We start from the raw sequence: 273,204 nt of genomic DNA, 5'->3' as shown, positions 1-273,204 counted from the left end.
CTTGTTTTTTTGTAGTAAACATAGTATTACAAGAGCACGATCTGAGTGCTCGGGAGATCATTGCTACTGAAGTTGGGATGTAAATTCCAATTTAAGTCCAGAGCTAGTTTTTACTTATATTCTTTAAAAAAAAAAAGCAATCTGTAGTTTGTATTCCATATTGAAAATACTTTCATCAGTTCTAACAGTTTTAGTGTTGTGTGTGGGTTTTTTGGGTGGAGCCTTTAGGGTTTTCTATATATGAGAAATAAAATGTCATCTGAAAACAGAGACCATTTCATTTCTTCCATTCCTATTTGGATGTATTTTATTTCTTTTTCTTGCCTAGTTTCTGTGGCAAAGACTTCCAGTACCATATTAAATGGAAGTGGTGAGAGTGGGCATCCTTGCCATGTTCTTGATCTTAGAGGGAAATCTCAATTTTCATCATTGAGCATAATGTGTTTCTCAAGGAGGTGATAGCCCATAATTATTCATTTGTTTTGTCACACATTCACAAACAACAATCTCATAATCACATAATTAATGTGAACACTACCAATATGATGACTGCAAACAGCTCAAATGTTTTGGTATGGCCTTTGTTTCCTCGCAGTCTTTAATATTTGTAACTATAGTTACATCGCTGGAGCACACGCCAATTATGTTCTCTTCCCTTTAACTCTCCTTTAGTGTTAGTGCAACAAGTGACTGTCTATTTGATTCTGGTCCTTGAATAAATGTCTCTTATGGATGTTTCAGGAAGGGCTCATGGAAGCAACCTTCCCTGATTTCCTACAAGTATATCTGTGTTCGTTTTATTCAAAGGGCAGTCTTCCTGGATATAAGTACTTGGCTCCCTTTTTCTTTGAATAAGTATCTTACATGTGGAACTCCATTTTATTATAACATTGAGGCTTGTTGTCAAAAATATCTGATATTAATAATTCATTGTCATCCCAGCACTTTGGGAGGCCGAGGTGGGCGGATCACCTGAGGTTGGGAGTTCGAGACCAGCCTGACCAATATGGAGAAACTCTGTCTCTACTAAAAATACAAAATCAGCTGGACGTGGTGGTTCATGCCTGTAATCCCAGCTACTCGGGAGGCTGAGGCAGGAGAATCGCTTAAACTAAGGAGAGGAGGTTGCAGTGAGCTGAAATCACGCCATTGCATTCCAGCCTGAACAACAAGAGCGAAAATGCATCTCAAAAAAAAAAAAAATTCGTTGTCTTTCCCCTATGTCATTGGTCTTAGTGTTGATCTTTCTGAATTGATTCCCAAGTAGATAATGTGCTATTTTAATACTAATATAACATTTCAAAACTTTTTCTTTTTTTCTCCAAAGTTTACTGACTCCAGGTTACCAGCCCTTGTTAAAGTTACATAGACTTGGGTTTCTTGTTTGTTTGTTTTTAGTGGCTTATTTATTCATTTATTTTTGTAGAGAAGGGTCTCACCATGTTGCCGAGGCTGGTCTCAAACTCCTGAGCTCAAGCAATCCTTCTGCCTCAGCCTTCCCAAATGCTGCGATTACAGGTGTGAGTCATCATCACAACTGGCTTCAAAACTTTTCTTAATTTAGGAAAAGTTTTAATTATATTTTATTATTTGTTCTAGTATCTGAATCTTCCTTTCTTCTTAGGAATTCTATTAGTTTTTATTTTAAACTCTTCTGCCTACTTTATTTTTAATCAATTTTATCAAACTTTACTTATCAATTTCCTTGGGTCTTTCTTACCCTTTTCTTAATTCATCTTTCGTTTTTAAAATTGCCTTCCTGTCTGCTAGCTTAATTTTCATTTATGAGATGATTTTTTAAATTTTAATATTTTCCTAAGTACTATCACCTCATTTCTATGTTTTTCTAATTCTGACTTATGCTGTTTTTTCATGTCTTGTATCTTTTTTTTTTTTTTTCCGAGACAGGGTCTCACTCTGTTGCCAAGCCTGGAGACAGTGGTGCAATCATGGCTCACTGCAGCCTCAAACTCCCGGGCTCAGGTGATTGTCCCACCTCAGCCTCTCAATTAGCTGGGACCACAGGTTTGTGCCACCATGCCTGGCTAATTTTCTTTTTTGTAGAGACAAGGTCTCAGCATGTTGCCCAGGCTGGCCTCAAATTCCTGGGCTCAAGTGATGCTTCTGCCTCAGCCTCCCAAAGTGCTGGGATTACAGGCGTGAGTCACCACACCCAGCCATTTTCTTTTTTTCTTTTCTGAGATGGAGTTTCACTCTTGTTGCCCAGGCTGGAGTGCAATGGCACGATCTCGGCTCACGGCAACCTCCACCTCCTGGGTTCAAGCGATTCTCCTCCCTCAGCCTCCCAAGTAGCTGTGATTACAGGCATGTGCCACCACGCTCGGCTAATTTTTGTATTTTTAGTAGAGACGGGATTTTGCTATTGCTATGTCAGCCAGGCTGGTCTCGAACTCCTGACCTCATGTGATCCGCCCGCCTTGGCTTCCCAAAGTGCTGGGATTACAGGTGTGAGCCACTGCACCCAGCCCAGCCATTTTTTTAAATCTGTTTTGAAATAGTAGATTACAGTTTTCATCTCTTTTGAGTGCTTCTCTTTCTGGCATGCTTTCTTGTCTGTAGGGGTATTATTATTCTCTTTTCTCTTGCAATAATCTTGCAGAAGATTTGATCTCAACACTTTTGCATTGCTTGTGTTTGTGAGAAATTAAGTCTTTCCGAGCTTTTATAAAGGAGCATACTTTAGGATAATATCTTTCATTGTCTTCCTGTACCATGCATAACTGTGGCAGCTTATTTTCCAAAATTCCCTGTCTCCATTTCCCACTTTGACTTTTTTTCCCGCCCTTCTCTTCATTTTGTCACTATTGTCCATAACCTCCCCTATTTTGCCTCCACTGCCAATGGGGTCTCCTCAATGGAACCTGGTCCCAGAAGGGAGGCTTGGGGGGCCCTCCAGCACCACCGACTCCCTACCCAAGCTGTGCCTTCTGTAGTATGGGCTACTTGTCTTATGCTGGCCCATGTGTAAGCTGCTGCTGGCTCTCTAGGGTTCTCCTATCTCCAGGCCCTCGATGCCGCTTCCACCGAGCAACACTGGTAAACATGTTGCAGCTGTTGGTGGTTTACCTTTCTCTGCTTGTAACGTGGGAAGTAGGACAAGCCTTATCACCTAATTTTATTGTGAATGTCATCTGTTTCTTTTACTCTCCAGTTGCTCTTTAAAAAAAACAAAAAAATTGAGACAGGGTCTTGCTCTGTTGCCCAGGCTGGAGTGCAGTGATATGATCACAGCTCACTGTAGCTTTGACCTCCTGGGCTCAAGCAATCCTCCCACCACAGCCTCCAGAGTAGCCGGGACTACAGACATGCACCACTATGCCCAGCTAATTTTTTAGATTTTTTAGCAGAGACAGGGTCTTGCTGTGTTGTCCAGGGTGGTCTCAAACTCCTGGCCTCAAGCCATCCTCCCACCTTGGCCTCCCAAGGTGCTGGGATTACTGGTGTGAGCCACCACACCTGGCCTGCTCTGTCTATTTTATGTGGAGATTCAGAGAGACCTCAATTCTATGTCATTGCCACTGCCACTTCCAGAATTCCTCGTTTGTTTTCAACAACCATTGTTATTTTCTACTCACACACATATATTTACTCTTTAGTGTCCTCTCTATAGAAGGCATTTATCCAAGGAAGAGTCGTGACTCACATATATTTACTCTTCAGGGTCCTCTCCATACAAGGCATTTATCCAAGGAATAGTCGTGAGCATTAAATACAGTCACTTGTTGTACTAATAATAAATGAGAATGAGACGGGAGAGACAGTAGTGTATAACGGGATGTGCTCCAGTGGTGTAGTGATAGTTACAAATATTAAAGACTGCAGGGAAACCAGAAGACCTCTTCTCCATTCCTTCTTGCAGTCCAATGCTTAAATTTGGGATCACTGCCTTTACATGAACTTCTACCATGGGGGGGTATGAAAAGGGAATGGAGTGATAGCTACGGTGGGGGATATGAAAAGGGAATAGGGTTGGAGGGGACTCCCTGGAGCTCAGAATGTCCTCGATCTGACTCCAGATAGTTGTTACAAATGGGTTCACATGCACACAGATTCATTGAGCTGCTCCCTTAGAGTGTCCTCTTTACAAACGTAAATGAACACTGATCATAGAAAAATGGTATTAATAATATTTAACGAGGTTTGGGAAAAATAGAATTAGAATACTAGATATCAAAATGTAAAATTGGGGTGGAGGGAGTAGGGCTAAGGTGTTCTAAGGTCTTGTATTATCCAGGGTGAGAGTAAAGATTTTGATTAACTTTAGACTTTAAAGATTATATGCTGTAATTTTAAGACTAATCACTGAAAGAACAGAAACAGAGTGTGTCATTGTAATTAATAATGGAGGAAGTGGAGCACTAAAAAAAATTTTTTAAATCAGCCAATCCACAAGAAGGCAGGGAAAAAGAGAAAATGTAGAAAAGCAAGAAAAAATAGAAAGCACAAAATAAGGAGGTATACATAAAAACCAAAACATCAGCAATTACATTAAACTTACAATATAATACGGTTAAAATCAAACATTGTCAGGATGGTTACAAAAAAAGAAAAGAAATGCTATTACAATAGACATACCTAAAACAAAAATTAATTATAAATTTATTAAATAGAAATTTAATGTATGATAGAGAGGGCCAATAAGGTTAAAATTTGGTACTTTGAAAGAACTGTTCATTTTTCTAAGTCTTCAGATAGTTGTGTTTTATATTTTTATTTTTATTTTTTACATATTTTTTGAGACAGGGTCTTGCTCTGTCGCCCAGGCTGGAGTGCAGTAGTGCAATCTTGGCTCACTGCAACTTCCACTTCCTGGGTACAAGTGATTCTCCTACCTCAGCCTCCTGAGTAGCTGGGACTACAGGCGTGTGCCACCACGCCTGGTTAATCTTTATGGTTTTGTAGAGATGGGGTTTCACCGTGTTGCCCAGGCTGGTCTCGAACTCCTGGGCTCAAGCGATCTATCCACCTTGGCCTCCCAAACTGCTGGGACTGCAGGCTGTGTCTTTAATATTTTATCCAGTTCTTAGTTATTTATGGGAAGGTTGAACTGATAGGAACTACGTAGCCATTAACAGAAACAGAAAGTACATTCATTAAATCACAGAGAAAAAAAATCATATGATTATCCCAATTAATGCCTTTATAAGGTTCAATATCTATTTATGATTAAAATATATGTAGGGCAAACTTGAAATATCGGGGAAATTTTCTGCCTTGGCAAAGGCTACATTTAATATCCAAGAGCAAGCATTATACTTTTTCTTGAAAAAGCAAGGTATAAAAATTTTTTAAATAAAATAAAAGTAAAGCATTATACTTTTGTAGAAAGTTTCAATTCTCCTATAGACTGGGAACCATATAAGAATGTGTTAGATATCATATTGGGCATGTTGACCAAGTAGAGGAAAAGGGCTGGAAGAGAAGAAATGAAACTAATGTTATGGCAGATGATGGGATGCTCTATCCTCCTAGAAAAATCTGCAGAATCAACAAACTCTTCAAACATTTTTAAATTCAGCAAGTTTGCCAGATACACAATCAACCTACAAAAGTCAGTTACATTTATTGCCATAGCTAGTAAGTATAATCACAAAGAAAGAAAACAAAACCACGAAGTATACATAAAACTCCTATGGAGAAAGCACTCCCACTCTAAGGAAAGGCAAAGAAGAGGAAACGAGACATCCCATGCTCCTGCATGAGACAATGTAATATTAACACATGTCTAGTTTTCCTCCAATAAATCCATATATTCAAAACAATTTTAACCAAAATTTCAATTGGATATTTTTGAAAGAACTCCATAAATTTAATCTGGAAATGTATGTGGTGGAACAAAAGGTCTGTAAATAGCTAAGTCAACCTGAACGATAAGTATAAAGTTATGAACACCTACTTCAAAGCTATGGTGGTTTTAGTAATAAAGCTTCTGCTTTGATGAAGGACAGAAAGGCCCATGAGACAGAACAGAGCTCAAACAGATGCACACGTGAATGTGCTCCCCAGACAAGGAACGGCCAGGCTGCTTAGTGTAGATCATATCAGGAAACAGGGCTTGCCGTAGGGAGGAAAATAAAACTGGGTTTTACCTAACATCGCCCTTGAAAATGGCCACACGGCCAATTAAAGACCTAGATACAAAACTTAAAATGGGAATCAAAAATGCAGAACATCTTTGCAACCAAGGACTGGAGAAGAGTCTCTTACATAGAGGCTCAAAAGCACAAACCATCTGAGGGAAAAAGGTTATTTAATTCCAGCAAGTCAAAGAACTTTTTTTGAGACAGGGTCTCACTGTGTTGCCCAGGCTGGAGTGCAGTGGTACAATCATGGCTCACTGCAGCCTCGAATTCCTGGGCTCAAACAATCCTACTGGCTCAGCCTCTTGAATAGCTGGGATGACGGGCACACACCACTACACCTGGCTAATTGTTTTTAAATTTTTTGTAGAGGTGGGGTCTTGCTATGTGGCCCAGGCTAGTCTCAAACTCCTGGATTCAAATGATCCTCCCACCTTGGCCTCCCAGAGAACTTTGGAAAGGCCGGGCCACTGGCACATGCTTGTGGTCCCAGTGCTTTGAGGGACCAAGTCAGGAGGATTGCTTGAGCCCAGAAGGTTGAGACTGCAGTGATCTGTGATTGTGCCACTGCACTCTAGCCTGGGCGATAGAGCAAAGACCCTGTCTCAAAAATAAATAAATAAATAAAATTTAAAAAGAGAGCCAAAAGTGGAAATAGCCCAAGTGTCCATCACCTGATGAATGGATAAAGCAAACATGGGCCATCCACACAGTGGAATAACATTCAGCCATCAAAAGGAATAAATGACTCAGGCCACAACGTGGATGAGCCTTGAAAGTCTGATGCTGAGTGAAAGAAGCAAGACTCAAAGGGCCGCAGAGTGTGTGATTCCACTTTGGACAATGTCGGGAATAGGCAAAGCCCGAGAGACAAAAAGCTAGCTGGTGGTTGTATAACTGTAGAACCAGGCCAATCTGGTTCAACTTTTATATAACAAAATTGTGAATTGTTTTTCAGTTGCCATGGACCCCAGATTGCAAGTTACCTGAACACATCCAGGTGAACCAAGCTTGCAACCACAGGCAGAACCTAAGTGCTAGACCAAGGAACAGGGTAGTGAATTAAGAAACCGACACAACAGGCCAGGTGCAGTGGCTCATGCCTATAATCCTGTACTTTGGGAGACCGAGGCGGGCACCCTAGCTCTCTTTTGGTATGATTTTCATGGGTTATCAGGAGTTCGAGACCAGCCAGGCCAATATGGTGAAACCCCGTCTCTACTAAAAATACAAAAATTAGCCAGGCATGGTGGCGCGTGCCTGTAGTCCCAGCTACTCGGGAGGCTAAGGCAGAAGAATCACTTGGACCCGGGAGGCGGAGGTTGCAGTGAGTCGAGATCACGCCACTGCACTCCAGCCTGGGTGACAGAGCGAGACTCTGTCTCAAAAAAGAGAAAAAGAAAAAGAAAAAGAAACTGACACTGCATAACGGGATCCATGCTCCAATCAGATTAAGCCCTGGTGTCACTCCATGGTGGGATCCAATCAAATCACGCCTCTCAGCATCACCTCATTGCAAGATCCAATCAGATCATGCCTCATTACCCTCTTTATGAAACCTGCCTCAGATCCCAGCTCTGGGAGACAGATTTGAGCACTTCCTCCTGACTCCTTGCCAGTCAACACACAGTAAAGCCTTTCTTTTCTCAAAAACTGGTGCCATAGTATTGGCTTCCATGCATGTCAGGCAGCAAGCCCATTACTCAATGACAGTTGTTAGGGGATGAGAGGAAGGGAATGCAGTGTGATTGCTAATGGGTACAAGTTTCTTTTGGGGGTGATGAGAAGATTCTGGAACTAGACAGAGATGGTGGTTGCACAACGTTGTGAATGCACCTAGGGCCACCAAACTGTTCATTTTGAAATGGTTAATTTTATACACAAAGCTCACCTAACAAAAAGAAATGCAGTCACACAAAATGATTATGCACACATTGCAAGAATGTATTCCAGTAAAAGTGCACCTTAAAAATATGTAAATGATTACCTCAGGTAGAGAAGGAAAGGAGAATGAATGTGGCAAAAGATAGCCATAAAGAAATGCACAGATGCTGGAAAAAATAAAAAAAGAAATGCACAGTTAAGTACCTGAAAAGAGGTGTGGCCTGCCCAGATCGGCAAGACCAGAGGGAAAAAGGAAAAAAAAGAATGCCGATGTCCCTGTCCCTCTGCTGGTCAAGTGGCATGGCTTGTGAGGCTCCTGTGCTGGTGAGACCTGGGCCAGGCTGGGGTGGGGAGACACCAGACCCAGGATGGGAGTTGGGGAAGGCATGGGTGGGGTCCGTCAGCAGAGGTATCTCCTCAACCCTCCAAGGGGCTTTACAAAGGCAGGTGCCATCCCACTCTGTTTTTCTTCTTGGACTTGAGATTGTGCAGGCCTGTCCCTTGGCATGCCCAGTAAGTTGTACATGCACTCCAGACCCTTTTGTATAAAAATTGTACAGGAGCTATACAGTGGCTCATGCCTGGAATCCCAGTACTTTGGGAAGCCAGGGTGAGAGGCAGAGTTTGCTTGAGCCCAGGAGTTCAAGAGCAGCCTGGCAACATAGCAAGACCTCGCCTCTAAAAAAATTTTTTAATTAAAAAAATTAACTGGGCATGGTGGTGTGCACCTGTGGTCCCAGCTACTTGGGAGGCTGACGGGGGAGAATCGCTTAGGCCCAGGAGTTTGAAGGTGCAGTGAGCTATGACTGAGCCACTGCACTCCAGCCTGTGTGACAAAGCAAGACCTTGCCTCTAAAAAAGCAAAAGAAGAAAAAGTTGGACAAGATGCGGATGACATTGCTTATGGGATGTGCCAGAACGGGCAAGTGCCTGGGAGAGGCCTCTACAGGTCCACAGCTCACCATGCCACCCAGCTTTCCACTGAGGCCAGGCTGTTCCCCAGCGCCCCTCCCCACTGTGGTCTTTGTCCTCCAATACTACAGGACCATGCAAATGCTCATTTTGATGAGCACTCACAGGTGCCTTCAGAGAGCTACTGATGCCTGCCCTTCTTGGGCAGGGACTGTCAGCTCCAAAGACCTCTTTCAGAAAGTGACCTGCAATCCTGGTCCTCCAAATTCACTGGCTAGGCAAGTCCCATGACCACACCTTGCTCTGGAAGGGGATGGGTCAGGTCCAGGGGAGGAGTCCACCTGTGGGCAGATGAGGGTCAGAGAGACTGGGACTGTCTACACCTGCTGCTTGGGGTGCCTGAAGATTCTAGGGTTCACGATCCAGCCTTCTCTTCTGTGGATTCCAGGATCCGCCTCCCCGCCCACCCCTGCGGGCATGGTGGGCATCCTCAGCCTGCTGTGTTTATGCAGAAAGGTGTTCCTGGGACCCTAAGGCCAGCAATCCCATGCAGTTCCCAAGCGTGGCTTTCTCATCTGTAACTCACAACTTTACAAAGTTACATCTGCAACTCTCAAATGATTTTCCTCCAAGGACAGACCAAGGGGCGGCCTTTTTCTGGTGGTGGCATCCTGAAATCTCCCACCACCAGGGAGCATTTATCTGACGTCCAGGAAACTGAACTTCCCAGGACCCCAGTAAATTCGCATGGACTTCCCAGTAGATCCCTTCACTGCCCAGTAGGGCAGGCAGTGCCCAGAGACCCACCGGTGTGAAGCACAGTCATGGCATGGTGACACTGGGTTTAGGGGTGCTGAGATTGGCAGTGGCAAAAGGCAAGTTGAATCTGGGGGTTCCCCAATCTTTCATTTGTCTTGAGCATTGGAATGCCCCCACTAATAGAAGCTACCAGAGAGACCATGTCTATGCACAGATCACAGGTTGCAGAAAGCCCGGCCCATGAGGTTCCCTCTCACACTCTAGCCAGGCCCCGCAGGGGCACACGGGGGACAAGGCCCAGCAGACTGCAAGGGCAGAGGCTTCACCATGGTGCCTGGCGGCCTGTGCACTCCAGCATTGGGCCGAGCCACCCAGCACTTGGCTCTGGCCGGGCACTAGGGCCTGCTGCTTGTGGGCCCCTTGGGGGAGGTCCTGCAGAGTGGACACATCTACTCCTGCAGGGGCTGCCTCCAGGGGAGACCTCCTGAGGGGCCTCTGCTTTGCCACCCAGTGCTGGGAATGCCATGCACACTGTGCAGAAGAACCTCAATCTGCCCTTCTGCAGCCTATGTCTATTCCTGAGATAGTGGCAGGGAAACGTGCTTCCTACACCAGCATGATCTCCCCAGATCCAGCCCCTGGCCAGCTTCCGGTGAACAACTGGCCATGAAATCCAGACAGACCGTAGTGTCTGGTGCTTGGGGTGAGGGTTTAGGAGACAGGCAGGTGCACCTGCTCCTAACCCACAGCAAACTCTTCTCTTTTTTTCCAGGTGAACTCTAGGATGCCTGAGTCTGTAAACTGAACCACATCTGGAGATGTTGTTCACAACTTGGAGATGTGAGCTGGGATGACACAGCTGCAATCTCCCTGGGGTCCCCGGCATTCGTGCCAGTGTCTCTTACTGCATAGACTCAATCCATTTTCATTGCTGTGTCCCACCGCCTCTCCAGGAAGGCTCCAGCAGGTGACATCCGCTCTCCTGACCCTCTCAGTGCCTCAGTGCCTCAAGGTCCCCTGTGTCTGTCATGATCCAAGGGCCTCTCCCCGTCAGGAGGCCTCCCTGGAAGCTGCCCATCTCATGCCCTCCCCTGGCAGTGCATGCTCTCACTCAAATCACTTTATCTTCTGCCCATCCCTGCATCCACCATGGTGGTCAGGAGCCTCCCCTGAAGTGTGAAATATCCTCTCTGAAATGTGGAGGGCAGTACAAAGGCTGCGACATTCTTCTAATGGCAACTGTGGAAGGACAGGATAGATAGAATGATGGGACATAACACCTGCAGATGTAATGGACAATAATCTTCCATTAATGAAGAAAGTATGTTTTCCACTTGATAAATCCCACTAAAGATGTAGATGCATATTTTTAAGTTCATATTTTGTACATCTTAGTAAAACTTTGGAAAACCAAAAATAGATAGAAAAATCTTAAATGCTGAAAGTAAACAGAAGGAGATTCAAAGTGAAATCAAGCTAATAAGGAACATACTGAATACCAAAAGAAAGTAGGGTCATATCTTCAAAGACAAAGGGAAAATAATTGTGAGCCTAAGTTTCTACACCCAGTCAAGCCAACACACCTGAGTGAGAATGAAATGAAAGTGTTTTGTCAGATATAAAAGGACTTAGAATGGACACTACAAAAACTGAAGGCCACTGAAAGTCACTACAGAATGTACACAGTGAGGAGAAAACTGAGCTCACACATACGTTCTCTGATTACAGTGAAGTTGACTAGAAATTAATAACAGAAGGATATCTAGGAAATCCCTGTGTGTCTAAAAATGGAGAAATGCACTTCCAAATAACCTATGAGTCAAAGAGGATATTAGAAAATAGTTCGAACTGAATTTTTTTACCCAAACTAAATTTTTTAAAAGGAAATAAAAAAAAATAAAAATAGGGAACATCAAAACCTGCTCTACAAGAACTACCCTACGAGAAATGCCAAGGGGCCCTTCAGGCTGAAATGAGAGAACACGGGACAATAATTCACAGCCACATGGAGAAATAAAGGGCACTGGTTCAGGTGCCTACAATGGTAATATGAAGGCCAGTAGAATTGTGAGGTTTTTTGTAATTCTTCTTCTTTCCCTATATGATTTAAAGGACAAATACATGAAACAACAATTACAAATATATGCTAATGGGCATACAATATATAAAGATGTAATTTGTGACAATAATAAGGAAGGAGGAATAGAACTGTGTAAGTTCAGGGTTTTTGTATACTATTGAAGTTAAGTCAGTATTAATGAAAACTAGAACATTATATTAATAAGTTTAAGGTGTTAATTGTAATCCCCAAGGAAACCACTAAGAAATAAACTAAAACATACACAAAAATGTAAATGAGAAGGAAACCAAAATGATATACCAAAAAAAAAAAAAAAAAACCTCAAACTAAGCAGAAGGCAGTAATGGAAGGATTGAGAAACAAACAAAAAAAAAGAAACATTTCTAAAAATAATAAAATGGCAGTAGTCTTTTCTTATCAGTAATAATTTTAAATGTAAATTGCTTAAATTATCTAATTAAATAGCAGAGATTGGCAGAATGGATACCAATAGCAACAAAACCCCAACAAAACAAAGCTTATGGTTCATCTATATGCTATCTAGAAGAGACTCCTTCAGATCCAAAGACACACATAGGCTGAAAGTGAAAGAACAGAAAAAGATAACCCATGAAAATCATACCAAAAGAGAGCTAGGGTGCCTATACAGACAAATTAGGCTTTAGGTAAAAAACAGTTACGAGAGACAAAAAGGGACATTATATTCAAAGGTTCAATCCATCAAGAAGAGACAACAACCATAAGCATATATACACCTAACAAGAGATCTCTAAAAAACGTGAAGCAAAAATTGACAGAATTGAAAGGATAAATAAAGTTTCACAAGAATAAAGCCTTCAATACTCCACTTTCAATAATGGATAAAATAACCAGACAGAAGATCAATATGAAAATGGAGGACTTGAACAATACTATAGACCAGCTAGACCTAGTAGATATATACAGAACACTCCATCTCCAGACAGCAGAATATATATTTTCCCCAAGCACACATAGAACATTCTCTAAGATATACTATATGTTAGACCACAAAACAAGTCTTAATAATTTTCTAAAAGTTAAAATTATCCAACTTATCTTCTCCAACCACAATGGAATGAAACTAGAGATTAACAACAGAAGGAAAACGAAATTCACAAACACGAAAATTAAATGACATATTTTAAAACGATCAATAGGTCAAAGAAGAAATCACAAGGGAAATTAGAAAACATTTTGAGGTGAACAAAATCAAAAACACAAAATATCAGAAGTTGGTTATGCAGCAAAATCGGTGCTCAGAGAGAAATGTATAGCTGTAAACATCTACATTAAGAAAGAAGATCAGTCCAGTGATCTGGTGGAGTTGTACAAAAAAAGAAAGAGAGAGAGAGAGAGAAAGAGAAAGAAAGAAAGACAAAGAAAGAAAGAAAGAAAGAAAGAGTCAGTTAATACAGTTGAAAAAAAGAGAAATATAACAGTAACCTAGCTTTTCACCTTAAGAAACTAAAGAAAGAAGAACAAAGTAAACTCAAGCTAGCAGAAAGAAGAAAATAATAAAAATTAGAGCAGAAATAAAAAATAGAAAAATAGAGAAAATAAATGAAACAAAAGTTGATTGTTTGAAAAGATTAACAAATTTGCCAAACCTAGACTTTCTAAGAAAAAAAAGAGAGAAAATTCAAATTGCTAAAATCAGAAAGTGGGAACATTACTATTGACCTTAGAGAAATAAGAAGGATTGTAGCGGAATGCTATGAAGAATTGTACACTGACAAATTAGATAACCTCGGTGAAATGGACACATTTCTAGAAACACAGAAACTACCATAACGGCCTCAGGAAGAAATAGGAAATCTGCACTGACCTATAATGGGTGAAGAGCTTGAGTCCATAAGAGAAACCTTTCTAACAAAGAAAAGCTTAGGACCAAGTGGCTTTACTGGTCCTAAGGGAAGTGCTGGGTGCAGTGGCTCAAACCTGTAATTCCAGTGCTTTGGGAGGCTGAGGTGGGAGGATTGCTTGAGGCCAGGAGTTTGAGACCAGCCTGGGCAACATAATGAAACCCCATCTCTACAAAAATAATTAAAAATTAGCTGGGCGTGGTGGCGTGCATCTGTAGTCCTAGCTACTCCGAAGGCTGAGGTGGGAGGATTGTTTGAGCCCAGGAGGTCAAGGCTGAAGTGAGGTATGATTCTACCATTGCACTCCAGCCTGGGTGGCAGAGCAAGACCCTATTTCTAAAAAATAAATAAATAAAAATAAAAAGTAGCACCAATTCCTCTTGAACTCCTTTAAAAATTAAAAGAGGGAAGAACACTTCAAAACTCATCTTATAAAGCCAGTGTTATCCTGATACCAAAGCCAGACAAAGACATTATTAGAAAAGAAAATTAAAGAGCAATATTCCTTGTGACTATATATATGAAAATTTTCAACAAAGTACTAGTAAAATGGAATTGGAATATTAAAAGTATCATATACCATTAGCAAGTGGGATTTATTATAGGACCCCCAGGGTGGTTCAAGATACAAAAAATTATCGATGTGAAACACCATATTTATAGATAAAAACACCATATTTATAGATAGAAACCATAAGCATCTCAAGTGATGACAATAAAAATTTAAAAATCACTTGACAAGAGCCAATATCTTTTCATGATTAAAAAAAACAGACTCAATAGAATGAGCATGGTGGCTCACATCTGTAATCCCAAGGAGGCCAAGGTGGGTGGATTGCTTGAGCTCAGGAGTTTGAGACCTGCCTGGGCAACATGGTGAAACCCCATCTTTACCAAAAATACAAAAAAATTAGTTGAGCATGGTGGCACATGCCTGTGGTCCCAGCTACTTAGGAGGCTGAGGTGATAGGATCTCTTGAGCTGAGGAGGCAGAGGTTGCAGTGAGCCAAGATCACACCACTATGCTCCAGCCAGGGTGACAGAATAAGAATCCATCTTAAAAAAAAATACCACTTAATAAACTGGTAATAGAAGGAAACACCTTCAACACAAAAAGGGCATATTTGAAAAATCCACAGCTAAGAGCATAATCAATGGGGAAAAACTGATAACATTCCCCCTGAGATCAGGACAAGACAAAGATGCCTGATTTCTCCACTGTTATTCAACATTGTACTGGAAGTTCTAGCCACAGCAATTAGACAAGAAAAAGAAAACTCATTAAAATTGGAAAGGAAGAAATAAAACTATCTCTATTTTCACATGGCATTGTCTTACATATAGAAAACAAAGGATTTAAAAAAACTTATCACGGCTCATAAATAACTTTGGCAAAGCTACAGGATAAAAATCAGCATGAAAAAAAATTGTATTTGTACACACTAGCAATGAACAATCCAGAAAGGAACTTAAGAACACAATTCTGTTTTCAATAGCCTCTAAACAATAAAATGCTTAGAGAAATACATTTTATCAAAGAGGCACAAGACTTGCACACCATAAACTACAAAACATGACTGAAAGAAATTAAAGCAAACCTAATAAATGGAAAGACATCCCATGTTCATGGATTGGAAGGTTTAATATTGTTAAGATGCCATTAGTCCCCAAAGCAATCTACAAATTCAATGCAATCACTATCAAAATTTCCCTACTGTTTTTGCAGAAGTGGGCATGCTAGAATATGAGACCAGAAAACCACTGGCTGGCACATTCCACAGGAGGGCCTTAAAAACACTGCATTTATCAAGAGCATACAGCATGTCCCAAATGGCTGTCCTCCATGGGAGATGCTTTTCCCAAATGGGTGGGAATGTTGGGACTCTGGAAGAGTAGTAGCCAGGGTAACAGAACTATCAGAAGCAGCATGGGCATAATTACCATTATAGTCAGCAAAGTCAGAACAGCAGCTATAGGAATCTGACCTTTGAGTGTCCATGGAAATAAACTGAGTGAGAACTTGGTGTTCCTGGAGCAAGTTTGACAGGCAGCCAACAAGAGTATCACTAATCTATAAAATGGGAAGTGGTCACTGATGAACAGAAGGCTGAGGTCAACCATCCTAGTGGAGACTCACAGTCTCTTCCCTTGCTTCCAGTTCTGAAACAATTTTCAGATCCAGAACCTGGGTCCCTATGAGGAGAGACCCTACAGCTCCTAGAAAGACTGTACAGTATTGATCCCACATCCCTTCCCAGTGGGATCTATGGCCACTTCCACGGTAATCCTATCTTAGGTAAAGGGAAACCCCTAGATACTTCAAGGGCTGTTGAACACAGGGTCCAAATGGAAACTGACCACTGTGGATCCAAATGGCCCATGCTACTACATTGCATAGGTGCCCAGAGCAGGAAAGGGCTCCAGGTGCAGTAAGAGCAGACACACCTCCAGGTGCAGGTTCCAGCTGCAGTACAAGCAGACCCACCACTTGGATGGCATGTCTCAGCAGATTCCATGGTACCAGGTAGATTTAAGGTAGAAACAAACCCTGTGTGGGGCATCTGACCAGCCCCAATAGGAGGTGGGCAGGGCAGCCCCTCCCCTTGAGCCACTGTTAAAATGCTGTCCTGGGCATGCCACCAGAGCTTAATAGAAATTAGGCATTCAGCCAACTGACCAAGTGACCACGTGGCTGAAGCTTCCCCAGACGAGGTGAGTACTGACAGACCCACTAAGTCATAAACTTAGGTGGGCCCAACTTCTAACCATTGTGATACATAGGGATTGTGTCCAGACAGGTTGAGAGGGCACAGTAACCTACACAAACAGAGCCCTATCCTCTGTGTCACCTGCTAGTATTGTATGGATGCCTTTCCTCAGTTCACCCCTGGCCCCACGGGGGTCCTTAAAACCGGCTGACAGAGAAGGAGGAAGCCTTGAAGTCAGTGGTGAGGGGAGCTTCCCAATGGTGGAGCTCCCAGCAGGGCATTTGGGCATCCACCTTGTGCAAGAGAGAAGTGGTCCAAGATAAGGCTGTAGGGAATACATCTAGTGAAAAATGAGCTGCAAATTGCTTAACTGGTTGGTCAGGAGACTGGAAGGAGCAACTTCCAGAAAAAATCAGGGACAAGAAGATTGGAGAAGAGACATCCAGTGGACTTATGGGAGTGGGTACAAAGTGTGAGAACATTTCATTGCATGCTAAAGCCCAACTGAGACCATCCACCACAGGAGAGGCACCCAACCACTAGAAGGACATGATGACGGGCCCAGAGACATCAGCACATCAGCAAGCCTATGTCCCTAGCCATCCCGTGAGCCTCCATGAGGTCATGGAGCAGCCCAGAGGGCAGAGATGGAGACCAGGCATGAGCCCTCCAGGGTGGGCTCCCTTCCTCTCCCCAGACTGACTTCACTGATGTTGCTGCCCCTGAATCTCCACTTGCCAGCAAGAGAGGCCAAAGCTAAGGCCCTGTGCAGTACAATCTTTTGAAGAGACCAACCAACAAATTTGGGGGCAAGTTTATCACCTTGGACAAAATTTTATTCTGACCAGGACTGACATATATCCCAAGAATGGGTTTGCCTCTCTGGCCTGCAATGATTCAGCCAACACCAACCTCTGACAGCTCATGAAGGTCTGATTGACATACATGGGATCCCACCAAGCCTCATCAACGGATCACTTTTGAAGCAAGTGAGGAATGACAGAGTGCACATGTTTTGCAGTGGGCAGATCTATGCACACCTATCCCCAAAGTCTGAAGAAGTTGAGAGGCCAAAGAAAGAGGCTGACATGTGCTAAGTAGCAAGAGGAAAAAAAATATAGGTAGATGATAGATAGATAGACAGATAGATATAGAGATGATATAGATATAGATATAAATATCAATACAGAAGAAAGAGGCTGACAAATCCAGTCAGTCTCTCAAGAAGAAACATTTAATAAGGACTTACAAACAGAAGCCAGGTCTGTGTCATGGTGGCGGTGAGACAAGATGGTGAGTCCCCATACCATTCCCCCTAGACCCAGGGCTTACATAAACAGGGAAAGAGTATACATGATTCAGAAGAGCTGTGTGGGACAACTGAAGTATGATAACATTAAGGTTGTTTGGCAAAGGGCAGGATTTATGGTAAGTACCTGCTCTTACACAAAGAACAATAAAGTGAAAATCTTAGACACCTTCCCAGAACTGAGGTTAATTGGAAGTCAACATAGCACATTGGCATCCAAGATGGAGCTGCTTTAACTCCACAGCATGTGACCATGGGATCCATCAGCCCCTCTAGATGCTGCACCATTTGGAAGCTGCCAGCTGATAAAGTGATGGGTGGATTGTCCTCTTGAAGGTGCAGCTGAGACTCCACCTTGGAGGTAAAGCCCTATGAGGATAGGGTGCTAACTTTCAGAATATGGTATAGACCTTCAACCAATGGCCACTCTATGTGGTTGTCTCCCCAGATGGTAGGATATATAGATCCAAGAACTAAAGGAAAGACACAAGAGTAACTCCATTCACTATCTGTCCCAGTTGGAGAATGTGAGCTTCCCATCCCTGCAACCTAAAGTTTTGTGGGTCCAGAGATCTTGGTTCCTGATATATTTTGGATGTTTGTTGCCTCTAAACTTCACATTGAAATTTGATCTCCAGTGTTGGATGTGAGTCCTAGTAGGAGGTGTTTTGATCATCTCTCATGAACTACTTGGTCCCATCCTCATGGTAATAAGTGAGTTCTTGCTCTATTAATTTCCGTGGGAGCTAGTTAAAAGGGGCCTAGGCGCACCTCCCTTCTCTCTCTCTCTCTGTCTCCCTCTCTCACTCTGTGATCTCAGCACAAACCAGCTCCCCCTCATTGAAGGGGTGGGTTGCCCCTCCACACCTGTGGGTGTTTCTCGTTAGGTGGAACGAGAGACTTGGAAAAGAAAAAGACACAGAGACAAAGTATAGAGAAAGAAATAAGGGGACCCAGGGAACCAGCGTTCAGCATATGGAGAATCCCGCCATCCTCTGAGTTCCCTTAGTATTTGTTGATCATTTGTGGGTGTTTCTCCGAGAGGGGGATGTATCAGGGTCACAAGACAATAGTGGGGAGAGGGTCAGCAGACAAACACGTGAACAAAGGTATTTGCATCATAGACAAGGTAAAGAATCAAATGTTGTGCTTTTAGATATGCATACACATAAACATCTCAATGCTTTACAAAGCAGTCTTGCTGCCCGCATGTCCCACCTCCAGCCCTAAGGCAGTTTTTCCCTATCTCAGGAGATGGAACATACAATCGGGTTTTATACCAAGACATTCCATTGCCCAGGGACGGGCAGGAGACAGATGCCTTCCTCTTGTCTCAACTGCAAGAGGCATGCCTTCCTCTTATACTAATCCTCCTCAGCACAGACCCTTTACGGGTGTCGGGCTGGGGGGCGGTCAGGTCTTTCCCTTCCCACGAGGCCATAATTCAGACTATCACATGGGGAGAAACCTTGGACAATACCTGGCTTTCCTAGGCAGAGGTCCCTGCGGCCTTCCTCAGTGTTTGTGTCCCTGGGTACTTGAGATTAGGGAGTGGTGATGACTCTTAAGGAGCATGCTGCCTTCAAGCATCTGTTTAACAAAGCACATCTTGCACCGCCCTTAATCCATTTAACCCTGAGTTTGACACAGCACATGTTTCAGAGAGCACGGGGTTGGGGGTAAGGTCATAGATTAACAGAATCTCAAGGCAGAAGAATTTGTCTTAGTACAGAACAAAATGGAGTCTCCTATGTCTACTTCTTTCTACACAGACGCAGTAACAATCTGATCTCTCTTGCTTTTCCCCACACCTCACCTTCCATGAGTGGAAGCTTTCTGAGGTCCTCACAAGAAGCAGATGCTGGCACTGTGCTTCCTGTACAGCTTGCAGAATGATGAGTCAAATAAACTTCTTTTCTTTACAAATTACTCACCCTCAGATATTCTTTATAGCAACACAAATGGACTAAGACAGCTCCCATAGGGAGGAAACACCCACCAGGAAATGCAGCAAGATTCCAGCGGACTTACAGCAGCTGCTTCCACCTGATCACTTTAGGCAGAGAAAGGAGTCACAATGACAGCAGGGCTGATGGACATGGCACCATGATTCGGGGCCGGTGACACACCATGGGGGAAGGGGTGCTGATGAATGTACTTGGTGCGCAATGTCCCTTGCTCTCCCTGTGCCATAGCCCATGAAAGGTTACAGACTCCTCAGGGATGAGGACCTGGGCTGCTGCACTGGGTCATCTCCATCAGCAAAGGGAAGTGGGCCGTGGTGGTGGAGGAGGGAGATGAGCATCTGTTATGGCCTCAGGACGACCTGCAGCAGCTCATCTGTCTTTTATTATCCCGCTGACTCTCCATTTGAACATCTTCTCAGGAACTGGGACCCACCGGAACCCTGAGGAAGCTGGGCCAGATGGAGTGCATTTGGTCAGGGAAGCAAGGATGTGGTGGATGCTGTTGGTTTCCTGCCCAGATCCTCTCCAGCTAGCAATGCTCCCTGTGCCAGCTGTGGTGAGTGTTGGATGCCAGCCCCTCACAGCTGTCCTCAGGAGTGTCAGCCTGAACCAGGTGGAGTGCCTGGCCCGGGAGGCCCCATGCCACTGCCCACTGCAGACCAGACCATGGTCATGAATGGCCTGGCAGGAGGTGCACAGGGCAGCTGCCTTGCCCGAAGATGGCAACAACTTTGCCAGCTGCTCTTGGGCACGAGGTTTCCTGCAGGCTCCAGCCGAGACCACATCCTGCTTAGTTTTCCTCCTCTGTCCTGCCCGCCACTTTGCTGCTGTTCTCCTGAGAACACACCCTTGCTCAGTAAATCTGCTTTAACAAAACCAATAAACTCAACCTAAAACAATTACCATTTCAATAATTTTTTAAAAATCATGATTGATAATCGACAATTTCATCATCTACTTAGGAATAAATCTAGCAAAATGTGTGCAAGATCTCTACCCCACAAAGCTACAAACGATACAGAGAAAAATTAAAGAATCCTTCAATGAACAGAGCTGTGTCATGATGCCCCTCCAAAATTCATGTATTGGATACTTAATCTCATTGCAGCAACGTTGGGAGGTGGGGCCCAAGGGGAGGTGTTTAGGACCTGGGGGCTCTGGCCTCATGAATGGATTGGTGCCTCTATAAAAAAGCCTGTTGGGAGTGGGTTTTCTCTCTTCCGCTCTTCTGCCATATGAGGACACAGTAAAAAGTCCCACACTGGATGCTGGTGCCTTGATCTTGGACTTTCCAGCCCTCAAAGCTGGGAGGAGTACATTTCTGTTCTTTATGAATTGCCCAGTGTGTGGTGTTCTTTTACAGTAGCACAAACAGACTAAGGCACATAATCAGGGGTTGGAACACTCAGTATTGTAAGGCGCCAACGCTTTTCAAACTGGTCTATAAATTAAATGCTATTGCAATAAAAACTTCATTGTGTTGTGTAAATTGATCCTGATGCTAAAACTTCTATAGGAAAAAGTAGTCAAGACACACTTGAGGCAGAGAAAGGAGTCACAGTGACAGCAGGGCTGATGGACGTGGCACCATGAGTTGGGGCTGGTGACACGCCATTGGGGAAGGGGCAGTGATGAATGTACTTGGTGCCTGATGTCCCCTGACAAAAGAAGTCAAGACATACTTGAAGAAGCAGAACAAGGTGGGGTGACTTCCTCTGTGGGATATTAACAAAGCTACGGTAATTAAGACAGAGGACATTGGTGTGTGGATAAACAAATAAGCCCATGCAATAGAATAGAGAGCTGAGAAATAGTCATATCTGCATATGGACATGATGCAAAACCAAAATGATTCTGCATGGTAGTGGAGAAAGAAGTGTTTTCAACATTTATATGGAAAAATAATGAAACTTGACCACTATCTCCCAACTTGTCAGTTCCAGGTACATTTAGGTCCAACTGTGAAGACAGAACAAAACTTGTAGAAGAGAATATAATGTATTTTCACAACCTCATCATAGGCAGATATTTCTTTAAAAGGATGCACAAGTTAGCCAGGCATGTTGGCAGGCGCCTGTGGTCCCAGATACTCAGAAGGCTGAGGTGGGCAGATGACTTGAGCCCAGGAGGTTGAGGCTGAAGTGAGCGATGATTGTGCTACTACACCCCATCCTGGGTGATAAAGCAAGACCATGTCTCTAAACAAAAAATATTTAAAATTAAAAAATTAAGGGGACCTGGCAAGATGGCCAAATAGGAACAGCTCCAGTCTGCAGCTCCGAGCGAGAGCAACACAGAAGGTGGGTGATTTCTGCACTTCCAACTGAAGTGCCTGGTTCATCTCACTGGGACTGGTTAGACAGTAGGTGCAGCCCACAGAGGGTGAGCAGAAGCAGGGTGGGGTGTCGCCTCACCCAGGAAGCACAAGGGGTTGGGGAACTCCCTCCTCTAGCCAAGAGAAGCTGTGAGGGACCCTGCCATGAGGAACAGTGCACTCCGGCCCAGATACTATGTTTTTCCCATGGTCTTCACAACCCACAGGCCAGGTGATTCCTTCAGGTGCCTACACTACCAGAGCCCTGGGTTTCAAGCACAAAACTGGGTGGCCATTTGGGCAGACACTGAGCTAGCTACAGGAGTTTTTTCATACCCCAGTGGCACCTGGAACACCAGAGAGACAGAACTGTTCACTACCCTGGAAAGGAGGCTGAAGCCAGGGAGCCAAGTGGTCTAGCTCAGCGGATCCCACCCCCATGGAGCCCAGCAAGCTAAGATCCACTGGCTTGAAATTCTCGCTGCAAGCACAGCAGTCTGAAGTAGACTTGAGACACTTGAGCTTGATGAGGCGAGGGGTGTCCGCCATTACTGAGGCTTGAGTAGGTGGTTTTCCCCTAACAGTGTAAACAAAGCCTCTGGGAAATTCAAACTGGGCAGAGCCCACCGCAGCACCACAAAGCTGCTGTAGCCAGACTGCCTCTCTAGATTCCTCCTCTCTGGGCAGGACATCTCTGAAAGAAAGGCAGCTGCCCCAGTCAGGAGTTTATAGATAAAATTCCCATCTCCCTGGGACAGAGCACCTGGGGGAAGGGGCAGCTGTGGGTGCAGCTTCAGCAGACTTAAATGTTCCTGCCTGCTGGCTCTGAAGAGAGCAGCCGATCTCCCAGCACAGCGCTCAAGCTCTGCTAAGGGACAGACTGCCTCCTCAAGTGGGTCCCTGACCCCCATGCCTCTTGACTAGGAGACACCCCTCAGCAGGGGTCAACAGATACCTCATGCAGGAGAGCTCCAGCTGGCATCTGGCAGATGCCCCTCTGGGATGAAGCTTCCAGAGGAAGGAGCAGGCAGCAATCTTTGCTGTTCTGCAGCCTCCGCTGGTGATACCCAGGCAAATGAACTCAAGAAGACCTGCAGCAGAGGGACCTGACTATTAGAAGGAAAACTAACAGAAAGGAATAGCATCAACATCAACAAAAAGGACATCCACAAAAAAACCCCATCTGAAGGTCACCAACATCAAAGACCAAAGGTAGATAAAGCCATGAAGATGAGGAAAAACCAGCACAAAAAGGCTGAAAATTCCAAAAACCAGAATGCCTCTTCTCCTCCAAAGGATCATAACTCCCCACCAGCAAGGGAACAAAACTGGACTGAGAATGAGTTTGACAAATTGACAGAAGTAGGCTTCAGAAGGTGGGTAATAACAAACTCCTAAAGGAGCTATTCTAACCCAATGCAAGGAAGCTAAGAACCCTGAAAAAAGGTCAGAGGAATTGCTAACTAGAATAACCAGTTTAGAGAAGAATATAAATGATCTAATGGAGCTGAAAAGCACAGCATGAGAACTTTGTGAAGCATACACAAGTATCAATAGCCAAATCGATCAAGCAGAAGAAAGGATATCAGAGATTGAAGATCAACTTAACAAAATAAAGCATGAAGACAAGATTAGAGAAAAAAGAATAAAAAGGAACAAACAAAGCCTCCAAGAAATAGGGACCAATGTGAAAAGACCAAACCTACGTTTGGTATACCTGAAAGTGATGGGGAGAATGGAATGAAGTTGGAAAACACTCTGCAGGATATTATCCAGGAGAACTTCCCCAACCTAGCAAGACAGGCCAACATTCAAATTCAGGAAATACAGAGAACACCACAAAGATACTCCTCGAGAAGAGCAACCCCAGGACACATAATCAGCAGATTCACCAAGGTTGAAATGCAGGAAAAAATGTTAAGGGCAGCCAGAGAGAAAGGTAGGGTTACCCACAAAGGGAATCCCATCAGACTGACAGCAGATCTCTCTGCAGAAACCCTACAAGCCAGAAGAGAGTGGGGACGAATGTTCAACATTCTTAAGGAAAAGAATTTTCAACCCAGAATTTAATATCCAGCCAAACTAAGCTTCATAAGCAAAGGAGAAATAAAATCCTTTACAGAAAAGCAAATGCTGAGAGATTTTCTCACCACCAGGCCTGCCTTGCAAGAGCTTCTGAAGAGGCACAAATATGAAAGGAAAAACCAATACCAGCCACTGCAAAAACACACCAAATTGTAAAGACCATTGACACAATGAAGAAACTGCATCAACTAACTGGCAAAATAACCAGCTGGCATCATAATGACAGGATCAAATTCACACATAACAATATTAACCTTAAATGTAAATGGGCTAAATGCCCCAATTAAAAGACACAGACTGGCAAATTGGATAAAGAGTCAAGACCCATCTGTGTGCTGTATTCAGGAGACCCATCTCACGTGAAGAGACACACACATGCTCAAAACAAAGGGATGGGGGAATATTTTCCAAGCAAATGGAAAGCAAAACAAAAAAGCAGGGGTTGCAATCCTAGTCTCTGATAAAACAGGCTTTAAACCAACAAAGATCAAAAAAGACAAAGAAGGACATCACATAATGGTAAAGGGATCAATGCAACAAGAAGAGCTAACTATCCTAAATATATATGCACCCAATACAGGGGCACCCAGATTCATAAAGCAAGTTCTTAGAGAACTACAAAGAGACTTAGACTCTCACACAATATAGTGGGAGACTTAACACCACATTGTCAATATTAGACAGATCAATGAGACAGAAAATTATAAGGATATTCAGGACTTATCTCTGGGACACAGCTAAAGCAGTGTTTAGAGGGAAATTTATAACACAATGCCCACAGGAGAAAGTGGGAAAGATCTAAAATCGACACCATAACATCACAATTAAAAGAACTGGAGAAGCAAGAGCAAACAAATTTAAAAGCTCGCAGAAAACAAGAAATAACTAAGATCAGAGCAGAAGTGAAGGAGATAGAGACACGAAAAACCCTTCAAAAAATCAATGAATCCACCAGCTGGCTTTTTGAAAAGATTAACAAAATAGATAGACCACTAGCCAGACTAATAAGAAAAGAGAGAAGAATCAAATAGACATAATAAAAAATGAAAAAGGGGAGACCACCACCAATCCCACAGAAATAAAAACTACCATCAGAGAATACTATAAACACCTCTACGCAAATAAACTAGAAAATCTAGAAATGGATACATTCCTGGACACATACACCCTCCCAAAGCTAAACCAGAGAGAAGTCAAATCCCTGAATAGATCAATAACAAGTTCTGAAACTGGGGCAGTAATTAATAGCCTTCCAACCAAAAAAAGCCCAGGACGAGATGGATTCACAGCCAAATTCTATCAGAGGTACAAAGAAGAGCTGGTACCATTCCTTCTGAAACTATTCCAAACAACAGAAAAAGAGGGACTCCTCCCTAATTCATTTTATGGGGCCAGAATCATCCTGATAACAAAACCTGGCAGAGACACAACAAAAAAAGAAATTTTCAGGCCAATATCCCTGATGAACATCTATGTGAAAATCCTCAATAAAATACTGGCAAGCCGAATCCAGCAGCACATCAAAAAGCTTATCCACCACGATCAAGGCGGCTTCATCCCTGGGATGCAAGGCTAGTTCAACATACACAAATCAATAAACATAATCCATCACATAAACAAAACAAATGACAAAAACCAAATGATTATTTCAATAGATGCAGAAAAGGCCTTTGATGAAATTCAACACCCCTTCATGATAAAAACTCTCAATAAACTAGGTATTGATGGAACATATCTCAAAATAATACATGCTATTAATGACAAACCCATAGCCAATATCATACTGAATGGGCAAAAACTGGAAGCATTCCCTTTGAAAACTGGCACAAGACAAGGATGCCCTCTCTCACCACTCCTATTCAACATAGTATTGGAAGTTCTGGTCAGGGCAATCAGGCAAGAGACAGAAATAAAGGGTATTCAAATAGGATGAGAGAAAGCAAAATTGTCTCTGTTTGCAGATGACATGATTGTATATTTAGAAAACCCCATTGTCTCAGCCCAAAATCTCCTTAAGCTGATAAGCAACTTCAGCAAAGTCTCAGGATACAAAATCAATGTGCAAAAATCACAAGCATTCCTATACACCAATAACAGACAAACAAAGAGCCAAATCATAAGTGAACTCCCATTCACAACTGCTACAAAGAGAATAAAATACCTAGGAATGCAACTTACAAGGGATGTGAAGGACCTCTTCAAGGAGAACTACAAACCACTGCTCAAGGAAATAAGAGAAGACACAAACAAATGGAAAAACATTCCATGCTCATGGATAGGAGAATCAACATCGTGAAAATGGCCACACTGCCCAAAGTAATTTATAGATTCAATGCTATCCCATCAAGCTACCATTGACTTTCTTGACAGAATTAGAAAAAACTACTTTAAATTTCATATGGAACCAAAAAAGAGCCCATATAGCCAAGACAATCCTAAGCAAAAAGAACAAAGGTGGAGGCATCACGCTACCTGACTTCAAACTATACTACGTAGCCTTGTACTCACTGTAGCCTTCTGTGACCAAAAGCATGGTACTGGTACCAAAACAGATATATAGACCAATGGAACAGAACAGAAGCCTCAGAAATAACCCTACATCTACAACCATCTGATCTTTGACAAACCTGAAAAAAACAAGCAATGGGGAAAGGATTCTCTATTTAATAAATGGTGTTGGGAAAACTGGCTAGCCATATGCAGAAAACTGAAACTGGACCCCTTCCTTACACCTTATACAAAAATTAACTCAAGATGGAGTAGAGATTTAAATGTAGGACCTAAAACCATAAAAACCCAAGAAGAAAACCTAGGCAATACCATTCAGGACATAGGCATGCGCAAAGACTTCATGACTAAAACACCAAAAGCAATGGCAAAAAAAAAAAAGCCAAGATTGACAAATGGGATCTAATTAAACTAAAGAACTTCTGCACAGCAAAAGAAACTACCATCAGAGTGAACAGGCAACCTACAAAATGGGAGAAAATGTTTGCAATCTATCCATCTGACAAAGTGCTAACATCCAGAATCTACAAGGAACTTAAACAAATTTACAAGAAAAAAGCAACCCCATCAAAAAGTGGGCAAAGGACATGAGCAGACACTTCTCAAAAGAAGACATTTATGTGGCTGACAAACATGAAGAAAAGCTCATGATCACTGGTCACTAGAGAAATGCAAATCAAAACCACAATGAGATACCATCTCATGCTAGTTAGAATGGCAATCATTAAAAAGTCAGGAAACAACAGATGCTGGAGAGGATGTGGAGAAATAACGTTTTTGCACTGTTGGTGGGAGTGTAAATTAGTTCAACCATTGTGGAAGACACTGTGGCGATTCCTCAAGGATCTAGAACTAGAAATACTATTTGACTCAGCAATCCCATTACTGGGTATATACCCAAAGTATTATAAAGCATTCTACTATAAAGATACATGTACAGGTATGTTTATTGCAGCACTATTCACAATAGCAAAGACTTGGAACCAACCCAAATGCCCATCAATGATAGACTGGATAAAGAAAATGTGGCATCTATACACCAAGGAATACTATGCAGCCATAAAAAAGGATGAGTTAATGTCCTTTGCAGGGACATGGATGAAGCTGGAATCTATCATTCTCAGCAAACTAACACAGGAACAGAAAACCAAACACCGCATGTTCTCACTCATAAGTGGGAGTTGCACAATGAGAACACATGGATACAGGGAGGGGAACATCACACACCAGGGCCTGTTGGGGGATGGTGGGCTAGGGGAGGGATAGCATTAAGAGAAATACCTAACGTAGATGACGGGTTGATGGGTGCAGCAAACCACCATGGCACATGTATACCTATGTAACAAACCTGCACGTTCTGTACATGTATCTCAGAACTTAAAGTATAATAATTTAAAGAAATTAAATAAAATAAGGATACATGTACACACAAAAAGGAGTAGTCATCAAGGAAATTATTGAAATTTTTAACTATATTGTAATTAAATTTTTATGTTTATCAGGAGACACTATTAAGAGAGTGAAAACCTATCGAATCTAAAAAAAAGTGTAACTCATAAAACTGACAAATATAAAGAATTCAAAAAAAATCAACAAGAGAAAGACAACTCAATATAAAAAGGGATAAGAGACTAAAATGAACACCGCAAAAGAGTATATTCAGATGACAATATGCACACATCAGGGAAATGCAAATTAAAACTCTAATAAGATAAAACTACATACCCACCAAAATACCTAATATTAAAAAAAAAAAAGAAAGAAACCCAGACAATAACAAGTATTGGCAAGAATGGAAGCAAGTGAAAATCTCATGCACTGCTCGTAAGAGTTCAAATTGGTTCAACTGGTTTGGAACATGGTTTGGTATTATCTACTCAAGGTGAATATGAATCTATTATTTGACCTGGTAATTCCGTCTTTAAGTATATCCAAAAAAAGAAATATGTGCACATATACAGCAAGAAATATGGAGAAGTTATATTTATAGCCTCATTATTAACAACTGTCCCAAAAAGGAAAATAACCAAATATCCAGCAACAGAATAAGGCATTAAAAATAATGGCAGCCGGGCACAGTGGCTCATGCCTTAGATGGGAGGATCACTTGAGGCCAGGAGTTTGAGACCAGCCTGGGCAACATAACGAGATCTCATCACTGCAAAACATTTAAAAATTACTCAGGTGTAGTGACATGCACCTGTAGTCCCAGCTACTTGGGAGGCTGAGGTAGGACAATCACTTGAGCCCAGGAGGTTGAGGCAGCAGTGAGCTGTGATCATATCACTACTACTCCAGCATAGGTGACAGAGTGAGATCCTGTCTCTAAAAAAGAAAAAGAAAAAAAAAATAGTGGTACAGCAATAAAAACAAACAATTCAAAACAACAAGCGACAATATGCATGAATCTCATAACTCTAATATTGAGCAAAAGAAGCTAGACACAACAGAATATACATTGTATGATTCCATTTATGTACAGTTCAAAACAAAAGCAAGACTAGACTGGTATTTAGGAACACAGGTGTAAAGAAAAGTGAGGAAAGTATTTTATAAAGCTCAGGATAGTGGTCACCCAGAGGAAGTGACAAGGAGGAGGGAAGAAGGAGTTCTCAGGAGGGGCACCAGAATGTCTCTAGGGTGCTAGGAGTATATTCTGTCCTGATCCAGGTGGCATTCCCCTCATAAAGATATTTCTTTTGTTATCACTCTTTCATCTGTACAATCTTCTTTTATGAAATTTTCTGCATGGATGTTATTTCTCAAAAATGATTTTAAAAATGGGAAATGAAGGATGCAATTACAAAAACAGCATATAAAAGTAAACCTTCAGGAATTAATGGAGTTGGTTTTTATAATGTAACCTCAAAAATGTAAAATATAATTGCTTAAATTAAAAAAAAACCCACAGTACACGGTTTCAGCAGGCTACACACAGTTAAAGAGAGAAGTAGTAGAGGAGAAGAAAATCCAGAGAAGACGGGAAGATGAGAAACATGAAAGAGAGAGTAAGAGACATGAGGGGATTCAATGACAGCATCTAATATGTGTCTGTTTGAAATCTCTAAAGAAGAAGATGGTAAGAATTTAAGAATTTACATTAAGAGAATAATGTATTATACATTAAAAGAATTATGTATTAAGATAATTTTCTGGAACTGATGAAAAATATGCATCCAAAGATCAAGGAAACACAATATTATTCTATACCTAAACATGTTATGGTAAAGTTGAAGAGTATCATCAACAAAGAGAATATCTTGCAAGAACCCAAAGAGAAGGGAGAATCACCTATAAGGAAAAGACTTGTAGACTTCTGAACAATAGCAACATGGTCACCTGCCTCCAAGATGGCCTCCAATAATCCTCACCTCCTGCCATCTATGCTTTTGTGTAGTCCCTCACAACACACTGGATGGGGTCACTCCTGTGTGAGCAAGAAAGTACTGAGGAAGTGATGATGTAGGACTTCTAAGGATAGATCATAAAAGGCACTGAAGCTTCCACCTTGGTGTCTTGAGTTGCAAATCCTGGAGGAAGTTAACCACCATACAGCGATATCACTCAAGCAGACTGTGGTGAAGTCCTCTCGGAGTGGAACTGCAGCCTCCAGCCAACAGCCATGTGAGTGAGCCATGCTGGAGGCAGCTCCTCCAATCCAACCTCTAGAAGGCTGCAGCCTCAGCCAACATCTGACTGCAATCTCATGATACAGCATGAGGCAGAACAGACCAGCCAAGTCACTCCCAAATTCCTGATCCACAGAAACCATAGAAAGAAATAAATCATTATTGCTGTGTGAAGCCATCAGTGTTTATGTAATTTGTTGTGCAATAATGGATAATCAATTTATTAGAATAACAGCTACAAAGTGCTGAGAGGAAATAAATTGTATAAATTGTCAACCTAAAATTGTATATTGAGCAAATCTATTTCTGTAAGACAATGGCAAAATAAAATCTTTTCAAAATAAATGGAAATGGAGGGGATTTAACATCAAAAGCCTGCTCTCAAGGGGTTTCTACCGTACATGCTTCAAGAAGAAGGAAAATAATCCGAGGACAGTCCAGTGTGCCAGAAGGAATGGTGAACAAATAGAATGGTAAAGAGGTGGATAAATCCAAACGTCATCTATAAAATAATAAGTCAGCATTTGGGATGCTAAAGACAGAACTAAAATACTCAATAAGATTAATTTGGGAAGGGATGGTTGGAGCTAAAATGTTCTAAAGTCCTTTTATTGCCTTGGGAATGGTCGAATGTTGTTTAAATCTTTATGAACTGGAAATATGTATGTAATAGCTCAAGGAGCAACATTAATAAAAGAATAGAATGGTCATATATACATTTAAAACACATATGGAGAGAAAAATCAGTAAAGGGGAAAGAATATTAACCCTTTTCCCATTTAGAAAAAAGAAGTGCGGCTCATAGCCAGCGCTCATGTAATTTTACATAATCACACTCTTTGAAGCTGAAGCAAATATGACTGATTTTCAATGTGAAAATAAAATACACAAATTGTTCTTGAAGTTATTTAGAAACAGAACTAACATCAGAATCATCTGAATTATCAGAATCGTCCATTTCAGAAAAATCAGATTCATCAAATGAATCCTCAGCCAACTGTTTGAGAGCAATGTTGACATCACGCATAGGAATGCTATATTTTCTAGGATTTGACATTTTCAGCGATCAAGAATTACTATATTTTGAAAATGAAAATACCACTACCCAAAACAGAATGCTATAAATAGAATGATGTCTCTTGTTTCCAAAGTCAATCAACTAGAGCGATGTGAATATAATAATAAAAGTTGAATATTTCGTGGTAAAGTTATCTCGGTAAATGTTGCAGCTGCAAGTGCTGGCGGCAAGTATTCTCAGGGCATACGAGAAAAGGGTTAAAACAAAAATCTCTGTTTAAAAAAACAAGGCAAGAAAGTAAAAACAAACAAACAGAAAATTTGGTTACAATGGAAATAAAATGTAAAATGATAGAAACAAGTCCAAAGATATCAATAATCACTGTAAAAACAAATGAGCTATTCTTACCACCTGAAAGAGCATGTCAAAGTATTTTTTTCAGTCTACAACCCCCAGCTATATGCTATTTTCAAAAAACACATCAATACAGTAGAATGCAGAAAAGTTCAAAGCAAATATATGGGGAAAAATATATCAGACCAATATTAATTAAAAGAAAACTGGTACAATTATTTGAATATCTGACCTGATAGACTTTAAGAGAGAATACATTGCAAAGAGTCAGTGCTCTCTGAGAAAAGGCTCTTATCACATAAACTTGACCTAATAAATGTGAACAGAATTCTGCCCCAACAACAATGGGTGTGGTGGCTCATGCCTGTAATTCCAGCATTTTGGGAGGCCAAGGCAGGACGACTGCTTGAGCCCAGGAGTTCAAGACCAGCCTGGACAACATAGAGAGACCCCATCTCTACAAATAACAAAAAATTAGCCAGACGTGGTGATGCACACCTATGGTCCCAGCTACTCGGGAGGCTGAGGTGGGAGGATCATGTGGGCCTGGGAGGTCAGGGCTGCAGTGAGCCATAATTACATCTCTGCACTCCAACCTGGGTGACAGAGTAAGACCCTGTCTCAAAAAGCAAAAACAAAAACGAAACCATTTTCAACACATTTCCAACAGCATATACTATATAGACCAAGGTCTCTGACTACAAAACAACTCAATTAGAAATAAACATATAAAAGATTGTTTTCAAAAATCCTTATTTTTGGAAAGAGTTGCTAAAAAATGTTTATAGCAAGGTGGTTGGATATAAGATCAATATACAAAAGTCATTTAGATTTTATAAGGCAATAAACCATTAGAAAATATACTTAAAAAAAGACACAATTTACAATAGTAACAGCCACAACCAGAACTCCAAAAAATGTACACTCATGAATCAATGCAGAAAACATGCAAAACCCACATCTTATAAAATCATAAATCATAAAACCATGCATACTGCTGAAAACAGTCATGCCATGGCTTGACTCCCATCCCAGTGAGAATGGGGCGAGAGGAACAAGAGAGGGCAGAGAAGAGGGGAGAAGGCAGGGACACACAGCTGTCTGAAATCTGAGAGTCAGGCAAGCAGTGAGGGGAGGCTGTGATTCCTTTCTCAGGTGGAACTTCATGAACACTTCGTGCTGCCGGGCATCTCCCTTGTGTCTCCCTCCTCCTGCCCCCAGCATGCATCCGTGCACCGAAAACACAAGGCCATGGGGGCTTGGATGCACTTCTGGCCAGGTGGCTGCAGCAGGTCAGCCTGCAGTTCCTGGGTCACCCCACCTGCCCACCTGCGGAGACGCTCTCCTCAGCCACCACTGGGCGTTCACTGCAGCCTGCTGCTTTTCCACGTGAGCCTGCAGGGCCAGGCTGGGGGTCTCACCCCGAGTGAAGGGGTGAGGCAAGGCTGGGGGGTTCTTGCCCTGAGCAGAGAGGTGGGGCCAAGGGGAAGGGGCTCACCCACCAGGCCCAGCGACGTGGAGGTCAGAGGTTGAGGCACACTGACTGGCTGGGCCAGCACGGGTGTCCAGGCCTTGGCTTCAGGTGTGGTCACTGGGGTCTCTGGAGGGCTCTCTGGCTCCTGATGGTGAAGCAAGACCACCCCTTTCCCACAGATCCATTAAATCAAGAATCAGAGTCCTCATGGGGTACTCCAACCTCAAGGACAGAAGCTAGAAAAGCCGGAGAGCAGAATAAAGCAGCTTGGCTCACCAGGTCTGGTTGACTCTTCTGGGGACACCAGCCGAAGGCCTCAGGAGCTGGGCTGGGGCTCGCAGCCCAAGCCAGAGAGGCCCAACCAAGCCCAGTGTTTCCTTGGCCGCCCAAGCCAGTGTTTCCGGTTCTCAGGGCTGGGGCAGCTGCGCTGGCTCTGTTCATGGTCCTCTGAGTACCAATTGCACGGAGCCTGTGTGCCCATCCCTAGCTCCCTGTGTGCGCATCCCTAGCTCCCTGTGTGTGCATCCCTAGCTCTGGCCCCGACGGACCCCCGGACCCCCATCATCTGGAGTGTCCGCCTGGCCCTACTTCCAGGGACCTCTGCCCACCCCCACCTGCAGGTAGCCTCAGCTAACTGCTCAGCCCCTCCTAGCCTCACTTGCCCACGCACATGGGGTCTGCTTGGCATCCCCATGTCTCTGTAGACACTCGGCGCATGCCAGCCAGCTGGCTGGGCTCACATGGCAGCCACTGGTATTCATCCTTCCTCCTCCTGGGAGCGAGTCTTGTCTAGAGTGAGTGTGGCCAGAGGTGGGGCCACTGAGTCTGAATCCCCCTCTGCCCCTCACCTGGGTGTCACCAAGCTGTTTTAGCCTCTCTGAGGATCATTTCCTCTGTGAGATGGGACCGTAGTATGCTGTGTCGTGAGGTCATCCCCACATGGATGCCACTTGGAGCCCACGGCAACAGGCCCAAATCTCCTGGCCCCTGTCACCTGGGCAAGTGACCAGAGCCTTGGTGGGTCCCCGGGGAGGCTGGGAAGGTGTGTGCACAGGGTCCACCTGTAGCCCGATGGACAGGATGGTATGGGGAGACCGACACACTGCAGCCTGGAGACCCCTGGAGGCCTTGATGTTCATCGTGGGCATCAGTCTTGGCCCCCTCCCCTCAGCCTAGCCTCGTCCAAGTCCGGTCCTGTTCCTGTCCTGCCCGTGCGGAGAGGCGGGGCAGGGCAGGGGGACAAGGGCACCCCAGGGACCTGGCTGCACTACCCCTCCACCCCCAGTCTGGGGTGCCCTGGGCTGGGCTGCCCATGTGGGCCCGCGCATGGAATCAGGAGCACATTAGCTGTTCCTGAGTGAGCACTGTTCAGGCCACCCTGCAGGGGCCATCACTTCTGTGTGCACAGATAGGAGGTCTCAGAGTCCCCCGCCCACACCGCAGGAGGAAGACCGGAGGAGGGGCTGCAGGACCCCCACCCACAAGGGCGTTCAAGGCATCTCTGCATCAGGTAGGACATTTGGAGGGGAGGGGGATCCGTGAGTCAGAGGCCCACTGGCCCTGGTGCCCCCCAACTCCCATGCCCAGTGATAGACCTCTTTGCCTCTTCACCTAGCCCTGACCCCTCCCTGCAGACCCCCCTGAAAGCCCCTTTCCTCACCTTGTCCCTGGGACCATGGGACCCCCACCCACCCACAACTCTGTTGGAAAGCTCCTGTCCTCCCTCTGTCTACTCCTTGGGAGCTGCCCAAGGCCCCTCTCTTCACCCACCCACCCCCTTCATGGGAACCCCTGAAGGCCCCCTCCCTCTGTCAGCCCCGCTCCTCACCCTACCCTCCCTGCTCTCCTGCCAGCCTCCTGTGGGGCGCTGCCTGTTCCCTGTGCCCCGGAAGTTCAGGGGCCCAGGTGCAGCGGAGGGCAGGTGGAGGGTGCAGCTGCTGTGAGCAGGGCAGGCCCAGAACTCTGTCTGCACCACCGCTGCAGACTCAAATACATGCCTGTGTGCAGACCACAGGCCAGCTGTCCCACAGGGTCTCAATCTGAGACCCCAGAGGCAGGTGTGGCCCCCCTTTGCAGGTGAGCAGCCTGTGGTGGGGAGGTCTGGATGCAGGCCAGGCTGAGGTTCCAACCCTCACAACAGGACTCCACCCTTCCTCCGCCAGGGTTCTGCACACTGTCTGTGCTTAATAAGTGCTAGGCACCCAGGATGGCCTCCCTGTGACCTTTGGGGCCAGAGCAAAGCCCCTGCCCCAGGGAAATGGGTAAAGAGAGGGCAGCAGGGCCCCTTCACCACCCCTTGTGACCCTGCAGGGGCTGTGAGACAGGCCCATGTTGCCGGCAGCCCAGCTAATCACATAGACAGCTCCTCACCCACCAGACTCGCAGGCAGGTCTACTGGCCTCTCCTCAGTAGTTTAACGACCAAAACAGACCCTCCCGGTAAAAAGCCATTTTTTGACTGCAGCCAGGACCCAACCCATGAGCCGATCCCACGCTGTTCCTGTTCCGCTGTTCACCCAGAGGCCGTGAGTCAGCCATGGTGGCCCGAGGCCAGCTGAGGAGGCAGGCCCAGTCTAGCCTGTGAGAACTTACCTGTTGGGGGCAGCCAGTGGCCACCCAACCTGGGCCATTACAGACAAGGGTAGTCAGGGCAGGACTGGACCCCGGGGTGTGGGCAGTCACTCCTGTCTGCTTACAGGAAGAGCAAAATTGGGTGGTGCCCGTGTCCCCCAACCACTTGGGAAGTAAGCCTAGTACTGTGCTGGGGGGCAAGGGAGTCCCTTGTTCTCAGGCTCTACCCTGGCCCCAGCCTGTCCAGAGCTGGCATAAACACAGCATGATCTGTAAGCCAGTCAGCACCAGACAGCTGGGGTCCCTCCCTGCGCCCTCCCTTGTCCAACAGACTGGCTGGGACTCCCCTGTGGCCCTGGGGCAGGCTTGAGGCCAAGGGGACAGTGGGGGGCTCCGTGGCTGCAGCAAGAGCTTAGGCGGGACCAGAGGTATCCTGCAGAGGGACCCCCATGGGGCTCCAGGTGGGAGGGTCCCACCCACCAGCTCAGTCACAGAGATAGGGCTGCCTGGATCTCCTGGGATTCCCAGACCTCTCCCCTGCCCAGCCTCCCCCACCCAAGACCTCTCCGCTGACCCCTTCCCCGGATGCTCCCTCCCTAGGACTGTTCCCCCTAGGCCTCTCCCCCACCTTCCCCCAGGCCTATGGTGCTCCCCTCCTGAGCAGCAGAGCCAGCCAAGCTTCTCAGCTCCTAAGTGGGGCTCTTGCGTCTTTACAAGTCTCCCACCCCATAAAAGAGATCACCGCGGAGCTGTCCAGAACCCCTGGAAACAGCTGGGTCGGACGGTGACAGGGTGGGTGGAGAGAGGCGGGACGGGAGCCCGGGAAGCCTGGGGGTCGCCCTGGGAGCTCCAGACACCCTGTCCAGGACCGGGCAGCTGCAGCCCTCCCCACGCAGCTACCTCCCCACCCACGACCCCGACCCCCACCCCGGCGCTGAGCCTCTCTGCTGGCTGCAGGGGTGGGGGGCTGGACAGGCCCTTCCAGGACATCCAGGAGTATCAGGCGGGGTTGACAACAAATGCCTGCTGATTAATAACAGTTTGATGGGAATTTCATACGCTGCCTGGATCCTAAACATTCTCCAGGAACATCTGGCTGAGACCGGGCAGCCTGTTTATGTTCACAATGAGAACATTTTTTCCGATGCAGCCCGCAGCGATTGTCTCCCTCAGAAGCAGCGCTGGGGACGCCCTCCTGGGCTGGGCAGGGGGCGGGGGGCTGGGGCCGGGGCTGCAGCCAGCCAGCCTTCCTTGGGGCCCAACCCCTTCGCCGACCCTGCAGGGTGGGACCCCACCCCCGAGTGGAAGAAGGAACCGGAAGCCAGGCCCGCGGACAGGGAGGGTGGGGGCGAATCCCTACCCCACCCGAGGGGAGGGGCCTGAGAAGGGCTTTTCCCCCCCTCTTCCTCCATTCTGCCCCCTTACTCCTCCTTCTCCAAGATTCCAAATCCCCTTCATCCCACAGAGGGGCTTCCTGGCTTCTGGCCCGCCCGCGGTGCACAGCCTTGCTGGGGGAGGGGAGGTAGTCAGCGGAGTGATGTGGGTCACCAGGGAGGGGAGGGGACACCCAGCTGGGGCTCCCAGGCTCATCGTCTACGGTGGGGACCGGGCTGTGGGCCCCTTTGGCCCTCACCTCCCTGGCCGGGTCCAGTCCCTCCCGCCCTGAGCTTAGGGCCTCCAGTGGTCCCTCTGGGGGCGTCCAGGAAGGGGAGGGCAGCCGTGGCGTGGAGGGCCTTGCGCACCCAGGTGGTGAGGGCGGGCGGGGCGCGGGGAACGTGCAGCCAGAGACCGTGCTAAGACCCCGAAGTCGAGCCCTGGGCAGGGGCGGCGGCACCGTCTGCCCCTCACCCCATCCCCACCGCAGCTAACGTGGCCCGCCCGCCCATGGGGTCAGGGTTTCCAGGCGGCCGGTCCTGCCCCCGGGGCTGCACCGCGCCACTGTGTGTGGTCCTTGTGGGAGCCACTCATTTATTTTTCTTTCTTTTTCCCTCCTCTTCCTTTTTAATAAAATGCATCAGAGCGGAGGGCAGACGCCACCTCCGATGTCCTTATAAAACGTGTGCGCGGGTGCCGCGCATGCGTGTGTCGCTGGGGGCTGTAGGCTGGGAGCCTCCGGGAACTCCCCTCGCCAGGCCACCAGCCTTCCTACTCATGGGGAGGGGGCGTCGAGCCCAATGAGCTCATGCTGGGCCTTAGAGACCCGTCGACACTTTGCACATAAACAGGGAAGCACCGGGTCCCCAAGGCGGTGGGGGCCAGGCTAGGAGGGGATGGATGGTGGCCACCCCCAGGCCTCCCTCCACAGCCCAGAAGGAGCTTTACGGGGTCCACTATCCTGGGACCTAAGGCCCAGGGTGCCTATTCTTGGCTGTAACCCCTGCCGGTGGACCATGCTCAGGCAAAGAAGGGGAGCGGCCTGAACCCACAGCAGCTCAAGGATGAATCCTGCTTCTGTTGAGTAGGAGAAGGGTCTGGCCTCTGTGAGCAGGTGTCCCCCACCACTAGGCTTGCAGTGCTGGGTAATGTGGTCCTGCAGGCCTGTGTGAGGGCCCAGGCCTCCCCTCCAGAGGGGTGCCCAGCACTGCAAGGATGTGGGTGGATGGGACAGGCACTCCCAGCACCCAAACACTTGCTCTAAGTGACAGCCCAGGTGTTCCCTGGTGTTTATGTTTTCCTGCAGAGCTGATCTCAGCGCCTACCTGCCCACCACACAGGCAATGTCAACAAATCCCTGTAGGTAGGCCCAGCCCGGCCTCCCCTGCAGGGCCTCAGGGACCTGCCACCCCCACCGAGTCCAGACACACACTCAGTCATCCCAGGCTTCAGGTGCCCAGAGATCAGGTGTCCAGGGCTCAGGTGCCCACAGCCCAAGTGTCCACAGCCCAGGTATCCAAGCCCCAGGTGCCCACAGCCCAGGTATCTAAGGCTCAGATGTCCACAAGCCAGGCATGCATGGCTCAGGTGTCCACGGCCCAGGCATGCAAGGCCCAGGCGCCCCCATCCTGGTGACCACAGCCCAGAGAGCAAGACTGCAGCTGGTGGAGGGTCCTGGGCTGGCTCTTCACCCCCCGACCTGGCCAGGCCAGCATTATCAGGGGTCACCACCAACTGCTGGCCACTATCTCCTGGAGGAGCCCTGTCCTTCCGACAGCACTGATAGGGCCATCCTCTTGTCACTCAGCTACAGATAGCATTATCCACCAGCCCTGTGCCCGCCCCCTACCCCCCCACTCCCCTGCCCTACCCATGCACCCAGGAGCCTGGGAGGGCGGGGGCTGCTCCCATGCACCACAGCCCTAGCACCTCCCATGGGAGGCCCTGTGGCCCACTCCCCTCCCCACTGTAGACCCCTTCCCAGGTAGCTCTGGGGGCTCTGTGGCACCCACGGTGGGAAGGGGCTCAGGGTATGCATCTGGGAGAGGGGTGAGTGGAGCAGGTAGGGGCTGGTGCTGCCCTGTGGCCTCTGAGGCTTGGCCACTCTCCAGCCTCACTTTCCCCTTCGCTGCAGACACTCACTGGGGGCAGCCACCTGCTGCACAGAGCCACCCAGGACACTGCCTCCCTCCACCGCCTCCTGGTCTGCCCCTCCCCATGCTCCAGCCACTCTCCCCTCAGATCTAGAAATGCCACTCCCAGCGACTGTCCCTGCTACCTAGGGCAACCCCCCTTATCCTGCTCTGGGGAGGACCTCTGACCCCTCCTGGCCTTTCTCGAGGGAGCTGTGGAGCCAGAAGGAAGGCTCAGAGGATGCCGGCAGCCACGCCGCCCCAGTCTCAGTGATGAGGGTGTGGGGAGGAAGGGCTTCCACCATGCCAAAGGCTTCCAGCAGTCTTTACTCGGGACAGCAGGACAGCATCTGGGCAAGCAGGAAACTGGTCGGCAGGAACCAACCGGAAATTTTAGGGCCCCTTGGAGGGAGTGCCCCAGAGAGGGAAGGACCAATCCCACCCTGCAAGGCACCCAGGGGACTCTCAAAGGCAGGACGATTCCGGAACCCTTCCCTGGGTCCCTGGCCTCCCAGTGTCTGTTCCTGTGTCCAGAATGCTGGGTCTGGAAGTCTCAGCAAGGAGAGCCCCCAGCCATCATGGGCAGGACTTGGCAGAAATGACGCTTTTTCTAGAAGACTCTAACTTGCCTTGGGTCAGAGGTGGCCCAAGGGACCCACAGAGAGAGGCAAAAGGGGTGTGCGTGGCCTCTGAGGCTGCGTCACAGAGGCATTGCAGCTTCGGTTGTTGTCCCGGGGACTGGCCATGTCATGAGGACACTCAAGCAGCACTGTAGAGAGATTCCCATGCAGAGAAACCGAGGCCTCTGGCCAACAGCTGGCCCCAACTCGAGGGGGCTTGAGCCCATTCCCCTCGCAGATGCCCCGCCCAAGCCAGGCCCCAATCCTGACCCACGGCGACCACAGAGGCAGCAAACAATGGTTGAACAGAAACCAGTTCACTTGGGTTCAGGGTGCATGGTTATGCACCCAGAATACATACCCTTAAAGTCTGTTGGCGGATGATTTCCTGGGCACCCATGGGTGTGAGCTGCTATGCTGCTGGGAAGCTGCCCCAGGGCCCACTGAGGCATACGGGCACACACATGCACACCCGGACACTGATGGCTGTGGGAGGAAACGGCCCCGAGAGTGCAGCTGCAGCATCCCAGGGCCAGGGGTGGTGCTTACATGTGCCCACTGGGGCACCAGAGGGACTGTCCATCCACTCGCACCCCAGCCAGGGGGAGGCTCCAGGCCTCCAGGGCAGAAAGAAGAGGGTGGGACCTCAAGACAAAGAAATAGGATCCAGGGGACACCTGCAAAGTCCTTCTGCAGGTGCAGGGCAGGTTAGGAAGGCCGGAGGTCGTGGGTGTCCTGTTGAGGCCCTCCATGGGAGGCCACAGGTCCAGTGAGCCGCCTCCCTGTCCCTGACCAGAGACAAGGGTACCCAAGGAGGGGATCACTCTCACCTCAGCCCCCTTGTCCGTGGCCACCCAAGCCCAGGGACCACCCTGTGTGCAGATGGGGAAACTGAGGCTCAGAGAGCTGGTGAGAGCTCTGACTCTATATGGCTTCCTCAGCCCCAGGATCAAGCCAGAGGTGTTCCTGAAGTTTGGGGGAGATGACATACATTTCTCTGCCTACCCAGGGGGCCGAGGAGCCAGGCCCAGATTGGGCAGGTGGGGAAAAGTCTTCCTGACCCTTCCAAGCAGCGGAAGAAGCTGCACAGACTGCACAGGAGGGGATGGGAGAGCCAGCTTGTGCTTAAGCGATGCTCACACACACACCCGTGCACACGTGTGAGCACACACACACACACGTGTGCCTGCCAAATTGGCATGAGCTTGGCCTGGGACTCCCCAGCCTGGCCTCCCTCCTTGCACCAGGGAAGGCTCCGTGGGAGGCTGGGCAAGGCCGCCTGCAGCTGCACCCCAGACCAGCCCTGGAGCTTAGCTCCCCGGAGGGCAGCCATGGGGGCCGAGCACATGTGCTAGAGGCCCCGCCACCCCCTGCATGGGCGCAAGGGGGACCCCATGCCTGATTTACGACAGGGCTCCTGCACATGTGTCAAAGACGCCGTGTTAAGCACCGGCATAAAAATAATATATAGGTGACCACAACGTTTTTATGACCTTCCTCAGCCCAGCCCTGGAATGCTGGGATCCAGCAGGTGAAATAACACACATTTCGGTGGCTGCAGCCGCAGTGGCCCAGGGCAGGCAGGGAGTCGGGGAGGCTGCGTCTGGCCTCAGCCCTGGGGGGACCCCGTGTTGGAGTGTGCAGGGTCAGACAGAGAAGGCAGATGCCAGGGCGGGGCTAGGATAGAGCCCTGGAGGACTCAGGACACACAGCATGGTGGGGCAGCCTGGGTTGTTCTGAGAGAGGGCCACCTGGCAAGGGCTCCAAGGGTCCCTTCCTGTTTACCCTGCACCTGCTTTCTGCCCCAGGGAATGGGGAATGCAGTGTCCCACAGACATGCTGCAGAAGAGCCTTCCAGAGCCTGCAGCTGTTCTAGGGTTCCCCGTCATCATGGGGGCCTCATCCCAGGGGAGCACAGCCCTTGAATTTGTGATGACCTTGGGCTGCAGCAGTGGGGAGGCTGGGAATGTCCCCCAAGTGAGCTACAGTTACAGTGCAGCAGACAGCATGTGCTGCCTGACAAACACACCCACATCATCTCTACCTGTCTTCAAGTAGTAACGGTGAGGAGTCCTTCTAAAGGTGGGGCCAGCAGGGCCTGAAGGTGCATCTTGGGGGTCATGGCGGAGGCTGCGTTTGGACCATGAGGACACTGGGCTTGCAGAAATGGCCACAGCAACACCTCCATCAGTCTCCAGCCTTTCACTGCTTTCACCTCCCATCAGGGAGGAGAGGCCCCCAGGGCTGGGTGGACCTTTGTGATGCAGGTGGGCAGGGAGATGGGAGGTTCCAGGTCTGGACGAAAGGTGGGCCCAGCTCCCAACCATGCGCTCTATCTCTCGTCTCTGCCTCTTGTCTCTCTGTCTCTGCCCCTCTATCTCTCTCTGGGTCTCTCCCTATCTCTCTCTCTGTCTCTCTGTCTCTTCCTCTCTCTCTCCCCCAACCTGCTCTTGGAGCCCACTGCCAGGTAGTCAGGAAGCCCCTGGGGTGTCCAGGTGGCCCTGCAGGAACCCCCAGGCTGCCAGCCCTGATTGCTTGGTGCAGTCAGACAACAGCTGCTGTTCCACCCGAGACACGGGGGCAGCTGGGCTGGTGGCCGTGTAGCCCTGTGTGGAGCCAGGCTCTAAGATGGCACTGGGAGCACAGAGCCCTGGATCCCACCCAGCTCAGAAAGGAGATGGGGAAGGAATTCCGGGAATTCGCAGGAAGCGGGTGGGAGGAACGAGGCTGGCGGGGCTCGGGTGGGGCTGAAGTGCCTGACTGTTCTCTTCTTCCTGGTTCTCTGAATTCCGCAAGAGCACATAGTATGTTTATGATCAGAAAAAACATCTTCTAACCCTGAGGCTCCCCTGCCCTCAAGCCAGAGACTGAATACGACTCCTGGTTCCCAAAGCCTGTGTCCCCATCACCCCTGCTGACCACCTCCAGCCCAGGCCCCTTCCCCACTCTCCCTCCAGTCACTTCCTCCCTGCAGCCACCCAAGGCTGGCCTCTAGGCGGTGTCCCATGAGCACTTTCCAGGGAGCTGAGCCAGCGACACCGCAGCACCCACATTTTGGGGTCTGGGGAGGGAAGAGGGGCAAGGGGAAGAGCAGGCAATGACGGCTAGGGGTCTCTTCCACCTCCAGTCCCCTGAGGGCCATCAGGGTTCTTGGGCTTCCATGCCTGACCCACCAAGAAAGGGCCTCCGAGACTCAAGTTCTTCTACCTTAGGGCCCAGGAGCAGCGAGAGAGTGAGGTCCAGGACAGGGAGTGTCTGGGAAGAGGAAGGCCACAGGCTTGCAGGGCCTAGGAACCCCCGGCCCCTTTCAAGGCTGCGGTTTGATGCCACAGGAAGGCCACGGTCAGGTCAGAGACACCCCAGCCCTGACTGTGGGTCCGTGCCTGCTGTGCTGACCAACCTGGGAGGACAGAAGAGGCCAGCACTGACCTGCTCTCACCCCTAGCTCGGGGGCTGGCTGCATCCCAGAGCCGTCCCATTGCCCACAGGCTAGTGGGTAGTTTGGGGCAGTGGCCCTGCTGGGTCTCCAGCCCATGTGGCTGGGGGAAGGGGAGTGCTTGCCGAGGAGGAGGAGAATGCAGGAGCTGGGAGGCCTGAGCCCTGAGGGTCCCCGTCTGGTACATGACCCTTTCTGAGCCTGACATCCACAAACCCAGTGGGATCCTCCTTTGGCCAGCACCTCCTCCTGCAGGAAGCCCCCTGACCATTCCCTTCTTCCATTCGGCTTTCCCCCAGAGACTTTGGGGGTGGCACAGGGGGTTCCCGAGGCCCTCAAGGCACCACTCAGGGGCTGAGGGCATGTAGGGTGTCCCCAGAAGTCTGCCCCTGCTGACCTCTTCTAGCATAGAGACTGGCTCTTCTGTCCCGGCCACCCCTCGTGCCACCAGCAGCTCCACCCCACCCATCCACCACATTCTCAAACATTCACGGCCTGACTCGGAGGCAGCAAGAACAAAAGCACAAACACAACGCGAAGGGAATGGACTTATCTGCTGCGGCATCTTGGACATTCTTCTTCTGGACTTTAGAAACGCTGCCTGGAGGCAGTTTCTCTTGGACTGCATTCAATGTTTCCGCAGGAGAAGGGGAGCAAGTGGGGCGGAGTGACCACATCCTTTGGGTACTGGCATGGGACAAGGTGGGTGCCCGAGAGCCCTGGAGCACAGATGTCTGTGCACGGCTCTGTGCACCAGCCCAGGTGCAGGGTGTCCACAGTGCAAGAGCCCACAAGCACACAACCACAATAGGTGTTCACACACGAGCCCAGGATGTGTGGTGCCTGCAGGCATGTGCCCAGGACCCAAGGTGTCCACAAACGTACCCATGCCCTTCACATGGACTCAGACACAGGGTGTCCACGACGCAAGCATCCACGCACGTGCCCATGCCACATGCACACAACCATGAAGGGTGTCCATACACAAGCCCCGGACACATGGTGCTTGCAGGCATGCGCCTGGGACCTTTGGTTTTCACCAACGCGTCCATGCTCTTCACATGGACTCAGACGCAGGGTGCTATGACACACGTGTCCATGCACACGCCCGTGAAGCAGAGTGTCCATACATGAGCCCAGAGACATGATGCCTGCAGGCATGTGCCCAGTACACATGGGGTGCACCCACACCCATGCATGGCACCTCCTGCCACTGTTTTCAGAGTCCACAGCTGTAAACACACACATAGATCCCTTTTCTCTGCTCACAGACCAGGTGGGAGCACATGCTCGTGCTCACAGTCATATGGCAGACAGGTTGGAGAGCACACACCCACACCTGTCCAGGGGCCCACACAAGCAACCTCCGTGACACATCTACCCCCAGGCTTAGAGGGTGGGAGGCCTTCCGGGCTTATGGAGGGGGATGGGGCACAGGGGCTGGGGCTAAGGCCAGGCTGCTGCAGGACGGTGCCCCTAGACGCTGGGTAGGCTGGTGACTCAGGGTTAGCATGGCAGCCAGAGTCATCTATCCTTCCACTCGCCCATCATGCTGTCAGCCAGGACAGTAGCATTCCTGTTGCCACCAGATGGCCCATCAACAGCATGGGGACATGGGGTCATCCCCTGGACTTGCTGCCATGCTCTCTGTGAGGAAAAAATTCCTCATGATGCGTGTTAACGTCAGTGAGGAAGACTGCACCAAGGCACATCACGTGGGTGTGGGCCCCTGCCTTGGGGCCTTGGGGGAGATGGGGCTGAACCCCGACACAGCAGGGCAGTGGGTGGGGAAGCCGAGGAACAGCATGGGGTCGGTGTGTGGGAATGACTGAGAGGAGACAGCAGGGCTGAGGGGGGTCTGGCTAAACCCACCTCACAGGGTCCTTGCTGCAGGCAGGTAGGGTGATCAGACATCACCTGGGGACAGTGGAAGATAAGGGACCCCATCGGATGTCATTGAGGGTGAGCAGATATCCAGGGTGTGGGGTTCTGCCTAAAAGGACTAAGTCGGGTTCTTTATAAAATTGGACCATGTAAGCCAGGTGCAGTGGCTCATGCCTATAATCCCAGCACTTTGGGAGGCTGAGGCAAGAGGATCTCTTGAGGCCAGGATGGCGAGACCAGGCTGGGCAACATAGCAAGACCCCATCTCTACAAAAATGAGAATAAAAATGAGCCATCAGACACAACTACGGAAGTGCAAAGGTCAGTCCTGGAGGCGGCGAGTTGGCAGTAGCCTGAGGGTAGGACTTGCGTCTCCCTGTGTACCTGCCGCCTCCAAGTTCAGATGCACTGGCCGTTCTCGCTGGGGCCATGAGCCAGGCAGCACCCGGGGCCCGGCACCCCAGGCCTGGACTCCTGGGCCTCTGCTCGCTCCAGTTTCCGGCACCTTTCCCAGGAGGGGCTGTGGGTGAGTCCTGGCCCTGTAGGTCCCTCGGCCTGTCGGGAGAGCCACTCAGGACAGGGGCTTCAGGCCCCCAGGCACTCTCAGCTCAGGAGGCCCAGCCTGGTTTCCTGCATTCCAGCAGAGGGCCAGATCTGACAGGGCAGCATTCCTCTCGCAGAGCATGCCCAGGGCGGCCACTCAGCACCAGGCCCCGCTGGGAGTCTCACTGGGCAAAGGCACCCAGCGTCCAGCTGCCTCCCCTGCAGGACCCCAGGAGCATGGCCTGGGCTGCCAGGTGGCCTTGGTAGAGCACAAAGAGCTGTTTGTCTTCAGGCTCGGGTGAGGAGGAAGGGCCTGCCAGGAGGCTGGAGTCAGACTCTGACTCCTTCTGACACCACGGCTCCCTCTTCCCAGCAGCTTCAGCTGGTGCCTCCCCTCTCTCAGCCTCAGCTTCCCCACTGCCATCCATCCGCTCAGTCAGTTTTTCCCAGAGTGGTCACTCATGGACTCTGTTATGCGGCAGGGGCTCGAGCCTCCGCCCTGCGCGGGAGGGGCCCACAGTCAGTAGGGAACTCGGGCAGGCAGCCGTGGGTGAGGCCCAGGACAGAGGATCCAGGGAGGTCTCAGCATCCAGAGCTGCAGTCAGGGAAGGGGACCCAGGTGAGGGGACCTCTGAGATGGGCTTTGCAGTGTGACTAAGAGTTCACAAAGAGAAGCGTGTTCCCTGCCGGAGTGTGGTCCTCAGGGGCCTGTGGTTCCAGGGTCCCATGATTAAAGCCTGTGCCCAGGAGAGATGAGCAGGGACAGGGTGAGGGCAGATGGGCCAGGAGGCTTCCACAGGGTAGAAGCTTTGGTTACAATGCCATTTCCTCTTCCTGCAAAGCAGTGGCCCATGGGCCAGCCCTCCCACACCCCCGTACCTGCCAGGCTTCGCAACAGCCCACAGGGACACACAGAGCCCCTGCCCAGTATCTCAGCTCCTGTCCCCAGGCATCCCAGTGCATGGAGGCTTCAAGAGGCAGAAGCCCTGTGTTTGGGAGCAGGCCTGCTGGGGACCACTAAGGGTCAGGGTCCCTCATAAGCCTTTGGGGGCAGCCTCAGAGGCCCAGGCCACTCAAACATGGGAGCCAGGCTGGTGGACAGGGCCACAGCCCCACCCAGAGTCCCCCAGCACTGGGCTTGGGCCCCCGCTTCCTCCAGGGGAGACCACGTGGGTGACTGAGTCCCATTTGTCCCCTCCAGCTCCTCCCCTGCCCCTGGGTCCTCCCTCACCCCTCACAGCCTCAGTGTCCTCATCCGGGAGATGAGCTGCCAGCCCCTCACATACAGGCTGCAAACCATCTGCCACACTGCGGGAAATCTCTATTTCCTGGGTTCTGCAGTGTGGGGATGAGAGCAGGGAGACAGGACAAAGAGGAGGGGCCCTGAGACTGGCTCTCAGCCCTTGGTGCAGGCCACAGCTGGATTGGGGTATGGGGCTCAGGCCCAGTACTCTGTATCCAGCTGACACCCACAGGACATTCTTGTAGCCTCCCCAGCAATGGGGAGCTCCCACCTCCAGGGACAGCCCATGGCTCTGGGGTCACCATCCCACAAGTCAGCTCTGCCCAAGATGGTGGCCACTGGCTCCTGGCTGGTGATGGGCCTGAGGTGGAAACAGGGCTGTCTCCTCCCTCCAGGCTGAATTGCTCTGGACCTGGCTGTTTCCAGGGATAGAGCCCCGTTGCCTGGCTCAGCCAGCCTCATGGTTGTCTAGAGAATGCATGGATGAATGAACGAATGATTGACCAAACAAATGAATGAATAAATTAATGATTAACTGAACAAATGAGTGAATAAATGAACTAGTGATTAATCAAACAAATGAGTGAATGAACTAATGATTTACTCAACAAATTAATGAATGAATAAACTAATGATTGGACAAATGAACAAAGAAATGAATGGATAAATGCACAAACAAGTGACTGAACTGATTGGATGAATGAACAAAGGAATCAATGAATGAACAAATGATTGAACAAAGGAATGAATGAATGAACTAGTGATTAATCAAACAAATGCATGAATGAACTAATGATTTACTGGACAAATAAATAAATGAATGAACATATGATTGAACAAAGGAACAAACGAATTGATAAATGAACTAAGGAGAAAATGAGTGAATGGCTGAATGAATGAACAAATGAATGGCACCCGGCCAGTGAGGAGTGAATGCATTTGTCCCTTCAGCAGATATCTGACCACCAGGGTCAGCGGTGCTAACAGGCCAGGGCCCAGCTCAAGCCCCCGTTTCCTTTTCTGAGGAGTATCCCCAGGGTCTCATCCTCCCAGTGATTCAAGGCCCCTGCCTGTGGCCCAGTCCCCCAGCCAGCACTAGGAGGGTCCCACCTGCCTCCTTCAGCCATAGCCCCCATGTACACCCATGGGTCTCCTCCCTCACCTCTCGACTCTGAGGTGGGTGGCAGGAGGTAAGAGAGCTGACCACCACCGGCCCAGGGATCTCACACATTGTAAAAAAAAAAAAAAAAAGTGCCTCAGTTTCCCCACCCCATTGCCCTCCTTTGGAATTTCTATGAAGCATACGTGGGGTGGTGCACACATGGCACACATGGACGGACACACACACAGTCACACAGCCACACACAGACCAGGAAGTCACACACAGAACCTTGAAACCTCACATGAGACCACTGAGGAGCCCATGGCAGAGGACGCCCTGCCTGTGGGCAGCCCACGCACTGACAGCTTCCTGGGGCCCACAGTGAACAAGGCCCAGGCCCCTAGGCAGACACACACAACGAGAGGATGGACAGGTGGACAGAGGCAGAGGAAGGAGTGGATCCCTGGATGGCTGCCTGGCTAGTCAGGCAGGTGGTGTGGGTGGGGTGGGGGTCATAGTGGGAGGTGGGTGGATGAATCCTGGGAAGTTGATGGGACTGGTTTCTACCATGGGGGACACCACAAAGCTCCAAGCTTGGCTCGGGAGGCTGGGCACAGAAGCCCATCCTTGTCCCAGCTCTGCAGACCCCACTGTCCTTGCCAGCCCCACCCTCTGCACCTCCCAGTCCCTTCAGATATTTCAGTCCCCAGGTGAGTGCTTCTGTCTCCTGACACAGGTGCTCCTGCACACACACGTTCTCATGCAGCACACTCAAGCGCAGGCTTAGGCACACAGGCCACCTCTCACAGCTAACATAGGTCAAGTGACAGTGGGCCAGGGGGTGCAGGTGGGAGAGCCGGAGAGGGGGGTCTCAGAGAACCACAGGGGAGTGGCCAGAGCAGGGGGAGGGACCAGGATGAGAGGAAGGGATGGGGTAGCTCCAACAGGCGTATGACAGCAGGGTCACAGGCTGTACCCACCCTGCCTGGCCGCTGACACAGGGGGCCGGACAGGGGGCACAGGGCAGAAGTGCAGGGCACTGGGCCAGGCTGAGGACCTTCTGCTGCCCTCAGGAGAGCTACCCCCCGCCAGCCCCTGGGTGACAGGCCCTCCCCTAGATGCCACTGGTTCACCCCTGCCCTCCCCAAAGTCACGTCCTAGGCACCCCTGCCCTCTGTCCCCTCTTCTTCCCTTGCAAAGTGGCAGGTGCAGGTGCTCAAGCCAGGCTCGGCAGCCCCCAGTCTGCTTTGCGGCTCTCTCTTTCAGTCTGTCTCTCTGTTTCTGTCTCTCTGTCTTACCTCTCTGCCACTCTCTGTCTCCCTCTGTCTCTGTCTCTCTGCTTCCCCCCTCTGTCTCTATCTTCCCCTCTGTCTCTCAATCTCTCTCTCTCTGTCTCCCTCCATCTTTCTCCATCTCTCTCCTTTCCTCTCCCTATCTCTTCCTCTCCCTGTCTCTGTCTGTCTCCCGGCATGTCCCTCCCGCTAGTGTCTATGTTCAGCTGTTTTCCTCTGGCTGTGTGAGGGCAGTGGTGGGTGCAGGGGCGTCCCATGCTGCTCTGCTGTTGGAAGTTCCTTCATCCAGGGCGGAGAATGTGCTTGGGCCAGGGGTAGGAGGCGGGGCGCAGGCGGCCTGCAGTCCCACAGGAACTCGTGCAAGGAAAACTCTCTGAAGCTGCAGGGCCCACGCACCCACCTTGGCTGTGGGACGGAGAGAAGCCCCTCCGGGCTACAACTCCGCCAGACAGCCCAGCCTGAACCTCTTTTCCACGCACTTCCCCAACTTCCACAGCCTCCCCACAGCCCTAGGTCACTGGCCTATGCCCCACCATGCCGGGACCAGACCCCGAAACGCCTCCCACCTGAAAATGGCCTTGAAACACATGACTGTCACAGTCACAACAGACTGCAGGCAGGGCACCAGCCTAGTGCCACAGCCCACCAACAGCGTGCGGCCAGACCAGAGCACAGGCCCACAGACCCACAGGAGCCATGCTCAGTGTCCCTCCCTCAGTGTCAGCCCACAGAGGCTGGTGGCCATGGAAGCAGGAGAGACAGGACAGTGAGATAGACACATAGGGACAGACAATATCAGTGTCCCGTCTCCACAGGGTCCCCATGTCCTTGAGGTGACCTGGGCCACATATCCCCTCAGTGTTCTGTCTTTCTACAGTGTCCCCATGTCCACGGGGGGGGGGGGGGGGAGACGTGGGCCACACATCCCCTCCACATCCCATCCCTCCACAGCATTCCTATGTCCACGGGGGGACCTGGGCCACGTGTCCCCTCCACGTCCCATCCCTCCACGACATTCCCGTGTCCATGGCGGGACCTGGGCCACATGTCCTCTCCACATCCCGTCCTTCCACAGCATTCCCATGTCCACAGGGGGACCTGGGCCACACGTCTCCTCCACATCCCGTCCCTCCATGGCATTCCTGTGTCCATGGGGAGACCTGGGCCACATGTCCCCTCCACGTCCTGTCTCTCCACAGCACTCCCATATCAATGCAGGGACCTGGGCCACGTGTCCCTTCCAGGTCCTGTCCTGTCCGTGTCCTGTGCTCCTGCCTTTGGGGCTGTAACTTTCAATTTCTTGGCCCAGTTCCAGGCTTGTCAACAGCCTCTGGCAGTCAGGAATTGGACATTCTCAGAAGAGTATCAGGCATGGTGCCCATTGGGTCTGTGCAGTTATGTTGTGCCAACTGTTTGCTTTTCCCTCCATTTAGGCTCATTCTTGTGTAAAAGATTCCCAATTGCACAAGAACCTGGCTGGTCTTTAGGGCTGGGTAACTGGGAGTAGGAGGGCCCCAGCCTTTTCTTTCGGGCCTTTGAATTGATAGAAGCTCAGGGTCCATCGGGAGGGATCTCCAAGTGACCTTGGAGCTCACAGACCCCAGCAGAGACCCCCCCGCCCCACCAGCCCTCCTGGTTACCTCCCCAACCCAAAAGGTCCATCGGGGACTGGCCCTGGGAGTCAAGGACGCTGCGATACCTCCCCCTGCAGAGCTCCCCTTCCTAGGGAGCCTGGACCAGACCCAGCCTCTCCCAAGCCCTTGGCCAGCCCTCCAGCCCTGATCCAGTGGAGCTTGACGTCATGAATTCAGCAGCATTTCCATGAGTACCCCTCCTCCCCTGTCCCAGCGACCGTGCTAGACCAAGCAGTCTGTGGGGCTGTCTGGCCTCCTCCTTGGCTGTACCCAGGGTACATCAGGCCTCCTGTCCACACCAAGCCCCTGCTGGGGACAGGCACTGGGACCTTCCAGGCAGCCCACCGGGCCTCAAAAAGCCCCTCTCCCATGGGCATCATCCTTGAAGGCACCTGGCCCAGGATAGACACGTTGTCTCTGAGAGTGGCACCTAGGCCTGGGCAGGCAATCCTGGGAAGCTGCCTGGAGGAGGAGGTGGCACACTTGAGTCATTTGTGATGGGAGTTCCACCTGCACGTGAGAAGGCCAGGAGGGTCCAGGCAGAGTTCCTGGGCCTGGACAGCATGTGGGCCATAGGCAAGGCAGGGACACTGGCCTCAGGGGTCGGAACATTGTCAGGGGAACAGATGGAGGGGCAGACTTGGGGCAGGTGACCGCCCGAGGAAACTGAAGTCCAGCCCTAGGTCCAGGTAGTAGGGAGAAGATGGGTAGGGACAAGACAATGGGGACAAGCCTCACGGTGGAGAAGCTCGGGAGGAGGGTGGGGGTGCCCATGACAGAGCCCCAGGACGGGCTCCTGCGAGGGCACAGCTCCACCCCCTGCCCCCCAGGCTGAGCCCACTGCCCATCTCCAGCATCCCCAGGGATGGGAGAGGAGACTCCAGGTGGGAAGAAACCCCTGATCTGAGGCTGCTCCTAGGGGAAGAGGGATGGCTTACCCTGACCCCTGATGGCCAGGCCAGGCCAGGCGGGTCTCTGTCTCTCTATGTCTGTGTGTCTGTCTCTACATCTGCCTCTCTTTGTTTCATTCTCTGTCTCTTTTTGTCTCTGTCTTTCTGACTTTGTGTCTGTCTCTGTCTTACTCACTGTCTGTGAGTGTGTGTGTGTGTGTATGTGTGTGTGTCTCTGTGTGTGTGTGTTGCTGGGTCTCCCTGGTGGCCTGGGGAGGTCCTGCGGGTGGTGTGGCCTGGTTGAGCCTAGTCAGCCGTGGGGAGGGGCCTCTCCTGCCGCCCCGGCCTCCTGGGCCTTCGTCTCCCTACCCGTGCATTGAGGAAAAGAGTCATTGGTCTGGGATAACAACCTCCTGCCGTCCAGAGGCTGGGGGCCCAGGGCCACATGTACAGGCCAGGACAGTGGGCAGACGGCTCCATCCTGGAACTCTCAAGACAGCAGGGGGTGGGGCTGACCAGGGAGGGAGGCGGCTTCACATTGCCTGGAACACCCAACCTGAAAGAGCAACTGCTCCCCAAGCCGAGACCAGGGTACCAGGGGCCAGGCAGGGCTCGGGAACCCAGGACACGCCAGCCTGGCCTGTCCTGTGGCGCCGCCAGACCCCCATGCCTGGGCTGCCTCAGTGCTCCTGCCATCCTCTCCTCCAGTCCCACTGTGGGCACCAGTGGGGCGGGGATGCCTGATCGTGAGCAAGGAGGGGCTCCCCAAACCCTAGGCTGAGGCTGGGGGCTCCAAGGAGACCCGAGACAGTGTGGGGCAGTGGGGGGACTGGGCAACTGGCATATCCCCACATCCTACAGCTCCAAGGAAGACCTGTCCTTCCCGCAGCCCTTGAAATTCGAGCCTAAGAGAATCTAGAGCCAGGGCCTGGCCTCTGCTCACAGCCAGGCACTAGGCACTGCAAACCCCAGGGTGGGACCCTGACCACCTCACAGACCTACCCCACACACAGCTGGCTCTGGAGCCCCACCTGGGCCGTTCACAGACTAGCCAGGCCCCGGATGGTGGCTGGAGACGGGCGCCCCTCCTCCCACACAGCCAGACCCCTCAGCCAAGAAGGTGCAGCCCCACGGGCACCACAGGGCACCCCTTGCCCAAAGGCCTCCAGGTGGAAAGGAAGCCAACATCTCATGGCAGGAGAGGAGGCCACGCCTGCCTGGGGTGTGGGGGATGCAGCCCCACCCTGGGGTCTTGGAAACACGGCCCTACCCTCGGGTCTGGGGGAAGTGGCACCACCCTGGGGTCTTAGGGATGTGGCCCCACCCTGGGGTCTGAGGGACACAGCCTCACTCTGGGGTCTGGGGGACATGGCCCTACCCTGTGGTCTGGGGGATGTGACCCTACCCTAGGGTCTGGGAAATATGGCCCTACCCTGGGGTCTGGGGGACATGGCACTGCCCTGGGGTCTTAGGGATGTGGCCCCCCTGGGGTCTGGGGGACACAGCTTCACCCTCCGGTCTGGGGGCCATGGCCCAGGGGATGTGGCCCCACTCTGAGGTCTGGGGGACACAGCCCTGCCTTGGGGTCTGGGGGATGTGGCCCCGCCCGGAGGCCTGGGGTACACAGCCTCACCCTGGGATCTGGGGGACATGGCCCCGCCCTGGGGTCTGGGGGACATGACCCTACCCTGGGGTCTGGGGGATGTGGGCCCGCTCAGGGGCCTGGGGTACACAGCCTCACCCTGGGGTCTGAAGGATGCAGCCCTACCTTGGTTCTGGAGACACAGCTGTGATCACAGGGCTGGCAGCTCCCAGAGACCTAGTTGAACCCAACCTTGGCTCTGCCCTGGTCCTCTCTGGGCTGTGACCTGGGCATGTCAGGTAGAGGGGTGGCCAGAAGCGCACAGCGGGCCAGGCTGGCCATTCCCCATTCCTGCTAGAGCATGCCCAGCCGAGCTCCAGTCTAGACCCAGCTGTTCATGAACCCTCTGCCAAGGCCATGTAGCCCTGTGACATCCCGGCTCCCAGCTGCAGTCTTTCCCAGCCTGTCATGGGGACAAGGCAGTTGGGCCCTCCCTGACCAGGCAGGCCTCGTGGGACCCCCAGCCCTGCCCTGGGTCTGCCAAGGGGACTTTGTGCTCTGGGTGCAGACGGGGCGGGGGTGTGCATCCCCACCATGCCAGTGGGGCTTGGCACTCGGCCAGTCACCCTTGGCTGGGGGCAGCGGGAGCCAGGGCAGCAGGAGGTTAGCCGGGTGTCAACCAGGCGATCTCCTGGGGTCAGTGGGCACCAGCTGAGGGCAACATCTCCATGGGATCCTGGGTGGCGGGCGTGTTCCCTGGAAGGTTCGCTGTGGCTCCTGTCTGTGCCTGAGCTCCCAAGAGCATCTGGCCCTTGCATTCCATCAGGGGGATAAGAGGGCAGCTCTCACACAGCCCCAGCCCTGGACTGGGGAGGGTCATTGTCCCCTAAGCCTGGAGGTGCTGTTCACGGTGGGTGGCTCTGCAGATGCCCCTGTCCGGCCAGGTGGGCAGCCACCCTTCCTGCTGTGAGCCTCAGGCACAGTGCCCACAGCCAGCCCTTCTGTGGGGACCGCAGCCGGAGGCCCAGGAGTGGGGCACAGTCCCTGGTAGCTCCTGGACCACTCAACATGGGGTGAGAGGCCCACAAAGCCCCGTCATCTTCACACACAAGGCTGCAGGAACTAGTCTAGGGGCCTGGGCACCCCTCAGGGTCACTCCAAAAGCGCCCTGGCTCCAGTCTCTGTGTACCTGGGAACCTCAGTGCTCCTCCTGGGCTCTGCTCCCTCCTAGGCTCGAAACTGCCGGGGCACGCAGGCCCCTCCTCCTAGGATCCGTGCCCCCGGGCAGCCCCTGCCTCACCTCTCCCTTCAGGGCCATCCCTGGGAGGGGTTCACCCAGCAGCCCCTGGACAGAAGGAGTGGGCCTACTGTCTTCTTTCGTTCATGTGGCATCTGAGCATGCATTGAGCCACATGCGTTGGCCAGTGTGGAAAAGGAGCTGAGAGGCCAAGTCAGGATGGGGTCTCTGGGCCCCCGCCATGCCAGCAGGGTTCCAGCCTCCTCCCAACCCCATGGTTGCAGATTGGTGGGGGCCTCGAGGAACCAGCATTTCCCAGCTCCCCAGTTCAAGTCACACACTTCGCAGAGATCAGCCCCGCTTCCTCTGGCAGGGCAGTGAGGACTCCTGGGAATAGCCTGGCCCACCCCCACCCCAGGCCACAAGGTCCCAGATGCCCCCATAAAACCTTCAAGACCTCCATGTGGGCCTGGGTTTCATATGTTTGTCCCCGATATGTAGGCCTTGTTATTTGGCACTGAGGACGCCCCTGGGGCTCCATAAATGTCACTGGCCACAGACATTCGGTGCCTATTTCCACCATTCAGTGCTGGCCACCCTGCCCAGGCCCTCGCTGTGGGCCAGGTCGGGGGACAGCTTGTTGCTCCTTCCCACTTGCGGTGTGATTCCAGGAGCTCTAGGCCTCTCTGGGCCTTCAGGTGGGCCCTGTGGAAAAAGCTCTGCTCCCAGCTGGCCAGGCCCAAGCTGAATGCCCCTGGAGGGACCCACGCCCACGTTGGAGGCAGGAGACTCGAGCATTGGAAGTACAGGATCCAAATGCCTGGGGGTCTCCAGCTGCCCATAAAGGAGTCACAGTGACACCTTCTGGCTCCATGCCCGCTTCTCTGGGGAAGGGCCCTGTGGTCAGCATGGTGGGCACTGCCTGCCTGCCCTGGCCAAGCTGCACAGGGGACCCACACCCAGGGAAGCCCTGTCCACGCCATGGACAGAGGGGCAGGGCCTGACCCAGCACTGCCCCTGGAGGCTCCCAGGGGACTGAAGCTGGAGGAGCCTGGTCTCCATTGCTAGCCACAGAAGAGTCCACACCTCCAGCTCCCGCATTAACCGAGGCCGAGCAGACAGAAGGGAGGGGAGCCGCCAACTCCCAGTGCTAGAACTCCAAGTCCTGCCTGGGCATGGGCTGCCAAGCCTCCCACTGCAGTGGGTCCCTTAGGAGGCACTGAGCTTTGCAGCTCACTGGGTTTCCCGTCCCTGTGGCCTGGCCTTGTCACCATTCTTCAGCCCCAAGGTCCTCCTGGCAACTCAGGTCCCTCACACTGGCTCCATACAGTGCCTCCCTGCCTTCCTGGCCTCTGCGCACCCTACCCGCCACCCTCCTCCTCCCTCCTCCTACTCCCTCCCTCTCCCTCCTCCCTCCTCCTCCCACCCTCCCCCTCCTCCCTCCTCCTACTCCATCCTCCTACTCCCTCCCTCCTCCTCCTACTCCCTCCTCCCTCCCCCTCCCACCCTCTCCCTACTCCCTCCTCCTCCTACTCCCTCCTCCTCCCTCCTGTCTCCTCCTACTCCCTCCTCCCTCCCTCCTCCTACTCCCTCCTCCTCTCACCTCTTCCCACCCTCCTCCTCCTCCCTCCTCCCGCTCCATCCTTCTACTCCCTCCTCCTCCCTCCCTCCTCCTACTCCCTCCTCATCCCTTCTCCCTCCCTCCTTCTACTCCCTTCTCCCTCCTCCTACTCCCTCCTCCCTTCCTGCTCCTCCCTCTCCCTTCCTTCTTATTCCTCCCTTTCTCTCCCTCCCTCCCACTCTCCTTCCTCCTTTCCTGTTCCTGCCTCTCCCTCCCTCCTCCTTTTTTCCTCCTCCCTCCCTCTTCCTCATCCTCCTTCCTTGTTACTCCTCCCTCCCTCTCCCTTTCCCTTCTGCTTCTCCCTTGCCTCCCTCCCTCCTCCTACTTTCCTCCCTCTCCCCTCCCGCTCGCTCCCTCCCTCCTAGAGGCTGCTGTCTTCTGCTGCTGTCCTGAGCAGCACAAGACATAACCAGGCCCATGCCCATTTGTTTTTTCACAATGGCAGGCTGTTACTGATGCTATTTCAATTATAAAAGCCACGAGCTGCAAGGAGTTCCCAGGGAGGCAGTGCTCCTTAGTACTTCCCGTTCACTGGGTTGTCAGGGCCGGAACCCAGGCTCAAGCCACTGCACAGGGCAGTAGTTACTGCATACCTCGCATCAAAGCACACTTAAGCCACGTGTAATGGTATAGATTAAGCATTCCACAACCAAGTGACACCTAACAGCAAGAGAAAAGGGATAGGAAAAGGGGTCAACAATCTGGTCCAAGGAGAGCCACATGGACAAGGAGCATCCTAGCCTGACCCTAATGGATGTCAGCATCTTGCAAAGAAGAGGCCTTGATATGGGCAGAGATTTGGTCTGCGGATGCTGAACCTGACCATGAGTGATAGCAGGATGGCGTCTGTTATGATGGCCGCCTCGAGCTGGTGAAGCCCTGCTCTTTTTATGGCCACAGAGTCCTTGGTGAGGACGGATGGTAAACAGCGTGCCTGGCTACGCCCTTATCTGGTGGGGGACAGCCTCTGGATTAGGCGAATGTCTGGTCCCTGCTGGCCTGATGCCCTCTCAAGTGGAGGAGGGAGTCTTTTCCTAAGAGGGAGTGACTATGTGAAGAGTGCTCTGCACACCTGTGCAGCTTGTCCCATGCCCCACCCATGCCCAAGCAAACCATGCCAGCCTCCACACCCGCATGCCAGGCCCATCTTAGTGACCCTGGCACCTGGACTCCCAGCCAGGCCGAGAGAAGCCCACTCCTCCCAGCCCCTCACCAAGGGGCTGCCTCACCCACAGCCCACAGCCGCCTCACCAAGGGTGGCACCCTGCAGGTCCCTAGGCCTCCTTCTAGATGTGGCTGACACCTGTTCTGCCACCTTGGGGGCCACTGGCTCAGAGTTACAGGGACATCAAGGCTGCGCTGGCTGTGTGGGGGTCCCTGCCACTCTGAGTAGACAGGGATTTAATGTGTGGGCCAAGTGCTTAGAAAGTCCCCAAGGGCTGGGCACAGTGGCTCATGCCTGTAATCCCAGCATTTTGGGATGCTGACGCAGGAGGATTGCTTGAGCCCAGGAGTTCAAGAACAGCTTGGACAACATAGTGAGACCCCCGTCTCTACAGAAAATCAAAAATTAACTAGGTGCGGTGGCACATGCCTGTCGTCCCATCTACTTGGTAGGCTGAAGTGGGAGGATTGCTTGAGCCCAGGAGTTTGAGGCTGCAGGGAGCTGTGATTACATCACACACTCCAGCCTGAGCGACAGAATGAGGCCCTGTCTCTAAAAAATTAAATGAATAAAATAACAGGACCTACGACCATGCCATGGGCCCCTACACTTAAAGAATAAACTGTGTTCTAACTGTACTACAAGGGTTTTCTTTTTCTCCAGCAGCTAAAGAAGCACTGGCCTCCAGCTAAGCAACGTCAAGACAACTGCAGCTTACCCAGCTCATAGAGGCTGACTCTCCAACCCCCTGCTCCACCAGCCACGACAGCAGCGTTCACTGGACCAGGACACTGACTTCAGGAGCTTTCTCCTGGTGAGAGACCACGACCGTGGGCTGGTCCTGGCCAGTTTACAGAGGCTGTGCACTTGAGCCCCTTTGAGTCCTGGAAAGACCTAATTGGAATACATCTACATGTGAAGCCTCCACCCCAAGGTAAGCATGCGTCACATGTCACATGCATGTGTGTTCCATGAACATGTGTGAGGGCCACCCTCATGGATCTCCATAGACCTCCTGTAGCCTGTGGAATATGTGTGTTTGGCCCCTGGACTGCACACCCTTCTCCATTCTCTGCCTCCTCCCAACCAGCTCCTCCTCACGGTCTGTGCTGCTCCCACACGGCTCCCCAGAAGCTGATCTGGCCACACGCAGGCTGGCCAATGACCTCCAAGGCCCAGTCCACCTGCCGAGTTCTTCCTTCATCATGCTCACCGTCAGTCCCCTCCTCCACAGCCTCTTCCACCGTTAGAATGACTTTCAGAAAACCAAAACTAAACAGTATTGATTGGTGTCATGTATTTGTAAAAATCAAGCAAAATATAAATGCACCATGAGAGTAAAACACGACCCCAGATTCCTTCCCTGAGAAGTAAACTGTGCTAATCCTATGTGAAATTTAATCCAGGCCTCCCTCGTGCATTCTGTAGGATCCTGGGGTTAACATACAGGCCAAGAGAATTACAGTTTATTTAATTATAGGGCTGCCTTAAATGAACAGTGTTGACTGGAAATATGCTCTTTAAATTATGGGAAGGAAGGAATGAGAAAGAAGGAAAGAGGAAAAAAGAAAAAAGGAAAAAGGGAGGGGGAAAGAAGAGAAAGAGAGGAAGAAATAAAAGAAAGAAAAGAAAAAAGAGGTGGGGGAAGGAATGAAGGAGAAAAAGAAAATATGAAAGGAAAAATGAAAAAAAGAAGGAAGGGAGGGAAGGAAAAAGAAAACAAGAAAGAAAAAAGAGAAAGAAGAAAGAAGGGAGAGGAGGGAGTGAGGAGGGGAGGGAGAAGGGAAGAAGGAAGGGAGGAGGGGAGGAAGGAGGGAAGGAGGGGAGGGAGGAGGGAAGGAGGCAAGGAAAGAGGGAAGGAAGGAGGGAGGGAAGGAAGGAAGGGAGGAGGGAAAGAAGGAGGAGACGAAGGAGGGGAGGAAGGAGGGGAGGGAGTAAGGGAGGAAGGAGGGGAGGGAGTAGGGGAGGAAGGAGGGAAGGAAGGAGGGGAAGAGGTAAGGGAGGAAGGAGGGGAGGAGGGAAGGAAGGAGGGGAGGAGGGAAGGAAGGAGGGGAGGAAAGGGGAGAAAGGAAGGAAGGGAGGAGGGGAGGGAGGAGGCAGGAGGGGAGGGAGGAGGGAAGGAGGGGAGGAAGGAGGGGAGGAGGGAAGGAAGGAAGAAGGGCAGGAGGGAAGGAAGGAGGGGAGGAAAGGGGAGAAAGGAAGGAAGGGAGGAGGGGAGGGAGGAGGCAGGAGGGAAGGAAAGAGGGGAGGAGGGAAGGCAGGAGGGAAGGAAGGAGGGGAGGAGGGAATGAAGGAGGGGAGGAAAGGGGAGAAAGGAAGGAAGGGAGGAGGGAAAGGAGGAGGCAGGAGGGGAGGGAGGAGGGAAGGAAGAAGGGGAGGAAGGAGGGGAGAAAGGAGGGAAGGAATGAAGGGAGGAGGGGAGGGAGGAGGGAGGAAGGAGGGAGGGAAGGCAGGCAAGTGAGGAGATTATCTGGAAAGATCACTGAGGGACCCTGAGGTAAATCTTTAACATGTCAGATATGTGTTGTTAAACAATCCTTCTTCTGGCTGGGGGCGGTGGCTCATGCCTGTAATCCTAGCACTTTGGGAGGCCAAGGCGGGTGGATCACGAGGTCAGGAGTTCAAGGCCAGCCTGGCCAACACAGCGAAACTCCGACTCTACTAAAAATATAAAAACTAGTCGGGCGTGGTGGTGGGTGCCTGTAATCTCAGCTACTCGGCAGGCTGGGGCAAGAGAATTGCTTCAACCCGGAAGGTGGAGGTTGCAGTGAGCCAAGATCACACCACTGCACTCCAGCCTGGGTGACAGAGCAAGACTCCGTCTTGGGGGGAGAAAAAAGCTTCTTCCGTTAAAATAAATGGGAGGATAGGAGCTGAGACAGAAGCCTTTCAGCCCGTGCTGCAGGCAGCCCCAGCCCCAGGCGTCATTGCGGTGGGAGACTGTGACGCTGAGAGGTTTCTGCTCTGTTCCTCCAGGGTTCAGGCCTCAGAGGATAGTAAGTGGGCTCCCCTCAGCCCAGCCTCCTACCTAGATGTCTCCATGTCGAGGTCTTTATTTTTATCTTAACACAAGGACCTGCTTTGTTTTGTTTTGTTTTGCACAGAGACTCACACAGGCTGGCTGTCAGGCCATGGCTATCCCTGCCTCTCTGCCTCCCTGCCCTGGCTGCAGAGCCAGCCCTGCTGCAGCTGCTGCCTGATTCCCTTCCTCACCACCCAGGGGAGCTGCTCCTTGGGACCTCCAGAATTCCTCTCCTTGGTTTGTGCCCTTGTTTTGTGAAGCACACCCTCAAATCGTTGACTGGAAGAGATGTGAGGGTGGTGAACTTTTCTGGAATTTGCCTGCCTGAAACTGTCTTTATTCTAGTTTTTTAAAAGCAAGCTTGGCTAGGCCTGGACTTCTAGGTTGCAAATGACCCTTGCTACGAGTTTGCAAGGGGCCGCTGCATTTCAGCCCAGCATCCCTGCTGCAGGCCTGATACTCCAGGCTTGATGTGCACATCAGTTAGGAATGACTTGGGTGGCAGATGACAGAAAACAGCCAACTCTAGCTTAAACAAACACACTTTCATTTGTTTTAAATCACACACACAACAAAAGCTGGGATTTGGCCTGGCGTGGTGGCTCATGCCTGTAATCCCAGCACTTTGGGAGGTTGAGATGGGAGGATCACTTGAGCCCAGGTGTTTGAGATCAGCCTGGCTAACATGGTACGACCCAGTCTCTACCAAAAATACAAAAATAAGCTGGGCATGGTGGCACCTGCTGTCTTTATAAAACTCATATAAAGCTGGCGCCTGTGGTCCCAGCTACTCGGGAGGCTGAGGTGGGAGAATAGCTTGAACCTAGGAAGTTGAGGCTGCAGTGAGCCGAGCTCTCACCACTGCACTCCAGCCTGGGCGACAGAGTCAGACCCTGTCTCAAAAAACAAAACAAAACAAAACAAAACTAGGGTTCATGCGAGAGCACCATGAGGTCACTGGAGCCTTTTCTATTTTTGCTCTGTCTTCCTTAATGGGTCGCTTCCTTACTCATGATCTCAAGACGGTTGCGGTGACTCCACCATCACATCCTGTGTCCTATGCAGGAAATGGGTGCAAGGGAAAAGATATGCTGAGCAAAATGGGCATGCTTTCAGCAAAGCTTTGCCTGCTTGCTGGAGAAGAGACCTTCTCGCTGTAGGAATTTATGATGACATCTCATCGTCCAAAAGGGTGTCAGGTGCCCACCATAGATTCTCCTACAGCCAAAGAAAAGCTGACCTATTTTTTTCTCACTAGATTTCTTGGGCTTTATATTTCCAATTTTTATTGAAAATAATTACTTCACTGGCCATATTTTTGTTTTCAGTAGTTTACTTTTTTTTTTTATTGTTCCTTTTTCATAGATGATTTTCTTTTTCTTCTTCTTTTTCTTTTTAGACAGATTTCACTCATGTTGCCCAAGCTGGAGTGCAATGGCATGATGTCGGCTCACCACAACCTCCACCTCCCAGGTTCAAGTGATTCTCCTACCTCAGCCTCCCAAGTAGCTGGGATTACAGGCATGCACCACCATGCCTGACTAATTTTGTATTTGTAGTAGAGATGGGGTTTCTACATGTTGGTCAGGCTGGTCGCAAACTCCCAACCTCAGGTGATCCACCCGCCTCAGCCTCCCAAAGTGCTGGGATTACAGGCGTGAGCCACTGCGCCCAGCAGATGAATTTCTTTCTTTTCTCCTTCCTTCCTTCCTTCCTTTTCTTTTCTTCCCTTCTTCCCTTTTTTGAGACAGAGTAGTGGCATGATCTTGGCTCACTGCAACCTCAACCTCCTGGGTTCAAGCGATTCTTCCACCTCAGCCTCCCAAGTGGCTGGGACTAGCTGCGCCCACCACCTGTAATTTTTAAAAAATTTTTGTGCAGAGAAAGGGTCTTGCTATGTTGCCCAGGCTGGTCTTGAACTCCCGGACTCAAGCGATCCTCTGGCCTCAGTCTCCCAAAGTGCTGTGATTACAGGTGTGAGCCACTGCCCTAGATGGTATTTTTTTCCCCAGGTCTTCCTAATGATACTTATTAGAGTTTATTTAAAACTCTTGTCTGTGACCTGGATTATTTCTGTTTCTTTCAGCATCATTTTTTGGTCTGTCTCCCTGGAGTACTCACATTGATTCTGTGGACACATAAATCAGACCACATCTCACTTCTGCCTCAAACCTCTGACATCCAGAAAGCAAGGAAGTCCTCAGAGTCTCAAAGAATCACAATGGCACTGCATTGAAACATACTGAATTTGAAAGAAGGAAGGACCCATGCATCTTTAGCAATACGAAAAAACAAACACAAATAAGGGAGGGAGAGTTTTCTTTCCTGAATAATGACATCTCATCAGTGTAGCAGGGGAAACGGAATGAGAAAGCTGGAAGTGCTGATGTCAGGACTGAAACAGGAGCATCTGTGGGGCCCAGGAGAATCGCCGTTCAAGGGCAGCTAACTCTTTACCTACCGAAGCAGACAGTCCCCAAAGACGAGGCACGGCCTTGATTGGAGCCTGGATCCGGGAAAAACACAAAAAGCAAGAGCAGCTCAAAGGAACACCACGGGAGGGAGGATAGGGCAGGACAGTGCAAACGCTGTGGGCCCCAGCCCATCCCGTCACGTTGTCACATGTGAAAGGAGAATGCCGATTCGCGTACGGTACCAGATGCCTCCAACTTCCTCTCTAAGGGGCCAAAAAGCAAAAAGACATGCATCTTGTTTTTAGAGACAGAAGAGAAGAGAGATCAAATGACTACAGCTCATCCTGGAATAACGTGGGGGTTAGGGGCACCAGCCCCCATGCAGTTGAAAATCCCCACGTAAGTTTTGACTTCCCTGGAACTGAACTGCTAACAGCCTCCTGCTGACCGGAAGCCTTGAGGAGAATATGAACAGGTGATTAGCACGCATTCTGCATTATCTGTGTCACATACTGTGTTCGCACAATACAGCAAGCTAGAGTCTAGAAACGTTAGTGGGAAAATCCCAAGGAAGAGAAAACATAGTTCCTCTTCCCTGCATTGAATGGATCCTCCTAAACGCCTTTGTCCTCCTGGTCTTCAAGCTGCAAGGCTGAGGAGGAGGGAGGGGACTTGGCATCACTGTCTCAGAGGTGGCAGAGGCAGGAGAAAATCTGCATGTAAGGGGCCCACACAGGGCAAATCCATGTTATTCAAGGGCCAGCTGTAAATGTGAACAGTTGGTGAATCCTGGTGCAGGATGCTGGGCGCCATGGCAGACCCTCAGGCATCCGGTGACCCCTGTGTCCCAGGTTCCTGCCCTGACCTGCTTCCTGCCCAGCAGAGCAGAGCAGCGGCGCACCCTCCCCACCCCTTTTGGCAGCTCCGCAGACTTCAAGGCCCCTCCTTCCAGCATACTCTCTCCATCACCCCCGCCTTGGGAAGTGGAGGAAGCCGCCCCTCAGAGAGGCCCTCATGGCAGGTTGCTGAGGATGGCCTCGGGAGGACAGCTCCCAAGGACCCAGGCCCTCCTTCTGACAGGGCATGGTGCCTGGAAGCAGAACCTGCCCCAGGCGAGCCTCAGATGAGACCCTGGCCCTGGCTGACACATCAAGAGACCCCGGGTCTGAGGCCCCAGTCCCCCGAAATGGGTGCTGATAAGCCTGTGTGGGTGAAAACCCGTGCACGTGCACTCATCTGCCACCCAGCCCTGGACAGACCCAGGGCACCTGTGAGAGCCACTGCTCCCTTCCACAGCTTAGGACTTGCTGCAGAAGGCAGGGAGGACTGGCTGCAGAGCTAAGGCCACCCCTGGAGGCCTGGCCTGGGCCACGCCCCACCCCAGCCTCTTCCCCTGTCTCTCCCCTCCTCTCCCTCCTCCTCTTTTAACTCCCCTCCTCCATCCTCTCCTCTCTCTCCTCTCCCCTCCTCCTTTCCCCTCCCTCCCTGCTGGGGAGGCCTCTGGCTGGTAAGCACAGCGGGAGCCCCCAGCTGTTGCCATGGATGTGGGCCCAACACAAACACAGGATGCTAGGCTCCTCTGCCAGCCCTGGACCCCCCACCTCCAGTCTGGCCCTGCGCAGGGTTGGGTGGGCAGATGAGGTCATTGCCATGGGAGCCCCCTCTGCAGGGCTGCAGGGGGAGTGTTTATTTGGTCTTGTTTCCCTGGCAATCTGCTGGACCCCTGCTCCACTCCGTCCACCATCCACGGGGGCGTTCCAGCAAAGCCGGCCAGCCAGGCCCCGCTGCCCTTGGTGCCTATGCCAGCCCCTCCCCCTGGCCTGGCCAGCCTCACAGCAGACCCCTGCCCAGAATCCCAGGCTATCAGGCAGGGGCTGCCTCCTAAGGGGTGGATAGGGAAACTAAGGCCCTGGAGCCTGGCAGAGGCAGGACCAGGCACAGCCAGGACTCTGGTCCCCAGCCTAGGCCCTCTGCAGCCCCCAGAAGTGGCCTGCTCTTTCCCGATCAGCCCCCTGGGCCTGGCTGACCCAAGGTCACCTCCAGGGAGGTGACAGCTCTGCCCAGCATCCGCTCCTCCTGGGCCAGCCAGTTGCTGTATGCACTGGGCAGTGGGCGGGGAGGGGCTTCCGAGGAGCACAGAGGCTGCAGAGAGAGTGAGCCCAGTGGGGCTTAGAGGAGCAGGGGCTCTAGTGCACGTCAGGGGAACTAAGAAGACAGGCAGCATGGTCTGGGGACGAGATGCAGGATGGGTCAAGGCCACCCCCTTGTGAACATCCACCCCTGGCCCCAGGATGAGGCCCACCTACATGAAAAGGCCCCAGGAATAGAGTGTGCAGGCAGGGAAGGTGAACCCCTGGGACCCCAGGCCCCAATGCAGGGGCTGCGGCCTGCGTAGCCAGGTGGGGCAGGGAGTGAGTCTGAGCCTCCCACACCTCCAGACTCCTGCACCCCGGGGCCTCCTGGGCCACCTCCTTCTACCCTGACAGCAGCTGCCTGCCTCAGGAGCTGGCCCCAGAGCACCTACAGTGTGCAGCCTGGGCCAGACCCCATGGAGGCAGTGAGGACATCATCCTGGGGTCCCTAGCAGTTCCCAAGGTCCATGACACAGGAAGGGCAACACAGGACCCCACCACAGCCTGTCTGGGCTCTGGGGCGCCAGACTCACTCTTTGCACCCTCCCCTCCTCCTCCTCGTCCTTCCTCTTCCCTTGTCTCCTTCACCTCCTCCCCTACTCCTTCTCCCACCCTTCCCCCTCCTCCTCTCCACCTTCTCCCTCCGTCTCTGAAGTCAGCCTGGAAGGCCAGGCAGGATCCCACTCAAACCTTCCTGCTGCACACCCCGGGCCCTTCTGAGACATTACCTAACCGCGCCTTCTTACCTAATCCCCTAGCCATCCCCTGCCGCTGCCTGGAGGGGAGCCAGATGCCTGCCACCGCCCCAGCCGCCTGGGCCCAACCAGCCTGGGCTCAAGCCTGGGCTTGCCTCTGGCCACCTGTGTGTCCTGGGCCTGTCTCCCACCTGCGAATGGCACCGGAGACCGCTCGGCTAAAGTAGCTCCATGCCCTCTGGGCCCTGCTTTCCTCACCCCCGCAAGCCAAGATGGGGATGCCCTGTTGTCCGGAAACTGCCCAGGAGCATCTGACCCGTGCTCGAGCAGGTGGGGAAGCACCTCGTGGATTCCAAGGTGTCTCCACCCACCTGGTGGATGTCGTTGGACAGGGTGGGCCCAGGGCCAGTGGGAGCTTGTCAGCTGGAGGAGACCAGAGTGGGGGTAGGGGCCAGGCCTCAATCACCCAGGAAAGGCGAGGTAGGAGGCTAGAAAGGAGATGAGCTATGGCTCAGCACACACCTTCAGCACACACCTACAGCACTCAAGCACATGTGTGCATGCAGAGACAGACGCATGACACAGACACATGGACATGTGCATGCATGTGCATGTACCCACATGGACACATGCACCTGTGTGCAGAGACACACATGACACAGACTCATGGACACATGTATGCACACATATGAATGTAGCTGCATGAATCCAGCCACACATATGCACACATACATGCACTCACACATGTAGACAGATACACGGACCCAGCCATACATACATACGAGACACACAGACACAGATGCATAGGCCTAGCCATATACATGGATGCATGCAGACACACAAAAGATACACATATGTATGCACATGCATGCACAGGCACCAATGCATGGAACCAGCCACATGCATGCAGACACACTTGAGACACACATGCACATACAGACACAAATGCATGGAGTTAGCCACATATATGCATGCACACATGTGGACACATGCACAGACCCAGCCACATGTATGCATGGAGACACATGCACAACACACACACATATGCGTGCTCACATGTGGACAACACAAACCCAGCCACACACGCATGCATGCTTGCATATAAATGCACACAGACATGTGAACACATACAACACACATGCACACGTACACAATACCTGCAGACACAGATGCACTGACATGCAGACCCACACGAATCCAACCTCACACATACACATGTGCAGATGCAGACCAGACACACAGAGCATCCACCATACACAGGGAACCCTAGCCCACACAACTGGACCCAGGACAAAGGGGGAGGGTTGGCTGTGCACAGTGGCCTGTCCAGCCAGTCCACACACCAGCGACTTGTCTCCTCAGCAGCCTGGCCCCCGCCTGCCTGTCGCCTGCACCCGGATTGGATTCAGCTATGGTTTCACTGCTGTCACTCAGAAGAATGGTCTCATTCAAGCCACCTGCTCCCTGGCTGGACAGCTCACATCCCCCTCCCGCCTGGGCACAGAGGCCCAAGCCCCTGACCACCCTGCCCTGCACAGGCCTGTCCCTCCCGGCAGAGCTATCCAGTGTGGCTTCACCCGGCAGTGGCCAGAGGCTGAGGGCCAGGGGCCGGCACCAGGAAGCCCCCACCGGCCTCTTAGTAGGAGCTGTGGCCATGGGTCTGGAAAGGAAGCCTGGACTGTTCCCATCAGGGAGATAATCCCACATTCCTCAGTGGGCAGCCCCTCCCTCCCCGGTGCTGTGGTGGGCGTGGACCTGGATGTCTGGGAGGGCACAGACCAGACGCGAGGTGGCAGGAGAGGGGCAGGCAGGGTCTGGAAGGGCGAGTGAGGGGTTTCCTGCGGGGCATGTTGCAGTGGTGGGGGACCCACAATGTGGGCTCAGAAGGGTGATGGAGGTGAGAGGAAGGTGAGGACTGTGGGCTGGGAACTGGCTTCGAGTCAGGGAGGTGAGGGGCTATGCCCAGAAGACCCCACATGCAGGGCAGGGGGATGATGAGGCCCTGCTTGTGACCCAGCACGAGAGTGAGGGGCCTCCTTCAGCAAGAGGCTGTGGGCAGGAGTGGGATGGAGCTAGGTGTCTGAGAAGACGGGGCTGGACAGGGCTTCCTGTGGGACCCCAGGCTCTCCAGCCTGGACATGGGAAGCACAGAGACTAGGGTCAGCTGGGGCCATACACGCAGCCTGGAGATGCCTGCCCAACAAAGGTGCCAAATGTGGCTGGGAGATGGGGCTTCTCCCCCAGGGTTCCTTCTTAAGTCCTCCTCCTCCCAACGGTCCTCCTCCCCAGGTCCTCCTCTTCCTCAGGGCTGTCCTCCTCAGGTCCTCCTTCTTCCCAGGGCCCTCCTCCTCCCCAGGTCCTCCTCTTCCTCAGGGCTGTCCTCCTCAGGTCCTCCTTCTCCCCAGGGCCCTCCTCCTCTCCAGGTTCCTCCTCCTCCCCAGGGTCCTCCTTCGTGGATACCCCTTCTCCCCAAAACCTCCCCCTTCCTCCTCCTCCCTGGTCCCTCCTCCCAATTTCTCCTCCTTCCCAGGCACACCTCCCCGAGCCCACCTCCTCTCCAACCCTCTTTCTTGTCCTCCTCTTCGCAGAGGCCAACTCCTAGGCCTCCTCCTCAGGCCCTCCTCCTCGTCCCAGGCCTACAGAAGCCCCTGTGAAGGCAGCAGACTGAGATGAGGCTATAATTTAAAATACATTTATTTAATGTTTCCATTTGTTTCTGGTTCTGTGACACAAAGCTGTTAAATAAATACATTCTCCACAGTCCCTCTGGGACGGGCCACACAGATGAGGTAGAGAAATCATTGCACGCACGGAGACTCGGAGCACAGACAGGGCCCCTCCCACCCACCCACACCTGGCCAGAAGCCACCTGGGGGTCCAGGTCCCTCAAGGCAGGGCCTGGTGCAGAGAAGGCGGCTGGGATCCCCTGGCCAAGGAGCGGGCTGAACCCCTCCCAACAGCCCTTTCTCCTCTACTGCCCCTCAAAAGAGAAGCACATGAAACAGGAGGCTCCGGCTGAGCGGCCTCTTCATCCAGCAAGACATTCGAATATATATTTGTATAGAAACCAACTAGCTAGCAGACATTTTTGGTCTGCCTTGTTTAAAAAAATACTTTTCTGAATATTTATGACATAGAGCTAAATGTGGTATTTGATTAAAAATAAAAACCTTCCTCTGACTTGACGCCCTTCATAGACTCAATAGTGACTGAGTGACAGTCTTGTCATGTCATGAGGGTGTGGCCAGCTATGCTGCTCAGGGACCAGCGGATGCGGACACTGCAGAGGGCAGGGGCTACCACCCCCACCCCTTCTAGCCAGGCTTCACCAGACAAAGGACAAACCCAGCGTCTTGCACCCACACTGTGGTACGGGGATGCAGCTGCAGGCACATGTCGGGGTGCTCTCTGAACCACAGGAGAATAAAGGTTCTTATGTACTATAACACAGGGATGGCGGAGACCCACAGCAACATAAATAGGTTTTCTTTTAAAAACACAGACACCCCAGCTTTCTGGAGACCCTTAGGGCTCTGAGACACCTATTCACTCAGTAGTTCCTGTATCCATACCAGCAACCCGCCCAGAACCCAGCCCACAGCCATCAGGACACCCACAAGACGGAGCCCAGGGCGAGAGGCTCTGGGAACCTAAGGCACCGCCATGCCACTGACAGCACAGCACGGCCAAGCTGACCATGCCAGTATACACACACACACACACACACACACACACAGACCACGCCAGCATGCATTTATACAACACACGCTTACACACGTTGACCACGCCAGCACACACGCACTCACAACACTCACAACATAAGCACACGTATGCACACTGACCACGCCAGCACACACACTCTCACAACACACACACACACACACTACACCCTCAAACCAAGCCAGGTCAGTGCAGGTCACCCTGTCCCCAGCACACACAACAGCAGGGCCATAAAGCACGGCGTTCCATGGCCAGATGCGAGCCCAAGACTGCCTCCACCGGCATCTGTCCCAATCTGTCCCCCAGTGACACAAAGCAAGCAGCTTCCTCATGACATGACATGAACCAATCAAAGGGCTGCCCTGCCCCCTCACCATGCCCGCCCCTCCCCACCACCCCCAGTTCGAGAATCTGCACTGAGCTGCCTGGAGGCCGGGCCGTCTGCCCACAGGGTGCAGGGCAGGGGCCGCCGGCTGGCCCACCACGTGGCAGTGGCTGGCTGGCATGGGGCTGGGGGAGCTGGCTTCCAGAAGCCCCAAGGGCTGTGGCCAGACGCAGCTCACTGTATTTCCTTAACTACACACATCTATCTCGATTTAGTGGTTTCAAACAACTAAGCAGATCAGAGGCAGGGTTAGGAGGGAATATGTCAGGGACGGAAGGCAGGGCCCTCCCAGACTGGGGCTTGGCCGAGAGCGGGGAGCTGCAGCCGGGGAGGTGGCAGGGATGGAGAAAATAATAATTATTATATTAGTTAAATAATCATAATAATTTAAAAGTCACTGATATTTACTCCAAAGAGAAGTGCTCAACGTCAGAGGTCGGCAGTGTCCCCCGAGCCTGGGCACCCGCACGGCCGGGCCCTGGGAGTGCAGAACAGGCTGCGTCCTCTTCTAGTGGTTTGAGTCTCTGAAGACAGTGCTGGTGTTGGGGCAGCCTGGGCCAGGCCAGTCCCCAAAGGGTGGCCCACACGGAGGCCGCATGGTCACCAAGGTGCACCTGCCACCCATGCCTCAGAGGAGGTGGGGAGGGAAAGCCAATGGACTGGCATGGGGAGCCGCTTCCCAGGGACTGGTGTGTTAGGGATGGGAGAAAGCTCAGAAAGCATTGGTGCAATGCTCTCGGGTCAGAGGGAGGAAGCTGAGGCCCAGGGCACAAGCAGAGAGGTTGCATACGCCAGACCAGAGCCAACCCCCGCCTCTGGGTCCTGGAGAGGGGGAGATACAGGGCTTGGACAGCCAACCCAGAGGACCCCCGGCACCCTGCTCCAGCTGTACGCCCCGACGTGCTAGAAAAGCCTCTCAGTCCTTGCAGGTGTAGACCCCTCACACTGCATGCATGGCCCTCACCCTGCACAGCAGGGTTGGCCAGGCCCGGGGACTCGTCCCTTGCAGGTGTAGACCTTCTCACACCATGTGCAATGCCTGCACTCTGAGCAGCAGGGCTGACTGGGCCCAGGGCCTCAGCCCTTGCAGGTGTACACTCCTCACACCGTGTGCAATGCCTGCGCCATGTGCAGCAGGGCTGGCTGGGCCCAGGGATTCAGCCTTGGCAGGTGTAGGCCCATTCATGCTCTGTGCAATGCCTGCACCCCATGCAGCTAGGACTGAGCCCAGGGACTCACCCCACGCTGCTAGGTCTGAGCCCAGGGACTCAGCCCATGCAGGTGTAGACCCATTCACACTGTGTGCAATGCCTGTACCCCACGCAGCTGGGCTGCTCGAGCCCAGGAACTCAGCCTGTGCAGGTGTAGACCCTTCACACCGTGTGCAATGCCTGCACCCTGTGCAGCAGGGCTGGCAGGGCCTGGGAACTCAGCCCTTGCAGGTGTAGACCTCCTCACGCTGCGTGCACTGCCTGCACTCCACATAGCAGCACCAACGCACCTGGCACTGGCAGGGCCTTGTCACCACCCGGCTCTGTGTGTTATGGCCGCGGCCGCAGCAGATGCTCTCGCAGTTCTTCTCACGGTGGCACCTACGGCCAGCGGTGCCCGGGGAGAAGCGGCCAGCCAGGCAGAAGCTAGGCGAGTCATCCAGGTGCACCAGCTCTGGAGTGCGGGGCAGCGGGTCGCTGCCGCCTGCCCCCGAGGCACGGCCCCGTGGTGGGGAGATGGCACCTGCCTCGCCGGCAGCTTCATTGGTGGTGCTGCCCACCTTGAGTGCCGTCTCATACTTGTGCTTCAGATGCTTGCCCACCTCATGGAAAGGCGCCAACTGCCGCCAGCAGGTCCGCACCGTGCATGAGCCTGACACGCCATGGCACTTGCAGGTGGTCTCCACCCCAGCCTTGATCACCTGGCAGGAGGGTGCGGGAGGGAGGGCAGTGTGAGGGCTGTGCAGGTGGGCCCAGTGAGCAGACCCTGCCCTGGACCCCCAGATGGACCCCACACCCCCACCCAGGCCCAGGCCCTGCCAGCGGGCGTCACCACTGCACATCTCACATCCAGCTCAGTCTCCCGGCTCGTAGCGTTGTCCTACCTCCTCCAGGCTGCCGACTGCCCAAGACAGAGGCTCCAGGGCCGGCACCTCAGCCCCCGGGGTGGCCACCCTGGCATCTCCACAACGGGAGGCTCCTGCCTGATGTCCACCCTGCGTCAGGGGCTGCCCTCAGCAGGGGCTAGACCTTCTGCCCCCATTCCCATAATCCCAGTCCTGCCAGGACTTCACCTCTGCTCTCAGCACACAGCTTGCTGGACAGGTGAGGACAAACATGATCTCATCTAGTGGTGTATGAGCTGACCGCAACCTCCCTACCCCTAGTATCAGGAACCAGGTGCTACCACACATGCAGACGCGACCCCCAACCCACCGCTGCTGAGGGTCAGCCTGCTGGGGGGCCAGTGAAGGCACCGCAGGAGCAGGGAGGCCCACGCTGCAGGGGAGAGGGGCTCCTGGGGAAGAGAGAGCTCCTTATACTGCAGGAGAGTGTCCAGGCTGGCCCCAGAGGGGGGTGCACCCCTCACCCTCAGCAGGGAGGGCCAGGCACCCACAATCCATACTGGGGGCTGCCACAGAAGCCTGGCTGGGCCTGTCCCCTCCCAGGACTTAGGGCCCCACCTGCAAAGACAGGCCTGGTGGGGAGGTCCCTTCCCAGGTGGGACCCGAGCCAGGCGGCTCTGCTCCCACGCCAGCAGCCCCCAAGAGGGCCAGCTCAAGGAGGATTAAGAAATCCAGCCACCTCTGGCCCGGCAACCGAAGAGTCACATTTAATGATGCTTTGCAGAGAAACCCGGACCAATTTAATTAAAATGTCGCTGACCCGGCTCTGTGGAGCTAATGGAGCACCTTCATGTTCCGACTTCTCATTAATCTCTTACAAAGCGGCGAAGAGGGGAAGGGGGGGTCATACACAAAGGAAAAGAAAGGGCCTTGCTTAGGGCTTGAATCTGCCTTCGAAGGCTCTCCCCTACCCAAGAAGGCGGAAGGAGGCACAAGAGACCCAAACAGGGGAGGTTGATCCTTTAGTAAGTTGGTGATTGGGTACTCTGACTTCTCAATCAAGTGGGGCTCAGAGCAGGGCCGGCTCTATTTACCTTACCCCTCCCCAGGCTGGGGCTCTACATTCCCAGCCTGCCTGGCAAATGTGAAGATGAAGGCAGGAGGGAGAAATGCCCCTCAGCTTCCAATAGAGGTATCAACCCTGCCCATCCCTGTTCAGGAACTGCAGAGATGCTGGGGGCTCTGTGCAGAGTGGGGTTACAGGTCCAGCCCGGACTCCCCCAGACATGTGGACCTGGGCACTGACAGGCTGCAGGTAGCATGAAGGATGACCAGAGAGCCAGGGTCACCCCGGGTCAGCCACCCCAACAGCCAGTGGCCCCTGGAAGGGCTCAGGAGAGAGAGCCCTTCTACCTCGAAGTCTTTAGGTTGGGATTCTGTCTCTCAGAACAGACGCCTGGCCACGGAGAGGGCTGGTGGGGCAGAAGGAGACTCCCCTGACTTGGGTGAGTGGGTTCCGTACCCCTAACCCTTCCCTGGGATCCCCTGCCCACCATGCCTCCCACCTTGGTCTGTGGGGGGCACATCTTCCTCCCACCGGTCTTCGTGACAAGCCTGCCAGCTGGCTGACAGGTGGGGCCCACAGTGCCATGATACTGGTTAGACTGCCTAATCAAGGACACCCTCCTGGTGGCCCCACAGGGACCGTGGGGGCCCCTCTGCAGGCAGACATGGGGTACCCCTCTAGAGAGAACCTGGGATACCTCTCCATGGCTAGTGCCCCGTTTGGTGGGTAGGGAGCCTTATGGGCACGAGAGGCTCCAGGACCATGACTGGCGCTGCACGGCCTCCACCCTCCTACAGGAGGCCACTCCACTGTGTGCCTGCCTGCCCTGCTGCAGCCCCGCCCCCAGTCCCACGCCCCACCCCCAACCCCCTGACGCTCTTTCTGACCCTCCCTTCCCACCCCGCCAGCCCCACCCCACTTGCCTTCACACCCACGAGGTTGTTGTGGAAGTCCACACGGGCTCGCAGATCCTTGCTTGACCGTCTGCCCAGGAATTCCTTGACGAACTTGCTGCTGTACTTAAGGTTGTCTCCGCAGCCCCCCCACTGCCAGGCCTCACGGTTCTCCAGGTCGGGCGCCTCATCGCAGGTACAGCGCTCCATGCGGCCCGCGCTGCATGCCTTGGCCAGTGCGTGCGTCAGGCCAGCCGAGGAGATGGCATAGAGGAAGGCAGTCTCCTTGAAGCCTGGGGTTGGCAAGGGCCGGTCAGTGAGCCCAGGCTGCCCAGAGTTCCCCCTTCACTGTCCTGCAGCCAAATCACCCCAAGAGTATGAATCCCATGTTGGGGCTCAGAGCATCTTTCCTGGTGCTGCACTCGGGACAGGGTGTGGGTGTGCCCTGGCCACCACAGGGTAGGAAACGCCCGGGTGTCCCAGGCGCAGGGCTGGCTGGGGGGAGAAACCAGAGCCCGCCATGGCCATGGCTCCGGCTCCGTGGTCACAGTCCCCATCAGGGTCTCGAACCTCCCAGCCTCACCATGGGGCTATTGGCAAGGCCTGCCCGGCCCTGGGCCTTGGGTCCCCAATTTTTAAACAAGCTCATGCAGTGCGGTGGCACACAGCTGCAGCCCCAGCTACTCCAGAAGCTGAAGTGAAAGGGTTGCTGAAATAGGCGGTGGAGAGCCCCTGGGAGGGGGCGGGAGGAGGCTGGGTGGGAGGGTGGCTGAAATACGGCAGCAGAGCCCTCATGAGGGTGGGAGGGGCAGGAAGAGAGTCTGCACAGGCATAGCCCACTGGGCACTGGGCCATCTGGCATGAGCCGGGGGCTGTCGGGGCAGCCCCGGGTAGCCTGGGGCCCCGTCAAAGGCCGAGTCAGCATGCCCTGGCTACCAGCAACGACTGTGCGTGTGCCTAAAGCAGGGCAGGGCAGGCAGCACTCAGGGAGGTCCAGGGGCTGCCCTTTCCAGGACCTAGGCCCAGGAGCTCTGGGCAGGCTGGGCCCGGCGTCCCCAGGAGTGCAGCCTAAGAGGGGCCTCTTGGGATATGGACAAGGCCTGGGCTGCCACCTGTCTGGGGCCTTCCTGAGGGCCAGGCCGGCCACACTCACCTCGCTTGAGCAGGCTGGCCCGGTAGCGGCCCTCCAGCGTGCAGTTCCAGCGCTCAAAGCGGAACTGGAACTGGCACTCGAGCGCACTCATGCTCACGGCCTCCACCAGCGTCTCTGCCACGCCCGGGTCCCGGCGGCACATGCGTCGCTGCTTCCGCTCCAGCTTCAGCCGGTCGCAGGCCTTGTAGTGCGCCTGGGCGGCCGCCTCTGGCTCCAGGGTCAGCGGGAGGATGGTCAGGGGCTCGCTGCCTGTCAGCCTGGGCACAGAGAGGCCAGCATGAGCCCGGCCCCAGGAAGCCCTGCTGGAGCCTGGCCAGGTGTCTCGGTGGCCAGGGTACAGGGGACAGGCGTGTCCATCCGGGGGTGAGGGGGCAGAAAGAATCCAGGATGAGCCAGGCAGGGGAGGGGGAGGCGAGAAGGGCCTTGGCCCCCTGCACACCCATGGCCCCCACTCCAGCGAGCATGGTCTCAGCGACCACAGGGCTGTCTCTGCTGCCGACTCGACCCCCACAGTTTCAGGGAGTCTAGCTGACTCTGGCTGCACTGGACAGATAAGACCCCCACAACACACACAACATACGCAAGAGGACAGCCCCGCCTAGGGCTGTGGGCAGGGAGGAGGCTCCGGAGCCTGAATCCCAAACTATGCCTGATGGGCGTCTGCCACATCCTCCACCCTCTTTGGCCCCAGCTGACCCGCAGGATCCCGCCTGAGGTCCCCCTACCCTCTGCCATGACCTGCTGGGATGTCTACAGTCCTGTGGCCGCCTGCAGCTTCCCAGCACTCCTGCAGTCTACGCATATGTCCCCAGGTTCCAGCTGGGGTCTCCCCACCTCAGTGCCTGGGTGTGGCACTGGGAAGCAGCTCTTGGTTCTCTGACACTCTACCCCTCTCACCTCACCAAATCTGGACATCCTCCTTTGCAGGACAGACCCCAGCTAACCCATCCCCATAGGCCACCCCTGGGGGCCTCTGAGCTGATGCACACCACCCTCCATCTTTACACGAGGCCTTGCACCAGTCCCCAGCACTGAGGACGCATCCCCAACCTCAACTGCTCCAGGAACCTGGCTCCACCCCACTGGGTGCCCCCGCCCCCCAGCTGGCTGCTGGCTCACCTGCTGCTGCTGCTGGGCTCACTTCACAAGGCTTCCCTCACACCCCGCCCTGGCCCAGCCCAGCCCATATCGAGTCAAGAGCCCTCAATCCCAAACCCTGACCCCGACCCCATGTCACCTTTCTATCCTGGGACTGACCGAGCATGCTCTGCAGCTCTGTGTCAGACCTGCCAGCCCAGTGTCCCCACATGGGTGGACTGAATGTCAGGGGCCCCAGGCACGCCCACCTCAAGCCAGACTCAGCCCTCCAGCCCTTAGGAGGGCACCCACCTGGACAGGGCCAGGGCTTGGAGGCCCCTCCTGAAAGCATCACTGGACACATGCCGACCAACCCACCCCCAGCAGACCTCAGCAGAGAACGGCAGACTCAGGATGTGCTGGGAGCCACTGGGGTGCCAGCTTAGGAAGGCTCCCCCCACACCCTCACATGGCCCTGCTAGACCCTGCCACCCACCCCGAGGGAGTAGCTCCTGCCCAATGGTATGGAGGGGAGGGGCCCAAGAGGCTCCCTAGCACACCCCATCAAAGGCAAGGCCACATAGGTAACCCCAAGGCTACTGAGGGGCACCTGCCTCCAGGGCCACAGGCGCAGGCCACAGAAGGAGCAGGTAGTGGCCCCAGGAAGGACCCCACAGCCCCTCCACAGGAGGCACCCGCCTGGTGGGCGTGCTGAGATACCCTGCCCGGCCAAGCTGACGTCCTGCCCCCTAAGCTGCGGTCTGCTTCTCCAGGATGCTCAGAGCCAGCCCAAGCACCCATGAGCCCTCGGAGTTGAGCCAGAGTTGCAGAAGGACCTGCAACGGCCCCCACCAGTCAGTGAACCACCAAGAGGTGCCGCAGAGGGGGTCTTCACTTGGGGAGGCCATGCCCAGGATTCAGGACACACACCCATGTGCCAGGCTGCCAGGGAGTGGGTAGAGGAGGAGCCCAAGGGCCCTTCTAGCAAATCCCCAAGGTCCCAGAGGCACAGGCCCCATGCAGCACAATGGGCCCCATGGGGAGGACAGGAGGGACCAGCCAGTCCTCTGAGCCTGGACACTGCCGTGGGCTGAAGTTGGAAGAGGCCTGGGTGAGGGAAGGAAGGGCAGTGCAGGCAGGTCCCCTCAAATGCCCTAGGGGTCAGGACAGGAGCACAGGGCGGCACTGTGGGCATCCATGCACAGACACCTCCAAGCCCCAGGGCTAGGGATGGGATGTCCCAGGACAGCTGGGCACACAGAGCAGGGCTAGGGCGGGAGGCAGGCGGGGGAGTAAGGCCAGGAGAGCCGCACCTCACACACAAGGGCAGCTTGCAGGTGGAGACCTCCATCCCCAGACAGAACGCCACAGCTGTGACCAGAACAGCCCTCAGGAAGACGACAGCCTCCCACCTGTGCCTCCCCAGGCCTGGACCCGCCAGGACCCACGAGCCCCAAGCCACTGTCCCAGAAAACCCCTACGACCAGGCCAGCATGGGCCCTCCACAAGCTGCAAAACCCAACTGTGGGTGTGGACAGGGGACAGGGGGAGGGGAGAGGGAGGGCACTAAGAAGAGGGGGAGGGGAAAAGGGGAGAGGAGGAGGGTAGAGGATGAGGGGACAAGGGGAGGAGGGTGAAGGGAAGAGGGCAGGGGAGGAGGGGGAGAAGCCCCATCTACCAGAGCCACCCCTCCCTCCCTGTCAAGGATATCAGCCTGCCCTGCCCTCTCCCTGTGACCCACCGCCTTGCCCACACTGGTCAGTGTGAGGCCCGAGCACGCCGGGGCACTGAGAGCTGGTTTGACGGTGACTAGCTGAGTCCTCCAGCCTTCCCTAGGGCACCCCTGAAGCATGCAGACAGCAGGGCAGCAAGTGTGGCTACACCTGGAGACTTGCTGGGCAGCTGCCCTCCCCTCTGGCCCCAGGACACCCCTCTATCAGAGGCAACTCCCTCAACGCAGCCACGGGTGACTGACCCTGATCCAAGGCCAGGCAGGGTGGGCAGGGTGGGCAGGGTGGGCCGTTGGCACTGTCAGAAGGGTGTGGAGGGAGGGTTGCCCCAGCCTAGCAGTGGCAAGGGATGGCCTGAGGCCCAAAGGCTACGCCCTTCCCTGGAGTATTCACTGAATTCTGTGCTGCTCTGGCCATGGCCTTCTTAAGCTCCTGCCCCCTCACCTCTCCCACCCTGGGTAACCCCTGCCCCATGCCTCCTTCATTGTCAGGGTGGGCTCCACATGCAGCCAACTGAGGGGACTCACAGCCTCAGGGGGTGCAGGTCTGAGGATAAACAGGCAGACCACAGGTACCACAGGGCATGCTGGGGAACAGGATGGGCGATCTCAGAGCCTGGGCCCAGCAGAGGGGGCCCAGACCCTCCTGATAGGCAGGGCTTCCAGGTGGGGCTCTCTTTCTGCCACACGACAGAGCCACAGAAGGGCTGAAGAAGGGAGGAGTGGTTCCCAACACAACCTCAGAACAGAGAAGCTTTCTTCCGTGAGACTCAGAACTCAGAAGTCACTGAAAAGTGAATATATTTGACTACTTAAAAGTATAAAAATCTCTGCACAGCAAAGAACAAAAAAGAGGCAGCGCAGAGTCCAGAGACCAACAGACAAATTACATCTGGGGCAAATGCCTACAACTCACACCCCAGACCAGGGGCCGGCGCTGTGCACGTGTGTGTGTGTGTCTGGATGCATATCTCTTCCTATAAACCAATAACAAAGGAACCGACTGAAGACAGACAAAGGGTATAAACCCACAGGCCAAGGGAAGGAAACCAACTGGCTCTTCAAACCCGTGAGCCGACACTCAGCCCCACTCTAAGACATTCTGTGCCTTCCTTCCCAGCTGCTCCAGAGACCGTGACGGGAGGGTTGTTTGAGCCCAAGAACTGGAGACCAGCACAGGCAACATAGCAAGACCCCATCTCAAGAAAAAAACTATATTGATACATTATGCTTTGATAATTAATAAGCACAAATCAAATCTCTGATGGGAATATCGTCAAGGACACGTGGAGACAGTCTTCCACGGCTGGAATTCCAGACTGATATATCTAGGAAACTTTAAAAATAATCCACTGTAGTGGTCTGAATGTTTGTGTCTTCCCCAAATTCATATGGTCAAACCTAACACCATCAAAGTGGTAGCATTAGGAGGTGGGGCCTCTGGAAAGTGATTAGGCGATGAACAGGATTAGTGTCCTTACGGACCCCAGGCTGGGTGCGATGGCTCACGCATGTAAACCCAGAACTTTGGGAGGCCAAGGCGGGAGGATCACTCGAGGTCAGGAGTTCAAGACCAGCCTGGGCAACATAGTGAGACCTGGTCTCTATAAAATATTTAAAAATTAGCCAGGCGCAGTGGTGCATGCCTGTGGTCCCAGCTACTCAGGGGGCTGAGGCGGGGGAAACACTTGAGCTTGGGGGGTCAAGGCTGCAGTGAGCTGTGGTTAAAATAATAATAAAATAAAATATAAATAAATAAAAGGGACCCTAGAGAGACCCTTGCCTCTTCTGCCATGTGAGGACATGGTGAGAAGGCACTGTCTATGAACAAGGAAGTGACCTCACCAGACACAGAATCTGCCACACCTTGACCTTGGCCTTCCAGCCTCCAGAGCTGTGAGCAGCATACTTCTGTGTTTTATAAGCTTCCAGGCTGTGGTGTTTTGCCATAGCAGCCTGCGTAAACTAAGATGCCTGACAATTACAGATATAATCACATCTTTCTGGAAGCATAGCCTGCACGTGCATTGTACCTTCCCAGTATGCCATTCAACACAGCCTTGTTATAGGAACGTGCTGGAGACAGCAGGAGAGCAGCTGGGAACGTCGGATCCACACGCTCTGTGGCATGTCACGTGGTCCATGAGCAGCCAGCCACCCTATGTGAATCCATGCTGAGTCGCGCCCCAGGTGTGCTCAGTGGACAAGCAGAGCCCAGCAGTGGGTGGATAAGCTCAGCAGGGGCTGCATGTGCATGCGCGTGTTTGTGGCTGCACCGGACCAAGCAAAGACCCAAAGATGGAGGAAGCACGTTCTTCCCCACACAGCTGTGAGTTGTGCCGGGGCACAGATGGCCTATCCAGAATCCATGGAACTCGCTCCACACTCAGCAAATGGCACAGGCCTGGGAGGTGGGGGCTGCAGTGAGCCACGGACACACCACCACACATCAGCCTGGGTGACAGACTGAGACCATCTAAAAACAAACTAACAAAAAAACCAGCCTGCATCACCCCGGTTTGCATAAAGGTGGCAGCCGCCATCCTGGTCTTGCTCTTCATCTTCAGAGGAATGCTTTCAACATTTCAGCATGAAGCCTGACGCCCAAACACCGTTTCCGGCCACAGAGGCGCCCTTTGGTTCTTAGTTTGCTAAGAACCTTTAAAAATCATAAATGAGGCCAGGCGCAGTGGCTCACGCCTGTAATCCCAATGCTTTGGGAGGCCAAGGTGGGAGGATCACTTAAGGTCAGGAGTTCGAGACCAGCCTGGCCAACATGGTGAAACCCTGTCTCTACTAAAAATATAAAAATTAGCTGGGCATGGAGGCACACGCCTGTAATCTCAGCTACTCGCTTGAACCCGGGAGGTAGAGGTTGCGATGAGCCAAGATCACGCTACTGCACTCTAGCCTGGGTGACAAGAGTGAGACTACGTCTCAAAAAAAAAAAAAAAAAAATGAATATTGAATGTTATCAAATGTCATCCCTACATCTTTTGAGGTATGACTCTTCTCTCATCTTCCTTCCTTCCTTCCTTCTTCTTAGAGGAAGAGTCTAACACTGCCACCGAGGCTGGAGTACAGTGGCACAATGACAGCTCGCTGCAGCCTCACTGTTGCAGTGAGCTACAGAAACTGACCAATGTTCTGTGGAAGTTTGTCTTCCTGGACTCAACCTGGCCAGGACGGGCTCCATCCTTTTCTATGGGGCTAGATGTCTTCCGATAGTGTCTTCCTAGGATTTTCACGTCTGTGTTTGTGATTTTCTTCTCTCTAGCTCTTCCCACTGAGTTTCAGTGCCTGTGTGAAGGGTCTTGTTTCATTTTCCTAGGAGAGTTTGTATCAGATGAGAATTGTATCTTCTTAACTGTTTGTTCTGAAGAACTGGCTATGAAGCCATCTAAGGACTGAGCTATTCTTGGCAAAAAGATTTCCTTTCTGATCCAGTTTCTTTTTTCTTTTCTTTCTGAACAGCTTTACTGAGATACACAGGCACACCTTGAAGATGTTGTAGCTTTGGTTCCAGATCATCGCAATAAAGAAAAGGTCAGAAAAAAGCAAATCACATGAGTTTTTTTGTTTCCCAGTGCTTCTACAAGGTATGCTTACACTACAGTCTTTAAGTGAGCAATATAGCATTATGTCTTAAAAATAATACATATACTTTAGTTAAAAACACTGGACTGCTAAAAAGGCTAACAATCATCTCAGCTTCACTGAGTTGTCATCTTTTCGCTGGGGGAGGGTCTTGCCTCCATGCTGGTAGCTGCTGACTGGTCAGCGTGGTGGCTGCTGAAGTTTGGGGTGGCTGTGGAAATGTCTTTTTTTTTTGTATCTTTAGTAGAGACAGGGTTTCACCATGTTGGCCAGGCTGGTCTGGAACTCCTGACCTCTTGATCCGCCTGCCTTGGACTCCCAAAGTGCTGGGATTACAGGCGTGAGCCATCATGCCCAGCCGGAAATTTCTTAAAGCAAGACAACTATGAAGTTTGCCACATCAATGGACTCTCCCTTTCATGAAAGACTTCTCTATAGCAGGTGATGCTGCTTGCTAGCATTTTACCCACAGTGGAACTGCTTTCACAATTAGAGTCACTCTTCTCAAACCCTGCCACTGCTTTATCAACTAAATTGATATCAATTCTAAATCCTTTGTTGTCATTTCAACAATGTGCACAGCATCTTCACCAGAAGTAGATTCCATCTCAAGAAACCACTTTCTTTGTTTATCCATAAGAAGCAACTCGTCATCCATTCACATTTTATCCTGAGACTGCAGCAATTCAGTCCCATTTCCAGGCTCTACTTCCAATTCTCATTCTCTTGCTGCTTCCACCACATCTGCAGTGACTTCCTCCCCTGAAGTCTGGGATCCCTCAGAGTCATCCCTGAGGGCTGGAATCAACATCTTCCAAACTCCTGTTCATGTTGCTGTTTTGACCTCCTCCCACGAATCATGAATGTTCTTAAGGCATCTAGAATGGTGAATCCTTTCCAGCAGGTTTTCAATAGACTTTTCCTAGATCCATCAGAGGAATCACTGTCTATGGCAGCTGTAGCCTTATGAAATGTCTTAAATAATAAGACTTGAAAGTTGAAATGACTCCTTGATCTATGAGCTGGAGAATTAATGCACATTGTGTTAGCAGGCATGGAAACAACATACATCTCCTGGCACATCTCCACCAGAGCTCTTGGGTGAACGGGACACTGCCAATGAGCAATAATACTTTGCAGGAATCTTTTTTTCTGAGCAGTGGGTCTCCACAGTGGGCATAAAATATTTAGTGAACCAGGCTGGGAACAAATGTGCTGTCATCGAGGCTTTGTTATTCCATTTCTAGAGCACAGGCAGAGTAGACTTGGTGTAATTCTTAACAGTCATGGAATTGTTGCAATGGTGAATGGGCATTGGCTTTAACTTAAAAGTTACCAGCTGCATTAGCCCCTATCAAGAGAGTCACCCTGTCCTTTGAAGCTTTGAAGCTAGGCATTGACTTCTCCTCTCTAGCTATGGAAGTCCCAGATGACATCTTCTTTCAGTAGAAGGCTGTTTCATTTCCGCTGAAGATCTGTTGTTACTGCGGCCCCCTTCATCATTGATCTTAGCTGGATCTGCTGGAGAGCTTGCTGCAGTGTCTCCACCAGCTCTTGCACTTTTATGTTACAGAGACCGCTTCTTTCCTTAAACCTTGTGAACCAACCTCTGTTTGCTTCCACCTTTTTTTCTGCAGCTTCCTGGCCTGTCTCAGCCTTCATAAAACTGAAGAGGGTTAGGGCCTTACTCTGAATTAGGCTTTGGCTTAAGGGAATGCTGTGGCTGGTTTGATCTTCTATCCAGACCACTCACACTTTCCCCATGTCAGCAATAAGACTGTTTCACTTTATCATTTGTATGTTTACTGGAGCAGCACTTTCCATTTTCTTCAAGAACTTCTTTGCATTCACAGCTTGGCTAACTGAGGCCCAGCTTCCAGCCTGTCTTGGCTTTGGACATGCCTTCCTCACTAATCTTAATCATTCTTCGATTTAAAGTGAGGGATGTGCGACTCTCCCTTTCACTTGAACACTCAGAAGCCACTGTAGGGTTATTAATTGGTCTAATTTTAATATTGTTGTGTCTCAGGAAATAGGGAGGCCTGGGGAAAGGGAGAGAGATGGGGAATAGACTGTCGGTGGAGCAATGAGGACATAAAACGTTTATCAATTAAGTTTATTGTCTTACATGGGCACGGCTCACGGCACCCCATAATACTTACAATAGCAACAGCAATGATCACTGACCACAGATTACCATAACAGATATAATCATAATGAGAAATTTTGAAATATTGCAAGAATTACCAAAATGTGACACACAAGCAGGAAGTGAGCATACACTGTTGGAAAAATGGCCCCAAAGGACGTGCTTGTGACAGGGCTGCTACTAATCCTTGACATGCAATGGCACCACAGAGCCAAGCACAGTGGAGCAGGGTCAGGCTGCAGCTCACACACCACAAACTCACCCACTGCAAGATTCGCTGTGAATTCACCGATACGGGCAACAATCACCACAGTCAGACGCAGGGCCTGCCATCTCCTCAGGAACTCCCCCAGCCCTGATCCGCTTTCTGTCTTGATGGATTTGCCTATCCTGGATATTTAAGTGGAATCACGCAGCATTGACCTTTTGTGGCTGTCTTATTTCACCGAACACAATGTCCTCGAGGTTCATCTGGGCTGCAGCCTGTGTCAGAACATCCCTCCTCTTAAGGGTGAATCCTATTCCATTGTGTGGATGGAACACGTTGTGCTCATCCATTCATGTGCTGAGAGGCACCTGGGTTGTTCCATTTTCCAGCTTTCATACCTGATGCCATTATGAACATTCACACATGTGTTTGTGTGGACATATGTTTTCACTTCTCTTGGGTATACACCTGGGAGTGGAGCTGCTGGGTCACAGGGAAACTCTGTGCTTAATCCCTTGGGAACTCAGATGTTTTCCAATGTGGCTGCACTTTATATTCTCAATGCCCCACTTTCTTTAATTATTATAGGATTAATGAATATTTCTGTATCTTGACTTAGTTTCTATTACTTTTCTGGTTTTGTCAGTTTCATCTAAATTTTCAGATTTATTGTCATGAATCTATTAATTGCTTTCTCCTGTTTTTGTCTGAAGAATCTGTAGGGATTCCCCTAGACAGGAAACTAATGCAATGAGCCTCATCTTTCTGGATTAGTCTCAGATATTTCCAAGAAGCGAGCTGTCATCTCTACGGCATGTCTACTCTTATGTAATTACTGTTGGCACTATTTCCAATGTCTTCCTTCTATTTCCTTTCACGTTGGCCTGTAGTTCTCTCTCTAGCTTCTCAACAGTACTGTGCGTTCTAGTTTCTCTCCTCTTCTAAAATGTGCACTTAAAGCTATCACTGTCATCATTTCAGTTGCTCCTAAACTGGAACCTCAGTCACAACTTCAGGTCACGACGCAGAGCCTGAGTCACAGCCTCAGGGACCTCTACAAAGCCTGAGTCATAGATCCAGTTCACCATACAGAGCCTGAGTCATAGCCTCAGGTAAGCTCAAGCTGATCATAGTGGGGGCTGTGACCCCAGTCACAACCTTAGGTCACCATAGACAGCCTGAGTCACAGACTCAGGTCACTATAGACAGCCTGAGTCACAGCCCCAGTTCACCACATAGAGCCTGAGTCACAGCCCCAGTTCACTACACAGAGCCTGAGTCACAGCCTCAGTTCACCACAGAGTCTGAGTCACAGCCCCAGTTCACCATACAGAGCCTGAGTCACAGCTCAGTTTGCCATACAGATCCTGAGTCACAGCCCCAGTTCACCATACAGAGCCTGAGTCACATCCCCTGTTCACCATAGCAGAAACTGTGACCCCAGCCACAGCCTCAGGTTGCCAAGCAGACCCCAGATCACACCCCCAGTTCACATACAGAGCCTGAGTCACAGCCTCAGTTCACCATACAGGGCCTGAGTCAGACTCAGTTCACATACAGAGCTTGAGTCACAGCTCCAGTTCACTATAGTGGGGACTGTGACCCCAGTAACAGCCTAGGTTTCTGTTTGCCATAGAGAGCCTGAGTCACAATCTCAGGCTGCCAAACAGAGACCAAGTCACAGACTCAGGTCATGCTGCAGAGCCTGGTTCACCACCTGGCCCTGTCCTCCTTCTTCTCTCGAGATTCCCTCTGTGCCCTAAGCCCTCTGAGTTGGTGAGTTCTCTCCCCTCCTCTAAGATTCTGTATCCTCCATCCTTGGAGTGTCTCTTACAGGGAAATTAGACTAAGCCCTTAACCACACTCCAATCAACCCAGGCTTTCGCCTGGAGCAGTTCATCCCCTAGGGTCTGGAGCCTCAGTTTACCCTCTTGTCTCATCCTTTCTGTTGACCATGCCTGTCCTGGGTTTTTTCATCCTCTTTTCCTCTTTTTGGGTTTTTGTTGTTGTTGTTGTTATTCCACATATTCCCTCTGCTCATCTGAAGTTGCACAGTATTTTTTGTAATTTCCACAGTCACCTTCAATGCTATACCATGTGTCTGTGACCTACCTAAGCCTGATGCTGGTCAGTGCCTTCTCTACCTGGGCAGCACAGGGCCAGAGAACATATTCCCATCAACTCTCCCGCCCTGAGTTATGTGCTAATTGCATGTTTTACCTCCATTTGGGGGCCCAACAAGACACTGTTTTATCAGTCAGCACTACCTCCATGGCACCTTCAGAGCCCACGCTCTGCCCTCACTCCTTCCTGCATCTTGTTATGCAGCAGGGCCTCCACCTCCTGAGGTCGGCGCCAGCTTGTTGGTGTCCTCACGCCTCATCTGTATTCTTCTTTCTCAGGATGGCTTTTATGATTCTCTGTCTTCAATCTTGTGCAGTTTTTCTTTTTCTTTTTTTTTTTTTTTCAGACGGAGTCTCACTCTGTTGCTCAGGCTGGAGTGCAGTGGCGCCATCTCAGCTCACTGCAACTTCCACCTCCTGGGTTCAAGCGATTGTTCCTGCCTCAGCCTCCCAAGTAGCTGGGATTACAGGCAGCTGCCAACACGCCCGGCTAATTTTTTTGTATTTTTAGTAGAGACGGGGTTTTGCCATGTTGGCCAGGCTGGTCTCAAATTCCTAACCTCAGGTGATCCACCTACCTTGGCCTTTCAAAGTGCTGGGATTACAGGAGTGAGGAACTGCACCTGGCCACCCAGCTAATTTTTGTATTTTTAGTAGAGACGGGGTTTCACCATGTTGGTCAGGTTGGTCTCAAACTCCTGACCTCAGGTGATCCACCCACCGCAGCCTCGCAAAGTGCTGGGATTACAGGCATGAGCCACTGCACCCAGTCTTTTTTTTTTTTTTTTTTTTTTTTAAGACATGGTCTTTGCTCTGTTCAAGCTGGAGGGCAGTGGCGCTATCTTGGCTCACTGCAGCCTCCACCTCCAGGACTCAAGTGATCCTCCTTCCTTAGCCTCCCAAAGTGCTGGGATCACAGGCACGAGGCACTGTGCCCAGCATGCTGTGTGCTTCTAATGTGTCATGTTCCAGGGTGAACTTATTTTTACTTTTGGCCTGGGAAGACACTGGGCTTCTGGAATCTTCTTTACAGCTTTATTCAATTTCGGAAAACTCTCATCCTCTCCCCTCATACATATCAGCCCTGTCCCACTCCCGCACCCTTCTCGGCTGCCTCTGGCATGGCCTCCCCGTGTCGCCGAGGTGTCCTGCCCTCTGTCTGACATCTTGCCGCCTCTCTGGTATACTCTGGGTAATTTCTTCTGACCTATCTTCCGGTGTGCTAATTCCCTTCAGCTGTTTCTAATCTGCTTTTAAATCAGGCCTTACTTACTTTTCTCCCCCTCTAGCTCTATTTGGTTTTTCCAAACTTGCTGGGTCAGTCTTTGTGGTTTCCCGAGCCTTGCAGCCATCCCCAAGTGTCTTCCTTCCTAGAGGCAGAGTGAGGAGAGCCGCTGCACTCAGCACCGCTGCTCCGCTTCCTGGGCTGCGGCTGTCTTTTCGAGGCCCCTGTTGCGTTTCTGTGCAGGCCTGGTTAGCTCTGACCCCGGGCTGCTCACTGTACTGAGGAAACAGTTGGCAGAAACAAGTTGAAGGAGAGGATAAAGGTACTACAGTAGGTGGAATGGCGTCCCCCACCAAATGCGTCTAACGCAACCTCAGTCAGGGGCCTTATGTGGAATAAGAGGCATTGCAGAAATAACTGAGATAAGGATCTCAAGGCAAGATCATCCCAGACATGGTGGGCTCTTTAGAGCCAGTGGAGGCTGTCCTTATAAGAAAAAGGAGAAGACACAGAGGCTGACGAGAGGGCCACGTGAAGATGGAAGCAGGGTGTAAAGTGGCCAGTCAACCAGCCAAGGAGCCCCACGGTTCGCAGCCATCGCTGGCAGCTGGCAGAGGCAGGAAGGACCCTCCCCTCAAGCCTCCAGAGGGGCATGGCCCTGCAGACGCCGTGATTTCAGACTTCTGGCCTTCAGACCTGAGACAGAAGTCCTGTTGTTTTAGGCCAGCCAGTCTGTGGTGCCTGACAGCAGCCCCAGGACAGTAGCACAGATTTTGGAAAGGATCTCGTTATGTGCACACCAGCCAGGCTTCTAGGGCCACCTGCAGTCCCAGAGCCAGGCCACCCAAAACCCAGCATGAGGCCAGGGCCCGGGACCACGTTGGTGACTCAGGCCTCAGCGCACACGTGGTGGCTGTGCCCTGCCCTGGGGGCCACCTGGGACTGTGGGAGGGTCTCCTCTGAGTATTCTCTCCTTAGCGGGCCCTGGCCTTTACTATGCACCCTCATCCCATGAGACCAAACCAACCTCACACTTTCTTGTTCAGCATCTGTTCTTGCTATTTCTAGGGATCCCCACCAACCATTTCATCAGCTCTTTGACACTTATAAAGTTAAATACACACACACACACACGCACAAAGACAACACACCCACACAAACCCCCCCACACAGATACACCCATACACACAGACACACATGTGTACACACACACCCCCATACAAACCCATAAACCCATACACACACGCATACACACACACATATACCCATACATACACACCCATACAAACCTATACACACACACGCATACACACGTACAGGAACAAACACACCCACACAAACCCCCTCACACACACACACACAAACACACCCATACGAACCCACAAACCCATACGCACAGACACATGCATACACACATCCACAGGAACGAACACACCCACACACACAGATACACCCATACACTCATGTGTACACACAGACACACCCATATGAACCCGTAAACCGATAGAGATGCACGCATACACACGTGCAGACACACAACCCCCCACATGCATACATGTATATACACATGCACATGTCCATCCAAACGCAAACACACATACATGCACATACACATACATATACATGCATGTACACACATAAGATCCATGTAAAAATTCGCTTTAGTTGTTTCAAGCAGAAAAGCCTCTGAGTCTTGTGGGCCTGTTGCTGAAAACGGGCATCTATGCTCTCCAGTGTCTCATGTCTTCATGTCCTAAACTACCTGGTGAGTATGTTTTTGACTCTGCTACACCGGCAAGAAACTGAGGTTCAGGGGATTAAACAGTGTAGCGGCCTGTGCAGCCTGTGAGTGCAGAGGCAGGGCTGGGACCTGAAAGCAGCCTCTGACCTGGCTGCACCCCTGCCAGGCCCACGGCAGCACCAGTTCATGACTGCTCTCCCCGGTGAAGGGCCCGGATGACGACAGCTCCACAGGACACCCATACCTCTCAAGCCCCAGCCACTTCCCACCTCTGACTGTCATTCCAGGTGCAGCCATGCAGGAGGACACAGGCCAGCTGGAGAGAAGGAAGACGTCTCAACACCCATACGTGGCTGCGGCTGCCATGCCACAGGGCACACAGAACAGTTCCACGCTGCAGATGGGGCCGCAGACAGTGCTGGTCTCAGGAACCACGGGGGAGGTGGCTCCACGGAGCGGTGACCCGGTCGCCTCCTTGAGCCCTGGAAGCTGGCCGCGGTGGTCAGCACTGACCCCTGCAGAAGCTCCGTGGAGACCATTCCCCAGCCCCACAGGAGTGGAGCTTAGCACACATGGTGCTGAGTCTGGGGACGGCCCCCCGCTCCTCGGGCTAGGCCTGATGCTGCCATGTCCTGGCTGCTTGGGGATTGGGCCACCCTGGGAGGACCCACTCAAGACACCTTGCCCTGAGCCTGAGGGCAGCTAAATGGGTCTTGTCCCCAGAGAGAACCCGAAACACACAGGGATAGCCACCCCATACTGCCAGGTCCCTAAAGCCACAGGCTCCTTCCAGCTCCCAGCACGATAGACAGGAAGTCCTACGGAGGGAGCACACATCACCAAGGCCGGACTCCGACCTTCCTGCCTCCTGCCAGCAGGTCTAGCCACCCTGACCGGGACCCAGCTTTCTCCCCCAGGCTGGGGCAGAGGGAGAAGAGACTGCAGTTCCAGAAGCCACAACACCCCGCCAGCAAAACCTCAGTCCTGCCAGACAGCGTTTAATTTCTGTGTGAAACAAAATCAAAACAAATTCTAGCACTGAGAAACCGGGGCTGAGATCAACTCTGCACCCTCCCCGTGGTCTGCAAATCAACCCAGCCCGAGCCCAGCTTCCAGCCCAAGCACGTCTGCTGTGTCCCTCAGGGCTGCAACGCCACCAGGGCCCAGCTGCACCCAGGAGGTGGGGCACATGCCGCAAGGATGGCACGGGTGGCCTGTGCAGATGCCCAGGTGCCTGCCAGGTGAAGCATCCTCGGGCCTGAGAGAAACACCCCCCTCCACCCTGCTGAAAGCACCATGTCCCATGGCAGCCCCTGGAATAAGCCCTGCCCTGTCTGTGTCTGCAGCATCCATGGGGTCCCCAAAACCAGACCACAGAGGCCAGCCCAGCTCCCCCAGGCTACTTGGGCTGACTGCCCTTTTCTGGGGCAGGGTCCTGGACCCCAGAGGGGGCATGGCTGATCTGTGGGCTGCAAGACAGGCAACCAAGGTTGCACGCAGGACCCCCCGGGGGAAAGGGGAAGAGCAGAAGCTTCCAGGAGGCCTCTGTGCTCAGTGACCACAGCCCCCCATGGCCTTCCCAGACAGCCGCAGACCCACACAACTGGTCAGCAGGACAGGGAGAGCCACGCAACCTTCCAGTGGCCACCAGTGTCACCTCCCACACTGTCATCCCTTCTGGAGCTCACTCTCCTGTAGGTGTCACAGAGGGAGCATCCCAAAGTCCACCTGGCTCCCCTCCCCACCCCACAGTGACTCCAGGTCTGCAGCCTCTGTCCCCATCTGGCCAGGAGGGACGCCGGCCCTGACGTTCTCCAGCTCTGGGAGGCTCTGGCAGCAGCTCCTCCTGGGCCAGACCTCCAGCCCACTTCCCCTGGCTGCACTGACCTCAGGTATCGCTAAAAAAAACAAATGCAGCCTGCGGCTTGCCTTTTTCCACCGTCCCATCCGGCCACCGGTCCTGAGGTGCTGCAACTGCCAGCTGGACAGCTGGGCTTCCTCTGGCGGGCAGCGGCGCCCAGCCAGCCAGGACCACGCCGGGAGGGCAACAGGCTCCAGGGAGGGCCCAGGCTGCAGGTCACGGGGCCGGGGCGGCCCAGTGCCACCCAGGTCAGCAGGCACAGCAAGACCATCCCCAGCCACCTGCCACCCTGCCCGGCCTGGACCACGGATGTGCTTGAATATGACCCCTGAAGGAAAACCAGGGTCACGTCCCCGCCGGGGCTCTGCATGGCTACTCTGGTGGGGCCATCAACACCTGGCCTATCGTCCACACACGGGAAGGTGCGGCAGCCTGGCAGCCAGGTCTGCACTGCACTACGTCTGGCCACAAGTGTAGACACAGCCCTGCCAGAGTCAGAGTCCTGTAGGACCCGGGGCTGGGCTGCCAGGTGAATGAGTGACACAGATCCACCTGGCAGGGAGAGCCTCAGGCTTGAGGGAGTCTTGGGATAGGGAGGCACACAGAATGCAGCTTGCAGAAGACCCCACAGGGACCCTTCTGGCCAATCCCAGAATTGAGCGACCAGGGAGAGAAGGATGCATCTGAGGAGAACACAAGGGGACCCTCCTGGCTGATCCCAGAGTTGAGCGACCAGGGAGAATAGAATGCATCTGAAGAGACCCCACGGGAACCCTCCTGGCTGACCCCAGAGTTGAGCAACCAGGGAGAGAAGGATGCATCTGAGGAGACTCCACGGGGACCCTCCTGGCAAACCCCAGAGTTGAGCATGCAGGGAGAGAAGGAGGCATCTGGGCAGTCACTGGGCTTCCTGCAAGAAGCAGCAGCTGGGGCCGACCTCAAGGGACAGGCGAGGCCCTGGGAGCACAGGGGAGATGGCACCACTGTGCCCCAAGGGCCTCACCTGACCCTAGGGGTCAGCCCCATCAGAGGTCAACTTCCAGCCAGAAGGCATGGGGTCTGGGGAACCCCCACTCGTGGCTGGCCTTCTGGGTTCTGGGGGCCTGGCTCAGTCCCCAGTCCCACAGACACTGCTGCGGGAGCCACCCTGGTCCCAGACAACTGCACCGGTCCTGACCCTGCCGCCCAGCACAATGCACAAAGGGAGCCCGTGCCGCAGCTGGGATCAGGTGGCGTGACCGAGGCCTGTCAACAGGTGTCGCTTTCCCGCAGCCCCCACCCTCCCACAGGCATCACCTCCTCCCTGCCCCAGGGTCCAGAGCCTCCAGGAGGTATCCGTGCCTGTGTGCTCTTTCCTAGGGGAAGAGTCACCCACATGCTTCTTTGATGGCCAAACCCCAGAGCAGGGCACCCCTAGCCTGGGCCACCCCAGCAGCCGGCGGAAGGTCCCAGGCCAGGGCAGGCACTGGGGCCCTCTGCAGCCTGCAGCAGGGCGGGAGCAAGATGAGGCCAGCTGTCTCCCCAACCAGACGTCCGCCGGCTGTGGACAGGACATCTGCTCCCTCAGCTGTGGCAGGCCAGGCATTGCTGCTCCGTCCTTACCACACACCCTCCACACCCTCCAGGGAGCCAGGACCCCCAAGCAGGTGGGGCAGGGAGAGGCTGGGGGTTCCAAGGCCCCTGGGTGCAGAGCAGGAAGGAGGAAGGCCACCAGCGCCTGCAGGGGCCATCAGGCTGACACTCCAGACCCTCCCACTTACGGCCCCACTGTCAGGGAAGCCAAGCACCTGGGTCCCTCTACTGGCCACGGGGTCCCAGTCCAGGAGTCCTGGAGAAATGCCCCGACTTTCCACTGGCCCTGTCCTCTCCTCTCCATGCTAAGAAGTCCCCAGGGAGTCCCCTAGCCCCCAGGGCCCCTCCTCTCAGCCCTCTGCTGAGTTCTGCCCCACTGAGCCACTTCCACGATCTCTCGAAACAAGGCAGCTCCCTGGCCCCTTTCCTCCCTGCCCTTCTGGCCCTCCAGAGCACTCTGTGTGGCCTTTCTTCCTGATGCCAGGCCCCACATGCTTCCTGGGGTGTCCTAAGTTGTTGGAGGGGGCGGGTCTCCAGGACAGCGCCTGCCCAAACCTAAGCCTGAGCTCTCAGCTGCTCCCAAACCCCCTGGCCCACAGTGCTCAGAGCACCCGACCCAGGCCCCAGCCATGGGGTCACCCCAGATGCCGCCTTCTTGCCAGCTCCTTCCCAAGCTTCTCTTGCCCACCACACAGCCCCATGATTCCACACCTCAGGCCCACCCCTCCTTCTCCGGCCCTGCCAGGGACCCACAGGTGCCCCTCGTCCAGGCAGCAAGCTGTGCCCCAGGCCTGATGCACAGAGAGGCAGAGCCATGGGACCAGGCAGGGTATGTCCTGCCCACAGCCAGCAGCCTCCCTCTTGGACCCTGCGGGGTCTGATGTTGGCACTAATGTGAGAAACACATCCCCTCCCCACGCCCGTGACAGCAGCCTCTCCGCAGCCTCCTCTGAGTCCCCTGAGCACCCAGAACTGCCCCACACCAGGCTCTAGGCAACGGGGGATGTCCTGGCTGCCCCCACCCACCCAGTGGGGCTGCCAGGGTGTTGCTGGCTCCTTGTGCAGGGGTAAGAGCGCCCACAGGCTCACAGGTCTAGAGACAAGGTTCTTCTCAGTCCAAGGAGAAATCCAAATATATAAAGAGCTCTCATAACTCAACAGGAGAAAGACAAGCAGCCCCACTAAAAACAGGCAAAGGAGCTGCATGGACATTCTCCAAAGAAGACCCATGGCCCATGAGGCCACGAAAAGATGCTCAGCGCCACTGGCCACCTGACAAATGCAGTCAGAGCCACACAAGGTGCCATTCCACACCCACTAGGATGGCTGCGGTAGAAAATAAAACAGAAAACCAGCGTCAACGAGGAAGTGGAGAAAGGAGCCTTTCTGCACTGCCGGCAGAAATGTAAGATGCTGCATCCAGAAGGGTTTGGCAGGGCCTCAAAAACCTAAATGCAGGCGGGGAGCAGGGGCTCACGCCTGTAACCCCAGCACTTTGCAAGGCTGACGTGGGAGATCACTTGAGCCCAGGAGTTCAAAATCAGCCTGGACAGCATGGTAAAACCCCATCTCTACAAAAAATAAAATTTAAAAAAATTAGCCAGGATTAGTGGCTTGTGCCTGTGGTCCCAGCTACTTGGGATGCTGAGGTGGGAGGACGGTTGAGCCTCTGAGGTGGAGGCAGCAATGAGCCTTCATCACATCGCTGCACTCTAGCCTGGGTGACAGAGCAAGACTCTGTCTCAATAAAACAAAACAAAAACATCACATGCATGTGACCCAGTACCTCCACTTCTATGTGCCCCAAGAACTGAAAACACACACACACACAAAACCTCACATACCGATGCTCACAGCAACATTATCCATGATAGCCAAACAGTGGAAGCGATCCAGATGTCCGTCAACTGATGAATGGTCAAAAAATCTCTCGGAGAGTCTTCCAGTCGAGTCTAACTCAGTCGTAAGAAAGAAGGCAATACTGACGCGTGCTACAACGGTGATGCTGAGTGAGAGAAGCCAGGCGCGGAGGCCACACGGCATAGGATTCCATTTCTAGGAAACGTCCAGGACAGGCAGACCCGTGGAGAAAGAACGCAGACGAGTGGTTGCCAGGGACTGGGGGAGGGGAACGGGCAGCGACTGCCTAATGCGTATGAGGTTTCTGGGGTGAGGAAAATGTTCTGGAATTAAACAGTGGTGAGAGCTGCATGGCCTGGCAAATGAGGTACTCAAAATCACGGGGCTGTATACATTAAAAGAGTGGATTTTACAGGACGTGAGTTACGGCCAATAACAAAAAGCCTCAGCCAGCCCTGAGGCCCACCAGGCCCCCAATTCACAGTGGTCACTCCCTCCAGCCTGGCTTCTGGACCAGTTCCAAGCACCTTTCCAGCCCCGATGGCTGGCTCTGGGGCCACAGCCGGGGGCACCTCAACAATCCCTCAGTGCCAGCCTTGGTTATGCCTCTTCCAGGCAGGCCTCCAGGCTACTGAGGCCCAGAGAAGGGGGCAAATTGGCAGGGCCTGGCCTCCCACCATCGTGCCCCCCCAAAGTAACCTGCAAATGTTTCCTGAGTGATGTAAACTGCAAGGGCCACCACCACAAAACAGCCTCAGGGTCTTTAAAAAAGAACTCCAGTGGGAAGCCTCAGACCATCCCGAGCCAGTCCAGGACCCCTAAGGAAAGGGCTGCAAGGTGCCAGGGAGCCAGGCAGCCTAGCAGCCAGGGGTTGGGGTCCAAGCCCCGCTGGGCAGGAACAGCCCCCAGACCCAGGCCCAGCCCTGACTCCACATCCAGAGGGTCTGGGCCCAGCAGAGAAGCAGCCCCGGCGTCTAATCCGGATCTACCATCTCAGCTGAAACCACAACCCAGCAAGGGCGAAGCGAGAGGGGCCTCCCAATGGAGGACAAACCATGTCCTCAGACCACCACCAGGCCCACCCTCTTGCTATAACCTTGGGGAGAGGGTCTGAGTCTGTACCCCAAGCCCTCCCTATGACCTCGGGCTGGCCTCCCTGCTTACCCCTCTGTCTAGAAGGGCTTGGGGCCAGGCCAGCGAGGAGGCACATGGACACAGCCATGGGAGAACCAGATGGAGATGCCACCTGCTAGCCAGGCCAAGGTGCAGGGCCAGGCCAAGGGGGAGCCTCTTCCCCACAGGGGGTCCAGCCTGGTGGCCAGAGGCCTCTAGGAGGGCAGCAGGCGCCAGCCAGGGTTGGGTTGCAGCTCAGGGAGCAGGCAGGGAGGGCTCCTGTGGGTCCACGTGACCCTCCCCCAGGCCAGCCTCTCCTCTCCGGGTTCCTGGGCTGTAACTGGAGCCGTGTTCCTGCCCGGGAGCCTCCGTGCCAGGCAGAGCTTTCGAGAGGGGGAAGGGAGAAAACGGCCCTAGATCCCAGCCCCTTCTCCCTGCTTCCTGGACTGGAGCTGGGAAGGGCCACCCCAGCCCCCCTCCAGCTCCAGCCCCGCCTGGCCTTTAATGCCCTGGGCCATCCCCTGCCTTTGCTGGGCCAGGAGCCACAGCAGGAGAGGCCTCCACACAACCCAGCCTGGAGCCCTCTGTGCCCTGCTTCCCCTCCCCAGCCCAACCTTGGGAACTGACTTAAAGGGGGCCCAAGGCCTCCAGCAGCCCAGATGGAACCTGGCCTGCCCTGACCCAGGATGCCCCCCAGCCCCTGGTTCAGGAAGGTGCTCATTCTCCATCAGTCAAACAGAGTCCTAGCTGCCCTCTGCAACGCCAGCTGTCCCCAAAGGCAGCACGCTTGCCCTCTGGACTTCCCACAGGGCAGCTACATGGAGAGCTGCCCTCAGACAGGACTCAGGAATTCTCCCTTGATGGGTCCTTTGGAGCCAAGAAGCAGGGCCAAGGGGGCCTGGCCAGAGAAGCCACAACAGCACTTAAGTCCTTGCTATGCGCCTGGCACCAGCCTGGACTTACTGTCTGCAAGAGAGCTGAAACACACGCACACAAAGCAGCAGAGCCCCTTGACCTTCTCTAGAGCACAAAGCCCAGAGATAGGTCAGAGAAGGAGAGGCCAAGACCCAGCGCCACCCCGTCTCCAGGAATCGGATCACAGCAGGGACAAAGCCGCTGCAGCCTGGACAAGCCCAGGGTGTGTCCCGAGCCCAAGAAGCAGAGCCTCCGCTGGGCCGGAGAGCAGGGAAGCACAGCTGGCTGACAAGGCCACGGTGAGTCACCGCGGACCTGTGGCCCTCCCTCCTGCCCTCCCGGGTGAGGCTACGGGTTGCACAGATGGCGTGCAGTGGCGTGCCAGCCCAGGCCCAGGGCCGTACCCACAGTTGGAGCCAGGAGAGGGCTGCGGGTGGGGGCCCCAGGGAACTGAGACACCGGGCTGACCCTGGAAGACGACCCAGAAGAAAGGAACAGAGAGAAGAAAGGGAGAGAAAGAAAAACACAAAGGGAAAGTTTCCCATGAAAATATTTTATTTTCTTTGAGAACAGGATACACCTGCAGGGCTCCTCGGCCCAGGCGGCCTCTCCCTGCCCGGGCGGGTGCCAGATTCCTGGACCAACGGGGCCCTCTGCCGGCCAGCCCGCCGCGCGCTGGCGCTCAGGCCAGAGGGCCGGGAACAGGTGACCGGCGGAGGGCGGCGGCCCGGCCGAGGGAGCGGCCCAGGGCGTCCAGGTCGGGGGCTGGGATCCGAAGGCCAGCCAGGGCTCCCAGCGGCGGCGCTCGGGGTAGGAGGCTGGAGGGTGGCGGGGAGGCCCGGGGCGCTGCCTCGCACGGCGCCACCCTGCACCTCAGCGCGCCCAAAGCGCAGCGAGGGTCCCTGTAAAGGTCGCAGGACTGGGCATCCCAGACCTCAGAGGAGAAGGGAAGAAGGAAGGGAAAGAAAGGAAGAGAGAGACGCGCCGACAGCCCCGCAAAGCGCTGCTGCAGAGACACGCGAGCACGGGCAATGACACCGCGGGACGCCCCGGCCGGGCCCTGCGCTCCCGGCCAGGTTCCATGGACGCGCTCCCGCGGGCCGGGGCCCGGGCCACAGAGTCAGAAGCAAAGCGCAAGAAAAATAAATTCCTCCAGCTTGGAGGATTTCTCTCTTTCTCTCTCTCTCTCCGTTTGGGGCTCAGCGCGAGGAACATCTGGATTTTGTACGTATTTTTGTTATTGTTAAATTAACTTCTCGAGAAGAGAAAGGGGGGGAAGCTGCTAGGTGGGCGATGGCCAGGGGCTGAGGACTCAGGCTCCAGCCTTTTGGCAAGGACACGGCGGCCCAAGGAAGTCGGGACCTGATCCCAGTCCCTAAGCGCGAGGCAGTCCTGCTCACGGCGGCGACTACGACGACGACGACTCTGCGGTCACGGAGGACCGCGGCCCGGCGCAAGCCCGACGGGTCCACCCGCCTCTCTAGCCGTGCCGCGCAGCGGACGGAGCGACGCGCGCGCCGCAAACAAACAGCGCCAGGCAACCCGGCGGCCCCGCCGCGCCCCGGCCCCAGCCACCCCGGGTGCCTCGGGGACTCCGGACGACCCCGCCCCGGCCCCGCCGCCCCCGCCCACCAGTGCGCGCCGGCCGCCGAAGGCACCTACCCGAAGTAGGCGGCCGAAGGGCGCAGCGCGGCGAGCAGCAGTGTCAGCCCGAAGGCCGCGGCCAGCCAGCGCGCCAGCGGGGACCCATCCAGCATCTTGCCGCGCCTCGGCGGCCGACCATCGCGCTCCCAGCTCCGCGCAGGGCGCGCCGCGGCCGCCGCCCTCTTATAGCGCCCGGAGCGCGGCCAGCTGGGCCCGGCCCCGCCCCGCGCCCGGGAGGGGATCACGCCGGCGCCGGGGGCGGGCCGAAACCCGAGCCGCGCGCGCCAGCCCGCCAGCCCCTCCCGGCCACTCGGGGCCCCGGCCGCTGCTCCCGGCGCGGGTCTCGGGCGCGCCCTGCCCGGCGGGGATGGAGGAAGGGGAGGCGGAGAGCGGTGGGAACCGAGGGCGGGGCGTGCGAGAACCCGGGGCGACCACGGCGGGACGGCATTGGCGGGACGGCATTGGGGGGCCGGAGGCGGGCATCGGGAAGCGGGTAGAGCGTTGGGGGCGCTGCAGTGGGAGCTTGGGGCGGCCCCGGGGGCGGGATTGAGGGGGAGGGGAGGGGAGGCGTTGGCCGCCGGGCTAGCCGCCGGCGGGGCTCCAGGCCGGGACGGTCGGGGATGGTTCCACAGAGGACCCAGCCGTCTGCCCCGAGCTGGGCGCTGCGCGGCTGCTCCGTGGGAAGCTTGGTGAGGAGGAGTCGGGCCAGCCGGTGATGCCTGCGCCTCTTGCGCATGCTGACCCCCTCAAGGAGCGGGGCCAGAGAATCGCTCCTTTCTGGCGGGGACTGTGGCCGCTTTCGGCCTGGGAATGAAGCGACGTAGCCTGCTGGGGCTGTGAGGTGAGTAGCTCTACCTTTTGGGGTCCTGATGGTCTCCCCATTCTTAAATTGTGGGAGTGGAGCTAGCGGCTAAGTCAATGCCACACCAGCCATCGGGCGACGCCCTTCTCAGAGCCTGTTTCCTGGCCGGGACGGGGAGAAAGAGGACTCCTGGGATGGAAGGTGCACACCCAGGCAGCTGGAAGCGCACAGTCACAGCCCGGGGACTCGTCCCCTCTGCTGATACGGATTCGGAGCTGCTTCTGAAGCAGAATGGTGTCAGAGGACCCAGAGCTGGCATTAGGATACAGGTGCACACATTCCAGACAGACCTGGGGGTGGCATCCAGGAGAAGGCTTGTAAGTTCCCTGGATGGGGCCTCTGTGCCATGCAACAAGGGACACAAGAACAGGGCTTGGGGTCCAGGCTGGCGGTGGCATGCCTGCCACCTGCAGACCCTGGTCAGTGCAGGATGGTGCCTCCAACACGGGCTAGGCTGCCAAGGCTGAGGACACAGGGCCAGCGAGCCTGCCCAGCCACGTGCTGCAGGGGCCTCAGAGACCTGGGCTGCGGTGCCAGGTCTCTAGGCAGTGCCCTCTGTGCCTGCAGGGACTGATTCTGGCACAGTGACCGCAGAACCTGGGGGGCGGAGCACATGCCCCCGGAAGGCTGTGAAATCCTGCCAGTGGCAGTGACAGAGGCGAATATGAGGGTCCTCAGAGGAAAAACAAAGAAGATAGGAGCAGCAGAAAATGGCCCCCACGAGGATCTGAGCCAACCTCGCCACCCCTAGGGCTCCCGGCCCTGCTTCCCTGGGAAAGCCTGGCCATGCGGGTCACCCCTGTGAGCATGCCCTTTCTGAGTCTCTGATGGCCAGCTTGCCAGGTGAGCTTCAGGTGCATGTGGGGCAAAGCAAGGGTGGGGAAGGGAGGAGACTGGGCCTGGGCAGTCACTCCCTCTCGGGGCCTCGGTTTCCCCATCTGAGACCCATCCAACTCCAGCGAGTGGTGGCTTTTCTCCAAGGCATGATGTCCTGTGTGGGAGCCCTGGCCCCTGGTTCTGCTTTTCCACTAGGTGTGACTGGTCTCACATCCTTCCCCATCCATAGGACCCCCCTCCTGTGGGGAGAGAGCACTTGTTTGTCCTCTTTTGCTCAGGGGGCTGGGCCACCTCCCTTGAAATGGGGCTGACTCAGCAGAGGGAGTGCAGACGGCAGCCCAGCCCACCCAGGCTGCAGCGACCCCAGTGGGAGGCCCACCCGCCCCACGGCCATGGGCTCCAGTGAGCCCCCAAAGTCTGGCTCCAGTACCAGGAAGTGAGAGGCAGCAGAGGGAAGCAGACAGGACGGGAGACCCTCCCCCCCCACCCCCCTGCAATGATGGCATGCTTAAAGGCATGGAGGCTGCCTCCAAGAAGACGTGTGAGATTGTAAATGTGCATCACAAGCACCTCCGGCATCACAGAGCTCCCTTCCACTGGGGGTGAAGCACTCTCCCAGCAGCAGCTTAGTGGTCCCCAAAGAAGGAGGCAGCTGCCTGGCCGGCTGAGGGGCAGGGGGCTCTAGTCCCAGTCCTGGACTCTCAGGACCACATTTGGTGCAAGAGGGTGCTGAGAAGGATGATCCAACATCCATGAACTCAGGAAGGACCCTGCTGTTTCGCCAGAGAAGGGAGGTCATCAGCTCATGGCAGCTTTTGGTGGTGGTGGGAGTGGCAGGCCAGCCCTGAGTGGCCCCACCAGACCCCCACTTGAAGCCCTGGCCCAGCTCCAGCCAGGAGCCTATCAGAATGCCCAGGAGCCCAGGGCATGTGGTTGGTAGGACCCAGTGCCCCAGGCAGGGTAATATCAGAGATACACCTGAGGTCTGGCAGGGCTGGCCCAGCTCTTACCTCCCTGCACCTAGGATGATGGCGGCAGATAGAGGCAGTCCCCTCAGCCTACCTGGACCCAGGGAGAATCACACCCCCTCCCACGAATGTCCCAGGCTCTAACTCCCTTTCACGTCTGGCTGCCCTCACCCACCGTGGCCTGCCTGCTGCCTCAGCCACAGCCGCTAGTGTCCCTTCCCAGAGGGCAGCATTCACCTGCCCCCACCCCCTGCTTCTCTCAAGCCATATCCAGACAACCTTGGGCACAGTGTGAGGTGGAGACGTTTCCCAGGAAGTGTGGGCTTTTTTATTCTCATCTGCCATACTGCAGTCTGGCCCCTATGTTTCTGTTGGAGAAGCTGGGGCTGGCAGTTCTCTGGCTGGAAGGTGCATTGTACCCCACAACTCCCCACGGCCTCCCAGGCCTAAGAAGCTCTCCAGGTAAGGGATGGCTTGTCCAGGTAGGCAGGACAAGCCATCACTGGGCCCACAGTCAGGTGAACAGAAATCCACCTCCAGTCAAAAACAGGCCAGGTGTGGTGGCTTACCTCTCTACTCCCAGCACTTTGGGAGGCCAAGGCTGGAGGTTCATTTGAGACCAGCTATAGACACATTGCAAGACCCTGTGTCTATAAAAAAAAAAAAAAAAAAAAAAAAAAAAAAAAAAAAGCGGGCCAGGCGTGGTGGCTCACGCCCGTAATCCCAGCACTTTGGGAGGCTGAGGTGGGGGGATCACCTGAGGTCAGGAGTTCAAGTCTGGGCTGACCAACATGGTGAAACCCTGTCTCTACTAAAAATACAGAAGACATTAGCCAGGCTTGGTGGTGGGTGCCTGTAATCCTAGCTACTCACGAGGCTGAGGCAGGGGAATCACTTGAACCCAGGGGGCGGAGGTTGCAGTGAGCCGAGATCGTGCCATTGCACTCCAGCCTGGGCAACAAGAGCAAAACTCCATCTAAAAAAAAAAAGAGAAAATAAGAAAAACAGATTAGCAAATTAGCTGGGCCAGGCACAGTGGCTTACACCTGTAATCCCAGCAATTTGGGAGGCCAAAGCAGGCGAATCACTTGAGGCCAGGAGTTCGAGACCAGCCTGGCCAACATGGCGAAACCCCGTCTCTACTAAAAATATAAATAAATAAATAGATAAATAAATAAGTTAGCTGGCCATCATGGTGTGTGCCTGTAGTCTCAGCTACTCAGGAGGCTGGGGAAGGAGGATTGCTTGAACCCAGGAGTTCAAGGCTGCACTGAGCTATGATTGCACCACTGCACTTCAGCCTGGGCAACAGAGTGAGACTCTGTCTGAAAAAAAAAAAAAAAAAAAAAAAGTCCAAGCTCCTCAGTCAAGTCCCAAATTTGAGCCAGTTTGCAGACCCAGAACCCGCTGGATGGAGGGGACTGGGCCCCCTTGAGGGGGACCCGCTGCACTACCAAAAACTTACTGTTCTTACCTTTCTCCCAGCCTTCCCCAAAGGCACTTCTGGCCTTTTACCAGGGTGACCATGCAGTGGGGAGAGGAGATAATCAGACCTTTCAGGGATAGCTGGACACAGCCCTGCACCGACATTGATTCCAGGAGAACCAGCAGGTTGCAGTGGCCCCAGGCACAGTAGGGGCTTGTGGAGGTCCTGGAACCCATGGAATTGTAGCTCAGTCAACTCCCAGTTGGTCCCACAGCTCCTGGAGCCCCTCCTGTGGTGGTTTCCCCAGCTCCAGATGTGTAATTATAATGGATGCGCTGGGCCCCTGGCAGAAGCCCCAAGGGATTGCAAGAAGTGTTTAAGGCCAGGTTGGGTTTTCCCTGCCCTACCCGCAACTAGGGTTCAACATGCTTTCCAAGGGGTGGGGAAGGCACAACCCTGACAGGTTGTGTCAGCACCAGGGAGGAGGCGTGGGCTCAGGAAGGAGCCTTACCACATAGAGAGAAAACCCAAAAGTAAGCTGCCTGTGAATGCTCATCACGTCCAGGCGCTCTTGCAAACATCCGTCTTCGTGCAGACCCCTGCCCTGTGAAGTGCTGAATCCCCCACAGCCGCAGACCCTGACTATGCCCACACAAGACAGCATGTACAGGGGCTGCCTGAGCTGCCGTGGTGTCTGGGTGCTGCTGGGACACCCTGCTGGGCAAAGGCAGCCACCCCCCGAGGCCAGGCTCATCCCGACTCCCCTTCCAGGCCCATCCCGACTCCCCTTCCAGGCCCAGTCTGGATTCCTCAGGGAAGTGGTATGGGTTGTGAGGAGCTTGGAGGGCTCTGGGCTCACACACCCCCAACGGTGGGCCCTTCTCGAAAGCCAGGGTGCCCCCACCAAACAGAAGCAACTCTAACGTCCTTCGATCCACTCAAGTCACCATGTGGCTGGGCAGAAATAAGTGCTTGTTACCCTAGGCCTTGCCAGAAAGCTCACGAGGCGGGACCCTTGGGAAACTGAGCGACGCCTCCGCCCCAGGGCCACTCCTGCCCCACTGTCCCTGGCCACGCACAGCAACTGGGCTGGGTGAGGATCCTGCTAGTTCCTATCTCCACCTCTCCAGTCCAGTGATCCAACCTCCTCAGTCCCATGCTCCCTGGGCCAGAGTCAGAGAGAGAGACAGAGATGGGAAGAGAGACAGAGATGAAGATAGGGAAAGAAAGAGAATGAGAGACAGAGACGGAGAGACAATGAATGAGACACGGAATTAATGAAAGATGAAGAGAGAATGAGAGGGAGACAAAAGAGACAGATGGAGAGAGATATGAAGACAGAGAATGAGAGACAAAAAGAGATGGAGAGGGAAAGACAATAAATGAATGAGATAGAAAATGAGAAACAGAATAAGAGCATGTGAGAAAGAGACAGAGAGACAGCATGAACCAGTGAGAGAAAGGGATTGGGGCAGGGAGGACAGAGAACAGGAATGCCCACAGCCACAAGCCCCTGATTAAACCCTTGCAGGAGGGGTGTGCAGCAGGGCTGCCTGAGCTGCCACAGTGTAGGCGCTGCCAGGACGCCCTACTGGGCAAAGGCGCCCCCCGCCACCATGCCCACCAAGGCCTCGGAGAGCAGGGGGAGGCCTCTTCCCCAGCGGATGTGCCCCTCTCTGGACCTGGCCCAGCTAAGAGAGTACATGAGGATGGGGTTCCAGGGAGCTGCACACCACTGCTCTGAGCTCAAGAGGCCATGGGGAGGCCCAGGACGGGGCGGCTGTTGGCACCACCCAGGGAGGGGGGGCCAATCTCTTGGGTGGTCTTGGAGGAGTGGGGCGAGAGGCTGCTTATCAGGAAATGTTGCCTCCTTGGGAAGGTTTATGACGCCAGGCAGGGGGTGTCCCTAGGGGAGAGGGCAAAAACCACTCATGAGTCATCTGAAATGGAGCTGGACAAAGAGCTCAAGCAGAAGCAACCCACCCAGACTGCCAGCCGTGGGCAGAGTGAGCTCACAGGCTGCGCCGTGTGTGTGTGTGTGTGTGTGTGTGTGTGAGACAGAGACAGAGACAGAGACAGACAGAGACAGAGACAGACAGACAGACACAGAACAGCTCCTCGGCTCACAAGGCCAGGCCTGGGAGGCTGAGCCCAGCCCAGGGGCGTCTGCTGAGCCCAGCTCCCTGCAAGGCAGGGCTGCCCCCTGCAGGCCAGCTAGAGAAGGTGCCTGCATCCCCGCCGGCACACACACACCCCTCAGGCGGCATCCAGCACAGGACCTGTCCTGCTTATTCTCATGGATAGCACCATGTCCTCTGTCAGATGCATGCTGGACACTTGCATAGAAATAGTGCAGAGAGACCCTTGGTATCCTTCCCCCGGTTTTCCCCAATGGTAACCGCTTGCAAATCTCTAGGACGTTATGACAGCCAGGAAGTTTACATTGTTACAGGCACTCATTTGTGTGTGTGGGTGTTTAGGTCTATGCTAGCTTCATGTGTCCACTGCCACAATCAGGATACTGGACATTTCCATCAGCACGGGACCCCTCCTGCTGCTGTTGCATAGACACAGCCCAACCCAGGAACCCACTCATCTGTTCTCCATCTCTCATTTTGTCTTTTTGAGGATGCCATTTACCTGGAATCCTATAGCAGGTAACTCTTTGGGATTCATTTTTCTACTCAGCAGAATTCCCTTGAGATCCACCCAAATGGATCAATAGTTCCATGGATCAATATTTCATGACTTTTCACAGCTGCATAATATTCCACTCTACAGATATACCACAGTGCATTTCACCATTCACCCATGGAATCTGGGCTGTTTCCAGTTTCTGGCTGTTACAAATAAAACTGCTGTAAGCATTCATGTCCATGTTTTTGTGAACATGAGTTTCCTATCTCTAGGAAATATGCCCAAGAAAGCAAAGACTGGGTCACAGGGCAACTGCATGTTGAGTTTTGTAAAAATCTACAAACTGTCTTCCAGAGGGGCTGTGCCAGCAGGCACATTTTCCACCCTCACCAACAGTGAAGGAGTGATCCAGTTTCTCCACACACTCACCGGGATTTGTAGTTGTCACTTTTTTATTTTAGCCATTCTGATAGATGTGTCATTGTGGGTTTAATTTGCATTTTCTTCATGGATAATGATGTTGAACATTCATGATTTTTATTTGCCATGAGTGTATCCTCCTTGATGGAATGCCTGTTCATCTTTTGCTCATTTTCCTTTTTAATTTTTAAAAATATTTTAAATATATATAATTTATTATTTTTGCCCATGGAGGCAAAAAGCCTCTGAAGGTCCTGAGAACATGTGCTCCTGCCCACTCTCTAACTGGATTTTTAATGTTGAGTTTTGAGAGTTCTTTATATATTTTAGGTATAACTCCTTTGCAAATGTGGTTTACAGATATGCCCTTCCAGTCTGCAGCTTGTCTTTTCATACTCTTCACATGGACTTTTGCAGAGCAAAACTTTTAAATTCGATGAAGTCCCACTTAACAATGTTTCCTTTTGTGGATCATGCTTTTGGTGTCAAGTCTGAGAAACTCTTTGCCTAGCCATAGATTCTGAAGATTTTCTCTCATTTATTTTATGTGTTTTATAGTTTTACAGTTACATTTAAGTCTGAAACCATTTTACGTTATTTTTTGGATAAGGTGTGAGATTTAGGTTCAGATTCAGTTTTTTGTTGTTGTTGTTGTTTTTGCCAATGGCTATCCAGTTGCTCCAGCACCATCTGTTAAAAGGGCTGCCTTTTTTCTATTGAATTGCTTTTGAACCCTTATAAAAAGAATCAGCTGTGGATAGTTGGATGGAGCTATTTCTGAGTTCTCTGTTCCATTGATCTATATGTCTATCCCTCAGCTGTTACCACACTGTCTTGGTTTCTGTAGCCATATACTGTAGGAAGACTTACCATCATGTAGAGCAATTCTTCTCATTTTATTCTTCTTTTCTAAGATAATTTTATGTAGTTAGGATGTGTGCCTTCCCATACATTTTAGAATAAACTTGTCTATACCCACAAATTGGCTGAGGATTTGATAGGAACTACATTATTCCTGTGGGAATCAATGTGGGAACAATTGGCATCTTTGCTATTTGAGTCTTCCAATCCATGAACATAGTATTCCTATTTATTTAGGGTTTTTGTTTTTTTACTTCTTTCATTATCAATTTTGCAGTTTCAACACATACTTGATCCTATACATGTTTTTGTTAAGTGTAACTGAATATTTCATTTTCTTTGGAGTGATTTAAAATGGTGTGTTTTTATATTTATTTCAGCTTCCACATGTTCACTATAAGTATATGGAAATAAGATTATTTTTGTGTGTTGATATTTTATTTTGCAGCCCTACAGAACCCATTTATTTGTTCTACAAGGTTTATTTTTTAGGATTCATTGGTGTTCCTATGTAGATAATCATGTCATCTGCCAATAGGAACAGTTTTATTTCTTCCTTTCCTATCTGTATGCCTTTTATTTCCTTTTCTTGCCTTATTACACCAGCTAGAACATTCAGTACTGTGTTAATAAGAGTGATGAGAGCTGACATCCTTGCCTTGTTCTTGATCTTATGGAGAAAGCATTTCTCTTTTATCATTAATTATGACATTAGCTATAAAGATTTTTATATTTTTAATATAAAATATATTTTAAAAGTCCCCCTCTGTTCCTAGTTTGCTGAGAGATTTTGTTATTAATGGGTGTTCCTATTTTGCTAAGAGATTTTGTCATTAATGGGTGTTAGATTTTTCCAAATTCTCTTTCTGCATCAATACAATCATATGCTTTTTCTTCTTTAGCCTGTTGATATGATGGATTACGTTGACTTTCAAACATTGACCTAGCCTTACATACCTGGAATTAATCACACCAGGTCATGGTATATAATTCTTTTTATATATTGCTGGACTCAATTTGCTAATATTGTGTTGAGGATTTTTGCTTCTAAGTTTGTAAGGGATATTAAAAATGAGTTGGGATTGATTCCCACCTCTTCTGTTTTCTAGAATAAATTGCATAAACTTCCTAGAATAAATTGTATAAATTCTTTATTTTTTCTTTTTTAAAAAGTACATAGACAGATTCTCACTGTGTTGCCCAAGCTGGTCTTGAACTCCTGAGCTCCAGTGATCTTCCCACTTCAGCCTCCCAAAGTGCTGAGATTACAGACATAAGCCACCACGCCTGGACTTATTTCTTCTTTAAATGTGTAGTAAAAGTCTCCAGTGAAACCATCTGGCCTTGGACATTTGGGGAAGGAATGTTTATTTACAGCAATTTTTTAAAAATGGCCATAGGACTATTCAAGTTGTCTATTTCATCTTGATGGAGTTTTGCTAGTCTGTCATTTGTGAGGAATTGGTTCATTTTTCCTAAGCTTCTGAATTTGTGAGAGTAGAAGTGTTCATGGTGTTACCTGATTATTCTTCTAATGTTGCAGGATCTGTAGTAATATCTCCAATTTCATTCATAATATTGGTGATTTGTGTCTTATCTCCTTTTGTCTTTTTCAGTCTTACTAGAGGTTTATAAATGTTACTGATTTTATTTTTTTATTTTTTTAATTATTATTATTATTTAGATGGAGTTTCAATCTTGTTGCCCAGGCTGGAGCACAATGGCACAATCTTGGCTCACCGTGACCTCCGCCTCCCGGGTTCAAGTGATTCTCCTGCCTCAGCCTCCTGAGTAGCTGGGATTACAGGCATGCGGCACCATGCCAGGCTAATTTTGTAACTTTTTTAGTAGAGACGGGATTTCTCCATGTTGGTCAGGCTAGTCTCAAACTGGCAACCTCAGGTGATCTGCCCGCCTCGGCCTCCCAAAGTGCTGGGATTATGGGCGTGAGCCACCACGCCCAGCCCTGATTTTGTTTTTTAAAGCCAAATTTTTGTTTCATTGGTATTTCTCTATTTTTCTGCTTTTGATTTCATTTACTTATTTTTCTTGTTTTTATTATTTTCATCCATCATCTCACTCTTGTTTCATTTTGCTCCTCTTTTCCTAGTTTCTTGAGGTGGGATTTTAGAATATTGATTTGAGAGCTTCCCTCTTTTCTAGCATTTACTGTTACAAATGTCCCTCTCAGCACTGCTTTAGCTGAATCCCATATATTTTGATATGTTGTATTTTCAGTTTTGTTTCCAAATGTGTATGCACCAAACAACAGAGCCTCAAAATCCATGAAGCAAATCTGATAGAGCTGAAGATGTAGACAAATCTGCAATCATAGTGGAGGACTCAAAATCTCTCTGTCAGAAGTTGATAGAACTACTCTAAGAAAATCAGCAGGGATATAGAAGAACTCAATAATACCATTGACCTGGAGGGTCTGCTTGACACCGATAGAACACTCCACCCAACAACAGCAGAGCATACATTCTTTTCAAATGCCCATGGAACATTTGCCAAGATGGGACACACTATACACTTCAATGAATTTAAAAGAATCGAAGTCACAGGATGCACTGTCTAACCTCATGGTGGAAGATGAGGACACCAAGCATGAAGCTGGCCAGCCCCGTGGGGAGGCAGGTGAGGTGCTGGGCCAGGTTTTGGTCTTCCCACTGGGTTGGCAGCCCTTCTCTCCCGAGATGTTCTCTAGACTTGAGATTCACATCTGCAAAGTTTCCTTTTTCATCGTGGCAGTAGCTTTGAGCAGTAATCCAACTAAAAGCCGCTCTAGATTCTGCCTGGCTTTTCACCTCCCCATGGCTGGGACCCCCGCCCTTGACTATAGCTCCCTAGTGGGCCTCAAGGGGCATGAATTCCTGCATCCAGGCCCTTCCTGGCCCCAAGTACTTGTCCCTCCAAACCCCAAAGCAGCCCAAATCTAGTCAGGGGCCCCTGGTCCGAGGGTGCTCACTGATTCTCCTGGGAGGAGGGTATGGGCAAGCAGGAGGATGCTGAGCTCTTCACCTGCTCATTGGCACGTCCCTGAGGGTGGGGCCAACAGCCTCCAGGGTTGGCTCTGAACTAGTAGCTCTTCCCCACATTTGACAGGCTCAGCCTTTGAGGCCAGGAAGGCCTGTGAGTGGCCCCTTCACCCCTCTGAGCCTCTCTGCCAAATTTAATTGACTCCCTGAGCTAAAACACGATTCCAGGGAGTGTGGACCCCAGGAACATTTTTGTCTGAGATTTGGGTAAAGGAGCACCTTGTGTCTTTAAGCCTGGACGCAGGCACAGGCAGATCTGTCCCACCCAACAGTCAGCATGGGACAGTGACTAGGTCCATGGCACCCTACTCCTGCTGCATCTTTTTTATTTTATTTTATTTTATTTATTTTATTTTATTATTTTATTTTATTTTATTTTATTTTATTTTATTTTATTTTAGAGATAGGATCTCACCCTGTCACCCAGGCTGGAGTGCAGAGGTGTGATCATGGCTCACTGCAGCCTCAAGTGATCCTCCCACCTTGGCTTCCCCAATTGCTGGGATTATAGGCATGAACCACTGCACTCAGCTTTCCTGCTGGATCTTTTGCCTTGGCCCCGCCCCCCACAACCCTGACCAGCCAGCGGGTGTTTAATGCAATACAAAAGGCAACATCCTCTCCTGCATGGACCCATCACTGAAGGTAGAGGCTGGGAGGTGGCAGGAGATCCTTCCGGGTCCTGCTGCACCTTCCTGGGCTGTGACTCTGCCTCACAGGAGCCTCATATCCACCTCATGCCCATCTTCCACTTCCATCTTCCCATGCCACGAACTTTCAAGTCAACAGCTTTCAAGAAACAGTATAGGCCGGGCGCGGCGGCTCACGCTTGTAATCCCAACACTTTGGGAGGCCAAGGCAGGCAGATCACCTGAGGTCAGGAGTTCGAGACTAGCCTAGCCAACATAGTGAAACTCCATCTCTACTAAAAACACAAAGAATTAGCCCGGTGTGGTGGTGGGTGCCTGTAATCCCAGCTACTTGGGAGGCTGAGGCAGGAGAATCTCTTGAACCTGGGAGCTGGAGGTTGCAGTGAGCTGAGACTGCACCACTGCACTCCACCTTGAGCAACAAGAGCAAAACTCTGTCAAAAAAAAAAAAAAAAAAAAAAAAAAAGACGGTATAACCAGCTCCCAAAGTGATGTGAAGTCAAAAGTCAAATTTCTGTCATTAGCAGGTACACATCTCCAAGCTGTTTACTTCTCCAATCAGACCCTGACTGATAGATACCCTGGGGTATGATGATAAAGACATCTTGTCTAGGGGCAGTGGCTCAAGCCTGTAGTCCCAGCATGTTGGGAGGCTCAGGCAGGAGGATCGCTTGAGTCCAGGAAGTCGAGGCTACAGTGAGCTATGGTCATGCCACTGCACTCCAGCCTGGACATAGAGTGAGGGAGACCCTGTCTCTTAAAAAAAAATAATAATAATAAAGACATCTTCAGGTGTGAGTCAGCTTTGCAGTGGGTGAAGGTGCTATAGTCTAGAATTGGTTGGTACGTAGCGGTTCTGGTATCCATATCCACATCATTATAGCAGGGCCGTCAGGATAAAACTGGGGTAGATTCCAGGGCTCTGAGAGAATATTTGGTCCTGGGGATCCTCCCTCCCCAGCTAGACACGACCGCAGGCCCAGAAGCCAGTGTTACCCTGTGTATCTCCCTTGCAAGCACCCAGGTATGGCCCCAGCTCAATTTGAGGAGGGGAAGGAAGGAGAAATGTTCCACAAAGAGGTGCCAATGGAAACCCATTTTGAAGAGAGGAAATTAACTGTTTCCCAAATAAAAATAAAGTCATACCCTCGCTTATGCCATAAACAATTTTCAGGTGGATTAGGGAGAGACTTTAAAATAATTAAAATATAGGAAAACTTTTTATTGATTCCAGAATAAGAAAGTGCTTTGTAAGCATAGGAAGAAAGCGTTGGTAGTATCTGGGTAGAATGATACAAAATTTTTGGTGGCCTTCTGGCAATATACCTCAGAGGTTTTAATTTTGTCAAAGATTTGACCGAGTCTCTAAGCATTTATACTAGAAAAGTAACCGAGATGCACAAAACATTCTGCAGGAGGGCAGTGATCAAAGCATTATTTACAATAGCAAAAAGTTACAAGCATTGTAAATGTCCTCCAGGAGAACATCTGCCTTCAAATAATGTTTCCAAGAAACTTTAACTGTTTAAAGACATGAGGAAATGTCTGGTGGAAGATGGCAGTTTAACCTGTTTACACTCACTGGTTTCTTCTTCCTTTGAAGATCTCACTAAAATAATCATGAATGAATGAAAACATAGAAGACCCATAGGGACAAGTTGATCAGGAGAAGCTCACTCAAGAGATTACAACAAATCTTTGAAAGAAAAAACAACAGATAGAGAAGAGGTAACTGATAAGTCACGGCAGAGAGAGCTACAAGAGGACGGACGACAGGGTCTCTGGGTAGCAACCTGGGACTCTGCTGAGGGCCACCAGGGCTGGGATGAGGATGGAGTGGAAAACAAGAGGACGGGTTAAGCAGCTGTATTGTGAGACTTCTACTCCAGCTAAGATTAAGTAAAAAGGATCAAATTTACCCTCCCTCCTGAAACAACTGAAAAATCTAGACAAAATGGATGGAACCACAATTTCCAACATTAGCCAACAGGCAGCACAGGATAACAGGCCCTAAGAGGGGACAGAGCGAGGTGGGTCCAGGCAGGGGCCAGTAGTCTCCCTGAGGAGACAGAGCCAGAGTCCCAGAGGCTGTTCTGGGCTGAGTCCTGACACTTTCCTACCCCCAAAATCCATATGTTGAAGTCCTAACTCCCAGTACTTTAGAATGTGACCAGATTTGAAAACAGGGTCTTTAAAGAGGTGATTGAGCTAAAATGAGGCCACGAGGGGGTCCCTAATCCAATCTGACTGATGTCCCTATAAGAAGAGGAAGTCTGTACACACAGACACCAGGCTGCGTGTGCACAGAGGAAAGGCCATGTGAGGACATAGCAAGGAAGTGGCATCTGCAAGCCACAAGGAGAGGCCTCAGGAGAAACCAGCCCTGCCCATACCTTGACCTCAGAATTCTGGCCTCCTGAACTCTGAGAACATAAACGTCTGTTGTTTCAGCCCACCAGCCTGAGATATTTTATTATGACAGCCCAAAGCAAGCTGGCTGGAGTTCACAGGGCAGAAGACTGGAGAGGAGGAGGGAGCTGCAGAGGGCTGCAGAGTGTCTTCGTCAGGACTGATCAGTGCACAAGGGCAAGAAAACTACCTAAGACACGGGAAAGAACCACCCGAATTGCAGGAGAAAAAATCAGTGGAGCTCACACAAAGCTGGGAATAGGTCGCTAATAGCCAGATCAGAAAACTTCACAATTAATGGGACATTGAGAAGAGGACAAGAAGGACACAGAGATGGCCAAATGAGCCCTTGACTATGAGTCACTCTGTGCTTGTTGAAAAACACTCAAAAGCAGTCTTTGAAAGGATCAGATTGTATCCCAAAACAAAGCTCAAAAACATTTAAAGAAATAACATTCAACAAGGTGAAGTTCACAATGCCAGACATCCAATCAAATATAACTAGGCATGCAAATAAACAGGAAAATATGACCCATAATGAGAAAAAAATTTATCAACAAAAACAGATCTAGAAATGAAAGAGATAATATAATTAGTAGATAAGATCATTTAAGCAACTATTACAAATATACCCCACATGTCCGAGAAGATAGAGGAAAACAAGAGTATACAAAGGAGGTCTGGGCGCGGTGGCGCATGCCTGCAATTCCAGCATTTTGGGAGGCCCAGGTGGGAGGATGGCTTAAGGTCAGGAGGTTGAGACCAGCTTGACCAACATGGCGAAACCCTGTCTCTACTAAAAATACAAAAATTAGCCGGGTGTGGTGGCAAACACCTATAGTCCCAGCTACTCAGGAGGCTGAGGAGAATCACTCAAACCTGAGTGGTGGAGGCTGCAGTGAGCCGAGATCACGCCAATGCACTCCAGCCTGGGTGACAGAGCGGGACTCTGGTCTCTTATACAAGAGGGAGCACACCAGACCTGATTGGCAAATTATTGTGCATGTCCGTCCTAAGCTGCCTGAGGGCTAGGGAGAGGTGCCTGAAGGACTCATACAAGGTGCTTGTCTTTGTTTTGCCTAACTCAGAATGCATATGGAAACATGGCAGATATTGTGTGTGTATATATATGTATATATATATATCTACTATATATATAAAAATACTCTAATACTATATATAAAAATATATATATATGTCTGTAGTGTGTATGTGTATGTGTGTGTATATATATATTACATTTTACAGTTTCAGAGAAAGTTTGATATTTATCTAAAATTTTTCAATGTATGAACTTTTTCATTTGACAAACCATAATTGTACATATTCTTGGGATACAGAGTGATATTTCTTTACATGTATAGAATGTGTAGTGATCAAATCAGGGTAATTTCCACTAATTTAAAATGTCACCTTTATGTTATTGTAATTTATATATATACTATATATATATACACACACATATATATACATGTCCACATACAGTGTGTGTGTGCACATGTACACACATGCATATGTGTATATAATGCCCAGTATAAGCAATGTGCACAAATAAAATTAGCTAACAGAGATAGTATAGAGTGAGAAGAGAGGCAGATTAATCTTTGAGGAAAAGCACAATTTTATGGCTGCATGGAGAAAGCTGAGGTGGTTTCTAAGATGGAGAATAAGACGAAAAATGTAAGTACGTTGTTTGACTGAATTCAAGAAAGAAGGGTAAAAGAGAAGAAAGTAGTGGTCTTATCATTAAATGCCACAGAGAGGTAAAGATAAAAACAACATATTGTTTTGGGTTTGGTAATTTAAGGGTTACCAAATTCCGTTTTGGAGGAGGAACAGATTCCATGTCCACTAGAATGGAATGAACAAGAAATGGAGGAGGAAAACAGGTAGTTTTTCAAAAGTTTTCAAAAATATGAAAAGAAGAAATGAAATGGTACTTGGAAGAGATTGTTGAAATGGGAGAGACTATGGTGGCTTGTTTAGAAGCAGTTGAGATAGATCCAATTGAGATAGAGATATTGACTATACAAACAAAAGAATGACAAATTAATAGTGTAATGGATAACTTGACTTTGGCAAATATTGTGAATTTTTGTGAAAGTACAACTAAAAGGCAATGTCACTCCAATAATCACCAGAGTAATCAATTTGCTTATTGCTGTCCCTTTAAATATAGTTCTCTGGTATCAACTAACATATTTTTAACTAATGATGCTTCTTAAAGAAAAGAGAAAAGACCTTTTTCTTTCATTCAGTCTTCAATGATTCACTGCTTCATCTCGCTCCACTAAAGATAAATGAAATCTACATCTCTTATACATTAACAATGCATGACAGTTTATAAATAGCTAAATTTTTGGAGCTAACTTTAAGTACCTGAATGGAATTTAATCAACCCACTAATCTCCTTCTCACTTCTCAGTTATTTATCAAGTTTATGTCAAGGGACAAGGAAAAATTATCCAAACATTGTTTAAAACAATCATCATTAATTAGTAACACTTATCCAGGGGGGTTTTTAACCTTTCCTCCACTCAAGGATTATTCTAATGTCAGAGTAGAATAAAAAATAAGTGCAGCGATGCTGACTCTTCCAAGCTTAACATTTCTCACAAGTCAATTAGCTTTGTACTGGGAGGAGGGCATGAAGGGCTGCTTGCGGTAGTTGTGTAGCAGCAGCACAATGGCCGCAGACAAGGAAAACAGTTTCTAGGAATTCCTCGTATATAATTTTATATTTTTGACAAGATTAATGACCCATGCTCCCTTCCTCTCCATTTCTTTTTTAGGAATTCTGTGTTGGTATGTAGTTACTATATTTTATTAAAGGAAATTAGCCTTATCTCATTATATTTTATTAAAGAAAATTATTATATTATTCCTTTATATTTTTATTAAAGGAATTTATTATTATTATTATTATTATTAAAGGAAATTAGCCTTATCTCTTATTATATTTTTTATGACCTTCAAAGTAGTGTCTCTGCTTAAAAGTGTACCCCGGCCGGGCGTGGTGGCTCACGCCTGTAATTCCAGCACTTTGGGAGGCCGAGGCGGGTGGATCACGAGGTCAGGAGATCGAGACCATCCTGGCTAACACGGTGAAACCCCGTCTGTACTAAAAATACAAAAAATTAGCAGGGCATAGTGGCGGCCGCCTGTAGTCCCAGCTACTCAGGAGGCTGAGGCAGGAGAATGGCATGAACCCAGGAGACGGAGCTTACGGTGAGCTGAGATCGCACCGCTGCACTCCAGCCTGGGCGACAGAGCAAGACTCCGTCTCAAAAAAAAAAAAAAAAAAAAAAGTGTACCCTGAAGCACACATCAAGCGACATGTAGAGTTCATAAATTCTGGCCAAATGGTCATACCTCAAACCTAATCAGCACTAAGGCTCTTTACTTGCACTGACAAATATGAACGCTGGGGAATTTGGAAATGATATCTAATATATAATATTATATATATAATAGATATATAATATATAATAACTGTAGGGAGTCACCATCCCTACAGAAAAATACATGAATTAGCCTAGTGTGGTGGCATGTTCCTGTAGTCCCAGCTACTTGGGAGGCTGAGGTGGGAGGATCACTTGAGCCCAGGGAGGCTGAGACTGCAGTGAGTCATGATCAGGCCTCTGCACTCCAGCCTAGGTGACAGAGTGAGACCCTGTCTCAAAACAACAAAAAAGTAGCAGCTAACATCAACTGACCTTTCATACCAGGTGCCTATTGATATCATAGTTTAATTTCTTATGTTTCTTATTTCACTTACCAACTCTGTCTTCAGTTACTCCCAGATTTTTACTGTGTTTGTACAGATGACCTTTTGTTTAGATTGAATTGTCTCCCCAGAAGTAAGATTACTGTGAGACATGGTAAATGGACATTCTCATTACCCTTGATGTAAATTGACAGGGTTTTGGGTGCCTCCCAGCTATAATCTTAGCACTTTGGGAGGCTAAGAGAGGAGGATTGCTTGAGGCCAAGAGTTGGAGGAGGCAGTGTGGCAGTATGGTGAGACCCTGTCTCCATTATTTTAAAAAATTGACAAGCTTTACCCGGGAAGGCTTATACACAATTTAAACACCCCTGACTATATAGTATAAGAAAGTGCCCATTTCACTGCACCTTTGCCAGCACAGGGTATTATAATTTGGTAAGTCATTTTTTGTTTGATTATTTTAAATAGATAAAAGACCTCATATTACTTTACTTGTCACATTTCAACATCTTTCCTTAGCTTATTAGCTCTATTTTTTTTCTGTCTGTAAATGGTTGTTGTTGTTTTGTTCTTTGAGACAGGGTCTTGCTCTGTCACCAGGCTGGACTGTAGTGGCATAATCATACCTCGCTGCAGCCTTGACCTCCCAGGCTCAAACTTCAGCATTCCGAGTAGCTAGGACTACAAGTGTGCACCACCACTCCCAGCTAACTTTTTTCTTTTTTTGGATAGAGACAGGGTCTCACTGTGTTGTCCAGACCAGTCTCTAGCTCCTGGCCTTAAGCAATCCTCCTGCATTAGCTTCTCAAATTGCTGGAATTTCAGGCATGAGCCACCATGCCTGGCCTGGGCTAGTCCTGTATTCTCTAGAGTTCTCTTTACTTTGTGCTAGCCAATCTCTCATTATGCTGTTCACCTGTTATAATGAATAATTCTCCATATTAAATTTTACCACTTTAAACTTTTGAGTGGTTTATGCTTCCTGATTGGACTCTGACTAATATGTTAGGAAGGGTCCCAGGAGATAAACCCACACAGATGGGATTTGGGCCTAGGTTTGGTTTCCCAGGGGGCAGTGCTGAGCTCTTTGCCAGTGGGAAATGGGATGCTGGTGATTTCCAGGAACTGACCTCACAGTGACTCAAGCTACCACTTACTGTTGATTGTGACAAAATGCCAGCTGAGGCACATGCCTTGGGAGCTAAGTGGTTGCTGCCCTTGACCACTGTGAAGACTGGTGTGGGAAGGGTCGCTTTGGATGCACTTGAGCAGGGGTCCCCAACCCCTGAGCCATGGAGCCGTAAGGAGCCACACAGCAGGAGGTGAGTGGTGTCGAGTGAGGGAGTGAGGGAAGCTTCGTCTGTATTTACAGCCACTCCCCTTTGCTCACATTCCCACCTGAGCTCCACCTTCTCAGATCAGCAGCAGCATTAGATTCTCATAGGAGAACGCACCCTGTTGTGAACCGTGCATGTGAGGGATCTAGGTTGCGCTGTCCTTATGAGAATCTAATACCTATTGATCTGTCACTTTCTCCCATCACGCTCAGGTGGGACCATCCAGTTGCAGGAAAACAAGCTTAACACGCCCACTGATTCTACATTATGGTGAGTTCTATAATTATTTTATTATATATTACAGTGTAATAATGGAAATAAAGTGCCTAATAAATGTAAATGTGCTTAAATCTTTTGGCCCAGCTCCTACCTCCCAGCAGCCTCTCCAGGCCCAGAACTTTCTCCAGTCAGCCTCTACAGACCAAGCTCATGACTCACAATGGCCTATTTAGGCCCATACCCTACCTCATGGCAGTCTCCGCAGATGAGCCTACTGCCTCACAACAGCCTCCACAGGCACAGCTCCATCATTACAATGGCCTCTTTAGACCCAGCTCCTGCCTCCCAGCCTTCTCTCCAGGCCCTGAACTTTCTCAAGTCGACCTCACCAGGCCCAGCTCATGCTTCTTTGCAGCCTCTCCAGGCCCAGCTCCTGCATCTTGGTGGCCCCTCCAGGCCCAGCCTCTGCCTCCCGTCAGCCTCTACAATCCCAACATCTGCCTCACAGCAGATTCTTCAGGCCCAGCATCTGCCTCACTATGGACCCCCCAAGCCAAGCTCCCAACCTTTCAGCAGCTTCTACACACCCAGCTCCTGCCACCCAGTGGCCTCTTTAGGCCAAGCTCATGCTTCACAAGGGCCTTTCCAGGCTCAACTTTTGTCTCATGGCAACCTTTCCTGGCCAGATTCCTGCCTGTCTCCCAGCAGCCTAGACAGGCCCAGGTCTTGCCTCACACTGGCCTCTCTACATCCAGCTCATGCCTCACGGTGGCTCTCCAGGCCCAACTCCTGTCCCAGGACGTCATCTCCGGGCCCAAAACTTACTCAAGTCAGACTCTCTAGTCCCAACTGCTGCCTCCTGGTGGCCTATGAAGGCCCAAAATCTCCTCAAGTGGACCTCTCCAGGCCCAGCTCCTGCCTCCTGTCAGCATCTACAGGCCCAACCTCTGCCTCATGGGGGCTTCTCCAGGCCCACCTCTTCCTCTTGGCTGGGTCTACAGGCACAACTGCTGCCTCACAACAGCCTTTTCTGGCCCAGTTCCTGTCCAGCTCATGGCGGCCAATGTAGGCCCAAAACTTCCTCAAGTCAAACTCTCCAGGCCCACCTTCTGCTTCCCGGTGGCATGAACAGGCCCAGCTTTGATTGAGAACAGCCTCTGCAGGCCCTGCTCTTGCCTCCCAGGGGCTTTTTCCAGGCCCAGCTCTTGCCTCATGGCAGCTGCCCCAGGCCAAATTTCTGCCTGCCTGCCAGCAGCCTCAACAGGCACAGCTCCTCCCTCACAGTGGCCCATTTAGGCCCAACTCATGACTGTCGGGCCATTTCCAGGCCTAGTGCCTGCCTCGTGGCTAACTCTTGAAGCCCAAAACTTCCTCAAATCAGCCTTTTGCCCAACTTCTGTCTACTGTTGGACTCTACAGGCCAGCCTCTGCCTCACAGTGGACCCTCCAGACCCAGATGGTGTCTCACTGTGGCATCCTCAGGCGAAGCTCCTGCCTTTCGGCAGCCTCTACAGGCCCAGCTCCTGCCTTGCAGTGGCCTCTTTAGGCCAAGCTCATGCCCCATGGCGACTTTTCCAGGCACAGCTTTTGCCTTTTGCAGCCTGTCCAGGCCCAGAATGTCCTTAACTCGGCATCTCCAGGACGAGCTCATCCTCCCAGTGCGTCTACAGGCCCGTCTCCTGCCTCACAACAACCTCCTTTGGCCCAACTCCTGCTGAGCTGCTGGCAGCCTCTGTAGGCCACAGACTTCTTAAGGTAAAGCTTTCCAGGCCCACCTTTGGCCTCCCGGCAGCCTCAGCAATCAAACTATTCCCTCACTGCGGCCACCGAAAGCCAAGTTTCTCCCTGCCTCACGGCATCCTCCGAAAACTGAGCATTTGCCTCACGGTGGCCTCCCCAGGCCACGAATCTGCCTGCCTCCCAGGCAGCTGCTGCCTCACAATGGTCTCTTTAGGCCCAGCTCATGCTAAAAGATGGACTCTCCAGGCACAGCTCTTGCCTCCTGGCAGCCTCTGCAGGCCCAAATTCTCCAAAAGTTGGCCTCTCCTAACTCAGCTCCTGCCTCATGTCGGCCTACACAGGCCCAGACTCTTACCACACAGTAGACCCTCCAGGCCCACCACTTGCCTGATCATAGCCTCCTAAGGCCAAGCTCCTGCCTTTCGGCAGCCTCTACAGGCCAAGCTCCTGCCTCGCAATTGCCTCTGTAGGCCAAGATCATGCCACGAAGTGGCCTTTCCTAGCCTAACTTTTGCTTTTTGACGCATACTCCAGTCCCAAAACTTCCCCCAGTCAGCCGGTCCAGGCCAAGCTCTTCCTCCCAAAGGCTTCTGCAGGCCAAAATCATCCTGAAGTCACCCTCTGCAGGTGCAGCTCCTGCCTCCAAGTGCTGTGTAGGCCAAGTTAATGCCTCACAGCACACTTTCCAGGCTGAGCGTTTCCTTTTGTGCATCCTCTCCAAGCCCTGAACTTACTCCAGTTGGCCTCTCCAGACCAAGCTCTCCCTCCCAGTGGCCTCTACAGGCCAAAATTGTCCTCAGGTCAGCCTCTCCAGGGCCAACTCCTAGCTACCGGTGGCTTCTGCAGGCCAAAATCGACCTCAAGTCAGCCTCTTCACACCCAGCTCTTGCCTCTGAGTGGCCTCTCCAGGAGCAAAACTTTCTCAAGTCGGCCTCTCCAGGCCCAGCCTCCTGCTTCCCGAGGGCATGTACAGGCCCAGCCTCTGCCTCACAGCAGACTCTTCACACCCAGCTCTTCCCTGTCTGCGGCCTCTCCAGTCCAAAGCTGCTCCTGCCTTTTGGCAGCTTGTACAGGCCCAGCTCCTCCCTCACGGTGGCCTCTTTCGGCCCAACTCATGCCTCTTGCAATGTGCCCAAGTGTCAGCTCCTGCCTCACACTGGCCTGTTGAGGCCCAGCTCATGCCTCTCATGGCCTCAACGGGCCCATCCCCTGCCTGTCGGCGGCCTCTACAGGCCCGGCCTCTACCTCACAGTGGGCTCTCCAGGCCCACCTCTTCCTCACCGTGGCCTCCTGGGGCAATGCTCCTCCCTCTCGGGAGCCTCTGCGGGCCCAGCTCCTGCCTCCCAGTGGCCTCTGCTGGCCAAGCCCGTGCCTCAGGGCAGCCTTTCCAGGCCTAGCGTTTGCTGCTTTGCATCCTCTCCAGGCCCTGGACTTCCTCCAGTCGGCCTCTCCAGGCCCAGCTCTTCCTCTCGGCGGCCTCTGCAGGCCCAGACTGTCGTCAAGTCGGCCTGTCCAGGGCCAGCTCCTGCCTCCCGGCGGCCTCTGCAGGCCCAAGTCGTCCTCAAGTCGGCCTCCCCAGGCCCAGCTCCGGCCTCTCGGCAGCCTCTCCGGGTGCAAAAGTTCCTCGAGTCAGCCTCTCCAGGCCCAGCTCCTCCTGCCTCCCAGTGGCCTCTTTCGGCCCAGCCCAGCTCATGCCTCCCGGCGGCCTTCCCAGGCCCCGCTTTTGACTTTCGGTGGCCTCTGCAGGCCTCGACAAGGCCAGGCCTCCTGCCTCCCGAAGGCCTGCACAGGCCCAGCCTCTGCCTCACAGCAGACTCTCCACGCCCAGCTAACTCTCGCCTCACTGCAGCTTCCCGAGTCCAAAGCTCCTGCCTCTCGGCCGCTTCAGCAGGCCCAGCTCCCACCTGCCAGTGGCCTCTTCAGGCCCATGGGGCTCATTCCTCACAACGGCCTTTCCAGGCCCAGTTTTTCCCTTCCGGCGGCCTCTCCAGGCCCAGAACCTCCTCAAGTCGGCCTCTCCAGACCCACTTGCACCCTCCGGGCGTCCTCTCCGGGCCCAGCTCTTCCTCCCGGCTGCGTCTCCAGGCCCGACTCCTGCCTCTCAACAACCTCTTTGGACTCAGTGCCTACCCATCTCCTGGCGGCCTTGGTCGGCCCACAGCTTCCTCAAGCCAAGCTCCCCAGGCCCAGGTCAGGCCTCACGGTGGCCTCTCCAGGATGAGCTCCTGCCCTCCGATGGCATCTGCAGGCCCCAAATGGTCTCCGGTCGGTGGGCTCCTCCACGCCAAGCTTGGGCCTCCCGGCGACCTCTGCAGGCCCAAGTTGTCCTGAAGTCGGCCTCTCCCGGCCCTGCCTCCCAGCAAGTAAGCAAGCTCTTTTGGCTCAACTCCTGCCCAGCTCCCAACCGCCTTTGTAGGCCCCGAACTTTCTCCAGCCAAGTTCTTCGGGCCTAATTCCTGCCGCCCGGTGGCCTGTACAGGACCAGCACTGGTTGGAGAACAGCCTCTGCAGGCCCCGCGCTTGCCTCCCAGGGTCCTCTCCAGGCCCAGCTCTTGCCCCCACGGCGGCCTCCCGGGGCCAAGTCCCTGCCTGCCTCCCAGCAGCCCGCGTGCGGCCCAGCTCCTCCCTCACGGTGGCCTGTTGATGCCCAACTCATGCCTCTGGCACCCTGCCCAGAAGCATGAGCCCCTGCCTCACACTGGCCCCTCCTGCGCTGAGAGAGATCAGCGTGAGCCCCTTGCCTCACACCGGCCCCTCCCACGCTGAGAGAGGTCAGCGTGAGCCCCTGCCTCAACAGGCCACCGTGAGGGAGGAGCAGGGTCGCACGCGGGCTGCTGGGAGGCAGGCAGGGACTTGGGACTGGGAGGTCGCGGTGGGGCGAGAGCTGGGCCTGGAGACACACCTGGGAGGCAACAGTGGGGCCTACAGACTCTCTTCTCCAGCCGGAGCTGGGACTGTTCAGGCACTGGGAGGCGGGATGTGGGTCTGAAGAGCTTGGTGGCAGAAACTTCGGGGTGTACAAAGGCCGGCGGGAGCTGAGCCGAAAGAGCTTGTTTGCTGGGAGGCGGGAGATGCAGCCAGGAGGAACAGCTGGGCCTGCAGAGGCCGCCATGAAGGAGGCAGAGGCCGGGCCTCCTCAAGTCGGCCTCTCCAGACCCACTTGCAGCCTCCCGGCGTCCTCTCCGGGCCCAGCTCTTCCTCCCGGCTGCGTCTCCAGGCCCGACTCTGGCCTCCCAACAACGTCTTTGGACTCAGCTCCTGCCCAGCTCCCAGCGGCCCTGGTAGGCCCACAACTTCCTGAAGCCAAGCTCCCCAGGCCCAGGTCAGGCCTCACGGTGGCCTCTCCAGGATGAGCTCCTGCCCTCCGATGGCATCTGCAGGCCCCAAATGGTCTCCGGTCGGTGGGCTCCTCCACGCCAAGCTTGGGCCTCCCGGCGACCTCTGCAGGCCCAAGTTGTCCTGAAGTCGGCCTCTCCCGGTCCTGCCTCCCAGCAAGTAAGCAAGCTCTTTTGGCTCAACTCCTGCCCAGCTCCCAACCGCCTTTGTAGGCCCCGAACTTTCTCCAGCCAAGTTCTTCGGGCCTAATTCCTGCCGCCCGGTGGCCTGTACAGGACCAGCACTGGTTGGAGAACAGCCTCTGCAGGCCCCGCGCTTGCCTCCCAGGGTCCTCTCCAGGCCCAGCTCTTGCCCCCACGGCGGCCTCCCGGGGCCAAGTCCCTGCCTGCCTCCCAGCAGCCCGCGTGCGGCCCAGCTCCTCCCTCACGGTGGCCTGTTGATGCCCAACTCATGCCTCTGGCACCCTGCCCAGAAGCATGAGCCCCTTGCCTCACACTGGCCCCTCCTGCGCTGAGAGAGATCAGCGTGAGCCCCTTGCCTCACACCGGCCCCTCCCATGCTGAGAGAGGTCAGCGTGAGCCCCTGCCTCAACAGGCCACCGTGAGGGAGGAGCAGGGTCGCACGCGGGCTGCTGGGAGGCAGGCAGGGACTTGGGCCTGGGAGGTCGCGGTGGGGCAAGAGCTGGGCCTGGAGACACCCCTGGAAGGCAACAGCGGGGCCTGCAGATGCTCTTCTCCAGCCGGAGCTGGGACTGTTCAGGCTATTGGAGGCGGGATGTGGGCCTGAGCGCTTGGTTGCAGAAACTTCGGGGTCTACAAATGCCGGCAGGAGCTGAGCCAAAAGAGCTTGTTTGCTGGGAGGCAGGAGCTGGGCCGGGAGATTCAGCCAGGAGGAACAGCTGGGCCTGCAGAGGCCGCCATGCGGGAGACAGAGGCTGGGCCTCCTCAAGTCGGCCTCTCCAGACCCACTTGCAGCCTCCCGGCGTCCTCTCCGGGCCCAGCTCTTCCTCCCGGCTGCGTCTCCAGGCCCGACTCTGGCCTCCCAACAACGTCTTTGGACTCAGCTCCTGCCCAGCTCCCAGCGGCCCTGGTAGGCCCACAACTTCCCGAAGCCAAGTTCCCCAGGCCCAGGTCAGGCCTCACGGTGGCCTCTCCAGGCTCAGCTCCTGCCCTCCGATGGCATCTGCAGGCCCCAAACGGCCTCCGGTCGGTGGGCTCCTCTAGGCCCAACTTGGGCCTCCCGGCGGCCTCTGCAGGCCCAAATCGTCCCGAAGTCGGCCTCTCCAGGCCCAGCTTGGGCCTCCCGGCGGCCTCTGCAGGCCCAAGTCATCCTCAAATCGGCCTGGAATTGGGCCTGGAAGAGCAGCAAGTCGGCCTCCCCGGGCCCAGCTCCATCCTCTCGGCGGCCTCTCCAGGTGCAAAACTTCCTCGAGTCAGCCTCTCCAGGCCCAGCTCCTCCTGCCTCCCAGTGGCCTCTTTCAGCCCAGCCCAGCTCATGGCTCTCGGCGGCCTTCCCAGGCCCCGCTTTTGACTTTTGGCGGCCTCTTCAGGCCCAGAACTTGACCTCCAGTGGGCTTTTGCAGGCCCGGCCTCCTGCCTCTCGAAGGCCTGCACGGGCCCGGCCTCGGCCTCGGCCTCACAGCGGACTCTCCACGCCCAGCTAGCTCTCGCCTCACTGCGGCCTCCCAAGTCCAAAGCTCCTGCCTCTCGGCCGCTTCGGCAGGTCCAGCTCCTGCCTGCCAGTGGCCTCTTTAGGCCCAGCTCATTCCTCACAATGGCCTTCCCAGGCCCCGTTTTTCCCTTCCGGCAGCCTCTTGGCCTTAATTTGTTTATCTTTTGTGTATAAATCCCAAAATATTGAATTTTGGAATATTTCCACCATTATATAAATATTTTGTTCGGTAATTTATTTGGAGTGAGTTTCTGCACCATGCCCGAATTTTTTATTTTATTTTCCTTATTATTTGGTGTTAAACAGGTTTAATGACGGTCATGGCAACTTTTTGGCACAATGAAAAATATCGCCCATGATCAACGTGTTCTTTTCTGGGGAAGGGGGCAAAGGCAGGGTGAATCACTTTCTTAAAAAGTATAGCCCTTGAACTCAGGAGTTCAAGACCAGTCAACATGGTCAACACAGTGAAACCCTGTCTCTACAAAAAAAACCATAAAAATTAGCCAGGTGTGGTGGTGCATGGCCATAGTCCCAGCTACTGAGGAGGCTGAAGTGGGAGGATTGCTTGAGCCTCGGAGGTGGAGGCTGCAGTGAGTCTAGATTGTGCCCCTGCACCCCAGCCTGGGCAACAGAGTTAAGACCCTGTCTAAAAATTTAAAAAAGGGCGGCGCCGCAGCCATGGAGGGAGGCGGCGGCGGCGGCGGCTCGGGTGGCTGCGCTGGGAGGCGGCGATGAGAGGCTCGCACGCCTCCAGGCCGGCCCCGGCCCCGGCCCCCCGGGACGGAGAGCCGAGCAGCCCCGGCTCTGGGCTACGGACTATGGGCGAATAGCTCTGACCACCCGGCGAAGCATGCCGCCTGCCTTGGCCTCCCAAAGTGCCGAGATTGCAGCCTCTGCCCGGCCGCCACCCCGTCTGGGAAGTGAGGAGCGTCTCTGCCCGGCCGCCCATCATCTGGGACGTGAGGAGCCCCTCTGCCTGCCTACCCAGTCTGGAAAGTGAGGAGCGTCTCTGCCCGGCCGCCATCCCATCTAGGAAGTGAGGAGCGCCTCTTCCCGGCCACCATCCCATCTAGGAAGTGAGGAGCGTCTCTGCTCAGCCGCCCATCGTCTGAGATGTGGGGAGCGCCTCTGCCCCGCCGCCCCGTCTGGGAAGTGAGGAGCGCCTCTACCCGGCCGCGACCCCGTCTGGGAGGTGAGGAGCGTCTCTGCCCAGCCGCCCCGTCTGAGAAGTGAGGAGACCCTCCGCCTGGCAACCACCCCATATGAGAAGTGAGGAGCCCCTCCGCCCGGCAGCCACCCCGTCTGGGAAGTGAGGAGCGTCTCTGCCCGGCAGCCACCCCATCCAGGAGGGAGGTGGGGGTCAGCCCCCACCAGGCCAGCCGCCCCGTCCAGGAGGGAGGTGGGGGGTCAGCCCCCCGCCCGGCCAGCCGCCCCGTCCGGGAGGGAGGTGGGGGGGGGTCAGCCCCCTGCCCGGCCAGCCGCCCCGTCTGGGAGGTGAGGGGCGCCTCTGCCTGGCCGCCCCTACTGGGAAGTGAGGAGCCCCTCTGCCCAGCCAGCCGCCCCATCCGGGAGGGAGGTGGGGGGGTCAGCCCCCCGCCAGGCCAGCCGCCCCGTCTGGGAGGTGAGGGTCGCCTCTGCCCGGCCGCCCCTACTGGGAAGTGAGGAGCCCCTCTGCCCGGCCAGCCGCCCTATCCGGGAGGGAGGTGGGGGGGTCAGCCCCCCGCCCGGCCAGCCGCCCCGTCCGGGAGGGAGGTGGGGGGGTCAGCCCCCCGCCCGGACGGCCGCCCCATCCGGGAGGTGAGGGGCGCCTCTGCCCGGCCGCCCCTACTGGGAAGTGAGGAGCCCCTCTGCCCGGCCAGCCACCCCATCCGGGAGGGAGGTGGGGGCGTCAGCCCCCCGCCAGGCCAACCGCCCTGACCGGGAGGGAGGTGGGGGGGTCAGCCCCCCGCCCGGCCAGCCGCCCTGTCCGGGAGGTGAGGGGCGCCTCTGCCCGGCCGCCCCTACTGGCAAGTGAGGAGCCCCTCTGCCCGGCCAGCCGCCCGGTCCGGGAAGGAGGTGGGGGGGTCAGCCCCCCGCCCGGCCAGCCGCCCGGTCCGGGAGATGAGGGGCGCCTCTGCCCGGCCGCCCCTACTGGGAAGTGAGGAGCCCCTCTGCCCGGCCACCGCCCCGTCTGGGAGGTGTACCTGGCAGCTCATTGGGAATGGGCCATGATGACAATGGTGGTTTTGTGGAATAGAAGCGGGGGAAAGACGGGGAAGGGATTGAGAGATCGGATGGTTGCCATGTCTGTGTAGAGGGAGGTAGACACGGGAGACTTTTCATTTTGTTCTGTACTAGGAAAAATTCTTCTGCCTTGTGATCCTGTTGATCGGTGACCTTACCCCCAACTCTGTGCTCTCTGAAACATGTGCTGTGTCCACTCAGGGTTAAATGGATTAAGGGTGGTGCAAGATGTGCTTTGTTATACAGATGCTTGAAGGCAGCATGCTCGTTAAGAGTCATCACCACTCCCTAATCTCAAATACCCAGGGACACAAACACTACGGTAGGCCGCAGGGTCCTCTGCATAGGAAAACCAGAGACCTTTGTTCACTTGTTTATCTGCTGACCCTCCCTCCACTATTGTCCTATGACCCTGCCAAATCCCCCTCTGTGAGAAACACCCAAGAATGATCAATAAAAATAAATAAATTAATAAAAAAAAATAAAATAAAAAAATAAAAAATAAAAATTTAAAAAACAAAAAAACAAAAACAACAACAACAACAAAAAAGTATAGCTCAAGTTGGGAGTGCAGAGGGAATGGGGAGAAAACCCTCCCGCTGCCTGTGTCGAAGTGCAGGAGCCCCCACCCCCATACTCACCTGAGTCCAGCCCCTCTGGGGAAAGAAGGGGTGCATGAACTCCCCCTAGTCCACAGGCGCCTCCCTGTGGCCCAAGGCCCTCTTCACACTCCATCTTGTAGCCCCAGCAGGAGCTATTTTCCGAAAAGTGAAAAGCTCTGAAGGTCCCACAATTCATGGTATGTACAGGGGCTCGGAGGAGGGAAACTGCCCAGCTTTCCCCCAGCACAGCTGCAGGGGTAGGGGGTATAGATAAGAGGAGCAGGCCTTGGCCAGGTGTGGTGGCTCACGCCTGTAATCCCAGCACTTTGGGAGGTGGAGGCAGGCGGATTACGATGTCAGGAGATTGAAATCAGCCTGGCCAAGATGATGAAGCCCCGTCTGTACTAAAAATACAAAAATTAGCTGGACGTGGTAGCGTGCACCTGTAATCCTAGCTACCCAGAAGGCTGAGGCAGGAGAATGGCGTGAACCCGGCAGGAAGAGGTTGCAGTGAGCCAAGATCGCACCACTGCACTCCAGCCTGGGCGACAGAGCAAGACTCGGTCTCAAAAAAAAAAAAAAAAAAAAAAAAAAAAAAGAGGCAGGCCTTATTCCGTCCCAAACTGAAAGGATTAAATGGCTTTACCTGGGAGAAGATAACCATCCTGCCCTCCATTGCTACCCCCACATACTGTCCATGTTCTCAGGGGTTACTGTGAGTCCTGGGATCTTCTTTGGGGTCGCCCACCTGCCTGTGGTAGTTATGGAGACCCCCAGGTGTTGAGGCAGGGCTGGGGTGTCCCCTTCCAACCAGGCTAAGTCCCCAACTCTGGGGCAGAGGCAGTGGCAGGGCAGCCAGGGTTGCGCCAGAGCCTGAGCAGGGTGAGGTGGGGTCAGGCAGGGCTGGGAGTCAGGGCAGGGGCAGCAGCAGTGGACCCGCTATGCACACATCTTCTCCAAGGTTTGTGTGCAGAACATCGTGCCCATGCTGCCCCAGCAGCTTCAGTTGGCACCTGCCCCAGTCCAGCCTCTGGGAACCATGCAGCGGCTCCCAGCGGCCCTGCACCCACCACCAGCATCCGTTTCACCTGCAGTTGAAGATCCGTGAGGTGCCCAGAAGATCATGCAGTCATCAGTCCCACGGAGCAGCCCGCGAGGCTGAGGCTCCTCCCACTGGACCGCCCCCCAACTGGCACCACTGCTGCCCCTGCCCCTACTCTCAGCCTCACGTGACTCTCGGGCAGAGGCAGTGGTGGGGCAGCCAGGGCAGCGTCAAGAGTCTGAGCCAGGTGAGGTCCGGTCACGACCCCCACAGGGCTGGGAGTCAGGGCAGGGGCAGAACAAACCTTGGAGGGGAAGATGTGTGCATAGTGGGCCTGGAGGGCAGCTGTGGCCTAGTGGACAGGAAGAAGCAGTGGGCCTGGAAGAGCTGCATGATCAGGGCCGGCACTGGTCCAGGGCGCGTGCAGTGAAGAGGACAGTGCCTTCTCCGTCTCTGGTTCCCTGAGCCTGTCCTCGGCTTCTCCACCTGTACAGGCAAACGGGAAGCTGTCCCCATCACACATGGCACACTTGGAGGTGTTGGGCTTTGGGCTGCAGCTGGAGCACCTTCTCATCTTGCATCTGGGCATGGTGGGGTCCTCCAGTGTGGGATCCATGTCCGTGGGGTTCCCTCTGCCCCGACCCCGAAAGCCCAGTCAGTTTCTCTTCAGGCTCTGCCCCCCGGGTGGCTCAGCCCAGCTCCTGCCTAGGAAAGCCTTAGTGTTGGGAGGGACCCTGATGACTGAGGAGCCTGGTAGTTCCAGGTCGCCCACACTTTCAGGTCTCTTGCACCAGAAGGTGGCAGGATCCATTGGGAGGAAACAGATCGCCTTGGAAGGCGTCCCTGGGCCCCCATCCCCAGGGGTAGGGGCCGTAGGGGGCCCACTCTGCTGCCTTGACCAGACTCCTGGGCTTTGAAGGCTCCTGGGCCCAGTAAGAAGGAGGTGGGTGCCAAGGTTGAGGAGGAAGCATCCGAGTATGTGTAGGAGGAGGACAGGGTGGGACCATAGACTTTGCCAAAAGCTGCAGGTGGATCGGGGGACCCTGGGGGCTCAGGATCCAGCAAGGGGCGGCAGGAGTAAAGGAGGAAGGAATGACAGGTGCAAATACCTTCCCACCAAAGCCCTTGTTGCCCTCTGGCTCCTCCCCAGAGTTGTCCCCACTCTCAGTCGGTCACCCACTCCTTGAACTTGAGATCAGTGTCAGTGGTGCTAAAGCCATCATCAGCAATGACATCATCACCCCCTCCTCCTCATGGATGACCGTGTGCTCCTCGTCACTTGCTATGTCCTCACTGGCCATGTGCTGGGAATGAGCAGCTCAGGTGGGCAGCAGCAGGGCTGCCCACTGGTCACCTCCCTCACCAGGGGCTGCAAAGTGGCCTGGAGCTCCATACTGAGTAGAAGGCTTTGGGCCAGAGTATGATGCAGTGCCAGACACCACCTGTGTCAGTTCTTGTAGTGCCTGACGGTCTATTTCCCTGCCGTCCAGGCTGTGTACCCCACTGTGGGAGAAGGCTTGGGCCAGGCTGAGCCAGGTTCCCTGACTGTGTGCAGCCGTTCTGCCCCACAGAAGCTGCTCCTTGGTATCCGAGCTCTGGAGTGTTTGGGCTGCAACTGACAGGAGTTCAGAGGACACCCCAGGGGCAGTGGCAGTGCCCGTCTCTGATATGCTCCACTCCCACGAGCCCTTGTTACACTCCTGCTAGCCCCTGGCTTGTGGGCTTGGCCTCTGAGCTGGACTTCTTTCGGTCCTTGTTGCAAGTGGGCCACCTTCACCTGGAAGGCCAGGTCGTATTTCTGCATCTCATTGGGCCCCAGGGTGTACCACCGCTCGCTCAGCATCTGGCTGATGGTCCGGTTATCCTGGTTGGGGTGACCCTGGTGCGCCCTGCCAGGGCCTGGTGCCGCTTGCTGAAGATCATGACTGCCACTCATGGGCCACCAGATGTGGTCCTTGGCCCATTTGTTGGGGCTGCGTCCATCCTTCTCAGAAGATGAGTCCTGTTCCTTGCTCAGGGCACTGAGGGACTGGGCCTGACATCATCTGAGTGGTAGAGGCAACTGGGTGTCAGGAGACATGATGGAGAGGAAAGCATCATCATGGTCATTCTCTGTCTCACTGTCCAGCAGGGACTCCCCTGAGGGGCCCAGGGCCCCTCCTCCATGGTGGGAGGTGAGCTTTTACCAGGTTCCACCACCCCCAAAGTGTGTGGGGTTGCGGGCCCTGGGCTTTCAGGGCAGGTGGCTCCAGGGGGCCGCCCAGGGTCAACACTCCCCGTCCCACCTGGTGGACGCTCATGAGCAACAGCTGCCAACTTGGCAGGTTGTTTTCTCTGGTTGGAGGCCACTGAGTGACTGGCAGGTTGCTGGGCCTCGTGTGGCTGCAGGGAGGGGTCAGGAAGGGGATGGAGTACCAGGGGAACACGGCCACAGAGTGACCTTCCACATTCCTCCACACGAACATACCGACGCCACGGGAGGCCTCACTGAACGCAGGCCTGGGGGCCGAGTACTTGGTCCGGGCAGGGGGTTCCTGGCAGGGGCTCACACCTCCTTGCCCCCTCCTCAGCCAAGGTGGCTTGGGCCCAGAGAAGGGGGGGTTGGAGAGGAGCAGAAGGCCAGGCCTCAAGTTTTGTTTTTTTGTTTGTTTTGTTTTTTGTTTTTGAAATGTAGTTTGACTCTTGTCACCCAGGCTGGAGTGCAGTGGCACGATCTCAGTGGCCTTCATACCTGGCTAATTTTTTGTATTTTTACTGGAGGTGGGGTTTTGCCATGTTGGCCAGGCTGGTCTTGACCTCCCGTCCTCAGGTGATCCACCCACCTTGGCCTCCCAAAATGGGATTACAGGCATGAGCCACCGCTCCCAACTTCATTCATTTTTACTTGAAAAACTCCGTTAAGCATTTTTTTAAGGTAGACCTAGTGGTCCTGAATGCCCTCAGCTTTGTTTGTCGAGGAAACACATTATTTCTTCTTTCTTTCTGAAGGGCAGCTTTGTCAGACATAGTATTAGTTGCTGGCAGTTTTTTTCTTTCAGCACTTTGAATGTATTATTTGATTCTCTCCTGACCTGCAAAGTTTCTTTAACTTTTGACTATTTGATTATATTGTGACTTGGTGAGTATCTATTTGGTTTGAACCTCTTTAGGAATCTTTAAGCTTCATGGATTTAGATGTCTAAATCTTTCCCATGATTTAGGCAGTTTTCAGCCATTCTTTAAATAAACTTTCTTTTCCTTTCTCTACTTTCCTTCTCAAACTCCCATAACCTGACAATGGTTTGCCTAATGGTGTCTTGTTGGCTTTCTTTTCTCTGTCTCTTTTCTTTTCTTTTTTTTTTTGAGACAGAGTCATGCTCTGTCACCCAGGCTGGAGTGCAATGTGTGGTCTCGGCTCACATTGCACTCCAACCTCCGCCTCCTGGGTTCAAGCGATTCTCCTGCCTCAGCCTCCCAAGTAGCTGGGACTACAGGTGTGTGCCACCACACCCGGCTAATTTTTGTATTTTTAGTAGAGATGGGGTTTTGTCATGTTGGCCAGGCTGGTCTTGAACTCCTGACCTCTTAATCTGCCTGCCTTGGCCTCCCAAAGTGTTGGGATTACAGGCTTGAGCCACCACACCCAGCCTTCTTTTCTCTTTTTTATTCTTTTTTTCTTTGTCCTCTGACTGGATAATTTCAGAAGATCTATATTCAAGTTTACAGATTCTCTCTCCTGTTGAAGTTTACTATTGTGTTATATCACCCAGTCTGGTCTTGAACTCCTGGGCTCAAGCGATCCTCCCACCTTGGCCTCCCAAAGTGCTGAGTTTACAAGCATGAGCCACTGCATCCAGTCAGTCCCAGCACTTTGGGAAGCTGAGGTGGGAGGATCACTTGAGCTCAGGAGTTTGAGACCAGCCTGGGCAACATACCGAGAACTTGTCTCTATATTAAAAAAAAAAAAAAGTCTTTGAGAGGCCAAAGCAGGAGGATCACCTGAGGTCAGGAGTTCGAGACCAGCCTGGCCAACATGGCAAAACCCCATCTCTACTAAAAATACAAAAATTAGCCAGGTGTGGTGGCACACGCCTGTAGTGGTGGTGCATGCCTGTAGTCCCAGCTACTCAAGAGGCTGAGGCAGGAGAATCACTTGAACTGGGAGATGGAGGTTGCAGTAAGCTGAGATCGCACCAGTGCACTCCAGCCTGGGCAACAGAGTGAGACTCCATCTTATAAAAGGAAAAAAGAAAGAAAAGAAAAATTCCATATCTGAGTGTTTACTCCTGAGTTTTTGAGATTGCTATTAAGATCGTGCTCTACTGTGATGATTTGGGTTTGTTTGATAATCAGAAAAAAAGCATATTCTTTTGGGTGTTCAGCCACACTGCTTTGGTGTCACAACTGCACATTGGTTTCACAGCTGCAGGACAAGTTCAAGCATCTTAAAATGATTCAACAGGAGGAGATAAGGAAGCTCGAGGAAGAGAAAAAACAACTGGAAGGAGAAATCATAGATTTTTATAAAATGAAAGCTGCCTCTGAAGCACTGCAGACTCAGCTGAGCACTGATACAAAGAAAGACAAACATCGTAAGAAGCAATAGTTTCTCTTACTATTCTGAGAGCCTTATCATTCTACATCCCATGTTCCTGTGAGATTGTCTTTGTAGCATTTAACTCTAATTGCAGTTCTCATTTTAAAAATTGGCTTGCTTATTGTATATTTTCCCCAACTAAAGCATGAACTCCTAGCAGGGCATGGTGGCTCATGCCTGTAATCTCAGCACTGTGGGAGGCCGAGGTGGGTCGACTACCTGAGGTTAGGAGTTCGAGACCAGCCTGACCAACATGATGAAACGCTGTCTCTACCAAAAATACAAAAATTAGCTAGGCGTGGTGGCTGGGACCTGTAATCCCAGCTACTTGGGAGGCTGAGGCAGGAGAATCACTTGAACCCTGGAGGTGGAGGTTGCAGTGAGCAGAGATCTCACCATTACACTCCAGCCTGGGTGACAAGAGCAAAACTCCATCTCAAAAAAAAAAAAAAAAAAAAAGGGTGAACTTGAAGGCAGGTCCTGTGTCCATCTTTTCAGATTCTGTATCCCAGCACTTAGGACATAGACAAACACGAAGATGACAATCAATATTTGCCAAAATGAAAAAACAAAAGAAACATGTAACATCATGTAAAAGAAGCTGGTTAGGTGGAGAAATTTCTTTACCATAGTCTTGCTTGTGGATCCAGTAGTGACTTTTACACTTTATATCTAAATAGAAGCTGGAGGCTTTGTTGGGGACTCATAGGCATAAAATATTATGTTATTTATTATAGAGTTAAATGCTACAAAGACAAATCTAATTAATGGGCCTATTTTCCTTTTTAAATTCTACTCATAATTTCTTCATAGTTTTTATGATAAAAGGTTGGATTTTGATTAGAACTCCCATGCTTTTGTGTCAGAATTAAAACTGGTATTAGAATAAATAATTCAAAAGCTAGATAAAGAGTACAATGAGAAGCCATGAGTTGCATTTGAATTATAATATTATGTCTTACAGATTTGGGGTATATGCTAAAGTTACCAAAGTTGTAGAAAATAAGGCCGGGCATTGTGGCTCACATCTGTAATTCCAGCACTTTGGGAGGCCGAGGTGGGTGGATCATTTGAGGTCAGGAGTTCGAGACCAGCCTGGCCAACATGGTGAAACTCCGTCTGTACTAATAGTACAAAAATTAGCCAGGCGTGATGGTGTGCATCTGTAGTCCTTGCTACTCAGAAAGCTGAGGCAGGAGAATCGCTTGTACCCAGGAGGCAGAGGTTGCAGTGAGCAGAGATTGTGCCACTGCACTCCAGCCTGGGTGACAGAGTGCTATGAGTCACCACACCTGGTATGAGCCACCGTGCCTGGCCCACAATGACTTTTACACAAGTTGTTAAATCATCTTACAGATTTTATAATTTGGGGGAAGAAAAGTTTTACTAAATGGTCTTTTAATGGAAACTCTACAAGAACCAGAATCTTTGCTTTGTTCACTTATGTATCCATTCCTAGGCCTAGAAAAATGTCTGACACATAGCGGCAATTATTCATTGAATAAATGGACCCAGCGATAGTACATTAGCGATGCTATATGCATACATTAAAGATGTAGATTATTGACTTTCAAAAGATAATTAATATAACTTCTTACTGCTTCTGAACATGTTTGTGAGTTATATTGCTGAGGGACCTTTATCTTCTCATTCTTTCATCTTAACCCAGTGTTATAAAATTGAAATCACCAATATTATTCCATATCTAAAATTAATATCTACCTTATAAAAAATATCACTCTGCTGCATTTGAGAATAGACTTTTTAGGTAATAATGATGCAATCCATAGGGTTTTTTGGGGGCACAGAGGGATTCATGCTAACAGAACATTTTATTTTCTATTTTCCCAGAGCTGTAAAACATGAAATTAGGGTAGTATAAGGCATATTTTTACTCTTTTTATAATTTTTTCTTAAAAAAATTAGTGTTTGTTCCCTATATAACTTTTAACTTTATAGGTAAATATTTGTCTCTTTCAGCTCCAGTTTTATGTGAAATAGAGTTTTCAGATTTATGTAGCATGGAAAGTTTTAATACGTCAGAGTTACTGATTTTTGCCATTTTCTCAATTATTTCTTTTTTATCTTTAGTTGATTTTTTTGTAGTGATACATTTTGTTTCTAGTCTCATTTCCTTTTGTTTATATTCTATGTATATTTCGTTTTTGGTTACTATGAGAATTACATATAACATCCTAGAGTTATAACATTTTAATTTGAATTTATTTCAACTTAAGTTCAATCACATACCAAAATTCTACTGCTATATATATAGCTCTACTCTTTTTATGTTATTGATGTAACAAATTATGTCTTTATTCATTGTATACCAGCTAACAGATTTACAATTACATTTTATGCATTTGCCTTTTAAATTATGTAGAAAATAAAAAGCAGAGTTACAAACCAAAATTACAATAGGACTATTTTTATGTTTGTTTATGTATTTACCTTTACCAGAGAGCTTTGTATATTCATACAGCTTGCTTATTTACTTATATAGTTATTGCCTAGAGTTCATTTATTTCAACCTGAAGGACTTAACACTTCTTGAATGGCAAATTCAGGGATAAATGGATTTTTTTCAGTTTTAAAACAAAATCCGGAAATGTCTTAATTTCTCCCTCATTTTTGAAGGATAAGTTTTCCAGCTATAGATTTCTCAATTGACAGGTTTCTTCATTATTTTAAATATATAATCCACTGCCTACTGGCCTTCAAGGTTTCTGCCGAGAAATCAGCTGCTAATGTTATCTGGATCCCTATCTGTGAGAGTTGCTCTTCTCTCTGAGTTTTCAACATTCTCCCATTATCTTTTTTTTGTTTGTTTTTGAGACAAATAATTGTACATATTCATGGGATACAGAGTGATATTTTGATACATGTTTACAATGTCCAATGATCAAATAAGGATAATTAGCATATCCATCACCTCAAATATTTGTCATTTATTTGTATTGTGAACAGTCAACATTCTTTCTTCTAGTTTTTTAAATTTATAAACATTTAAATTTTATTACAGAAATTTAAATTTTTTGATTCTGAAAAAGTCATATATGTATGCAACATCTTTTTATCATTTATTTATATATTTATGCATCTTTCCTTTTAGTTTTGACAGATTTTCTATTTTATCATTATTTCAAAAGAACTCTTACCTGTATTTATTTATCAATTATATTTCCCTTGTTTTTTCCTAGTATATTAATTTATTTACTTATCTTCTAAAAATCCTCCATATAATCTGTTTATTTTGTTTCCTTTCTATAATTTCTTCAATGATTAGTTCTGTTCTATTTTCCATTAAAATATTTAAATCTTGTATGAATTTTTGTCAGATTAGAAATTTAGGGCATTGCTTAATTTCTCTATATTCTAGCTTTTGACTTTTTTTTTCTGACCTAAGAGGTATTTAGAGCACATTTTAGATTTTTTATTTTGACTAATCATTTAAAATGTATACTAATCTTCAATTTAAATAAAAAACTGGTCTATAGTGACAAAAATTACAAATGAGCCTAACTAATAAATTGTCAGCTGTGTTTATATGTATAAGCATGCACAGATTTTGGTAAATATGTACATAGTATATTGGTGAGCTTATTTTTATCATTCTTAACTCATTGTGTAGTCTAAACGTTGGGAAAAAATAAAATACAATAATCAGATGATGTGAATAAGAAAATTGTTCTACTGTTTGTAAACCAAGCAACTGTTTTAACTGCTCCCCTCTTCCTGATTGACTTCTAAAAGGGATTAATCCATATTGGGTCCTATCATATATGTCACGGTATAACATCTCCAGCTATAAAATGGAAATTTGAGAATAACTTTGCTGCTACTCGGATACATTTTATTTCAAAAACATACACTAAGGTGTTGCTGTTGGATCTTTCCAAAAACATATTCACACAGAACTTTCAATCACACTGAACCATATTTGAACAATCTTTCAAGGTCAGCTCTGGCATAAGCTAACATTATACCATTTAACTCAGAAATTTCTTTAGTATTTGATTAATGGGTTTATGTTTGATATGTAATGTAATTTTCTAATGCTAAATCAAGTGGTAATTTTGTTAGTCAAGTTGATTTAGTGGCTTGGGAAGAAAGCTTTTAATGTTCCCCTAATTTTTCTTACCTTTGACATGATCCTTCACATGTCTTATTTTGCTTAGTGATTTTTCTTTTTTTTTTTTTTTTTGAGACAGGGTCTTACTCTACCACCCAGGCTTGAGTGCAGTGGTGCGATCACAGCTCATTGCAGCCTTGACCTCCCAGACTCAAGCTATTCTTCCACCTCAGCCTCCCAAGTAGCTGGTACTACAGGCACATGCCACCAAACTTGGCTAATTTTTGTATTTTTCGTAGAGACGGAGTTTTGCCAAATTCTCAGGCTGGTCTGGAATTTCTGGGCTCAAGTAATCCTGCCTTGGCCTCCCAACATGCTGATATTACAGACATAAGCCACAGTACCTGGCCAGTTTTCTTTTTTAAAAAATCTATTGGTTATTAATTTGAAGCCTTCCTTTTCATAGCTGTGCTCCTTAATTGGGAGCAAACATGAATGGACCACAACTTAACCAGTTTTTTATATACGATCTTTGCCATCCTAATTGAAAGGAATATTAATTCTTTCTTTTCCTCTTTCATTCCACAAACCTGTATTGACTACATCTAAGTTCTAAATGGTGCACTGGATGTTGAAAAAGTTGATGATGAGCAAGAACAAAATTCCTCCTTTCAGGAGACTTACAGTTCAATATGGGAAATATAATTTGTTAAAATATAAAAGTGCAATTGTGTTACATGCTGTACGAAGTACATGTTGACATGTGAGCATATAATAAATGGGCTGGAGGCCAGAGGATTGCCAAAGAGAATGGGACTCCTGCTGAGACGAAAAGTTGAGCAGGGATTAGTTGGCGAAAGTGGAGGGACGATCCTTTCTAGGCAGGAGGAAGAACATGTACAGAATCTCTGAGATGTGATGCAACAAAGTCTATATAAAAAACTGAAGAAAGGTCTAATGTGGCTTAAATACAGAAGCTAGTAGGAGAGGAGTTGAAAAGAGGCTGGAGAAGTAGAAAGTGTCTGCATTCTGCAGGAACTTATATTGTATAAAAAGAATTTATCTTTATTCTAAGTGCAATGTGAGGCCAATGAAGTGCTTTAAACAGGTGATGTGATTTGATTGGATTTATTACTTCACTTAACAAATATTCATTACATGCCCACTGTTTGTCAGATATTGCTGTAGCCCCTGGTGATACAGTAGGGAATAAAAGAGGCAAAAATCCCTGTCCTCTTGCAGCTTATAATGGACTGCAATGTTTAATATGCCAGAGGAGGTCCACGGAGGAGTGACTTCTAAGCAAGAATCTGAAAAAAATGAGGATATCTAAGGAGGGAACAAATGGTTCAAAAGCCCTATAATTGCAAGCAGGCATGATGAAGCAATTGTAGTTTTCCTGACTCTCAACACCATGGAACTCAAAGGAGATGGAAAGATTCTTTCTCTCCCTCATATATTTTCTCCCTTTCTGTCTATATATATAGAATATGAGACATTTCCCTAATCATTATGTGTAATTACAATTACATATATATATGTATGTAATATATAAACATATATATATGTAATTGTAATTACACATAATGATTAGGGAAATGTCTCATATTCTTCTACTCAGAAATAAGCAATATAGCAATTACTTGCCATATATATATATATATATATATATATATATATATATATATATATGTAGCAAGGTGAACTCGCATCCTGCAGATGCCTAGGGCAGAAGATTATAGTTGAGACCTACAATAAAACACTTAAGACCCAGTAGTAAAAGCTGGTGAGGGTTTATTTGGGAAATCAGGGCATTCAAAAGCACCCATGTGTACAAGGGGATTTAGAAGGCCACATGCATGCCCAGGGCAAGATGCATCCTCAGAAAACACCTGAGGAGATCCTAAGCTTCCACTTTGGGCTGATCCCTAAGCTAAGTGCAGGCTTGGGTAAGTGTTGAAGGAGTGCCTGGCACAGAGTCAATCTGCAAAGTCTGGGAATGGTTATTTGGTTTCTGCTATTTGTTTGTTTGTTTTTAGTTCCTGATATTAAAGGGAATCTCTGTCAAAACACAAGCTGAGATCGAGTGCAGTGGTTCACCCTTGTAATCTCAGCACTTTAAGAGGCCAAGGTGGGAGGATTGCTTGGGCCCAGGAGTTTGAAACCAGTCTGGGCAACATAGTGACACCTAGTCTAAAAAAAATTTAAAAATTAGTCCAGCATGGCAGCGCACACCTGTAGTCCCAGCTACTCAGGAGACTGAGGTGGGAGGATCGCTTGAGCCTAAGAGGTGGAGGCTGAAGTGAACCATGATCATGCCACTACACTCCAGCCTGGGTGATAGAGTGAGATCCTGTCTCAAAAAATAAAAATATAAACTAAAAAAACACAAGCTGAACACAGGCTATGGACAAAATGTCAGTGATTGAATATGGCAAGGAATACAGTCTTTGCAAAAAATAGTTTGGGAAAGTCATTATAGAAATTATCTGCTACAGCCTTCAACAATCAAAAATCCAGCAAACACTGGGAAAAGGGGTAATCTGATTTCCAAAGTTACCACATTATAATATTTAAATGTCTAGTTTTCAAAATAATTACACAGCATAAAAAGAAACATGAAAGTATGGCCTATTCAAAGGAACAAAATAGATCAAAACTGTCCCTAAGGAGCCCAGGCATTGGACGATTGGATAAAGACTAAAACAATGATCTTAAATATGCCCAAACAGCTAAAGACAATGAAAATCAGGAAAACCATGTATGACAAAATAAGACTCTCAGTTAAGAGATAGGAATTATAAAATGAGACCAAACCAAATTTTTGGCATAAAAGGTGGGATAACTGAAATGAAAATTTCACTAGAGGGGCTCAATAGCAAATTTCAGCAGGCAGGAGAGTCTGCAAACCTGAAGGTAAGACAACTGAAATTATTACATCTCAGGAATAGAAAGAAAAAAGAACAAATAAAAGTAAAGAGAGTCTAAGAGCTGTATGAGACACCATCAAGTGGACCGATATACACAGTTAGAGATTCACAGAAGACAGAGAGAGGTAGAAAGAATAGTTGAAGAAATAATGGCTGAAAACTTCCCAAATCTGAGGAAAGACATGAATATACTTGTCCAAAAAGCTCAATGAACTTCAAGCAGGATAAACTTAAAGACACCCACACCAAGACAAATTATAACCAAATTGTTGAAGGAAAAAGACAAAAAGAAAAATTTGAAGGCAACAATATGAAAACATCTCATGCACAAGGGATTCTCTGTAAGATTAACATCTGATTTCTCATCAGAAAAATAAATGATGCCAGAAGGCAATAGGATAACATATTTAAATCTTGAAAGAAAAAAGAAAGCCCTGTCAACTAAGAATTCTATATTTAACAAAAATTTCTCTTTATTCTCATTTGAGAATAAAAGATAAATTAAGACATTTCTAGAAAAACAGAAGCTGAGGGAGTTTATTATCAGAAGATTGTTCCTACAAAAAATGCTAAAGGGAGTTCTTCAGGCTGAAAGGAAAGGACATTAGACAAAATCAAAGCCATAAGAAAAAATAAAGAACACTGGTAAAGGTAATTACATAGGTAAATATATAGGCCACCACTAATGTACTTTTGGTATGGTTTGTAACATCTTTATTTTTCTATATGATATAATAGGCATACACATAAAATAATATCTATGTATCTAACTTAATTGGCATATAATGTATAAAGATGTAATCTGTGACAAATAATAATATAAATGGGGAGGCACAGAGATGTATAGAAGCAGAGTAGTGTATAGAAGACAGAATTGAAACTAAGTTGGTATTATTCAAACCAGGTTGAAAGTGGTTACCCTGGGGTAACCACTAAGAAAATAACCTTAAAATACGCAGAAAAGGAAAGAAGGGAATCAAAATTGTACATTACAAAAAATCAACTAAATATAAAAAAGGTAGTAATTGGGGAGCAAAAAATTATATAACACATATAGAAAACAAATAAATGGCAGAAGTAAATCCTTTTATCAGTAATCACATTAAAGGTAAATTAACTAAAATCTCTAAGAAAGCAGATTGGCATATTGAATTTTAAAAGTCAACGTGCATCTATATGCTGTCTACAAGCGGCTCACTTTACATAGAAGGATGCAAAGAGGTTTAATATAAAATAATAGAAAAAGACTTTCTATGTAAATAGTAATGAAAAAGAGCTGGGATGGCTATATTATTGTCAGAAAAATATACTTTACAAGAGACAAGGAAGAACAATATATAGAGACGAAAGTCTTCATACAGCAAGACAATATGGCTATAAACATATAAACACCTAACAGACACCAAAAATTTATAAAGTAAACATTGACGGAATTGAAGGGACGAACGGTTCTACAACAGTAGTTGTAAACTTCAATATCCCACCTCAATAATGGATAGAAAAACCAGACAGAAGAACATTCAGAAAATAGAGGATTTAGAAAATACTATAAACCAATTAAACCTAAAAAACATATAGAGCATACCACCAAACAACGATAGAATGCACATTATTTTCAACGGCACATAGAACATTCTCCAGGATAAATCACATGCTAAGCCACAAAACAATTCTTAATAAATGTTAAGAGATTGAAATAATCTGAAGTATTTTTCTGATCAGAATGGAATGAAACTAGAAATCAATACCAGAAGGAAAACTGAACATTTTAGAAATATGTGTAAATTAAACAAAACACCCTTAAACAACCAAGGGTCAAAGAAGAAACCACAAAGGAAATTAGAAAATAACCTTGAGACACATGAAAATAAAAAAGAAACATACCAAAACTTCTGGGATACCATGGAAACAGTGGTAATAGAGAAATGCATAGCTGTAAACACCTACATTAAAATAGAAAAAATATTTCAAATCAATAATTGTACACCTTAAAAATTAGGGGAAAAAAGAGCAAACTAAACCCAAAGCTTCCATCCAAGAGAATGGAAATAATAAAAATCAGATCAAAGATAAATGAAAAAGAAAATAAAAACACAATAGAAAAAAATCAATAAAACCAAAAGTTATTTCTTTGAAAAGGCCAGCAAAAAATGACAAATCTTTCACTAGAACAGCCAAGAAAGAGAGACACAAGACTCAAGTTAATAACATCAGAAATGAAAGTGGGGACATTACTACTGATTTTACAGAAATTAAAAAAATGACTAAATGCCATGAACAATTGTATACTAACAAATTGAATAGCCTAACTAAAATGGATATTTCTAAGACACAAAATGTGTTAAAACTGACCCATAAAGAAACAGAAAAATTGGAACAGACCTATAACCAGTAAGGAGATCTAATTAGTAATAAAATCAAGGCCAGGTGACCTCACTGGAGAATTCTACCAAACATTTACAAAAAAGAACTGGGTGTGGTAGCTCATGCCTGTAATCCCAGCACTTTAGGGGACCAAGGCAGGAAAATCACCTGAGCCCAGGAGTTTGAGACTAGTCTGGGAAACCTAGTGAGACCGTGTCTCTACAGACAAACAAACAAAGAACAAATAATTAATTGGGCATGGTGATGCACACATATAGTTCCAACTACTTGGGAGGCTGAGGTGGGAGGATCACTTGAGCCCGGGAGGTCAAGACTGCAGTGAGCTATGATCATGTCATTGCACTCCAGCCTGGGCAACAAAGCAAGACTCTGTGAGAAAAAAACAAAAACTAATACCAATCCCTTTCAAACTCATCCAAAAAATTGAAGAGGAGGGAGCGCTTCCTGACTCATTCATTGAGACCAGCATTACCCTGATACCAACACCAAAGTACAAGAAAACCATAGACCAATATCCCTTATGAATGTTGATGCAAAAACCCTCAAAAAATAAAAGCACAATGAATTGAGTAGCATAGTAGAAAGATTATATATCTGACCAAGTAGGATTTATTCCTAGAATGCAATAATGGGTCAACATACAAAAAACAATCAATAGAATATACCATATCAACAGAATGAAGGGGGAAAAAACATGACTATTTCAATTGATTAAAAAATGATTAGGAAAATCATTTGACAAAGTCAAACACCCTTTCATGATTTAAAAAAAAAAAAAAACACTCAACAACCCAGAAATAGAAGGAAACTTTCTCTAGTTAAAGGCCATATATAAAAACCCCACAGCTAGCATCATATAATCAATGGTAAAAGACAGATAGCTTTCCCCCGAAGACCAGTAACAAGACAAGGATGTCCACTTTTGCTATTTCTATCCAATGCAGTAGTAGAAGTTCTAGCCAAAGCAATTTGGCAAAAAAAAAAAAAAAAAAAAAAAAAAAAAGGCCAGGCACAGTGGCTCACACCTGTAATCCCAACACTTTGGGAGGCCGAGGTGGGTGGATCACCTGAGGTCAGAAGTTCAAGACCAGCCTGGCCAACATGGTGAAACCACATCCCTACCAAAAGTACAAAAAATTAGCCGGGCATGGTAGCAGGTGCCTGTAATCCTAGCTACTTGGAAGGCTGAGGCAGAAGAATCCCTTGAACCCAGGAGGCAGAGGTTGCAGTAAGCTGAAATTACGTCACTGCACTCCAGCCTGAGCAACAAGACTGAAACTCCATCTCAAAAAAAAAAAAAAAAAAAGAAGTTAAAGACACAATGGAAAGGAAGAAGTAAAATTATCTCTGTTCACAGATGATATGATCTTATACAGAAGAAATCCTAAATGATCCACAAAGAAACTGTTAGAGATAATAAAGAAACTCAGCCAAGTTGCAGGATACAAAACCAACTTGCAAAAATCAGTTGCATTCTATACAGTAGTAATGAACAATCCAAAAAGAAACTTAAGGAAACAATCTCAGGCTGGGGACGGTGGCTCACGCTTGTAATCCCAGCATTTTGGGAGACTGAGAAGGGCAGATCACTTGAGGTCAGGAGTTCGAGACTAGCCTGGCCAAGATGACAAAACCCCATCTCTACTAAAAAAAAAAAAAATACAAAAATTAGCTGGGTGTAGTGGCTCATGCCTGTAATCCCAGCTACTTGGGAGGCTGAGGCAGGAGAATAGCTTGTCCCCAGGAGGCAGAGGTTGCAGTGAGCCGAGATCACAGCACTGCACTCCGCCATGGGCAACAGAGCAAGACTCCAACTCAAAAAAAAAAAAAAAAGAGAGAGAAAACAATTCCAAAAGCTACAGTTATCAAAACAGTATGGTACAGGCATAAAGACAAACATATAGAACAATGAAACAGAATAGAGAGCCCATAAATAAACTCTCATGTACACGGCCAAATGATCTCCAACAAGACTGTCAAATCCATACACTAGAGAAACAATGCACTCTTCGATAAATGGTGTTGGGAAAAATGGAGATGCACATGCAAAAGAATGAAGTTGGACTCTAAGTTTACACCATAAACGAAAATTAACTCAAAATGGATTAGAGACTTAAACTTAAGACCTGAATCTATAAAATTTCAGAAGAAAATGTAGAAAATTTGACATTGGATTTTGCAATGGTTTCTTGAATATGACACCAAAAACACAGGCAACAAAGGCAAAAATAGACAAATGGGACTAGATCAGACTTTAAAACTTCTGCACAGCAAAGGAGACAATCAACAGAGAAGACAACTTACAACATGAAGAATGGGAGAGAATACTTGTAACACATATATTTTGATAAAGATTAATATCAAGAATATATCTAAAAACTCTTACAACTCTTCAACAACAAGCACAACCAAATAACTTGACTAAAAAATGGGCAAAGGACTTGAATAGATGATTCTCAAAAGAAGACATACAAATGGCCAATAGGCACATGGAAAGATGCTCAACATCCTAATCATAGGGAAATGCACATCGAGACCAATGAGATACCATCTCACACTCCTTAGGATGGCCACTATAAAGAAAACAAAAACAGAAAACATCAAGTGTTGGCAAAGATGTGGAGAAATTGGAACCTTTATGCACTGTTGGTGGGCACGTAAAATGACACAGTTGCTATAGAAAATAGTATGGAGGTTTTCTGCAAGATTAAACATAAAATTACTGAGCCAGGCAAGGTGGCTCACGCCTGTAATCCCAGCACTTTGGGAGGCCGAGGCGGGTGGATCACGAGGTCAGGAGATCGGGACCATCCTGGCTAACACGGTGAAACCCTGTCTCTACTAAAAATACAAAAAATTAGCCAGGCGTGGTGGCGGGCACCTGTAGTCCCAGCTACTCAGGAGCCTTAGGCAGGAGAATGGTGTGAACCTGGGAGGTGCAGTTTGCAGTGAGCCGAGATTGCGCCATTGCACTCCAGCCTGGGCGACGCAGAGAGACTCCGTCTCAAAACAACAACAAGAAAAAAATACAAAATTAGCTGGGCATGGTGGCGCATTCCTGTAATCCCAGTTACTTGGGAGACTGAGGCAGGAGAATCACTTGGACCTGGGAAGCGGAGGTTGCAGTGAGCCAAAATCATGCTGTTGAGCTCCAGCCTGGACAACAGGAATGAAATGCTATCTCAAAAAATAAAAATAAATAAATACATAAATAAATAAAAATAGAATTACCATATTATCCCTCAATCCCACTCTGGGTATAGATCCAGAGAACTGAAAACAGGATTTTGAAGAGATATTTGCACATCCATGTCTATTGCAGCATTAATTACGGTAGCCAAGGGATGGAAGCAACCTAAATATCAGTTGACATAGGAATGGATACACACATACACACGCACATGATATACAGTATATATACAAATGTGATATGTGATATATACAAATGTGATATATATACACAAATGTGACATATACATATATACAAATGTTGGCTGGGCACAGTGGCTCACGCCTGTAATCCCAACATTTTGGGATGCTGAGTCAGGTGGATCACCTGAGGTCAGGAGTTTGAGACCAGCCTGGCCAACATAGTGAAACCCCCTCTCTACTAAAAATACATAAGTTAGCTGGGCGTGGTGGCATGTGCCTGTAATCCCAGCTACTTGGGAGGCTGAGGCAGGAGAATCAGGAGAATTGCTTGAACCTGGGACACAGAGGTTGCAGTGAGCCGAGGTTGCACCGCTGCACTCCAGCCTGGGCAACGGAGTGAGACTCTGTCTCAAAAAAGAAAAAAAAGTTATATATATACGCATATATAAAAATGTGATGTGTGTATATATATATGTATATATAAATGTAATATATATTATGTATATATATGAATGAGATATATACAGTTGGCCCCTTAACAACATGGATCTGAGCTGCATGAGTCACTTACGCTCAGATTTTCTTCTGCCTCTGCCACCCCTGAGACACCAAGACCAAGCCCTCTCTTCCTCCTCCTCCTTACTATATTGTAAGAATACAGTATATAATACATATACAAAACATGTGTTAACTGACTGTTTGTGTTATTGGCAAGGCTTCTGTAGTTAAATTTGGGGGAGTCAGAAGTTATACATGGATTTTCAACCATGCAAGGGTTGGCATGCCCTCGGTTAGTATGGTCACTATGAAGAAAATAAAAATAGAAAACAGCAAGTGTTGACTGCAGAATGAAAAGGCACCCTACAAAATGGAAGAAAATACTTGCAAATTATATATCTGCTATGGGATTAATATCCAGAATATATAAATAACTCTTACAACTCAACAACAAAAAACCAATTTAAAAATCAGCAAAGGACTTGAACAGACATTTTTCTAAAGAAGATACATAAATGGCCAATAAGCCACACTGGAGGAGGTTGAAGAGACATGACAGCTAAATGCAATGCATGATTCTGACCAAGACACTCTTTCTTTTTTTTTTTTTTTTTTCTGAGGTGGAGTCTCGCTCTGTCGCCCGGGCTGGAGTGCAGTGGCGCCATCTCGGCTCACTGCAAGCTCCACCTCCCGGGTTCACGCCATTCTCCTGCCTCAGCCTCCCGAGTAGCTGGGACTATAGATGCCCGCCACCACGCCCGGCTAATTTTTGTATTTTTAGTAGAGACGGGGTTTCGCCGTGTTAGCCAGGATGGTCTCGATCTCCTGACCTCGTGATCCACCCGCCTCGGCCTCCCAAAGTGCTGGGATTACAGGCGTGAGCCACCACGCCCAGCCCAAGACACTCTTTCTAAACAAGGCTTTTTGGGACAACTGGTCACCCTTGAACTGCTGTGACAATTAGACAGCAGTAATAGGTCAAGGTAGTGTCTTGATTTCAATGGTTGTTATTGTAAGTATCAAAGTTCCCAAGACCCTGCCTTGTGGGAACCCACCCATCCCTCAGTAGGGACCTAACCTCCCACCCAGGCCCTGAGCATTCACTCATTCCTTGGTCCTTTGACTCAGAGACCAGGCTGCTCAAAGATTAGACAGTCAGGTGGAGGGGTGGGGACAGTTGTTCTCATGCCATTGGTGAGGGTTCTTTCTGAATGTCAGTTTAATGATATGTAGTAAAATCTTCAATGTGCAAGACACCTTGGGGCCAACTGTCCTACTTTTGAGGAATTTGTCCTAAGAAGGCCTTCAGGGAAGGAAGAACACAGCTGCCTGTTAGCAGCCCCAGGACTCATTTGACAAGCCCTCCCTGAGGAATGAGATTCTCCCCGCCCTGTAGTGTCTCTCCCCCGGAGGCATTCTCCACCATCTCTGTCTACAGGCTTGTAAAAGCAGAGTCACCCCGGAGGGGAGGAGGCAGATGGGGAGATGGACCAGATAGGACAAAAATGTCCAGAGCGTGTCCTTGCACGTGAACACAAGATGGGATTCTCCTTGTGTTTGTCTTCTCTGGAAAGGGCCAAAATGGGTACCTAGAGAAGAGGGAAAGCCCTACAAGAAAGGGAGGGAGCAGAGACAAAAAGCAAGATAGAATCAGAGAACATGCAGAGAGGTGGCGGGGACAGGCCAGCTGGCCAGGATGGAGGGTCTGGAGGCACAGGGGGCTCCAGTCCAGGCCCCATCACTATGTGCTATGTTTGGATGCAAGTCCGTAGTCTCTTTGGACTGGTTTGCCCACCAGTGAGATGTGAGACTGGGCGTTTGGGCTGGAATTCTGGGATTTTCTATTCCATGGCACTGCCTAGGACAGAGTAAGACCCTAGAGGCTGGAAGTGTGGAATTAGTGTCTATTTTTCCAATGTCACAATGGCTCCCCTTGAGTTTATGATGGTCTGAAAACTGTGCTATTTTCTGAGTCAAGATCTGACAGAACTGGGCTAGAAGAGGGGGCTCTTTGGAGACCAAAGCCCAGCTAAGCATCTGCCGTACTGCAGTGAAGGGTAACTGCTAACTCTGCTGCAAAACCCGAAATCTTGGTCCATTTGCTGTTGCTTATGACAGCATGCCTGAAACTGGGTAATTTATTTAAAAAACAAAATTTATTTCTTATAGTTTTGGAGGATGGGAAGTCCAAGACCAAGGGGGTGCATCTGGTGAGGGCCTTCTTGCTGGTGGGGACTCTCTGCAGGGTCCTAAGGAAGTAGTGGACATCCCATGGGGAGGGTGCTGAGCATGCTAGCTCAGGTCTTTCTTCCTCTTCTTATAAAGCCATCGGTCCCACTTCCATGATGACCCATTAATCCACTGATCCATGAATTGATTAATCCATTCACGAGGGCAGGACCCTCTGACTCAATCACCTCTCAAAGGCTCCACCTCTCAATACTGCCACATCAGGGATTACATTTCAATATGAGTTTTGGAGGAGACAAATGTTCAAATCATAGCACCCAGCTTGAACTAGGAAAATGTAAGCCCACCTTGGACAGGTGATAGACAGGTGAGCTCTCCACTGTGGTTTTCCAGGCTGACCAGAGCCAGCTGAGCTCACACATGTCCTGACTGCAGAGAGGGCAGAGCTCATTTCCCAAAGGAAGAGCAGAGACTTCTCATCCCAGGCTCTCTACCAGCTGCACTAGAGATTGAGCCATCCATGGCAGTAGCCACCAGCCATGCGTGGCTACCTACATTTAAGTTGAAATTCATTAAACTTAAAATTCAATACTAGGTTCCTCAGTTGCATTAGCCACACTGTCTAGAGAGAGTTTACACTGCAGCAGGGAGGAGGACTGAGTCCAGGGAGTTCAAGCTGGCTGGGGTTCACAAGGCAGAGTGCCAGAGAGGAGTGACTGCATGGAGAGAGCTCCCAAGACTTTCAGAAGGGTTCCTCAGTGTATCCACCTGAGTGCTGGCCAGTGCACACATGTGATGAAACTACTTCCTCAAAGAATTAGAGAAGCAATCTTCAGAGCTCACACAGTGCCAGCAACAGTTTGTCTTCCCAACAGCCAGAGTGGAAAAATCTAGTGATTCATAGGACATCAGGTGGAATGATCAGAAGGGTATTGCCTCAGTACTGGGGAAAAATTAGCCCTAGACTAAATGCTGCTTAGGTTCTGCCTAACAAAGCTTAAAAGCAAGCCTCAGAAGAATTAAACTGTTTTCAAGTAATTTTACTGCATTCCAGAATAAAGCTGAAAAATATTTATAAGAATACAAAAGTATTCAGAACCAAGTAAGGTAAAATTCACAATGTCTGGCATCTAATCAAAAATTACTAGGCATGTGAGTAAGAAGAAAAATGTGACTCATGAACGAGGAGGAAAATCAATCAAGCAATAGAAACAAACATGATGATACAGATGATAAAATTAATAGAAAAGCACATCAAAAAATTGCCTCTAGTGCTTCCACATGTTCAAGAAGGCAGAGGAAAGATGGAGCATGTTATGTGTGGAGAAGGAGTAGATATTTAAAAGCACCAAATCAAACTTCCAAAGATGAAAACTATGATATCTGAGCAGACACATGCACTGAATGGCATTGATGGCAGTTTAACACTGCAGAAGAAAAAATTAGTGAACTTGAAGACATAGCATAGAAAAAAGGACTGCAAATATGAAAAGAGAATCAGTGAGCTATGGGAAAACTTCAAGCAGCCCAACATAGATGTAAGTGGAGTCCCTGAAGGCAGGACAGAGTTATCACAAGGAAGTGCCTTATGCATTTGTAGAGGCTGAACATGTCCAAAATTCATAGGCCAGGAACTCAGGAAGACCATAGACAGGCTCAACCCATGGGCTTTCTGTCTCTATCCAGACAACCCAGGAAAAAGAGAGAGGACAATGACTAATCTCAATAATTAGAAAGGTGACATCTCTACAGATTCTATAGATATTAAAAAATAAACAGGAATAAACATCTACATGTGTATAAATTCAACTTCTGTAAAATGAACAAATTCCTTGAAAGACATCAACTACCAAAGCTCGCACAAGAAATAAATAAACAAAATGGTTCTATAGCTATTTAAAGAACTGAATTTGTGGTTACAAGCCTTCCTACAAAGAAACTTAAAGGCCAGATGGCTTCATTGGTGAATTCTACCAAACATTTAAGCAAGACATAATAACAATTTCCACAAACTCTTCCAGAAAATTAAAGAGTTGGAAATACTCATGAGTATCTCATAAGGCCAGAATTACCCTAATGCCCAAATCAGACGAAGACATTATAAGGAAAAAAAATTCTAGATCAGTACTTCTCAGGAACATAGATGCAAAAGTTCTTAACCAAGTTTTAGCATATCCAATCCAACAATATATAAAGAGGATGATACACCATGAGCAAGTGGGATTTATCCCAGGAATGCAAGGTTAGTTTAATATTTGAATATAAATTAATGCAATTCACTATATTAATTGGCTAAATAAAAACATATAATTGTCTCAATAGATGCAGAAAAATCATTTAATAAATTCCAATATTTATATAAAAACTCTCAGCAGATTAGAACTAGCTGTGAACTTCCTAAACCTGATAAGTGGCATCTATGAAAAACTTCAGCTCACATCACACTTTAATAAAACACTGTGGGTTTCCTCCCTAAACATCAAGAACAACACAAGCACATCCACTCTCACCACTTTTATTTGACACTGTCCTGGAGTTTCTAGCTAGTGCAATAAGACAAGAAAAAGAAATGAAAGGCATCTAGAATTTAAAGGAAGAGGTAACCTGTCTTTATTCACAGGTAACACAATTGTTTATATGGAAAACGCCAACAAATCTACAAAAAAGAATAAGTCTGCTGGAACTAATAAGTGAACTTAGGACAGTTGCAGGAAACAACATCAATATACTAAAAGTCAGCACTTGCAACAAAACATGGAAATGGAAAGAAGTAATACCACTTTAAATAGCTGATAGCTTCTGGACTAAGAGGAAGCTGCAGGTAGAGGGGGCAGGTGGAAGATTTAGGAGAGTATGGAGGTGGTTGCTGAGCCTGATATGAGAAGAACCTGGACAGAACAGGAACGAATGCTTTGCCGAAGCTTCTGGACCCACTGGGCTGGAGGACAACCAGCAAGGAACAGCAAGGAAGGAACCAGCAAGGAAGCTTCTGGACCCGTTGGGTTGGAGGACAACCTCAGCAACCCTCTGAGGAGGGAGAGACAGAAACTCTCTGCAGAGACTGCAGGTTGTGACACAGAAGCTGATGGCCTCGATTTCCCTCCATGAAATGGGACAGTAGGATGCCGTTGACAGTCAGAAAGGGTGTGCAGGAGGTGGATGCTAGGGAGGAAGCCCACAAAGGGGCTGATGGACTGGCCTTGTAAGAAACAAAACATCATGTCTCCTTGGAGCCATGTCTCCTGTGCCTCGCCAGGGACAGTGGGCCCCAGCTTCTTCGACCAGGGAAGATGGCAGTCAATGGATACCCCAATGGCTTTTTCTCTTCACCTGTTCCCCCACTCTCCTGTTCCCTAGAACCATGTTCCCACATAAACCACCTGCACTCACTACTTGTATCATGTTCTAAAAATCCCACCATGTCCCTGGAGCTCAGGATCTTCAAGGCCAAGGGGAGGCCCTAAAGGTGAAGTTGGGGGTGAACCAGAGTGAAGGAGAGCATCTCCAGTGATGAGGGAGTCCAAGACCCATGATCCTGGGTGATGGGGGTGGACAGGAGGAGCGTGACTGTCAAGCTGCCCAGGCCCAGGCCCATGTGTGAACAGCAGCCCTGTGAATCTTGCTCTTGGCCTCTGAGCCTTGGCTCTGGCTTATGCTCCAAAGATGGTGACACTGCATCTCCTGTGGTCTCAGGGATCAGCTGGGTCATGCAGGCTTCAGCAGGGGTTGTGGTCACCACTATTCCCATGAGATAGGTCATACCCACAATGTAAAATCCCACTTGGGCTGCAGGACAGCCAAGGGCTAGGGAGGAGGCGCTGCTCATGCCACCCACAACCTTGCCCAGAAGGGGCACTGCCTCTAGGGGAAGATTGGACCTAGGCACCCCTTCAGTGCCGCCCTCCTCTGGCATCTCCACTTGGTGGCAGTATTGGCCCAGAAGCGGAACTCCAGCAAGCAGCCACCAACCGGTCCCTAAGAGCTGCTGTGGCAGCAAAACTTACCTCTTTCCCAACAGGAAAGTCTGGGGAGTCTATTGCCCTCATTTCACAGGGAAGTAAGTTATGGCCTGGGAACCAGGATTCTGGATAATTAATCTGCAGGATTCCAGAACTCCACGATACTGTGATTTTTTTTTTTTTCTGAGTCGTGGTCTCTCTCTGTCACCCAAGCTGGAGTGCAGTGGCACAGTCATGGCTCACTGCAGCCTCGAACTTGTGGCCTCAACCAGTCCTCTCACCTCAGCCTCCTGAATAGCTGGGACTACAGGTGCACACCACCATACTCAGCTAATTTTTTATAGAGACGGAGTCTCACTATGTTGCCCAGGCTGGTCTCAAACTCCTGGGTTCAAGAGATCTGCTGGCCCCAGCCTCCCAAAGCACTAGAATTACAGGCATGAACTACCTGTCTGGCCCATTGTGATTTTTTTTTAATTCTCACATTTGATTTTCTTATGGTTCTAAGACTCTCCATCTATGGGTCCATGCTTGGAGAACCATAAGATTCTAAGATCAGAGGGTTCTACTGACTCAGTTCCCCTGCATCCTATAATTCTGTGTTTGGATGATTCCAGCATTTCATGGCCATTTCATGGGATCAACCAGGATTAACCACATGGCTAAAGGGAGAGGCTGATGGCCCTACTTCCATGGTTCCCGGATTCCATCTTCTCTTCCTCATAGGGAGGTCCACAATTCCCCACATATCACCAGGCCACCTGCAAGGAGAGCAGGTTCAAGAAGTCACCTTGCAATGAGAATGAGATCGTGTGTCTCCTACATCATGCCCTAAGGGAGAGAGGACAGCATGGATCTAGGAGGTGGATGGCTGGGGTGTCAACTGAGAAAGACATGCCTGTTGGACCCCAGAGTTGACTTTTATGGCATCCAAGAGCTGCCTGTGAGAACACACATGGTTTGATTTGTGAAGGGATGTTCACACAACCATCATGCGTCAGCCTTCTCAAAGGTGGTGTTCGTAGCACAGCATGCGAAGGGCTTTGAGTCAACAGACATTCCTGGAAAGAAAGCAGTGTGGGGGTATGGAAGGATCCCTGGAGGCTGGGACCTGGAGACCAGGGTCTTTCCTGCGGGCCCATTGCTCCTTCCACTTTGCCTTGAGCCCACTCTTTCCGTACAAGGAGAGGCTGACCTAAGGTTCCAGTTGCTTTCATCAGGTGGGATCTGGTGAAGGGTCAAAATGGAACTCTAAGGGGGGTAGTTGAAGGGGTGACACCCGAGGAGAGAGTGATGTCTCAAAACAGACTGAATTATTTCCCAAAGAGGTGCCCCAAGCCCCTGCAAATGCACTCTCTAGGAAGTCTGGCCACTGGGCCCCTTGCCCTTGTCCCACAGGGCAGCTCAGAAAGGCAAGCTCACGAGGACCGGCTCGTGTCCACCCACCCCCCTCATTGCCTACAAGGACTCCCGAGCATGCCCCCCATCCTGGCGCAATCTTCTGCCCTGGAGCCAGGAAAGGATGGCCTTCTGAGTTGGAGTCCTGCAGTCGGTCTTCCGGTCTTGGAGGGAAACATATACTCTACAAATGGTGAGCCTTGGAGAGAGCCCAGCCCTGCTGTGCTGCCTCCAGGAGGTTCAGGTGGCTATGCCTCCTCATTCAGCCTCACTGAGCCTTTTCCACTTCCAGAACATGGTGAAATTCGCTTCCCTCTGACCACACAGTGCTTGGTGGATCACCGGGCACACAGTGGGCATACAGTGGGCATGGTAGTCGCTGTCATCACTCTGCTCCAGGAGCCTTCAAGAAATCATCTCATCTGACAACCCACATTTACCATAAGGACCTTTTGGAGGCCAGGCGCAGGGGCTCACCCCTGTAACCCCACAGTTTGGGAGGCCAAGGCAAGAGGATTGCTTGAGCCCAGGAGTTAGAAACTACAGTGAGCTATGATGGCACCACTGCACTCCAGCCTGGGCGACAGAGTGAGACCCTGTCTCAAACAAATAAAAAAGAACCTTCCAGAGAACTGAAGGAAAGTGGAAATTTGATAAGAGATCTGGGATGGAGAGGAGAAAAGTCTTTTAAAATATAAATATAACGGCAAGCTCAGAAAGATAGATACAGGGCAATGGTAAGAAGCAGACAGGTAACCAGATTGGGCTAGTGGGAGATGCTCATTGAGACAAGCAGTGCAGTGGTGTGCCACTGTGAGGGGGAAACAGGGATGGTGCCCCCGCCATCCTGCTTTGTGACTGGCGTGCACGGCAAGGGGGCAGAGCAACAACTTCTGTGGGCTGGACCTGCCCTGGGCAGGGGCCACGGGGAGGCCACAGACTCCGGTCTGAATAAATACACAGCAGGAACCCAGAGCTGTGGATATGTAGACCCCACACACAGCCTCCCACAGGGGGCAGGTAACCCACAGGAAGACAGACAGCCCTGAGCTCACAGCCATACCTGCAAAGCCCTGCCAGGACATACCCACATCAGTAATGTCCACGGGGGCTCTCATGGTGATATTAACGCGGAGGAGGTAATTCCCACAGTGCCTAAGCTGAACAACGCCAACAAAGGTGGAGACGGGGCGGAGGGACAGAGACAAGGAATGTAGAGAGGGGCTGCAGACAGGAAGAGCAACTCACAACTGTGCAGGAGGGCTCATCGGCTGTGACAGGAAAACACACAGAGACTGATAGAAAGACAGGACGGCCATAGACAGGAGGTGGGAGGCAGACAGGTCTGTGGCCCAGAGACCCTGTCTCACCACAGCAGCTTTGGGGAAGCAGGTGGCCACGTCATTTTCCTTGTCTCTGTTTGGCTGACCTGCACATCTCAGGCCCAGCCCTGGCTGCTGTTTTTCCAGCTGCAGTTCCCAAACTGTGTGCTAAGGCACCCTGGGACGCCACAGCAAATTCCCAGGGTGTTGCAGAATATCACGCCTGTAATCCTAGCTCTTTGGGAGGCCAAAGTGGGAGGATCACTTGAGCCCAGGAGTTCAAGACCTGCCTGGGCAACATGGTAAGGCCCTCGTCCCTGCAAAAAAAATTTGTTTTAAAGAAAGTACAATTGAGTCTTGGACAACATGGGGGTTAGGGGCACCAACCCCCTGCAAAGTCAAAAACTTGAGTATAACTTTTGACTCCCTAAAAACAAAACTACTAACAGCCTCCTGTTGACCAGAAGCCTTGCTGATCCCACACACAGTCAGTCAGAACATACGCTGCATGCCACATGTGTTATCCCCTGTGTTCCTACAATAAACTCAGCTGGAGAAAGGAAATTCCTGCTCAGAAAACCTAGAAAAGAAGCCAGACTCACAGTTCATGAGGCGGCAGTGGGTCCTCATAAAGGTCTTCATCCTAGTGGTCTTCATATTGAGTGGCTGAGGAGGAAGACAGAAGCGGGGCTTGGTCTTGCTGTGTCAGGGTGGCAGAGGCAGAAGAAATCCATGTATAAGTGACCCACACAGTGCAAACCTGTGTTGTTTGAGGGTCACCTGTCCTGCATGAACATCACCTTGTATGGCCTGAGAGCCAGGACCTTGAACAAGAAGTGAGAGTGTTGCTTCTGGAGGGCCAGTAACTCCAGTTATGTGAGGATGAAATAAAAATATGATTCATTTATTTTTAACTGATGATTTTTTTTCAAATAGCTACTGATCATTAAGTGGTTGGACCTAATTACTTAATAAACAAAGCTCTTAGGTATTTATTTTAGCCTGAGGAGCTGGGCAAAGAATGACTATAAGTTGTTTTCTTGATTTATTTTATTTTATTTTATTTAGAGTCAGGGTCTCACTCTATCACCCAGGTTAGAGTGCAGTGATGCAATCATAGCTCACTGCAGCCTTGAACTCCTCAGCCCAGATGATCCTCCCATCTTGGCCTCCCAAAGTGCCAGGATTACAGGTGTGCACCATCACACCTGGCCAATTGAAAGTTTTGATCTCAAGAACCCACTGCTTATGGAGAAGGCATCCAAAGAGTGACCCCCACAAGGAAGGTCAGGGAAGCTTCCAGAAGGGACCAAGTTCCAATGGAACTGACTGTGGAGTGGCACTCCGTCTTCTGACCCTGGACCCCTACCCTGTCCTGCTGCTGTTCCTTCCAGGGACCCTCAGCCAGAAAGCCCCCAGAGCCTTGAACTCTGTCTGCCCAAACCCCTTCCCTGTTTTCCCCCAACTTATTTTTGCTCAAATGAGAAAAAAAGGAAGCAAAAGATGACCAGTTAGTGTCTGAAATCCTGGCTTGCCCCACCCATAACAGGGACTCACACCCGCTGTAGACAGGGAACCCACTACCTCACACAGCAAACTGTCCATCAGAGATGCCCCTCCCACCTGGCTTACCCCACCCAAGCAGGTGTCTTACAGAGCTTCCGGGGTGGGCAGCGCCTCCTCTCGCCTGGGGGCCTATTCTGGAAGGAGGGAGCACGCTCCCTGGGCCCTCCAGCAGGCCAGAAATGATGTTCCCTCCAGCACCATCCATACATGGGGAGTTTTGTTTTATCAAACACATGGCTGGCTGCTCAGGGCTTAGCTCCAGAGCTGCCCGGTTGTCAGGCCTTCTCACACGTGCCCTCTCTGAGGACGATTAGCCCTTTCCTGACGCTGGCTTTCAAAGGTCTCACCCACCTCCCCGTTCCAAGTGTTGGAATGTGGGTCTGTGTCCTGGCCAACAAGGAGGTCTGTGGAGACAGGGCCGGGTCTCAGTCACCGTTCAGCACCCACCCGGCATGCCCCCAGGAGCCTGCCCTATGCCTTGACCTCAACCTATGCCATCCCAGTCCCCAGCGCAATGCACAGGTGGGGACATAGACCTTGACAGACTGGTCAGGGACAGCTCCCTTTAGGCAACAGCAGAGGGCGCTTCCAGGGAGGCCCCTCACCTTCCTCTGCACCCCAAGCAAGGGACAAGAGGTGCTGTAGGCAACATCACCCGAGCCTGGAAGACACTCAGGAGAAGCCCCTCAGGCCCCTGACACCCAGCTGGGGTCCCACCCTTGCTCTCCCGCTCTGCTCTCCACCCCACCCCAGCTCAGCCCCACTGACTTGGCTGCTCAGGAGCCGAGGCTCTCAGGAGGCTCACAGAGGGAAGGAGGAGCCCCACGTGGTACAGGCAGGTACCGAGGAGCTAGTTCCAGAAGCCTCCGCTCGTTCCTCCATGCAGCCTACCCTGGCTCCCTGGTATCCAGAGTCTTCAGAAACAGGAGCCCTCGCTTGAGAGCCTGGCCTGGGCAGGCTGAGCTGCCTGGGGCCTCGGAGTCTGCTCCTCCCTTCATCTTCTGCAGCCTGGGAAGCGGCCAGATCTCAGTGTGTCCACTACCCAGGTGGCACGGGCAGAGGATGGGGCCTGATGGGGGAGAAGAAAGCAGCCAGGAGGAGGGGCTTGGGAAACCAAGGGGCAAGAGGGCAGGACTGAGCAGGCTGCGCTCACCTGCCCCCTTCAGTGAGGTCACGAGGCCCATCCTGTCGGTGGGCAGAGCTGGCATCCTCTAGGGGGCTCTAATCCCCGAGCCTCATTTCTGGGGAGGTGGGGGTAACAAGAGTCTGCGTGCCTCAGGCTGGGCTCAGGCGCCCACCCCACCTGCAGCCCAGGTTTTTCCCCAGTACCACAATTGGGTGGGATTTTTGCTGCAAGGCCAAGTCCAGAGGAGCACAAACACGCTCCTCCCCTCCCCCTCCCTGCCCCCACCGCCGCTTCATTCCAGAGCTCTTCCCTCTTTCCCTCTGAGGGTGGGGGCCCCGCAGTGCCTGGGAGAAGCGGGTGGGCGGCCGGGCATGCGTAGCGGAAACTGGATTCCCAAGGTAGTGAGGAGCAAAGGGAACTTTTTTTCAAAGAGAAAGGCTGTCACTCTGAATTCAGGACTCCTGACATAGTCACCAGGTGACCCCTAGGGCCGGTGTCCACAGGACCACAGGCTCCCTCTGCAAACGCAGAACCAAGCTGTGAGTGGGGCACACTGTGGGAAGCAGCTGCCTCCATCAGCCAGCCAGTGACACACCTGGGGACATCTCAGCCACCCCCTCCCTGAGAAGCTGCACAGAAGCGGCCACATGCCCATCCCTGCCTCTCCATGCACCTCCCTCCCGCAACTCTGCAGCCGCACAGGAGGCCTAGCCCACAGGCTGGGCAGTGCAGTATCCCCAGAGAACACACCACGGATGAGTCTGGAGTTGCTTGGAGCTCTCAGAAGCTCCCGGAGCCTCCTTCCTCAATTCCAACGCGGTAACCAAGATTCCTGCTGAGCTTAGGTCACAGTGTGACTGCAGGAGGACCAGCCGCGGTGGGAGAGTGCCTCTTAACCATCCCAGTTATTAGGTCCCCCGGGGGAGGCTGGGGACACTTCCCCTCTGCAAATTACAATCTCCCCAGGCGGCTCCCGGGGCAACACATGGATATGCAAATGACTGGGAGCTGGAGAGTTGACTGGTCACTGGGTGACCTTGGGCAAGTCACTTTCCCTCTCAGGTCTTCCCCTCTCCATCAGCAAACTCCTAAAGCTTAACTAAACAGTCAGAAATCCCTCTGTCGGAACAGGCTGCATAGCTCTGGGCAGACCTGGAGGTTGGTGGTCCCAGAACCTGGGGGCAGCACTGCGCTTCCCCACCGTCCCATCGCGTCAGGGGCTTCCACTGTTCTCTTCCCTGGTGGAGTGATGGGGAGAAAAATGGAGGGGTCAATCCCTGCGCCACAGAGAGGGTCCCACTCGTCCCCAACTGTGACCCACAGACGCGTGGCTGCACCTTGGAGGTCCACCTGGCCGCTGTCCCCATTGCAGGCTGCACCCATCCCGGACCCTTTCTATCCGCCGAAGGCGCGGGCAGCCCTGGTCTCAGCGGAAGGAGTCCGGCCGCAGGCAGACGGGGCCAAAGGACGTGCACCCGACAACCGTCCGCTCCCTCCCCAAACCCCCGCCCCGAGAAGGTTGATGGATGAAGGGGAGCCCTAGCCCAGCCACCTCGGGGGCAAGAGACGGAGCTCGCCATAGACCAGGAGCGAGAGAGGGACTGCGGGTCCCACCGTGAGCGCAGGGCGCGCGGGGCTGGAAACCCAGGACGCGGCCCGGGAGCTCCAGGAGGGCGCCTGCGGATCGCTCAGCCCCGGGCCGGCCGCCTGCCCATCTGGCGCACCCCAGCGCGCCGCGCACACCTGGGGGCCCGCACACCAGCACGTCCTCAGACACACCGGCACCCACGGCAGCAGGCGGGGGCCAACGCCGCCGCCGCGGTTCGGGCTCCCAGGGCCCCGCCTGCCCCTGCCTGCCCCGCCCGGGCCCTGGCCCCGGCGGGCGCCCCCCGCGGCGCTGCCCCGCCCCCGCCGCCCCGGGCCTCGGCCCGCAGCCCGGCCGCCGGCCCACCTGGCGCAGCGCCGCCCTCGGAGCCCGCGCACACCCGCGCACCCGCGGCCGCAGGAGGGCCCAGCGACGCCGCCGCGCCAGCTCCCAGGGCCCGGCCCCCCCCGGCGCTCACGCTCTCGGGGCGGACTCCCGGCCCTCCGCGCCCTCTCGCGCGGCGATGGCCCCACTCGGATACTTCTTACTCCTCTGCAGCCTGAAGCAGGCTCTGGGCAGCTACCCGATCTGGTGGTGAGTGAGCCTCCTCGCGTTCGCCCCTGCCCCTGTGCGCCGCGCCCGCAGCAGACGGCCCCCTCGGGCAGGGACCCCGCGGTGGCCCGAGCCCGCGCCCTTCTGCTCCAGCCCCGCGTGCGGGCCGCGGGCGGTTGGTTTTCCTTGACGGCCACTTTGGACCTGTTCAGGCCGCTGGGACGCGTGGGTGGCGGAGCTTCCGGAGACATTGATTCCCGAGCGGGGGAGTAGGGGAGGTTGCGGAGGTCCTAGCTGCCCCTGGCGTCGGACAGGGCGAGCAGTGGGCTGGAGAGAGGCTGAAAGAAGGTCGGCACGCACGGTCACCGAGGGGACAGGCAGCTCGAGGCCAGGGGACAGGCGAGGGAAGAGGGCCAGCGAGAGAGAATTCGCCGGAGACTTTCCTCAAAAACCGTATCTTACAGACAAACACACACACACGTTTTAAAACAAAGTCGATGAGACAAGACTGAACAGCTCGGAGCAGCGTGGTTACGTAAAGAAAGCTGGGACCCGGCGGGGAGTGGCGCAGAGCCGGCGGCGGGGCGCACTGGGGGCCGGCCCTGGGCCCCGCGCGCCTCCCCGCCGCAGTCCGGGCACGGGGGTTTCCAGGGGCCCTCTCTGCGAGCCCTCCGCATGGGTCCACCTGGCAATGAGGGGCTGCTGTAGAGAGAGTTAAGGGTGAGTTAAGCACGGGGTGTGAGGGGCTCCAGGACCCTCAATTAGAAAGCGCTGTGCTGCGCCCTCCACACCAGAAAAGGCGCGTTCCGTGAGACCCTCCCCAGCCTGGCGATGGAAGTGCAGATAAACCAAAGGAAGGGTCCCGAAAGGTCTCTCTCAGGCCTCCCACCTCCACTGCACATATCCTGTGGGAGGGGGAACGGTGGCCACACTTTCGCCAGGGCTTGTGATCCCTCAGAGCCCTTACCAAGCAAGGATCACCCCAGTTCCGAATTAAGGGCGCTCTGAGATGCCCAAGATTGAGGAACACAAGTGGGAGGAATGTGGGCGCGTAGGGCCGGGCGCAGCGCTGGTAGGACCCACAGTTGGAGAGAAGCCTCCCCACAAGCATGCACACTCCCCCCCATCCTTCTCCGACGGCAGCCTGGAATTATAATAATTACGCCGAGGGGAAGGGGGGAGACCCAGCGAGCCGAGGTACATCTAATCCGATAATAATTTTTCTCTTCGAGATGGTTCAGGAGCGGGGGCTCCCGCGGTAGGGGCGCCGGGCCAGGAGCAGCGGGGAGGGGAAGGGGCAGCCCTAGGCAGCTGAAGGGCCTGGAAGAGGCCGCGAGGCCGCGGGGACGCGCTTCGGGGACCCCCGCGCGCCCCTACTTCCGCGTGCCCCATTTCCCGTGCGGCACCTGCTGCGCCCAGTGGCCCACCTGAGGGTCAGGCTCGGGGCTCGCCTTGGGGCGCGGGGATACTGACGCGCGTCCAGACGGCCGCAGGGAGCCAGGGGCAGCGCGTCCGTCCGAGAGAGCCCCGAGGGCTGCCGGCTTACGCACCAGGCTTCTAATTAGAACCCGCCGCCGCGTTCCTGAGCGCAAAAGGAAGCGCCTTCGCCCCCGCGCCCTTCCCATAAATGTCGCCAGCCTCCTGGCAACCCCGCGCCCTAGGATCTTTGTCTTGTCGGCCCTGAGGGTTCCTAGCCTCGGTCCCCATCCACCTCATACGCATGTATACCTCCTTTTCACCTGGGCCCCCTGTGTTCTACCCTGAATGGACCCTGAGACACCCTCGGGGACAGTCAGGCATTCTGCAGGGGAGCCAGGAGGAGCAGAGAAGTGAAGTCCCTGTACCCTCCGCACCCTCCTATCAAGAGTCCAGGACAGCCCTTTGGCCACACAGGGAAGCGGGGCATAGAACCCCACCTGACACTGACGGGGGTGGGTGGTGAGGACCCCTCCCCAATCCCCACCCCCACTTTGTTCTCAGTAGGGTTCTCACACTTGGGGATTCTCTGCTTCCTGAGAAGCAGCCTCCCCTTGGGGGAGGCTGGCTCCCTGGGGACAAGTCTGCCCCCTTCTTGATCCCCTCTCTGCTCCCAGGCAGGCTGCTCGGGCTGGAGCAAAGACATGACTTCCCCCAGGCATGAGCAGCACGCTGGCAGCATAGGGAAGAAGACTCACAGAAGGACACAGCGCTGCAGGACCCCTGCTGCTGGACCCCTGCCACTGGCATCCTACAGTTTAATAGCCTTAATAGCCGGGGAAGATTCTCTCTCTTCCTCTGGTCTTCTACCCGGTAGAGCATCTCCTCCTTTCTCCTGCCTCCCCGCATCCACCCCAGATTAAGCATCACCAGGGGAGAAGGGGACCTTGGCCCCTGCCAGGTGGGCTCCTGGTGAGCCCCAGTGGAACAGAGCAGGCTGGGGTGGGGGGCCTCTCTGTAACTCCTCACCTGTGCCCCCAGCCCCTCCCTAACATGAAGCCGCTGGCCCCTTGATTCTCCCCCCTCCACCATCACCCGCACATGAAAGTGAAAGTGAAGGGGAATCTCCTCACCTGGAGAAACAAACCAGGAAACAGCCCAAATCAGGGTAATTAGGCTTTTGAAGTTGGCAGAGGGAGAGGCAAAGGTGTCCCTGTGGCCAGCAGCCCTGTGAGAGTGTGAAGGGCCACCTGCCTCCCCAGGGCTGGGTGGCCCAGAGGTGTCTTATACCCACGCAGCAGATGCCAGTGGTCCCAAGGCTGAGAGGGTCTGAAATGCAGAGAGACGGGCCTAGCCTAACACTGAATGGCCCAGAGCTGCACAGACGTCCAGGGGCATCCATTCTGAGCTCATCCAGTGACAGAGAGGAGACAGGCAGGAGACCAGACCAAAGCATATGCACCTGCCCACCTGCGTCCCATGAGGCCACAGACGGCAGGAACCTAGTGGCCCCAGCCTCCCAGCACGCCCCTTCTAAGCTGAGTTCTCAGGAACAAGAATTCTTGGAGGAGCCCACATGGACAGAGGACAGGGTAGCTGCGCTGCAAGGAGACCATGGCTCCATCTGAGAACAATCCCCAGGCACACCCGCACTCCAGGGCACTCGGAGCACCTCTCCCTTCTTCCCATGTCTGGGTTAACGGAATCTTGTCATCTCCCCAGGGACCCCACCAGGACCCTAGAGGTGGGCCTGTGCCTCCCGCCACTGCCTCCCCAGGGTCCAAGCCCACTTCGGGGCTTGCAACTGGATTTTGTTCATCTTTCAAGTCCCTCTGCTGCCTTTACCAGACTGGGCTGTGGCACTCCCGCCACAGCCACCTCCTGCTTCTGTTCTCAGTCCTGGCCCTCCCCTGGGACCCACACCCTCCCAGCCACCTGGAGTTGCTGCCAGGCCTGGCCATAGCCACCGTCGCTGCCTAGTGGAGCACAGCAAGCTCCACCCCTTACCCAGCCCTGCTCTCCCTCTCAGGCCATTCCTTCTGCCCGGCCATCACCAGCTCCTGCTGGACTATGGGATCCCAAGCACAGAGACCTGGCTGCTTGCAGATGGCCACCCCAGTTGTCCCAGTGAAGTGCAGTGTGGGCTGTGTCCAGCCTTTTGCCTGCCCCTGGCCTGCTCCACAGCCTCGCTCATGCTCCCTCCAGGGTCTCCCTCACATCCCTCTGGGCCTCGAGCTTGTCACTATGACAGAAACACATCACGACCTCCATTTTTATAGGGCACCTCACACAGCCCTCAACAGAACATGTAGGCCCTTTCAGGCCCCCACTCTCCTACACACTCATGGGTGCAAACAACCTCCTGGGCACAAGAGCTCAGCCCCTCCTCCTAGCCCTTCATGGGCTGGAGGGCCAGCACACTTGGAGGCCCTGCTCAGCCAGTGTCTGCACTGCACCACCGCCAGGCACTTCGCCCCTGTGTCCTCAGTCCTGGTGGGCCTCACTGTGGTGGGGAGACAGCCTGACTGGAAGAGGGGTCGGGTGAAGAGGCAGCTTAGAGAGGCAGGAGCCAGGAAAGGGTGCGGGAGAGAAGGAGCTCAGCTGGAATGATGGGTCAGGCATACGTGTGTGGTGTGTGGGCAGGTGGCTGCAGCATGGGTGTTTCGGGGACTGAGAGGGGCCAGTCGAGCAGGGCAGGGACATGGCCCAGGGTACCCAGAAGCTCAGATGGGAAGGACCTTGTGATAGGAGGGATGGTTGCCACTCCCAGAGTCACCCTGCCTCCATATTAGCCTGCCACTGGCGCACTCCCTCTGCAGGCCTGGCCTTACCTTAGCCCCTTCTTCATTCTCCCTTCGCCCGCATCTGTCTGTGTCTCTCTGTCTCTGTTTCTCTCTTCCCTGCCTCTGTCCCTCCATATCTCCATACCTTTGTCTCTCAGTTTCTCCCTGTCTCTCTCTCTTCCCTGTATCTGTCTCTGCCCGTCTCTGTCTCTATCTCTCTGTGTCTGTCTCTCTCTTTCAGTCTTTGTCCTGTCTCTCTCTGCCTGTTTCTGTCACTCTATCTCTTTTCATCTCTGTCTCTCTGTCTTTTGCAGTCTCTGCCTCTCGTCTCTGCCTCTGGTGCTGAGGACAGCAGTCACTAGCAAATAAAACTCGTGAAACGAGCTGAGTGGAGCCACCAGGCCAGCCCTCCCAGAGCTGTGGGATCTCAGGGCCCTGGGGGTGGCATTGCTTCTCAGAGCTGCCCACACACAAACCCCTCCTGAGGGTGACAGTCAGGAGTGGCCACACGTCAAGTGTCTGCAACCAGACATTGGCCCTGCATGACTGCCAGGATCCGTAGCCGCCTCAGGGACGCACAGCACCCTTCCAGAGTGCAAAGCTCCTCCTGCCTGGTGCTCGCACCTCAGGCACTGGCCAGCTTGGGCCCTTGAGGCCAGCTGCCCCTCTGACTCACAGGGCTTGTTCTAACGATGTTTGCTTCGCATAAGCCTCCTGGAATCTTTTGTAGCAGGGAGAGCAGGATGAGTAGATACAGTCATAGCAGCCCAGTCTTAGGGGTGGTGACTGCCCGGTGGCCACTTCTTCCACTGGGTCCCTTGTGCACATCACCGTACTGTGAGGAGGGAAGCTCCGGTGTGCAGCAGCCCTCCCAAGATACAGGCGACAGGGCTCCCGCCATCTCCATCCAGGGACCCCGTTGGGGCTTCTCAATGTGGGGCCTACCACGCAGAGCCCAAATGTGAAGCTTGGCCACCTGCCATGAAGAAATCAGAACAGAAATGGGAATTTTAAAAGGATTTGGTGACATTGTAGCGGTTTGACGGTGCTGCAACCATTTCTGTGGATTTTGTAATAATGGAAATTTAAAAACAAACCAACCACATCCCTCTGTTGGGACTCTAGTCTGAGAAAGCCAGCCTGAAGCCACACCTGGAGTAATGGGGGTGGGGGGGCTCTCTCAATGTGGACCACTGCCTGTAGCCCTCATCCATTGGATTTTTGACCCAAACGTGAGACTTCTAACTTGCCCCCTTTAAGAGTAGTTGAAGGGCTGATTGCTGTTTCTGTTCAGAAGACCCGCTTCATGTCTCTGAAGGCTATTGGTTGGGGAAGAAGGATTAGACTGTGGCTCAAGGGGCAAGGGCTGGGGCAGAGGTTGCAGGTGCCAAGGAGGCTGGTTCTGGCTCCCAAAGAGAAAAAGCTCCCTAGGGATGAGAGCCTGTGCCCCAAGTGGTACCAGGGAGGTGCTGAGCTGCAGCTACCGAGGCCGAAGAAAAGGAATGTCGTTCACAAAGGAGACCTGTACAGCCCCAGAGACAGGGTCTCACTCTGTCACCCAGGCTGGAGTGCAGTGATGTGATCTTGGCTCACTGCAGCCTCGACCCTCATGGGCTCAAGTGATCCTCCCATCTCAGCTTCCTGAGTAGCTGGGACCACAGGCGAGCACCACCACTCCCAGCTAATTTTTGTATATTTGTAGAGATGGGTTTCACCATGTGGCCCAGGCTGGTCTCGACCTCCTGGGCTCCAGCAGTCCTCCCATCTTGGCCTTGTGAGTAGCTGGGATTACAGGCTCGTGCCACTACGCTTGGCTAGTGTTTTTCATTTTTTGTTGAGATGGGGTCTTGTTCCGTGGCCCAGGCTGTGCACTTTAATGTTGGACAATCCCCCACCCCACCCCTCACTGGTTACAGCCCTGAGGCTGGTGAGGGGCACATGGCCTCTTCCTTGGCCTCCCTACTGGCCTCCCCAGGTGACACCCTGGAGGTGTCTCTCACGTTGCTGCTTCCACATTCCTTCCCCGGCAAAACGTGCCGCTGCCGCCCAGGGAAACTGGCAAGTGCGTGGCCGCGGGCACAGGAGCCGCTGTGCCTGCTGGGACTCGTTCAAAGTATGTGTCAGTAATCCCAGCTGGGCCGGCGGGCAGGAGGAGGTACGGGTTGGGAGAGCTCCAGGCAGGGCCGGGCAGCCTGGACTGGGAAGGGTTGCCGACACCCAGGAGGGACCTGGGGGCCTTAAGTCCTGGGGACCCTGGCCGGCTCACAAGGTGCTTGAGCTGCCAAGAGTGGTCTTCTAGGCAGCTGCAGTTCCACCACTGGGTGTGAGAAGAAACCAGAACCTTGGGGGTCTCCCGGGCAGGTGGGTGCCCTCGGGCAGTCTCAGCCTGGGCGAGATGGGAGGTCATCCACCAACAGGGAAACACTTCGAGCCTCAGGTCTGAGGAAGGAAGCCTTATCACCGCCCATGGAGTGGCCCTGATCTTAAGAAGACAAAGATTTGGAACAGGATGTTTGCTCCAGAGGCCCCACAGAGGGGAAGCCCACCTGCCCAAGCAGGACCCTCAATGGCAGAGACACCCACCTGCCCTGGTCCTCCACACCTGCCTGCATTGCAGCTGTGCTGGAGCCAGAGGGGTCCCAGGAGGCGACCAGCTGGACTCAGGGCACAAATTGCATCCTGGAGGGGTGGCCCTGGCAGGCCCGCAAGTGGGGTGCACTGGGTCCCTCTCAGGCCAGGAGGAGGCTGAGATGACATCCAGCAGGGCAGCAGGTCCTGAGATCAGTGTCCCCATTCCATGCACTGCTCCCCTCCTCTCTCAGAGCTTCAGGTAGGAGAGGGGTCCATTACCCCATTTGACAGATGGGGAAACTGAGGCCCAGGAGGGGAAAGAGAGAAAGAGCAAACAAACAAGCGAGTAACAGGGCCCGAGTTGGAGCCCATGCCTGCCTTCCAGGCCTGTCCACACGCCTGCGTGGAGCATTACTGTGAGGTCCCCACGCCCCCAGCAAACATGCAAGCACAGAGCCGTGCCCTTGGTACATGGGTGCTCTGAGTTTGCTAAATTTTACTGCTAAAAGACACCAGGCCTGGACTTGAGAAACCTAAGAGCCTGCCAGCCTCAGAAGGACTTGCACAGGAACAGTGGAGGCTGGATATGGTGGCCACTCAGGACCCCCACAGCTGTGTGGCTGCGAGAAGGCCCCCACGCTTTGCCTTGAGCTTCCATCCACAGGGATTAGGTAGCACCTCCAGTGCCGCCACATAAGATGGGAAATTGCACATGGGACCAAACCAAGCCGGGGAGCCCAGCGTGGCCCGGACTGGGCTGGCCTACCGCCCGCCTTGTGGTCCTGGGCCAGCCTCCTTCTTCCCCTGCATGTCACAGCCAGCATCTCTGCTGTACCTCTGGCGAGCTGCCCAGCCTTTCAACAGAAGTGAGGGAGTGGGGAAGAAAAACCATTAGTGCTTGTGGGCTGGAGGCATGGCTGCTGTGACTTTGGCCACAGGCGGAAGCCATGGGTCTAGGGACTGGGGCCATTTTATAAAACTACATTTGTGTGTGTTCTGAGTGAATATGACAGCCTCCCCTTCAAAACAAACGATTATTAGGAACAAAACAAAACAAAACAAAACCTAACAGCATTAGTGAAAATCTGGAAGGAAAGACAAGTCTGTGATCTTATCAACTTTTTCAACTTTTTGTTTTTCTAAGTATAGAAACAGTTTGTGTTCTGTTTTTGAAAACTCACTAAGCATCATCTCCATTTCTGGGGCCTTCTGGATGATCACACGATGGTTCCACTAGGCCTTGTGGTGCTGGTACTGCGATCTGCTAGCCCAGCCCTGCCGTTCCCTCCAGAGCTGGGATTCCAGGGAAAGGGGACAGAGCAAGAGAGGCTGGAGATATTGGAAGAGCAGGGTCACATTCCCTTGGGACACCAATTTTGCACAGCCAGAGGGATATCTGGTGTCCCATCCAGTTGGGCAGTTAGAATTCCAGCCACTCAGCTGTGTGGCAGCTGGACGTGGGAAACATGGACTCTTCCTGGGACGCTGTGGTGTTGGCAGTGAGAGGGGAGAGGGAATGAATTCCTCATCCGGTGAATCACAGGCTCGGGGTGCAGGGCATGGGGGCAGGGAGGGCAGGCTGGCCTCAGCCTCTCCCCGGGGACTGGGCCCAGCCTTCCTGCCCCTGCTGTTCCCACCACCCTGAGGCAGGGCCCAGACCTCACTGTGATCCAGATCGTTGGCATCCAGGAAGTGAGTAGGGAGTGATGGATGGCAAGACCACCACCCCCACCTCCCGCCCCACCCCCGCCTCCCGCCCCACCCCCGCCGCCCAAGTGCTTACCTGTGGTTCCTTGTGTGAGTGATCCTCAGCAAGTACCCTTCGTCCCTGACCAGACACTTGTTTGCATGCCTACAAAGCGTGGGAGAGGTCGAAGGGGAGATTGGAGAATTCATCAGAAGCCCCAGAAGCCCAAGTGGGAGCTCCTGGCCCTGCCTGCTGGCTGGGGCCACGCTTGTCTTAGGGCACCAGGCAGGACAGTGGCCACTCGTGGCTGCTCCGCCTGAGGCCATGAGCAGGCAGGAGCCACAGACTGACAGCCAGTGCTCAGGGTCTGTCTGTGCCCGTCACCTTCTGGGCACCCGATGTTGCCCCTTTCTGTCCCCCGCATGTGCTTTAAGCGCCTGCTACTACCTTGCTCTTTTGGGGATCCTACTGACTAGAGAGGGTGGAGGTAGGTCCCTGACCCCCCAGGGTGATTATCAGCAAGGCTGACTCCCCAGGGACTCAACCCAAGGGAGCCCCCAAGGACCCTCAGAGTCCTCATGAAGACAGACACGGGCCATGGAGCAAGTTTAGACTCAAGGAAGCCATAGAAGTTTCCCCGTCAGCCTTAGAATGTCCAAGCTAGAGGCAGCCTGGGTGAACCCAGCACACATTCCCCGTGGCACTCACGCTCCTGGGGCCACCCTGGGAGGACCCTGTTCTAAACCACAACCGCCCAGTTCAGCTGGGGAAACTGAGGTTCCAACAGTCCCAAAGCTGCAGGTGCAACTGTTAGGGCCACCACCCATGTCCCCCTGGGTGGCCTCCAGGGGTGGAAAGGGGGCTGCATTGGGGACAGGAAGCCCTATGATGTCTTGGGTCATCAGCTGCAAGGAGGCTGTCCAGGGTCTGTGTGACTTGCGCCATTTATCTCTGACTCATTTATAAATGTTATTTTGCAGGGACTGGGGTTTCATACGTGTACTTGTCCATTCTGCATTGCTATAAAGGAATGCCTGAGACTGGAAAGAAAAAAGGTTTAATTGGCTTAGGGTTCTGCAGGCTGTACAAGCATGGCACCGGCATCTGCTGAGGCCTCAGGGAGCTTCCACTCATGGTGGAAGTCAAAGGGGGGGTACGTGTGTCACACGCGGGAGAGGGGGCAGGGGAGGGTGCCAGGCTCCTTCTAACAACCAGCTCCTGCATGAACTCATAGAGGGAGAACTCCCTCATTACCGCAGGGAGGGCACTGTGCCATTCACGAGTGATCTGCGTCTGAGACCTAAATGGGTGGGGCCCACTAGGCCCCACCTCCAACACTGGGGGTCGCATTTCAACATGAGATTTGGAGGGGACACACATCCAAACTATATCAACACATTTGAAGGGCATTGTAAGATCTTAGAAAGCAGTGGCCCCTGGAGGCCAACATGCGGGAAGCCCTGTTCTGCTGTATTAGCCGGTGGCTGTGGCAAAGCTCCATTCCCTGAGCCTTGGCTTCCTGCTCTGGGAGGTCCCAGTGCCACCTATCCAGGTCGTGTGGGTTTCAGGGAGCCACATAACTAGAGCCTGTGGGGAGGTCACCAGTGAGCTCTGCCCAGCAGGTGGAGGCCAGGTAAGGGGCTGGGTGGTGGTAGTAAGAGGAGCGATGCTGGCTAGTGGAAGGGAGAAACAACCAGCTTCAGCAAGCCTCCCTTTCAGAGACAAGAGTGCTGGAAAGGTGGAGAGGCCGCAGGAGGAGGGAAGAGGAGGGACTAGCTCTCTAAAGACCACAGTGGCCAGGCGCGGTGGCTCACACCTATAATCTCAGCATTTTGGAAGGCCGAGGCGGGAGGATGGCTTGAGTCCAGGAGTTCAAGACCAGCCTGGGCAACATAGACAGACACCATCTCTACAAAAAATACAAAAGTTAACCGGGCATCATGGCACAGGCCTGTGGTTCCAACTACTTGGGAGGCTGAGGCTAAGATGGGAGGATCCCTTGAGCTCTGTAGGTCAATGCTGCAGTGAGCCCTCAGCCTAGACGACAGAGCAAGACTTCATCTCTAAAAAAGTAAATTAATAAAATTTAACAAACAATAAAGGCCATGGCAGTGGGCTGGCGGAGACAGCGGTGGCTCGGGCCCCTGGAGCTTGCATAGCAAGATGCTGGAGGTGGCAGCCTGGCCTTCAGATCCTTCTCCTTCTCTGGGTCTGAGAAGCTTAGGTGTTGGAACTCAGAGGTGGTCAGGAAATGCCAGCATGAGCAGGAAAGTGAGAGGGAGTATCTGCTGGCTCCCAGTGCTGCAAGACCCTATCTCTACAAAAAATACAAAGCAAGAGAACAGCACTGGGGCTTTGCCATTGGCTAACGCAGACTGACCTCCCCAGTTTGGGCATGAACATCCTTTTCACGTTCCAAGGTGGGATCCGGGAGTCCAGGTTGCATTGTATTTGATGCACCCTGAGAACTTGCGCTGAGAACAGGACCCTGGGGACACTCAATCTCGAAGACGGGGTTCTCATTCACTCTCCATTTGCAGAGCCCCTCCCCCACTCACTGCAGCCAATACTCCCTGGCGAGACCCTGAGACAGGCCTGTCTGTCCCTTGTCCCAGGCAAGCCTGGCCCACAGGGTGTGGGAGGAGGAAGTTACAGGTCATAGTTTCCCAAGCACTGATGGATTCCGGGCATCTGCATTCTCCTTGGATTAGAAATTTGGATCCTAGGAGCTTTTGGGGGCTGGTGTGGGGATAGTGCCTGTGCAATTTAGATTTTTTTTTTTGAGACAGGGTCTCACTCTGTCACCCAGCCTGGTGTAATCAGAGCTCACTGTGGCCTTGTCCTCCTGGGCTCAAGTGATCCTCCCACCTCAGCCTCCCAAGCAGCGGGGACTACAGGTGTGTGCCACCACACCCAGCTAACCTTTGTATTTTTGTAGAGATGGGGTCTTGCTCTGTTGCCCAGATTGGTCTTGAACTCCTGGCCTCAAGCAATCCACCTGCCTCAGCTTTCCAAAGTGCTGAGATTACAGGCATGAGCCACCATGCCCAGCCTTATATTTGATTTTCTTTTTAATGACCCAACTGATCCTTCAAGGCCCAGCCAAAATCTGGTGGCCCAGTGAGCCTCCTGGGCCCTCCTCTGCACTGCTCCCTGGCCCCACAGGAGCTCCCCGCTGCCTGCCAGCTTTCCACCCTCCTCAGGCAGGGTCTGTGTGGCCCAGGCCTTCTGGTGGCCTGGTGCTATCAGAAGGAGAAATCTCTCAGGAAGCAACTCAACGAACTGGAGGGGCCCTCTGGTCCACAGGAGGCAGGAGAAGCCCATCCTGACCCCAAATCCCCAAGGGCCCGTCAAGGGAGGGGTCCCATCAGGGCTGTTAGAGGCCAGGGATGGTGGAGCCACCTCTGGCCTGGCAGCTGGCCACCTGCACCCTGGCCATACTCAGGAAGGTGGTGGGCCAGGGCCCACCTGGGAGGAGGGTGAGAGGGGCACAGAACTGGCTGACTCAGCACCCTGAGAATGGAGGCTTCAGACTTGGGAGTCCACCGCTCTGCTTTATCTAGAGACCAGGGACAAGGCCGCCCCTCCCAGCCCCGAGCCTGCGAGCTGAGGTGGTCCCGGCTCCATGCTGGTCATAGTGTTCTGGGGGTGGGCAGAGTGACAGCCCCCAAAATGAATCCAGCATCTAGCCTCGGAGAAGGGATGCGCCTTGGAAATGGCCGCATCCCCCAGGCCAGTCCCTGTTTTGTAAGCAGCAAGCTCTAAGTGGATTCCTTTGTTTCTCCTCATTCTAAGTCTCCAAGTAAAAAGGACATTCAACTACTCTTGCTTTTCCTTCTTTCAGACACCTCTTGCTCACTTCCCTGGCTGTAAGCTAGGCTGGCCCTGGAGCCTGGGTACCCGGCCCTTCTCAGACACACTCCCAGGCCTCAGCCATGACACTCAAATGTTTGTCCTCTACAACATTCCATTAGGAAAATTTTCAAACATCTGGAAAAGATGCAGCCTTTGGACATCAAAGCCTTGTGTGTCCACAGCTCACACTGAAGTCAGCCTGCTTTATCTCACACCCACCACCCTCTTCATTCTCTATCTATCCGTCTTATCTTTTTATGCTTACGTCAGTCTGCTCTGTCCCAAACACTGTAGCAGGCACGTCCTGAACCAGTGCTGGATGTTTTGCAAGTAACATCCCACATGGAGTCACACCATAGAATGGGTGAAGGGGAAGCATCTGGGTTCATGGAATGGAGGCACCTCACCTGGGGCAACCACCTCACCCTGGCTTAAAAATGGAAGCCCCTTGCCTGGGCACGGTGGCTCATGCCTATAATCCCAGCACTTTGGGGGCCAAGGCAGGTGGATCACCTGAGGTCAGGAGTTTGAGACCAGCCTGGCCAACATGGCAAAACCCCGTCTACTAAAAATACAAACATTAGCCAGGCATGGTGGTGCACACCTGTAACCTCAGCTACTCGGGAGGGTGAGGCAGGAGAATCACTTGAGCCAAGAGGGGGAGGTTGCAGTGAGCCGAGATCACACCACTGCACTCCAGCCTGGGCAACAGAGCGAGACTCCGTCTCAAAACAAACAAAAAAGGAAGCCCCTGCAGTCCTGGGCGAAGCAGACAGTTGGTCTCCCGGCCTCACCCATGGGCACCCCCAGGCCCCTCTGCTGGGGTTCCTGGGTGCTCTGAGGTGCATGGTTTGAAAACCACGAGTCCAGCCCCTACGGTCACCTCCCTGGACTGGTTCAACCCACCTTCTCCTGTCCAGAGGCCTCTCACCCACAGTCCAGGTCACAGACAGCTGACCTTGGTCACCACCACTTGGCCCTGGGCAGTGGCAGTGCAGACCATACCCCAGGGACCCCGGATGGTCATCCAGTTGCCGGGACTCAAAGGAAGAGAGAGGATGGGGAAGGAGACATGGAAAAAGACTGCCCAGCTACCTACAGCAGGAACACCAACCCAGCCTGCATCAGGGCTGGCCTTCCTGGGAGTGCTGGGATCTACAAAATGGTGGAGGGGGTGTGCAGGGACACCTGGGGCAGGATACCTGCGTGTAGTTAATGAATAAAGAAGTGAACAAGGGAGCCGACTGTGCAAGGACAGACTGCAGGGGTGCAGGCTTGAGTGGTGGCCTGGGGATGCCCGTGGGGTCTGGCGCGAGGTTATGCACTCAAATGAGGGACAGACAGGAGGGAGGGTGACTAGAGAGAGGGAGGCCAGATCTCCAGGGGGTAGACATATTGGGGACCCTGAACACTGGGAGTCCGGTCCGGAGGCCAGACTGGTTGGATCCAGTGGACACATCGACAGGTGGTCATAAGCATAAGGAACTCTCTCCCTCCACCCACCTCCACCAGTGCCCAAAAGGACCTGGTGATTTCTTTAAATTGAGGTGTATTTTGTACAGCAAAATGGAAGACCCTAAGTGCATGGCTCAATTCGTTCTGACGTGAAGCACTCACATAACCAACATCGCAGTCAAACGCAGAGCACTTCGGCCAGGCTGGCCTGGCAGAGCTTCCCTGATGACAGGCACATTCCTTATCTAACTGTCCCATTCAGGGTAGCCACGGGCCACACGTGAAGCATGGCTGGTGCCACCGAAGGGCTGAGTTTTACATTTCTTGTATTTTAATTAATTTTAAACTTAATCACATTAATTTAAACGGCACAGGTGTCGAATGCCTTTTGCCAAAAGCAGAGCACAGCCTGGGAGCTGTTGGGACCTGGAAAACGAGGAGTGAGGTTGCCACGGTGCTGACCTCTCCCGCGGATGAGTGTTGCCTGGTCTTGAGCTCAGATTGGGGGATGCGGAGGGCCCCAGGAGCATCTCACAGTTGAGCCCCTCCTCCCCACGTGCTCACGGGAGCCCATGCCTTCGGGTTTCTGAGCAGCCTGGCACCCTGGAGGCAGTCTTCATTTGTTTATTCACTCTCCTATTGACGGATGCTTGGGTGGCGTCCAAGTTCCTGCTCTCAGGCTCAAAGGCCTGGGAAGATTCCTGAACACGTCTCATTGTGGACACGTGTTTACATCTAGGGGTACATAGCCAAAAGTGGGCCTGCGGGCTGGCGGGATGGGTCTGAGTTCCACAGTGATTTCTGCGCTGGGTCACGCCTACATCCCGGAAGCCAGGCCTCCTCCTCCAATCCCAAAGCCAAGGGCATCCCTCCTCTGGGCAGCCCCCACCTGACCCGGTCCCCAGCCTGAGGTTCTCAGGTTCTAGCCCTGAGTCCCCCACTGGGCTCCAGGTCAACCTGGTGTGAACGGGGCCCATGCAGTTGTGCTGAGCAGGAATGCGGGGCTGCATCATTTCCTGTTACAGATCTGGACAACTTGAATTCTGAGCTGAGTTTTGGGGATAGGGCAGGTCAGGGTCCTGGCCTTGTAAAATCAGACTTCCAGATAAAACATACAGAAAGACACATAGATGATATCAAAACATCTAGAAAAAATTAAATAGCCAGCATTGAGTATTTATTCTGCACACAACATTGTATTAAGCACTTCTTGTATAACATACAGGCTTAAGAGCTGGGCAAGGTGGCTCATGCCTGTAATCCCAGCACTTTGGGAGGCTCTAGCGAGAGGTCACTTGAGGCCAGGAGTTTGGGACCAGCCTGGGCAACATAGCAGGACCTTGTCTCTACAAACTGTAAAAATAAAAATTAGCTGGCTCTGGTGGTGTGTGCCTGTAGTCCCAGCTAATCGGGAGGCTGCAGTGAGCCATGATCATACCACTGCACTCCATCCTGGGCAACACAGTGAGATTCTGTCTCAAAAAAAGAAAAATTAGAAGGCATGGTTTATAAACATTATTTTAGAGGCCATAGAGAATCCTTAATTGGGCTTTTAAGTAAAAATTCTCTTACTTGCAAAATAAAAAATCAGATTTCCTTCATGGTGGAAGCTGCGTCTCGCCCCCCGAATGCGCTTGAGGCCCCAGAGCAAAGGGTCTGTAGCCTGCTCATCTGTGTCGCTGTCCCAGCCCCACACTCACCACCGGATCTTCCCCTCTGCAGGTCGCTGGCTGTTGGGCCACAGTATTCCTCCCTGGGCTCGCAGCCCATCCTGTGTGCCAGCATCCCGGGCCTGGTCCCCAAGCAGCTCCGCTTCTGCAGGAACTACGTGGAGATCATGCCCAGTGTGGCTGAGGGCATCAAGATTGGCATCCAGGAGTGCCAGCACCAGTTCCGCGGCCGCCGGTGGAACTGCACCACCGTCCACGACAGCCTGGCCATCTTCGGGCCCGTGCTGGACAAAGGTATGGGGGTGGTCTGGGGGAGGGCAGATGAGTCTGGAGTGGGACAGAGTCTCCCGCCTAGCGCTGCCTGACATTCTCATCTGTGCACACGGTGGGAACAGTGCCTCACGCGGACGCTGGGGTCCTTCCCGCTTACCTCCAGGAGGACGGTCTGGGGCTGAAGCAGGACTGAGCCCGTGGGGTTATTCGGGTATCCCTCCTCCTCCTGCTCCCTGGAGAGGAAAGCGGGCATTCTAAGGTGACTCCAACCATGGCCAGTGGCGGGGCTGCTCCCAGGAGCCAGGGCACAGGCCAGGCTTGCAGAGGAAATACACAAACTTAAAGACCTACAAGAAGGGAGAGGTTTGGGGGCACCCTAGAGAAGAAAGAGAGACAGAGAGAAAGACAGAGAGAGACAGAGAGAGAGAGAGAGATAGAGACAGACAGAGACACAGAGAGAGACAGAGACACAGACACAGAGAGAGAGGAACAGTGAGATGGAGAAAGATAGAGACAGAAAGATGCAGAGAGAGACAGAGAAAGACACACACAGAGAGAGACAAAGACAGAGAGAGAGACAGAGAGGGACAGAGCGACCAAAAGAGAAAGACACAGAGGAATAGAAAGACAGAGACATAAAGATGCACAGAGACAGAGAGAGACAGAAATAGAGAGAGACAAAGAGGGACAGAGAGAGACACACAGAGAGAAACTGAGAGACAGAGAGACAGAGACGGAGAGAACATGGACAAGATTAAAACTTTAGCATCGTTTTTTAAAAAGTTGAGGTGAAATTCACATAACTGAAAATCCGCGATTTTAAAGTATTCAATTCAGTAGCATTTGGTATACTCACAGAATTGTGCAACCATCACCTGCCTAGTTCCAAAATATCTTCATCACCCAAAAAGGAAATCTGTGCGCATTAAGCAGCCATTCCCATTCTTCTCCCTTCCATAGCCCCTGGCACCCACCCGCCTGCCTTCTCCCCTGTGATTTAGCTACTCTGCCTGTTTAAGAAACGGCATCACTCAATATTTTGCGTCTGGCTTTTTTTCACTGAGTGTGTTGATTCACCTGCACTGTGGATAGTTTCAGCACTTCATTCCTGTTCATGGGCTGAATAATATTCCATTGCATGGATGGAGCACACTGGTTTATTCATTCTTCAGGTTGACGTATATGAGCGTGGTCTCCACATTTTGGCTGCTGTGGCCTTTTCTTGGACATGCATGTGTTTGAACGCCGTTTTCACACCTTTTGGTTTCTGTATCTAGGAGTGGAATTGCTGGGTCACAGGGTAATTCTGTTTCGCTTTGCTTGACCTGGGAGGTCAAGGCTGCAATGGGCTGGAACCATCACACTATTTTCCACAGCAGTTGCACCATTTTATATTCCTACCAGTATTGTTTGAGGGTTCCAGATTCATCCTCACTGATACACTGTTTTCTGGTGTTTGTATTTCTTACTTCTGGCCATCCTAGAGTGTGAAGTAGAACCTACTTCTGATTTCAGTTTGCACTTCTCTGATGACCGATGATGCCAAGCACCATTTCATGGGCTTTGGGGCCATTTGTAGACCTTCTTTGAAATGTTTAGTCAAGTCCTTTGCCCATTTTTAAATTGGATTCTTTGTCTTTTTGTTGTTGAGTTGCGAGTGTTCTTTATATATTCTGGATACTGGATGTGCATCAGATGTATGATTGGTGAATATTTCTCTCTCATCGTGTAGGATTTTTTCATTTTTGTGAGAGTGTCCTTTGATACACAAAATTTTTTAATTTTGGTGAAATCCAGTTTATTTAGATGTCATACTGAAGCAAGAATTAGCTAACCTAAGGTCACAAAGATTCACATCTATGTTTTCTTCAAAGAACCTAATAGTTTATCTTTTACTTTGAAGTATTTAATCTATTTTGAGCTCATCTTTTTATATGGTATGAGGTAGGAATCTAACCACATTTTTTTGCATATGGAAATTCAGTTATTCCAGTACCTTCTAGGGAAAAAACTGTTCTTTTTCCCATCAAATGGTCCTGGCACCCTTGTTGAAAATCAATTGGTCATAGATGTATAGGTTTATTTCTGGACTCTCAATTCCAGTCTATTGGTCTGTATGTCTGTCCTGTCACCAATACCACATTATTTTGATTGTTGTAGCTTTGTGGTATGTTTTGAAACTGGGAAGAGTAAGTTTTCCAACTTTGTTCTTTCTTTTCCAGATTGTTTGGTGGGGACAGGAAAAAAGATTGTTTTGGCTATTTGGGGTCCCTTTCAAATATATGTAAATTTTAGGAGCAGTTTTTCCATTTGTGCAAAAAAAAATGCTGCTGGGATTTTCATGGGGATTTCACTGATTCTGTAGGTTGCCTTGGGAAGCATTGCCTCCTTAACAATATTAAGTCCTTTAATTCAGGAGCTCAGGGTCTTTCCATTTATTTAGGTCTTCTTCCTTAATTTTTTTTGTTTGTTTGTTTTTGTTTTTGAGACAGGGTCTCACTCTGTTGCTCAGGCTGGAGTGCAGTGGCATGATCACGGCTCATTGCAGCCTTGACCTTCCAGGTTCAAGCGATCCTCCTGCTTCAGCCTCCCAAGTAGCAGGGACCACAGGCATGCGCCACCATGCCCTCCCAGTGTTTGTATTTTTTGTAGAGATGGGATTTTGCTATGTTGCCCAGACTGGTCTCTAACTCCTGGGCTCAAGCGATCCACCTGCCCTGGCCTCCCAAAGTGTTGGGATTACAGGGCATGAGCCACTGTGCCCAGCTTCTGTAATTTCTTTCAGCCATGTTTTGTAGTTTTCAGGGTATGAGTTGTGTACCTCCATGGTTAATGTATTCCTAAGTACTATTTTTCTTTTTGATGCTATTGTCAATGGAATCATTTTTCTTTTCTTCTTTTTGTTTTGAGACAGTGTCTGGCTCTGTCACCTAGGCTGGAGTGCAGTGGTACCATCTCGGCTCACTGCACTTCCATCTCCCAGGCTCAAGTAATTCTCCTGCCTCAGCCTCCTGAGTAGCCAAGCTTGGCTAATTTTTTTTTTTTTTTTTTTTTTGTAGAGATGGAGGTCTCCCTATGTTGCCCAGGCTGGTCTTGAACTTTTGGGCTCAAGCAATCCTCTCGCCTCGGCTTTCCAAAGTGCTGGGGTTACAGGCGTGAGCCACTGTGACCAGCTTGTAATTGTTTTCTTAATTTTTTTTCAGACTTTCCATTGTTAATATATAGAAATTTAACTTTTTAATCAAGAAATACATTTTTTTTTTTAGTTTTGATCCTCAACTGTAACCCTGCTTAATTTGTTTGTTAGCTTTGAGAGGGTTTTGGTGAATTGTGTAGAATTTTCTACATATAAATTGATGTCATCTGTGGATGGAAACTGCCTCCTTTCTTCCTTTCTTATTTGAATGTCTTTTATTTCTTTTTCTTTCCTGATTGCTCTGGTTAGGACTTCCAGTGCTATGTTGAACAGAAATGGTAAAAGTAGGCATCCTTCCCTCGCTCCTGATCTTAGGGTGAAAACTTTGAGCTGCCTGCGTATATGGTGTTGGCTGCAGGTTTTTCTTTCTTTCTTTTTATTTATTTATTTTTAATTTCTATTTCAATAACTTTTGGGGTACAAGTGTTTTTTTGTTACATGGACAAATTGTTAGTGGTGAACTGAGATTTTAGTGCACCCCTCACCTAAATAATGTACATTGTACCCAATATGTAGTGTTTTATCCCTGGCTTCCCTCCCAACCTCCCTCTTCTGAGTCTCCGGTGTCCATGATATCACTCTGTATGCCTTTGTGTTCTCATAGCTTAGCTCCCACTTATAAGTGAGAACATAGGATATTGGTTTTCCACTCCTGAGTTACTTCAGTTAGAATAATGGCTTCCAGATCCATCCAAATTGCTGCAAATGACATTATGTAAATCCCGTTAATGTCTGAGTAGTATTCCATGGTGTATATATACCACATTTTCTTTATTTTATTTTATTGAGATAGGGTCTTGCTCTGTCATCCAGCCTGGAGTGCAGTGGTGCGATCTCGGCTCACTGCAGCCTCCACCTCCTGGTTTCAAGCGATTCTCCTGCCTCAGCCTCCCGAGTAGCTGGGACTACAGGCACCAGCCACCAAGCCCCACTAATTTTTGTTTTTTCAGTACAGACGGGGTTTCACCACTTTGGCTGGGCTGGTCCTGACCTCCTGACCTCAGGTGATCCACCCGCCTCAGCCTCCCTAAGTGCTGGGATTACAGGCGTGAGCCACCGTGCCTGGCCTTATACACCACGTTTTCTTTATCCACTTGTGAGTTGATGGGCACTTAGGCTGGTTCCACATGTTTGCAATTGGGAATTGTGCTGCTGTGAACATATGTGTGCAAGTGTCTTTTTCATATAATGACTTCTTTTCCTTTGGGTAGATACCCCGTAGTGGGATTGCTAGATTGAATGATAGAACTACTTTCAGCTCTTTAAGGAATCACCATACTGTTTTCCACAGTGGTTGAACTAATTGACATTCCTACCAGCAGTGTATAAGCATCCTCTTTTCCCCACATCCACACCAACATCTATTATTTTTTGATTTTTTAATAATGGCGTCCTTGCAAGAGTAAGGTGGTGTCTCGTTATGGTTTTAATTTGTGTTTCCCTGATGATTAGTGATGTTGAGCATTTTTACCTATGTTTTTTGGCCATTTGTATATCTTATTTTGAGAATGTCTATTCATGTCCCTTACCCACTTTTTAATGGGATTATTTGTTTTTTCTTGCTGATTTGTTTGAGTTCCTTGTCAATTCTGGATATTCACCTTTGTCAAATGTATGCTTTGTGAATATTTTCTCCCACTCTGTGGGTTGTCTGCTTACTCTGATGATTATTTCTTTTTGTGTGCAGAAGCTTTTTAATTCAATTAGCTCCCATTTATTTGTTTTTGTTGCATTTGTTTTGGGGCTGTTAGTCATGAATTATTTGCCTAGGTTGATGTCTAGAAGAGTTTTTCCAATGTTGTCTTCTAGAATTTTTATAGTTTCAGGTCTTAGATTTAAGTCTTTGATCCATCTGGAGTTGATTTTTGTATAAGGTGAGAGATGAGCATCCAGTTTCATTCACCTACATGTGGTTTGCCAGTTTCCCCAGCACCAATTATTAAGTAGGGTGACCTTTTTCCAATTTATGTTTTTGTTTTCTTTGTCAAAGATCAGTTGTCTGTACATTTTTGGCTTTATTTCTGGGTTCTCTATTCTGTTCCATTGGTCTATGTGCCTACTTTCATACAAGTTCCATGCTGTTTTGGTCACTATAGCCTTGTAGTATAATTTGTATACTATACAAATTGTATTTTTAATAGAGACGGAGTTTTGCCATGTTAGTCAGGCTGGTCTCAAACTCCTGACCTCAAGTGATCCACCCACCTTGGCCTCTCAAAGTGCTGGGATTACAGGCTTAAGCCACCACACCTGGCTAGTTCCGTATAAATTTTAGGATTGTTTTTCCTAATTCTGTGAAAAATGATGTTGGCATTTTGAGGGGAATTGCCTTGAAGCTGTAGATTGCTTTGGGCAGTATTGTCATGTTCACAATATTGATTTTTACTGTCCATGAGCATGGGATGTGTTTCTGTTTGTTTGTGTAGTCTATGATTTTCTTCAGCGGTGTTGGCTGCAGGTTTTTCACAAATGCACTTTATCCAGTTGCCCCAGGTGGCAGTGGCTTTATTTAACTTTCAAGGTTTTCAAAGACCACCCTTCGATTAGCCACTGCTCTCTCCTGAGACAGTTCTGAGTTAGGCAAAACGAATTTTTTTTTTTACCCAGACAGGTTAAAACAGACAAACAATTCCTTGGGGAAAAGGTCTGCTCCGCTCCCTCCAGAACTATCCACCCACCTGGGGAACGCCAGCCTTCACTGTCCCAGGCAGGTTTGTAGGCACCACCACATGAAAACACTACCAGGCTCTCCTAGCAAGTCAAGGTCATCATTTCCTCAAGTTGGCATTCAGTGGGTTGCGGTGACCCTTTGACTACTTTCCAGAGAGCTAACGATGTCGGTACTAACCGTTTGTGTCTAATTTTTTGGAGGGCCCTTGGAGCTTCCTTTTGGGTTCCAGGCTGCGTTCTGGGGTAGAGGACACAGATCCCACCACTCGATGGAGCATCAAGGTCACCTTGGGAGACCCACATGTAGGGCGGAATGTGCATAGTACCATCCACCCCAGGGTGGCTCAGCACAGTCCTGCCGGCCGAGGCGGGGCCCAGGGGACCACAGCTGTGCTGAGCATGTGGTCAGCAGGCCGAGGAGACTTTGGAGACCATGGTGCCGAAGGAAGGCTACTCAGACAAAGCGAGACAGGTCACGCTGGGAAAGTCCTCCCAGGGACCTTGCAGTCCTGGGGGTCCTGTTGGCAGAATGCCCAAGGCCAGAGTTCATCTCACTTCTCCACAAATCTGCTTCCCCGCTGGCTCCCTCATTTTATAACGGACAACCCCAGTTCTCTGTTGCTCAGGTCAAAAACCCTGGGCCCCTGGCTGCCACCTTACCCTCCTCCCTGTCCTCCCCGCAATAGTATGAATGCTTGTGCCCACCGCCCCCAATTCCTACATTGAAATCCTCACCCACAGGTGACGGTGGTAGAAGGTGGGGCCTTTGGGAGGTGGTCAGGTCATGAGGATAAAGCCTCATGAGTGGGATCAGTGCCACTGAGGCTGAGGTGAGAGGATTGCTTGAGGCCAGGAGTTCAAGACCAGCCTGGGAAACATAGCAAGACCCCATCTCTGCAAAAAATGTTAACATATATTAGCCAAGCACAGTGCCTTGTAGTCCTAGCTACTCAGGAAGTGTCACTTGAGTCCAGGTTGAGGCTACAATGAGCCATGATGGCACCACTGAGCTCCAGCTTGGGTAACAGAATGAGACCCTGTCTCTAAAAAATATAAAAATAAAAATAAATAGGCCAGGCGCAGTGGCTCACGCCTGAAATCCCAGCACTTTGGGAGGCGGAGGCAGGCAGATCACTTGAGGTCAGGAGTTCGAGACCAGCCTGGCTAACATGGTGAAACCCTGCCTCTACTAAAATACAAAAAAATTAGCCAAGGGTGGTGGTGGGCATCTGTAATCCCAGCTAGTCGGGAGGCTGAGGCACGAGAATCACTTGAACCTGGGAGGCGGAGGTTTTAGTGAGCCGAGATTGCTTCACTGTACTCCAGCCTGGGCAACAGAGTGAGACTCCATCTCAAAAAAAAAAAAGGAAAAATATAAATAAATAAACAAATAATAAATAAATAAAAAGGAACCTCTCAGTCCTTCCACCATGCATATGCTGACCCAGCGAGAAAAAGAGGTCTGACCCAGTGAGAAAGAGAGGTCTATGAACCAGGATGCGTCCTCGCCGGGCACTGAACCTGCCAGTGCCTTGCCCTTGGACTTGTGCTGTTTATGAGCTGCCTGGCTATGGTGTTTTTTTAGAGCAACCCGCACGGACTGAGACACTCTCTGTGTCTTCCAGCCCCACTGGCCTCTTGGCTGCTTCTCAAACACTGAGCATGATGCCCCCTCCCTCCCACCTTTGCACTTTGCAGTCCCTCTGCCAGGAACACCCTTTCTCCTGTAGTAATTCCCACAGGCCCTCTCAGGAGTGTCCCCCACGCTTGCTCCTATCCCCCCACCCTGCTTCACAGCCTCTGGTCAGCCCCATGAGCTGATGATTCTGTGGAAGGACAGCATGGCCTTGCTCAGCCCCTGCAGCCAAATGTGAAGGAAGACCACAAGTCCTTGGAGGGAAGGTGCCTGGCTCTGGGGGGCCTGGCATGTGCCCTGACCAGCAGAGCTCCTGAGTGTGCAGCTGACACTGCCTCCAGGGCTGGTGGGGCCTGGCTGAGGCCATCCATGGGCAGGAGCCCTCCAGCATCTGGTGGCCATGGCCACGCCCCGGCCCTCATCACGGGCCTGTGTTCTTCAGGCGTGGGGAAGGCACCGTGGGGCAGAGAGTGGGGACCCGAGGGTCAGGCTCAGAGTCCGGGCACTGGTCACTGTGGGTCTGGGATGAGGAGGACGTCCCTGAAGGACAAGTCAGGGTCCCTGTAGGAGAAGAAACTGGAGCTTGGGGAGCTCGGATGGTGGCCTTCCTGTGACCTTGAGTGAGAGGGAGCTCACTTCCTGGAGCATCAGCCTCCCATTTATAAAGTGGAAGAATACTTACAGCTTGTCAGACCTCACAGAGCTGCTGGCTGGGGTAATACACCACGCAGCTCCCCTGGAGATAGCTGCCAGGGTGCACAGGAGTCAGGTCCCAGGGCCGTGCAGCTCATCGAGCGTGTCCAAGGGTGTGTGTGGCATGTGATGCATGGTGTGTATGTGAGTGTGCACGTGTTGGGAATGTGGTGTGATGTGTTATGTGTGCACATGCATGTGGTGTGTGGGGTGTGTGCCTGTGCATGTGTGTGCATGTGTATGTGTCAGGTGTAGTGAATGTGTATGTGGTTTGGTGGATACATGTGCCTGTGCATGGGTGTATGTGGATGTGCCTGTGCCGTGTGCATGTGGCTGTGGCATGCATGTGCATGCCTATGTGTGCATGTGATGCAGTTGCTGCCCGCTAGGGTTCCTGGGCTGTGCTGTAGCCAGTGGTGGCATGGAGGGAGGCATGGGCAACATATACACTGCAAAAGGCCAAGAGCACCAGACTGGGCCCTGTGCCATGTGCTTGCTGGCTCCAGAGCCAGGATGGGGTGCTTAGGGCTGCCACTCCCCCTCTGAGAAGGAAGCAGGGATTTTAGGAAGAAAGCAGGAAGCCTGTCCTGCTTGGAGCCATACCAGGTGATGGAGGAAGGCTGTGCTGCATGGGGTCAGAGGGGAACATGCCATTCCCTAAAGCCCTGCTACCCTCGGGAATCTTTAGGATATTTCATTGCCCTCCAGAATGTCAGGGTGTCTCTCACTCGTGGAAGCGGGGAGGACATCTCACTTGCCAAAGCGGGGAGGGCTCCTGCCCATGGACGGCATCAGCTCACTGACTCCCAACCTGGGCATCTGAGCCCAGCTGGAGGCCAGGAGGAAGCTAGCCTCATGAGTCACACCATTCAGGAACCCTTGGGTCTGTCCTCCAAGCTGAGCCTTGGGGAGCCTGTGCATCACTGTCTGGATTGGACGATGCCCATGGAAAGGCACAGATCTGCACAGATGGGAATCCCAGCCAGCAGATTGGCTGGGGGGCCAGCCAGCTGAATGCAAAGCCCCAAAGTCGGTGAATAGCACTGGGTCCTAAACCTGATGGCAACTCCAGCTGCTTCAGGGAAAGGCCTATGAACGAGTCCTGCTCTGGAGTCCCCAAATCTATGGTCTAGGAGCCTGGTCATATACCAGAACTTCCTTCCCTTTTATGGCTGAGTAATATTCCATTGTATGGATAGACCATATTTTGTTTATCCATTCACTCACTGATAGGCATTTGGGTTTTTTCAATTTCTTGACTATTATAAATAATGCCTTTTGTGTGAATGTGTATTTTCAGTTCTCTCTGGCATATACCTAGGAGCAGAATTGGGTCACAGAGGAACTCCATGCTTAACTTTTTGAGGAACTGTCAAACTATTCCAGAGTGTCTGCACCATTTTACATTCCCATCAGCAGGGTCTGAGGATTCTGATTTCTGCACATCTTCATGAGCACTTGTGATTTTCTGCTTGTTGGTTTTGTTCTAGCCATCCTAGTGGGTGTGAAGCAATGTCTCACTGAGGTTTTCATTTGCATTTCCCTGATATCTAAGGATGTTGAGCATCTTTTCATGTGCTCATTGGCCATTTGCCTCTCTTCCTTGGAGTAATGTTATTCCATTCTTCCACCCACATTTTAATTGGGTTATTTGTCTTTTTGTCGTTGAGTTGTAAGAGTGCTTTATATAGTCTGCATACAAGTCCCTTATCCAATACATGACTTGCAAATATTTCCCCCCATTCTGTGGGTTGTCTTTTCACTTGCTTGATGGTGTCCTTTGATACATGCAAGATTTTAATTTTGATGAATTCCAAGTTATCAGTTTTTTATTTGGTTCCTTGGCTTTTGATGCCATATCTAAGAGACAATTGCCTAACCCAAGCTCACAAAGATCTACTCTTAATTAGGTTTTTTTTTAAATAAGAGTTTTAGCGTTTTAACGCTTACATCTCAGTCTTTATTTTAATTTTCATAGACGATGTGAGGCAGGGATCTAATCACATTCTTTTGCATGTGGAAATCCAGTTATTCCAGCACCATCTGTTGCAGACTGTTCTTTCTCCTTTGAATAGTCTTGGCAACTTTACTGTAAATCAGTTAGCCCTAGATGTATGAATTTATCTCTGTGCTCTTTATTCTATTCCATTGTTCCATATGTCTGTCTTTATGCCAGTGCCACACTGTTTTGATTATTGTAGTTTTGTAGTGTTTTGAAATTAGAACATGTGAGTCCTCCTGCTCGTCTTTCTTTTCAAGGTTATTTTGGCTATTTGGAGACAATTACAGTTCCATGTGAGTTTTAGGATTAGCTCATCAATTTCTGCAAAAAAAGCTTAGATTTTTAGAAATTGTGTTGAGTGTGTAGATCAGTTTGGGAAATATTGTTCTACTAATATTATGTCTTCTGGTCCATGAACATAGGATATCTTCCTATTTAGGTCTTTAATTTCTTTCATGACATTTTGTAGTTTTCAGCATACAAATCTTGCACTTATTTTGTTAAATGTATTCCTTAAGTATTTTATTATTTTTGATGCTGTTGTGAATGAAATTGTTTTATTAATCTCATTTTTTAATTATTTGTCACTAGTGTATAGAAACACAAATGAGGCCAGATGCAGTGGCTTATGCCTGTAATCCCAGCACTTTGGGAGGCCAAGACAGGGAGATCATTTGAGGTCAGGGGTTCAAGACCACCCTGGCCAACATGACAAAACCCTGTCTCTACTAAAAATACAAAAATTAGCCAGGCATGGTGGCACACGCCTGTAGTCCCAGCTACTCAGGAAGCTGAGGAACAAGAATCACTTAAGCCCAGGAGGCAGAGGTTGCAATGAGCTGAGATCACACCACTACACTCCAGCCTGGCAACAGAGTGAGACTCTGTCTCAAAAAAACACACACACATACGCACACACACACACACACACAAATGATTTTTAATATAGATCTTGTACTCTGTAACCTTGCTGGAGTTGTTGATCAGTTCTAATGTATTTTTTAATTTGCAGATTCATTAGGGCTTTCTACGTATAAGATAGTTTTATTTCTTCCTTCCAATCTGGATGCAGTTTTTTCATTTTTCTTCCTTAATTGCCCTGGCCAGAGCCTCCGGTGCCATGATGAATAGCAGAGTTGAGAGTGGACAAACAGCTTTCAGTCTTTCACCACTGGATAGGATGTTAGCTGCAGGTAGGCCCATCTTGCTTTTAAACTTAGTAGTTCTAGATGTGAGAAAAACTTTGTTCACATAAATAAATAATAAAAATGGGAGCACTTAGTTACCATGCATCTCTCAATTCTTTGAATTTTTTTAGAGTTATATATGCCAAAAATCACATGGTGGCCTATCATCAAAATGTGAAAAAATCCTATCACCACATGACTCAGTTAGGTCCTCCTTAAAGTTTGTGGAAAACAGGGAATTAAAGGTGCCTGATTTTCACAAGTCCCAGTCATTATCAATGGCTCCCACTCTTGCTTTCTGGGAGAAACTCCCTAGGGTATGGCATGCTCCAGGAAGATCCAGGAGTCTCCTGGAACAAGAGCTGGGACCCTTGGGGGTCTCCCATGGGTCTGGTGTGTGACAGCATCCCTATAGCATATGCCACACAGGTATACATGTGGCGCAAATGTACACAGTCGGTCCCCTGGGAAAGCACAGAGATGTACTCTGCCACACAGCATATGCTTAGAAATGATGTATGAAGCCAGTGACCTAAGGACAATGGTGCGTGACTCGGGGAATCCCAGGAGGGCTTCCCAGGGGAGGTAGCCCCTGGGCTGAATCTTGAAGGATTTTCTTCCTTTAAAACACACACATATCCAGTATTTTCTAGGCACCGTTTAAGTGTTCGACACACCATGGCCAGTTGAATCCTCATGCCCATCTGTTGAGGCCAGCAGTGCGGTGACCTTGTTTTACAAATGAGGAAGCAGAATCACTGTGACAAAGCAGAGATGTGAACCTTGGCAGCCTGGGTCCAAAGTCCCCAGGCAGAGGGGACAGCCCATGCCAAGGTTGGGGCTGACGTGGGGGTGAGCAGAGCCCTCAGGCAGGCCCAGCAGTGACAGAGCCTAGCTGGAGCATACAGTTTAGGAATCACTGGAGGAACCCCGAGCCCACAGGGAGGGCAGGTGCAGCCCGGGAGGAAGCAGAGAAGGTAGGACTCCAGAGGATACCCGGTCCCCATGTGTGCATCCCTCCGGGCAGGGCGGGGATGGATCTGAGCGGTCACTGAGAATTTCTCAATGGGGCTCTTGGATTAATGCCGCAGGCTCTCCAGGGGCAAGTGGGCCTCACAGATGCCCAGGTCCTGCCCTAAGGTGCCAGCGTTGGGTTGGGGCGGGGAGCCCCCATTTCTGGTTGTTTTCCTGCTGCTATGCCGGCCTCTCTGCAAAGGGCTGAGCTCCTGCTGTGCTTCTAGCCTCCCCTCCCATCCCACTTACCTCCCCTGGACCCTCTCCTTCTCCCCTTCTCTGATCCTACTACCCCTTTCTCCTCCCCTTTCTGATAGAGGAACACAGTCTGGAACCCCTCCTACCTCCTCATGGCTTAAATAGGTTTAAGTAGGAAAGGGGAAGTCCCGGCTCCTCCCTCCTGCCTGCCACGGGGACTCAGAAATGCTTGGAGTCCTGGTGGCCTGGGAGGAAGGAGCCCGTCGGGTGCCTCAGAGAGAGGCCTGCTCAGGAGGCCATTGTGGAGGCCCTGGCTGCGCTCTCCATAATCATCTGATTGGATTAGGGTCAGGGCAACCCTAATCATGTCAAAGGTCACCCCAGGCTTTGTGGCAGTGGCCACAGGGTGCCTGGCCACCCCTGCCAAGATGGCCTTGTTGAACACAGTTAAAAACCCTCAGTCAGCTGTGAAGAGAGGGGCCCAGCCTCTTGTGTGTGTGTGCACATGTGAGTGTACACCCTAGCGTGTGCATTGTGAGGGGTGCATGTGTGTGCCTATATGTGCACATAAGCCATATATGTGCATGCCTGTGTGTATGCATGTGCGTGTGTGTGTGTGTGTGTGCATGAGTGTGAACATATGAAGGAAGAAGCTTCATATCCTCACACCTCCTGCTTTCAGCCCCATCTGCCGTCCACCTGGCCTGGGGCTGGGGACTGGGGCCACCAGACTGAGGCTGGGAGAAACCATCAGTCCTTGGAACATGGGGCTCTGTCACAGAAGCTGAGCCTGGTCCCTGAAGAGCCCTCTCTTCTGGGGTCCAAAAGGAGCAGGACATTCAACCTGCCTGGGGTAGAAAGCATTTGAGGAATTTTAAGTGCATGGAGACTGGGCACACCGTGCAGCTTCTCTGTCCCCTGCCGCAGGACCCAGGCACCAGGAGGGCTCACTTCCCTGCAGAGCTGGAGACACCTCACTCTTGACCCCTGGCAAGGTAAAGCTGGCAAGGACACAGGTACAGAGAAAGGGCAGGGACGGCTGCAGTGGATGCAGCAGCCCAGGGCCCAGCAGCTGGATCTCAGGCAGCACGTGGCTCTGCAGAGAGCCTGGCGGGCTCTAGGCCAGGTGGGGCATGTGCTCCTTAGAGAAGGGGACAGAGGCCAGGAGCGGGCGAGGCCTGGAGCCTAGGGATGCCACCTGTGCCCACATGCTCGGTGCCCTCTAACATGGGCTGGGCCCAGGAGTCCCCCCAGGCCCTGGCACCTGCCAGAGAGGTCGGGGGGAGTGTAGTGGCATGGGGAGGTATGCAATCTCTTGTGCTTCCCAAGTAAGTGTGCTTCCCACAACTCCCGGTGGACACTTCCCAGAGCCCTGGGGTTTGCTTCTTCGTACCCAGTGTGGGTGGGGCCTGCAGCAGTGGCCCTCCCACTCAGCCTTCACACACCACCCCCTCTTCAAGCATTTCCAGTCCCCACCCCCTGCCCTCTTCTGTGAACCCCAGGGTATCCCCACTCAAAGCACACGGCCAGATTCCTGGTTAGTGCCCCAGGACCCCTCCAGCCCCAAAGGGTGGGGAGAGTAATGAAAGGGTCCTGCGCACCACATGTCAGTAAGCCTTGTTGGGTGCCCCACAAGTCCCCCTTCATCTCTCCAACGTCTTCCCCAGGCAGGAGACAGCCCAGCCTCCTCTCCTCCCCGCTGAGCCCCCAGGAGCCCCTCGGGGGTGGTCCGCCACCTCCCTGTGTGTCCCCTGCCTATGAGGGCCTGCCTGCTACGGGTGGGGCCTGCCTGCTAGGACATGGGGACACAGAGGGCAGCTCTTTAGGGAACCAGCGTCCCCAAAGCCAGGTTGCGACCCCTGACCCCCCCCCATCGGAAAGTGTTGCCGTTTAAGATGCGTTGGGGTGGGGGGCTCCCCTGGCTCCAGCGGCCTCTCTGGTATATCATTAACTCTCCCCAGTGGGAGGGGAACCCCGGCCGACTACCCGCCGCGTCCGGCTGGGAGCACAATATCCCAGCGACGGCGACAAGATTAAGCACAAGGGGAGAGTGCAAATGCGCGGGCGGTTCACACGCCCTTCGCGGTGCTGAATTAAAGCGTCTGAATGGGGATTTCCCCTCGCGCCGGACGGCCTGGCGCGCGGCGCATACTTCCAGGTTGCTATGACTGGCCTGCGCTCGCCTAATCACCGACCAGGGGGAAATTCATATAAAATATCGCCGGCCATTGTGGGCCTAACTCGGCGTGACAGTGGCGCACAAAGCCGGATTCAAGCGCCCCAGCGGGTCAGCACGGCGCCCGGCCGCGCGGGCCGCCCGGCGGTGTCAGGGGCCGTGGCCGCGGTGGGGCGCGGGCCGCATTCCGCTCTCAGGTGGCTCCGGGGCCTTTTGTGCAGGCCATGATTACCAAATGCCACCGCGACACCCCCTCCCGGCCGCCTGGCTCCTCCTGGGGCCGCAGGAATGAGGGAAGGTGGGCAGCCCCCGAGGGGAGGCGCCCGGGCGTCGGCTCGGCGGGGACGGGGGCGCGGGCTGAGTCCCCCTGTGTGCCCCACAGCAAAGGGTCTTCTCCTTCCCCTGTGTTCAGGCCTCAGTGGGGGAAGAGGGCCCACGCGATGGCTGCTCTGGAAGCCTGTTGTGGCCTCCCGATGGGCACGAGAAGGACTTTGCTTGTCCTTTTTCAGGGGCGATGGTCCCCAGATGACATGACATTTGGGGCCACAGTGACCTGCAGGCCCCTGGCCAGTCTGGTCAGGTGGTCCTAGCTGGGATCCAAGGCACCCCCCCTCACTCAGCCAGCCCCTTCCAGCAGCTGTGGCGTGAGCAGGCAGGAGATGGGGGCAGCACCAGGAGGGAGGGACCCAATGCATTCGGGGTGGCCACTGTCCCCACAACTTTATGGGTCCCAGGTATGTGGTGGGGGTGTGGTAATCATACAGGGTGCAGCGTGCACGGGGGGCTGTGTTCGCTGTGACCCTCCATCCCCCAGGATGCCTGAAGGCCAGTCCCTGGAGTACAGGGAGACTGCTCCTCACTGGTGCATGGAAAGGGCTGGCAGATCAGGCAGGGGGAAGGCCTGTGGGGTGGGGCATTTGCCCTGCAGACCTGGGGAGAGAAGCTGGCTGCAGTAGGGTGCACTTGGGGGACAGAGGGCATTTTTTTGTCACAGTGGAGGTGAGAACTTCCCGGTGGAGATTCAGCACAGTTTTTCTCCTGGGCAGTGGGCAATGTTGGGAGTCTGGGCCCCTAGCACCCGGCTGGACTGGCCACCATGGAGTCCTGCCCTCGGCCAGTGCATCCCTGCCAGAGCTGGGGGTGTCCAGCCAGACAGTCAGCATTGCCAGGGGAAAGAGACGAAGCCACAGGTTTCCAGGGGCTGGGGACAGCATTGGAGGGCCCCAGGAGGCATGGCCAGGTGAGCATGGGTCAACATCAAGAAGCAGACTGGGCAAAGGCGGCATCCCAAGCTCCTAGGAAAGGAGGTGTCAGCTGCCCTAGGATGGGGCCACAGAGGCAGAACCATAGCCCCCTTCCCACACTAAGCAGCCCAGCCACCAGCTGCCAGCAGCCAGGGCCCTGAATCCCAGAGCCTGTGACCAAGGTACCCACCTCCAGGAAGAGGCCAGGCCAGAGACCCAATGACCACTGTCTACTCATGGGGGGATGGCCATCAGCATATCAGAGACACCCCCCAACCCCCTTCTCCTGGCAGGCTCCTGTTCAGGGTCTTGTCCAGGGTCCCATAGCGCCCTTACAAAGTCATGGCCAAGCTGTCCATAGCCTTCTTTCTGGTCACAGCCCAGAGGAGGGGTCAGCACGGAATGGAATCTGAGCTTGGGAGATCTCATCTCAGTTGATGCATCAGAATCACTGGAGACCCTTTAAGATATAGGTGCCCCCCACCCCAGTTGAACTTGGGTCCCCAGGGCGGCCCTGCAGTGATTCATTGGCCCCCCCAGCCATGACCATTGTTGGAAGCCTCCAGTCCTAATTCCCTGCTGGGCTTCCCAGAGGGGCCAGCCTGGGTGAAGCCCTTCAGACTGAGCACTCTGCCTCCCCAAGGAGCTGGATTTCATTGTCCTATGGTCGCATTTAACAACAATCCCCACCCCCTGACCCAGAACTTTCCCTCCTTCAAGTTGTTTGTGCCTCAGAAAAGCCACTCAGGAGTCCCCTCTGGACCAACAGGCATGTCCCAGGAGCCCAGGAGTCCCAGGCTGTCCCTCTCCTCTCGCCCTGTATCAGCCCCCACAGCCTTTCCACAGATAGGCATGTCCCCCTCAGCCATGCAGTGGGGGCCCAGCCAGGCAGGTGGGCTCCCTGCTCCCTTGAGGCTATGGCCATGGAAACACCAGCCACGGGAACACCCATTGGAGCTGCAGGAGCCCATAATGATGAGTTCAGGGACCTCTCTTGGGACCCCTCTGTCTGGGCTCTGCACTCACTGCTGTGCAGCCTGGGGCCCATGGCTGACCCTCTCTGAGCCATCTTCCTGTTGGGGACACTTCTCTCATTAGTTAATACAAGGATCGGCTTGGACCTGCTTTTCCCACTGTCACCCCCTAACAGGGCAGCCTCCATGCTATGCTCCCTCAGCAGCTACCTTCTGAGCAAACACCTGTCCCTGCCGAAATGCTTCCTGGGTCGCCTCCCTATGGTAAGGTCAGCTCTGAGAGGACAGAGGCTGCAGCCTTCTTTGCCACTTAAAAGACAGTCACTGCGTAATAAATAGTGGCAACTGAGCAACTTTAGTGAAATGTGAAAGACAAGGATTTTGGAATGATTTGGGCAAATGTTGTTCAACGTTTAAGAATTTGGAAACATGGCCGGGCGCAGTGGCTCATGCCTGTAATCTCAGCACTTTGGGAGGCCGAGATGGGCGGATCACGAGGTCAGGAGATCGAGACCATCCTGGCTAACACGGCGAAACCCTTTCTCTACTAAAAATACAAAAAAAATTACCTGGGCATGGTGGTGGGCACCTGTAGTCCCAGCTACTCGGGAGGCTGAGGCAGGAGAATGGCGTGAACCTGGGGTGTGGAGCTTGCAGTGAGCCGAGATCGCGCCACTGCACTCCAGCCTGGGTGACAGAACGAGACTCTATCTCAAAAAAAAAAAAAAAGAATTTGGAAACATATCCTTCCTGTTTGATGTTCAAAGGTCCTTTTCTGAAGTTATGATGGTAGATATTTTATATATATATATATATATATATCTACTACATATCTATATCTATCTATCTATCTATCTATCTATCTATCTATCTATCATCTATCATCTATCTATATCTTTTCCTGTCTCAACAAAATAAAAGCACTTGGCAGTCCTCTGTTAGTCCCCAGATGCTCTCTGATACTTGAAAAGCCCATTAAATCCAAACCTAGAAACAAAGGATTTGTTAAGATCCCTCTAGTCCAAAAGTTCTGAGATGCAAGAGACAAAGGAACCATCAAAGTTCATCTCATGATTCCCTGCATCTGACAACTGCACTGCCCTCAGCTGTGATGGAGCCTTGCCTGGCAGCTCTTCTGCCTTTCCCTAAATGCCCACCTCTTACCACCTAGAACTCCCTCACCTTCTCAGACTTTATCCATCCATCCATCATCCATTCATCCATCATGCACGATCCACCATCCATCAATTCATCCATCCATCCATCCACCATCCAACATCCATCAATCTATCCATCTATCTGCCATCCATCAATCCATCATCCATCTATCCATCAATTCATCCATCCATCCATCCATCCATCCATCCACCATCCATCAATTCATCATCATCCATCTATCCACCATCCCTCAATCCATCATCTATCCACCCACCCATCCATCTACCCACTATTCATCACCCTTCCATCCCAGGCCTGCCTCAGAGCTCATATTGTCAAGCCTTGCTGTGTGTCCTTGTCCTCTCTACTGCCTCCCTTGTGAACTGTAAGCTCCCAAAAGCACATGGTTTAGCACAGTCCCAGGCAAGAAACCTAACACACACACCAGCAAAGCCTCCCACTAGAGATAGGGAGGGCTTCCCCTGGTTCATTCTCCTTACCAAGGCAAGGACTCTCTTCTCCTGAAAGTGGGTCATCCAACCTCTGTTTTATTATCACCAGGACAGGAACTCCTTCAACTTTCAGAAAGCCTAGGTTGTTAGAATTTGTATCATATTGAGCAGCAGTCCACTTTCTGGAGGATTTTTTTTCTTTTGATGGAGTCTCCCTCTGTTGCCAGGCTGGAGTGCAGTGGTGCGAACTCGGCTCACTGCAACCTCCGCCTCCCGGGTTCAAGCGATTCTCCCACCTCAGCCTCTTGAGTAGCTGGCACTACAGGCGCACACCACCATGCCCCGCTGATTTTTGTATTTTTAGTAGAGACGGGGTTTCACCATGTTGGCCAGGATGGTCTCAATCTCTTGACCTCGTCATCTGCCCACCTCAGCCTCCCAAAGTGCTGGGATTACAGCTGTGAGCCACCACGCCCAGCCTCTGGAGGATTTTTTTACTGTGGTTATTGAGAGTGGGCACCTTGCTTCTTATTCATCTCATATTCCTCATTCAGCCCAGTGCCTGGCTCATTAGGGACTCTCAGATCCTGGATGGATGGATGGATGATGGATGGATGGTGGGTGGTGGATAGATGGATGAATGGATGATGGGTGGATGATGGATGAATGGTGATGGATGAATGGTGATGGATGGATTAGAGATGGACAGATGATGGGCAACAGATAGATGATGAATGGACAGATGATGAAGGGGATGATGGATGGATGATGGTTGAATGGTGGATGGGTGATGAATTGATGATGGATGCATGATGAATGGATAATGGGTGAATGGATGGATGAGTGGTGGTAGATGGTGGATGATGGGTAATGGATGGACAATGGATGGATTGTGGATGGATGGTGGATGATGGATGATAGATATATGGATAATGTATGGATATGGATGATGAATGGATGAATGGTGGATGATGGATGATAGATGGATGATGGATAGATGTGGATGATGGATGGATGGATAATGGATGATGGATGGATGTGGATGACAGATGATGGGTGATGGGTGGATGGATAGATGGGTGGTGGATGGTGGATGATTGTACATGATGGATAGTAGATATATGGATGATGGATGGATGGATGGTGAATGGATAGATGAATTGATAGGTAGATACATGGTAGGTGGTGGTAAAGGATGGATGATAGGTAATGGATAGATGGATGGATGGATGGATGGATGATGCACAATAGATGAATGGATAGATGGATAGATGTGGATGACGGATGGATGAATGAACGAAAGGAAGGAAAGATAGATAATTGATACTTTGGATGAATTCAGTAAATAACTGCTAAATGAGACCACAACAAGTTTCTGGGAAAGATGGTTTTCCCAGGTGGAAGATACTTCCCTTACAGAACAATTTTGTTATGCAGTTTCCTTTCTTCTTCCTTTCTCCAACAACTGATTGCTGTGTTAGAATAAAAGTCTTGGGCCTGAATGGGGCAGGCCTTAGGTGGCTCAAAAAGTTCAGCCAGGCTCCTTCCCAGGTGACTTGGCCAAATTGGCAGCATTTGTGTCTAAGCACCCTGCCTCCCAGTAGCCTGTGTCCCATTCCAGTGGGAACTCCGACAGTCCACTCTAATGAAGGCATTTTCCTGCTGACTGGGATGATTTCCTGGCCTTCTGGGATGGCTGGCACTTCCCACGGGCAAGATGCCTCCATTTCACCCCCATAGCTGACTCTGTTGTGTCAACAAAAGCAGAAAACCCTGACAAAGGTGTTTGTGGCAGAGAACTTGGTTTCCGTGGAGGCTGGCTGCCAGAACTCCAGAGCCTGGACGTGAGTCCTGGCCTCAGGGAAGCCCTGAGTCAGCTCCTCTGTAAACAGAGGTGACTCTGGGCAGTGGTTCATAGCCTGCGTGCTTCAAACACCTGTGGAAATCTGATCAAAGCAATGGATTCTCTCTCCAGAAAGATGCCCGTGCTCCCAGACATACCCCATCGTTTGTGCTATTTTGGGAGGGTAGTGAACCTGCTGCAGATTCCCTCTAGAACCTTGGGTGGAATCCATCCCATAGGCTCAAATCTCCTGCCGCTGTGCCTGCCACTTGGACATTCTGGGGGGTCTTCCTTCTGCATGGTTTCAGGACATTTTTTAACTTTTTATTTATTTTATTTTATTATTTTTAGATTAGAGATGAGGTCTCATTCTGCCTCCCAGGCTGGAGTACAATGGTGTGAACACGGCTCACTGCAGCCTTGAAGTCCTGGGCTCAAGCAATCCTCCTGCCTCAGCATCCCAAGTAGCTAGGACTACAGATGCACACCACCATGCCCAGCTCATTTATGTTTGTTTGTTTTTTAAGAAAGGGGGTCTTGCTATGTTGCCCAGGTTTAACTTTTTATTTTGAAATAATTTCAGACTTACATAAACATCGCAGGAGTGGCACTGAGAGTCCTGCGTCCCCTCGTCCAACCCAGTGGTGCATAACTATGCCAATTGTTCAAAACTAAATGTGTTCTATTCACCACACTCTGGACGTCACTCAGCTTTCCTTCGTTTTTCTATCAAGATCCCTTTTCTGTCCCAGAACCCCCTCCTGGGTCCCTTGTTACTTTTGGTGATGCCATGCCTCTGGCTTCTCCACTCTTCCCTGTCCCTCATGCCCCTGATACCTCTGAGGAGCACAATTAGGCATTTTGCAGAACAGCCATCAATTTGGGTTGGTCTGATGTCTCCCGACAATTAGATGCAGGCTGTGCATTTTGGGTGAGAATACCTCAAAGGCTATATGTGGCCTTCATGCATCATCCCTGGAGCCACAAGGTATTGTGTGTCCCATTTCAGGCAAGGTTAACTCAGTCCCCAGAATAAGGTGGCGTCTGCCAGGCTTCTCCAGTGCACAGTTAAGGTTTTTCCCATTGTGCTTGATAAACACTGTGAGCAGTTGCGGAACCGCTTAGAGACCTTGTGGCTTCAACTTTAATGCAGGCTCTCTTTGCCAGAACATAGGGTCTCACGCTTTTCTGGCCTGTGGTCTTGCAGCCTGCAGCTTCTACTTCAGCCTCGGATGGGGGTGTCTGTCCTGGGATCTGAGCCTCTCTGCAGAGACTTCTTGTCTTCAGTCTTCACGAGTGAATTGAAGGCCTGCTCCAGGGTTTTCTCAGCCTGGCAGGGAGCTCCACCTCCACATGTGATGGAAGAGAAAATCAAGGTTCAGCCAGCTGGTGACCAAACTGAGCAAGAATGAGCTCTTTTCTGTCCAAGTGGAAGCCCTCAGCACCACCCGCCCTTGCCCTTGAGTGTGTCTGGCTATTGGGGCTGTTTGCCTGAGTTTTGATAAGCAGGGATCTCGAGGCCCTTGTTATGGGCAGGGCATGAGTGAGGCACAGAGAGCCCTAGCCTCAGGCTCTGGTTCTCCTCTTACCAGAAGCTCAGGAGCAAGAGGGAGGGGCTGGCCTTGGAGACAGACTCTTGTAGTAGCCAGGCCGTGAGGTGGGAAGGCAGACTCAGCTGGGGTGGGGTATTCAGGGTGTGGGATGCCCAGGTCATTTGGGAGTGAGAAGGTCTGGCCAGGAGGGCAGGTGGAGCTGTGTGCCATGCGTGAGCTCCAGGAGCACCCAGGACACTCCTCAACTCTGCCTCTCAAGCTGCCCTAGAAGGGAAGCAGGGCAGATGGCAGGGGAAGGGGTGCTGACTAGGGAGGGGACGACCTGAGTCCTTTAAAGACAAGAACAGGCGCTCAGGCCTGGAGGCTTAGAGAGGAAGTGCTCTGCATCCAGCCACACGTGTATTCACTCAGGGGCAGTGGGTTCAGCAAAGGCCCCTCCAGGCCTGTCTGTGAACTGATCAGTTGTGTTAGGGAAGTAACATGGGGTCAGGGGTGGGGGCTTTAAGTTTCTTGGAAAGGTGCGGAGGAGGTGGCTGCCTAGCTGCTCCCTGGGAAAGGAAACAGCGGAGGTTGCATGATGGGCCTGGGTGCCTTAGAGGGGCAAGGGTGGGTCTGCTCTGGGTAGGCTCAGACCCTGCTCGTTCCTTGACTCAGCCCACGGCTCCTGCCTTTCATTCTGGCCCCAGGAAATATCTATGGGCTGGGCCTTGTGCTCCAGATTGCAAATAAAAGGTGAGCCAAACAGTCCCTGCCCCTAGGCAGCCAGGGCTAGGGAGGGAGTCAGTGGGCAAATCTTCCTGGTTGGGGAGGGGCAGCCAGGTGTAGAGGATACCCGATCCCTGGCCGCTCCCCTCAGAGCAGGCAGGGGCACAGCAGGTCCAGCCTGAGCCAAGGAAGGAACCGGAAAGAGCCCGAGGGGAGGACAAAGGGCTGAGTGCGGCCTGAGGCCAGGGAGCGGCATTGAGGTCAGGAGAGGAGATAGATCCAGAGGGGGCCTGGCATGGCCAAACTGGCATTGGGCGAAGACCTCAGCCTGCAGATAGTGTGTTGCGAGGGAGAGGTGTGCATGTGTGTGCATGCATGTGTTTGCATGTGTGTGGTGCACATGTGGAGGGGTGTGTGTGTGTGTGTGCATCTGTGTGCATGCATGTGTTTGTGTGTGGTGGGTTGTGAATGCATATGTGCATCCGTGGGAGGTGTGCATGTGTGTGGTGTGTATGGTGTGCATGCATGCATATGTATGTGTGTGCATGTGTCTGTGTGTGCATGTGCACGAGGCGTGCATGTGGGGGTTGTGTGTGCATGTATGTGTATGGTATTCATGTATGTGTATGTGTTGTGTGGTGTGTGTGTGTATTTGTGTGTGTGCATGTGCATGGGGTGGGGTGTGTATATGTGGGGTATGTGCATGCATGTGTGTTCATGTGTATGGTATGTGTGGTATGCCTGCATGGTGTGCATGTGTGGGGGGGATGTGCATGTATGTGAGTGCATGTATATGCTGTGCTTGCATGCATGTGTGTATGTGTTCATGTATGTAGTGGGGTGTGCGTGTGTGCTTGTGTGTGGTGGGGTGTGCATGTGTGTGCATGTGTGTGATGTGTGCATGTGTGTGGTGTGCATGCCTAGATGTGTGTGTTTGCATGTGTGTGTGCATGTGCATCAGGTGGGGTGTGCATGTGTGTGTGGTATGCATGTGTCTGTGTGCGCACACATGTGCGCATGTGGCTGTGCATGCATGTGGTGGAAGGAGGAAGCTGGAGGCTGGGGCCTCCTGGGGGCCTCTTCATGGCAAGGTGGGAGATGGACCCACAGATAAGAACCAGGAGGGGCAAATTGGCTGAGAGGCCCCAGGGCCACCTGGGAAGGCCATAGCAGCCTGGGCGGCTGGGGCTGTTTCAGAACTGGACAGTCTCCAGCCAGCAAGCAGAGCCCTTCCTGAGCTGGTGGTGGGAAGTGGATACAGAAGAAATGGACAGTTTTCTTCTGGGCTTGTGGCTGGATGCAGTGGGTGTCCAGGCCTGACTTGGACAGGGCCCTAGGGAGGGACGGGGCTGCTGGGACCCGCCATCAGGGGGCTGTTGGCCAATCCACAGAAAAGTCAACCAAAGCGGGCCCGAGGGGCTCAGGGGGCTTTGTCAGCAGCCAGGGGGATGCCAGTGCAAAGCCATAGCCTCAAATACCTTCCACTTTGTATGTTCTTGTTATGGGAGCAACGTGCGTTCTTCTGTGCTGGCTGTGTGTGGATGTGTGTTGGGCTGTGTGGGAGCGTCTGAGTGTGTGCACACTCACTCATGCCTTTCTGTCCCAGCTGGCCTGGGCTCAAGGGCATCACGAGCCCCAGGGGCTGCTGTCTCGGTCCTCTCCTAGGCAGCCTGCAACCACATGCCTGTGTCCCTGAGTTAGGCCATTCTTCCATTGCTATAAAGAAACATTTGAGGCTGGTAATTTATAAGAAAATATGTTTAATTGGCTCACGGTTCTGCAGGCTGCACAGGAAGTGTGGCTCTTGCTTCTGCTTCTAGGGAGGCTAGGAAGCTTCCAATCATGGCGGAAGGCAAAGGGGGAGCAGGCATGTCATGTGGCGAGAGCAGGAGCGGGATAAAGAGTGGGGGAAGAGGTGCCACACACTTTTAAACAACCAGATCTTGCAAGAACTCACTCATAATCTCGAGGACAGCACCAAGCCATGGGACCCACCCCCCATGACCCAGTCACCTCTACCAGGCCCCACCCCAGCCCTGGAGATCACAGTTCAACATGAGATCTAGGCAGGGTTAAATATCCAGACTACATCAGCCCCATCCACCCGAGGATGAAAGCTCCCTGGATGTCCAGGTGGCAGAGGAGGTCACAGCCCCCTATGATGACTCTGTTGTGACCCTAAGGGGTCCATTGCGGGCCTCTGCCAAGGAGGAGCAGGGGACACAGTGGGACGTAGCCCTGTATCCCCGCCTTGTCCCATGGGAGGACCCTGGCTCCAGGAGAACCTCAGGCCTCCTTCTATCCCCATAGAGAGGGCCCATCGGAGCTCCCTTCTCCCTCCTGCTCTCCCAGGGCCTCGAGGGGAGAGAGAAGGTCAGAGCCAAGGAAAGGTGGGGGCTCAGGACCCTCCCACAACAGAAGCAGAGACATGGAGGAACCTGCCCCAGGGCACACCTAGCCCCCAGAGGCCAAGCTGAGGCTCAGGGGCTCCAAAGCCCAGGTGTCTTCTTGCTAGGTCTGTAAGATCCCTGCCCAGCAGCAGGTCAGGCTCTTTCCTGGTTGGCTCCCTGCTAGTTCCCCAGCTCAGACTGCAATGCTTGGCAAACAGCAGGCACTCTGTTCCTCACCTGTGTCAGAGTGTGGGTACAAAGTGAGTGCCTGTCTCTTTTTATTTTGTTTTTTTGAGACAGGTTCTCACTCTGTTGCCCAGGCTGGAGTGCAGTGGTGTAATCATACCTCACTGCAGCCTCGAACTCCTGAACTCAAGTGATCTTCCTGCCTCAGCCTCCTGAGTAGCTGGGATTATAGGCCCCCAGCCCTGAGTGCCTTTTATCAATGGAAGCAGGGCCTGGCCAGGCCCACCCCCTCTCCTCATGCCCTTGCAGAAGTGTCTGCATACACCCACCCCCAAGACATAGCTCATTCTTTCAACCTGTCTGGGGAAGCCTGGCTGGGGGCCTGGCCTCTGCAAAGCCCACACCACCGCTCATTCCCATCCCTCTGATCCTAGCCTCCAGAGCTTTCTCCTAAATTCCAGCCCTCCCCTACCACCCTTCTTCACAAGCAATGCCACTTCCCCAACCTGGCCTCTATTTCCCCATTTGGGGAAGAAGGAAGCTGTGTACAAGGACCCAGGCAGCTCCAATGTCAGCAGCGGCAGACACCCTGCAGCCTTCCAAGCTGGAGGCAGGGGCATTTGGGGCACTGGGGCTGGCCCTGGGGAGGTGGGCACTGGAAGTCACTGGTCTTGAGAAGATTCCAGAAGAGGCAGCTGTACCGCTGAGCCATGCACGTGTCGGTGCTTGGGGTGGAGGAAGGCAATGGCAAGTGGCACAGCAGAGGTGGGCGGTGTGCGGGGTGGAGCCACGCTCTGGGTTCTGCGCCCCAGGCTATCTGGGCAGCAGAAGGAATTAGCTCTTGTCTGGTTTTACCAGCCTTCATTCAGTTGTATGATTATTTTGAGATCCTTTGTGCTATTTTTCTTGTTATTCCTAAATTAAATGCTGTTACGGACTTGCCACTGCTTTTTAACCATCCCTGTTGATGGACATTGGGGTACTTCTAGTTTGTGGCTTGTGTGAACATTTGCTTACAAGTCTTTGCACAGACACGGGTTTCCTCTGGGGCAAACCTAACGGCTGGTGGACGTTTACCCTTGAAGACACTGCCAAAGTGCCTCCCAAGGGGACTGCACCTTTCCCCTCCATCCAGCTGTGAAAAAGGGTCAGGGTCTGATTTCTCCACATCCTTGCCAACACTTGCTACTCTTTGACTCTTTGATTGCAGCCATCCCCGTAGGTGTGAGGCGGCCCCTTATTGGGTTTTTTGATTTGCACATCCCCAGGATGGGTGATGTCGACCATCTTTCCAGGTGCATGCTGGCCTTCCTTGTGCCTTTTTTTAAAAGACAGGGTCTTGCTCTATCACCCATGCTGGAGTGTGACTATAGCTCACTGCAGCCTCAAACTCCTGGGCTCTAGCAATCCTCCCACCTCCGCTTCCTGAATAGCTGGGACTACATGCACCACTGCACCTTGCTAATTTTAAAATTTTTTTGTAGAGATGGGGTCTTGCTACATTGCCAAGGCTGGTCTCAAACTCCTGGGCTCAAGCAATCCTCCCACCTCTGCCTCCCAAAGGGCTGGGATTACAGATGTAAGCCACCTTGCCAGCTGTATGTTTTTTAAGACAGGGCTGGAGTGCAGTGGTGCTATCCTGGCTCACGGCAGCCTCCACTTCCTGGGCTCAAGTGATCCTCCCGCCTCAGCCTCCCAAGTAGCTGGGGCCACACCCAGTCAATATTTTTAGTTTTTGTAGAGATGGGGTCTTGCTATGTTGAAAAGGCTGTCCTGGTCTCAAGCAGTCCTCCTACTGTGCCTCTCAAAGTGCTGGGATTACAGGCATGAGCCACTGTACTTAGCCAAAGTTGCTTGTTAAAAAGAGCCTGGTACCAACCTCCCCTCTCTCACTTCTGTCACCATGTAATTTCTTGCACACACTGGTTCCCCTTTACCCCCCCTTTCCCTTCTGCCACAAGTGGAAACAGCCTGAGGCCCTTGCCAGAGGCAGTTGCTGGAACCATGCTTCTGTGTAGCCTGTAGATCCGTGAACCAAGTAAGCCTCTTTGCCTTATACACCACCCAACCTCACGAGTTCCTTTATAACAATGCAAATGGGCTGAGACCCCTGACCTGCCCAAGGCGGTCCTTTGAGCTGAGCCCTGTTAACCCTGCATCTCTCCTCTCTCTACAGCTACCAGGGAGTCGGCCTTTGTCCACGCCATTGCCTCAGCCGGTGTGGCCTTTGCAGTGACACGCTCATGTGCAGAAGGCACGGCCGCCATCTGTGGCTGCAGCAGCCGCCACCAGGGCTCACCAGGCAAGGGCTGGAAGTGGGGTGGCTGTAGCGAGGACATCGAGTTTGGTGGGATGGTGTCTCGGGAGTTCGCCGACGCCCGGGAGAACCGGCCAGATGCCCGCTCAGCCATGAACCGCCACAACAACGAGGCTGGGCGCCAGGTAGGTTCGCCGCCCGCAAGGGTGCTTGGGAAAAAGGAGCCTCCTCAGCAGGGTGTGTGCCCTGGTTCCTTGGGGCATATGGCCCGGTGAGGCAGGATGGTGGCCAGGCTGAGGGTCTTCTCGACCCCTGCCTGGGGTGTGCGAAGCTTAGCACCATCCAGCTACACCACAGCATCCAGTGCGCTCCTGGGGATGGCGAGCCCACCTGTGGACTGGGGTAGCCAAGAAGGAGTGATGAGGCAAAGGCCTGGTCAACAGGAGCCCCGGCAGAGCCCAGGGAGGGAGACAGCCAGGCAGCCACAGAGACGGGGAGGAATTCTGCAATGAGGAAATGCAGGCACACAAGGTGACCCGATGTCAAGGACAGCTGGCAGTAATTTAGGGGGAGGGAGGCTGGGAGGGCCTCCCAGGCAGCCTGGAGGTGAAAGACAACAAGCGACTTGGTGGGCAGAGTACAGAGTGTAATGGAACAAAGAGCATCTTGATATGGAGAGGCCAACCCAGACCAAGCCGTGTAAAGCTTCGTGAGCCTGTGTCTTATTCTGTCTGTGCTGCTACAACAAAATACCTTAGACTGGATAATTTATAAACAATGGGAGTTTAGTACTCACAGTTCTGGAGACTGGGAAGTCCAAGGTCATGGTACTAGCAGATTCCTTGTCCGGTGAGGGCCTGCTCCTCATGGATGATGCCTTCTGTGTCCTCACCCAGGGTGTGGATCTCTCTGGGGTTACTTTTATAAGGGCATTGTTTTAGGCCATTCTTGCATTGCTACCCAAGACTGGGTAATTTATGAAGAAAAGAGGTTTAATTGGCTCATGGATCTGCAGGCTGCACAAGCTTGGTAACAGCATCTGCTCAGCTTCTTGGGAGGCCTCAGGGAGATTTTACACATGGCAGAAGTGGAGTGGTAGCAGGCACATCACATGGGCCAGAGCAGGAGCAAGGAAGACAGAGTGGGGGAGAGGTCGCCACGCACAGATCTTGTGTGAACTCACTCATTATCATGAGGACAGCACAAGCCATTCATGAGGGATCTGCCCCCATAACCCAAACACCTCCTACCAGGTCCCACGCCCAACACTGGGGATTACACTTCAACATGAAATTTGGAGGGGACACAGATCCAAACCATATCAGGCACGAATCCCATTCACGATGCTCCACCCTCATGACTTGACTTGATCACCTTCTAGAGGCCCTACCTCTTAATGCTGTCACCTTGAGGGTAAAGATTTCTTTCTGGGGGGGTGGGGACACAGAGTCTTGCTGGATACAGTGGCACCATCTCAGCTCACTACAGCCTCCACGTCCCGGGTTCAAGCGATTCTCCTGCCTCAGCCTTCTGAGTAGCTAGGACTATAGGCACATGCCACCACACCTGGCTAATTTTTGTATTTTTAGTGGAGATAGGGTTTCACCATGTTGGCCAGGCTGGTCTTGAGCTTTTGGCCTCAAGTGATCCACCCACCTCGGCCTCCCAAAGTGCTGTGATTACAGGTGTGAGCCACCATGCCCAGCCGAGGGTAAAGATTTTAACCCATGAATTTTTGAGGAACACAAACATTCAGACCACAGCAGCTTGCTAGAAAGGACGTGGTCAGAAGATCAGTGGATGACCAAGGGAGGAAAGATGGCTGATGGGCAGTGACGGGCGTAAGGACCAAGTGGCGTCCACGAGATTTAACAACATGAAGATGGCAGCTGAACTTGGCTGTAGAATCAGGGGACCACAGAGGGGTGAAGAGTGAACAGGGGATATTCACCTTTTAACAGTGAGGAACTAGATAACTCAGACTAATCTTCCTGCAGAAGACAACTTCAGATGCAGGATGAACTATAAAAAGCACCCTGTTAAAAGTGTGAAGTCCCCATAATTACCCAATTCATGATAGATGAGGCAGTGCAGTGCCATGGGAGAAATGGGCTTTTCAATAAATGGTGCTCAGTCAACCGGGTGGTGCTATGGTCTGAATGTGTCTCCCAAAATTCGTATGTTGTAAACTTGATCTCCAGTGCAACAGTCTGGAGAGGTGGGACCTAATAAGAGGTGTTTAGGTGATGAGGGCCTTGCCCTCATGAAGGGACCAATGCTGCTGTAAAAGGGCTTGCAGAAGAGGGTCTCTCTCTCTCTCTTTCTATTACTTTCCTGCCATATGAGGACATGATGTTCCTCCCTTCTGGAGGACATGGCATTCATTCAGGGTGCCCTCTTGGAAGCAGATAAACCAAGCCCTAACCTGTCAGCACCTTGATCTTAGATTTCCCAGCCTCCCAAACCATGAAAGAATACATTTATGAATTACTCAGTCTCAGGTGTTACATTGTAGCAATACAGCATTGACTAAGACAGATAGCAACATGGAAAAAAAATAACCCTGGCTTGCTACCTCACACCATCTGTAAAAATCAATTACAAATCCCAGTGGGACAGGTAAAACAATAAAACTTTTAGAAGAAAATATAGAATATCTTTGTGACCTTAGAGTAGGCAAAGGTGTCTTAAACAGTCCAAAAAAGCACTCACATTGAAAGAGAAGTGGAATAACATAGACTATATTCAAATTAAGAACTTTCATCCATAAAAAGACACCACTATGGGACTGAAAAGGCAACCCATAGAGGACACATTCACATACATACATCCACACTCACATATGCAGCAAATGTAGAGAAGCTACAGTGGGAAAGGAACTCTGCAGACTAAGAAAAAAAAGATAGACAAACCAATGGGAAAATTGGCCAAAAAATTAAAAGCCATGTTATGAAAGAAAATATAGAAATTCCAATACCTATACAAAAGGTGCTCAATGTTATGAGTCATCAAGAAAATGCTGTGAGAACCTATGTCCTGGAAAGAGAGAGAGGAAGATGGGGGTGTCTGAGACACTGGTGTTCTGGGGCAGGTAATTTGTAAAATTTTGTATATTTTGCACTTATGACACATATACATTTTTGTATGTCTATTATACTTCCATAAAATGATTTTTAAGTGTCAAATAACTGACCATCTAGTGAGGAATTAGCAGCCCCTGATCCAAGAGAAGATCCCAAGTCTGGTACCTGGGGTAGCTTTTGTCTAGCGGCCATTTGCTGACCTGGAAGAGACTACAGAGGTTGCACTGCATTTCCAGCAGACTCACAGAGCTAAGGGGCCCACCAAGGGTGCCATCTCTGGTAAATCCTTCCTCAGTGTAGGCTGTGACCCTGAAGAGCAAAGCCAAGCCAGAAGTAGTCTTGTCCTGTTCACATGGGCAGACTAGAAATCTCTCAAAACCTGAACTTGGATTAAGGTAATCCCAAATTGCTGGTACTCCCATACACCTGGAAAAAGCAGACAAAATCCTCTTTGGAGAAGGATGATATCCCTCCTCTAAGCCTATAAATGTTTCTATAATAATTTTTTAGAAAACACAATGTTGGCTGGGCGTGGTGGCTCACACCTATAATCCCAGCACTTTGGGAGGCCGAGGTGGGCGGATCATGAGGTCAGGAGATTGAAACCATCCTGGCTAACATGGTGAAACCCTGTCCCTACTAAAAAATAACAAAAAAAATTAGCCAGGCGTGGTGGCAGGTGCCTGTAGTCCCAGCTACTTGGGAGGCTGAGGCAGGAGAATGGTGTGAACCCAGGAGGCGGAGCTTGCAGTGAGCCAAGATCGCACCACTGCACCCCAGCCTGGGCGACAGAGTGAGACTCTGTCTCAAAAAAAAAAAAAAAAAAAAGAAAAGAAAACACAATGTCCAGCACACAATCAAAGATAATCTATCACATGATCTGATGACACAGTGAGTTAAATCAGAAAAAAAAAAAAAAACACAAGTGCACAGGGAATTCAGACAATGGAATTATTAGACACAGACTTTGAGGGGAAAAATGCTTACTTAGGTTCACAAAGCTAAAACACAAGTGTGAACATTGCATCAGGAAACTAGAAACTATAAAAATTATATAATAGGCTGGGCACGGTGGCTCGCACCTGTGATCCCAGCACTTTGGGAGGCCGAGGCGGGTGGACCACCTGAGGTCAGGAGTTCGAGACTAGCCTGACCAACATGGAGAATTCCTGTCTCTACTAAAAATACAAAATTAGCCGGGCATGGTAGTGCACGCCTGTAATCCCAGCTACTTGGGAGGCTGAGCCAGGAGAATCACTTGAATCCAGGAGGTGGAGGTTGTGGTGAGCCAAGAGTGTACCATTACACTCCAGCCTGGGCAGTTTTTTTTTTTGGAAACTGGGAGTTTTTTTTGGAAACTCCGTCCCAAAAAAAAAAAAAAATATATATATATATATATATATATATGTATATATACAATAGATTTGGAAAATAATTACATAGAAATTGCAGAACTGAAGAACAAATAAGGACTTCCAGTTAAAGATGAGAAGCTGAACACTTCCGTCTGCACTCTCCTGGAACCCACTAAAATAACAATAAATTAATTTTAAAATAAATAGATATGTAGAGATAAATATAAATAAAATATAAATAGATATAAGTAGGGACAGGTAATAGTAGATATAGATGATAGATATAAATGGATATAAATAGTGCATAGAGATTATACATAGATATAGATGCTAATATAGATAGGATGGATGGATAAATAGATTAGATAGATGGATGAATAGATAGAGATGGATACTCATGAGAATACAGAAAATAAAGAGGAAACAATGGTAACAAAACTTTGAAAGCTAAAAGCAGATAGATGAATACTCAAGCAGACTCAAGAAAACTGAGTCTTAAGCCAGTAGAGAAGAAATTTGAGAACCAGTCTAGGAATTCCTAGTGTCTGTTTTCTTGAGAAGTTGAGATAAATATGGGGCTGAAAACAGGAAGATTGGTTGAAAGATGACTTTCAGGGTACTTTATAGCCCACTCACTCCACTACCCAACTCTTTGTAGCCAGGCAGCAGCCTCTCCTTTCCCTGTTGCTGAAGCCTGGAGGTTTGTTTTCTGCAAAGCACAGGTCTCTGATCTGAGGGACGCCAAGCACATCTCAGAGTGAACCTTCCAAAGTGAAAATTTTCTCTCTACATATGGAAGTTCATGCCTTTCTCTCTCCTCCTGATTTCCTAATGCTAGCTGTGAACCCTAGTTATCCTCCAGGCAAGAGGATGGAAGATTCTGCTCTGGGGACTCTGACCAACTCAAAAGAGGAGACTTCAAGATAGTTACCTGTGGAAGGTCCCAATAAAGCGATGCAGCTAGATCACTCTATAGAGAGGACCAAAGTTGACAAGTCTCTCCCATGTACAGGAACTTCCAATAAGATTTTTAGTGTCCCATTTTTAAATACGAGCAGACAGCCAAGGATCATCAGACCTCTGAGGAAGGACTCTAACAACAATAATGGCAAAGTCCAAAACAAACAAACTCAAACAAAATTTATGGGAAAGAGACATTGTAAAGAGAGATGAAACTTCCAAAGATGATCATTAATATCCCCAAAAGATAAAACACTATATCCATGAAATTGGAACAGGATGGTAATTTTAAACATTCAGGTTACAAAAGAGCTCTTAGAAATTAAAAATATGATAACAGAAGCAAAATCCTCAAATTGAAAGATAGTTGAGACACCCTCCCACAAGACAGAAAGAAAAAAAAGACAAAGAGATTAAAAATAAGAGCAAGGAGAAGATTTGGAGGATCTGTCCAAGAAAGACAATGACAAACAAAAAGAGGAGGCAGTCAGCAAAGAAACAAGGCAGGAAGCTTCCTCAGAACTGTGGAGCACAGGTTGCAGACCAAACAGGCCACTAAGTGACGAGAACAACAGAAGAAAAAGATCTACTTCAAGACACACTGCTGTGAAGCTCAGAGCCTACTGCATAGAACAGCCCTCCAAGCTGCCAAGGAGAATGTTTGGGCTTCAGGATCAGGAATCAAAATAGTACCAGACTTTTCGGGAGCAATAATGAAAGCTAGAAGAAAACAGTAATAATACTTTTTGAACTCCAAGATGTAAAAATGATTTTAAGCCAAGAATTCACTTCCCAGCAAAACTATCAATTAAATGAGATAGTAGAAAAGATTGTTTTTAGACATGGACATTTCAAAAAATTTACAAGGCCTTTTCTGGGAAAAAAAAATCTGCAAGAAAATGAAATTGATAGAATAGCTGACGTGTTTGGACATCTTGAAGAGAATATGTAGATAAGTAAGGGAGAATTTGAGGCTGAATCAGTTACAGGTACATTGATAACACCAACTACAAAAAGTCATTTAGGAAAAGAAAAGTCATCATAATATATGACACTTAAAGTAGTCCCAATACCACCAGCAGTGAATATTGATGTGAAATTAAGCTAGTTTTTAGGGCAGGAGGGGTTGGTGCTTGGGAAGTGTGCATCAGTGTGGTGGAGTAAGGAGAGAAAACTAACTGCCACCCACCATGGCTAGAGGCCAATAAATAATGCCTAATGCTGAAAAATCAAGAGGTGTCAAGACAAGTGTGTTAATAGAGTTGTAGACATTGCAAGGGGCTGCATGTAGGACCAGAATTCCTGTTTATCTAAACAGGTCTTGGAAACTGTTGGACTCTTCCAAGTAAGCACCTATATAACTTTGATCCAATATAAAACTAAAACAAAAGAGGAAATAAAATGGATATTAGATAAACTAGACTGGGCAGGGCGAGGGATATGTTACTCTACAGATGCCCATAGGAAACAGTCAATATCAGAGGGAGGAGTTCAAGAAAGAGCCAGAAGGGGACGAGGAGGAGGCAGGATTGGGACCCAGAGCCCAGTTGAAGCCTTAGATTAGAACTGTCCAATAGAAATAGAATGGGAGCCACAAATGGCTCATAGATTATTATAATTTGTCCCACAAATGACACAAAGATCATTATAAATTTTCTAGTAGCCACATTTAAAGAGTAAACAGGTAAAACAAGTTTTTTTGGTTTTGATTTGGTTTGGTTTGATTTGAGACAGACTCTCGCCCTGTAGCCCAGGCTGGATGGAGTGCAGTGGTGCAATCTCCGCTCACTGCTACCTCCCCCTCCTGGCTCAAGCAATTCTGCCTCTGCCTCCCAAGTAGCTAGGATCACAGGTTCCCACCACCACGCCTAATTTTTGTATTTTTAATAGACACGCAGCTTTGCCTCAAGTGAGCCACCCACCTTGGCCTCCCAAAGTGCTGGGATTACAGGCATGAGCCACCATGCCCGGCCAGAAACAAATTTTAATACCAAATTTGATTTAACTCAGGATAGCCAACATGCTATCATTTCAATAATGTAGTCAGTATTAAAATTATGAATGAGCTGTTTCTCATCCTTTTCTTACACTAAGTCTTGGGAATCCAGCATGCAGTTGGCACGTATAGCATTTCTGAATTCGCACTGCCATGCCTCATGGGCTCCTGTCTGTCCAGTGGCTGCCACAGTGCAGTGCCACCTAGACTGTTCTGATGTTCACATGCCCCTTCACGCTCACCCTTACCCCTTCCCCAAAGAAAGAAGGGAAAAGAAGCTGAGTTCTACACTGCCCATAGGGGAAACCGTTCGCTCCTCAGCGAGGTCCTGCCCGGTCCCCCAACAGCCTTATGTCCCAACATTGCCTTCCTCTTCCTCTGCAGTCCCCATACAGTGACCAGCTTCCTGGGCCACTCTCTTTACTCATGCTCAGGACTCCTGCCTTTCCACCCAGCCGTATACACCTCTGGGCAGCGTGCCTGGGTCCTCAGGGTCAGAAGGAACGCCTATCCCCCTGCATCCCTGCACTCTGACTGCTGTGGCTCTTCGTGTATGGCATCCCACGCTGCAGCTCTGTCCTTCATTCGCTCCACCCTAGACAGTGTAGAAGTACTCAGCTAGGAGACGGGAAGAGGGGAGCCCCCCAAGCCCTGACCTGGGAAGGCTTGGGTCTGGCAAGGGAGCAGGCACGAGTATCTGCACCATAGGAAGGGGGTGGCCCTGGGGCCCTGTCTGGGAGTCTGCCCCCTCTGCCCGGGGGCTTTATGGAGCAGGTAGGCTGCAGGCGACATGTAATGCTGTTTCCTCGGGGAGACGCACCAGGGGGCCGCCCTGACGCTGGCTCCTGCGCGTGCCCCGCAGGCCATCGCCAGCCACATGCACCTCAAGTGCAAGTGCCACGGGCTGTCGGGCAGCTGCGAGGTGAAGACATGCTGGTGGTCGCAACCCGACTTCCGCGCCATCGGTGACTTCCTCAAGGACAAGTACGACAGCGCCTCGGAGATGGTGGTGGAGAAGCACCGGGAGTCCCGCGGCTGGGTGGAGACCCTGCGGCCGCGCTACACCTACTTCAAGGTGCCCACGGAGCGCGACCTGGTCTACTACGAGGCCTCGCCCAACTTCTGCGAGCCCAACCCCGAGACGGGCTCCTTCGGCACGCGCGACCGCACCTGCAACGTCAGCTCGCACGGCATCGACGGCTGCGACCTGCTGTGCTGCGGCCGCGGCCACAACGCGCGAGCGGAGCGGCGCCGGGAGAAGTGCCGCTGCGTGTTCCACTGGTGCTGCTACGTCAGCTGCCAGGAGTGCACGCGCGTCTACGACGTGCACACCTGCAAGTAGGCACCGGCCGCGGCTCCCCCTGGACGGGGCGGGCCCTGCCTGAGGGCGGGCTTTTCCCTGGGTGGAGCAGGACTCCCACCTAAACAGGGCAGTACTCCTCCCTGGGGGCGGGACTCCTCCCTGGGGGTGGGGCTCCTACCTGGGGGCAGAACTCCTACCTGAAGGCAGGGCTCCTCCCTGGAGCCAGTGTCTCCTCTCTGGCGGCTGGGCTGCTCCTGAATGAGGCGGAGCTCCAGGATGGGGAGGGGCTCTGCGTTGGCTTCTCCCTGGGGACGGGGCTCCCCTGGACAGAGGCGGGGCTACAGATTGGGCGGGGCTTCTCCTGGGTGGGACAGGGCTTCTCCTGCGGGGGCGAGGCCCCTCCCAGTAAGGGCGTGGCTCTGGGTGGGCGGGGCACTAGGTAGGCTTCTACCTGCAGGCGGGGCTCCTCCTGAAGGAGGCGGGGCTCCTCCTGAAGGAGGCGGGGCTCTAGGATGGGGCAGGGCTCTGGGGTAGGCTCCTCCCTGAGGGCGGAGCGCCTCCTTAGGAGTGGGGTTTCATGGTGGATGAGGCTTCTTCCTGGATGGGGCAGAGCTTCTCCTGACCAGGGCAAGGCCCCTTCCACGGGGGCTGTGGCTCTGGGTGGGCGTGGCCTGCATAGGCTCCTTCCTGTGGGTGGGGCTTCTCTGGGACGAGGCTCCAATGGGGCGGGGCTTCTCTCCGCGGGTGGGACTCCTCCCTGGGAACCGCCCTCCTGATTAAGGCGTGGCTTCTGCAGGAATCCCCGCTCCAGAGCAGGGAATTCAGCCCACCAGCCCCCTCATCCCCAACCCCCTGTAAGGTTCCATCCACCCCTGTGTCGAGCTGGGAAGGTTCCATGAAGCGAGTCGGGTCCCCAACCCGTGCCCCTGGGATCCGAGGGCCCCTCTCCAAGCGCCTGGCTTTGGAATGCTCCAGGCGCGCCGACGCCTGTGCCACCCCTTCCTCAGCCTGGGGTTTGACCACCCACCTGACCAGGGGCCCTACTTGGGGAAAGCCTGAAGGGCCTCCCAGCCCCCAACCCCAAGACCAAGCTTAGTCCTGGGAGAGGACAGGGACTTCGCAGAGGCAAGCGACCCAGGCCCTCCCAAAGAGGGCCGCCCTGCCCGGGCTCCCACACCGTCAGGTACTCCTGCCAGGGAACTGGCCTGCTGCGCCCCAGGCCCCGCCCGTCTCTGCTCTGCTCAGCTGCGCCCCCTTCTTTGCAGCTGCCCAGCTCCTCCTCCCTGCCCTCGGGTCTTCCCACCTGCACTCCATCCAGCTACAGGAGAGATAGAAGCCTCTCGTCCCGTCCCTCCCTTTCCTCCGCCTGTCCACAGCCCCTTAAGGGAAAGGTAGGAAGAGGGGTCCAGCCCCCCAGGCTGCCCAGAGCTGCTGGTCTCATTTGGGGGCTGTTCGGGAGGTTTGGGGGGCATCAACCCCCCGACTGTGCTGCTCGCGAAGGTCCCACAGCCCTGAGATGGGCCGGCCCCCTTCCTAGCCCCTCATGGCGGGACTGGAGAAATGGTCCGCTTTCCTGGAGCCAATGGCCCGGCCCCTCCTGACTCATCCGCCTGGCCCGGGAATGAATGGGGAGGCCGCTGAACCCACCCGGCCCATATCCCTGGTTGCCTCATGGCCATCGCCCCTCAGCCTCTGCCACTGTGAACCGGCTCCCACCCTCAAGGTGCGGGGAGAAGAAGCGGCCAGGCGGGGCGCCCCAAGAGCCCAAAAGAGGGCACACCGCCATCCTCTGCCTCAAATTCTGCGTTTTTGGTTGTAATGTTATATCTGATGCTGCTATATCCACTGTCCAACGGAGTTAGACGAATAGATGTGTTGTGTTTTTTTTTCCTTTTCTTTCTATGAAAGAAATTGTTTTAGTCATAGCTTGTGGGTTTCAAACAATGGGAAAAGTGAAAAAAGAGAAACAAGCCATCAAGGCTGTGGTCTGGGCTGGATGTTTGGTGGTGGGTCAGCACGGTGTTGAAAGAGTAGAGAAGATGCCCACTCAGAGGCTCAGGACCTGGGTCCGGGGGCAGGGGGATGCCCCAGGGCCGTGATGGGCAGGGGACCTCCAGAGCTGGAATTCCATGGGGAAGGAATAAGGATAGCCAAGCTGAGGAAATGAGGGAACGGCCACTGGCACCAAGGCCTGGGGCAGGGTAGAGCCTCTGACAGGGAGAGAGCAGCAGGCACCTGGAGGCCCCAGGTAGGCAGCCCTAAGGTAAGGGGGTTGGCCGAGCCCCCAAGAAGTCAGTAGAGCAGCAAAACGCCCACCACCTCCCCTCCCGCAGAGCCTGTACTCACTCAGCTGATACCTTAGCACCAGCTATGGATGTGCCCCCTCTCTAGGTTTGGGGACAGTGGCCTGGTGGTATAGGATCAGCTGGATCCCAGCAGGACCTTGGGATGGGGCTGGCCATCAGGAGTTCCTCTGAGATCCTCACCTCGTGGGGCTGTGCACAGGGGTGCCCCCTGTGCGAGCCCCCATCTCCTTTCCCCAGCCAAGGAAGGCAGGGAGAGCCCCTGGAACAGGTGAGCCATCCTGCCGACAGGAGCCCTCATGAGGCCTTACTATGGGTGCTGGGTGTGCCTCTGGAAACAGGCAGCAGGAGCCCAAGGGCTGTCTCAAGGCCATGCCTTCCCCGTCCCAGCCCCACCAAGGATCTCTGCTCCACTCTCTGCCCTCCCATGCCTGTCCGGTCCCCGTGCCCATCTCTGGGCCCTGACTGGATGCTCAGCCAGACCTTCAGGGCAGCGAATGCCGAGGGAAGAAGCTATGGAGATGGGGCAGCCAGGAGCAGCCAGTGTACCTGCCTGCAGGCCGGGCCCAACACAGCCACCATACTCAAGCCATGTGCACGCCGGCAGGGAGCCAGGCCTTCATAGAACAGGAATGGCTGGCCATCCCCCAGTGTGCCCCGTGGTAGGAAGGGGGGTCAAGGCAGCCCCAGGAGTGGGGTGGGTGCACCAGCGTCCTAGGCATGGAGGTCATGGGAACACAACCCCCAGGCCCCAAGAGCCAGAGAAGGGCCAGCCCCGTGGTAGGAAGGGGGGTCAAGGCAGCCCCAGGAGTGGGGTGGGTGCACCAGCGTCCTAGGCATGGAGGTCATGGGAACACAACCCCCAGGCCCCAAGAGCCAGAGAAGGGCCAGCCCCAGGCAGGAGCATAACCCCTCCAGGAACAGTGTCCCCTGACCCTGCCAGGCACATGCTGTCCTGGACCCTGAGGGCACAGGCCCAGGGCATGCAGCTAAGGCTGGGCAGAGGGGCCTGAGGGACTGCTGACCTCCCTCCCCACACCCTCACCCCAAGGTGCCCTCATGGCCGCCCAGCAGGACACCCTCTCTAGGCCACACTGGGCCTGGCCACCCTCTCTGGGCACCATTTTCAAGCTAGAGCCCTTGCTCCTGACCTTTGTGACGGGTCCACTAGAAGCCTGGCCTTCCCAAACCCCCCACCTGCCCCTCACTACCCACTTCCTAGGTCCCCCTGGTCCTGTGCCTCATCCACCTCCCTGAGGCTACAGATCCAGCCCGGCCCCCACCAGAGCCCTGCTCCTCCCCACCCCAGGTCAGGTCTTTCCACCCCACTCACTGCCCAGGGCCTCCTCACAGTGCTGGCATAGTGAAGCCTCACAGCACCCACAGAGCAAGAGAGCATACCGCCCTCTACCATACCCTGCTGGCCGCACAGGGCTTCTGCCCAGGTCTGGCTGCTGCCCAACCCCTGCCTGCAGCAGCCTTGCAGAGCCTCATGAAGCAGAGGCTCCCACCCAAGGACAGTCAAGGAGGCCAGGCCCAGGAGGGGATGAGGGCTGAAGTGTGGCTGCTGGGGTAGTTGTAGGGAGGGAGTGTTTCTCCAGAGCCACCAGCCATGGGAGCACAGAGCTACCCAGGGCCTGTCAGGGCCAGGGGAGAAGGGACCCGGTCCAGGACTCTGGAGATCAGGCACCCCTCTCCTTTGCCTCCCAAAACTGTGCCTCAGCTTCCATGCACCCCCAAGGTCTGGTGGGCACCCCAATATCACTCCCAGCCATGGCCTCATTGGCTGGGGCCGTGACACCCATCCCAGGTGGGTCACCCACTGCTCCAGGGCAGCCCTGACCCTCCATAGGCAGGGCCACTGGAATTCCCGGGGGGCACCAAGGGCAGCTGTGCTACCGTCTACAAAGAGGGAGCCAGTGACTAAGGGCGCAGGACCCCTGTGGTGCATCACCAGTGGGGGGACCCCAAGCCCGCTCAACCCGCCAGGCCTTCCTGAGCAATAGCCATAAAGGGTCAGTCCTTGGGGGAGGGCAGTGCCCCACAGGAGCCCCTGGTCAGCCCCAGCCCATGGGCACAGTGCCTCTTAGTCGGGACCCAGGTCACAGCCACCCTAATTAGCACCTACTGGGCCCCAGTGCCAGGGGCATTGCAGATGACAGACACTGACCCAGCCGGGAGGCGGCTGGGCAGGCAGAGGGCGCGCGAGATCATGGGCATGGCTGCCAGGTTGCAGGGACCAGAGCAGTCAGCATAGGCCAGGGCAAGAGCCCACACCCAGATCCAGGCCAGGGCCAACTTGGGGCTCAAAGCTGAGGTAGGCCCCAGAGAGATCCCCAGCACCCAGGCTCTATCTCCGGTGCTGGGGCCCAGAGAGGAGATGGTGCTGGCCTGAGGACACACAGTCTGCTGGAGACCCAGGGGGCCATCTGGGTGGGGAGCCCAAGGTCCCCTTGCAGGCCAGGTGTGAAGGACCACTGTGAAGATGGTCTCAGCTGTCCCCATCCCCACTGTGGCCCTAGCGCAGACAGAGGGTGACCCCACAAGAGGTTCTGGATGTGTTTCTGAGGAATGGGGGTCGGCTGGTCTGCAGCCCCTGGGGCCATAGGACACACCCCAGTTTATAGGCAATGGGGGCTGGGAGGTGAAACGCTCAACTCACCCTGTGTAGGAGCAAGCCCCACTCCTGCCTGGGCCTCAGTTTCTTTTCTATGTAAAAGGCAGTGAGCCAAGGGAGGTCTTCCCTCCCACGGGCCTGCTGGCTTGGGCTGCTGCACCTGGTGCATGGCCTCCCTCACCTGCCAAGGGCAGGCATCACCCCAGGAGCCCCAGCCCCCAACCCCCCCCCCCCCCCCCCCCGCCGGAGCCTGCAGGCCTCCAAGTCAGTCTCAGAAGCCACCCCCCAGGGCGTTTATAGCCCATCCTGCCCACCCGCCCTGCAGAGGGAGGAAATGCGCCTGGTGGGCCTGTTCGCAGGTAGTTGAGACAGGACAGGAATAACCATATAAAAGGCCCGGAGGTAGTGGGGCCCCACCCCACCAGGGCTCCCCTGCCCAGCCCCCTGCACATCTCACCCTCCATGCTTTGAAGTCCTGGAGGGGTGTGGCCAGCCCCCAACTTGGGCACTCCTCCTCTCTCTGACACTCCCCTCCTGACACCTACTTTCAGGATCCTGGGGCCTCAGTTTCCTCCCTTCAAGAAGGATCCTGGAGGCTGCCAGCCTGGCCTCCCCAGGACGCTGGGACCGCAGCAGGCAGGTGCAAGGCCAGCTCCAGGTCCCCATGCCCGACATGGGGTGGGGGTGAGGCCCTACTTACTGACTGTCCAGTGCCCGTCCCCAGTGCTGAGCCTGGGCTTGGTGTGCCCCGGGGCCCTGCCGGCCCTGGCCCTTGCCCCTGCTCCATCATGGGTCCTCTCTGGACCATGCTGGGTCGGTGGGGGCCTGAGAGGCTCATCAGTGGAGACGGCCCCTCCCCTCTCAACCGGGTTCCACACCCAGCCTAACTCCCCTAGTGTGGGCCTGGCGTCACCATCCTCCAGTGGGTGGGAGAGGAGAGGGCAGAGGGCAGGACCCCTGACCAAGCTCTGGGCCTGTCAGCTCCCAGGGGCACAGCTGCTGCCCCAGGAGTTGACACAGCCCAAAAGATGACCTTGGCTCAGGGGGTCCTCAGCCTGTCCGAGGTTGGAATGTGGTCTGTCACGGCCTCCAGGGAACTCCAGGACACAGGCTGAGCAGCCAGGAATGAATTCAGGGCTTCCCCGCAGTCCCTTGGGCTATCCTCAAGAAGGAACATTCTAGAAGCTTCTTGTTGGGGGAAGGCGAGAACTGGGGAAAGATGCCCCTGAAGAGGAAGAGAAGCTGGGACTTGGGGGTCCCACACCCCAGTCCTTGGAGGGGGTCCTCCAAGGACCAGGGCATTGCAGAGATGATGTCAGGCCCAGCTTGCCGTCCAGGCCTCAATACGCCTGTTTGTGTATGGGGTGGAGTGTCTGAGACGTCGTCAGACATCAGCCACTCCTAAGCCCTAGCAAGGCTGCCCTGGCCACAGGTCCCCCAATAAGGTGACCCTGTAACTTCATTCCCTGGAGCCTTCCTCCAGCCTGGCCCTCCCCGATGTTTCAGCCGGATGGATACCTCCGCCCTTTCCCCTGCAGATAGCTTCTCACCAGGAATTACAATCAGGGCCGTGCACTCAGAGCCTGGCATCATCAGAGTGGGGGACCCAGGTCCCCGAGCCCAGGGCGGGGCTTGGTGGGTGGACTGTCCATCCTGCACTGAAGCCTGGAGTGACAAGCCATGAGAGAAAGTCCACGGGGAGAACCAGAGGGGGACTCCTGGGATGCGGAGCCAGCCTCTGCCCTCTGCCAGGCTCTGTCCTGAGACCCTGCCCTTCCATCTGTAGGCCCTGCCCTTCCTGGGCTACTGGCAGAGAGGGTAGAGGAGGTTGGAGCACCCTGGGCTGCGGGCCCAGGTAAGACAAGTACAGACCCTGAGCCTGGACCGAGCTGGGGATGTGCCCCATCCTGGAATATAAGAAGACACGGCCCTGCCCTGGGGTCTGGGAGACACAGCCTCAACCTGGGTCCTGGGGTAAGCAGTCGCACCCTGGGGTCCAGCTGTCGACCTGGGCTGAGCCCTAGTTCCCTCTGCCCTACAGTGGCACCACCGCCCCCCACAGGCCCCACCCCCTCCCCTGGACAGCTCAGCCCTCTTTCCCAGTCTCCTCCCCTCATGGATCCCCCTTTCTGCCTCTGAACCCCTAGGGATGGATGCCTCAGGACAGGGCACTCAGGTCCCTGTCGGAGTCTTGCTTGGGCCTGGAGCCCTGGATCCCACGGGCATGACCTCCTGGAGCAACTTCCAAGGTCTGGGGGACTAGGTCAGTGTTCCTCCCTGCAGAACTGGACTGCTGTCAGTGGCTGCCTTCGGGATCATCTGGGAGGGCTTCCAGGAGGAGGTGAGCATGGGGACACTTCCTAGGGCTCCAACATCCTCCTGTAATTCTGAGATTGCATCCCTGCGGATGCCAGGAAAAAAGTGGGTTCCCATGGCAGCCGGGGAGCCCTCGGAAGGGGCCCCACTGAAGCCTGGGAGCCACCACCCGCCTGCCTGGCCAGGATGGGAGCTCAGCAGAAGGTGCTAATTGCTGTTTAGCTCCAAGCTGACTCCTTGCTCTCTTTTTGTCTCTCTCTCTCTCTTTTTTTTTTTTTTTTTTTACTTGAGCCTCTAGAGCACACAGTAAACAGTCATTTGGCTCTTGGGGCCCTGCAAATTGGTGTTTATGGTGCGAAGATGAGGAGGATTTGTCCACCCAAACACAGGCTGGCTGGGAGGGAGGAAGCAGGGGTGGGACATCCCATCCAGGCCCAGCTCGGGGAAGCCTCCTTCAGACTGAGGAGCTGTGGTCTCACAAGCAGGGGACTGTGATTAACCCAGGAGAGCTTCTAGGAAGAGGTGAGGCATCTGCAGCAAAAAGACCTCCTCCAGGGGAAGCTGCAAAAGCTCCACCATACCCTCAGGTGCCCATGGGGAGCCCTGCCCTCCAGACCCAGCTGGGATCAGAGCTTCTTGGCTGGGTCCCAGCCTGGGTCTCCTTCCAACAGCACACCTCACCTGCCCACCCAGCGGCCAGCTGCAGAATTACAAACTGGAATGCCAAGGCCCGGTCTCCTGGCAGGAGCAGGAAACACAGAAGTCCAGGCGCAGGCATATGGGCTTGATGTGTGGCTGGGAAAAGTGGATTTCCCCAGGTATCTCCCCCTTGTTCACGAACCTGAGGTGGGCAGACTATGCCCCAGAGCCAGTGCCCGGGCTCCTGTCTTCTTCTGCTGCCCAAGCTCACCCCACCATGGCAGAAGGCCAAGAGGCCAGACTGGCATTGCCCTCTCCCCACTCCATCCAAGGTCTAGCATGAGGCACCCGCCCTGCAGTGCCACTCCTCAATGGAGCAGGCAGCCTGCAGCACCAACACCAAAGGCTGGGGAGGACATGGGATGCTGGACATGAGAACCATCAGGAGAGTGCAGGAGGGGCAGTGTTGGCGGGTAGTGTAGACCAGAATGTACAGGGCATGTAGAAGAATGGATAGTGTAGACAGGGTAGTGCAGAGGAATAGCACAGGTGGGATAGTGTAGGGGGATAATGTAGGGGGTATAGTGTAGAGGGATAGTGTAGGGGGATAGTGTGGGGGGATAATGTAGGGGGTATAGTGTAGAGGGATCGTGTAGGGGGAATAGCGTAGGGGGATAGTGTAGAGGGATAGTGTAGGGGATAGTGTATGGGGATAGTGTAAGAAGGATAGCATGGGGGATAGTGTAGAGGGATAGTGTAGGGGGCATAGCGTAGGGGAATACTGTAGGGAATAGCACAGGGGATAGTGTAGAGGGATAGTGTAGGGGGAATAGCATAGGGGGATAGTGTAGAGGGATAGTGTAGGGGGAACAGAGTAGGGGAATACTGTAGGGGATAGCATGGGGGATAGTGTACAGGGATAGTGTAGGGGGAATAGCATAGGGGGATAGTGTAGAGGGATAGTGTAGGGGGTAGTGTAGGGGGATAGTGTAAGGAGGATAGCATGGGGGATAGTGTAGAGGGATAGTGTAGGGGGAATAGCGTAGGGAGACAGTGTAAAGGGATAATGTAGGGGATAGTGTTAGGGGACAGCATAGGGGGATAGCGTAGGGATATAGTATAGACGGATAGTGTAGGGGAAATAGCATAGGGGGATAGCGTAGGGGGATAATGTAGGGGCGATAGCATAGGGGAAATAGCGTGGGGGATAGTGTAGGGGGACAGTGTAGGGGGGATAGTGTAAGGGACAGTGTAGGGGGATAGTGCAAAGGGGATAGTGTAGGGGGATAGTGTAAAGGGAATAGTGTAGGAGGGATAGTGTAGGAGGATAGCATATAGGGATAGTGTAGCGGGGATAGTGAAGGGGGACAGTGTAGGGGGGATAGTGTAAAAGGGATAGTGTAGGGGGATAGTGTAGGAGGGATAGTGTAGGAGGATAGCATATAGGGATATAGAGTAGGGGGGATAGCGTAGTAGGAGCATAGTGTAGGGGGACAGCATAAGGGGATAGCCTAAGGGTATAGCGTAGGGGGATAGAGTAGCGGGGACAGCACAGGCAGATAGCATAAGGGATAGCGTAGGATGGCATGGGGGGATAGCCTAGGGGGATAGTGCAGGGGGGACAGCGTAGAAGGATAGCGTAGGAGGGATAGCATAGGGGGATATCGTAGGGGGGATAGCATACGAGGATAGCATAGGAGGGATAGCGTAGGGAAAGAGTAGGAGGATAGTGTAAAGGGATAGTGTAGGGGGTACAGTGTGGGGGGCACTGTGTAGGGGACAGCATAGGGGGGATTGTGTAGGGGGATAGTGGAGGGGGCATAGCATAAAAGGGATTGTGTAGGGGGATAGTGTAGCGGAGAGTGCGTAGGGGGGGTAGTATAGGGGGATAGCGTCGGGGATAGTGTATGGGGGATAGTGTAGGCGGACAGTGTACGAGGATAGTGTAGCGAGGATAGCATGGGGGATAGTGTAGGGGGAAGAGAGTAGGGGAGAGTGTAGGGGAATAGTGTAGGGGGATAGTGTAGGGGTATAGTGTAGAGGGAGTGTAGCGGGGATAGATTGAGGGGATAGGGTAGAAGGACAGCGTAGGGGAATAGTGTAGGGGTATAGTATAGAGGGATAGTGTGGGGGGGATAGATTGGGGGGATAGGGTAGAAGGACAGCGTAGGGGAATAGCGTAGCAGGGGACAGCGTAGAAGGGATAGCATAGCGGGGAGAACATAGGGGGATAGCGTAGGAGGGAAAGCATAGGAGGGATAGCATAGGGGGATAGCGTAGGAGGGATAGCATAGGGGGATAGCATAGCAGGGATAGTGTAGGGGGGATAGCATGGGGGGATAGCATAGGAGGGATAGCATAGGGGGATAGCGTAGGAGGGATAGCATAGGGGGATAGCGTAGGAGGGATAGCATAGGGGGATAGCATAGCATGGATAGCGTAGGGGGGATAGCATGGGGGGATAGCATAGGAGGGATGGCATGGGGGACAGCATAGCAGGGATAGCGTGGGGGGATAGCATGGGGGAATAGCATAGGGAGATAGCAAGAGGGGATAGTGTAGAAGGATAGCGTAGCAGGGATAGCATAGGGGGATAAGGTAAAGGATAGCGTAGTGGGATAGCAAAAGGGAATAGCATACAGAGGTAGTGTAGGGGGATATCATAGGGGAAATAGCGTGGAGGGATAGCGAAGGGAAATAGGGTAGGGGAATAGGGTATGGAGACAGTGTAGGGGGATAGTGTAGGGGGTACTTTGCAGGGGGGATAGCAGAGGGGAGATTTTGTAGGGGGATAGTTTAGGGGCAATAGTGGAGGGGGATAGCATAGGAGAGATAGCATAGGGGGATATCGTTGGGGGATAGTGTAGGTGGATAGTGTGGGGGGAATAGTGTAGGGGGGATAGTGTAGGTGGATAGTGTAGGGGGATAGCGTAGGGGGATAGAATAGGGGGATAGTGTAGGGGGATAGAGTAGGGGAATAGCGTAGGGGGGATAGCATAGGAGGGATAGCGTAGGGGGATATTGTTGGGGGATAGTGTAGGTGGATAGTGTGGGGGAATAGTGTAGGGGGGATAGTGTAGGTGGATAGCGTAGGGGGATAGAATAGGGGGATAGAGTAGGGGAATAGCGTAGGGGGGATAGCGTAGGGGGGTAGTGTAGGGGGATATCGTGGGGGGATAATGTAGGGGCATATTATGGGGGAATAGTGTATGGGGACAGTGTAAAGGGATAGTGTAGGGGGGATAGCGTTGGGGGATAGAGTGGGGGAGAGTGTAGGGGGATAGTGTAGAAAGGATAGTGTAGGGGGATAGTGTAGGGGAGCATGCAGGGAGGAGAGTGTAGGGGATAAAGTAGGGGGATAGTGCAAGGGGAAAGTGCACAGGGATAGTATAGGGGGATTATGTAGGGGGATAGCATAGAGAGGATAGTGTAGGGGAAGAGTGTAGGAGGGATAGTGTAGGGGAATAGTGTAGGGGGGATAGTGTAGGGGGGATACTGTAGAGGGATAGTGTATAGGGATAGTGTAGGGGGATAGTGTAGTGGGAGAGTGCAGGGGGGATATGGTAGGGGGATAATGTAGGGGAGATAATATAGGATACAGTATAGGGGGATAGCGTCGGGGGATAGTGTAGCGGGGATAGCGTACGCGGAGAGTGTAGCGGGAATTGAGTAGGGGGAGAGTGTAGGGGGACAGTGTATGGAGATAGTGTAGGGGGAACAGTGTAGCGGGATAGCGTAGGGGGACAGCGTCAGGGGGATAGAGTAGTGGGATAGCGTAGGGAGTAGCATGGAGGGACAACAAAGGGGGATAGTGTAGGGGACATAGCATGGGGGATAGCGTAAGGGAGATAGCATAGGGGTATAGTGCAGGGGTATAGCATAGTGGGGACAGTGTAGAGGGATAATGTTTGGGGGATAGAGTAAGGAGAATAGCATGGGGGCATAGCGTACAGTGAATAGTGTAGGGGGATAGCATAGGGGGATAGTATAGGGAGATAGTGTAGGAGGGATAGTGTGCGGTGACAGTGTAGGGTGATATAGCAGGAAGGATAGTGTAGGGGGGATAGTGTAGGGTGATAGTATAGAGGGACAGTGTACAGGAAGCATGCAGGAGGATAGTGTAGGGCGATAGTGTAGAGGGATGGTGTAGGGGGATAATGTAGGGGGGATAGTGTAAGGGTAGAGTGCAGGGGGAGAGTGTAGGGTGATATTGCAGAAGCAATAGTGTAGGGTATAGTGTAAAGGGATAGTATAGGGGGGATAGTGTAGCGGGATGGTATAGGGGGAGAGTGTAAGGGATAGTGTAGGGGCGATAGTGCAGGGTATAGTGTAGAGGGATAGTGTAGGGGGAATAGTGTAGGGGGATGGTATAGAGGGATAGTGTAGGGGAATAATGTAGGGTGAAGAGTGTAGGGGGATAGTGTAGGGCAATAGTGTAGGGTGATATTGCCAGGTCGATAGTGTAGGGTATCATGTAGGGGATGCTGTAGGGGAGATAGTGTAGGGTAATAGTGTACAGGGAATAGTGTAGGGGGATAGTGCAGGGGATAGTGGAGAGAAATAGTGTAGGGAGGATAGTGTAGGGGAGTAGTGTAGGGGAATAATGTAGGGGGGATAGTGTAGGGGTGATAGTGTAGGAGGGATAGTTTTGGGGGGATAGTATGGGGTACAGTGTAGGGTAATATTGCAGGGGTGATAGTGTAGGGGACAGTGTAGGGCAATAGTGTAGGGGGATAGTGTAGGGCAATAGTGTAGGAGGATAGTTTGGGGGGATAGTGCAGGGGGATAGTGTAGGTGGATGGTGTTGAGGGGATAGTGTAGGGGGATAGTGCAGGGGTATAATGTAGGGGTATAGTGTAGGTGGATAATATTGGGGGACAGTTTAGGGGGAGAGTGTAGGGTGACATTGCAGGGGTGATAGTGTAGAGGGATGGTGTAGGGGGGATTGTGTAGAAGGATAGAGTACGGGGGATAGTGTAGGCAGGAGAGTATAGGGGCATAGTGTAGGGGAGATAGTGTAGGGCAATAGCGTAGGGTGATATTGCCGAGGCTATAGTATAGGGGGTGCTGTAGAGGGATAGTGTAGGGGAGGAAAGTGTAGGGGAGATGGTGTAGAGCGATAGTATAGGTGATAGTATAGAGGGATAGTGTAGTGGGGATAGTGTAGGGGAACAGTGCAGGGGGGATACTGTACGGGGATAGTATGGGGGAGAGTGTAGGTGGATAGTGAAGGCGGATAGTGTGGGGCATAGTGCAGGTAGATAGTGTAGGACAATAGTGTAGGTGATAGTGTAGAGGGATAGTGTAGTGGGGATAGTGGAAGGGAATAGTGTAGGTGGATAGTGAAGGGGAATAGTGTGGCGCATAGTGTAGGGGATGGTGCAGGGGTCACAGTGCTGTTGGGGTGCCAAGGCACCGTGCTCAGTGTCCATGATGGTTTGTGTGCTTTGTGTCTGGAGCATCAAGTGGGGACCCTGCAGACACAGAGTCCTGGTCACCCTCCCTGTTTCTGTGTCACTTGGCCTGCCTCAGGTGGAGGGTCAGAGGTCAGTCTGTTCCCCGTTAGTGTGGGCACTTTCCTGGGCTGTGCCTAACCATAGGTGGCTCTGCTCAGGCCATCCTGGCCCAGTGCTGCCTAAAGGTGTGCAGCTGGCCACCACCCACTCTGAATTGCTTCTTTGCAGGCCAGTCCAGGGTCAGGAAGGAGGTCTGGCGTCTGCCTCTGTCCCCTCTTCTGCGGCCTGGGACTGATAAGCAGCCTCCACCTTTATGGCATGAATCCCACCCTGGCCCCTTGGACATTGTGGCCTGCCGTGTAGCACAAGGGGCTTCCTCGGGCTTCCACACCACCAGCCTGGTGTGATGCCTGGCTCCCAGGCTCCAGGCCATGTGCCTAGTCAGCAAATGGGGCCCCTTGACTAGTCCCCAGCATGGCTGCTGTCTGCATCTGCAAGTCCATTGCACCAGTGCATCAGTTGTTTAGATCTTTCCCAGCTGTTGCCAAGGGTTCATTTCTCTCCTGGATCACAAGCACCCCTGTGTGCCAGGTGCACAGGACCTCCTCCCACCACCTGCCTACTTTGGCTCTGTGGGGGCCTCCGGGCCTGGACCACAGCGCTGGGAGACCCGGATGGGTGCCCAGGCTCTGGGCGGGTGGCTGTCCTGTGGGCCACGGTGACACTCTGTCACCTCCTCGTCTATCATCTCCTCCCACTGGGGCAGAAGGGGGCCTGGCACTCGCTGACTGCTTGAGTTCTTCTTTCTCCCCCTTCTCCTCCAACCACTGTCTCCCTCACTGCGGCCGAGCCCCCGGGCATACGCTGAGAGGGCAGTGTGACAGCCCTCCCCTGACCTTCGTGCCAGCCTCCCTCATGGGGCCACCCACCCTCTGCATGTTCCTGTGGCACCCAGAACCTTCCACGGCAGCCCTGGCTACTCCCTGCCTCCTGAGAAAGGGGTCTCCCGGGTGTAGGTGTGTAGCTGGGCCTGCAGGTGATGGGCAGAGGAGCTGGAGAGGGCAGGGTCACCGCGCAGTCGCCTGGGAGCCGTGGGCAGCACCCAGACCCCCAGGGTAGGAGTTAGGAGCTGACACAAGTAGGCCGGGGCAGGCCGGGGTGCTCTGGTGTCCCACAGCCAGCCTTGCCCTCCCATGGTGGGGCATTGGGGCCCATCAGTTCAGGGTATCCAGGAGAGTCTCCTTTTCATTAAGGCCAGAGGGGGCACTCACTGAAGGACCCAGCAATGAGCACGGTCCCCCGCCCAGGCTGGCTGCAGGCTGCAGTGGCAGGCATGGGGGCTGGAGGCCCCTGGGGCATGGTTCTGCCCACCCCGGTAGCCCAGGCCTTGGGCACAGGCAGGCGGATGCTGGCAGCAGATGCTAGGAAGACAACAATGTCTTCAGCTGGGCTTTTTAATTAACCTCAGCCGGCCCCTCCTGAAGGGCCCCAATTAAGTGAAGAATGCATGGCAGAGTGGGGTCATGCTCCGGGCGGGTTTTAATTAAAGCTCCGTGGCCTGGGCAGGAGCGCCCCCGCCTGACTGCCTCCTCCCTTGTTCTTGTGCTGGGCGACCACGCACCTCCAATGGGTGCTACAGGCCTCTCCTCCTCCCGCCTGTCAGGCCCCAGACCAGCCAGCCCCTCTCTGAGCCACCATCCCATCCTGGCATAGTCCCACCCACCTGCTGGTTCAAGCATTGGCTGAGCGTCTGTGGTGTGTCCACTGCAAAGGCAGACAGAAATCACACAACGAGTAACCATGTCAGATGTGCACATGCCATGAAGAAAGCAGGTGAGGTGAGGGACAGAGAGGGCTGGGCCACCATGCCCAGGAAAGGAACCTGCAGGAGGCAGGCAGGGAGTGCACCTGGAGGGTGGGCTCTGTGGACAGGAGCAGGGGCCTGGCTGAGCAGCTGAGGGGTCAGCCTGTGGACGCCCGCATGCAAGAATGAGAGGGAAGACAGACATGTCTCCAGAGAAGATCTATAAACAGCAGCAAGCACATGGAAAGACGCTCAAAGTCACGAGTCCTTCAGGACAGGCAAATCAAAACCACCATGAGACACCAGCTCACCCCATCAGGATGGCAGCTATTAGAGAAACAAACAAAAAAAAGTCACTGGATGCAGTGGCTCTCGCCTATAATCCCAGCTACTCAGGAGGCTGAGGTGGGAGGATCGCTTGAGGCCAGGAATTTGAGATCAGCCTGGGCAACATACTGAGACCCAGTCAGTACAAGAAAAAATATATTAATTAGCTGGCATGGTGGTGTCTGCCTACCATCCCAGGTACTCAAGAGGCTGAGGTGGGAGAATCGCTTGAGTCCAGGAGGCGGAGGCTGTAATGAGCCAAAATCATGCCACTGTACTCCAGCCTGGGTGACAGAGCAAGACCCTGTTTCTTAAAAAATTTAAATTATTTTTAAAAGGTTAAAATGGTAAGTCCTATGTTATGGGTATTTTACCACAATTTTTAAAACGAGAAAAATTTGAGGACAGAGGGCTGTGGGTATGGGGGGCTTTCAGCCGCACTCAGCAGAACAGGGGCTGCGTGGGGCTTCTGAGCAGGGACCCACACCAGGGGCCTGGCTCCCCACAAGACCCCCAGCCTCACACAATGGGGTGTGCCCCAGGACCGTGAGCCACGTATTCACGGGTCCCACCAGAAGAGCACATGCGTCCAAGAACAGCAGCTGGGCAGGGGTAGCAGGCAGGCACATGTGTCCTGCTTTGTTCAGGGCATCTTTGCATTAATCGCCACTGCAGGACCAACATTCTCCACAACTGGCTTCCTTTAGAGACACCTGGCCTTGGGAGCAATGAACGAGGGAAGGGAGGGTCTCCTCCAGGGTCACCATGAGCACTCTCCTCTGCCCAAGCCACGCCCCCTGGCCAGCCCCGACTCTCTCTCTCAAATCTGAGCGCCAAGGACTCCCTCCCCAACGAGCCTTGTGCTGGGGGATCCCCTTGGTTCTTCTGGGGATTCGGGATACAGTGTGCCCAGGAAGGGAGTAGTCTGATCCTAGCAACCAGAGTCACCATGGCAACAGGTGACATCAGAGCCCAGCAGCCCTGAGCCTTACACGGGACCCAACCTGCTGCCCAAACTGACCCATGGGGGAGACACATGTCCGGCTGGACAGGTCAGGTGGCTGCCTGCAGAAAACTCATGACCCTGAGGCCGTGTGGGCAGACACCCTATGCAGGGGTGCAAAGAGGATCATCTGAGGAACCCCAATGCTTTTAGCCCCAGGTATTTGACTCTCCCGGCCTTGGCACCAGACATGAGGGAAGGAGGTATACTGGCATCACAGGGTGGCCACAGCAAGTTACCACAACCTGGGTGGTTCACAACAGCAAGGGAGGTATTTCCTCGCAACTCTGCAGCCAGAAGCCCCACATTGAGGTGTCCCGGGCATGCTCCCTCCAAAGGTTCTGGGGAGGACCCTGCACAGCCTCCTCCAGCTCCTGGTGGCTCAGGTGCCTCAGGCGCATGGCCACACACTCCAGTCTCTGGCCTGTCCTCATGGCTGGTTCCCGATCTGTGCATCTCAGATCCCCCTCCTCTTTCTCTTAGACAATCACCTGTTACGGGTCCAGGGCCCACCCTAATCCAGGATGGCCTGGTCTCGATGTCACTCATTGAGGATGTCTGCCAAGACCCTGGTTCTACAGGAGGTCCTGCTCCAAGGCTCCAGCTGGATGTGAAGGGGGGTGCCCCACCTACCCCACTACAAAGCCTTCGAGGTAAACCCAGGCACTGACACCTCAGTTGAGACCTTAGAGCAGAACCAGGTTGCCATGGAGCCCAGGGTCCTGCTTCCCAGGAGGGACCATCTATGTGGACTGCTGTTAAACCACTAAGGTTTGCTGGAATTTGTCACCAAGCCTTGGAACACAGACGGGGACCAACAGTTCCCCTCTCCCCAAATAAGACAGGGGCCATTCAGAATCCAGTGCCTTTGCTGTGGACTGCTGTGTCCTCTGGGTCCTGTCTGCCCTATGCGGAACAAGATCCATTTGGTTTTTTGTTCTTTTTTTGTTGGAGACAGAGTCTCGCTAGAGTGCAGTGCAGGCTAGAGTGCAGTGGCATGATCAGGGCTCACTGCACCCTCGAACTCCTGGCCTCAAGTGATCCTCCTGCCTCAGCCTCCTGAGTAGCTGGGAGTATATATACATCAAGACACTCAGCTAAGTTTTTAATGTTTTGTAGAGACGGGGTCTCACTATGTTGCCCATGCTGGTCTCAAATTCCTGAGCTCAAGTGATCCTCCTGTCTCAGCCTCTCAATGTGCTGGGATTACAGGCTGAGCTACCATGCCTGGCCACTTTGATTTTAGTGTCCTTCTCTGGGGTAGTGAAAAGTTGACCACCCTACAGGAGTCCCCAGTATCGTTTTGAGACATTACTGCTCCGTGCAGCCCCAAGCTGGGAAGGTCACACACAGAGTGAGTCTGTGATGCATCTTGGAGACAAGGCCCCCAGCCCAGGCGTACCTCTCCTGCTAGCCTCTGCCTGGAAGCTTGGAAGGTGGAAAGGAAGCCCTGAAAGAGAGGTGCAGACCCCAGCCCCCTAAAACCTGGAGGTGGGTCTCAAGAGAAAAGCTTCACCCAGGGGGAGCCCGGCAGGCACCTTCACAATGTGCCTCTCCCTTTCCCCCATCCGTGGGGGCCTGGCCCCTTCCTCACTCCCAGCCCCGCCACCTCATAGGGACGTCACCCAGGCGTTGCCATGGCCCCATGCCCTGGTCAGCCTCCTGCTGGTGTCCTCATCACACCTCCATGTGGAACCTCTCTCGCACCCACCTCCAGGCCTCATCCAGATGAGACCCCTGCCCCTTCACCCACATGGCCCTTCCCAAACGGGGCACACTCAGTCATTCTCTAAGGACAAAGGGAAGCCCCCCAACCAGCTTTCCTCACCAACACATCTCTCCCATCTCTGACTTCCTGCCGCACAAGGCTCGCCTTAAACAAGCCTTACTTGATGCCAACATCCCCCGACAAGCAGAGCCTTTTGCCAAAAGTCTGCTTAGCCTCTTGTATGCCCACAGCAATGGTAGCTCACTGCCAGGATGCTTCCACATTTGGAGATGCAATCTGTTCTGTGTTGGCCCCTGCCACTGGCCTGGCTGTGTCCCCTGCCACAGACCCCGTCTGTCTCCCAGTCCCTGGTTGCCCCCAGAGAGCTCTGACTCAAAAAGGCCCTAGAGCAAAGTAGCTCCACACCTTCAGCCATGTCTCTTCAAAGCCCTGGGGCAGCACCCAGTGCATTCCCAGGGCTCTGAGCTCAGATACAGGTCTCGACGGTGGCCAAGGAGATCCCAGGCAGGCCTTGAGCTGTAGGGCAAAGTTGGTCACTTTACAGAATCCCAGGTTCTGACATCCAGCCTGGAAGTAGACTGGAAAGATCCCTCTCCCCCAGGATCCCCCCGGGGTCTCAAGGCTCAAGTAGCCATGATCATGCCACTGCACTCCAGCTGGGGTGACAGAAAGAAGGAAGGAAGGAAGGAAGGAAGGAAGGAAGGAAGGAAGGAAGGAAGGAAGGAAGGAAGGAAGGAAGGAGGGAAGGAGGGAGGGAGGGAGGGAAGGAAGGAAGGAGGGGGAGGTACTAGGGTGGGGAGTTGGCAGGTAGACAACTTGCCAAAGTCCCACGGGCAGAAGGGAGTGTCCGAAGGTAGGCAGAGGCCCACAGTCAGGGCCACTGTCTGAGTCCAGGACAGGCAGAAGGCTCATGTGTGCAGGCAGGGACCACTCTAGCTGACAAGTGGGGTTTCACCAATGCCTACGATAAGTGATGCACAGGACTGGGGAAATGGTGCCATCAGACACTTTAAGACTTGTGGCATGTCACTTTGGGGATGCCAGGTATTTTGTTATCCTGATAGGAGGAGTGGATCGGTACATGTACCCAGAGTCAGAACTTCTTTTGTTATTAGCACCTGAAATGATAAAACCAGGCCGCCTCTGTCACTCCAGTTGATCGAGGAGTATAAACAATATTTCCAGCCGGGCGTGGTGGTACCCCCCTGTACTGCCAGCATTTTGGGGGGCTGGGTTAGGAGGGTCATTTTCCCAGTTCAATACCAGCCCAAGCAACAAAGCAATACCTTGTCTTTAAAAATAAAAATAAAAAAGAGAGAAAATATTTACAGATTTCATGCAACAGCTCTGAGATGAAAAGTTCTGATATTTCAGCAACAAAAACCAAAGGTATTGCTAATACTGCTTTTGGGGAATGCTGCTTGCATTTAAGATGGGAGGAAATGCTAAATGTCACTCAGAGGTTAAGAAGAGCCAAGATGTGCTTTTCTGCAATCCCTCCCCAGGGTGCTCACCTCACCGGCTCCCCATTTGTCCACCCAGGCATGACAAGAGGCTGGAACCAGAGAGAAAACAGTCCTTGCCCTGAGAAGCCAGCCTGCCTGGGAAAACAAGGTCCCCTGAGAGCTAGTCCAGGGGAGGGACATGTGCAGCTCTAGGCTTTCATCTGAGGTTTGGAGGGCTGGCATGAGATGGGGAAACTGAGGCCAGAGTGAGTATAAGGGGAAACAGGTGATGCTTCAAAAGGACCAGAAATCAGACGACTGTGAGCTAACTCCCTGGAGTTCACGGAACTCAACTGTAATTTCCTAAGCCACTGTGTAGTGCAGGCAAGCCGCTGGGACCCTCACCACTGGCCACCGGCTTCCCGAATGACCCCAGACCCCAGCCCAGGCCCAGAAGGCAGGGCAGGGCCACCCTGAGCTGAGAGGTGGGGGTCTCTCCCAGGGCCCATGCAGTCAGCATAGCCGTAATAATTCCTGTGGCGTGCTCCAGGTCCTGTGGTGTGACCAGCCAGAGGGTAGGCTTTGGGTAGGGGTCTGGGGAAGAAGGAAACAGGGCTAGGCAGAGGGGACAGCAGGGTCCTATCCCCACCTCACCCCCCAGAGAAGTCTTTAAGGGTATGAGTTCTTCCTGCCACAGGTCTTAGAGGTTGAGTGTTTGGACTAAGCCCTGAGTGTGAGGAGGAAGTACTGACTCTGGTGGAGGCAGCACCACCCTGCAGAACACCCTGGCATCCTGCAGTGTGATTCTCCAGCTTTAGCCCACCTAGAGTCTCCCAACAGAAAGAGCGGGCAGAGCAACCATGTTGGAGACAGAGTGGGGCAGGAAATCCAGAGAGGTGAACTCTGTCCTGGGATGCCTGGTGTAGTAGTGAGCTCCCCATCACTGGAGGAATCCAAGATAACATTGCGGTCTGCAGAGGCACCAAAGTGCTTGTTCCCCAAGAGGGAGGGCAGGGCTGGGGAAAGAGTAAAGGTGTTGGCAATAAGCAGACTTGGGCATGGAGTAGTCAAGCTCCAGAGGGGTTCCATCCTAGCTGTGTGACATCAGGTACGTGTGAGACCTCTCTGAACATCTGTGGCCTGGCTCAAATGCCGCACACTTCATAGCCCTGCACTCAGAGGTTGACCAAAGTGCCTGCCAGGCCTGAGGTGGGCTGGGGTCCCCTTCACCTAGCCACAATGGCTGCCTACTAGGTCTCCCACATGGGTATTCCTGCTCCTTTGCCCCAGACAGCCCATCTGTCCTTCCAGCCACCTTCCCTAGGAGGCCAGCCCGTTCTGTTGTTTGGCATCCCTGTCTCTGACCTGGTTCTCGGGTGCAGCCACCCCCAGAGGAGAGAAGCCCAGCCCAACCTGAGCTGGCGTCTTTGAGACTGACAATGGAGGCAGCCACGAAGGCTGGAGGGTCCCTGCCCAGCCTGGCCCCCAAACCCCTCCCTCCAGTCAGCTCATCCCACCCCTCTTGGCTAAACCTCATCTGATCCCAGGGACCTCAGAGGAGAGAGAAAGGAATCCCTACTCCCTAGGCAGCGTTGGGGGAGCATCTGGGCCTCAATTACCCCAGGAACTCACTGCCTGACACTTCTTAACTCCCTAGTGGGTCTCCTTCCAGGGGCAGAAATCTGGGTGTGACTACCTGGGCTCCCCGTGCCTGTTTGGCCTGAAGACATCACCTTTGCCCCGGTGGTGGTGGGGAGCCCAAACCAGGAGCACAGAATCAGCAGGAAGGGACTTTTTATTATTATTATTTTCAGACAGGGTCTCACTCTGTCACCCAGGCTGGAGTGCAGTGGCACAGTCCTACTAGGTCACTGTAACCTTGAACTTCTGGGCCCAAGCGATCCTCCCACCTGAGCCTCCCAAGTAGCTGGGACTACAGGTGTGTGCCACCACACCTGGCTATCTTTGTAAAATTTTTGTAGAGATTATGTTGCCCAGGCTGGGGAAGGTACATTTCTTAACCCTAGGGCTGGCTATACAGGAATCCATTTTATTACTTTTTAAACTGTGCATGTATCTGACATACACACTTTCCTGTCTGCATTTTTTCACATTAAAAAAAATATATTTTAAAGGGGCCAGGCACGGTGGCTCACACTTGTAATCCCAGCACCTTGGGAGGCCGAGGCGGGTGGATCACCTGAGGTCAGGAGTTCGAGACCAGCCATGGCCAACATGGTGAAACCCTGTCTCCACTAAAAATACAAAAATTAGCTGGGCATAGGGGCAGGCGCCTGTAATCCCAGCTACTTGGGAGGCCGAGGCAGGAGAATTGCTTGAACCCGGGAGGCAGAGATTGCAGTGAGCCAAGATTGTGTCACTGCACTCCAGTATGGGCGACAGAGCAAGACTCCATCTCAAAAAAAATAAATTAATTAAAAAAAAGTATTTTAAAGGAAGAGGAGGCAGGCTCTGGTTCCCACACAATCCCTGCTCAGTGACCCTGGAGCCACCCCTGGCCACGCTCTGCCAGCAGAGAACCAAAGCCAGGTCCCTTCAGCCCTAAAGAGTCCATAACCACATGTAACCCCCGTGAAATGTCCGCACATGGCCCCGCTCTGGCTGAGCAGGGAGAGGCAGCACAACCAGAAGGTTCCACAGGCATCCACAACCCTCCCTGGGGCTTTCCAAGAGCATCTGAGATGCCTGTAGGGTGGGAGACGTCCTTCCCCTAAACAGACAACCCTGCCACAGCTTCACAGAGGTGAGATTTCAGAAGGGAGCCCCAGGCAGAAAAAGGGACTAAATTTGGGGGCAGGAGGGTCACCGCTTTTGGGGACCTTCGTAGCCCCCGCAGGTGCAGCCCTGGGGGAGAGCTCTGGCCATCGCAGCCTCCAGAGGCAGTGAGGACGCCCTGCTCAAGGGACAAGCAACGTAGGTGATGGGGGCAGCAAAGGGGCGCAGGAGGCCTGGGCCAGGCCCAGTGATCCCACCCCTCAGGCCCTGCCCCCGGGCCTCGGCCTGCACAAATCAGGTTGATTCCCGACCTCCACAATACCCAGGGCACTGTGCTGCAGGGACACTTTCCCACAAGCCCAACCCCTCACAGCAGCACAAGGGAAGAGGCAAGAAGACCTGAGGGTGGTGGGCAGAGCCAGGCCTCCAGCACACGGAACAGAGAGGGATGGCAACGGTCCTCTGTTCAGGTGCCTGAGAGCGGGATCTCCTCCGCCTCAACTGGATCTCAGCTTAAAGGCCAGTTCATTAGAGACCACTGTGACCTCCCTTCTGGGCGGCCGTCCCCAACCCTGGGCCCCACCCCCACGGCCCCGGCCTCCCCCCGGGGTCCCCAGGCCACCTCCTCCTTTGCTTCATCTGCGGCCAGCTCCCCAGCGTCTGCTCCGGGCCCAGGTATGAGCCCGCGCGTCACTGCGGCCGCCGGGGCGCCGAGGCCAGTGCGGGGACACAGCAAGCCTCCCGCCTTCGGACCTTCCGCCGTGGCCCCGCGAGTGCCACAGGTTTCCACAGGGCCGGGGCACGCGGACCCGCGCAGCCTGGAAGCCAGGGACCCCAACCCCGGCGAGGGGCGCCTCGCACCCCCGTCCTCACGCAGTCCCCGAGGCCTCCCGGTGACTGCCGGGTGTGGGAGGAGGAAGGTGGCAACCAGCCCCGCAGCTCCAGTTGCTGCAGGAGCCCCCCGGGCCTCAGTCTCCAAATACGCCAAACGGGCGGGAGTGAGCCACAGGGTGTCTTCGCGGAAGACTCACAGGCGCAGGCGCAGACGGGTGCGCGCCCCTAGGGTGCGGGCGAGCTAAGACCGCGGCCCGGGGCGGGGTGTCCCCGGCCCCGCCCCCTGCAGCCCTACCGGAGCCAGCGCGCCTGCGTCGCGGGCGCACGGTGGGCGGAGTTCCCGGCGTCTCCGCCCCTTACCCGGCGTGCCCCGCGCCCGCAGGCGCTGACGTGGCCGCCGTCAGAGCCGCCATCTTGTGGGAGCAAAACCAACGCCTGGCTCGGAGCAGCAGCCTCTGAGGTGAGGGCGAGGGGCGCGGGCCGGTGTGGGCCGCAGAGACGTTGGAGCCGGCGGGGGCTGGGGACTGGCCTCGGGGCGACTTGAGGTTCGCGAAGGGCACGTCGACCCCCGCGGCGGCGGCGGCGACAGGGCCGGGCCGGGGGCGGACGCAGACGGGCCGGGCTGAGGCTGGGGCCCGGCCGGAGTCGGGGCTGGGCGGACGGGCGGGTCGGTGAGCTCCTCGCACCCCTCACAGGTTCCCGAAGTCGCTCGCGGCCGCTTGTCCTCCTCTGCCTGTCTCTGCCCCCGCCCGTCGCCCGGAAGTCCGCTTGGACGCCGGGCTCTTCTCCAGGAAACCTGGGCTTCCTGCTTCCCTCGCCTCTGCCTTTCTCGTTTCCCGAGGCCGCCCGCGCGTGGACGGTTGGGGTTAGCGGCCGCGGGGGCCGGTGGGGGTCGTGGGGCCTCCCCCACCCGAGTACAGGCGAGCGAGCGGCATCCGGGCGGACCCCCGCCTCGGGGACCGGGAAACTGAGGCTCGGGCGGCCCCGAGACGCCGTCAAGGTCATGTAGGTGGTGGGGGCTTGCACCTTCGCCTCCCGACTCCATCCAGTTCGTGTTTGCTGTGAGGACGGTACCGGGTCAGGGGTGGTGAGAGCGGGCGGGCAGGTGGACAGGAACCCCGTGCCCTTCCCTGTCTGCTGAACGGAATGCGTGGACCTCCGGGGGAGCCCAGAGTGCCTCCCTTCACACCAGTGAGACGCAGTTTGGGGTCAGCACTCAGGGCACCGGTGGCCTCCAGAGGGCCGGTCGATCTTCGCTTTAACTCCAGGGTGGTTTCCTTGACGTTGTCGGCAGTAGATAAGAAGGCCTCTTCTGAGCTGGTGAATCTTTAACCTACCTGAATCTTTAACCTGCCTGCGGAACGACCTGCTCGCAGACTCTAGGCCGCAGAGGCCGGCCCCAGCGCTCTCTCGGAGCACAGCCTGGGTGGTTACGGCGTGTGAGATTGGGGCTGGACAGCCGTGCGCACCTAGAGTGTTAAATAACCATTCCGACGGCACCTCCTGGCACTCCCTTTCAGTCCAGGCAGCCAGTTGCTGCTTTGCAGGAATTGAGCAGAAATGCACTCGGAATCGCGGGCAGGAAAAGAAGGGAGGTCGGAGGCTTTGGATGGTCCCCGAAGTCGCCGCCTAGTTGAGAGCTGTAGAGTTGGTGCCACTGCCCCTGTTGGAGTGGGCAGTTGTAGTTCTTGTTTCAGAACTAGTGGTCAGCAGTTTTCTTTGCCGGCTGTTGCAAGGCTGATGGTTCTGGCGTTTTCCGCAGTGTGTTGGGAGGAGTGTGAGATGCCGCGGTGCAGTTGTGTGCGGCCCCTGTGGCCCTCTGCTGTTGCGTTAGCCATTGTCTAACACGTGTGACCGCATGGATGGTGTCCTCATTTAATTTGAATTTTCACCAGCACTGCCTAGGTAGCCAGAACCATAAGGTCCTGAAATGCCGTACTATTAGCTGGGTCCAAAATTGAGAAGAATTGAGTAGTGTAAATGTTAGTCACACATCTGATTGGACACATTGTTAGAGTGTGTTGTCCATGTTTTCACATGTTGGTAGACTGGAGAATAGCTGTCACTTGTCTTCAGGTGTATCTTGTTGAAAATAAATCCAAATCACTGCAGCAGTAGGAATATGCTGTTGCCTGTGAGGCAGATTTTCAGATTTGCTAGTTGAAAAAGATTTGAAACAGTTGGTTTGGACAACAGCTGAGTCACACAATGACTGTGAGTGAAAAGCAAAAACTGGTTCTGTGCCCCTCACAGTTCTGGTTTTGTACATCATGTGGTCTAGCTATGCGCTGTACCTCTTGCACAATATGGAGAGGACATTCAGACATCTTCAACTGCTCATCTGCCCCTACGGACCAGACAGGCTTGAAACTATAGGAAGATGCATTTGACCTTTCATTTTTCACTTCAGTAGAATTTAATATGGACTGTCAGCTGCTGCGGTGATCATGGAAGTAGACCTAAGAGAAAAAAACTTGTGCAAGTTCACACGTGGAGTAGTATATGACCGTGGTTTCAGAGAATTGAAGCAGTTCTTTTTAGATTCTTCAAATTAAATGTCTCCTTGGTGTATTTAAACCTGCTGTTACTCACAGGCCAGGCTCCACCAAGCTTTCCTACACACTTCTTCCTGAGCTGTGACCATTCTCCTGAGCAAGAGGCTGCAGCCAGCCTGGGCTGGCGGGCCCATACTGTCTCTCATAGGCATTCTCTCCCCTTGACCTTTCACTTCCATAAATTCAAGAGGGTGAAAGGAAATAGAGTGCACTGTCAAAGGTAATTGGGAGAGAAACACGAAAAGGCCTCGCAGTGGGGATCTTAAATTATGAGAAATTGTGTTTTCTGTGTTGTGCCTGCTCCTCATTGGCGCGGATGGTTGGTAGGGGCATTCTGCCCGTAGCGTCTGAAGTGGTCTTTTGGAAAAGATTTGGCCCCTTCATGTTGGGATTTCAGGACTTGCCTTCATCCTCAGGTTCATATTCTCCTGTGGTTGTTACAAGCTCTCTAAGGCATAGTTGCACTTATTGCCTTACAGCTGCGCAGCTGCCGCACCGTCCAGATAGGTAGTTTCACATTCTCAGGTGGGTCAGATGACCTTGTTAGCGACTTGACAGACATGTCCTGGATGCTCTTTGTTCCCAGGAGGCTCTCAGGTCCTCCCCCAGGGTCCTGTCACTCAGCCACCTACAGGGATGGGGAGACAGTGAGGCTGGCTGATTAGCCATAATGTCCTTGACTAATCCTGGTTTCCTGGTTCTCACACAGTGGTAACAAGGGCTTGCAGCCGGTTGTCAGCCAACAGACTGGGAAGGGTGGTGCTTCTTACAGGCCCTGATAACAGGAGAAGCCTAAATGACAACAAGAGAAGAGACAGGGAAAGCATAAAAGGCAGGCAGATTTTCACAGGCACAGCAATTGAAAATGATTCTGTTTAGAAGGCAGACATTCTCCCACACCCTTGAGGCCCAGGGCTCACTGCTAGTGTACAGCATGAAGTGGACAGGAGAGTTGATTCAGTCCATGAACATTTCAGGAAGTTAGAAGTCTATAGTTGTGGATTGCAAAATACATATCTGGCCTGCCTCCCATTTCCTGGCTAAAATACTTGGAATCTCCAAAGTGATGATGTCTTTTTGTACCCTAATGAGTTGACCAGTGATGGGCAGCCCCTATGAAACTTCAGGGTAGGGCTAGTCACAGGGCCAAGGCAGGATTAGAGGGTTTCAGCCCCACCCTCCAATTTTCCCAGAGTGGAGAGGGACTGAAGATTGAGCTGGTCACCAATAGCCAATAATTTAATCAATCACACCTATACCATGAAGTCACACTTTTGCCTTCAGTAGTTAACAGCATCTACAGCCCCATGTTTCCACATTTGTACAAAGGAATGTTCAGACTGAACCACACTTAAGTACAATTTTGAAACAGCATGAGGCTGGGCGTAGTGCCTCACGCCTGTAATCCCAGCACTTTGGGAGGCTGAGGCGGGTGGATCATGAGGTCAGGAGATTGAGACCATCCTGGCGAACATGGTGATACCCCGTCTCTACTAAAAATACAAAAAAATAGGCCAGGCGTGGTGATGTGCGCCTGTAGTCCCAGCTACCTGGGAGGCTGGGGCAGGAGAATGGCGTGAACCCGGGAGGTGGAGCTTGCAGGGAGCAGAGATCGTGCCACTGCACTCCAGCCTGGGCAACAGAGCGAGACTCGATGTCTCAAAAAAAAAAAAAGAAAGAAAAAAAAGAAACAGCATGAAATTCCTTGTTGATGGGAAATACCCAAAAGGCCTGCCTGGGCTTTCAGAGAGCTTCCAGAAAGCTGAATTCATGGAGGTTCCTGGAGAATGGCACACCCAGGAGGGAAAGGTAGCGCTGTGTCTCTTCCCTCATACACCGCCCACTGCATCTCTCCATCTGTATCCTTTGTAACATCCTTTATGAAAAACCAGTAACCTTTAGTGTTTTTCTGAGTTCTGTGAGCCACTCTAGCAAATTAATTGAACCCAAGGGGAAGGAGTTATGGGAACCCTGATTTATAGATGGTTGTCCAGAAGCACAGGTAAAATAACCTGGAGCTTGTGATTGCCTCCAGGTAGACAGTGTCAGAATTGAACTGAATTAAATGACACCTAGCTGGTGTCTGCTGCAGAACGCAGAACTGGTTGCTTGCTTGGCATGTAGGGAGAAACCCCTGCTCATGTGGTGTGAGAAGCGACCTGTGTTATAAGAGTGTGTGAGAAACTGAGTTTGGGTTTTCCTATGTCCTCAAAATAGTATATTTTGAAAGCCTTCTAGGCAGAATGTATTAAAATAGTTTTTACTCCCTGAAGGGATGCCAGCAAGCTAGAAAGATTCATTTCCAAAGGGCTTCCAGTGGTAGCATGACTAGACATGAGACATCTTTCCATTTGTGTCATACAGCAAGTTATTTTTGCAGTACCATATACGCTATGCGGGAAACTTTTAAGTATTTTATAGGTTTGATTTAGGTACAAATGGCCAAGAAGACTATTGTTAGCTATCATCTAGACTCATCCTGGGGATTGGGAATGGAGGCAGTTAGATGTGCCTGTGCTTTGTACCTTCTGTAGATGGGAATGCAGTTGCTCACTCACCAATCAAATTTATTGATTTATATTTAAAATACTATGAATACATCTTCTGGCAATTTTGGTGGTGACATTTTCCTTAAAATATTTGTACTAGCCAGGCACTGTGGCTCACACCTGTGTAGTGCAATCTACTTGGGAGGCTGAGGCAGGAGAGTGGATCACTTGAACCTAGGAGGTCAAGGTTGCAGTGAGCTGTGATCATAACCACTGCACTCCAGCTTGAGTAACAGAGCAGGACCCTTAGCTCTTAAAAAAATTTATACCTACTCATCAGCTGAGGACCTGGGGGCAGGTTTAGAAAACAGATTTTGAACACACATCCTTCCCTCCCTCTTGTGTCTGACATCACTGAGCTGCCACACTTTTGCCTTCAGTAGTTAACAGCATCTACAACCCCATTTTCCCACATTTTTACTGTCAAAAGAATGTTCAGACTGACCCACACATGAGTACAGTTTTTAAACAGCATGAAATTCCTTGTTGATGCGATAGGTTTTTCGTGACGAACTTAATTTTTAGGGAAAGCACATCTGCAGATGTGTACAGTTGATCTTCATGAGCCCTATGGGCCTGATAAACATTCTTTTGCCATTGTTTTCTCCTCTCCTTGGTGGTGAGTCACTTGTGCAGTGCCCAGCGGAAGAGGGTGGGAGGCTGGGGAGGAAGGCCTGTTCTGGGCAAAGGAAGCCCTGCTTGATGAGCATGAGGCTCCACGGGGGCAGTGGCTGTGACGGTGAGTGCCACACAGAGCTGCCCACACTGGTGGAGGGAAGGCAGGGAGATACCAGGACCATCCAGAAGGGGCTGAGTGTCATTTGACAGGTGCCTTGTGAGCAGAGATGTGAAGGAGTGGCCCGGGACAATCAGGGCAGAATCCCTGAGGTGAGTGCGCTGGCTGGCAGAGTTTGAAGACCTGTCAGGAGTAGGGTGCATACTGTGTGGGAAGCCTGCTGGGGTGTGCAGTGGCCCTCGGAGGGGGTCCGCGGTTCCCAGAAAAAGGAATTTGGTAATCTGTGGTGGCATTTTTGGGTGGCAGCACTGGCACCTTTGGCAGTGGCAAGAACACTTCCTGTCTGACCTTCATGTAGGGGAGGTCGTCTGATGTCCCAGACCTGTTATAAATATGAAAAAAAAATTTTTGTGCATAGTTTTAACAGGTGTTCTGAAGTTCCAGGAACAAAATCACCTTATAAATCAAAGATGACTGTGTATTGTTCTCTTCAGAATCACAGCAAGAATTCAGTTTCCAGAAGGAAAAGCTACAGTAGTTGCTTCATGGACACGGCTTGCCCTTGAGGTTGGTGGTGTCAGTGCATGAGCAGCCTGGTAAGGGTGGTTCTCTGGCCGCCACCCTTGGTCCTCTAGCGTGGTTGTGAAGTCACTTTCCTTTACTCCCCGTTGCATCATAGTTGGGACACAGCAGTGGTTCTCTGCCGTCTTGTGCGAGTGCTGGGATGCTGTCTCTACTTCCTTTTGGGTTGCCAGAGGCAGCATTTAGAGCACAGTGTGGGCATTATGTTGTGGACCAAGGCAGCCTATTGCAAGGACCTGATCGGGCGGCAGCCGTGGGGCAGCTCTGAGCAGAACATCGGGTCACCTGGCTGACTGGTGTGCTGAGAACACGCAGGAGGAGGCTGGAGACGGGGTTCTTGCCTGGGGAACAGGAGGGAGGCTACTCGCATCACAGCGGAGAATGCCTGTTGGGTTTGGGAGGGGCGTTTCGGCTGCAAAGCTGGCTGTCAAGGGGCAGGAATTGGGAGGAGGGTCTAAAGTCTTGAAGAGAAATGTGGGGTCGCTGTGTAGGGGCCACCATCACCTGGAGAGCAGGGCAGATGCCAGCGTGTGTGTGAGACCTAGGTCACTTGAAGGGAGGTCCCCAGAGTGTCCCCGGGGTGTGCCTTTCTCTCACCTAGGTCTGGAGTGCCTCCAGAAGCGAGGATTTCCTGCAAGGGCGGTGGCCTCCCAGGGCCCGTGGGGGGCATCCCCGTCTCTTTACATGTCTGACTGACCAGAGTGGGGTGGGGTGGCAAGGTGGTGCTCGTCCCAAAGCTGGGGGAAACCTGGTGATGGTTCCGACTCCCATTGTTGCACTTCGCTTTTGATTTCTCTGGAAGAGCAAGTCTTTGTGTGGTGTTTCCCCTCAGCCTACATTTTTAAAATGAAAGTTTCTTGAAGGCAGAAATCAAGTTTTAGGCATTGGCTCAATCACTGGTGCAGCCATTGCATTAATTTTCTTTAACCTGGTGCGGAGAAGCTACAAGGGCCCCACCCCCTTCTAGTGGTTGGAGGAAGGAGCAACTTGCTCTCCCAGTTTATGACAGCAACACCAGCAGTGTGCTGTTCCAGTTCCCCTTTTTTTTTTCAAGTGGTGTAGAAAGGGGCCTTCAGGGCCCTGGATCCCCCAGCCCCACACAAGGGTGGGCCTATGTTCGTCCAGAACAGTGCCTGGCAGTAGCTCAGTGCCCAGCATGTCTATGGTGAGTGTGTAGTTCAGGAAGTGAACTGGCAAAACTGAGTATCACCCTCTCTTCCTGGGTTCTTGCCACTCCCCTGAAAACCAGGGTAGCATTGTCACATCAGATAGCTCCGCCATGTGTGCGCTGACCATGCTGAGATGGGCACTGTGGACTCAGCCTCTGGTCATTGCTGGAACCAGCGGCCTCCATGTGAGGTACAGGGGAACGCACTGCTAGCAGATGGTTGGGATGTGGACACTCGTCCTGCCCTCTTGGCTTGGTGCTGTGCCATCGCACAGTCATTCGCTGTTTAGCATGCATGGGAGAGAGTGAAGCACAAGGGCCCAGGCCCCTGGGAGTGCCTCCCCTCAAGTTGGAAGAGCCCTTGGGCACAGCATAGGCGCCTGGCAGAATTGGACTGGGCCATGATCCAGGGCGTTGGGACCTCACCTAGGAGTTGGGGTTCTGGTCGGAAGCCCTGTGGAGACAGGGTCTCCCCTGTGGGCACCAAACTGACCTCAAACTGCTGGTTCTTTGGCCCTGGGGACGGGGCTGGTTGAAGTACTCTCCCGGCAGCTGTCACCTGCAGGGAGAGGTGGGGGTAGGGGTGCTGTGTTTCTTAGCTGTTCCTCGTTGCAGTGTTAAATCCCTGCAGGTTCCTTATTCTCAGCTTGTGTTGTGAGTTTCAGTGTTGTGGGCTAATGTGGGTTTGCGTTTTTGGTCTTGGTTTTCCCAGTGGCCAGTCCATCAGCCACTGCACTGGGGGCCAGGTAGAGGCCAATTGCACCCTGCCTGCCAGAGTAGAAATACTGGTAGGCCCCAGGCTCTGCTGCCCCTTCCATGTCCTTGTGTAAGCATCCATGGACAAAGCTGACTCATGGGGTGTGCACAGCTGCAGGGAGGCCAGGAAACAGGGGTTTTATTCTAGAGGGCCTTGTGCTCAGTGACAGACCAGAGTCCCATCACTGAGAGAGCAGGGCTGGGGCAGCACAAAGGACTGGAGAGCATTTGCCATGATGCCATGTGCACAGCCAGTGCAAGTCCTTCATTGTAGCTGTGGTCAGAGGTCATGAGACACTGCCTTCAGCAGCCCTGGGAGTCCACCTGGTGTGTGGTTAGAGCTGTGCATCTGCAGATTTCAGAAGGACTTATGTTTGGTGAGGTGCTTTGAAGTAACACTTCACAAATACCAAGAAGCAAGAAATACACAAATAAGCAGGTAATGGTTCTTTGGTGTTTACATTAGCTAGTGGGCAACGGTTCTTTGGTGTTCACATTAGCTATAGTCCCAGAACTCAGTCCATGAGGTGGAATCACAAAAATGGAATTCATTTCTGGCTGTCAGTACACAAACTGATTTAAGATATCACCTTGAATTTTAAGCTGACAAACAGTGGTCTAAACTGAATTTCACTGATTGCCCCACCTGAAAGTCAGACCTGATAGATAATGCCCTCCCTTAACTCAAGGCCAGCAGCAGATGTGTTAGAGGGGACCCTTGTGCCTCGCAGCCCTCATCTCCTAATGGCTGTGGGGTCACTGTGTCGAGTTGTAATGCCTAACAAGCTCCTCTAAAAACATCCTGAAACTTGTGTAAAAAAAACAGCAGACTCTCAGTGGAACTCGCCTTCAGATGCAGGCCAGAATAAGAGTTCTAGAATGTGTGTGCCGTCCTTTTGTCTCAATCTGCATGATTGCAAGTCTCTTCAACATGATTGGGTGCGTGGAGTGTCTCGGTCATGTGTCTTCCCCTCTGAGCATGCCTTTTGATTCGCACCTGTGTCACAATTGTGCCAGCCTGTGAGATGTGTCTGCCTGTCACCAGTATCGGCACATTTAGTTTTCCCTTTACGTGAGTTTTGGTAAAACAGTGACAAAATGTAATGCAGTGCTCAGTCACAGAAAAATGTCAGGCCTACAGAAATGGAGCATTTGGCTGGCGGGTAGAGTGATGACCATAAGCTTTATTTGGCTGGTGTGGTAAACAAGCAGCAGCTTGTGCAGGTGAGAATAAATGGCCATATTGCATTTCATTTTAAGGACTCCCTTAAAATGAAAATCTTCGTGTGGGAAATGAACACAGGCTTTCACGAAATTGATCATCTACACTATATGTATGACTGTTGAAAGGCTGTTGTTCCTCAGAAATTCTTAAAATGTTATGTAATGTACATGAGTCCCTTCAGGAAGTCATCAGCTTTGTTCAGTTTCCTCAGATTAGATAGTAAAACTGAGATTATGAACTATAAAGATGTGTGTAATTTATCTGTCAGTGAACTTGACTTTAATAAAAGCTTTTTAAAAAAGAACTCCGGGTGGGGTGCATTGGCTCACACACATAGTCCCAACTACTGTGGAGGTCAGGGCAGGAGGATCACTGGAGCCCAAGAGTTCAAGATCAGCCTGGGCAGGATAGCGAGACCCTGTCTATAGAAAATATTAAAAATCAGCTAGGCATGGTGGCTTGCCCTTGCATTCCCTGCCACTTGGGAGGCTGAGGTGGGAGGTTCGCTTGAGCCCAGGAGCTCAAGGCTGCAATGGGCTGTGATCGAACCACCGAATTCCAACCTGGGTGACAGAGTGAGGCCCTGTCTCAAAAAGAGAACTCTCAATGTCACTGGCTTTCCATGTAAGCAGAGCACATCATGTGAGCCCCATTCGTGGATGTCAGTCAGCAGAACAGAATCTTGGACCTGGAGCTTGTTTGTCCTGTGCTAGAGGTTGGAGGTATCTCTGTCTTTCTGTTGGTTCCTGTCAGTTCAGGTCACTTAGAGATTCTGTTACATACACCAGCTCTGACAGGTTGGGGGAGATGATCAACCTTTCGCCTGCGCCTGTTCCCTTCCCTGACTCATGCCAAAGTATCCCTGAGATCTGCAAGGGACCGAGGACAGTACTGGCTGGTGGTCTGGGTACAGGCCACAGAGGCATCTGGACCCCATGTGCATCTGGACCAGTTTGGTTGGATCCATTCATGGACACAAAACGGATGTGAACTCACAGAGCTACATTTTCTCCCTGCCCCTGTTCAGGCACAGTGAGGTGTTGGGGAATGTAGCTGCCAGAGTTGACTGTCCCGTTCTTTGGTGTAATGCCTGAAGGCCACCTTTACCATTGGTCTGTGGTCCTCACTGAAGAAAGAAACATTCTTCCTAAAAGACTTTTTTTCCTCAGAGTTGGAGCCCACAGCGTGGTCAGGAAAGAGAAGTAGCCACTGGTGGCTCCTGGCATCCTCCTGCTGGGCAGCCCCTTCTCAAAGTGTGAGGGGTCCCCTTGTGTACAAGCAGGAAGGCTCTGAGAAAGTCAGGTTTGCTCCTACCACAGGATAATTCCGATGAACCTGAAAAGCGGGTTTTGGCTTGTGTGCAGGGACTCTGGTGGAAGAAAGGGTGACAGCACCTGGCCTGGGCATGACACAAGTTAGGACCTGTACCAGGAGGCCCTGGAATTGAGGGTGGGGGTTGCTATGGACTCTTTCTCCCTCTTAGGAAACTCTATTGGGTCTCCATCTGTCACAGAAGCAGTAAATGATGTAGGGGCTGCCAGGTATAGGGTCCTGTGGGGATGCTGGAACATGCCGAGGCAGGACGTGCCAGCCACCCTCTGCCCATATGTGCAGCAGGGCCACAGATGTGCTTGTCGGTAGGAGAGACCAAGCTGTCTGTGTGCCGATGTCTTGACACCTGAGACTTCAGGTTCACCCCTCCTGGTTCTGCCATTCCATTGCAGGGTGGCTTCCCTCCTTTGGGGACTGAACGCTTTGGTCTGTTAAAAAAAAACAAAAAACAAAAAATCCGGGCGTGGTGGCTCACTCCTGTAATCCCAGCACTTTGGGAGGCCGAGGTGGGCTGATCATCTGAGGTCAGGGGTTCGAGGCCAGCCCTGACCAACATGGTGAAACCCCGTCTCTACACCAAGCTCAGCTTGGTGGCACGCGCCTGTAGTCCCAGCTACTCGGGAAGCTGAGGCAGGAGAATCTCGAACCTGGGAGGCAGAGGTTGCAGTGAGCCGAGATCGCGCCTGGGAGGTTGCAGTGAGCTGAGATCAAGCCACTGCACTCCAGCCTGGATGACAGAGTGAGACTCTGTCTCAAAAAAAAAAAGCCACCAATGGGGAGGGCCTGGGATTACTGGCATCACAAACCCCGCTGCCTGCAGGCTGCATGGTCTCCTGGGCATGGTTGGCGGCACTGCCCCGGGCATGAGGAGGTAGCAGGCATGTGTGGATCACGGACAGTGCTGGGGTCGAGGGGGTTGGTGACGGTGTGACACCCCTTCTCCTGAGTGGCTGGGTGTTACTGTCAATTCTCCCAAGTGCCGTGCTTCAGTGGTCGTGGCAGTCTGGTGCTGCCTCTGCCCAACTGGCAGGCGACCCTTATTCCTGAGTCCCTGCTGACTTGGTGTCCTAGGTTTATTCCTCCTAGACTTGTTAACTTGTACAGTTAACAAGCCTTTGACACCACACACCCTCGCCTCAGCTTTCCAACCCCCCAGTAATAACAACATCAGGACTCCCTGAGTATCCTCCACCATATGTTTTCCTGGAGTAACTCATAAAAGGCCCTCTTTTCGTTCCATTTCATGCTTGGGTTTTTCATGCGAACCTGTCATTAGTTTTTCCGCATTGCCTAGAGTTGCCCAACCCCATAATAAGAATACGTAGGTGGCGTGCCCCATTCTTGCAGGTGTCCACTTCCTGCTCCAGTCTGAGGGGGTTGGCTAGGCTGCTGCTCTCTCTCCATGTGGGGTTGGCTAGGCTGCTGCTCTCTCTCCACGTTGCTGTGGGCTCACATCCTCTCCCTGGTTCCCTGGGGGAGCTTCTTAGGGAGGGAGCATGTGAGAGGTCTGAGGCCCTGCAGTTTGGGAGTTATTTTCATTCTCCCCTAACACTTGTTGGATACTTTGGCTGGGTATAGAATTAAAGGGTTTCGAAAGCAGTATTTCAGAGTCTTCCATTCTCTGGGGCATCAGAGGTGTCATTTGCCCCTGTGCATTCTGGAGTCCACCTTGCACCTTTATTGGGTCTCATCTAGGTCCTTGGCTTTGCTCTTTGGCCCTTTGAGGCCGAAACCCAGATTCCTGGGTCCCCACTCTGGAACACAGAAAAATTTCACCCCGTAATTTCGTACGTTCTTTCTTTTTAGGGTTTCTGTTGGTTGATATCTTAAGTTACTCCTCATCTTCCTTTTTCATTCTGTTTGTTTTTGTTCTGCCTTCTGAGCACCTTCATTTTGAACTTTCCTTTTCAGCTATTTGTGTATCTATCAGGTTTCTCTCCTTGTCCTTTGTTAAAATAGTCTTCTGTCTTCAGTCTCCTGTCTTGGTTGCCTCCTTGCAGATTCCTTTTATATTTGGGTCTCTTATGTTGGTGGCCTTTCAAAGGCAGACAGGCCTGTCTCTTGGTGGGGGGTGGGGGTGGGCGGAGCTCCAGTTGCTTGTGTGTGGATCTGCTGGGGCATATAGAACTCTCAGGAATTATTCTGGAATTTCATGGCTCAAGTGTGTTGTCATGGCTCAGCGCAGGCCTAAGCCCTGCTGCAGCTGCTCCCCTAGACCAAGCTTGTCCAACCCTTAGGCCGCATGTGGCCCAGGATGGCTTTGAACCCGACCCAACACAAATTTCTAATAAAACATTGAGATTTTGGGGGTTTTTGTTTTGGTTTGGTACACCAGCTGTTGTGTTAGTATATTTTGTGTGTGGTCCAAGACAATTCTTCCATTGTGGCCCAGGGTAGCCAAGATTGGACATTGCTGCCCTAGGCAGTCCCAGCTTCATCCCTTGGGTCCCAGGCGGTCCAGTTTTCTCTGCCTGGTCAATCATCACATCCAAGGTCTTCCTCCCTTTTCTCTCTGCCCTTCAAGGTGTGTGTGTCATTTTGGTGTCTTCATTGGTAGTGGTTGCAGGAGTGGACTGAGAGGGCAGGTATTCAGTCTCTTCTGTGCTCCATGGGTGGTGGTCTTCCTCTGGGCTTAGAAAACCTGGCTGTCCCCCAAAAGGGAACACTACAGTGAAGGTCCTTATAAATTTCAGAACTCATTTAAATTTCAGAATAGGTGACATGTTCAAAACCAAGAGCAAAGTGTCCAAAGGACACCGATCCAGCTTGAAGGGGTTCTGTGGCTCATCTGGGATGATGGCAGTGTTAAATCAGACACGGGCGGCCAGTTCACACCCACTGAAACACACAGGCATGTGTGGGCTCTTGCCGATGTTGAGAAATGGAGAAGAGGCATTTCCTTGCCGTAGCGTGCTGGGGTGACTGGATGAGAGAGTCACCAGCGGACAGTCATGGCCATGATTCAGCCAAAAGCCACCTGTGTGTGGAACCCCTGGTGGAGGAGGTCTGCTGAGGGGTGGGTGTGCTCACAGGCTCCTGGCATGTCCTCTTGAAGGCAGAAGTCTTCCTTACTCGGGGTAAGCCCCGCTTGCGGGTGCAGTGAAGAAGCAGTCATTGTTTCAGAAAGTGACCAGTTTTTTCTAAAGTCCCTGTTCGGGATAAAATCACCTGATTCGTGAAATTGCCCACTGGCCAGTGAGGCCAAAGCCTAACAACTTCAGTGTCCTCGCAGAGGCGTCTGGGCAGTGGAGGCCCTTCCTGCTGGAGTCTCCGCAGGGCTCTGATGGTGGGTGCCAGCTGACTTAATTGCTGTCCCCGATATTTGTGTTCTGCTGAGGGAACCCCTACCATTGCGGTGTGGGGCAGACATGGCGGGCGTGCCCCATCGAGGCTGTCTCCTCATGGGAGTGTGTCCCTGAAGGTGTCCTGCTGAGTCTGGCGTGGCCCTGTGTGCTCTGGTCCTTGTGAGTGTGGGCAGGCACAGTGAGTGGTGCTCTCTGGCCCTGGAAGTTTCTGTGTTGGGGTGTAGAGGAGCCTTGCACGCACCTGGAAGCCAGTCCTCAGGCAGCCAGCCTCCCCTCCTGCATAGGCTGGGATGAGGCAGCCTTTCTGGCCATGCAGCTGTGGGGACGGCTTCCCAAGATGAGGGCAACAGTTTCTCAATTCCTGACTCAGCCATTTTCCCTCAGCCCCCATCCTGAGGTGGATTTGGGGGGCATGGGAGGCAGGGCTCTTTCCCTGTTTCCCTGCAGGCTTCCAGGAGGTGGGGTGAGGCAGTGGTGCATCCCTGGGTGGGTGGGTTCTGAGCAACTACTGCTGGGCAGCACAGAACCAGACATGGAGCACCTTGTCTCTCCAGGTGTCCCTGGCCAGTGTCCTTCCACCTGTCCACAAGCATGGGGAACATCTTCGCCAACCTCTTCAAGGGCCTTTTTGGCAAAAAAGAAATGCGCATCCTCATGGTGGGCCTGGATGCTGCAGGGAAGACCACGATCCTCTACAAGCTTAAGCTGGGTGAGATCGTGACCACCATTCCCACCATAGGTGAGGTGGGGGCCAGCAGGGAGTGGGCTGGGCTGGCCTGGGCCAAGGTACAAGGCCTCACCCTGCATCCCGCACCCAGGCTTCAACGTGGAAACCGTGGAGTACAAGAACATCAGCTTCACTGTGTGGGACGTGGGTGGCCAGGACAAGATCCGGCCCCTGTGGCGCCACTACTTCCAGAACACACAAGGTAAGTGGCTGGGGCCTGGTCCCATGGGCACTCCTGCTTCTAGAGAGGGGGGGCCAGCCCATAGATGGGGCATCGATGCCCATAGATGCGGCAGGGGGGCTGTGTTCCCATGACCATTTGACACTGGCTGCCCGGCAGGCCTGATCTTCGTGGTGGACAGCAATGACAGAGAGCGTGTGAACGAGGCCCGTGAGGAGCTCATGAGGATGCTGGCCGAGGACGAGCTCCGGGATGCTGTCCTCCTGGTGTTCGCCAACAAGCAGGTAGGCGCCCGGGCCAGCCTGGGGAATGTGAGGAGCCAGTGTGGGTTCCTCCAGGGCGCCTGGTGGTAGGGGTTACTGGAGGCTGGTGGGGCCCCTTTCTCTGTCCTGCAGACAGCCCTTCCCACCAACCCTTCCTTCCCCCAGGACCTCCCCAACGCCATGAATGCGGCTGAGATCACAGACAAGCTGGGGCTGCACTCCCTACGCCACAGAAACTGGTACATTCAGGCCACCTGCGCCACCAGCGGTGACGGGCTCTATGAAGGACTGGACTGGCTGTCCAATCAGCTCCGGAACCAGAAGTGAACGTGACCCCCCTCCCTCTCACTCCTCTTGCCCTCTGCTTTACTCTCATGTGGCAAACGTGCGGCTCGTGGTGTGAGTGCCAGAAGCTGCCTCCGTGGTTTGGTCACCGTGTGCATCGCACCGTGCTGTAAATGTGGCAGACGCAGCCTGCGGCCAGGCTTTTTATTTAATGTAAATAGTTTTTGTTTCCAATGAGGCAGTTTCTGGTACTCCTATGCAATATTACTCAGCTTTTTTTATTGTAAAAAGAAAAATCAACTCACTGTTGAGTGCTGAGAGGGGATGTAGGCCCATGGGCACCTGGCCTCCAGGAGTCGCTGTGTTGGGAGAGCCGGCCACGCCCTTGGCTTTAGAGCTGTGTTGAAATCCATTTTGGTGGTTGGTTTTTAACCCAAACTCAGTGCATTTTTTAAAATAGTTAAGAATCCAAGTCGAGAACACTTGAACACACAGAAGGGAGACCCTGCCTAGCATAGATTTGCAGTTACGGCCTGGATGCCAGTCGCCAGCCCAGCTGTTCCCCTCGGGAACATGAGGTGGTGGTGGCACAGCAGACCGCGATCAATTCTGCATGGTCACAGTAGAGATCCCCGCAACTCGCTCGTCCTTGGGTCACCCTGCATTCCATAGCCATGTGCTTGTCCCTGTGCTCCCACGGATCCCAGGGGCCAGGCTGGGAGCCCACAGCCACCCCACTCTCCCGCAGGCCGCCCTACCCACCTTCAGGCAGCCTATGGGACGCAGGGCCCCATCTGTCCCTCGGTCACCGTGTGGCCAGAGTGGGTCCGTCGTCCCCAACACTCGTGCTCGCTCAGACACTTTGGCAGGATGTCTGGGGCCTCACCAGCAGGAGCGCGTGCAAGCCGGGCAGGCGGTCCACCTAGACCCACAGCCCCTCGGGAGCACCCCACCTCTGTGTGTGATGTAGCTTTCTCTCCCTCAGCCTGCAAGGGTCCGATTTGCCATCGAAAAAGACAACCTCTACTTTTTTCTTTTGTATTTTGATAAACACTGAAGCTGGAGCTGTTAAATTTATCTTGGGGAAACCTCAGAACTGGTCTATTTGGTGTCGTGGAACCTCTTACTGCTTTCAATACACGATTAGTAATCAACTGTTTTGTATACTTGTTTTCAGTTTTCATTTCGACAAACAAGCACTGTAATTATAGCTATTAGAATAAAATCTCTTAACTATTTCACCGGCTCTCCAGTGCTTCCACACAGGCATGCTGCCCCCAGGAGATGGTGGGTGCATCAGCCAGCTTTACTCTAGGAAGTATAGGTGACTGCCTAGGGCCGCCACCTGAGTCCACACCCTCCCCATGTTTCCTCCTGAGTGTGCAGGCACTTCTGTGTGTCTGTGTGAGAGGCTCTTCCAGTATGGTTGCCCACAGTGACCTTGGTCTCGTTTGCAGTCCTGTCGGGCCCAGCCAGTGAGACCTGGGCCATACAGGGCAGGGGTCAGCAGGCACCATGGAAGACCTCAGCCTCCGTCCTTCCCTCCATCGGCCTGCTGCTGAACCCCACTTTGTATAGCTGGCTATGGGGCAGGGCCACTGCTAGCATACATAGGGCTTTGTGCCAACCGGGGAATGGTCCCTGCCTGAGTAGGCACAGCCCCCACCTCTCCTCAAGATGCCATGCAGCAGGGGGCTGCCAGTCTGGGGGTACCTGTTTCTGGGATGGGGCCATCAGCAGGTCTAAGGTCTGCCTTCTGTTGGGCAGAATCCCAAAAGAGAGGGCTGCCCTGGCTAGGTGGCCCAACTTTCATCCCTCTTGACAGCACCCAAGACAGCACAGTCTCTACTCCAGTAGCCACCTGAGGGTGAGGGCAGAGGTCAAAGCCACAAGCTACACCTTGGCCAGGGCCCTGAGGAAGGTCTGCGTAACTTCCCTTGAAATCAGAAACAGGCCAGGTGAGGGAGCTCATGCCTCTGATCCCAACACTGCAACGCTGCATTGAACTGTGATGCAGCCCAGGTGCCATCTGTCTTTATGCCATGCAGCCTGGTGGCCGCACACATCCTGAACAGCCCTGATCCTTCTTAGGGTCAGGCAGAAGGGACACCCAGCCCATTGCCCCTGGAGAAGCGGAGCTGAGGGTTGGGGCAGCAGGCAGTTGGAGGAGCTCCCCAACCCCCACACCCAATTGAGGCCGTGCCTCCAGACTCTGCGTTCCTTGACCTCACCTGTCGCAGGGATAGGGCTCTCTGCCCCAGGTTCCCACATTGCCAGCTGAGCACCTGCTTCCAGGGCCTCAGCCCTCCCTGGGTTTTGGTGGGGGCTCTGGGCACACATGGGAGGACTACATTCCCCCAGGACATTAAGAATCAGATGGGCACCGGGGCTCACACCTGTAATCCCAGCACTTTGGGAGGCCAAGGCGGGCGAATCACCTGAGGTCAGGAGTTCGAGACCAGCCTGGCCAACACGGTGAGACCTCGTCTCTACTAAAAAATAACAAAAATTAGCCTGGCGTAGTGGCAGGCGCCTGTAATCCCAGCTACTCAGGTTGAGACAGGAGAATCGCTTGAACCCGCGAGGCGGAGGTTGCAGTGAGCTGAGATCACACCATTGCACTCCAGCCTGGGCAACAAAAGTGAAACTCAAAAAAAAAAAAAAAAAATCACCAGGTCTCAGACTCCTGGGAGACAGACCCCAGCTCCGACGTTCCAGTGGGATCTCATTAACCCCTGATACTGACCTTCCAATTAGAATGATATACCTTCCTTTTAAAATATATTTATTGAAATACAAAGAGTCAATATAAAGAAAAATAGAGGTCACCATACTTGGCCACAGTTAGACCGCTCATAGGCCCATGGCTGCTGCAACCATGGGCAGGACACAGAGGGAGTCCAGCCTCTACTAATAAATCTGGGCAGGTTCACCTTCGCAGGCCAAGCCAGGGGCCATCCCTGGTATGCGAAACCTGGAGGTTTTCCAGGAAGCCGGCTGCTCCAGAGCTAGCTGTCAAGTCTTTAGCCCCACAGGCTGATGCCCAGAGCCATTTCCACAGGAGCAGCCTCGGGCTTCACCCACACCCGAGGAGCTTCTGAGGCAGGAGGCAAACAAGGTGAAGGGAGGGTTCAGGGTCCCACAATAGCAGTGAGCAGGGTCCAGCCATCAGGCCTCAGAGCCTCTGTCATGCCACCTGCGAGACGGGCTCCTCCTGTCCCCACTGTGTCCCCGCTTCCTCCTCTTACAGCAGGGGGAGTTGGAGTCGGAGTCATGGTGGTGGTGCCTGGGCCTGGGGAGACCAATGGCAGTCAGTCACTCGGAAGGAGTCAACCAGGACCACCCCCAAGAGGCAGATATGGACCAGGGCATACCTCTCAGGAGATGTGGGAGAGGAGGTGGCCTCAGCTGGCCGCCTGTGCTCTTTGTCTTTCTTCTTCTTCTCTTTCTTGTGTTTCCTCTTTTTCTTTTTCTTCTTCTCCTTCTTGCTTTTCCTGTGGCTCTCACAACTACAAGGAGGATACAAGGTGTGCCTCAGACCCTAGTCTTGCAAGCCAAGAGAGTGAACACAAGCAGGCCCCATCCAGGAGATGAAGCCACCACCCACAAATGCGTCTTTAAATCAGTTAAATCAAACTACAAATTCCACTCCTCAGTTACGTAGTCACGTGGCCAGTGGCTACGTGGGTTAGAAACAGATGCAATATCCCCATCTCCACAGCACGCCCCTGCCCCACCCCAGCCGTGCCCTTGGCAGGTTGACACCTTCCTACCTGCACCCACCAGGCCACTCTTGGGGTCAAGCCCAGGCTCACCACCCAGGAGAAGCCCTGGAGGTGCCACCCACGGCAGGAAAAGGCCCCGCCCCAGGTCCTGAGTGCCCCCCCACGGCACAGCCCCCGACCACTGCCAGTACTTAGGACCTCTCTTCAAGGGTGACCCGAGAAACTCCCCTAGAGAAAAACCTAGGAGTAAGTGGGACAGGAAGTAAAGTAGGGCAGGCCACCGGCCGGGCCGGTGCGCCAAGAGAAGCTGCCACCTGCCCGAGTGGGAGCCGCTCCGGTCCTCCCGAGACCCCCCACCCCGGGGCACAGCTAGCCCAGTTGGCACAGCCTCACCTGCTTTCCGTCTGATCCTCCGCCCGCGGCTTCCTCCTGGCCGAGGCTGCCGAGGTCCCGGGCCCGCCGCTCTCTACGCGGTGATGCTGCGGAAGAAGCGAGCTCTGGGGAGGAGTCTGCGGACCGGCCCCACACCACGCCCCGCAGCGCCCCGGGGAGCTCCGTTTAGTGCCCCCGCCCCACCCCTGTTGGCCCCTGCTGCGGTCAGGCGGGGCGGGGGATTACCGTGAATACAGACAGCCCCAGTTTGGCGGCCTCCTTGTCCTCTCGGGACATCGCCACGCGGCCCACGGAGCCACTGCAGGGACATGGCGATGAAGACAGTACGGCAGGGGTCCGCCTCACCCGAGCAATCGAGCCCAGTGCTGCCCTCCCCTGGAAACCCGCCCGCACCTGGCGCTCCCCAGCCCCAGCAGCCGGTCCACGCCCTTCTCCTCGGGGTCGCCTCCTTCCCGCTTGCAGACCTCCGCGAAGTCCTGCAGGTGCGAGAGCACAGGGAGCGCTCGGGTCGGCCCCACACCCACGGCCCTCCACGCGCCCCCAACCCCGGGGAGTTACCTCCTTGCTCAGGCCCGTGGGCTGCTTCTTCACGTTCTTGTAGCCACTGCGAGAGGGCCGGGGCAGGCGTCAGGACGGACGGACCTCCTCCCACCACAGGTCCTCACCACTCCAGCCTTCGTCCTCAGGGTCCCGCCCGCGCGAGTCCCCGCAGCCCCGCTCCCGCCCAGCCCGACCCCCAGTCCCCGTCCCCGGCCCCACCCTGCCCCGGCAGCGCCGTCCCAAGCACCGACCGCTGCTGTCCGCGGACACTCACAGGGCGGCCAGCAGCGCCTCTCGCTCCGCCTCCCGCACGGCTGCCAGTTCCTCCTCGCGGCTCGGGCCCGCGCATGGCGCCCGGCCCTTGGCGTACCAGGTGAGGTCGCGGCCCTTCTGCCAGCGGCCTACCGGCGCCATCAGCGAGTTGCCTGCGGACGTAGACGCTGTGAGTCCAGCGCCCGCCCGGGATCCCGGAGCCCGGAGCCCGCCCACCGCGCGCACCCACCCAGGTAGTTCTCCCGCTGCTTGTCAGTCTTCACGTCCTCCCAGTTGAACTGGTCCTGCCCGCCGCGCACGCCTCCACGACTGGAGCCGAACATGGCGCCGGGAAGGCAGTTGCCTGGGGCCTGCGGCTTGCAACCTGCAAGCCGCAACCCGAGACCCGCTACCCACTACCGTCGGACCCAGGCCCGACCCCGCCTCCACGTCGCGCGCCGTGACGTCACTCCCGCGCCCACTCGGCTTCGCCGCGCGCCTCTGCGCAGCGCACTGCCCCGGATCTGTGCTCCCGCGCATCACCTCCACGTCGGCTTTGGGCGCCTGCGCACTGCGCCTACCCTGCCGGGCGCGGGAACGCCTCTGAACTGGAAGTTTAAAAATGGTTAAAACGGGGCCGGGCGGTGTGGCTCTCGCCTGTAATCCCAGCAAGTTGGGAGGCCGAGGCGGGCGGATCGCTTGAGGTCGGGAGTTCGAGACTAGCCTGTCCAACATGGTGAAACCCCGTCTCTACTCAAATACAAAAATTAGCCGGATGTGGTGGTGCACACCTGTAATCCCAGCTACTCAGGAGGCTGAAGCAGGAGAATCACTTGAGCCGGGAGGCAGAGGTTGCAGTGAGCCGAGATCGCGCCACTGTACTCCCGCCTGGGCGACAGAGCGAGACTGTCTCAAAAATAAGAAGTTAAAATGGGCCGGGCGCGCGCGCGCCCCTGTAGCCCCAACGCTTTGAGGCTGAGGCGGGAGGATCTCGAACCCAAGACATCGCGCCACTGCACTCCAACCTGAACGAGTGAGCGAGACCCTGTCTCATAAAAAAAGAAAAAAGAAAACACACAAGATGCGCCTAGTTAACACCGCCAATTGGTCACTGCTAGTCGCGATTCCATATCGGGAGCTTAACAAGGTAATGACCTTAATGATTTGTGGAATTTCTGAGTATTACCCAGTAAACTTCTGGATGAACCAGCAGCTATCCAGACACCCTCAGAGCACTGGTCCTATCCCTGCCGTGTTAAACTGAATGTGCACCCTAACTCCCATGTGAAATCCTCACCCCAAGGCGTTGGTGCTTCGGAGGTGACTAGGTCATGAGGACAGAGCCTTCATAAAAGGGACCCCAAGAGCTTTGTGCAGCTTTCCACTGTGTGAAGGCAGCGGGAAGGAAGTCTGCAGTCTGGAAGAAACCCCTTACCAGAACCTCAGCATGCTGGGCACCCTGATTTTGGAGGTTGTGACGTACCCCTGCTTCCCCTTTCCACTTTCATTCCCAGTGCTGACTGAGAAAGAGAGTCCCTTGGCCACTCTGTGACTTCGCCAACTGTATAATTTCCTCTGCAGACTTGAACCCGAGCCATAGCCATGAACGTTCCCAGGCACAGATGACAGTAACTAGGTTGTTGCTCAAAACACAGAAAGAAACTGGACTCAGCCTGAGCCAGATTCCTTAAACCCTCATCTAAATTCCATTCACCAACCCCCTCCCCACGGACATACCTAGAGAGAACATTCATTTCTCTCACTGCCTATTGCAAGAACTGCTGCAGCCCACTCTGTACAAAAGCCCCACGAATAAATGCTCTGGGCGAATCACCCTGGCATGCTCAATCTGTAGAATCCTAACCAGCCCCATCTCAGGATGGTGTGGGGCACTCCCTTGTGGGAACTCTACTGCCATCACTTTTGGGGCAATTCCAGCCACAGGTTGAACTGGATGAAATACAGGTCTACTGTCCTGTGGGAAATTTCTGTTTCTTAGTGACCCAGTCCATGGGTCAGGCTGTTAGAGCAGGCTGGCAGACAGCCACATGTCTGGCTCATCTATCTACTTAGCAAGTACTGGCTGCCATCTCCCTCGTGAGGCGCTGCATGAGCTTGCATCATGGAGCAGGTGCATGGCGAGGGCAGAGCAGCAGGCCACAGCCAGGCACACAGAAGGTGACTGGCTGACTCCCAGGAAGGCTCCCTGGGGTGTAGGGCATCATCTCCTGGGTGCCATTGCAGCTTGCCAGGCCAGGGTGGACTTGGGCCATGTGGGCAGGGCCCAGCTGTGGAGTCTGACCACTGACTGGATGTCAGGTGTGGTGGAGAGGGGATAGCAGGGCCAGGTGGACATTGGGCAGGAGTCCAGGACGGCTCTGAGGCTCTGGTCTGGGCAACTGTGAAGATGAAGCAGCCACCTGTCAACACGAGGACCAGGTTTGTGGGGAAGACCTGGTCAGTTTTGAGCCCATTAGCCTGACAAGCCGTAGGCCACAGGAGGAGGGGTCACCAGGGTGGAGGTTGCATGGCCTGTGCCTGCTGGGTGGAGGCCCAGCTGGGGGCACTGGTCACAGTGGTGTCCTCTGTGACAGCAGCGAAGCTGGACCCAGGAGGGTGGCGGTCAGGGACTGGAGGGGCAGTGGAGATCCCAGGGGAACCCACTATAGTGGGATGAGGCTGGGTAGTGGAGGAGGGGGCCAAGTGAGTGCACAGAGTGGCCGGGCAGCTGGCTCTATATGCCACAGGGATTGAGCCACAACTTCCGAGACGGGGGCTCCAGGGAGGCTGCTCAGGAAGTAACCCTGCAAGGCAGAGTCCCAGGCAGCCACACAGCCCATCCATGTGAGGTCAGGCACTGCTCGGTCACAAGGACAGGGGCATGGCCAGAGGACATCCCTTGCAGGCTCTTCTCAGCAGAGCTGAAGGCCAGCGGGATGAGCAGAGGGCCAGGAACAAGCTTAAGGGGCAAGGGAAGGGCCTGCGAGGTGGGGACACTGCCCAGGCTCCTCAGTTATAAGCACTGTCATCACAGGGGCATGACAGAACACACTCCCACACCTCCCTGGCAATCCCAGAACACCACTGCAAGAAGTCTTTGTCGGGCACTCCAGGTGTCAGAGAGACAGCCTGCCAGGTGGGACCCAGTAACATCCCAGGACAGGGACAGGAAGCAGTCTGGGCCCTGAGCTGTCCAAAACCTGGGCTGTTGTGCGTGTGGAAGGTGCCTGCACATTAGCTGGAGCTGGTCCTGAGTTAAATCAGCCTCCGGACAGATGAAGCAGGGTCCGTGGATCTCCCTGGGCTGTGTGTAACTGCAGTGCTCTGCAGACCCCATTAAGAGTCAAGGACAACCAGGGCTGGCTGCTCCTCTGGGGACCCTCCCAGGGCAGGACCTTCCCTGGGGCAGCCTGGGAATGCAGGGCCAGGGCAGGGAGCTGCAGGCTGTGGTCCAGATGGTCCTAGGACTGCCCCACCAAGGTTGATGCCTGAGTCCCAGAACACCCAGCCCCTCCTAGGAACCAACCTGAGGGCCACTGTGCTGTCAGAAGGGCAGTCGCCTTGGTGCCCGAGGCTGGGAGGGCAGAGCTTAGAGCTTGGTGGTGTTGGGTACTGCCCACATGGTTGTCCACGTGCACCACAGCCCCAGAGCAGTGTCCAAAACCCACAGGTTTGATCTACACCAACCCTCACCCTGCTAGTCCACTGAGCTCTCTCTGTGCTTGAGCTGATGCCTTTCAGGGGATGAGCTGCCAGTCTGGGGCACACACCAAGTGGGGAGACAGACACAGACTCCAGGTGGCAGCTTCAAGAACGAGTGATTTAAGAACAGCCCTCCCATCTTAGCAATGTCCCGGGGTGGCTGGAGCCACGGTCACTTCTTGGTCCTGGTCCAGAACTGTCGGTAGCGCTCCACATGCAAGTCATCACTGAGCTCCTGCTCGTACTCCTTCCTCGACTGGAGCTGAGCCTCACGCTTCCGCAGCCTGGCCCGGCGCTCCTCAAGAGACAGGGTGTCCAGATCTATGGGCATCTGCAGGGGACAGACCAAGTTTCGTCCATGTGGATCGAGGGACCTTGAGAGCTACTGGGGGGACAGCCCAAGGCCTTCCTCTCAACTTATGTCTTCCATCCTATGCTAGCTTAATTTTCAAACATTCTTATTGGTCTCTCCCTTCAAAGCTTTCAATCTTTAAAATAAATTGTTCTGTGTGTTCCCCAGATTTGATATTTTTAAAAACACACAAGGCCAGGCATGATGGCTCACTCATACCTGTAATCCCAGTGCTTTGGGAGGCCTAGGCGAGAGGATCGCTTGAGCCCAGGAGTTCAAGACTAGCCTGGGCAACACAGAGAGACCCCATCTCTACAAAAATATCTTTCAAAAAATTAGTGAGGCATGGTGGTGTGCACCTGCAGTCCCAGCTACTTGGGAAGCTGGGGTGGGAGGACCGCATGAGCCCAGGGGGTCAGGGCTGCAGTGAACCGAGATCGTGCCTCTGCACTCCAGCCTGGTTGACAGAGCAAGACCCTGTCTCAAAAAAATAAATTTAAAAAATAAAAACACACTACTGGTTAGTCCTATCTAATTTTGGTGCTTAGAGTCAGTTTTGGATCTAAGCCTTCCTCCACTCCTCCAACAACCACCTGCTCCCCTGACTCCTGTCATGTGGTACAGTGACCACAGCCACATGTCCATCCGAAGGCGACTGGTCACCAGCACCCCCACCACAGCCTCGACCCCAGCCCGGCACCTGGAAGCACCTGGAGAGGGAAGCTTACCGCCAGCATGCGCCGTGGCTCCCTGTAGCGGATGTGGATGGTGGAGCCATCCTGCTTCACCAGCAGCACGGGGTAGAGTCGTGCATAAGCCTGGCGGTGCACACGAGTGAGTGAGGCCCTGCTGCTGTCAGCTCGCCAGGAGGATGCGTGCAGGCGGCGGAGTGCAGGTCCGGTGGCCTTCACGGTGCTCTGCCTCAGCCGGCTGCAGATAAACGTTCAAGCTCTGGTCAGCCGACAGTGCTGCAGCAGAGTGCCAACATGACTGAGGCTGGCTGTGATTGGGCACTGCCGGGCCACAGGAGACACTACCAGAGCTGGTGACCCGTGCCAGGGGTAGGATGAGCCTCGGGGCTTCCTCAGGAGCCACAGGCTGTGGTCAGAGCCGTTCTGGCCCCCTAGCCAGGAAGAGGCTGCCAGGCTGAGCAAGGGCACAAAGCTTCCAGCACAGGGGACAGTGGACAATAGCAAGGACTAGGGAGGATTAGAATGGCGGTTTCCTGCTGAAGAGAGGGATTCCCTGGAGTGGCCCCTGACAGTAATCCCCAGGGACCTAAAAGTCCATGCTTACCCAAGCAGGCTGCCCACGGCCGCCATTCCTCCTTACAGCCCCAGTGGCACGTGGAGGTGGTCAGTACAGGCCCTGGCGTGCAACCTGCTAGGCAGAGAATGAAGAGATCTTTTTTAAAAGGAAGGTTCTTCCACCTAATGGTTTCTTATCAAATCCCAGCCCAGGATGCTTCCAAGACACATGTAATCACCACGCCACTCACCAACCTCTCCCAGCAACCCTTGGACTTCTCAGAACCGCCTGTAGAGGTTTTTCCAAAAGCAGAAGTTGGTCACTACTCCCAAAGATTCTGAGTCAGCCTGCGGCAGGGCCCAGGCTGTCTGTTCTGGCCGTTACCGAGTCTGCGAAACCTCTCTGAATGGACTGCAGCCTCAAAAGTGGAGCTGAGGTCATGCCTTGCTTTCTAAGGTCATTGCTAGTTTTAATAAAAACTCAGTGAAGTGAGGATTGTCATGCTTGCTTAAAGGAGAATGGAGGCCCAGGGCTGCTTTGCTGTGACCTGGATTCCCATGGGAGTCTGTGCTGAGGTGTGCGAAGTAAAAGCCCAGTTTTCAATACTCAGATTCCAGGAGATGAGGCTGCACGGAGGCCGAGCGCCCAGCTTCCTCTGGCGTACCCCTGTCTCTCACCAAGGAAGCGACCTGAAGACAGGTCCGGCTGCCTCTAAAATGGAAATCCTGCTACGTGTCCTATGCCCACATCCCTCTCCCTCGGCCTCACCAGCACAGGAGCCTGGGGCTGGTCCAGGAGGGTCTTCGGGGAAAGCTCCCTCTCCTTTCCTGCTAGACTGCATGGGGACAAGGGCTTATTACAGGTGCAGCCCCCTGTCCCCTTCCCTGCCTCCCTCCCTCCCGACTCCACCGGGAGGGTACAGCGCCCCCCGCCTCTGTTCCCGGCCCACACGAGGCGCCAACCTGCGGCCGCCACAGTCGCTGCGGAGGGGTCTGAGGACAGGCGGTCCTGACTCCCGCTGCCCGGTGGAACTAAGGCCAGGGACGAGGCCACGCAGGAGGTCAAGGTACACTCACTGCGTTGGGTGCCGCTGCGCTGCAGCCCACGACGTCACTGGCAGGCGCTGCGTCGCGCGGTATGACGTGTTCCATGGCAGGGAGAGGCAAGAGTGGGCGGTGAGACACGAAGATATACGCCCCGTTGGGCGGGGCCGGCGCGGCGTGATGTAATCTCGGGGGCGCTGTGGCGGTACAAGAACCCAGGCGGGGCCGGCGAGGAGGTGACCTCCGTTCCTACCGGGAGGACCAGGGCGGGCCGGCGAGGTCGAGGGGGACCCGCGGGTCTGACGGAGGACGGAGTGGGGGAGTGCTGAGGGAGGACCCGGGGTGGGGAGCTGAGGGAGGATCCGCAGGGCTGAGGGAGGATCCAGGAGAACTGATAGAGGTCCCGGAGGGCTGAGGGAGGACCCAGGGGTCCTGAGGGAGGACGCAGGGTGCTGAGGGAAGACGCAGGGGGGCTGAGGGAGGATCCTCGGAGCTGAAGGGGCACCAGCTGGGCTGAGGGAGGATCCTCGGAGCTGAAGGGGCACCAGCTGGGCTGAGGGAGGACCCAGGGGGACTGCGGGAGCACCCGGGCGGGGGCTGAGGGAAGGAGGATCCGCGGGGCTGAGTGGGCACCAGCTGGGCTGAGGGAGGATCCAGGGGGAGCTGCGGAAGGATCTGCGGGGCTGAGGGAGGATCTAGAAGGGGTGAGAGAGGTCCCAGGAGGCTAAGGGGGGAATCTGCAGAACTGAGGGAGGTCCCAGGGGGCAGTGAGGGAGGATCCATGGCGCTGAGGTGGGAATCTAGGGAGGCTGAGGGAGGATCTGTGGGGATGACGGAAGTTCAAGGGGGGCTGAAGAGGCACGCAGCGGGCTGAGGAGGACCTGAGAGGCTGAAGGAGGATCCGAAAGGCTGATACAGCGGGGCTGAGGGGGGATCCGCGGGGTTGGCGGGGGCTGAGAAATGACCCTGTAGTTCACAGCAAAATGGAGTAATTTATGTCACAACGTAACCAAAATGGAGTGGGGAGGGCCCTAAGGAAGCAGCTGTCACGCATTTCTGAAATGCCAGCGAGGCTCGCTATTACCTTGTAAACAGAGCTTATTCCGGGCATTTCCACTGGCCTGCAGTATTCCAGATGAGATGTTTGGACCAGGGCAGGCAGATAGCATCGCCTGTCTGCCTCAGCGAACCAGAGTCACTTTGTGCAATGAGTTCATGAGACCAGGGCCTTTGTTTTATGAAAGTTACAAATAAGGAATGAAATCACTTTGTCAGGCCCAGACAAACAGGGCTGGGAAGAACGGGAGGCTCAGGCTTAGTGTCTGAGATAAGAATTATTCGCAAGGACTTTCTAAAAACCCCACAAGAAACCCTTTTGTGTCATTCACGGGTCTCCTACTTTGACAAAATTTAGACCATCTTTAGGACTGCAGTAATTCAGATAAGATGCTTGGAGTAAACACTTGCCCAGTAATGGCAGCGCCACCAATGAACTGAGGACAACTTTGAGCTTTGGCGTTGGGCCCCTGGAAGCAATGAACTCTTTCTAAGCAGCTTCTGTGAACCGCTCCCTTTTCGCTGATAAAAGTTCCCTTTTCACTGATAAAAAGTTCCCTTTACCCTTCCCTCACTGGGAATGCTGGTGGCTTGCTGCTGTTGACGAAAAGAGTCAAACTTTGTAAAATATTTTAAGAGATACATTCTGAGCCAAATATGAGTAACCATGGCCTGTGACACAGCCCTCAGGACAGAGGTCCTGAAAACATGTTCCCAAGGTGGTTGGGGTGCAGCTTGGTTTTATACATTTTAGGGAGGCATGAGACATCAATCAGATACATTTAAAACCTACATTGGTTTGGTTCAGAAAGGCAGGACAACTCGAAGCAGGGGTCAAGGGTGCTGGCTTCCAGCTTATAGGTAGATTGAAAAATTTTCTGTTTGACAATTGGTTGAATTTACCTAAAGACCTGGGATTAACAGAAAGGAATGTCTGGGTTAAGATAAAAGATTGTGGGTGGGGTGCAGTGGCTCACACCTGTAATCCCAGCACTTTGGGAGGCTAAGGCAGGCGGATCACGAGGTCAGGAGTTCGAGACCAGCCTGACCAACATGGTGAAACCTCCTCTCTACTAAAAATACAAAAATTAGCCGGGTGTGGTGGTGTGTGCCTGTAATCCCAGTTACTCAGGAGGCTGAGGCAGAAGAATCACTTCAGCCTGGGAGGCGGAGGTTGAAGTGAGCCGAGATTGCGCCACTGCACTCCAGCTTAGGCAATAGAGTGAGACTCCATCTAAAAAAAAAAAAAAAAAAAAAAAGGAAAGAAAAAAAAATATATATATATGATTGTGGAGACCAAAGTTCTTATTTGCAGATGAAGCCTTCAGGTATTAGGCTTCAGAGAGAATAGGTTGTAAAATGTTTATCGGACTTAAAGTCTATGTTGATGTTAATGCCAGAGAGGTATAATGAGGCATGTCTGACCCCCACTTCTTATGGCCTGAACCAGTCTTTGAGGTTAAATTTGAAGAGTTCCAGGCCAGGCACAGTGGCTGACACCTGTAATCCCAACACTTTGGGAGGCAGAGGCGGGCGAATCACTTCAGGTCAGGAGTTCGAGACCAGCCTGGCCAACATGGTGAAACCCGGTCTCTACTAAAAAATATACAAAAATTAGCCAGGCATGGTGGTGCGCACCTGTAATCCCAGCTACTCAGGAGGCTGAGGCAGGAGAATCACTTGAACCTGGGAGGCAGAGGTTGCAGTGAGCAGAGATCGCACCACTGCACTCCAGCCTGGGTGACAGAGCAAGACTCCGTCAAAAAAAAAAAAATTTTTTTTAAGAGTTCCCTGGCCGAGGAGGAAGTCCATTTAGATGGCTGGGGAGCCTTATAAATTTATTTTTTATTTTTGGTTTACACTTGATAAAAACTTCAGCCGAATTAAATTTAAAGTTTAATTGAGCAATGAATGATTCACGAATCGCGCAGCCCCCAGAATCACAGCAGATTCACAGAGACTCCAGCGCAGCCACGTGGTGGAAGATTCGTAGACAAAAAAAGGTAAATGATGTACAGAAATTGAAAGTAAAGTACAAAACAGCTGGATTGGTTTCAGGTTGGTGTTTGCCGTATTTGAACACAGTTTGAATGCTCAGCAGTATATGAATAGTTGAAGTGCAGCCTCTGGGATTGGCCAAGACGCAGCTATTGTTACAGTTGCATACTCCTGTTAGGTTTTCAATCTATCTACCTATTAAGCTAGGTTGCAGTTCATCCACAAGGACTCAAATATAAAAGTATGAAGTCCTTCTCAGGCCATATTTAGTTTGCTTCAGCAACTCCCCTCTTTTGGTCATTTTCTCAATTTTGAGGGATTGACCAAAACTTTAGTTGTTGTCACTATCACCATAGTAAATGTACTTATTTGCTCCTGAAATCCAGTGGGAAACAGTAGAACAATGAGTTTTCCAAAGGTAGGAACAAAGACTGAGTAGAGGGTACCTCTTTATGCTGGAACATCCTGTTTACAGGAGAAAAAACCTGGTCTGTTCTAGGATTTATGTGTATCCTTAGTTTGATTATGTCACATTTAGCATGAGTGACTCCATTTTAGTTTGGTTTGTCCTGTTGGGACCTAGTGCATGAGCTTAGTCCAAAACAATGGCCTCCCATAATTGTGTTTTTTAAAAAATTCCCCCTTTTTGGTCAGGTTCTTACTTAGGTGAGAGTGTGACCAAAACTTGGGGCCTTAGCACCACTCTCTGTTACCATCATTTTGTGTTTCTGGTGTCAGCACATCGTTCATAGGTTATGGTATCCTCATGGTCACATATTTCTTTCAGCTCTTTCATTCCAGTTGAAGAGAGACCATTTGACGTTCTAGAGATAGCTGCGTGCAATCATTTAAAATCTTTGAGAGAATACAGTGCACCAGGGAGACTATTATTATGCCTATTGGGAGCATAATACCAAGAGTTTGGAGTATGCTCCTTACCCAGGGTCCCCATAAACCAAACCACCTAAAATTAAATAGATTAAAGAATGAGTGAGATGAAGGGTCTACTTGCTTGACTAAGCGATCTTTTCATTAATCTTCTACAACTGAATTTTTATAATCTACATTTAATGTATTCCTCCATAGGCCACAGCTGCCAGCAGCTGCACAGGTACTTTTCTATTTAACTAATTCTATTATTTAGCATAACTTTCACAAGAGAATTTAAAGTCTGTTGTGTAACGATAGTCTTTACAGTAGAATCTGCTAGAAAGCCTATTATGAGGGATATATTTCTAGTTATTGCCTATTTTATTCTAAACCATGGAAAAAGGACCTAACAAATGATGTCCTTTTAGAAAAGTGAAGGCCCCCTGACAATGTTCTCTTTAACCCATGATGTGGGTTAAGAGGAGTTTTTACTGATTATGAGGAAATATATGTACAATTAAAGTTTTTCACCTACATTGGGCCTTCGTCTTGTCTTTATCAAAGTATAAGGTTATTCATGTATAAGGCTGGCTACAAAATCCTTCACAAATAAAAGTATACCTTATAACTGAACATAATAGAACCCCTTTTTGTTTCTATTATTCATAGAGGCATAAACAAGGAAAAAATATTCAAAGATAAGAGTCTCATTATAGAAGTCTTGATCCATGATTATGGGAAAAGCTGTTCACATCAAGGATGCCATCTTCTTCTGGGAAGAAACTTTCTGGGTTAGTTTTACCTTAAGGATTCCAATGGGTGTACAGTTCCAAGAGTGTAGAGGGACCCCTCTCAGTTGTTTATGAACCCAAGGTTCAAGGTTCCAAAGTTTTGTTGCAGTGTAGAAGGACAGTCTTTCTCTGATGTTCTCAGAAGAGTCAGTCTTCAGGTTCTGGATTGTGAAGGGGTTGATTGTCCTCAGTGAACCATAAAAAGTTTTCTTTATCTGGTGAAAATATACTCTGGCATAATAATTAGCTGTTATAACATAAAACATGCATTGAAAATGACAGTGGAATGAAATTCATTTATACATGTTTAAATGACCCATCAGGTAGCCAAATGTACCTGAAGGTTTGATTACCTTCCCAGGAATATGGAACCAACCATTGGTTTTATTTTTTATTTTTTTATTTTTTGAGACGGAGTCTCACTCTGTTGCCCAGGCTGGAGGGCAGGGGCATGATCTTGGCTCACTGCAGCCTCCACCTCCCGGGTTCAAGCGATTCTCCTGCCTCAGCCTCCTGCGTAGCTGGGACTGTAGGCACCTGCCACCACGCCCAGCTAATTTTTACATTTTTAGTAGAGACAGGGTTTCACCATATTGGCCAGGCTGGTCTTGAACTCCTGACTTTGTGATCCACCCACCTCAGCCTCCCAAAGTGCTGGGATTACAGGCATGAGCCACCATGCCCAGCTGTGTTTTTTTTTTTTTTACAAGAATCATCTGCTTATTTATTTTACAAAGTAATTATTTAAATTGAGTACATTTGGGCACAGTAGATATTGGACATGAAAAGTATTTGTATCAGAATGGGCATCAGAAAAATAGCAACTCATCTTACACATAATAACTAGAAAATATTATTCTGTCTGATCATTTAAGTGTTACAAATCCTGAGAATGTTATACACTGAACAAATTAGGTACTACCTTAAAATTAAATCTTGCTTGGAAATAATCCTTTAAAAATGATCTGAGGTAAAAATCATCTATGTATTAAACGTGAGTCTTTGACATTATACAAAGAGTTTAAACAAATATATAAATTACAGGTCAGTGGCTCTTAAAATAGCTACCAGTCAGGTTCAAGGACACACTGTTCCGCAATTTCCCATAAGCTGGGGTTTTCCATTGCAGCCTCCACTTGCTCTTTGTTGTTTATCTGCATACTTATATCTTCTGTTGAGTGGGTTCCTTCAGAAATGTAGATTTCCAACTTATGTTTAAATGGTAAACACTGCTGAAGTTTTATTCTTAAGCACAGCCCCATAAGAATCGCCAAATATCAATGAGGTACTCTTGGTGTAAACTTGATAATAACCAGATAGTCTTCTTCATTTATCTCCTGAACTTCCATATAACTTTCCGTTACCAATTCCAGTTCTTCTAAAGTATTGGGCTTTTCTGGGTCCCAGGTAGTTCGAATCAAATCATAAACCTCTAGCACTTTCTCTTCCATGATCCGGGGCTGCCGGGCAGCTCCGCACTCAAAGAGGCCCGAGAGCCACAGGATTCTGCTCAGTGTCCAGGAAAGCAGCCTCAGCTCTGCCATCCCTGGCAACTGTGGAGGTATTGGTTTTAAACAGTTTTCACAATTTACAAGTTAACCACATCAGTATATTAAATTTGGGTCATTTTATCTTTTCCATGATGAGTCATAAAATCCAGAACCTTTAATAACAAAAGCCTTAGAGTCTCAAGAGGGACAAGGTGGCCATCCTGGTTCTCCATGAGTCCATGCTTAACACTGGACTTATGTCCTCTTGAATACCAGTTGTTTCTCCAATTTATCATAGGTAATTTGACTCAGACCTTGGAGTTCAAATTGTATATCTAAACAATTTTAGTATTGGCTGGCTTAACATGAAAATCTGGCAAAGTATTTTCTTGGAATTTCAATAATTTTTTCTTTTTTTGAGACAGAGTCTCACTCTGTTGTCCAGGCTGGGGTACAGTGGCATGATGTTGGCGTACTGCAGCCTCCATCTCCTGGGTTCAAGTGATCCACCTGCCTCAGCCTCCCAAGTAGCTGAGATTACAGACTTGCACCACCATACCCAGCTAATTTTTGTATTTTTAGTAGATACAGGGTTTTGCCATGTTGGCCAGGCTGGTCTCGAACTCCTGACTCTGTCAGGTGATCTGCCCACCTCGGCCCCGCAAAGTGCTGGGATAACAGGTGTGAGTCACTGTGCCTGGCCTGTATTTAATTTTTTCTGTTCCACTTGAGTTAGCAGTTTTATGCAAGGGAATTTGGTTATTTCTGTCATGTATAATAACAACATAATAACCATAATTATGATTGACAATATATATTTAGACATATTATAATTTTAGAAATCCTATATAATTTTGGAACATATATTATTGTCCACTAAAATATAAACTGAAGATTATACATTATTTTTATTTTGACAATGCTTCTATGTAACAACATGTTAAATAATTCTGTTTACCTCTCTTTTGGAGGCTTTAGGGGCCCTCTGTAGCATTCCAAAGTTAGAGGTCAGAAAAGACCATTTTGGGGCCAGGTGTGGTGGCTCATGCCTGTAATCCCAGCATTTTGGGAGGCCGAGGTGGGTGAATCACCTGACACCAGGAGTTCGAGACTAGCCTGGCCAACATGGTGAAACCCCGTCTCTACTAAAAACACAAAAAATTTGCTGGGCATTGTGGCAGGTGCCTGTAATTCCAGCTACTCAGGAGGCTGAGGCAGGAGAATTGCTTGAACCCAGGAGGGGGAGGTTGCAGTGAGCCAAGATTGCACCATTGCACTCCAGCCTAGGTAACAAGAGCGAAGCTCCAGTCAAAAAAAAAAAAAAAAAAAAAAAGAAAGACCATCTTGGGCTGGGTATGGTGGCTCACACCTGTAATCCTAGTAATCCTAGCACTAGCACTTTGGGAGGCTGAGACAGGCGGATCACTTGAGGTCAGAAGTTTGAGACCACCCTGGCCAACATGGTGAAACCCCATTTCTACTAAATATACTAAATTTACCCAAGCATAGTGGTGCATGCCTGTAGTCCCAGCTACTTGGGAGGCTGAGGCAGGAGAATTGCTTCAACCCAGGAGGTGGAGGTCGCAGTGAGCCAAAATCACACCACTGCACTCCAGCCTGGGTGACAGGGCAAGACTCCATCTCAAAAAAAAAAACAAAACAAAAAAGCCAGAGAGACAGAGAAAAGACCATTTTGAAGATGAAATTTGATTTTTGGAAGACTATTAAATATGTTAAAGGTTTAAGGCCAGGCACGGTGGCTCATGCCTGTAATCCCAGGACTTTGGGAGGCCAAAGCAGGTGGATCACCTGAGGTCGGGAGGTCCAGATCAGCCTGACCAACATGGAGAAACCCTGTCTCTACTAAAAATACAAAATTAGCCAGGCGTGGTGGTGCGTGCCTGTAATCCCAGCTACTCAGGAGGCTGAGGCAGGAGAATAGCTTGAACCCAGGAGGTGGAGGTTGCGGTGAGCTGAGATTGTGCCATTGCACTCCAGCCTGGGCAACAAGATCACAACTCCATCTCAAAAAAAAAATGTTAAAGGTCTAGAACATTTGATATTATGAACTAGAATTCCGGTTTACCATAAGTCATTCATTTAGCCAAAATGATGACTCAAACATTTTTCGAAAGGCAAAAACCTTTTACTCATTAATAGAAAGAAGACTTACCTTTCCAAATAATCTGTCTTGTGTATTCCCCCCTCCCCTTTTTTTAGTAGTGTATTTAAAAGGCAAACAAAATCTTTCATTATCTTTCAATATTACATGAAAATTTTGTTCAACAGAGAAAGCCAAATTTCACCCTTGCATTAGTGTACTATTAATGTCAACCACAGTTTTTAATATAACCTCATAGACAAATGTATCCAATCTTAATCAGTTTGACCATAAGGTGAGATTTTCATAAACCTTTTATAACCCTTTACAAATTTTTGTTAAAAAGCAGATTAGTGCTTTAAGAAAACCCTGTTGTACTTTTATTTTGACGTTCAATTTAGGGAAAAAACAAATAATACCCCTTTAAATTTAGTCAATATTTTCACACATAGAATTTCTTTTACAAGGTTAATTTTTACAAACCTTCCACGATTTCTTTAAACCTTTAATTTAATTTAATTTAATTTAAAACAATCCCTTAACCCTCTAAAGTAGGCAAAAATTTATATTCCCATGCCCTCTTATAATCTCTTAACCAAAAACACATTTCATTTTCCTTACACACCTCGTAAAACCTATTTTTTTCAGTAGTTTCAATTACATGTTATAATGGTAATTCTTAGCAACTTTCACTTTTGGTGCATAAATTTTCTTTTACGAATCCTTTCACAACTTACACAGAGCATCTATGACATGCTTGGATTTTCTGACTTGTCTTAAACATCCCTCTTTTAAATAACCAGTCATTTTACTTCAGGACAAGAATTTAGCTTACAAGACCCTTTCTTATATAAAGTCTCTTTTCTTTATAAACTTCTTTTCATAGCTAGGGGGCATGGCTAATTCCACATATTCCCAGGCCTTATTTAGAATTTAATGTCTCCAAAATTATTTGAACAATTTTCAAAAGTCAAAGCAGTATATGACCTTAAGGCATTAAGGAAACCTAATATCTGACCTGCATAATTTAGACTAAATACTAAATAATAAATATCTGACCTGCATAATTTAGACTAAACACTAAATACATAAATTTTAGGCTAAAATAAATGTCTTCATTTTATTAATAATTTTTTTCTTGGAGGCAGAGTCTCACTCTGTTGTCCAGGCTGGAGTGCAGTGGCATGATCTGGGCTCACTGCAAGCTCCGCCTCCCCAGTTCACGCCATTCTCCTGCCTCAGCTTCCCAAGTAGCTGGGACTACAGGCCTGCCACCATGCCTAGCTAATTTTTTGTATTTTTAGTAGAGATGGGGTTTCACCATGTTAGCCAGGATGGTCTCAATCTCCTGACCTCGTGATCCGCCCCTCTTGGCCTCCCAAAGTGCTGGGATTACAGGCGTGAGCCACCGCGCCACCTGGCCTATTTTATCAATAATTTTTAAGCTGTTTTTATTTTCCAAAGATTACTAAAGTTACATGAATAAAAGGCACTACAGTTTTTATTTTAAAATATTTAAGTGCTTATTTTTGTTTAAGCCAATTAGAGCTCTTTTATATAAACATTACACACACAACAACACATATATAACTACACAGACAGACTGAAGAAGATTACTACAGTAGTTGTAAGATTTTTTCCCAGTTTTTAAGTTTCTTAATTGGATTATTCACTTTAGGGCGGAGTCCTCGGAGGAACAGGGCCAGGAAAGGGTCTCTGGTGCCTCCTGTTTTTCCCAAGGAGCTCCAGGCTGTTAGAGCCTGAATATCTGCTTTTAATTAAGCTGACTTTTAACCATAGAACTCTTTAATAAAGTCTTTCTAAAATTTCTTATTACCTGACTTTAGCCAGGCCAAATGGCTGATATTTCTGGCTTTTAAACTTTACCAAAAGTAACCTCATAGGTGCTCTGAGAAGGGAAAATTCAAGACAGTTTGTGGAGGGGAAGAGAATTTAAAAATGGCAAAGGTCACCCAAATATTAATCAGAAAGGCTCATCCCTTAATCTAGGGATTGAACCCTGAACCCGGGCCGCCATTCTGAAAAGAGAAAGCATGGCCACATAATTACAAGGTCAAGCTCCCAAGGACATAACTGACCAATTTGCTGAGCCATCTTGAAAAGTGGGCTTATGGGCATCCTAAGCCTGTGTTCTATCCTAAGGTACCCCTGTTTATGACAGAACAACACAGAAAGACACACAAAGCACACCAGATTTGCTACAGTTTAAGACCAGCCTCACAAATCCTTTCTTCCATTAATCAAAATTTACAGAGGAGATAAACAGTGATTTTTACCATTCATTCAATGAGTTTGCACAGAGAGAGAGAGAGATCAGAAGTCTGACTGGTAAGAAATTCTTACCCTTTTGCCGGCATACCAGGCTTCTGGGTTCGCTTTCCCTGAGTGGCCCTACCAGCTGGCTGCACCATAGTCCTGGGGGCCAAGACACAACACAAAGGAAAATTTTCTTTTTTCATTCTGGCCAGAGCAAAATATGTGTGATAAAACACAGACATTAGCCACTCTGCTTAGCAGCCAATATCAAACTGGCAAGACTTAAATTTGCCCCCAGATGGGCCGCATTGTCTTTAATCCAACCTCTGACTAGGAGTTTCAACATATGGTCTCTGGGCAAGATGGTTGCCCTGAGTAACAGAAAAGATAGGAAAGGAAAGGTAGAGAAATAAAAGTATTACCCATGGCAGGATGGGGAAGGTGAAGAGCTCAGGAAGGCCAGAGCAAGACCGACTCTTTGCAGCAATACTGCAAAGTTCAGGCGGCCGATTGTCAGTAGCAAAGATATCTTTTCCAGCAGTCCCATCAGCTCTCAAGTTTCCCCATTTGGGAGGAAAAAGCTCCCTATGTGCCACTATCCTGTACATACATGCCTAATCTTGTCACCCACAACCATCAGCAAAGAGTGCAAGGCAAATTATTCCAAAGAGAATAGCAGTTAACATTCCATAGTGCCTAACCCGTTCTTAGCCAAAAGGGACTTTACTGAGAGCCCTCATTTTAAAATGTACTTCAATGTGTTGCTCATTCAGAACATTCCACTGTAAGTTATCTTTAGTAAGATTTTGCCATTTCTGTGAGACTTTGCTGCCTCCTAGGCCTAATGTGTAATCCGGAAGGAACTCAGTTTTCCAGAAATTAAGAATCCTATTTTTACCTAAAATATTGGCTTTATTCTCAGGTTCTCTTAATTAACTTAGCCAATGATTTTTCCTACTTAAGTGCGCAAGAAAAATGAAACAAAGGGGTAGAACACAAAAATTCCTGTGAATTTTCAAAAGCCAAATTTTATAACCCCTGCAATATTACTGCTTACTACCAGTTTGTTTCTGACTCAGTCATATGTAAAAGGCCTCTAACTGGATCAAAGCCAGTTAATTCCCGGATCAAATCCATTCCTGTACCCAGCCCAGTTTGTGTCATGACTTCCAAACCCAGTTTGGATCAGGAATTTGCTCAAAGAAACTCAGAGAGCTCAAAACACAAATCTGTGGAGCTCTGAAATCTGAGAGCTTACCCACAATCCTCAGCTGCTCCAAGAGATCAGTGGACACAAGTGGGTCCTGCAGTTACCATGCATATTCACTCAGCACTCCTGGGGGTTGCTAGAGG

General features: G+C 52.0%; 8 protein-coding genes and 5 pseudogenes across 23 annotated transcripts; 8 read left to right on the top strand and 5 right to left on the bottom strand.

Annotated features, from left to right (window-relative positions):
• Positions 1-68,251: 68,251 nt before the first annotated feature.
• Positions 68,252-97,868, bottom strand: WNT9A (Wnt family member 9A). 3 transcript variants are annotated; one of them, XM_016940199.3, is made up of 5 exons: positions 97,679-97,757; positions 93,973-94,292; positions 74,847-75,103; positions 73,724-73,986; positions 68,252-71,590 (listed from the first exon to the last, which is right to left on the bottom strand). In XM_016940199.3, the coding sequence occupies exons 3-5, from the start codon at positions 74,986-74,988 to the stop codon at positions 71,108-71,110; spliced, it is 888 nt and encodes a 295-aa protein (XP_016795688.1). In that variant the 5' UTR covers positions 74,989-75,103; positions 93,973-94,292; positions 97,679-97,757; the 3' UTR covers positions 68,252-71,107. The 3 variants fall into 3 exon arrangements, with proteins under 3 accessions (XP_016795688.1, XP_525081.2, XP_016795686.1); XM_525081.9 differs by lacking the exon at positions 93,973-94,292 and having other exon boundaries at positions 97,679-97,868; XM_016940197.4 differs by lacking the exon at positions 97,679-97,757 and having other exon boundaries at positions 93,973-97,603.
• An 18,966-nt stretch (positions 97,869-116,834) lies between these two features.
• Positions 116,835-117,902, top strand: LOC107971370 (putative uncharacterized protein FLJ44672). The gene is made up of 2 exons (XM_054659650.2): positions 116,835-117,102; positions 117,196-117,902. Exons 1-2 carry the CDS (start codon positions 117,100-117,102, stop codon positions 117,892-117,894), a joined length of 702 nt encoding a protein of 233 aa, XP_054515625.1. The 5' UTR covers positions 116,835-117,099; the 3' UTR covers positions 117,895-117,902.
• An 18-nt stretch (positions 117,903-117,920) lies between these two features.
• Positions 117,921-118,410, top strand: LOC129136114 (putative uncharacterized protein FLJ46235; annotated as a pseudogene).
• A 1,346-nt stretch (positions 118,411-119,756) lies between these two features.
• Positions 119,757-120,518, top strand: LOC107973131 (putative uncharacterized protein FLJ44672). The gene is given in 4 exon segments (XM_063791028.1): positions 119,757-120,036; positions 120,039-120,059; positions 120,062-120,138; positions 120,141-120,518. Coding segments are annotated over 4 exon segments (756 nt in total).
• Positions 120,519-120,718: 200 nt separating this feature from the next.
• LOC134809560 (putative uncharacterized protein FLJ44672) lies at positions 120,719-121,244 on the top strand (annotated as a pseudogene).
• A 661-nt stretch (positions 121,245-121,905) lies between these two features.
• LOC134809557 (putative uncharacterized protein FLJ46235) lies at positions 121,906-122,797 on the top strand (annotated as a pseudogene).
• Positions 122,798-122,819: 22 nt separating this feature from the next.
• On the top strand, positions 122,820-124,157 carry LOC107973132 (putative uncharacterized protein FLJ44672). The gene has a single exon (XM_063791030.1). The coding sequence runs from the start codon at positions 123,046-123,048 to the stop codon at positions 123,655-123,657; it is 612 nt and encodes a 203-aa protein (XP_063647100.1). The 5' UTR covers positions 122,820-123,045; the 3' UTR covers positions 123,658-124,157.
• A 4,166-nt stretch (positions 124,158-128,323) lies between these two features.
• On the bottom strand, positions 128,324-158,445 carry LOC129143123 (protein capicua homolog; annotated as a pseudogene).
• A 617-nt stretch (positions 158,446-159,062) lies between these two features.
• On the top strand, positions 159,063-213,011 carry WNT3A (Wnt family member 3A). Of its 2 annotated transcripts, XM_063791022.1 has the most exons (5): positions 159,063-159,241; positions 174,689-174,930; positions 202,363-202,628; positions 210,700-211,175; positions 212,406-213,011. In XM_063791022.1, the coding sequence occupies exons 1-5, from the start codon at positions 159,171-159,173 to the stop codon at positions 212,533-212,535; spliced, it is 1,185 nt and encodes a 394-aa protein (XP_063647092.1). In that variant the 5' UTR covers positions 159,063-159,170; the 3' UTR covers positions 212,536-213,011. The 2 variants fall into 2 exon arrangements, with proteins under 2 accessions (XP_063647092.1, XP_003949758.2); XM_003949709.4 differs by lacking the exon at positions 212,406-213,011 and having other exon boundaries at positions 210,700-211,619.
• Positions 213,012-234,615: 21,604 nt separating this feature from the next.
• Positions 234,616-251,251, top strand: ARF1 (ADP ribosylation factor 1). 4 transcript variants are annotated; one of them, XM_009441602.5, is made up of 5 exons: positions 234,616-234,809; positions 249,112-249,296; positions 249,376-249,486; positions 249,625-249,749; positions 249,894-251,251. In XM_009441602.5, exons 2-5 carry the CDS (start codon positions 249,149-249,151, stop codon positions 250,053-250,055), a joined length of 546 nt encoding a protein of 181 aa, XP_009439877.2. In that variant the 5' UTR covers positions 234,616-234,809; positions 249,112-249,148; the 3' UTR covers positions 250,056-251,251.
• Positions 251,252-252,781: 1,530 nt separating this feature from the next.
• Positions 252,782-257,428, bottom strand: C1H1orf35 (chromosome 1 C1orf35 homolog). 3 transcript variants are annotated; one of them, XM_016940227.3, is made up of 8 exons: positions 255,174-257,428; positions 254,946-255,096; positions 254,690-254,735; positions 254,525-254,607; positions 254,357-254,429; positions 254,132-254,217; positions 253,388-253,522; positions 252,782-253,305 (listed from the first exon to the last, which is right to left on the bottom strand). In XM_016940227.3, the coding sequence occupies exons 1-8, from the start codon at positions 255,265-255,267 to the stop codon at positions 253,182-253,184; spliced, it is 792 nt and encodes a 263-aa protein (XP_016795716.1). In that variant the 5' UTR covers positions 255,268-257,428; the 3' UTR covers positions 252,782-253,181. The 3 variants fall into 3 exon arrangements, with proteins under 3 accessions (XP_016795716.1, XP_054515641.1, XP_016795718.2); XM_054659666.2 differs by having other exon boundaries at positions 255,363-255,491; XM_016940229.3 differs by lacking the exon at positions 254,357-254,429 and having other exon boundaries at positions 255,363-256,750.
• Positions 257,429-258,724: 1,296 nt separating this feature from the next.
• MRPL55 (mitochondrial ribosomal protein L55) lies at positions 258,725-261,364 on the bottom strand. Of its 8 annotated transcripts, none has more exons than XM_063791004.1 (6): positions 261,188-261,364; positions 260,994-261,060; positions 260,480-260,513; positions 260,274-260,357; positions 259,706-259,907; positions 258,725-258,956 (listed from the first exon to the last, which is right to left on the bottom strand). In XM_063791004.1, exons 4-6 carry the CDS (start codon positions 260,297-260,299, stop codon positions 258,798-258,800), a joined length of 387 nt encoding a protein of 128 aa, XP_063647074.1. In that variant the 5' UTR covers positions 260,300-260,357; positions 260,480-260,513; positions 260,994-261,060; positions 261,188-261,364; the 3' UTR covers positions 258,725-258,797. The 8 variants fall into 8 exon arrangements, with proteins under 8 accessions (XP_063647074.1, XP_009439882.1, XP_009439883.1 ...); XM_009441607.5 differs by having other exon boundaries at positions 260,476-260,513; positions 261,188-261,340; XM_009441608.5 differs by having other exon boundaries at positions 260,274-260,360; positions 260,476-260,513; positions 261,188-261,331.
• Positions 261,365-267,037: 5,673 nt separating this feature from the next.
• LOC129136119 (cytosolic iron-sulfur assembly component 2A-like) lies at positions 267,038-267,572 on the bottom strand (annotated as a pseudogene).
• Positions 267,573-273,204: the final 5,632 nt, after the last annotated feature.

The sequence above is a fragment of the Pan troglodytes genome, chromosome 1, assembly GCF_028858775.2.
Source record: "Pan troglodytes isolate AG18354 chromosome 1, NHGRI_mPanTro3-v2.0_pri, whole genome shotgun sequence".
NCBI lineage: Eukaryota > Metazoa > Chordata > Mammalia > Primates > Hominidae > Pan > Pan troglodytes.
The sequence above is the reverse complement of the archived record's forward strand: the minus strand, read 5'-3'. Positions and strand labels throughout refer to the sequence as shown.

Bases quoted from the DNA above. Each gene is read 5' to 3' on its own strand.
- WNT9A (XM_525081.9), bottom strand. From the start codon at position 97,773: ATGCTGGATGGGTCCCCGCTGGCGCGCTGGCTGGCCGCGGCCTTCGGG. The intron at 73,987-74,846 runs GTGAGTGTGGCC...TGCCAACCCCAG, and splicing joins GGCCAGCCTGCTCAAGCGAG to GCTTCAAGGAGACTGCCTTC. The intron at 71,591-73,723 runs GCAAGTGGGGTG...CCCTCCTGCCAG, and splicing joins ACAACCTCGTGGGTGTGAAG to GTGATCAAGGCTGGGGTGGA.
- LOC107973132 (XM_063791030.1), top strand. From the start codon at position 123,046: ATGCGGGAGACAGAGGCTGGGCCTCCTCAAGTCGGCCTCTCCAGACCC.
- ARF1 (XM_009441602.5), top strand. From the start codon at position 249,149: ATGGGGAACATCTTCGCCAACCTCTTCAAGGGCCTTTTTGGCAAAAAA. The intron at 249,487-249,624 runs GTAAGTGGCTGG...GCTGCCCGGCAG, and splicing joins CTACTTCCAGAACACACAAG to GCCTGATCTTCGTGGTGGAC. The intron at 249,750-249,893 runs GTAGGCGCCCGG...TCCTTCCCCCAG, and splicing joins TGGTGTTCGCCAACAAGCAG to GACCTCCCCAACGCCATGAA.
- WNT3A (XM_063791022.1), top strand. From the start codon at position 159,171: ATGGCCCCACTCGGATACTTCTTACTCCTCTGCAGCCTGAAGCAGGCT. The intron at 159,242-174,688 runs GTGAGTGAGCCT...TCCCCTCTGCAG, and splicing joins GGCAGCTACCCGATCTGGTG to GTCGCTGGCTGTTGGGCCAC. The intron at 174,931-202,362 runs GTATGGGGGTGG...CTCTCTCTACAG, and splicing joins CGGGCCCGTGCTGGACAAAG to CTACCAGGGAGTCGGCCTTT.
- MRPL55 (XM_063791004.1), bottom strand. From the start codon at position 260,299: ATGGCGGCCGTGGGCAGCCTGCTTGG. The intron at 259,908-260,273 runs GTAAGCATGGAC...GTTTATCTGCAG, and splicing joins GCCGTGGGCAGCCTGCTTGG to CCGGCTGAGGCAGAGCACCG. The intron at 258,957-259,705 runs GTAAGCTTCCCT...TGTCCCCTGCAG, and splicing joins AGCCACGGCGCATGCTGGCG to ATGCCCATAGATCTGGACAC.
- C1H1orf35 (XM_016940229.3), bottom strand. From the start codon at position 255,658: ATGTTGGACAGGCTAGTCTCGAACTCCCGACCTCAAGCGATCCGCCCG. The intron at 254,608-254,689 runs GTAACTCCCCGG...TCGCACCTGCAG, and splicing joins CCACGGGCCTGAGCAAGGAG to GACTTCGCGGAGGTCTGCAA. The intron at 254,218-254,524 runs GTGCGGGCGGGT...CTTCTTCCGCAG, and splicing joins CTGGGGCTGGGGAGCGCCAG to CATCACCGCGTAGAGAGCGG.